This window comes from Orbicella franksi, chromosome 13, assembly GCF_964199315.1.
Source record: "Orbicella franksi chromosome 13, jaOrbFran1.1, whole genome shotgun sequence".
Taxonomy (NCBI): Eukaryota; Metazoa; Cnidaria; class Anthozoa; order Scleractinia; family Merulinidae; genus Orbicella; species Orbicella franksi.
Window position 1 is genome coordinate 7753109 of NC_138157.1, and position 246792 is coordinate 7999900.

The 246792-nt window shown below is 38.9% G+C and overlaps 25 protein-coding genes, 2 long non-coding RNA genes, 6 other non-coding genes and 3 pseudogenes across 37 annotated transcripts; 22 read left to right on the forward strand and 14 right to left on the reverse strand.

Annotated features, from left to right (window-relative positions):
* The first annotated feature begins 2194 nt into the window (after positions 1-2194).
* Positions 2195-3130, forward strand: LOC145466316 (histamine H2 receptor-like). The gene has a single exon (XM_081450019.1). The coding sequence runs from the start codon at positions 2195-2197 to the stop codon at positions 3128-3130; it is 936 nt and encodes a 311-aa protein (XP_081306145.1).
* A 5422-nt stretch (positions 3131-8552) lies between these two features.
* On the forward strand, positions 8553-9488 carry LOC145466317 (melanocyte-stimulating hormone receptor-like). The gene has a single exon (XM_081450020.1). It carries the CDS (start codon positions 8553-8555, stop codon positions 9486-9488), a length of 936 nt encoding a protein of 311 aa, XP_081306146.1.
* Positions 9489-10110: 622 nt separating this feature from the next.
* Positions 10111-27537, reverse strand: LOC145465277 (BBSome complex member BBS4-like). The gene is made up of 16 exons (XM_081449054.1): positions 27165-27537; positions 25967-26046; positions 25804-25867; positions 25007-25118; positions 24167-24239; positions 23867-23885; positions 23735-23769; positions 22889-23016; positions 22400-22454; positions 22212-22280; positions 21481-21633; positions 20517-20608; positions 20113-20192; positions 19183-19252; positions 18736-18877; positions 10111-12836 (listed from the first exon to the last, which is right to left on the reverse strand). Exons 1-16 carry the CDS (start codon positions 27346-27348, stop codon positions 12654-12656), a joined length of 1539 nt encoding a protein of 512 aa, XP_081305180.1. The 5' UTR covers positions 27349-27537; the 3' UTR covers positions 10111-12653.
* Positions 14533-16745, forward strand: LOC145465278 (uncharacterized). Its single transcript, XM_081449055.1, has 3 exons — positions 14533-15084; positions 15531-15692; positions 15942-16745. The coding sequence occupies exons 1-3, from the start codon at positions 15008-15010 to the stop codon at positions 16450-16452; spliced, it is 750 nt and encodes a 249-aa protein (XP_081305181.1). The 5' UTR covers positions 14533-15007; the 3' UTR covers positions 16453-16745.
* A 3282-nt stretch (positions 27538-30819) lies between the features above and the next one.
* LOC145465400 (multidrug and toxin extrusion protein 1-like) lies at positions 30820-38071 on the forward strand. The gene is made up of 15 exons (XM_081449182.1): positions 30820-31372; positions 31563-31605; positions 32041-32085; positions 32893-32990; positions 33181-33287; positions 33768-33881; positions 33970-34037; positions 34414-34522; positions 35296-35371; positions 35484-35553; positions 36213-36348; positions 36554-36591; positions 37194-37250; positions 37381-37473; positions 37553-38071. Exons 1-15 carry the CDS (start codon positions 30945-30947, stop codon positions 38015-38017), a joined length of 1947 nt encoding a protein of 648 aa, XP_081305308.1. The 5' UTR covers positions 30820-30944; the 3' UTR covers positions 38018-38071.
* Positions 38072-41015: 2944 nt separating this feature from the next.
* LOC145466041 (collagen triple helix repeat-containing protein 1-like) lies at positions 41016-43953 on the forward strand. The gene is made up of 3 exons (XM_081449821.1): positions 41016-41173; positions 41935-42177; positions 43423-43953. Exons 1-3 carry the CDS (start codon positions 41075-41077, stop codon positions 43759-43761), a joined length of 681 nt encoding a protein of 226 aa, XP_081305947.1. The 5' UTR covers positions 41016-41074; the 3' UTR covers positions 43762-43953.
* Positions 43954-54277: 10324 nt separating this feature from the next.
* On the forward strand, positions 54278-55279 carry LOC145466318 (collagen triple helix repeat-containing protein 1-like). Its single transcript, XM_081450021.1, has 2 exons — positions 54278-54313; positions 54944-55279. The coding sequence occupies exons 1-2, from the start codon at positions 54278-54280 to the stop codon at positions 55277-55279; spliced, it is 372 nt and encodes a 123-aa protein (XP_081306147.1).
* A 1270-nt stretch (positions 55280-56549) lies between these two features.
* On the reverse strand, positions 56550-69188 carry LOC145465457 (uncharacterized). 2 transcript variants are annotated; one of them, XM_081449236.1, is made up of 11 exons: positions 68403-69188; positions 67730-67909; positions 66147-66240; positions 65602-65958; positions 63831-63973; positions 60703-62187; positions 59889-59954; positions 59161-59295; positions 58517-58597; positions 57881-57956; positions 56550-57143 (listed from the first exon to the last, which is right to left on the reverse strand). In XM_081449236.1, the coding sequence occupies exons 2-11, from the start codon at positions 67883-67885 to the stop codon at positions 57025-57027; spliced, it is 2712 nt and encodes a 903-aa protein (XP_081305362.1). In that variant the 5' UTR covers positions 67886-67909; positions 68403-69188; the 3' UTR covers positions 56550-57024. The 2 variants fall into 2 exon arrangements, with proteins under 2 accessions (XP_081305362.1, XP_081305363.1); XM_081449237.1 differs by lacking the exon at positions 68403-69188 and adding an exon at positions 68151-68383.
* A 1369-nt stretch (positions 69189-70557) lies between these two features.
* Positions 70558-73439, forward strand: LOC145465654 (uncharacterized). Its single transcript, XM_081449426.1, has 2 exons — positions 70558-71732; positions 71990-73439. The coding sequence occupies exons 1-2, from the start codon at positions 71041-71043 to the stop codon at positions 72426-72428; spliced, it is 1131 nt and encodes a 376-aa protein (XP_081305552.1). The 5' UTR covers positions 70558-71040; the 3' UTR covers positions 72429-73439.
* Positions 72464-73388, forward strand: LOC145465653 (uncharacterized). Its single transcript, XR_014041666.1, has 2 exons — positions 72464-72547; positions 73242-73388. It is a non-coding gene; the product is annotated as an uncharacterized LOC145465653 (long non-coding RNA).
* Positions 73440-75216: 1777 nt separating the features above from the next.
* LOC145466025 (uncharacterized) lies at positions 75217-80758 on the reverse strand (annotated as a pseudogene). Its single transcript, XR_014041794.1, has 9 exons — positions 79779-80758; positions 78860-79005; positions 78424-78491; positions 78069-78197; positions 77805-77879; positions 77027-77525; positions 76417-76512; positions 75875-76154; positions 75217-75592 (listed from the first exon to the last, which is right to left on the reverse strand). The product of XR_014041794.1 is annotated as an uncharacterized LOC145466025 (transcript).
* A 370-nt stretch (positions 80759-81128) lies between these two features.
* On the forward strand, positions 81129-158111 carry LOC145465804 (coactosin-like protein). Its single transcript, XM_081449563.1, has 5 exons — positions 81129-81570; positions 83184-83266; positions 84105-84262; positions 85510-86323; positions 157789-158111. The coding sequence occupies exons 1-4, from the start codon at positions 81497-81499 to the stop codon at positions 85615-85617; spliced, it is 423 nt and encodes a 140-aa protein (XP_081305689.1). The 5' UTR covers positions 81129-81496; the 3' UTR covers positions 85618-86323; positions 157789-158111.
* On the reverse strand, positions 86317-90759 carry LOC145465798 (uncharacterized). Its single transcript, XM_081449557.1, has 3 exons — positions 88004-90759; positions 87271-87593; positions 86317-86841 (listed from the first exon to the last, which is right to left on the reverse strand). Exons 1-3 carry the CDS (start codon positions 89231-89233, stop codon positions 86667-86669), a joined length of 1728 nt encoding a protein of 575 aa, XP_081305683.1. The 5' UTR covers positions 89234-90759; the 3' UTR covers positions 86317-86666.
* Positions 91253-102625, reverse strand: LOC145465796 (uncharacterized). The gene is made up of 17 exons (XM_081449554.1): positions 102391-102625; positions 100984-101186; positions 100695-100768; positions 99924-100038; positions 99477-99508; positions 99105-99195; positions 98637-98701; positions 97994-98083; positions 97245-97332; positions 96331-96854; positions 95695-95751; positions 94896-94956; positions 94620-94778; positions 94065-94150; positions 93920-93989; positions 93247-93394; positions 91253-93119 (listed from the first exon to the last, which is right to left on the reverse strand). Exons 1-17 carry the CDS (start codon positions 102392-102394, stop codon positions 92935-92937), a joined length of 2052 nt encoding a protein of 683 aa, XP_081305680.1. The 5' UTR covers positions 102395-102625; the 3' UTR covers positions 91253-92934.
* Positions 102735-105327, forward strand: LOC145465805 (prefoldin subunit 4-like). Its single transcript, XM_081449564.1, has 4 exons — positions 102735-102805; positions 102919-103029; positions 103615-103684; positions 105047-105327. The coding sequence occupies exons 1-4, from the start codon at positions 102785-102787 to the stop codon at positions 105247-105249; spliced, it is 405 nt and encodes a 134-aa protein (XP_081305690.1). The 5' UTR covers positions 102735-102784; the 3' UTR covers positions 105250-105327.
* On the forward strand, positions 105429-115356 carry LOC145465799 (ribosome assembly protein METTL17, mitochondrial-like). The gene is made up of 17 exons (XM_081449558.1): positions 105429-106256; positions 107216-107399; positions 107581-107709; positions 107897-108185; positions 108781-108862; positions 109574-109647; positions 109881-109975; positions 110101-110174; positions 110374-110481; positions 111800-111868; positions 112546-112585; positions 112721-112785; positions 113124-113216; positions 113656-113740; positions 114145-114222; positions 114510-114549; positions 115052-115356. Exons 1-17 carry the CDS (start codon positions 106167-106169, stop codon positions 115170-115172), a joined length of 1716 nt encoding a protein of 571 aa, XP_081305684.1. The 5' UTR covers positions 105429-106166; the 3' UTR covers positions 115173-115356.
* Positions 117494-124358, reverse strand: LOC145465795 (targeting protein for Xklp2 homolog). Its single transcript, XM_081449553.1, has 9 exons — positions 124190-124358; positions 123782-124109; positions 123532-123705; positions 122242-122554; positions 121581-121915; positions 120596-120761; positions 119776-119955; positions 119015-119158; positions 117494-118340 (listed from the first exon to the last, which is right to left on the reverse strand). Exons 1-9 carry the CDS (start codon positions 124290-124292, stop codon positions 117936-117938), a joined length of 2148 nt encoding a protein of 715 aa, XP_081305679.1. The 5' UTR covers positions 124293-124358; the 3' UTR covers positions 117494-117935.
* LOC145465797 (uncharacterized) lies at positions 124436-139119 on the forward strand. 2 transcript variants are annotated; one of them, XM_081449555.1, is made up of 13 exons: positions 124436-124650; positions 125308-125501; positions 125865-125908; positions 126013-126113; positions 126192-126296; positions 126970-127085; positions 128187-128276; positions 129247-129334; positions 130481-130591; positions 130809-131528; positions 134899-135006; positions 135807-135970; positions 136783-139119. In XM_081449555.1, exons 2-13 carry the CDS (start codon positions 125317-125319, stop codon positions 136907-136909), a joined length of 1959 nt encoding a protein of 652 aa, XP_081305681.1. In that variant the 5' UTR covers positions 124436-124650; positions 125308-125316; the 3' UTR covers positions 136910-139119. The 2 variants fall into 2 exon arrangements, with proteins under 2 accessions (XP_081305681.1, XP_081305682.1); XM_081449556.1 differs by having other exon boundaries at positions 136807-139119.
* Positions 139224-143175, reverse strand: LOC145465800 (uncharacterized). Its single transcript, XM_081449559.1, has one exon. The coding sequence runs from the start codon at positions 140915-140917 to the stop codon at positions 139478-139480; it is 1440 nt and encodes a 479-aa protein (XP_081305685.1). The 5' UTR covers positions 140918-143175; the 3' UTR covers positions 139224-139477.
* On the reverse strand, positions 148703-160459 carry LOC145465802 (transmembrane prolyl 4-hydroxylase-like). 2 transcript variants are annotated; one of them, XM_081449561.1, is made up of 12 exons: positions 158927-160459; positions 156464-156545; positions 155203-155340; positions 154856-154947; positions 154020-154081; positions 153604-153641; positions 152877-153042; positions 151899-151956; positions 151040-151161; positions 150090-150180; positions 149337-149625; positions 148703-149062 (listed from the first exon to the last, which is right to left on the reverse strand). In XM_081449561.1, exons 1-11 carry the CDS (start codon positions 159125-159127, stop codon positions 149350-149352), a joined length of 1326 nt encoding a protein of 441 aa, XP_081305687.1. In that variant the 5' UTR covers positions 159128-160459; the 3' UTR covers positions 148703-149062; positions 149337-149349. The 2 variants fall into 2 exon arrangements, with proteins under 2 accessions (XP_081305687.1, XP_081305686.1); XM_081449560.1 differs by lacking the exon at positions 148703-149062 and having other exon boundaries at positions 149326-149625.
* A 1703-nt stretch (positions 160460-162162) lies between these two features.
* LOC145466608 (trace amine-associated receptor 13c-like) lies at positions 162163-163059 on the forward strand. Its single transcript, XM_081450317.1, has one exon. It carries the CDS (start codon positions 162163-162165, stop codon positions 163057-163059), a length of 897 nt encoding a protein of 298 aa, XP_081306443.1.
* Positions 163060-164926: 1867 nt separating this feature from the next.
* LOC145465803 (melanocyte-stimulating hormone receptor-like) lies at positions 164927-168939 on the reverse strand. Its single transcript, XM_081449562.1, has one exon. It carries the CDS (start codon positions 168929-168931, stop codon positions 168038-168040), a length of 894 nt encoding a protein of 297 aa, XP_081305688.1. The 5' UTR covers positions 168932-168939; the 3' UTR covers positions 164927-168037.
* A 6251-nt stretch (positions 168940-175190) lies between these two features.
* On the reverse strand, positions 175191-176445 carry LOC145466411 (melanocyte-stimulating hormone receptor-like; annotated as a pseudogene).
* Positions 176446-177709: 1264 nt separating this feature from the next.
* On the forward strand, positions 177710-177781 carry Trnae-cuc (transfer RNA glutamic acid (anticodon CUC)). The gene has a single exon. It is a non-coding gene; the product is annotated as a tRNA-Glu (tRNA).
* A 1745-nt stretch (positions 177782-179526) lies between these two features.
* LOC145466729 (melanocortin receptor 5-like) lies at positions 179527-180462 on the reverse strand. The gene has a single exon (XM_081450438.1). The coding sequence runs from the start codon at positions 180460-180462 to the stop codon at positions 179527-179529; it is 936 nt and encodes a 311-aa protein (XP_081306564.1).
* Positions 180463-180999: 537 nt separating this feature from the next.
* LOC145466319 (melanocyte-stimulating hormone receptor-like) lies at positions 181000-201210 on the forward strand (annotated as a pseudogene).
* Positions 190116-190187, forward strand: Trnae-cuc (transfer RNA glutamic acid (anticodon CUC)). Its single transcript has one exon. It is a non-coding gene; the product is annotated as a tRNA-Glu (tRNA).
* LOC145465639 (melanocyte-stimulating hormone receptor-like) lies at positions 191745-192677 on the reverse strand. The gene has a single exon (XM_081449416.1). The coding sequence runs from the start codon at positions 192675-192677 to the stop codon at positions 191745-191747; it is 933 nt and encodes a 310-aa protein (XP_081305542.1).
* On the forward strand, positions 193678-193749 carry Trnae-cuc (transfer RNA glutamic acid (anticodon CUC)). Its single transcript has one exon. It is a non-coding gene; the product is annotated as a tRNA-Glu (tRNA).
* On the forward strand, positions 199265-199336 carry Trnae-cuc (transfer RNA glutamic acid (anticodon CUC)). Its single transcript has one exon. It is a non-coding gene; the product is annotated as a tRNA-Glu (tRNA).
* A 2232-nt stretch (positions 201211-203442) lies between the features above and the next one.
* LOC145466321 (transmembrane prolyl 4-hydroxylase-like) lies at positions 203443-211269 on the forward strand. The gene is made up of 11 exons (XM_081450022.1): positions 203443-203661; positions 204469-204550; positions 204664-204795; positions 205604-205695; positions 206494-206555; positions 206984-207021; positions 209035-209200; positions 209618-209675; positions 210005-210123; positions 210643-210733; positions 211003-211269. The coding sequence occupies exons 1-11, from the start codon at positions 203443-203445 to the stop codon at positions 211258-211260; spliced, it is 1317 nt and encodes a 438-aa protein (XP_081306148.1). The 3' UTR covers positions 211261-211269.
* Trnae-cuc (transfer RNA glutamic acid (anticodon CUC)) lies at positions 206788-206859 on the reverse strand. Its single transcript has one exon. It is a non-coding gene; the product is annotated as a tRNA-Glu (tRNA).
* Positions 211270-211272: 3 nt separating the features above from the next.
* On the forward strand, positions 211273-217462 carry LOC145464928 (melanocyte-stimulating hormone receptor-like). The gene has a single exon (XM_081448741.1). The coding sequence runs from the start codon at positions 213236-213238 to the stop codon at positions 214211-214213; it is 978 nt and encodes a 325-aa protein (XP_081304867.1). The 5' UTR covers positions 211273-213235; the 3' UTR covers positions 214214-217462.
* Positions 214258-214335, forward strand: Trnas-uga (transfer RNA serine (anticodon UGA)). The gene has a single exon. It is a non-coding gene; the product is annotated as a tRNA-Ser (tRNA).
* Positions 217463-217563: 101 nt separating the features above from the next.
* LOC145464929 (uncharacterized) lies at positions 217564-223936 on the reverse strand. Its single transcript, XR_014041470.1, has 2 exons — positions 222761-223936; positions 217564-219904 (listed from the first exon to the last, which is right to left on the reverse strand). It is a non-coding gene; the product is annotated as an uncharacterized LOC145464929 (long non-coding RNA).
* Positions 223937-238431: 14495 nt separating this feature from the next.
* Positions 238432-239720, forward strand: LOC145466286 (melanocyte-stimulating hormone receptor-like). The gene has a single exon (XM_081449995.1). It carries the CDS (start codon positions 238641-238643, stop codon positions 239589-239591), a length of 951 nt encoding a protein of 316 aa, XP_081306121.1. The 5' UTR covers positions 238432-238640; the 3' UTR covers positions 239592-239720.
* Positions 239721-246792: the final 7072 nt, after the last annotated feature.

Consider the following 246792-nt stretch of genomic DNA (forward strand, 5'->3'; position numbering starts at 1 on the left):
ATTTCTTTTTTTCAAATAAGTATCATTTTCAAAATTCAAAACGTTTAATACATAGAGCTTTTTGTGCAGTTAAGCTATAAAGATGTTACCTCCAAAACACCATAGCGCGCAGTCACTTAAATGGCTTTTCTGACGAATTGGGTACCCTGTGGCTTAAATAAAACATATGCGAACTTTCCAACGGCCAATAAAGAGTGAACAGGTTAGGTTTCTTCGTGGATCCTTATCTTATGCAATTACCTACCTGAAGAGGATTAAGTATATGAAATTTAGTACTTGTTTCACCAATTTGAACAAGTTTACGCTTATCTTCCGGACTACAGAAGAGAGCCTGGGAACGAGGTTGGGAGGAAGGCGGTCTACATTTACAAGTCAGCCGCAGAACTAAGCTCAACAATGTAAAGCCACGGATTTCTTTTCATCACTCAGATGAGAAACACTCAATCTTATATGCTTATCTGGGGATTGAAAGTATAGCCTTGGTCTAAATGAAACTCGTACCTGAACACATGACATACAATCCACAAGAGGCAATCATATTGATTAAATGTGGCTTTTTTGCCATAAATTTATCGACTGAAAGTGCGTGCAAGATTTTGAGAATGTGATTACAAGGTCAGCTGTCAGTCAGTCAGTCAGTCCGTCAGTCCGTCAGTCCGTCAGTCCGTCGGTCCGTCAGTGCGTCAGTCCGTCAGTCCGTCAGTCCGTCAGTCCGTCAGTCCATAAGTCCGTCAGTCCGTCAGTCCGTCAGTCTGTCAGTAAGTCCATCAGTCTGCTTGGCAGCACAATGCTGATGATAAGGATGCGCTCCTTTGCGATGATCTGGATCAGCATCAACAATCCAAGGTAACTTCGATAATGGCGCATCAAAGAAATCGATGAATCCTTACCTACAGTGGATTCACCTGTTCCTTTGATGCACATTGATCTAAGTGAGAGATAAAGTAGCATTTTAGGGATTTTTGTTTTCAATATTTTAGATTAACAGACATTTAAACAATATACAGCGACGAAGGCCGATTTTCGGAATAAATGTGTGATCATATCTCCGCAAATCGATGGCCCAAGCTTTTTCTTAAATTAGTTTCTGACATGAGCAACTCATGACAAAGTTGATCTAAGTGAGAGAGAAAGTACCATTTTAGGGATTTTCTTTCCAGTATTTTAGATTAACAGACATTTAAACAATATACAGTGACGAAGACCGATTTTTAGCGTAAACGTGTGATCATATCTCCGCAAATCGATGGCCCAAGCTTTTTCTTACATTGGTTTCCGACATGAGCAACTCATGACAAAGTCAACGCGAGAACGCCCGAGGCCAAGCGCGATTTTCCCAAGTGCTGACAAATTAATCTCCTTTTATTTCATCTTTTATATAGCAGCACATTTAAGATACAAGAATGAGCGGAAACATTAACTGCCGAATAGTTTTTGTGCTCAATTTTCTCAATTTTACATGCTTCCCGAAACATGTAAACGACATCAGTTTCAAATAAGGGAATAGCATTTTAGGACATTCGGGACGATGACACTGTTTTCTTAAAGCTTGAAAATTTACGAAATACAATGCAAAAAGTCTTCTTTGATCAAGCCTTGACGTAGGAAACTTAATATCGCTTTTGTGTGATATGTTGTTTGACTTGTTTTATTTACGCTAAACTGTGTTCCTCGTTACTTTTACAGTTCACGGCTTCCGATAAATCTTCACCTGCCGTGTGAAGTGGCAATTGATTCACACATGCTAGAAAACCGACCAATAAGCTTGTTTGATCAGTTTAGTTCATTATTCAATATTTAAGTTGACCGTTATTCAATAGACCGTTTTCGACATATTAAAATTTAGCTTGGCAGTGAGGATTAGAGGACACAAACAAAGGAAACTGAATGACCATGTTTATTCATTTCTTTTGTTTGTGTCCTCTTGGCCTCACTATCAAGCTGAATTTTAATATGTCTAAAGTGGCGTATTTTAACTGAGCTATTCCCAAATGTTGACTTTACTGGTGTGTTATCGACCAATCAGACCAACTCGACTTATCATCTTATGTCCAAACCATTTCAAATCAAGATCTTGTGAAGTGGTTGGAGCGGAAACCGTGTTAATATATTCAACAACAAAAAGCCTACATGGCAATAGTTTCGTCCAGATTTATCCAAAGAAGGCCCGAAGTGTTTATCCAAGTTAATCATCATGAACAAGACTGATTTAACCCGTCAATGTGACATCATAAACGAATTCTACACGACACCGCATTTGAGGCGGTTCTTTTTTCCTCTGGCAGTCCTTAATTGCGTTGTTGATGGTTTCTTGCCCGTAACATCTGTTGGAGGAAACGTTTTACGTCTCGTGGCCGTTATCAAATTCCCCGAGCTCCGTGAGATACCACGCAACCTTCTCCTTGCATCGCAAGCAGTTTCCGACCTGCTTATCGGGCTTATGGTACAACCGTTTTTAACCGCCAGACACATCGGCTTGTTACTTGGAGATTGTTTACTATCAACAAACAACTCTCTCAAATTCTTCGCAAACTGCTCGGTGTATGGTTTGCTAGTTTCCTCCTGTTTGAATATCTGCTTGATAACTATGGACAGGTACATTTGCATCGCGTATTCTCTGCGATATCAAGACATCGTTACTAAAGAAAGAGTCGTTCTAGCCATTAGCGCTTCCTGGGTGCTTTCGCTGGCTTTTGCTACAGTCCAAGCTCACCCTTTTCTTCCTGGAGTCACCATCCTGAAAACCTCCGCTAATGCGATCTCCGCCATTCCTCCCGTGCTGTTAGTATTTATAACAATTCTGTGCTATTTCAAGATGACGAAGATCGCAAGGCGACATCAAAGGCAAATACGAGCACAGATGAATGTCAGCAACCATCCGACTCAACAAGATTTCCAAATCACCAAAACAGCCCTGCTGATGGTTGGAGTTATTTTCCTGTGTTATATGCCAGGGGTCATTGTCGTGTTTGGTTTGTACGCCAACAAAGATCTCGCGTTTCTGGAAGCTGTGAAACCGTTTTTGGCAACCGTTGTGTTCCTCAACCCAAGCATAAATCCTTTGGTGTACTACGCGCGAAGCAGAAAAATTCGTCGCTACGTCTGGAAAGTTGTAAAATGCATGAATTAATTGTCCTGTACCCTCGTGGTTTACTCCAACGGGTTTTATCGTCTTCAATCTCTCACACTTTTCAGTCAAGGTTCGAAAAAGTTTATCCACAGAAAGGAAATGTAAAGTTTTGGGCCAAAACACAAATACATACTGGCAATAGTAGAGAAGAAACTGATAAAGGTTTGCTTTTTATTTCATTTATGACTGAAAAAATGATTCCACGAGGATTAGTGAGAAAAGGCAAATTAATTTGCAGGCCGAAAAGGCTGTCCGTGAATTCACTTTTTGTACGTTATTTTCAGCTATTACATAAATCTTCTTATAACCTGACAATTTACGAAATACATATTCAAACCCCTTCTTCTGAATGAAGCCTTGACGTAAGCAGTTTAATTCGTCGTGTTTTCTTTTAAGGACGTTCGCGCTAATTGTTTCTGCGCATCCCTTCCGTGGCACGCAAATTCACAAAACAATGATAGGGCAGATGGCCATTGCCATAGCTTTGCCTGGATTTAACGATCTTGGACGTTCGTTGACCCCTACCTTTCTTTCCAGTAACAGATTTTATTTACATTTATCTCCACATTGTCCAAAAATGAACAAAAATCAATGTGGGAAGTTAAAAGAATTTGAAGATTTCTGTCCACGGGATATCGAATCCTGCCATCTTGCAGCTGCAAGGCTCGTGAAAGGATGGTCGCTAAATGCGAACTTGTTCTTTAAGGAACCTCACCAGTTGACTAAATTCACTTAATAGGTCCACTTAAACTACTTAAACAATATTTGGCAGAGAACAGTTCACTTCAAAGATCTAATTGCAATATTTTTGAGCTACAGACACTGTGGCCTTGTTCGCTAAACGAAGCCCGATTTTTTCCGATTTAGGGTGTTCTTCCGGGCATGCTTTCTCCAAAACGAAGTCGGTGACCCCCCATTTTTTTTTTTTTTTACATTTCTGGCATAACTAACTCATCATCTTACAGTGGTAAAAGTCTCAGAAAAAAAATCAATGCTGGAAAATTTTCGCGCGAACGTCCTTAAAGAAACTAGCTCTTTCCCTTAAACCGCACTGTAATCCACCTTGTTGCTTGCACTGACATGCGATAGAATGAAACACATACCATGATATTTGCTGCCAGTTTTAATTTTTCGGTCGCCGTTACTATAATGAACTTGTACTTTGTCCTATCATTGTTTGGACTAATAGTTCGTCCGGGCTGTACAATTGTCGTGGAATTCGACTTGTCTTTCACCAAATGATAACATTATTCTGAGTGATTTATCGGCAAATTATACTAGCTCGCCAATCGTCCAAAAGCAATTTAAATTCGAATGCCGATCGAATTGAGTAAAGCGGAAATTGTGTAAATATTTCAACAAGAAAAATCCTACATTCATTTTAATTCGTCCAGATTTCGTGAAAAGACTGGTTGAATTTATGCAAGCTTACCGTTATGTCATTATACTTTGTTCAATCGACATCACAAATTCTACACTTTGTTAGATTTGAGGCGCTCTCTCAATTTTTTCGCCGTGATTTAATTTCCCAACCTTCTAGAATGGCCAATAACTTTCTTGCATCTCAAGCAGGTTCAGTTCAGACTTGATGAAATTAGTGGAATTCTATTAGCGTACTAACTGAATGCAAATGCTGCAATCTGATTGGCTGAGCTACAGTATATATCGTACACTATCAGCCATTATTAGATACTGGATCACTGGATAATGCAATTCAAGAGTTTTCATGGGCTTAGCCATCAATCATGGTATATGAGCCATTGTACCACGCTCTACAAATATCGTAAGCGTACCCCTGATTTCTTGGGTTGTTTTTGTGGGATCGTGCAATATATTGCGTAATCCCATATAGTCTGCGATAATCTTGAGGGTTTGAGGACTTGATCTTACATGATCTCACGTGACAGATCTTTGTGAGCACGAGTAGTCTCAGAGGTAAACTGGTTATTTCATGTTAGCTTTCTATATTTTGGGGATGTTTTTAATAAAACAATCATGCCACTCGCGCTTGTTGGATACAAGATAGTTCTACCATCTCATATCCAACCCGCGCTCCTGGAATAATCATTAATTATGGGCAGTAGCTGCAGGCTGTATACGAAACAGCGATGTTTTCTCGTTTCTCGGAAGTTTCGACGAAACATTTAGAAACAAAGGGATAATTTCAATTCAGAGAAGAGTCATAGAAGGATACTCGCGGTTTCTGGACTTTCAAAACTCGAAATTGCTGAAAAAATTGATGAGCGTGCGAGTGAGATGGAAAATAACAGAGTCCTCACAATTTCTTTAAAGCGTGAAGTTCAATACAAAGTAGAGAAATAATTAGAAATGGTTAACTAAAGGAAAAATTTTGTTAGAATTCTACAAAACAATTACATTATTCGATCTTGATTTCTGAGGAGCTCATAATTAAATTTCTTGAGCACTTTCTTGAAGAAAGAGCATGTGGAGTAAGACTTAGCCTGCATGCTCTCTTGCTAGTAATAACATTTGATGATCTGTGCCTTTTGTGTGGGTAAAAATATTGGAAATAGCTAAACTTCCCCCACTGAATTTTTTTAAATTCTTTGTTTGCAATCTGGAAAACAAGTTATCTTTTGAAAAGCAAATAAAGATCGTAGACCATTTCAGAGAGTAAACTTAGTGAGCGCAGCCGGCATCAGCCTTTTACCAACCCTTCACCTGGTTCCATTTCTTCCTCAGCGTGCACTCAATCCATGTCGTGGTGTGACGTACATTGATATCCACTCTCCACTCTCTACCCTCCACTCTCCAACCTCTACTCTCCATCCTCCACTCTCCACTCTCCCCTCTCCACCTGCGGAAATTCGTTTTATGAAGACATTTACAAGTTTGCTCTTCGAACGCGAGGCTCGGGTGCTGATTAACATACGCGAACATATCCAGTTTTTAACTTTCTCCGTAAGATCCGTTATTCTAAGAGTCAGGAGCATAGCCCATAGACAACAACTTTCTAGCGGTCTTTGACATGAAGTGTCAGCCCTATTTCTATCGAATTCGATGACTTATAACTTCAAATCAAAAACAGTCGTTAAAGTTTGAAAGAACTGAAAAAAGTTGTGGAAACGCGCCATGTGTTTCTGCAACATTTCTCAATCTGGCAAATTTTCACTCGAGTTTCCATATAAACTGGATAGAAATACGGAAAATGACTTCTATTTCTTAAATTTACATAAACAAAAAGTATCGTACATTAATTTTAGGAATCCGTTTTTCTCGGAAATCGTGTCCTCAGTTACAACGAATCTATTCCTTAGAAGAGCAGCTATTTCTTATTATTTATACAAAAGATTCATCGTCTTGGGAAGAGGCGCTGTGGCTTGCCACAGAATCTGGCGCTGAAGGGCTTTGAGAATCCGGCTGTGAAGCCCGCGATGGCTGCTGGCAAGCGTTACCTCCTTCCCACACTAGGCTTTCTCCGACTTGTAACGACGGACCGAGCTTGTTGGCTACATCGACAAGCTGTTAACCAAAAACCAAAACGAACAGAGAGATGAACGTCAATGAAAATAAAACAACAGAGAGGTGAAGGTCAAATGACAACAACAAAAACAAAGTTACGCCAGTCTTACGACCTCTAAATATTTGTTAAGTTTAAAATTACTGTTCATTTTATTACTTGGCGTGCGCTCGATGCATGACGTGGCGTGTGACTTTGCGTGCGCGGTAAGAATGCGCACAAACAATTCGTGCGAACGTCCTTAAATTACTCGAAACTTAAAAGCCAATGTAATACCCCTTTTGAAGGTAAAAATAAAATCGGGTAACCACAACAAAAAACCAGCTTTTAACACCGTTTATGGTCTTCTTGCAATTCCGACACTCTCATTACTTTTGTACTAGTGTTCCGGCGCCTCCCAGTACAGGGAAGAAGGCAACCTCATTCCCAGCCTGTCTCTCCTCCGCCTCCACTTGTCGTTTGACAAGTGGAGGCAGAAGGGAGCCTGGGAACGAGTTTCGGAAGAAGGCGGTCTACATTTACAGGTCAGCCGCAGAGCTAAGTTCAACAATGCAAAGCCACGGATTTCTTGTCATCACTTAGATGAGAAATACTCAATCTTACATGCTTACCTGGGAATTGAAAGTATAGCCTTGGTCCAAATGAAACTCGTACCTGAACACATGACATACAATCTACAATAGGCAATAATACTGATTAAATGTGGCTTTTTTTGCAACAAATTTATCGACTGAAAGTGCGTGCGAGATTTTGAGAATGTGATTACATGGTCAGCTATCAGTCAGTCAGTCAGTCCGTCCGTCCGTGAGTCCGTCAGTCCATAAGTCCGTCAGTCCGTCAGTCCGTCAGTACGTCAGTACGTCAGTCCGTCAGTCAGTCCATCAGTCTGCTTGAAAGAAGAATGCTGATAATAAGGATGCGCTCCTTTGCAATGATCTGGATCAGCATCAACGATCCAAGGTAACTTCGATAAAAGCGCATCAAAGAAATCGATGAATCCTTACCTACAGTGGATTTACCTGTTCCTTTGATACATATTGATCTGAGTGAGAGAGAAAGTACCATTTTAGGGATTTTCTTTCCAGTATTTTAGATTAACAGACATTTAAACAATATACAGTGACGAAGGCCGATTTTTAGCGTAAACGTGTGATCATATCTCCGCAAATCGATGGCCCAAGCTTTTTCTTACATTGGTTTCCGACATGAGCAACTCATGACAAAGTCAACGCGAGAGCGCCCGTGGCCAAGCGCGATTTTCCCAAGTGTTGACAAATTAATCTCCATTTATTTCATTTTTTATATAGCAGCACAGTTAAGATACAAGAATGAGCGAAAACATTAACTGCCGAATAGTTTTTGTGCTAAATTTTTCTGCTGTTCATAATAAATGACATTGCTAGTAACTCTTTATGTAACGAAAATGCTTCCCGTAACATGTAAACGACATCAGTTTCAATTAAGGGAATAGCATTTTTGGACATTCGGGACGATGACATTGAAATACAATACAAAAATCCTTTTATGTGATGTGTTGTTTGACTCGTTTTATTTACGCTAAACTGTGTTCCTCGTTACTTTTACAGTCCACGGCTTCCGATAAGTCTTCACCTGCCGTGTGAAGTAGCACCTGATTCACACATGCTAGAAAACCAACCAATAAGCCTGTTTGATCATTTTTGTTCATCAGTCAGTATTTGAGTTGACCGTTATTCAATTTTGACTGAGCTTTTCCCAAATGTTGACTTTACTGCTGACTTATCGACCAATCAGACCAACTTGGCTTATCATCTTATGTCCAAACCACTTCAAATCAAGATCTTGTGAAGTGGTTGGAGCGGAAACCGTGTTAATATATTCAACAACAAAAAGCCTGCATGGCAATAATTTCGTCCAGATTTATCCAAAGAAGGCCCGAAGTGTTTCTCCAAATTATTCATTATGAACAAAACTGATTTAACCCCTCAATGTGACATCATAAACGAATTCTACACGACACCGCATTTGAGGCGGTTCTTTTTTCCTCTGGCAGTCCTTAATTGCATTGTTGATGGTTTCTTGCCCGTAACATCTGTTGGAGGAAGCGTTTTACTTCTCGTGGCCGTTATCAAATTCCCCGAGCTCCGTGAGATACCACGCAACCTTCTCCTTGTATCGCAAGCACTTTCCGACCTGCTTATCGGGCTTATGGTACAACCGTTTTTAACCGCCAGACATATCGGCTTGTTACTTGGAGATTGTTTACTATCAACAAACAACTCTGCCAAATTCTTCGCAAACTACTCGGTGTATGGTTTGCTATTTTCCTCCTGTTCGAACATCTGCTTGATAACCATGGACAGGTACGTTTGTATCGCGTATTCTCTGCGATATCAAGACATCGTTACTAAAGAAAGAGTCGTTCTAGCCACTAGCGCTTCATGGGTGTTTTCGCTGGCTTTTGCTACAGTCCAAGCTCTCCCTTTTCTTCCTGGAGTCACCATCCTGAAAACCTCCGCTAATGCGCTCTCCGCCATTTCTCCCGTGCTGTTAGTAATCATAACAGTTCTTTGCTATTTCAAGATGACGAAGATCGCAAGGCGACATCAAAGGCAAATACGAGCACAGATGAATGTCAGCAACCATCCGACTCAACAAGATTTCCAAAGCACCAAAACAGCCCTGCTGATGGTTGGAGTTATTTTCCTGTGTTATGTCCCAGCGATCATTGTCGTGCTTTGTTTGTACGCCAGCAAGGATCTTGCGTTTCTGGAAGCTGTGAAACCGTTTTTGGCAACCTTTTTGTTTCTCAACTCAAGCATAAATCCTTTGGTGTACTACGCACGAAGCAGAAAAATCCGCCGCTGCGTCTGGAAAGTAGTAAAATGTATAAAGTGATGGTCCTGTACCCTCGTGTTTTACTTCGACGGGGTTTTATCTCCCTTAATCTCTCACACTTGTCAGTCAAGGTTCGAAGTTTATTCACAGAGAGGAAATGTAAAGTTTTGGGCCAAAACATAAATACATAGTGGCAACAGTAGAGAAGAAACTGATAAAGGTTTGCTTTTTATTTCATTTATGACTGAAAAAATGATTCCATTAGGATTGCTGAGAAAAGAGAATTTAATTTGCAGGCCGAAAAGGGCATCCATGATTTGCGTTTTGCACGTTATTTTCAGCTATTACATAATCTTTTTATAGCCTGACAATTTACGAAATACATATTCAAACCCTTGACGTAAGCAGTTTAATTCGTCGTGTTTTCTTTTGAAGAAATTAGCTCTTCCCCCCCAGCCGTACTATAACTCGCCTTGTTGCTTCTATTAGCATGCGATAAAATGAAAACATATCTTGATATATTTGCTGCCAGTTTTATTTTTTCGGTTGCCGTTACTATAATTCTTCCATGGCTATACAATTGTCGCGCAGTTTGACTTGTCTTCCACCAGATGATAATATCATTCTGAGTGATGTATCGGCAAATCAGACTAGCTCGCCAATCGTCCAAAAGCAGTTCAAATTCGAAGGCCGATCGAAAGGGGTAAAGTGGAAATTGTGTAAACAAAAAGAAAAATCCTACATTCAGTTCATTTTAATTCGTCCAGATTTCGTGAAACGACTGGTTGAATTTATGTAAGCTTACCGTTATGTCATTACAGCGGAGCTCCGGCGGCCTGAAGAGCCGCGAAGCGGAACCCCATACTCATATAGGAAAAAAAAGGAAACCCATGAACGGATTTTCTCATGGTTATCATGGTTAGCAGTATTGCTCGTGGGCGCGTAGGCACGACGGCGACGACGGAGTCACACAACATGGTGGCCATTCTCCAGCTAAGCTAAAAGGTTGACAGAAATATACAGCCTTGATTTATGGTCTCCTTCTTTGATATTGGATATCCATATTGTCAAATCAAGGTATCCGCTGATCAGTATCACGTGACCATATCTCGGGCTCAAGTTTAGAGTTCATTGAGGTCTTGTGTTTTTTAAAGTTGACCGCTGACCAAGTGTTGGCTTTTCTATTGGGTCGCAGGCTCATGCAAAATTAACTTGTTGTAGACGGGGCCGGGTTGTTCGGAACCCGGTTAACGCTAACCCAGTATTTAAGTTAACAGAAGTGTAAATAGTTCTTGTATACAAATGTTTTTTACTGCTTTTGTTTTGTGTATTTTGAGATTATTCAAACTCAAAACAGAAGGCCAAACAATATACAGTAAACCTCACTGCAAAATTACAAAATTCAAATCAAAATTCTCACTTAACCTGGGTTATCTTAATCGGGCTTTGAATAACCTCGCCCAGGAGCTCCGCTTTTAGGCTTGGCTAAATCTATATATTACTTTGTTCACTAGACTTCACAAATTCTACACTTTGCCGAATTTGACAAGCCTTCTAGAATTCTCAATAACCTTCTTGCATCTCAAGGAGGTTCAGTTCCGACTTGCTGAAATTAGTAGAATTCTACTAGCGTACTAATGCAAATGTTGCAATCTGATTGGCTGAGCTACATATCGTAAACTATCAGCTATTATTAAAAACTGGATCATTGGATAATACAATTCAAGAGTTTTCATTGGCTTAGCCATCATGGTATATGAGCAATTATACCATGCTGTACAAATATCGTAAGCGTACGCGTGATTTTTGGGGGGCGTTTTTGTGGGATTATGCAATATATTGCGTAATCCAATATACAGCGACAATCTGAGCTGTTCAGGTCATAATCTCACGTGACAGATCTTTGTGAGCATGAGTAGTCTGAGAGGTAGACTGTTTATTTTATGTTAGCTTTCTATATTTTGGGGGTGTTTTTAATAAACATTTTTTCCTCTCGCGCTTGTTGGATATAAGATAGCTATACCATGTCATAGTCATTCAACGCGCGCTCGTGGATTAATCGTTAATTATGGGCAGTGACTGCAGGTCGTATACGAAATAGCGATGTTTTCTCGTTTCTCGGAAGTTTCGGGGTAACATTTAGAAACAAAGGAATAATTTCATTTCCGTGAAGAGTCAGAGCGGAAGGATATTCGCGGTTTCTGGACTTTCAAAACTCGAAATTGCTGAAGAAACTGATGAGCGAGCGCTGCCGAAATGGGAAATAACTCAGTCCTCACAATTTCTGTAAAGCGTGAAGTTTAATACAAAGTAGAGAAATGAATATACTGTAATGGAAATGGTTAATTGGAGGAAATTTCAGTTAGAATTCTACTAAAACAATTAGATTATTCGCTTTCGATTTCCGAGGGTGATAGCTGATTCGGCCTTCAGCCGCATCAGCTATCATTTCAGAAATCTGGAGCTCATAACTTAATTTCTTGAGCACCTTTTTGAAGAACGCGCATGCAGAATACGACTTAGCCTTCATGCTCTCTTGCTAGTAATAACATTCGATAATAAAATGGACCATGGACAAGAGTAAACTTAGTTAGGGTAATCGGCACCAGCCCTTTACCAACCCTTCAACTGGTTACATTTCTTCCTCAGCATGCGCTCGATCCATGACGAGGTGTGACGTACATCGATATCTACTCTCCACTCTCTACCCTCAACTCTCCACTCTCCACCCTCCAATCTCCAATCTCTACCTGCGGAAATTCGTTTCATGAAGATATTTACAAGTTTGCTCTTCGAACGCGAGGCTCGGATGCTGATTGACATACGTGAACATTTCCAGTTTTTAACTTTCTCCGTAAGATCCGTTACTCCAAGAGTCAGGAGCATAACCCATAGACAACAACTTTCTAGCGGTCGTTAATATGAAGTGTCAGCCCTATATCTTTCGAATTCAATGACTTATAACTTCAACTCAAAAACACTCGCGAAAGTTTTAGAGATCTGGAAAAAGCTGTGGAAATGTGCCATGTGTTTCTGTAACATTTCTCAATCTGGCAATTTTCACTCGTGTTTCCATATAAACTGGATAGAAATACGGAAAATGACTTCTATTTCTTAAATTTACACAAACAAAAAGTGTCGTACATTAGGAATCAGTTTTTCTCGGAAATCGCATCCTTAGCTACAATGAATCTATTCCTTACAAGAGCAGCTATTTTTTATTATTTATACAAAAGATCCATCGTCTTGGAAAGAGGCGCTGCTGCTTGCCACAGAAGCTGGTGCTGAAGGGCTTTGAGAATCCGGCTGTGAAGCCCGCGATGGCTGTTGGCCAGCGTTACCTCCTTCCCACACTAGACTTTCTCCGACTTGTAACGACGGACCGAGCTTGTTGGCTACATCGACAAGCTGTCAACCAAAAACCAAAACGAACAGAGAGATGAACGTCAATGAAAACAAAACAACAAAGAGGTGAAGGTCAAATGACAACAACAAAAACAAAGTTACGCCAATTATACGACCTCTAAATATTTGTTACGTTTAAAATGTTAACGAATTCACTACTGGATATACAATCCCCCCATAAAGAACCGTGAAAAAGTGATGTAAAATAATATATTAACCATAAAGCGGTTCATTTTCCATTGTTTGCTTTCCTTCACACAGCGTTTCGTAATTGTAAAGTGAATTAAAGTAATTGCCTTTTCGTGCATAGTGGCTCATGAGGCTGGCGTTTATAGCACGTAGCAACTAAGAGTACTCATTTGCTGGTCCCCTTGGATGAGATGCCAATTCATCTTAAGTTACCCTCCCCTCTCTATTTGATCAAAATGACCACAAAGGTTTCTTCAAAAACTATCCTACTTCTGTTGTTTCAAGCTCTGGAGGTAAGCAACCTTCATGATACCATCAAAGGGTAATGATACTTGATTAATTGATGCACCACCTCAATCATTTAGCTGCTCTATGTTCGTTTTTTTTTTGTGTACATTTGATCTTCCTTGAAAAGATGATTAAAAAAATCATACATCACATTTGATTCAGCCCAATGAAAATGCTGTAAATATTGAGGTAATATTGAAAGGGTAGCTGGAATTAACTTCCCTATGTAGGGCTCTAAATATTGAGGTTCTTCTGTCTCCAAAGGAATGTGATTTAATCTCATAATGTTAAATTTCAACTTTCCCGGCATTCAGAAATTACCCAGATGGAACAAAGTTTATCAGCAGAAAGGCCTGAATGTGGATTGGGATATACCAGTAACTGATAATGAATCCTGTGACTGTGGTGGAATATGCAAACTGAGAGATTCTACTTTCGAATCTTGATCTTTTAAATATTAGATGTTTGGCCATATTTGCTCATCAAAGACCTTGCCTCCTGATTTCTGAGTCACAAATATCATTACACAAATTATAACTGAGAATTTCAAAGTTATGATGTCATTAGAAGATGCAAATATAACGATGTAATGCCTTGTTTATTTGTGCTGCATTATGGACTAAAAAGAACAATTATTCAACTATGTCTTAAATGGTTTGAAATTTTGTTGTTCTCAGTTGTGTTGCGCTAGAAAATATCTACAACATACCCTCCATGGATGGTATATGGTTTGGACCCCCAGCTCCTCTGGATATTTCAGTTAGGCTTGTTTAATTCGCCTTTAAAAAACTTGGTGTTTGACACTCTCTGGCCCCTGTGGAGTTTCAATTACCTTACAAGGGGCCGGGGAAGGAGTAGGGATAATTATTTCTGGAACTAGACATTTTTGAACAATTCTCTTAAATTACAATATTTAGAGAGGAAGTCACATCAGCCTTAGTTGGGTTTCATGCTGCTCCTCTAACCTGGTCGAATTGGCCTTAATTTAGTGAGTGCTTAATTTAGCATTGCAATGCTGATATTATTTATTTTACTATATCATTTGAATTCCTGCTAAAAGTAGTAACCTTCAGCTAAATATATAATTCATAACTCAATATCAGTATTCTTGAATCAACATTAGTCCTTCTATCAATATAACATGCTTGAATTATGATCCAATGAGTACAAATTATTAAACAAACTTAAGAACATTTGCAAATCAAAACTAAGGAAAAAAATGCTGTTGAACTTGAAATGACTGTTGTACCCTTGAACATTGCGCCACGTTGCTAAATATATTTGGTTGCAGATAGCATGAAATGAGCTATCAAAGCCAACATCAAGAAATTACTACATGTACACTCTAAGTGTTTTCCAGAATGTGAATATCACGTGTATTTCATTCCTCAGAGAAAACCAAAATAAATGCTTAGTTTAGACACCAGAGATGATCCTGATCTGATTCATACCCCCCAAATTTATTAAGCTGATCACTAGCCAGCTCCTTTACAAACACGCACACACTTAACATTTGTTGTCTTAGTTCGTTTCAGCACAAGTACCAGTGATAACACTTCTGATAAACAATCTCAAGATCACTAGCTGAACAAATTGATTTCTGGTGATAAGCTAACACAAAGCATATATAAGGAAACCGGCACTCGTCAGTTCTCAGCGTATCTCAACTACATGTATATGGTAGACAGAGGATCAAAATGGCCTTGAAGATTTCCTTGGTATCTGTGCTGCTTTTGATTGCTCTGGGGGCTATTAGTCTTGGTTATTCAGAAAAAGGTATTTGAAATTTACTTTCTGATATTCTAGCAAAGCCATGGATTACAAGACTGGTGTTAACTGATGAACCATTTTAAGCTCACTAAGAAACGTCATTTGCAATTTAAAGGTTGGTTTCTCATTTCTCTTATGCTTTGTAACCAAGATAATATTATATCTTCGTAAAACAAATTTTCACAATAACACAGTAAACTGAGATGTGCATCTTCTAATGGAACAAAATCGAAAATGCAAAAACCTTAATTATTGCCAAATTGTTTCAAGTTTAAGATTTGTTTCTGAATTTTTGTCCACTCACAATTCTGGACCATTTCCAAAGTAAGGGCTTACATCTATTTCAGCTTTTAGACTAATGTTTTAAGGGTAGCTGGCATAAGCTCCTCCCATGTACCAGTATTTCGCTAAAAAAGAATATGCTCTAAATTCAAAGTGTCACTTTTCTTCGGGTGTTAAGGAGCTTAACACATGGCACGAAGGTTTTCTGCCGGAAGATACAGATGAATATCATGATATGGCCGATGATGAAATACAGGATATGGATGACACAACCGATGCAGAACAAGGAATTTACCGCGCACAAGAAAGTGAAAAACGAGCGGTAAAGAGGTAACATCAATGACGTTAGTAGCTACATCATAACAGTAGTTGCATCAAGGCTGACATGCCAGAAAAACCCCAATCTGTTGCTGTCTAAATTTTTGTTTGGAAAATTTAATGATTTTCAACATATCATGCTTTTGAATATCTAACAATATGACGATATATTTTGGGGTTTAAATGAAATAATTTATCGACCAGTCTCTTTTATGCGTCTGTAGAATAAACTATGAACTAACGCCCCTCTATTTGACACAGATGTGGACCAGATGTCACCTACTGGTTGTGGGGTCAAATGAACCGGAACAGAAACCACACTGAAATCCAGCGTTGCCGTGGATGGTACAAATTGTTTGCCTGGCCCAGATGTCTCCTCAAATTTGCTGGCCTTGTTGGTAACTGCAAGCCATGGGATTATAAGTGTACCCAGAGCTTCCGTCGAGGACCATGCCCATCTCGATCATACACACGCACTGTCACCTTATGCAACCGATGTGTAAATTGTGATGTACCTGGAAATATCCATTATGGTTGGGTTGGCCGTGCTGCGACCATCCACTGCTGGCTACTGTTGTATGGTGCCGACAGAGTTCAGAAGGGAGGGATTGATGATCCGAGGGATCAGAACGCAATCAGAGTTGGAATGGATATGTGGGACGACAGGAGAAAGAGGTCTCGATCTCGGAAGTGCAATGAAGTTGCTCGCAAGATTAACTCGCTGAACCGACAAGGCACTTCTGGTTGTAGCCGTTGTTCTACAAGATACTAAGGCATGTCTAACCTCAGTATCTCTCAAGGGCTATTATATCGACAGAACAAAATATGCCAGTTTTACTCTTTTTCAATTATTTTTCTGGTATAACTTAAGGGTTCCCAAAATAGTGGTTAGAACAAGAAGTTTAGTTGTCACTTTAAGGCAGGAAAAAATTACTTGCAAGTTGCCTTTGCAGATTCTGCTACTCTAAAAGGAATGGAATAACGTGTAAAGTTCAGCTATTATGTCTCATTAAAATAGAAACACAATCCGAAGCATTCAGTATATACTGTGATTGATTCTCTATTGGTTTCTTCCACTGAATTCATTCTTAACCTGGTAAATTCACTTTAAATTAAACACATAATGCATGATGAGCTCAACATTGCCTTTTCCCCTTTTGTTGTCACATGCATTCAAGGACTTGTCAGTAAAATGTAAGAATTTGTGGCAATAGTAGGTGACATGGTCATCGTAAGGCTGCCGCACACTAGCCGATTTTCTGTCGTAGAACTGCAGATTTTTTGTCGGGGTCAAATTGGGTTAAAATTTGTCGGGCCATCAGCTGGCCGCACACTAGCCGATTTTTTGTCGCGACTAACCGCGTCGAGGCTTGGGGCTGAGTCATCCAAAATCAAGATGACGCCTATTCCACTGGCGTGACTCTCATGACATTTCCTAATTGGCTGAGGTGCGCACGAGCCCCGACAAATTGTCTTGGTCTACCGCACACTAGCCGACAAGGCCCGACAAGACGTTTAGAGATATCGCTCGACAAGCCCCGATCTTGTCACAGACTTGTCTGAATTCACCGCACACTAGCCGACAAGTGAAGATTTTTTGTCGGCCGACAAAAAAATCGGCTAGTGTGTGACGGCCTTAAGTCTATTTCCTTAATGTCACGCAATTCATATTTTACAGTTTCCAAATTATTCAAATCAACCTGTTTAGTAATTACAGTGGAACCTCGCCTTACAGTCAACTCGTTAATATGGTCACCTCTTTATTACGGCCACTTTTTCTTGTCTCGACGAAACGCCCATACATTTCCTTATAGGAACACCGTTAATGTGGTCACCCCGTTAATACGGCCAACGGCCATATTCTGATATCCTAACCTGCATTATCCCTTATAATATTACCCCAAGTATACAGCCAATCGACCCAGTTATGTTCATCTTTGCATAAAATACGACAAAACGTAAAATAGGACAAAAACGTAGAATAGGACAAAAACGTAAAAGAGGGCAACTAAAGTAAAATAGGACCAAAAAATGTAAAATAGGACAAAAAACGTAAAACTGGGCAAAAAAAACAAAAAAACAAAAAAAGGACAAAAAAACGTAAAATAAGGCAATAAACGTAAAATAGGACAAAAACGTAAAATAGGACAAAAAACGTAAAACTGGGCAAAAAAAACAAAAAAACAAAAAAAGGACAAAAAAACGTAAAATAAGGCAATAAACGTAAAATAGGACAAAAACGTAAAATAGGACAAAAAAACATAAAATGGGACAAAAAAACAAAAAACCTAAAATGGGGCAAAAGCGTAAAAGAGGATAAGAAAAATGCAAAATAGGACAAATTAAAAACGTGAAATAGGACAAAAACGTAAAAGAGGACAAAAACAAATCTAAAATAGAACAAAAAATGTAAAATGTAAAATAGGACAAATTAAAAACGTGAAATAGGACAAAAACGTAAAAGAGGACAAAAACAAATCTAAAATAGAACAAAAAATGTAAAATGCAAAATAGGACAAATTAAAAACGTGAAATAGGACAAAAACGTAAAAGAGGACAAAAACAAATCTAAAATAGAACAAAAAATGTAAAATGTAAAATAGGACAAATTAAAAACGTGAAATAGGACAAAAACGTAAAAGAGGACAAAAACAAATCTAAAATAGAACAAAAAATGTAAAATGCAAAATAGGACAAATTAGAAACGTGAAATAGGACAAAAACGTAAAAGAGGACAAAAACAAATCTAAAATAGAACAAAAAATGTAAAATGTAAAATAGGACAAAAAATTAAAATAGGACTAACAACGTAAAAAAGGACAAAAAAAGAACGTAAAATAGGACAAAAACGTAAAAGAGGACAAAAAAGTAAAACAGGACAAAATATGTAAAATAGGACAAAAAACGTTAAATTGGACAAACAGATGAACTCAGAGTGGTTCGGACTCGATCACCGGCCGAGGACATTGTGTTTTGTTCTTGATCAAGACTAGTTTTCTTCGCCCTAAAGGGTGAATGGATAGTAGTGAATCTCTGAAGAGAGGGCCTTGCATACCTCTTGATCAATCTCGTTTCCTTTTTCTGATCGGAATGCTTCCATCTTTCTCTCGTAAATGTTAAACTGTTTAGCTGCTTCTTTTCTCTCGCCTGAGTTGTACAGGAAGACACTGAAGTTCAAGTTGATCGATGGATCAGTGCTGCAATAGTGAGAAAGAAAACAATAAGAGACGTTTTACGAAGCTTATCTGAGACATGTCGGAAATTAGTAACTAAAAAGTAACCATGTGAATGCGAGTGCAACTTGAAAGAATTTTCAAAAATTGCAAGTCATCTTCGTCATCATCCTTTTCACACCTCAGAGGGGTGTGTGTGGCCGCAAAAAAAAAAAAAGACATTGCGAGTGGTGTAAATCAAATCGTTCGAACTTTCATACGATTATGAGTAAATTTGCACTGCAGTGCAAACGTTTTAAGCGCCTGCTTTTTTTAGTAATCTGTCTTACTTGTCCAAGTTGGCGGCTTGGTCGTAAGCATGTCTTGCATTCTCCTGGTCCTCCAAGTGTGTCAAAGCAACTGAAACAAAACGGAACAAACACGAATGTTACTATTATAACTCTGGCTTTCATGACTCTTTCTACAACAGAAAGGTCTCTTTAACCATTTCATTCGTGTGGCCCTGTGCGTTTTCCTCCTGTGAGCTTTCCTTCTAATTTTAGGAGACTTAAATACAAAAATTGTTCGCATCACAATGTTGTCGCTCGAGATGAACATCTTAGTAAAGTCATTTTGTTGGTGCAGGCATTTACCCGATGAACTCCGGTTTAATAATCTTGGCCCTACGGACATTTTACCCCAAAGGCGGACTTTTATGAGGCGCTATAAGCGGTCCCTCTATGTCAAGGCCCTGATGAGACCCCAGCCCTTACATGATAAGGGTCCTTATAAGACTCTCGGGGCCCATCAGTGGTAAGGGCAAGGGCCCTGATAAGACTCCAGCCCTTCCATTACATAAGCCCTTATGAGACTCTGACCCTTCCATGATAAGGGCCCTTATGAGACTCTGACCCTCCCATGATAAGGGCCCTTGCAAGACTCTCGGGGCCTGTCAGTGGTAAGGCCAAGGGCCCTCATAAGATTCCAGCCCTTCCATTACATACGCCCTTATGAGACTCTGACCCTTCCACGATAAGGGCCCTTATAAGACTCTCAGGGCCCGTCAGTGGTAAGAGCAAGGGCCCTTATAAGAATCTAATCCGTCAGTGGTAAGGACCCTTATAAGACACTGGCCCTTCCATGATTTGGCAAAGGCGTTTCATCCCTGACAAGGGTCTCAAAATGTGCATCCCTCCTCATTTGCTTGTTATTATCAACCGCGAGTGTGTTCGTGAAGGAAGCTTAACAACGCGCCTGATCAGATATCTACAGACACTCACTTGCAAGCAACATGAAGAGGTGACCGTGCTTGGGTTTGAGAGTGATTGCGGCACTAAGAAAATGAAACGCAGAGGCGTATCTAATAAACGTCAAGGGAATTAGGAAGTACTTAGTTTGAAATAACTCTGAGGAGCTTTCTCACGATATCCTGAGTAATTTTTTTCCAATGTAACAAATAATACTCAAAGGGAAAAAAGTCTCACAGTAAAACTTCTCTATGGATTGAAATTATAAACACCAAAAAGTAATAACAGTTAGCAAAATAAAGACTGAGAAAGATTGAGACAAGATTATATGTGACACACTTGAATAGTGGACGATTGTATTTTTCAAGATGAGCCGTCCGTGGCATGGCTTCTTCAAGTACCGCATGAGACGTAGTTTTAAGAACTTGTAAGGATACTGTTGCATTGTGAGGTGAATGATTCCCAAGTTGTAAAGGATTTTCCATTCAAATGGCGCCATGTACGTGGCTCTCTTGAGACAGCTGATGGCCTGCAGAAAAATGATAATTGTAAAAATCTGTAAACAAATTGAAATATGTAAATCGAAATTATGCTTCAGCAGAAAAAAAAACAAACAAAAAAAAAAAACACAAGTCTTGTAAGAACGCATATGAAACTTAGTAAACACACATAAATTTAAATGTTTTGGAAACCTGGTGAACGACAAAAATGAACGGCCATATATTTTACAGTCGAACCTCCTCTCTGCAAAGGCCACTTTTTTCCTGTCCCGGCGGAAGGCCACTCGTATTTCAACCTCTCTACTGCGGCCATCTCTGTCAACGGCCACTAAAGCCCGACTCAATTACCCAAATAACCTCTTGAAGACGGCCAGTTAATCAACGACTGACGAACAGTGCATAGAAAAGCCCATTTTATATTAAAAATGGTCACCGAACTTGATCCATACCGCGCGTCGTTGGTCTTTGTTTTTTGTTTGGTTTCTTTTTTACTGACAAATGTTGATTGTGTCACGTATTTACATGCTGAAATAAGAATTGTTTTAAAGATAAAAATCTTTCACCCCGAAAAAAAAATTAAGTGTCATATTACACCCCTACCTCCCCATAACGGCCACTTCTCTACAACGGCTTGTTCCCTCTATCCCCAAGTTGGACGTTTGGCGGAAGTTCGACTGTATTTATTTCTCTGTCTTGTATTGCCAGACATTTCTACACATCTCTTGGAATTCACACTTATGCAATAAAACGACCAATAAAACTCTGTCACGAACTGCCTTCGACTGAAGAAGTTAAAAATACCATAATTCATATGTTGCGTTCTATCAAGCAGTTTACACCACTCAAAGCAAAAGCATGCTTCGTCACTAATGAACCAATCAAAATTTGTTTATCGACTCACTGCCACATATTTCTTTTTGCCAAAGAAGCACATGCCAATGTTATTCCACAAGTGAGGTGATTCAGGCGTGGCCGCGGCAGCTATTCTGTACTTGGTCAGTGCAACATCGTAATCACCATGTGATTGAATCATAGATCCAGCTCCCAAGATGGCCTAAAAATGGACCAAAAACTGCACTAGTTATACCTGTTATAATGTACAAAATTACCCTCAAATCAAAGAAGTTGCTACTTCGGTAGAAAATTTACAGTGAAACCAAGTGAAGCGTACCCCTCAAGATTACAGTAATGAATTGATTATTTGAATATTGAACAAGAGAGTCGTTTCAGGAATACAGTAACGAATTGATTATTTCAGAAATAGAAAACATGTACCGTGTTTCTATCGAGTTATAGAAACACGAGTGGAAGTTTGGGAGAACGAGAAATGCTGTGGGAACACGAGCCGCAGGCGAGTGTTTCCACAGCTTTTTCGAGTTCTCCCAAACTTTCAGGAGTGTTTTTATAGCTCGATAGAAACACGGAGAACATGTTTTCTATTTCTTTTCGAAAACACCACGACGAAGTGGTGGACGAAGTGTAAATTCTCTTTGCTCGCGCCATCATTACGTCAACAGCTCGTGCTAGTTCTGTGTTTCTATCAAGTTATAGAAACATGATTTTCAGCCAATCAGCGCGCATATTTTCTTAGGACCGTTTTCTAAAGTAAGATGCAAAGTGGAAACCACCTACCTTAACATTGCTAGGATCATATGTCAGTGCATTTCCAAGATGCTCAAAAGCCTTTGAGGTCTGACCCAGCTGCAACAGAAGAAGCTATTAGAGTTGAACATTTGACACAGTCTAGAGGGAGGAGGGAGAGAAGGTGAAAAGACTTTTCTGTACAGGGTGAAATAAGCAAAATAACAACAAGCACTAACCTGCAGGTAAAGAAGTCCAAGAGTTGTCATCAGGTCTGGATTTTCAGGTGAGAACCTGGATATTTATAGAATACAGAGGTGAATATTTAAAACAAAAACACTGTGAAGCTGAAATTATACATAATTGTATTCTGAGAAACTAATTATGTAGAAGAGGTGTGTCAGCTTTACATTTTTGAAAATTGCTTGTTAGTCCACCCCATCTACATTATTTCTTCACTCAGTTTTACAGATATTCACACATTGTCTGACAGAAATGGGCCGCCATCTTGTTTTGCAAGTTGCAAACTTGCATGACAACCAAGGAACTGTGAAAGTATATAATAATGATCCTGAAATGCAGCTGTACAGTTTAGTATTTCCAATACAAATATCAGTCACCTAAACCAATCAGATTGCAGATTTTGCCTGTATAATATTGTTGAACACTTTTGGTCGGAATGCCTTTTGCAGCATATTAACAAACTTAACAAAATGCACACCACTCACTCTATTGCTTTCTTGAAAATGTCAATGGCAGATTCTGTATCACCCTCCAAGAGTAAGACTTTACCCAGCTGAGTAAAGGAGGCATCATGACGGTGGTATTGTAAAGCATGCTTGAAACAGTCTTTAGCCTAACAAAGACAAACATGCATACAGTTGGAGTTAAACATTTACAGCTTAAAATCACAAAGTTAATGCATTTAAATGTACTGTATATGACTGTAACAAAAAATTAAAGCTTTCAATTAATATACAATATATACTAATTTGCCACAATAAACAAGTTGTATACATGACTGAGTTGAGGTAAGGATATTCTCAATACATCAGCATGCCCACAAACATGTATTTTGAGGAATGGACAAAAAAAGAGAAAACAGGAGATCAAAAAAGTAATTAGTAATTATTAATAGGGAAAGCAAACAAGCAGTTCTCCCAGTCTACTCTTTCTCTGTTTTCTTCTCCTTGCTGTGGTCATTTATGCGTCACAATTCAGTACGGGTTTTGTTTTGCCAAGAGAGGGAGGGGGATTGTGGAGGTCACTTTCTAAGCAACCCATCACCCAAAGGGAAGTCCACGGGTCTTTTTATTGGTAAGTCTCCAAATTATTTTTTGGAGTCATGCTCTGGCAAATAACTTTAAAATTTTCAGTCTTTGTTACTTGGATGTGTAATCCATGTAATTACTGTAGTTCATGTGTTTGAGCGGAGACCTTTATGAGATAATTTAGTATGACTTTAATAGTATGAGATTAGTATGAGATTAGTAGACCTTTATCAGATTATAAACTAATGTTTATAAATCACGAAGTTCTACCCTTAAAACATCATTTATAATTGAACTTTTTACCTTTTCGAAGTCTTTCATATACACGTAGCAAACACCTGAAAGATGTCAAGAAAGGGATATCATAAATTAAAAAGACCTGAATTTTGCATGCAAAGATTCTCGTCAGGGTTAAAATCTGATAAAAACACTTACCTTGATTGTGATAAATTTCCTGCATCGAAAAAACAACAGAGAAATTCTACAGGTAAATATTAAATTTAATTGTCTCGCTTTATTTTAATACTAAACCACACAATAAACAGTCAAACCTTTGCACCCTGACAGCCGACTCCCTATACATGTAGCACCTGCATATTTTTTAATTTGTACAGTGTATGATGTTATAAAGACTGTGATATCTGTTCAGTGATGAGATATTAGAAGTAAGAAACATAATGGCTAGTTCAGCACATTGGTCATTAAATTTATACAGATAAATATTGGTTAACATACCCAGTCTTTGGTGCTGAGCTTTGCAGCTTCATTGTATACTTCAAGAGCTGCTTTGTGACGAGCAAGAAGAAATCTAGAAAGATTATAAAGTATGCCTATGACTCTCTTGAAACTGAAACAGATCTTACAGTGCAACTACTTGAACTGGGCACCTAGAAGAAAACTAACCAACCAAAACATAAACTGAGAACAATGGACTAGTATCTTTTTTTGTAAAGACAAGTAAGGGTCTGTTTGACATGAATATGTGATATATTTGTCAACTCCTCTGTGTTATACACCCTCTACCGATTCATTTCTTGATGGCCAGTTAACTTATTATAAATTTAACTCAAAAAATGTAACTTGAAAACTTGTTTTGCAATGATTTAACTGAAACTGTTGAAATGCATACAAAATTTAGGGTCAAAACTAACCAATCAACAAATAGTAAAAGTTTCCTGAGAGGTTTACAACACTTCACACTTTTTTGGGTTTCCACTTTTGCTCGAGAACAATTGTTTGAAATCTTCAATATTAATCAATCTTCAATGGTAATGTTCTGGTTGGCTAAATCTTTTCCATGTGACCTGATTCAAGTAGTCACACTGTAAAGAAATTGTGCACAATATTGTAATATCTTGATTAAACATCTCAAATAAATGTCAGGTTCAAATAAATGTCCTCGTATTTATCAAAGGCCCTGGCAATTGACATAATTTGTAAGCACCAGTACTTTTGCGCTACTGGCTCCCCTGATACATAGGACTACTGGAAACAGATTTATCAATACTTCACTACAAACAATTCGTGAGTGGGGGGTATTGGAACACTCAGCATGACATCAAGTTGTACACTTACAGCGATCTTGCCACTTGTTTTAAGTTATCAGCACTTTGTGAATTAATCTGCACAGTCCTCTGGAAAAGATCCAGAGACTCTTGGATTTGTCCCTCTTGACGAAGAATTAATGCTACAAAAGAGGTCATCAAACAGTAAGCGACCGGTAAGCTCAGCACAAAGATCCTGGGCTATTGCTCCACTTTCTACTACTGAGAATTATGATTTTCAAAATGTCAGTACAGGCAAAAGTAAACATGTGCAATGTTGAAGTCAAAAAGTGACCTGTAGCTGAAAAACCCACTTAGGGAGCTTCAATAAAATTTGTATGTATGTATATGTACATGTAGGTATGTATTGAATAAATGTGTAATTTTTTTATCTCATTTTTTAAACAGACGACTTTTCATTGGTCAAAATATTTCCGGGCAAAATATGAGGACTTTTACAGTTTGATGATTATCACAGGCTGGCATCCCTTTATGAATGAATTCAAATTTCTGGCTACTATTAAAATTACTTAAAGATGGGTAGCAGACTAATCCAACTCCAAAAATGAGGAAGACAGTGGTTTGCAAATTCATGCTCTTTAGACTGACCTAAATTAATGTCCAGTTCCAGAAAATATGAATTACCCGCCTTATGGAACATCACTGGAAATATTTCCAGGGGGGAGGAGGTCACAAAGTAAGTGGAATTTCTGGAGAGGTAGTTGGTGTTCAAAAAACTCAGAAAACCTTCCACCAAGGGGAGGAGTCGGACATTTCCTGGAACAACAGTTACACATACTCGGGACTACGATGTATAAAATGTGTTACCTTTGCAATACAATGCATATTCACACATTCCTTGTGTTTCATCAAGTTGTTCCTTTATAAGGGACTTTAAAGATAGAAAAGAAATATTGTTACAATTGATATTCAAACAAGTATACACTCTAAGAGATCACATGATGTTGTTACAGTTGTAAACTTTCCTCACCTTGCATTGATCATATTCCTTTCTGATGAAGTGCAAATGAATAAGCCAGTTTCTTCTTTCATACACCGGCAGCTCAGGAGCTAAGAAAAAGATAGTTTGCAGCTATCACTGAAACACTGCACTTTACACATAAGGCCATCCCATTTTTTTTCTCTGTTTAGCGTCGTCCGACTGACCCAGATTTTCGCGTTTTCAAAAACAAACAAACAAACAAAAAAAATACACAGATGGCAATGAAGGCAATGACACATCATTTCAAACAATTGTCACTTTAATCTGAAACATAAGCAATTTTTTGCCTTTTTAGTTTTTTTTGGATTTTAACAACGATATCGACTTTTTCCTTCCTCCATTGCCGCGATGTTGACTTTGTAACCACACCTTGTTGTTTCCAGGCTCCACGGATATTATGCTGAGGTACCAGGCCTCCTAGCTCTAGCCTCCTTTTCCAATTTTATTTTTGTTTTTTTTCCGTTTCCGACTGACCGACCCAAAATCAGACAATGCATTCGACAATAAATGAAAAAAAAGGGGGGAGGGCCTAATGAGAATCAACTACATATAGCAGTAATTTTTATTGTAAACTTATTGAAAAATACAGTATTTGTATAGCACTTCTGAAAACAAAAGTGTACAAGATTTTCAGAAATATTAATCAATCATACACTAGAGATAACACGAAGAAGACATTAATAAGAACCAGCCAGGAAGGAAGGTATGGAGAGGAGAGGAGAGGGCAAGGAAGAGGAGGGGTCCTACCTCACTTGTCAGAGTTGTAAAATGTGTCTCTACTTTTTCGGTTTCGTTTCATGAATCTTGAGAAAGTGTCACAATTTTATCCTTAATTAATTTCAGTTGTTTGCCCTGATTACCCATGATTGTCACTATCAAATTCGACAGACAGTAGTGATCTAACCTTACACCTGTGACACATGTAGCTTGTTTATGCTTAACATGAATTAAAAGAAATTCAATTACAAGGAAGTATTACACCAAGATGTCAGACAAAATGATCTACAGACTACCCCTGACATAAGACTTTATTTCATTACAAGATCATGCTTTCACAAACCACATGATGCGTTTGAAGTTCATATCCTACATTTTAAAAATAACAAAACATCGTGTGGTTTGCGAAAGCATTATCATAAAGTGTACTGGTAAGAAGCCTTGGTAATATTCCAAGATCAAAGTTTACCTTTTCCTCGACGTTTTGGCGGCTGAGCTTTTGGTTGTGGTGCTGGTGTTGTAGCAGGAACGCTTTCTGGAGACATAGACACACTTGGAGTTTTAGCAACAGAACTTTCAGGGCTTCCTGTCCCGGGTTCTGAAGCAGTCTCCGACATGGACAGCTGGCTTCCAGTTTGAGGAGTTTCCGCCATATTTGGTTCAAATATTCCTAGTAGGATTCCGTTTTAACCAAAATATACAACTCCTTGTTGCGAAATTTCAACTAAAAACTGTTCTTACACAACTTAAGGTTTCAAGCAAAGATGATATTTTGATCGCAGTGCGGGAGAAAATCGAAGAAACTCAAGCGATGTTTAGGAAATTTGCCCGCCATGACAACGCAGCTGCTTGATGGACACTTAGTGACTATTACACATAGTCTCATTTTAAATTGGGAATGCTGCTGGTTAGTGGTGATCATGGGCGGCGAAAAAAGAGATAAGGAAAAATGGGAACACGGCGAGGACTTGGCGTGTAACAATCGTAGAGATTTGCAAGAATTTGTTCAAAGTTTGAACTCTAAAGTAAACAATCATCCAACGAAACCGCTCATTTTTTCTCTAGTCGCTGAAGAAGTCGGCTCGATTACCAGCCGTTGTTCGAGAAAGGAGGCACCGGACTCGAGTGCGCGGCGGAAACCTGGAGCTTGTTTTTCAAATCAAAATTTCGGGCAAATATAATTTGCAGTTTATTTTTTTCTTTTATCTTAGTCCTGTCTTCATTTCTTCCAGCCCTGCTGTAAGGATCAGTTTTCATTTTATTTATTGATTGGACTCAGGTGCATAGCCAGGATTTTTCAAAGGGGGGGGGGGGGGGGGTCACACTGTTTCAAAGAGAGGGTACTCACCAGATTGATGTCGTTTTTGCTACCTGATGGAGGTTGTTTGCTTGAAAAAGGTTTACAAAAGGGGGGGGGGGGTCACGGGCACCTCAGGGTCCCCCTAGCTACGCCCCTGATTGGACTTCTTTAAGATTGCGTCAGACTCAGTCTTTTTAGAAGGTTTCTCAAAAGACCAAAAGTGTTTCGTGTTTTATCATTATTATGATGATGATGATGATGATGATGATGTTGATGATGATGATTATATTCTTTCTGGCAGTTCGACCAATCAGGACACGAATACGTACCGATAAGACCAACAATGTCTCATGGATTTAGCTCGGGAGTGAAGGGAACACTCTAAAATTTTGACATTGGTGGAACGAGAAAAATGTCCCCAACGCTCGAAACCCGAGGGAGCGGACCGTGAAGGGACATTGGGAAAGTCACGGCTGTAAGTAAATCAGACTATTGATGAAATAGAAAACAAAACTTAAGTGTATGTTAATTGACTTTTTTTTTCTCTTCAGGTTTTAACCATTTCCAAAAGATTTTAGTAACAATCCAACCAACAAAAAGTTTGCAAATCGCTAAAATTTTAATTACGCTCAATTGCCTTTCGCACCTCGGATAAATATGGCGGTTGAAGCTGACAATTTTAACAAGCAGTCAATATTTCACGATCTAACAGCCGGTTATGCTTTTATTACATTTATGCTGCCCATCCGAACTGTCTCAATAAATCGTTGAATCGCATGGAAACTTCCTTGTCGAGCAGTAAGGACAGACTCAGTTCTGCTTTGAAAAACACCGGGTTCTAGCTAAACAAAGAAATATACGTACTTGGTTAAATATTTTCAAGACATCCTTCGCGATATAGTGCGTAATGCAAATGAAGTGAACTTTCAATTATAAATCATGTAAGCTCATTTATTCATTGACATGTCTTTTATTGCATTGACAGCCAATGCCTGAATTGTGTTAGGGAACAATACGTAAATTATGCACAACAAAGGAAAGTACACTTTGCATACACTTTTACTGGCTGTGGGTGTCTTCAGTTGACATAAAGAAACGCTGGCTTACATGAACATATTGACAAACGACCCTGAAACGAAAGCGTCGCTAGAAAAGCTCAAGCGAAACTCGGTTTCTGAAGGGTAAGTGGCTTTGACGACAAAAGTCAGTATAGACATAGTATCTTGTCGTTTTACTTGTTGTGGTAGACTGATGTACACTTTCAATATCCATTCTATTTTATTGTCAAAACAAAAGTATTTAATTTCCTTCCTGGACCAGTCCAGCCGCAGACCAATATGATATAAAATGATTCGAGTGAATATACAAAACAACGCGTATCTAATCATTTTCTTAAGGAAACAAGCCCTTCACTGGCCCTTCTTAGTTGTGGAAATTTTGCTAGCGTAAAGAATTGACTCACGGGATGCTTTCCATGTTTATCAGCTGAACCAGCCTCACCAAGTGCAACTGCTCTGAATGAAACCTAGCGAGAAAAATGGTTCTTACATTTCTTTTTTGTATTTCGTTTTCCTAATCCCTTATTTAAGTGAAGTCCGCTACTGAAGAGAAATTGGGCAACGAACCGGTTTGTCAATAATAGAACGGCAAACTTCGGACCCTCTGGTCCTATCAGTAAAATTCGGGATCTTCCGATCCTTTAATTTGCGGTCCATATATATGTTTTCAAAAATCAGTCATACTCCTGATTTCGTAGCCTCCTGATCATCTATGTCAGGCTATCCAAAATGAAATTCCAGGAAGTTATATTAGGAAAGAAAATCATATTGACGGTTTAGCTCCAACGACGGCTGTTGTTGTTGATTTTTATTTGCAGTTTAATCTAAGTTCACACTTGGTTAGCGGAGTTCAAAAGCCAACTGGCTTGCCACTGTAGGCTTTCGGTAATTAGGCATGGCTTCGATAAAATTCTCCCACCAGAGCAACTGATTGAAACAATTTAATTTTTACACGACTAATTCTTTATGATTCGGCTTAGTAAACCTAGGCATCAAGATAAAACATGAAAAGAGAAAACACCCTTAGGTGAAAGAGTCAGCTTGGACTGATTCAGCTGACAAATGATAAGGCACTGAAACGAAAAATATACTTGTTAAAGGATTAAGAAACAATACATTCATTACTTCCTCTGAACAGAAGATAATTGTATAACTTGCATTACAGATGCAAGTTATTTACATTTGTCCCTAAAGCCAATATTAACTGCTTTCCGTACAGACTTTAAGAGAAATACCACTAGCTGAATTGAAATCGTGAATTTTTCGACTGTTATATGTTGATTTTTTTCCCTTCCCAACCATCGATATACCTCTTTAATTTTTCTTTTTTTTTCCATTATAACTGTAAGGAATTCGTATAATGGATAAAATTGCAGGACAGTTTCTGACATCGCAAACAAAAGTGATATATATCTGTCGATGGTGGTTCTTTTATCTGGAATATCTTACATTCATGTATACGTATATTGTAGATGTTGGTTTTTGGAGTAATGAGAAACGAATTTTGTTGACAGGAAAGATAGACTTTTAGTATTGAAGAGAATGAATAACAGAAAAATTTAAATCAAAGCCGCTTTATTTCAATATTTTAGTTATCCACATTTTTGTATCATTGTCATTCTTCAGTTTACTAATATTTTAATTTTTGAAGGGCAAAGATCCATCTAAACTTTCTCACTCTCTTTATGAAAAGTTTGGACTCTATCTTTATGCAAGAATCAGTTTTTCAGTGCCGCTATGAAAAATAAATAATTTGTAAAAACCGTAGGATTTCCCTCATTATGAAAGCACTCAAAAATTACATATATTTTTAAAATGCGAAAAACCCAAAACAAGAATTAAAGTTAAACTGTATTCAACATCTTCACACAGGTAATGCCTCCATAAAGATATGTCTCTAGATGGCAATGCTCCGATCATCAGAAATCCATTCCACAGGATATTGTCTACACAAACTAGACAAGAAATTAAACAGCTGTTGAACTTATCATGGCCGACTATCCTCTCGTATTTCCTACATAATGCTTTATTCACCATTAGCTTTCTTTTCGCCGGAAGATTAGGCGAGACAGAGCTCGCAGCCACAGTTTTGTCAATGTCCTTCATTGCTTTCACTGGAACATTTCTTGGCTCGGCGTTAATTACAGCTATAGAGGTTCTATGTACGCATGCTTACCGGAGCAGGAGCTATCGCCTTGTGGGGCTGACGCTTCAGAGAGGGGCATGGGTTCTAGGCATTGCCGTGCTGTTGGTATGGGCCATTTGGACAAATGCGGAACCGCTGTTGTTGGTTGTGAAACAGAAAAAGGAACTAGCGAGGTAACGTAAATGCTAGACAGTCGAATTTGCTTCCGCGTTGCACAAACTCAATGCGCACGCTTTGCAGGCCTACGAACCAAAGCAGTGTTATGATTGCTAAACCAGTTACGATACCTACAAAATCGAAAGAGCCTGTTTTATTGCTACATTCGTTCAACTAAGAAGATTTTATTACATTATACTCTTCCAGACTTTCTCAGCTGTTCGTCTTCATTTGGTTTCCAGCTCTTCTTGTAAGTATTGTTAATGTTATAAACAACCTTGCTCGAAGTTGTTCAGTCCGACAAAATTACCCGGCATGCTTTGAATGTGTAACCTAATGACTAGCCAACACCTTATTACACGCGCGATTCGAGTGCTCGCCAGGTCACTGACTTCACTATCCATCATTTCCTGAGCAAGATCCTGACTAGGCTTTAAAAAACCTGGATGTAACTAGCAGGAGGCGCATGAGGCTGAAACTCTCGCCCTCCAACCAGCCCTGTCTTGTGCCTCGTCCCTTGGCCTGGCTTTGGCCCAACTGGTCCACCTTTCCTGTAGGCGTTCTTTTTCTACTGTCCTTCTCCATGCGATCTTTGATTGTTCTACTTTTCTTTTTCGTTAAGGCTGCCACTCCCTCGCTACTTTGCAGTCATTATTCCTGCAATGTTTGTTTTGTTTCATTGCAGGCGGATTATGCATTTGTTTTAATTCAAAGATATCTTCAGATACAGGTTTGTAACAATCGGGGACGATAAAATACGCACGAAATTAGAACAGTTAATTACGTCAACCTATTCTCAGTTAAGACAAAGTTTACCTAGTAGAGAAAAGTGAGCAATGTCTGGTCACCAAAGGACTCATATAAAATAACTTGGTCAAACCACGACTATATGTGGGTGGAAACACCAGGGGAATAGGAGAACTGATTTCAATACCTGTCACATGTGTTTTATCCGTAAAAAAAAAAAATAATAAAAAATAAAAAATAAAAAAGAGGTAGAAACCTGAAAAATCTAGTTACCCTAGTTTATACTCCGTGCAACAGGTTCATGGGAAGTCACAGTCACTGCTCTCTCTTTCCCTTTTCATTTTTGGAGATGGAGGATTTATTAGCTTCCGTTGTTCGTGAAGGCCCTGAAGTATACGCATTTCTTGTTGTAGAATTTGTATTAATTACAGAGTGAATAGCGGCAAACAACATATAAGTAAAGCCAGCCGTACAAGCAAATTGTTTTACGAAAATTCTAAAGAAGAACGAAGAACAAGATACGTGTGCAAAGCAAGGTTACCTTGCGGCAAAAAAGGGAGTTTTAAAATTCGCGTCTTATATGCTGCTCGAGATTCGTTTGTCTCACATATTGTGCTCTTGTCGTTTTCTACTCTACCGCGAAAATCTCTGCATTCGATTGTCACAGTATTCACCTGCAAAGGCAGTCAATGATTGATCATGATTGGTAAGGAGGTGGGAATATGTATGGTGCAGTTAAAGTTCCATACCGGATTTCTTTATTTGCGTTTGTTTTTTCTTTCTGTTGCAGGGTGTTTTCAAGCCTGTTATCTATGTCGGTGTGACAGCAAACGTTATGCATGTGGGAATCAATACTCTGCTGATTGAAGGAGTCGATCTTGGATTCCAGTTTGTATATATTTAAAATAGAATCTAAATTAAAAAAAAAAAAAGCAAATCACCCGACCAATACATTATCAACAATCTGAGGCCATACGAGACAATCTAATCGTTTTAGAAGAATTGCAGATAAATTTCTGTCAAATAATCATTATTAGTTGTTCTTCACTGAGAAATAAAACTTTTTTTTCCTTTACAGGGGCTTGGCTTTAGCATCTTGCCTGACATTTTGTTTATTTCTTGGAATTTCTGCATTTCTTTATCTGTTCTGCTTTAAGCTTTACCAGAGGACCTGTCCTGCTGAAGGTGAGAGAGCAAAACATGATTCTTCATGATCACGATGTTCTAGAAGTCTTCATTTGAAAGTTAAACGGAGTTTAACGTAAAAGAAAAGAATACGTCTGAACGAAAATTTTTCCGAAGTTAGTCCCTACCAGCACAGAAAACACCAAACTTAATAGCTAAGACACTCATGTTTGGTGTCATTTTCACTCGGCATGCGCATTTGTAAGGTCAAGAGTTCTAAATCACTGTCAAACTTTGCCAGGTAACGACATTTACCCACAGCGAAGAACGCGATTGGTTTAAAATATTTGCTGAATGAATAGAGCACACAAGAATCACATAAAATAAAATTTATATTTAGTTTATCGGTCAGAACAAATGCAATTGTCTGACGAGGCAGTTTTGGACAAAATGTCGTTCCTTTTGCTGCTTTAAAGTAGTTTAAGTTGTAGTAAAAAGTCCTTTACATTCAAAAGAGTGTTTTTACTATTGCATAACAAGGCTGGACAATAGAAAGTTTACAGCACTGGGGACAGTTCATCATGTTAGCCGTGCCTGGAATGCTGATGCTGTGTACTGAATGGTGGAGCTTTGAATTAGGAACCTTTCTAATGGGTGAGTAATATGCCTGCCTTCAATTAACGGGTCTTTTTTTAACCGACTTGAGAGTTAGCGAATTATGCTCCTGACTATCTTTCTGTAGGGACTTTTGGGAAACAACAGTTGGCCGCTCATGGTATTTTGATGCAGTTTTCAAGCTTTGTGTATATGGTGAGTCTACTCATACATCACCTAATATTTCATTTCCAGCCCCGTCAACGGAATCTTTGTTAAATTAAACCTTTTCACACACTTCTAAAGTAGAAACTCAAATAACGGTCACACTATTAAGCATGTGCTCCCTCCCTAACCGCTGGACGCTGTAGACCTTTTTTTATCAAGATTTCGAACAAGACTGATCTGCTTGCGTTTGCATGGGCTCTGCCAATACCCCTTGATTCACGTGTGAAGCAAGCATATATGATTCCAACTGACTTAGTAAGCTTCTAATTACCTCTGTACACTCTTCGCTGGGTTGTAATATCAAGTATGAATGTATTCAAAACCATGTATTTTTGTTGAAACAGTAAAATGTTCTTGTGTGTAGATTCCTTTAGGTTTGTCCGTCGCTGCCTGTGTCCGAGTGAAGAACTCTTTGGGCAAGGGTGACTGCATCAGAGCTAAAAATGTCATGAAGATTTCCATAGTAGCTGCATGTAAGTGAGTCAGTTTGTCAACAATATTTTCACCTTATTCTGTGAAGTTAGGTGGTTACAGTACCAAACAAAATTAATTTTCTTATCTCGCACGGGAAACAAGTGATTTTTCAGCCACTGCTGATGCAATCAGTTTGTCACATTCAGTGCATTACAGACCCGGGTTGACTCCTATGTGAAACGATCAGGGATGCTTGTAGAAAAATTTGAATTAAACCAGAACGCGCTCCTGATAAAATATTTGAGAGATCGGTCTGGGCGTGGCAACCCTAAAAGATACCTTGACGACTAAAATTAGTGGCACTTCGTCTTGAACACCCTAAGGGAGACCCAAAATACGTGATTTACACCCCTAAGTGATATATGATAAAGCGCATCCCCGACCTTTTCACGTGGGAGCCCACCTCCTGGGATTATATAATTATATATTGACTACAGGAGCATGCTCCTGTAGACTGTCAGTACTAACTATAGACCCTATTCATAAATGGCTGCCAATTTGAAATTCTTTTGTATGCATTTAACCAACTAACCTCGTTCAACTAACCTCGTAAACAGTCTTTTGAATTATCAACTCAAAAACGAGGTTAGGTGGGTTAATTTAATACTTCCAAAAGAATTTTTAATTGGCAGCCATTTATGAATAGGGTCTATAGATTGCTACAATTTTGAATTACAGTAGACTTTGTAGAAATGCCCTAGTAACTAAACTAAAGACGAGATTTTACCGAACTAGTTAACCTATTTTATATTCCACCTTCTTTCATTCTCAGGTTGTCTTACAGGCGTATTTTCAGTGCTATTTATAACGCTAAGAGAACATCTTGGTAAAGCGTTCACAGCTAACAGGTTGGTATTTGCGAACCAATTTTTATTGCTTTAAATGTGGGCAAGCAAATAAACCATTAGAAAAAAGTTAGCACTGAAAAAACCATATTTTCTACTTATAATTTCGTTTCAGGGATATTGTGAGCTTAGTCAATAAAGTAACTCCAGCTATGACGGTATTTTCTTTTTTCCTGAGCATTCAGGTAAGTGACGAAAGACTCTGTAAATTAATAACAACGGTATTTCGTAGCTAAGAAAGATGAAGGTCTGGAAATTGGTAGAATATGTCGGTAGCGCGGTACGTCTGTCTCACTGACTGCCGACTGGTAGCTAGGTAAGTAGGTGGGTAGGCAAGTGTGTAGTGCGTAAGTAAGTACAGGCCGGGCAGGCAGGCAAGTAGATTAGTAGGTTGGTAGGTAGGTGAGTTGGTACTTATAGCAATTTATCAGCTTGAAGTTAACCTCCATTTCGAGTTTGTAAAGCTGACGTTTCGAGTATTAGCTAGCTTTAGGTCTCCGTCAGAGTTGCGGGTAGTGGAGTGGTTATATTCTGTAGATCAGGATTCTATTGAGGTCTTACGAGTTATTTTCAACTCTAACACTCAAAGCGTCAGCTTCATAAACTCGCTATCGTGGTTAATATACCTTTAGCAACTTCAGTTTAATAAAGAACTAACTGTGTTTCGCTTGCTCCCCGACGCAGCCCAACAGTTTTTTTTTGAAATTAATGACCTTTTTTATTCTTATGTAGGTAAGTAATTCATCATCAGTCTGTCGATGGACTGGCGTTTGATCTCTCATCTTGTTCATCTTTGAACAAAGTTATTCACTATTCTCTTCGGTTTTAATTTTTTGGTTGCTAGGTAACGTGCTGTGGCATAATTCGTGGCTGCGGTCGTCCTAAGCTTGGACTTTTCATCAATTTTATTTTCTACTATTGTGCAACCCTGCCTTTAGCATCGGCTCTTGCCTTTTACGTCTTCAGCGTCGGCGTTGAAGGTAAGAATTTTCACAAACTGGTCTAAAACACACACACTCGAGACACTGTTCAGCTACTGATGGGAATTTTTTGATCTCTGGGTTGATTCTTGCTTGCTTAATCTTAAGTAAATAAAAATGATGCAAAGGGCACAAACGAAAATGCTGTTGGTATACGTTGTTAATCTTTAGTGACGGATTGTTTACAAGTTATTTTATCCCGTAGGTTTCTGGTGGGGTATTACCGCAGGAGTTGCTCTACAGGTAATATATCAAACACGAAAGACCGTCTTTGACCACATTTCCAAACACCGAGAAGAGACGGTTGAAAATACGACGCGCAGCGGAGTATTTTTGACGAACTTCGACGTGTTTGGAAATGTGGTCAAACACTGTCTTGAGTGTTTGATATATCTTCTCAATCGAAACTAAAACTAAGGAGAAAACGGAGAAATAAAATCGTCAAAATCTATGCTAATTAAGATCAGATATGCAAACACCGTCACGGTCATGATTTCCTTTGTTCAAACTTGATGAATTATTAATGAGTTTGAGAAGTAAATATTCTCATGGTAGTACTGTGCAGCTCTGTCGTGGATTCGAATCTTCCCTGTGAGGCAAAGATTACCTTCTCTTTCTGTTCGGTGGTAGAAGGAAGGTCTTTCTCACCGAGCAGAAAGAGAAGGAAAGCTCTGTCTCGCAGGGTAGTTAGAATGCCCGGTGCAACCTCGAATATTTTGTCGGGCTTAACTTTTGATTGCTCAAATTGCGACTGTTTGCATGATAACCTCAATTTATTGGGGCAGGGAGAGGGGAAAGTTTGGCTGTCATTTACACTGAAACGTGAGACGAATTTACCTCTCTAGGCTCTCACATTCATAGCGGTTTTCTGGTTGATGGACTGGAACAAATATGCAAAAAAGGTAAGTCAAATCAATAAAATTAAATTAAGAACTGTTAGACGTTAAAAAAAAAACATTCTTCTTTATCAAGCTTCAATATTTTCTGCAATCCAAAAGTTCAGTAGATTTATTTGATAATTTCCTTTCTCAGGCCCGGCATGGGTTAGCCCGCCAACGACCAACGTCACTTCTCAGCTGGAGTACTGGGTACGAACGAGGAGACGATGAGAGTAAGCTACTTCCAGTTCTTGTGGAGGGGGAGGGTGGGGAAATATATAAAAATTGAACCATAGCTGAAAGGCAAATCCGTCGTACTCTTCTAGTTATACTTTTCTTATTCACACTTTGCTGCAGATCTTGTAGTTACCTGGCTGTCTAGAACCTCGTCGCTATTTTCAGTGAATACGAATTCGTTGCGAGAGTTCACCAATCCACCCGACCCTGTCATGTCCTGGATCTACCACTCATCCTCTCTACTGAGCCTCAATACCACTCCACTTAGGGACATGAACAGGGACCACCAGCATGTCCTTCTTGAGGATGGACCTTCCGGAAGCGATCGTTTCAACCACGCCAGGAAGCAACTTGGTATCTATGAAAACAAAATGACGTCACAAGAGAAGCGCTCTTTAATTCTACGTCGCGTCGTGTGGTTGACTCTTGCAGTGATGGTGTTAGTTTCAGCGATAGTTGTGCGAGTTAGTTTTCCCTTGCCTGAGGAAGGAGAATCAATCATGTTTTCAGCTGGGAACATGACCGAGCTGTTGACAAATTCAACGTACACTTGAACCGAGAAAGAAATACACTATTATATTGCAATTAAGCAGTAAAAAAGGACTTGCCAAAAGTACAGCGCTGCTGTTACATAAGCATTGCATTCGTCTAAGCACGGCAACTTTTCTATGCAAAATCGTTATTTTGACCTAGCCAGCCAACCCTGAATCTCAACTGAGATTTTTGCGAAGATCTACAAATAACTAACTGAGACAACTTCAAAAAAGACGTTTATTTGAAGTGAACTGAATAAGATGTACTCGAAAAGAGCCCGAGCCTTTCCAAGTAGCTATAGAATGCTCGTAACTGATTTTCTACGAAGCTTCACTCCCTTCCAAGTGCGACTTTTATAGGCTACTAGTTTTGAAAAAACTCCAATTGTTGTCCAGCCTGGCTTGATCAAGTTCTGCGAGCCCAATTACCGTGGTCACTTCCCCCCTAATTAGAAGCTCGAGTAAACATGTTGGGAACTAGCCAGCTGATTGTAGACAGTCGTCTGGCTGTTTTCCTCTTCCTTCGTGCTTTTTGCTGATGTCGCAATCACTTCTCGAACAACAATCCCGATGTGATGAGATTTTAAACGAGATTACGAATTCTGCGAAATCAAGGAATATTTTACCCCTGGGTGATTCAAATACCCGTTAGATAATATAAGATAACTAAAAGGTAGCGAAAAAAAAAATCCTTTGAGGAGAGTTGCCAGTTGAGTTAGATTAGAGATTTTTATATTGCGTTTGGGCAGATGCACGTACGAAGGAGCAATATTTGTACTTAATTACGCTAATTTCAATTAATACTTGCACTAAGCGACTGATTACAAATAACGAACTGAACATAATCCTATGCTGAAAATCAGAAGAGTCTCATTTATTGGCGTGTTAAAAGATGCCGAGTAAATTAATTTTATTTTGGTTGGAACGTGACCGCGCTTCGCCGATCTGGCTATATGTGCTTGCGTAAGAGTATTGGAAACAGTAACCAGATCAACACGATGAGATCAACTATAGTTTTCTTTTCCGTGGATTATACTAAGAATATCAAGTATTGGTATAAATCCACTAGTGTTTTATCACGAAAAGTGAGTAGCTTAGCAGTGTGCGGTTGTTAACAAAATGACAGCCGCTTCTTTGCTTTTTCGAAGTTTCGCTGAAGAGGATTTAGATAAAGTTTTTAACGTCTATCGCACCACGGATCAGGGTACTACTCGAATTGAAGACACACCAGGAAAATAAAGTCCACGGGATCTACCAGTTGTTTTGAACTAGTTTAATCAGCACAAGCTAGCTAGTCAACTGAAAGCAAAGGCATCATGTAGGTTGACTATAGCAATTCTAAAAAACGGATTTAACCAAAAAATCGAAACAGCAAAAAACTTTCTCCAACATATTGCCGATATATTCACAATTCTGTAAGGCGTAATCCCGTTTAAGACGCGCTATTTTCCTGCTTTTGTACAAAAAGCACGAACACACTGTTTTCGATAAAAGGATTATTTTCTACTGATCTCTTGATATCCTACTCGCACCAATCCACGAACGAGAGCCATAATCCGATTGGCTACTAAAGCAAAAATGGCGGGAATCTCGCGTGTTCGGTTTTATCACTAAGAAAAACAAACATACATGTCTAAAAATAAACAAAACTCTCAACGAAGTGCAAAACACTCGTCAACTATCACGCGATAGAAATCTCGAGTTCGCGCGTAATCAAATTGTTAAGTATGACGAATTTCGCTGTTCCGGAACCCTAATAACAGGTTACGATAAGATATCAGCTATTTTCACCCGATTACACCTTAACGAAAGAAGGTGACTTTTCCCAAGAAGGGATAAACATTCAAAGCTCTCAAGATTCACATGGATACAGGGTGTTCCCTCAGTAAGGGGCAAAAGAGTAATTTGTGCTCTTGATGAATCGGCTGTTTTACCATGTTCCTTGGGATGGTGCTAACATAAAAAAAATAGAAAAGATTGTCGTTTTTTTCCTGAAAAGTAGTCACCAGATTCAATGGATGGTCATCTTCCATTTGCAAGCTTCGTGCACCATCATTTCAAGCAGGCTCAAGAGTTTTCGGCAATCACTTCATGACCAAAGCACTGGTATACACTAAGTATACTTTAAACGATTACTTTTGGCGCTTGTATGGATGGGGTGGGGGGAGGGATATTTTAGACCCTCAAGGGGCCCAACCAAACTGGCTAAAATTCTGTTTATTAGAAATTCCCATAACCTGGTCGAGACTGCGTTTGTGAATATACAGAGTCTGAGGAATCACAATTTAAGCCGTCAGAAAGACCTTCTTGGTACGTAAAACAGCCACAAGCATAATTAAGCTATATTAAGCGAGTAAGTGGCTAGAGTCACGAACGATTCAGCATTCTTGGCATGGCCTCACATCGAAACGGAAAATTTGAGTCTACAATTAGTTTATCTTTGAAGGTCAAAAAGATTATTCTCTATGCCAAGGCTGGCTGCTTGAGATAAACTAAACGTGATAACATCGAAACGGAAAATTCTGGTATATACTAAGTATACTTTAAACGATTACTTTTGGCGCTTGTATGGATGGGGTGGGGGAGGGATATTTTAAACCTTCAAGGGGCTCAACCAAACTGGTTAAAATTCTGTGTATTTGAAATTCCCATAACCTGGTTGAGACTGCGTTTGTGAATATATAGCGTCTGAGGAATCACAATTTAAGCCGTCAGAAAGACCTTCTTGGTACGTAAAACAGCCACAAGCATATTGAGCTATATTAAGCGAGTAAGTGGCTAGAGTCATGAACGATTCAGCAAAGGCATGGTCTCACATCGAAACGGAAAATTTGAATCCACAATTAGTTTATCTTTGAAGGTCAAAACGATTATTCTCTATGCCAAGGCTGGCCGCCTGAGATAAGCTAAACGTGATTAGATGTCGTTATCGTAAAATCAATGTCCATGTTTTGCTGGGCTGAACTTTCCTATATAAGGCAAGTTCGTTTCGAAGTGGACAAATCTCGCTGCCTTTGTGCCTGTCGGTCGGAACATTGCATCCCTTTGGAAGACAGAAGTTGACCGCGTTCAAGAGTCATGTCCATGATGATGTACTTGGTTCTTTGCCTGAATTTGCTGCTGATTCTTCAGCTGCAGTTGATCTCCAGCGCTGAAGCAAAGGGTCCATCCGGTCCGGTATGTATCATACTGTCAACCAGAGAAAGAGCTTGTCTGAGTTAGCATGTGCATTATGGAGGGTTTGAGGATGGGACGGTGCTGGAATCTTAGTCGTCGATTTCTCAGCTCTCCGTTCACAATTCAGCCCATGTCTCAGCTGTATGAGTAAATTTTGCAGATTTCAGTTCTCAGCTATCATTTAAAACAATGTGTTATATTATTTCTGCTCACATCAGTAGCTCCTGCTGAAATTTAGAATTTTCACCAATTCTAAGCTTATTGATCAATGCGTAGCTATATTAAATTTTCTTTCAGCCAAAACCAACCACAGGCGATCACAAATTGCAATGGCGCCTTGTCCGCATTCACTCCTCGGTCGGGTTGCATGATTCTACTATGATTGACATCATTAGCGGTGCGGCCCGGCCGAAGCACGTAACACTGCAGTGATTGTGTACCGATCTAAAATTTGTATTTGTACATCTGTAGACCTGACTGCCTGCTCTTCGTAACTCTCTAGTTATTTCAGGCCCCTAAATCTGGTAACATATAACTTTGTAAAAAATACCAGTTCTGTTAAGCGAAAGGGAAATATGGCTTGTTATTGTTGTTGTTGCGATGTAACAGATCGCAACATCGATCAACATCAGCTGCAAAAATCATGTTTCTCCAGATTGGGCATGCACCTTGCTGCAATATATTGCAAGATGTGGCAGAAATAGAAAAACCTAAATGCTTTCGACATAATCAGTGCAACTATTTTTTTTTTTTCATTTTAGAAGCCTTGTGACACTTGCGGATGTGTTCCCGGCACCCCAGGGATCCCAGGTAGCCACGGAACACCGGGAAATCCAGGAATTCCCGGAAATCATGGCTTACCCGGACCAATCGGCAAAACTGGTTTAACGGGAAAGAAGGGGGAACCGGGAATTCCGGGACCGCCTGGCTCGCCTGGGCTATCAAACTGGAAACAGTGTGCCTGGAAGAACGTAAACAGCGACCAGGACAACGGAAAAATATCTGTAAGTGCTGTTAACATGTTTTCATTTTACACTAAAAATTAGACATGTGCCGCCAAGCACTCGCCAATGTGAGATTATTTGCTATTGGGTTTCACACAGAATTGTTATTCATACAACCTTCTCGTTCCTGTTACAACCCTCTAAACAATTTGCTTGTTTTCTTTTCTTGTCAAATTGCTTTTTAAGTTGCTCTTTGATTAGCAGGCTGTACGATGAAAGCGCTAAATTAAAGAATTCAGCGGGTTTTCGAAAAACTATGCATTGAATGATTTAGAAGGTCTGTTTGTGGATGCGGATCTGATGTCAGACTTCTCAGCTATCAGTAAATTAATTTTGCAGATCTAAGATCTCAGCTTTCAGTTAAAAAACCCCGCATCATTTCTCAACCGAAAGTTAAGTTATTTCATCTCGACTTAGGGTTAAGCATTAGGGAGTTTAAGCAAACCAGAACGACGACGGCAACGAGAACGCCACCAAACAAAAGTTTTAATGAGCAAAACAATAGCTGTGCACGTGCGTTATAAATCTTCGTACATTTCTTCGCCGTCCTCTGCAAAATAACAACGTGAAATGACCAATTCTGCGTCGTCTACTGAACGTGGACGACGACGGCTAATTTTTCGTATTTCCATTTGGAATTGAACGCTGTCATTGCATATTTAGCTTGAGCACGTTTTTAGAGCCATTGGCGCACCAAACAGATCTAGACAATCGCTAATTTCGCTAGTAAAATATAAATTTATTTTTTACTTGGCGTCGTCCTCCGCGTCGTCGTCGTCGTTGCTTAAGCTCCCTATTATCTCCTTTTCAAAATCGCGAAATTCAGCTTCCGACAAAATTTTTTATAAGGTTAAGGAAAATCAATATTTAGTACAAATAATCTAGTAGCGTTCTATCACGAATGCCGTTCTCTGATTGGCTACGCTACTCACTATCTACTCTGTGATAGATAGTGAGTAGGTTTGTACTAAAACAATTAGATTATTCGCTCTCAATTTCTATGCATAATAGTTGAATCGCGCTGCGCCCTCGCCAACTATCATGCGATAGAAATCTCGAGCTCATAATCTAATCGTTTAGTAGGTACGTGTTTGTCTTTATTCAAATTCAGATAGTGAGCAGCCTAGTGCGGTTATTAAGAAAATGCCGGCCGCTTCTTTGCGTTTTTGAATTAAGTGTCTGTGAAGAGGATTTTTTTTAAGTTTTGTAATTGTTAAATGTGTTTTTGTTTTTAATTTCTTCCAGGAGTGCACATTTATTAAAAAGAACAGCATTTCCCACCTCCGGGTTGTCTATCAGGGAAACATGCGGGTTATTACTAGCAGAACTTGCAACCGGTGGTTCTTTACGTTCAACGGTGCAGAGTGCTCCATGCCAATTGACACTGCGGTTTACTCTGGCGGAGCGTGGAACATCATTCGTACGGCCACCATTGAGGGCTACTGCTCAGGAATCTCTAAGGGCGCTGTGAATGTAGCACTCAACGTGGGGCCCTGCGGTGATGGTTACAAACTGGGAGATGCATACACAGGCTGGAACTCTGTGAGTAGGATCATCGTCGAAGAAGTGGAACCATCCCAGTAAACTCAACATGAGAATCTCTTCGCGAATTTTTGAAAGCCGTTTGTGCTTTTGTGTGTACTTGTAGATTAGTAATGATGCAATAAACACAGTTGAGAAGAGATACAAAAAGTGAAAAGGCAGTGTGCTCTGAGTGCATTCTTTTCCGTTGCAGAAGTCGAACGGATCTCTGTATTCTGGGTGGGGAGAAAGGGGGGGGGGGTGATGTTCTAACAGCCAATCACTTTAAGGTACCTCTTACCTAAAATACTGCAAGGTCGACGCGATACGCTCAAGTGTCCTTCAAAAGAAAGCTAGTCGACTTTTTTATTGGTCTCACAAGCAGTGAAAATCAACCCGGATTCCGTCAGTAAATATGACGCGTGGGTGTCCCGCAAACATGTGTGTAGACAGGAGCCATAATCGGGGACGGAGACCGTAAGCGCGTGCCATTTCTAGTATTGGGGCTGTCCCTATGGTATGGGACAATTTTTCTATTTATAAAACAAATTGCGCAATCCCGTGCGGCACACGCGCGTACGGCTGCGAGGATTTTTGCGGACGGGGTGTTTCTACCTCACGGGCGTAGATTGAGGGTGACTTCCTCTCGGGTTCCTAAACGAAGATACACTATGTCAACTAAATGTGACTTAAAATTTTAAGTCTTGTAACTATTTTATGACGAAAAAGGACTACAAAATTTTGCACACACTGGTAGTCGAACCCGGGCCACTGTACCCTTACTTACCACTGTACCACCGTGCTACTAGCTGCCGAAATGCACAAACTTTAAACTACATGTAATGAACAGTAATATAAATTAATATAGAGCTACCCTAACATACAAATGAAAGCTAACCGCAAGCAAAATGGAGTGATGCTAACCGCAAGCAAAATGGAGTGACGCTAACCGCAAGAAAAATGGAGTGACGCTAACCGCAAGCAAAATGGGGTGACACTAACCGCAAGCAAACCTAACCGTGCTAACCGCAAGCAAGCAAGGTAAACATGTACGGCGGTTTATTAACACCTCTACATTGTATAAGCAACATCCAGGCGTCCAAACCCCATACTCCGCCCGGGCGTTATATTTTTCCTTGCGGACGTAGCGCGGGGAAATGGCGTCCGAAATTCCCAAAATGTTTGATGCTTTTGGCCCACAACTCAAAACTTTCATGCCTGTTGGAATTTTGCTTCAGTGTTTTCGTCGTAAGCTGCTCCAATTTGAGTGAAGTAAGACAGTGTCAAATTTAGTTATGTGCCGCTTTATATCACTGACCAAGTTGTGTTCCGCAGCTTCTTTCACAAGGGCTCCACATTACTCCACTCTAAGTTTCTCATATTTTGAAGATTAACAGCTTTTCCAAAACACAGCGAAACACTAGTTGGATATATTTGGATATAGCCGCGTTTCAGGACTTCAAAGTTTCCCCCCTCTTGCCGCACGCTTGCGAGGATTTCACCAGAGTCTATCTCGACCGAACAGTAAAAAAAAAAAACATAATTGCAAGTTTGAGTTTCGCCTGAATTGTAAGCAACGCTTGATGTTTCATCAAGGCACAATAAGCGACAATAAAGTTTATGTCTGTAGATGCTGCTCAGTTTTGTTTGTGTAAAAATCCAATAAATTGACTGTTGTCGATGAATAAGAGCGCCCGCCGATGCGTGTTTTGTACAGTCAGTAAAACATCACAAATTGGACTTCCCCACTTTCGAGTGAAAACGTACATCGAACTCATGTATCTCTAGTTTTTAAATATGTTTAAGGTTGACAAATGTTTGAGACCATATTAAAAGCTTAGCTGAAAGTATGTGAATATATCAGAAATAATCAGCTTTCTTTAATCAACTCGAATAGTCACGGCACTCGAATAAAGATTTCGATTTTGTTGGTTGAGTTATCAAAACTCCTTGTCTATTTTATTTTCGCAGTGTAAAATTTCACTATGTTAAAGAAACACTCATGATGTTAGTAGCCTTTTGGCGTTGGTGAAAATTGTTGCAGCATCTCGGCACAAAAGACAGCGAAAGAAATCTTTGTCGAGATTTGTTGACAATTGAAAACACCGACCCGGACTTGAAAGTGCACGCGCTGCGCTATGTAAATGAGCTACTTATACGCGTCAGACTCTCCTTTCAAAAACTTTTGCAAACTCGCCAAACAAACAGAAACAATAAGAAACTATCAAAACAGGGTTTGGTTATGATTAAGGTGGTATGGTACCCTCAAATGGACCAAAAAGTTTGTTTAAATATGGTGAATAAAGATCAATTGTGTGCTATTGCACTCAAGAAGAGAAATTAAATTTCTAGAGTTTTACTCAAAATGGTTGCTATGGAAACCAGCCACAGCCTTTTGAAGTAGTGTTTTATAGTATTGACGCCAACACTTCCTGCTCTTTTACAAAACAAGATTTGACTGTCAAATAAGCATATCATGTAAGTTTCTGATTTGTTTTGTGCAATGAACCAAAGTTTTGACAGTTAACTCTTATTTTCAGTGCTTTTTACAGCTTTATTTGGAAATAACCTTATTTTTTACCACACCCAGTGGACAAATCATCTCATGTCACGTGACAGACCTTAAATTGTTACTATTTTTTGGTTTATGACATCACGACACTATTGGTCTTTGATCAGCCCAAGTTTCGGGAATTCTACTTAAAAACCTTGCGAAGTAGAAATGTTGGCGCGAAGTCAGTACAAAAGTAAACTTATGAGAAAAATGCACTTTAAGTTTCTTACACGAAGTATTAAGCGTTTAACGAGCCACAAATAGCGGAAGGGGGGGTGCAGATTGGATCTCGGGGGAGGGGGTGCAATGGTTGTTCTATTTTGTAAAAAGTTACCGCAGTTGTGGGAAATATTCCTTTTCATAAGGGAAATGAATGAGCCTGTGATGGTAATTTGAGGCAAAGCTTTTCACAAATAATTATACCAATGGAGTTGTGCATGTCTTAAAAGTTTTTTTCTAAATAGTTTTGTTGATATAAGTTAAAAATAATCTATATTTTTGGTCACGTTCTTATAGTAAACAGTCGTTGCTATGGCCGTTGCCACGTGAAAAAACTTACACCACTGTGTACTTTCCTGAAATTTCACACTCATCTGGAAGGAAATTCGGCAAGATCGTTTCTAAATGTTTTTGACAAGTCCTCAAGGGTCTTAAGTCTTGTATTTCCAAGAAATTGAATTTTTCATGAACATCGCCATGTTTTAGGGTATCATACCCCTTTAAGCATTGTTTGGGAAACTCGCAAATTAACTCGATGCCAGAGTAAAGAGTTTTCTTACATAACTTTTCTCTATAGAAAAAGCGCAAAAGCTTACGCGTACAACTAGCGCGAGCATTCATGTTTTCGACCCTGAAAAACCCACCTTTTCCATTAGCTCAGAGCATAGAACTACATATAAGAGCCCTGGTTGTTATTCCCTGCCTTATTCCCTGCCATCGCTGTGAAAAATCTGCAAGAGAATCTCGCAACTCTCACCATTTGATCACGCAACGTGACAGCATCCACGCGAGAGCCCCCGACATGTGCGTGGATCTGCTCGGATATACGACGTCAGGATGGCGCAATTTGTTCTAAAAATAGAAAAGTTGTCCCACATCATAGGTGCGCGCGGATCCCAAGACTTACGAGTGACTTCCTGTAAATACTACGGATAGGTGTGCAAAATGCAAAAATCGAATTCCCTCAAACTTTTTCACAAGAAAGCCTTCTGGAAACTATTTAGGAAAATACAACTTTTAGTTCGTTTGGATTTATATTTTTCAAGTAAAGCGATTTTTTAATTTTCACCCTCGGAGAAGCCCTCGAACCACTGAAAAATGTGCTTCGTATTTGCGCCTCGTGTAAGAAAACTAAAACAATTATCAAATCTATTTTGATATTACACAATTCAATGACCCTTCCTTTACAAAGTACAGTTATTGGAATTGGAAAATATTTAAACCTGAATTTTTAAAAAATTTTCAAATTTACCCTCCTAAACAGCATTATCAGAAAGCTCGATTTTGGCAAATTTCAACAGCAAAACTCCCTACCTGGTACATGGATTCCGCTGTAATTATGGTATTCTATAGAAAGAGTAAGGCTTCCTCTATCGTTCTGTGGAATAAAATTTTGGGGCAACTTAAACTACGAATTTAGACGACCGAAAATATTTACGGTACTCGCTTGAAGTTTATGACCTTTGAACTTACAGTTGTCTTCATGAATACAAGAGATAACCTAAACAATAGTTGGAATTTTAGCCTGAATGCGACTCTTTCCCCCATTTAAATGATTTATAGTTATTCTTTATCTTCTGTGGGCAATTTTATCGAAAGTAATATTTTTTTACGCGGAAAAGGAGTTCTAACTTGTTTATGAGTACGTGCGTATTTGTTTACTGAAGCGGAAATTTGTGGATATTAAATTTATTCCATCTAAGTTCTATTTCGTGTGCTGCAAGGCGTTTCGTGTTCTCATTAAAACAAAATGGTATTGCCAAGTAGAAGGTTTTCTTCTCTGATTTTAAAACAATATATAGTTTTTGACTTACCGTCCACATGCATGGCTTGATTTACTCAGCAGCGTTACACCGGGTGTGATAGCGGTGAGATGGCGTGACGATAATTGACAAATCGCGTTTTGCAAATCGAATTCATCAAAATATATTTATTATATCTTTTGACATGATAATGCTTCGAGACTACTTAATAAAGACTCTTGTGAAATAAGTCTACAAAATTTTGAAACTCTCATTACAGTGAAATGAAGAACCTGGATCTACTATTTTTGTGCCGCGGTCGTGTGATCCTCTAGTGTGGCATCACATGACAATAACAACTAAAAAATGGCCACCTGCAGTTATTCTCAAATCGTCTGTGGCATGTGCGTCACGTGCGGTCCTAGGGTTTCGAATCCCGCACATATTCAATTTGTTAAAATTGGATAATGTGGCAAAGATATTCGAGGTGTGTTCAGAAACGGCGGTCAAGGAAGCTATTCACATAAGACTTCACCCTAATAACATCAACAGGGATAGTGGAATTGAAATTCCTGAAGCATGGATGCCCACGATCAAAAAACACAACAACAGGATAGGAGAACAGTACAACAGCGGACCACTGAGGGAACAGCTACTCGTCGGAACAATGGACCAATAGGATCGAGGATCGAAATGCACCAATCACAGCCGACCTTTGTGATATAAATCATACCGTGCAATCAGTCGACCTTAGTGCCTGAAGACGTCGCGATCTACATCTCAAGTGACTACATCGTGAGACAAACGATAATACACTTTATTATGAGAGCCTACAGGCAACAAAATTTGCGTCTGAGGGTGGAGTCTTCTCGACTGAACAAGATTTATCCCACGATCCCCTTTCTGGTTCTTCCCATGTTGTATCCATTGCTCTGGACAGGAACAGTTCTTTTTGTTGCTACGCCACCTTATCCCCCATAGGTCCTGATGACGAGGGCATACTGTTGTGTTCAAAATACCTTCATCCACGTCAAAACAACCTTGGAAACAAAATGTGTGATATGCGTTTACTGGAAGTTTAGTTTAAAGGTAAGGGTTTCGAAAAACCATGCGACAGCAACGTAAGCCCGGGGATGTAAGCCCTTGGATAACATTGAGAAAGGCATCACAGAAAATGTGACGCAGTATTATAGGACTCCGCTTTCTTGCGCAATTTAAATGATACGTGAGAATGTTTCGGCGACAGAAGAAAGCAGAGGAGCCATCCGCGTTTTTGTTCAGTGAATGGGATTCAATGCTGGTAGGTGCCTTTATACCTTATTTAACAAGCAAGGGGACAACAATACCATAAGTCATCAGATTCGCGGATTTTCATAATAGCAAGCGGGGTCTACAAATTATTATTATTTTTTCAGTCATCTCTGTAATTCCCTTGTATGTTACTACCTTAAAGTTTCTCTTGACTTTTCTCTTGTAGTCCCTCTTCTCCACGTGGTTAGTAATTGGGATCATTTTCGTAGGAGAAACTTGTAAATGGCCGGGCCGCAATATAACTCAAGAGACTATAGTCTCAAGAGACTATTACGCTTTTGCACGGTCAGCTACATTGAAAAGTGCCATTAGATTTTGATTTCGCGTATCATGAAATCACGCCTTATTGGGCCTCATGATGATTGTCTGTTACCGTAGCACTCAGCATTTTCTCGATAATCTTCCGCAATATTTTCGATCTAAACAGAAAATTGAATTACGAATACACTGACCTAGCCAACAGTAGCCTTGCTTCGTCCAGAGAAGAATCGCTCACATCAGTAGCCTTCAAACCACCTCGAATTTCTTTGTCACATTTTCGAATTAAAACACATTGAACATGTGCGGGATTCGTAACTCTAGGACCGCACGTGCCCCCAACGATTTGAGAATAACTGCAGGTGGCCATTTCTTAGTTGTTATTGTCATGTGACACCACACTCGAGGATCACACGACCGTGGCATAGAAATAGTAGATCCAGGTTTTTTATTTCACAGCAATGAGAGTTTCAAAATTTGCAGACTTATTTCACTAGAGTCTTTATCAAGTAGTCTCAAAGAAAGATATTACATATACATATTTTTTGATGAATTCGATTCGCGAAAAGCGATTTGTCAATTATCGTCACGCCATCTCACCGCTATCACACCCGGTGTAACGCTGCTGAGTAAATCAAGCCATGCATGTGGACGGTAAGTCAAAAACTATATATTGTTTTAAAATCAGAGAAGAAAACCTTCTACTTGGCAATACCATTTTGTTTTAATGAGAACACGAAACGCCTTGCAGCACACGAAATAGAACTTAGATGGAATAAATTTAATATCCACAAATTTCCGCTTCAGTAAACAAATACGCACGTACTCATAAACAAGTTAGAACTCCTTATCCGCGTAAAAAAAATATTACTTTCGATAAAATTGCCCACAGAAGATAAAGAATAACTATAAATCATTTAAATGGGAGAAAGGGTCGCATTCAGGCTAAAATTCCAACTGTTGTTTAGCTTATCTCTTGTATTCAGGAAGACAACTGTAAGTTCAAGTCGTCTAAATTCGTAGTTTGAGTTGCCCCGAAATTTTATTTCACAGAACGATAGAGGAAGCCTTACTCTTTCTATAGAATACCATAATTACAGCGGAATCCATGTACCAGGTAGGGAGTTTTGCTGTTGAAATTTGCCAAAATCGAGCTTTCTGATAATGCTGTTTAGGAGGGTAAATTTGAAAATTTTTTAAAAATTCAGGTTTAAATATTTTCCAATTCCAATAACTGTACTTTGTAAAGGAAGGGTCATTGAATTGTGTAATATCGAAATAGATTTGATAATTGTTTTAGTTTTCTTACGCGAGTCGCAAATACGAAGCACATTTTTCAGTGGTTCGAGGGCTTCTCCGAGGGTGAAAATTAAAAAATCGCTTTACTTGAAAAATATAAATCCAAACGAACTAAAAGTTGTATTTTCCTAAATAGTTTCCAGAAGGCTTTCTTGTGAAAAAGTTTGAGGGAATTCGATTTTTGCATTTTGCACGCCTATCCGTAGTATTTACAGGAAGTCACTCTTACGGTCTCCGTCCCCGATTATGGCTCCTCGCCGTGTAGACTAAAAAATTGTACAAAATTGCAGTTTTATTCAAATAATAATTTTTCCTCAGAGTTGTTCGGGTGATGTGGTGATCTAGGGCTGACAAAGCAAAAACTTAAGTTGTGGGCACTTAATCAGTTCTTGGTCATAAGATATTAAAAACTGCAAGGTAAAATAGCCGCTTAAAAACTTACTTTTACAACTAATAGTTATTCCCATACAGTAAATTTGAAGGGGTATAATGGAAGGCTTAGAATGTCAGTGATCTTTGCACTGTCGAGAATATGATTACGTAATAAGGGTGTGACGCTGTTAATATTTACTTAGAACTGACAAGAGACAAAAGTACAAAGAAGAGATCTTTTTGTACACGTGGGATCGCGTCGAGCGAGCGAGTAATGAAAAATGTATATCGAGAGCGATTAGCGTTGAGCTTGATGTAAGCTTGTATTGAGAAATTAATCAGAGCATTAAAGTAATTCACAACAGCACTGAAAGCTACTGAAAGATCGAGTCGAACTAAACTCAGCGAATTTTGTTCAGTGATGAGTTGACTCAGATGAGTTGTCCGACTGAATTTGGATCTACTCAAATTGCAATTTAGAACGTCTTTAGTTCGTCTCACGTTAAGTTCGACGTTTGTTAAACAGCTGAACAACTGGCAAATATTTTTTTCCCTTACGTCGCTTTTCTGTAACCACTGGAAATATGCTCTCACAGAGAAAAAATCTGACGGGGGATTCCTAACAGGGATATTGCCTTGTATCTTAGAAATTCTTGCTCGAGTATTAAAATGAAAACGTCCTCTGAGCATCAAAAAGCTGGCCCTAGTGTGGCACTGATGACGTTCTTTGGAAAAACGTCTTTCTAAAAACACGATCGGGGGTGCTCTCATTTCATCTGTGAATTAATTACAAGCATATTACATTTTACAGTCTGCTTTTCTTCCCTGACGCCGGTCTTTCATAAACAAAAACTCCCACTATAGCTTTTACAATATTAGACTTAAAGGCGGATGTGTTTGAATGACAAGTTTGATCGATTGATGCACGAAAGAATTCCTTGTGCAGTAATTCTCTCATATACAATATTACCACCTAGCCGGAAGCTCAACTGACTACCACCTAGAAGGTAAGTTGTACATTTTATCATTTTTTCACCAAGATAGCTTTATGAAATGGCACACAAAACTTAGCTTTTTGGTAGGAAGCTTTGGTATTGCCGACTGACTGCTTATTCGTTTAGATTTAAAGTGAAGTAAACGGCGTAAATTTTAGTCTATTTGAACTGCAAGGCGGCCATCGTTTTTCAGTTTGAGAAACAAACAGCGACTAAAGTGTAAAACAAAAATTGTACGGGCTTAATTTTGAAATGATTGAAAATTCACTACATCAAATACAGGACTATGGACAGACTGTTTCACCTCTGCGTTTTCGCAAAGCTTCAATTTCACTGGAAGATCATGTCGACAGTTATTCATTGGTTCTTTGTTTGAATTTCCTGGTGATTCTACCGCCGCAGTTGATCCACAGCGCTACAATAAAGGAACTGCAAGACCTGGTAGGCATCAGTAGATTTAGGAACCATGCATGCACGAGGAACGCAGACAGAAAAATTTCTATTAAGTCTTATCTGACGTTGTCACAGGTCTAAAATCTAAACCATGCTGTTTCTAGAAATTTTTAGTCTAGCTACATACCTTCTACGGAGAGAAATAAAAGGCAAGAATTAACCCTTTGACCAAGCTCGGTTGGGTTGCCAACAAGGCGTAACTGGGGGGCACTCCCTTATACGGTCTATATGTGCGGCCCCAAAGGATGTGTTTTGAGCCATTTTGGTCATAAACAGGGTATCTATTTTAACTTCATTTTGGTCTCGAATAGGGTATGGGTTTTGCACTCTAGTCTTGAATTCGGTATGCTTTTTAGAAGAAGCTAATTTTTCATCGTTATCGATAAGACTATCAACAAAAGCCCTTCTGAATGCCTTTAGCATCGGCTTGAATAGGGAACTAATTATGAGACAGGTCTGAACCAGGGTACTGATTTAATTAAGGGCCAGAGTATCAAATTTTTGGTCAGGTCATAAATACGGTAGGGAAAATCACAGGTTTTGGTCTTGAATAGGGTAAGGGTTTCGGGAAGCGGGACGCACACCCCAACCCAATTTTTCTGAGAGTACCCTCTGAGGGCGAAATTATAATTCTCCTGCAATTTATGTTGCTCGTTAACTTTCCCCGCTAGAGGGTATGTTTCGAAGATTCTCAGTAACTCGTGCGATAACTGACTGCTTTCATGCTTGTGACGCACCGTCACAACCTTGTTGCACTGTTGCACCAAGAAGTGCGATGTACGCAATTTGTTTTGTTCTCCAAGGTGGCCTAGCCGATTTACGATCAGTAGTGCGGTGGATTTTAAAAGTAGAGGTCCCTAGTTTATATCTATCGTCTTCAGGTCTCTAACTGAGCTAAATGGATTTGATAGTTCCAACATGATTCAACTCAATGACCTCGCTTTGCATATAAATAGCCAAGTGTGCAGCCTCCAATTAGATGGGATGCTTTACACTTATGTTACAAGTGAATTCTCTCATCATATTCAGACTCTATACAGCAGTGCTTAAATCCACCGACCATTAGTTCGTTTTTATTTTAAGTCTTTACTTCCTTCTGGCTGCCCAATAGCCTCTAGAGTAATTTTTTTCCGATCAAGGACGAAAAGACAACGATCGGAAAGTACAGAGACGAGAGGGCGTTAAACTGGAAACAGTGTTCTTGGACAAGGCTAAACAGCGACGTGGACAACGGAAAAATATGTGTAAGAACGATTTATTACAGGACTCTAGGTAGAGTGTTTCTGAAACGAAATTTTTTCGGATGTAGGTTTAGTTTTTTGGGGGCATCATGAAAAATTGTTTATTTTACTGAACGGCTCAAATATGAGATCACTATGGAACCTGAATTTTGGCCGTCTCCTATTCCCGAGGTAAGGGGATGATTGGAATTCAGGCTAGATTGAGATGAGAAGAAATAAGAAATTCCCAGCTCCCCGATCGGGGTATGTTCGTCTTTGAATGCCTTGGTCATTATAGGAGCCATTAAAACTTAAAAGATTCACGCGATAGAACAGAACGCAAATACAATACAGAGGCTTGGACGGGCGGATGACATTTTAGCCACCATTGAGGAATGAAAAATTGTCGCAAAAAAAAAAAAAATAAATAGATAAATGAATAAAAAAATAAATAACTAAAAAAACGAATCAATTTCACTCTGGATGCAAAAGGCTTCATTTGTCAAAGTCGGCTTTTGGCCGATTCTACAACATGCGAGGTTCGATTTTCCAGCCCTTTTGTGGTGCGGTCGTCTCCCTTCCGCCCATGATCAAGCTCATCAATAGGGCTGGAAATCAATGAGCTGTAGCAACACGTGAGTGCATGAGAAGAATCGGCCTCTGGTACCCAGGTTTTCATTTTCTAGATTTTGCCTGCCACCGATCCAAAGGACTCGTGGGAAAATAGGAGGAAAAATGATGGACGGGCAAAAAAATATGTAACAACAACAGCTTAGAATCAATACTGTTTTTGATTTTTTTTTTTTTTTTTTCTTACTTCAGGAATGCTCTTTTGATAAGGATTGGAAAGAGACACATCTCCATGTCATCTTTAACAGAAACATGCAAGTGTTATCAGAATCTGCGTGCAACCGATGGTTCTTCACATTGAACGGCGCCGAGTTCTCCACTCCAGTCGGCACGACGGTTTACTCTGAGAGCACAATGAACGTCAAAACTACTTTTGAGGGCTACTGTGCTAACGCCTTCAAGGGGAACGTAAACGTGGGGCTCAATATGGGTCCCTGTGATGGCTACACGGGAGGCGACGCGCACACGGGCTGGGGCTCCGTTAGCAGGATCACTGTGGAAGAAGTGGGACCACCAAAGGAGAGTTAATAATAATAAAAAAAATCAAGCTTTCCAAGTTCATCAGTATATCAAAATGTCTGCCTTTGAACATAGTACATTGAGGGCATAAAAATACAGCACAGTTGCGTTAATGGGTAAACAATGCAATTCACAAGAGACTATTATAATACCAGGGTTTGATTTTGTTTTTTTCCTGTTAAGTTTTAGCAGAGCTGGGATGCCGGTACAAATATAACTTGGTTGTTTTGCAGAGAATAATTATTCTTCGACTGTAACAAGACGTTCATCATTTTTGTATATATCCTATTAGTGGGTAATCTGTTAGGTAATAGCTTCAGGGCTCCTGTTGATGGCAGAAATGCTTTGTAAGCTCCCTGGAGGGACTACCCTGAAATTTTTACCTTTAGATTTTTACTTTTGAATGAAGGTGTCTATCTGTCATTAACAAGTTCTTACAACTCTGACTTTGACAACGGCAACTTCCTATTCTTTACTTCTTAGAATTGTCGGGATGTTCTCAACGATTTATCAGCGTTTATCTTTAATTCAAGCATTCAAGGTGCAGCCTAGATATTAAACAGCACCTAATTTACATTTCGCGGCATGGATTGTTTGAAAGTTTATTAAAACTAGCCCAGGATTAAACGTTGATTGAGATTTTAATTTCTCTTGTTTAAAAGTATAGTTCATTGCTAACGGGGTTCATACCCTTTTTCAGAAACAAATTTCCAGGACTTTTCCAGGGCTCAGATTGGTTTTTCCAGGACTCTAAAACTCACATTAACCCTTACACTCCCAAGATTTCAATTTAATTCTCCTTACTGTCTGCCATACATTTCATATTTTTTTCTTGAGTTTAACAGATTTCCAGCACTTTCTAGGACCAGTAGCTCTTTCCCAGGATTTTCCAGTCCTGGAAAATGCCACAGTAAACTTTCAGGACTTTCCAGGTTTTCCAGGACCTGTACGAACCCTGCTGGTGGTGTTTGAGATAATTCGATGTGAAAACCGCATGGGAAGCATACGCAGAGAAACCCATTAAAAGGTTATTAAATTGTAAATCAAAATTCATCTACATCGCGATTTGCTACTATCGCGCTTTGAACAACCCGGCCGTCAATCTCGTTTTTTCATTTCCCACTGAACAAGAAGCACAAAACCCTAAACTTTCAATTTAGCTTAGTCTATCCGCCAAATAGCAACATAAACTGGAAAAGATTCGTAACTTTTCGGCAGTTAATACACGAATAGGGAAGAAAGGTCAGGAGAAATGACAAGGGCTGGGGGGGAAGGGGGAAGTATGCTGGGAAAACCCATGAAATGACTGAGAACCATTCCACACCCTGACCAACAAAACCCATTTCTACAAAATCGAGCAAAAGAAAATAGTCGTTCGTAAAACCTTTTACGTGTTATATTTGTATTTGTAACTGAGATTTCAATGGTTTCGTGGACATTTTCATGTATAAATCTTCAAAAGGTTCGATAGCTCAAAGGTTATTCATCAAAAATACCCCCAATCTAAACAGAGGTTTACACGTAAGTCCAAAATTAAATGAAGATATTCACGGTTTCACGCATAAGAACGTGTGATGGATGAAAAGCGAGACAAGTTGATGTACAAAGTAGTTCACAGAAATGAAAGATGCGTTACTTAAGCTACACTTCTCATTAGATGTTCATGCCTGACGGACGAACCATTTTCGAAATCGTCTACCTCCTGCAAATCATAGCTTCGGTTTGTACCGAAGGACTCCGATTTAGTTTCGTGTTCAGTCGGTAGCGCAAAGTACTTCCTCATAATAATCGAGAAACTTCAGAGGTAACAAGTCGAAGTCCTGATTGAAGTCTTTCCAAGTTCTTGCCGGTAATCTGTTTGCCCCAGTTAAACCTAAGCACAAGAAAAAAATAAATATAAATGGATTAAGCCTTTGTAGAATAAAGTTCGCCCACCAGTTCGCCTGTTCCAGGTTCTACAACTACTAATAATGTTGGGTTCTATGACTACTAATACATACAGATGGCCTGAATGTATAAACCTTTTTAGTATAAATATACAAGTGTTCTTTTACAATAACAAATAACTTTCTTACTAGCTAAACTAAGTTACTCAATCTGTTCTGATATAGACAGTGAGTAGCTTAGCAGTGTGCGGTAAACAAAATGGCGGCCGCTTCTTGGCGTTTTCGAAGTGTCTGTGAAGAGGATTTGGATTAAGTTTTGAACGACTAGTAGATTTATAGTAAAACAATTAGATTATTTATTAGATTCTCGATTTCTATACGTGACAGTTGACTTGGGCTGCCCCCTCGTCAACTCACGAGATAGAAATCTCGAGCTCATAATCTAATTGTTAAAATAAAATTGATTGATTGATTGATTGATTGACCAGTGTGATATGCAAACTGTAGCGCAACGAAGCGTGACACAAGTTGATCACGCTGGGGCCAAGTTTTGGCGGGAAACAACTGAAAGCTGTGACGGACATCACATAAAGCGGGAAACAACCGGGAGCTGCGGCGAACGTCACATTATGGTGGGAAACATGCAGAAACTGTGACCAATGAGGGATAGACAAAGTCATGATACACTATTATGGCGATAAGATAAAATAATTTAGCTACTCACTTTCATTTTGAGGCCAGAAATTTTCTAAAGCGAAGACCACTTCAATCTCTCGGTTGTGCCTTTTTAACATCTGAGTCTGATGAGAAAAGACACAACACATTAACACGACGCAAAACTTTGACACAAAATCATCACTGAAAAGATCTGGAAAGTTCGTACATTCATTCTCCACACAATCGAGGCCTTCGGGTGGAGTGAAGAAAAATGAGACGAGTTTCAGCGGAAAGAAAAAAAAAAGGGAATAGAGAAACGATAAATTATGAATCAACGCTTTTTAAAAAGTGACATTAACATTACACTGAAGGTTACTGACATACAGCGTTCAAACTGGCATGCGATGGGTCTTAACGTCCCTCTTGTTCAAGACTGACGCCATTCCACGAAGGTTCTTGCCTTGTCGGTAATTGAATGCAAGAAGGGTGTCACTGAGCACTATCGCTGGCGGACAGTCGCAATCTTCGAGGTTCTTACCAAAAACAGGAATTGGAGGACTTCTGTAATCACCAAATGCTACACAATAACATACTGCCAAGTCTAAGTTGTTAAATAAGTGAGCCACAGTAAGGTTTTCTTCATTACAATTGTGTACATGTACCAACAAAATATTCTTACCATGTACCAACAAAATTTACTTACCTTGAGTCTGTTGAACCTGCTAAGTATCCTTTCCACTTCAAGTTTAATGGATAAAGGCCGACCTTTCACTGTTGTGAGTTGCTAAACAAAATAACACGAGCAACATAAACAAACCTTACCATATCACACTTAACTAATCTTCAGTTATTACAGCATAGTAAATTCAATTTTCTGAAGACAATACGACTTTAAATTGACGCAAACGTAGGAGAAGAATCGTCTATCTCCTAGTCCAAGTCAAGAGGTTTTCTTGCTTCTCTTTTCTCATTAAACTCGCCACGGAGGCGTTTTATTTTTTGCTTTAAAAAAGTCGACAAAAGAAGGCCTCCGCAACCAAGTACTTTTTACCCATACATGTACCAGGTTACATTGGGCATATTCGCCATTTCTGCATCCCCCGTAATACACCTTGTTTGCCCCCCAAAATTTTGCATAAGCATTGTCTTCAGTTTCTCTTGGGACGACTGTAATACCCAGGAGAAATGGGAAACAAAGGTTATGCAGAATTTTGGGGGGCAAACAAGGTGCATTACGGGGGGGTGTGGAAATAGCGAATGAAAATGTCCGTAACACGTTATGTACAACGTTGGCTTTGTGCGATTTAAGAAATGAAAGACAGAGGGAAAAGATAGTTTTTGACAAACCTTGATCCCAGGAGATCCTATCTGTGACGCAATTACTGTGCATGCGCTGTAAGGTACTTGATAACCAGCTGAGTTACGAGCGCAGTTTCCGAACAGGCGAACAAGCTCTTGTTCTAGAGTCATGCGCAATTTAACCTACAAGAAACGAATAGAAAAGCAACAGACTTGTTAAAGAGAGTACTAAAGGTCTAATGTTTTGCAACTAAGCTGTACATCATAAAATGCAGCAAAAGTTCGATACATTTGTAGTTAGCAGCTCTCCAGAGAATTCTAGTTATGTACTATATTCAAACAGCATGTCGCGAATCGAAAAATCCTACTATGGAGTAGTTCTCAACCTAGTGTCGTAAAACCAAAACCAAAAGTATCACTCCAGTCAATCCCAAATCACACAGACAATCCAGGGAGCCAATCAAAAGTCAAAGCAAATACATGTCGACGACGCAAAGCGCGGGAATGTGTGGGAGCGAGTCATGATTGGTTTTGTTTTTAATTAATTAGCGGCTTGAGGTTTTAAGCCAATCGCTCAGCGTGGTAACGCAAAACCAACAGAAATCAAAGCGAATGCGAATTGTTTTCGACATTCCGGTGAAAAACGCTTTGAACACTACATAAGGAAAATTCTTTGACTACCCGTAACCTTGACAACCCAAAAGGTGAAAGTTGTTTTTTGTACAGGAATTCTGGGGTATCAAATGCATTTTTACCAAATGAAGAATGCTGAATACCTTTTCCGTTTCATGTTGAACGATCAGCCTGTCCAGTTGGTTTTCACAACCAGGATCATTGATGATCTAAAAGATACAGTACCCCAAGATAAGAGAAGGAAAAATTAAGTTGGTGTGCTATTTTTGTGATAGGTGAAGTCTGCATACGAACCAAGAGGCCTATGAGGTTGGCACTTATCTCCAGGTTTCTGTTGCATGAAACGACTAGGAGTATTTCTACTACTCCTTGCTAGTCCATTGCGGGGTTACCCCCAGCATTAAATTCACCAGTACCCATTTATGCACCTGGGTGGAGTGAAGCACTGTGAGTCTTACCCAAGAGCACAACAGTGACACAATGACCCTGGCCAGGGCTTGATAGTGGACCGCTTAATCTGGAATGGAGGACATTAACCATGAGGTCAGGACGCCTCTCACTAGCCTTGTAATACATTAGATAAATTACTTCACATCACCCAGCAAAAGTGACATCTTTCAGACTACTTGATTCTGAAAGTGCAATAATGGAGCAAATAAAAATGCCATGAGCCCAGAGGAAATGTCAAAGAAAAGGACTTGGGGCAGGCAAAACAATTTTTTTTGAGGTCTTGTTTTTGCTTTGATTACTGCAAGTCCATTCCCTTTTTCTCATTTCCTCACTCCAAATCTCTCTCTGTCTCTCTCTGTCTCTGTCTCTGACCCCCCTTCCCCCATACTCTTCCTTTGCTCATGCTCTTTGGTGTGTGAAGAGAGATCTTTGTATATACTGAGACATTGCCTTCAAAGATGATGCACACAGCATGTTGCAAGGTTTCTTACACCAATATTGACTCACCTCATCTGATAAAGACTTTGATGTGCTCTTTCCGTTGTTGCTATTTATGAGGAAATCTTCATAACCTGGAACACAAAGTGGTATGGCTGACAAGCTGTGTCTGTACTTAGGCAGATCCGACCTCCAAGATGTGTTTGAAATGTGATTTGTACATTCTTCTTTTTTCATGCTCTGATGGCCCTCGTATTTGCTAGTGTCAGAGGATCTCGATGTCTTCTTCCTTCTGACAGACTTGCCACTCCTCTCGGACACACCACTGTCTCTCTTTCTTTCACTTCTTAGTTTAATTTTTGTGAAATTCGTATTTGGTTGTTGGTCAACACTGTTTGCTCCATCGGTAGTTACTTCTTCAGCAGAGACTTTGGTCACATCTTCTTTACACTCCATTCGTTTGAGGAGAGAAGAACCAACAGATAACGGATCTTCTTGACAACTGTCAAAATTTGAGGAAGTCTCTGTTGATTCAGGTCCTTGCGGTGAGTTCACACTGACAAATTCATTAGGCACTGTTTTACCATTCAGATTTTGGTCATTTTTTAAATCATCAGTGGTACAATAATTGTCCAGGTCAGTTTCATGGCCATTACACAACACTGAATGCATGTCGACCTTTTGACTAGTTTCTAAGTACGACGAGATCTCAATCATCGCCTTGTCAAGACACTCATTCAATTTTTCTGGTCTGACTGCATCTTCCTCACTATCTGATGTCACAGCCAGGCAAGGTGTTTTAGCTGGCGAGTTTTTCACATGCATTTGATCAAGATCTCTGGCAACAGGTCCTCCTAAGTTGTTTGGACAGGTCGATGCTGAAGTAGCCTCCTTGGTAAAGTCTTTAACCAGATCTTCAGAGGCAGCAGATTCAATTTCTCTGCCTCCAACTTTTACATTACCATTGAGTTGCACCTCTTCAGACTTACCTTGACAACAAGATGAATTCTGATAATGCCAGACATCATAATCACACTTTATCTGCCCATTGCCATTCTTTTCTACAACTTCATTACACAACGACCTTGAATTGATAACTTCCCTTTCTTTGCTAACTTCTGTTTCATTCACGAAAGGATAAAAATTTCCAGGAAACCCATACTCTGCCGGAAATCTTTGTACATAGAAATCTTGTTTCTCATTGTGACTGCCTTTTGCATTGATCTCCAAACTTTCCTGTGGAATGAAGTGTTCTTTGGTATCTTGAGCACCTTGAAGTGAAAAACCAGGATCATATACATTGTTGAATGAACTTGTTTGAATGAAAGAACCATTTAAACCATTAATTTTGTCTGATGGCAAATTGTAGTTGAGTTCGGCATACTGAGGATGAGGGAGTGATCCTTTGGAATCAATTGTGTAGCAGTTGCTTGTTTTTTCCTCTTGATTTAACAGGTTAAGGACTGCTTCTGATCTTGCTAAGTCAGTTGCCCAGTAGTTTTGAGATGTTTGAAGCTTAGAATCTGCTCCATTCTCTAAAAGAAACTTTACAACCTGTTGAAGGAAAATGGAAGCTTCCATGAACAAATTAAAATAGTTTAAACTTTCACAATCATCTGGTCTAATGTAAGTGTATTTTATATTGTTGTGGTTTAAATTATGCTTTTGCTTTAAAATAGATTTCTATCACTGGTCTGAACTTATTAGCCTATACACTTAAAAATGAAATTCTGCCAGTTGACTACTTGTAACTCCAGAGTTACCTCTAGTTTTGATAGTTAAGGGTCATTGGGACCCCCAGTTCCAATGAGTTGGGGCTCTTTTTGCTTTTCGGGGGTCCTTTGCCTATTATTTAAATTTACTTAACTTTTTCCCTGGATCCCAAGGATGCCCTTTGCCAAAAAACTTTGTGTCCTTTTCATTTTTTGTGCGTCTCACATGAACACCTGTACATTAATGGGAACTCCGACTTAAAATTGTCGGTGATGCCATTTAGAACTGTGAACATAACCTTATTACAGTTTGGGGATGAAATTCAGCAAAAAGGGAGGACTGCAGCCCAGGCCCATATCCCTAGATTCACACAATTACTCTTGTTAGACAACAGTTGATAACATTAACAAATAGATTCCACGTTGCCGCACATCTGTTCAGCAATACATGTAGATCACAGCTGATGTCAAAATGGTAGGAAAAAAAAAGTGCCACATGAGGTAATGGCCGAGTGTGTCACTGATGTTCTTACCACATTTTGACGTCTTCTGTGATCAGTTACTCAACAGATGCATGGCAACCTGGAATTTACTTGTTTTACATGTATGTAATATTAAAGAAACAAAAAAGGAATGTTAAGGATGTCATCTACATTTTTTTGTGCACATCTGTCCTCCAATCAAAATGTGAGAATAATTTGACATATTGTATGAATACTAGTTATACAATGCTTTTGAGTGGTGTACCATGGAATAACCCATGAGTCACTTGTATTTTCTTGGTATAAAAACAAGCCTTTAGGCATGTTTATACAGAGAAAATACAGTTAAGGTCTTTCCCCAGTATTGCATTGCGCATCCCTACTGTGCATAATTTCACGTGTGATTAGCTCGCGTGCATTAAAAAATGGTGGCTTTTTCTTTTCGGCTGGACCTTGCCATAGAGGTAAATTGTCATTTTCTCGCAAATGAGTATGGTGACCTATCATTTTTTTCTGTTGTTTTGAACTGAGTAATAAATTTCTCTGTGTAAAATAAATATGATCTAATCCTCAGTGTAGAACAAAAAGCAATCGTTGGAAACGTGAATTTAGCAAGCAATCATGACTACAATCATGGTGCTATTATAAGGATTTATTGGGTATAAACAAGGTGCTGTTGCCACTAAACAAACATGGGAACCCTCATTTTTATTTCAAAATTTAAGTTCCTATAATATCAACAATTAGTAGGCAACGTTTCACAAAAATCTCAGGGCAGGTTTTATTTCAGTGGAATGACTTTAATGAGAGCATTGCATAGCTATTATATACTATGCCGCAGAAAATACAGCCGCCAACAAAATCAATGTGACATATGCCCCGTGCATGATGAAAAGGTTGGATGTAATACCATCAAATGTACAACAGCCTTCCTGTATTCTGATTGGCTGTAATTTCTACAGCTTGGTATAAATATTTATACACAGCGTATCACCCTACAAACCTTGACATGATCATTGATAACAGCATCATGCAGTGGAGTCATAGCTTCATAGCCTGGACTATTAACATCTGCACCGGACCACACTAGCTCCTGAACAATGGCGAGATTGCCATAGTTACAGGCTTCATGAAGGGGTGTCCAACCTAAAAAATTGTATTGTCACTCAATAAGCAATATTATCATATATAATACTGTGAATATTGAGTACATGCATCTATGCCAACTCTCCAGGATTATTCGGAAGTCTCCTGGATACAGGCTGAACCTCTCGGTCTTCTGTATGGGTCACCAAATCTCCTGAATACAAAGGAAAGCACTTACCAGTTTGTGGGAAATTTTATGGAAGATTTACCACAATTTTGTAGTTGAATCAGAGAAGCTCTGCATTTGACTTTTTTGAAGGGTTGAGAGGGTAAAATTGGCAATCTCCCAGACTGCCAATTTGGGCTGTACTCAAGATCTTAGGCACAGTTTTTCCCAATATGGACTGACCTAGGCTGGCAAATAACATGTTTAATTTTTTTCGCTACGGTATTGCTTTGAAAGCAACTTTTATGTTGAATTTTAATTAAAGCCATTCACTTCTAATCAAGCAAACACATGTGTCTGTGTTACATTTTACATGGTTTTACAGTGTAACAAAAAGCTTAAAAAGTTGCCAAAGTTGGAAATTTTGGAGTGGTTGTGGATGGGAAAATCTGGACTGCTTGAGCGTGCTTGATTAGTGAATCAGATTCCAGGATTTAAAATTCTGGATCACTAACAAACTTGGGAAAAAAAATAATTAACTCTTATTAACCGAGCAGGAGATCTGTATGGGAGAATCTTGACCGAGGTCCTGAGAACAGACCAAACGCAGTGAGGTCTGTACACACGACTGAGGTCAGATTCCCCAATACAGACTGACTAAGCTTGGTTAATAAGATGTCTATTATATGGCAAACAAGAGAAATTTAATTTGTTTAATGTAACTGGTTTGTACTAGCTGACATTTTGCTTGGGAACGGTGATGAGCTGAACTTAAATCCGCAAAAGTTTGCTCGTCCTCTTTACTTAATTTTTCTCATGAGGCTTTTGGCACTTCCATGATGTGAATATTTTCTGGAGCTAACATTTTTAGACAAAAATAGTCAATATTTTGGCATTTTAGTTTCCAACTTTTTCACTGCAAAATAGAACCGGTCTAAAGGCCGGTCTAAATGTAGATGCGAAAATCTAGACTGTTTGGATAACTATTTCAGCCAATCAAATTCGTGAATTCGGTAGTTCCCAGTCCTTGTAAGACACAGCTATATAATAATCTACCCTAATGTTTGGGTGTTAATAATTTTTCCAAGCACGCAGATAACATCAATGGTAAAGTGCCTTGCCAGTGGCCCACCATAACAACTCTGAATAGTAATGGCCACACCCTTGATCAGGATTTCTGAAACTCATTAATAATTCATCAAGTTAAAACAAAGAAAATCACAACCGTGAAGGAGGTTTGGATACCCGGTCTTAATTAGCATAGATTTTGATGATTTTCGTTCTCTGTTTACTCCTTAGTTTTAGTTTTGATTGAGAAGGTATGTCAAAGACTTGACAAAGTGTTTCATCGGCTATCGAAAGACCTCAAATTTCATCAAAAATACTCTGCTGCATGTCGTATTTTCAACCCTCTTCTAGGTGTTTGGATATCTTGATGAAACACTGTCTTTTATGTTTGATATATTACTTATCATGTCGTGCACAGAGAAGACAACAATGGCAGATATCAAAAGCAGCTCACCAGCATTATCCTTAGCATTCACTGAGGCTCCAGCTTTTATCAAGGCAACAAGGTCCTCCAAATCCCCTCTAATGGCAGCAACATGCAGTGCTGTTTCTCCACGTTCATTCCTCTTTCGTAGACGAGCCTCGATGTGATAGTCCATGCTTGTGTCTTTCTTAGCTGCTCTGCCGGCAATTGTTGGGAAGTCATCGTTGCTACTGGATCCAGAATCTTGCTTTGCCTCCTTGGCTGTAACTTCAAGGAGATACTGAAGCTGCTGACGTTCAGTAAGGGGAAAATGAGGTCTGCTGCCATCTGCGGGCTTTGAGATCGACGTGGTAGCATGTGAGATCTTTGGACCAGCATGCCTTTTAGCTTCAAAGAAAAAAGTGATATCATAAACTTCATAAACATAGAAACAAATAAAACAAAATTAAACTCACCAGATACCAATATCATAATTATAGATTGTATGATAACAAAATACATAAATACTGTCAAGTAATTACATAACCTTCATAGAGTTGTATATTCATAAATTACATGTATACAATGTATTCTACCTTTATTGACATGAAGATTTTGTCCACTTTGCAAGAAGAGCTTCCGTTTTGATACAAGTTTTCCTGATTTCTTTTTATAGGTACATGAGGGGTCCTAATTGAAAGAAAAATGTAAAATAATTACAAATACTCACAAGTAACAAGTGTGTAAAAGCATACAAAAGTGCATGGTTCATTATTCATCATATCGACTGCAGACACAAGCAGAATTTTTAACATACATGTACTGTTCAGCAATTTTTTAGCAATCCAGTGATCAATCTGAGGAGATATACTTGAATCACACAACTTGTTTTAGCAGGTTGGTTGATGAAAAAACTCGCCCATTGCCCCTCAGGGTTCATGGTCAAAAGTCAAGTCGATGCACAACAAGTTTTCCACAAAGATTGGCTTCTGACCACCTACTCTTGCGACTGGTGTCCCAGGAACAGAAGCTTAGTGGCCTGGTAATAGTTTGCTATTACTGTATATTTTCACAGGGGAATAAAATTTTAAAGGGGGGGGGGGGGTCATTACTGTGGCAGACATTGCCTATGGGTGTACCAATGTTTGTAAAACGATGTTCCTATCTTTAGATGGGTTCCTAGTCCATTGAAAAGTTTATTATCTCTGTCTCCCCACGGTACCCTCCTACTGCTGCCCATCCTAAGAACAAGGTGAACTAACAATGGATTAATTAAGAACATGCACACAACATAGGAGAGCAGGTGAGGAGACTGATGGCTGTCGGTGTTCACCGTAATAAAAGATCGAGTGACGTGAGGTTCATAACGATATAGACAATAAATAAATAAATAAATAAATAAATAAGTCAATAAACAGCTACATAAATAAATAAATAAAAATATAAAATAAATGGATAAATAATTAAGTCTGGGGCAATGCAGTCATGCACAGACACGCTTGTTGAAAGAAAGATTGATCTCACAGTGATGCAAATTGCTGCGAAACTTCTTCCGGTCCTAAACTGACAAAAAAAAGTTGTCCCTGCAAATGGCACAACAATGCACTCTGAGTCACCCATTTTACTTATTAGCACTTCCATCTGTGTTATTCACTTTTATTCCCGTTGGCCAAGTGCTGTCTGTGATTATTTAAAGTGAGGTAGAGCCGAGCTAAACCTAACAAGACAGACACGCGTGTACCAAATACATGTAAGCTTAATTCTTCGAGGGAATTTAGCATCGTGATTGCATTTTAATAACCCCAATAATCGCCTAAGCTAAAGCTATTATTTTAAATAAAGTGCGATATATACAATAAACAACAGAAGCCATGCAAAGAAACAGCTGTCGCATAAATTTGTAAAAGAATATTCAGTGTTTTGAGCTTCACTCCACTTCCGTAGCAACGCGCGCCGCGGACAAAGCGATTGCCATTCGAAAACGAAATTTTGCCAGAAAATTACAGTCAACGTTTCGACTAAAAATAAAAAACGACCATTTTACTGGCACCAACGACATTACCCTACTGATCTGGTATAACTGATCTATTAGCGACGGCAAATGAGTTCAAGTACATGTATTGAAAACCAGCTTAACACATTCAAGTTAAAATTAAACTAAAACACACATAAACTTTACTTTGTTCGGTGTATTTGGTTCTCGGTCTGAGTCGAGTGAGTCCAGGGGGGTAATATGTAAGGGCACTGTTTCTGCCAATGCTGTGCTGCAGGGAGTCTTTGGAGCTGGGTTTGATCCGCACAGAGTTCTAGCCAAATGACTTCTTTGAGCGGCCATGTTAAAAGAACAGCGGCAAATCAACTGCAAGAGACGGGGTTATATAAAACTTTAAACCAGCTGTTTATGAAATATAACGCGTAAAAGGTGCAAATTTGTCACTGCTCGAAAGTTAATATAAGCTTAAGCTTGTAAAGGAAACGCAGTAACCTTCTCATGCGCAAAACATGCTCTCGCAAAACAAGCTTATGCCTGTTAAATAGTTATACGAATAAGACTAAAATTGTGCAATTATGCGCTGTTCTTTTGAATTCGTCTTGCTTACTTTCGCTTTCGATCGGACGAAAGCAATACATCGGGGTGAAACTTTCCAGCCTCATTGATCACTGACGATGTCTCGACAGGGCTAAATATTCACTCGCTGTTCATGCCCGAAAATTATGCATGACTGTAAACAAGTTCATTGAAACTGATCGTGCAATTGACCAGAATAGCAGTGTGGACACGAATATGCGAATCGACTAGGGTTTGAAATGTGAAATCATTCTCTAAGATGGGGTTGAAATATTACTTATACCTGCTGAATCGTGCATCAACTCGTTCTCCCTTGAATTTCTCTGCCTAAGGTGGCTTGTCGCGAAAAGTTGATGATTGATCAAAGAACGCGTCCTTGCGAAGTTTCCTTCTTTGTTCGCTTTCAAGATTATGATTCCCGCCAAAAGATTACATCCGGGATCTGTTCTTTTTGGTACTGCTGACTGGGGATACTAGCGGCTCAAAACCTAAAGTGCGGGGGCGGACCGTGGGCCGTTAAAATAACGTCTGTAAAATAAGCCACTGTTTAAAATATATTTTATATACGTATAAAATCTTAACTACGAGATGAGTATATGCCCTTGCTAAGAAAATCTCTGTCAACTAGGGTAATGGGCAGGCTGGGGTGTGCAACTTCCATACTAAGCCCGGCAGGGGTAATTTGCACCGCCGAATGCACTGTTTTCTTGCGGTTAGTTCACTGATATTTTCTTGCGGTTAGCTTTTATTTGTTGGACAGGGCCGTATGCAATATAATGCTGTCCTTATCAAACAAAAGCTAACCGCAAGCAAACATGAGTGAAACTCCTACACCGCAAGCAGATAGTGCATTTGGCGTTCGGCGTTCGGCGTTCTGCAATAATCCTGCAAAAATACTGTGTCACGGCATTTTTACAGACCGGTCTATTTTTGGGCCTTTTTTTCCCGCGAAATAGGTCAGTTTCGGTCTACTTGAGCGCGCATCGGTGAGGAAAAAAAGGCGGTTTTTCTTTTTAAACTTCCGGTGAAATGATGACGTCGGGTTAAAAATTTAGTCATGAGCCCATCACCTGATTTAGCCCGTTCTTGTGACTGGTCACTGAGGTTTTTGCAGGGGTCTGAATTCGCGGTAAATTCAAACTAAAAATAGATCGGTCTGTGAAACCGCCGTGACAGGAATATGGGGTAGTTGCACGTTCCTAGTGATGGGCTTCTGACCCTGATCAAGGGAAAAACAAAAGCCGGATGGCGTGAACGGGTCAACTTTATTTTGTTTCTGTAACATCGGAAGTTAAGCGTCAGGGACCAAGCATATAATTTGTTTTTCGTTTAGCTGGACATTCACGTACTGCATGGAAGTTTAGTTGAAATAATTTAGACAATTTAATCCAAGGATCACACCGAGAACGCAACGCCAACAGGGGCAAAAAAGATACCCCAATATTCAAAAACTAAACACTATCCCACGGCACGTACCTATAAGATATGTGGGTTGGTCAAGATCGCTGGATCCGGGCGATGGATATTGGCCAAGTTCTTTTGTTGCGTGTTTTAAATATGGTCCGAGACGGAGTCGAAGTCCAAAAACACGCAAAAAAGAACGAGGCCAAGATACTGCCAGCTACGTTGACCGAGTAAGATTGATCAATAAAGGATTTATTATAATTATGGAAAAAGAACACTATTTTCTTGCGGGACACAGCGGATACTCCCGGAGCGGGCATGATAGTGCGCCATCTTGCCCGCTCGGGTAGCCAATCACAGCGCAGGATTCGGTTTATCTTCCCCGGCCCCGCTCACGGAACTAGCCATGCAAATTATATTAAATGGGAATACTCCCCACCTCTGGTTCTCAGGGCATTGACAGAGTTCTAACCGCAAGCTCCTAGTGAAAGGCTCCTGACAGACTGTCATTTTTTCGGGTTTCAATTTGCATTTGCCTCATTATTAAGGTGGTCTTATAACTTCAAAATATTTTTTTAAAAAAATGATAAAACGTCGCGGGGCAGTTTTGGTAACACGTTAAAAGCGTCAAAGGACTTCGCAGACTGACTTCAACAATGAGCTTTTATAGGTCACATGCCACAATATATAATGAGTAACTAGCTATTAAGTGTAAAAAAGTGGTGTATGTGTTTATTATAAACATGAACGCGATAACGTACAAATGAATGGTTTGAGAAGCATGGATTTAAGTTCATCCTGTCCATAAGCAAGTTGTCCAGGGGACAAACCTCAGAAGCGGGCGGAAAGATGATAGGAGGCAACGTGGCCGGTTGGTTTAGGGCACTGATGTTGTAATCCGAAGGTCCCGGGTTCAAGGTCTCCACCCTGCCACTAGCGGGCTTTGTCTCCCGGTAGTCCTGAGTTCAAATCTTCGGCCACGCTTTGTAAATAGCCAACTGGTCTGCCTCCTATGGCGCGTTTTCAAGGTCAAAATTAAAAACTAACTTTTCCACCTTTTCTTACTTGCTAAATAAAATGCCACTCATTTCCTGTCTTTGAAATTAGACAGTGCACATCTCTTTTGACCTCCGAAACAATACATTTCGCGTTTTCTGAATACTAAAATCATAACATCCGGCATATTTTGACCTTTGAACAAAGTTATCCGCGTTTCCTGACTTCTCTCGAATTTTATGTCCAGCACGTTCTGACTTTCAATCTAAAAAGTTACCAAATGTCGTATTACTGAGTTTAAACATCTCAACTAAACATCCCATACTGACACCTAACAAGCAATTCAGTTCATAATGAAACCCCGCTGCTGAGCCGACATTCTGATTTGCAAAATTTGCAAAATTTGCAAATGCGCGTGTTCTGACTTCTCGATTCTACCAGGCGTCTCCTCCGCGCAGGCCTGGATCCTATAATGCCAAACTAGTGCCAGGATCTGTTGGAGTTTTCCCGGGGATTTATAAATGGCGTTGACGGCACAAGAGCAATCCTTGAGCAGTCTTCGCCATACATTATTCGACCTTGCAAGAAGACTTCAACAGGACACAGTAAGTGAAGATGTTGGTGATTATGCTCTGTTCCGATTGGAACAAATTTCTCGCCATTTGGTTCGACTTGCTGACAACATGCAGGTGTTTGATACAGTTCGAACCTCACACGCCACTGTGACGCGAATGTTGTCGGAGGTGGAGCGGAATTGGCATCATTCCTCCCCAGCAGTAGCAAACCAGCCTAGAACGGTAGGGCGTCCTAGGTTCGAGATTCCACGGGAGCAGCTGCAATATCTTGTCGATTATGAAATCACCATACCCGACATGTCCAGAGCCCTCGGTGTGAGTGAGAGTACCATAAAAAGACGTATGCGGGAGTACGATATCTCCATTACCGACAGGAGGACAGCCATTAGTGATGATGACCTTGATAACATTGTAAGAGCCATTCATAGGGATTTTCCAAATGCGGGATATCAGAGGGTTCAATCGCAGATAGTGTTGCGCAATATAAATGTGTCCCAGCTGAGAGTCCGAGAATGCATGCAACGAACGGATCCGGAGGGAGTTGCAATGAGATGGCTATCCCTTACACCAAGAGCTGTCTACTGTGTTAGTGGGCCACTTGCACTATGGCACAGAGACGGGAATCATAAATTGATCAGGTGAACCTTATTCGTAATTGATTATGCAAAGAATTTATTGCACCTGTTTTTTAATACAGCTGGTGGTTGCTGGTGAGTCTCCTTTGCAGCCGGTTTTTTTGGGGGAGGGGGGGGGGGGAGATGTCACGCAACGCTTTTTCCAAAGAAGCGTTACGTGACAACCCAAAAAACGGCTACGAAGGGGACTAGTTGTTGGTAGTGAGGATAGAATCCATGAAAAGACAGCAAAGAATAGACCATTTATTTTTCAATTTCAGATGGAGGATTGTAGTGCATGGTGGAGTTGATGGATACACAAGACTTCCTGTATATCTTAGGGCTGGAACAAAGAATACCGCAGCTACTGTTCTTGGCCTTTTCCAACAAGCAGTGGCAGAATATGGACTCCCCTCAAGGGTTAGGTCTGACCGGGGAGGTGAGAATGTTGAAGTGTCTATGTACATGCTTCAACATCCACAGCGGGGTCCTGGGAGAGGCAGTATGATTACAGGCAGAAGTGTGCATAATCAAAGAATCGAACAGTTGTGGCGAGATGTATCTGAGGGAGTGCTATATATATATATTATCACCTCTTTTATCATCTTGAAGAGTATCGCATTTTTGACCCAGCTAACCAGCTCCACCTATATGGTCTGCATTACACCTATGTACCACGTGTTAACCAGCACCTTGACACTTGGAGAGAAGGGTACATAAGGCACAGAATAAGAACAGCTGGGAACAGATCACCCATGCAGCTTTACATTTTGGGGCTTCTTCACATGAGAGGCTCTGATTCCGTCGTGGCAAGGGAGATGTATGAGCCAAGGACAGACGTAAGTAAATACATAACCCAGTATCTACAGACTTATATGTATCACTTGAATCTCAGATATTAGGAGAATTATAGAAACTTGAAGAAGGCATTGTCCAGTTTTGGGTCCTCCCCACTATTCCTACGCTTTGCGTTTATGCAAATACATCACTTGTGAAATTCATACCAATCTACGTTCAGGCTCTGAGTGGCATATTGTCCATATCCTCACTAGCAAAGGTGATGATGTCATTTTCTGCTCTTTCACTGTTTGGGCAAACAGTCAGTTTGACTGTATAATAAGAAAGAAATACCTGGTGGCTTGAAGGCTTGTTGAAGATATTATGAATTTTATTTTTATTCTCATATTGAGGCAATTTTTACTTAAAATTGGAATTTATATCTGATGTCACATGTGATATCCTCTGTAGATCTTCTCTGAGGCATTGCCTTGATTGTGCAGGAAGTTTTGCCTGGTGGAAATATTGAGTTTGGTCAATGTTAAAGCTGTATAACTTCAAGAAGTTTGTGCCCCTGACCAGTTCAGTAAAATTCCAGTTTTGTTTGTAATTTAGCTCAACATGCAACTATTCAAAAAAGTTGTAATGAGGTGTGAGAACAGGCTTCAGAATGGTATTAAGGGCATATATTTACATATTAGTATGTCATACATACCCTATTGATTTTACATTTTACTTATAATATTGTCTTCTTAGCAAGAAATTAATGGATATGGCATTGACTGGGATGGGCCACTTCCTGAAGAGGAGTCTGACTGTAGTGTTGTAACAGTACCAGAAACACCTTGCCCATTAGAGCAAGACCACTACCAGGAGATGTGCGCTTTGATAGATCCACTATGACATAGTAATAGTTATGGAATTGATATCTTAACCAAGGTTATTTCATTCCTTACAACACATGCACTGTGAGCATTATGAGCATTAAAAAATAGGTTACTGATATCCGTATTTTGTTTTGCATGAATGATGTAAAAAAAGTGACAAGCTGTACATTCAAATGCTTTTGATTGTGAGATAAATGTTGTATATTTTGCTTTATGTCTCACGAAAAAGTTCAGCAAGTGATTCTATAATGTCCCTACCACAGAGGGAATTTGTAACCCCCGTCTCATGGAGTTTCTGTCTACAAACTCTATACTGTCTTATTCTGTACTGATCTCACCTGTAGAAGTGGCTAGATGTATTATAGGAATAAAATAAATTAAACAAATTTCTTAAAATAATGTCCATTCTTTTATTTCCAATTTGCTAAAACTGTATTTGCATGTAAAATATATGGCTCTTTCTATACAGCACAACAATAATTATTACATATAAAGAGTGTAATCTAAAATCATAAAATAATCTGATGCATTCTTTAGAAGATTAGAACATGGAAACTATTATAAGCTGATCTCGAATTTCATCCTGTTTTTGTGAACATTGGAAATGTGTCATTTCACCCTAACTGCAACCTCAATAGAAAAAAAAAATGGATAGATAAACACACCCATTTTTATCATTTATGTACATGTAATCTGACATCATTATTCATCCAATGACTCTGCTCGTGCAGCTTCGTCTGCTTATAATGGCCCCTTTGGATACCAGCCATGATGCTGAATGGGCCAACCTGGCTAAATAAAGTATTTATACACCCTAAAAAATTGTTCCACTGAGATGTGACATACACTATCAGTCAGAAGACAGCACTTTATACCATACAAAAGACAGGAAAGCCATTTATATTCAACAGTATTACACCTAACTGCTGCACATGTGTTGGATTGTGTGTGTTGGCCACTATATTATGGTATAGCATAAAATAGTCATGCAACACTCTCTCGTGGTATACAGTGGAACATCCTACTTGTCACCAGCCTTTCCTGGTATACATTTCATAACAGGTTGGCTTGAGTAACAAATAACTGCAACAATTGAAACTTAAATCCACTTAAATATAAAGTTTTGGTTGGGACAACAAATTTAATGTTGGAAACCAAATACATGTAAAAGTGCCATATGGTCCCTTGTTTTTCATTCTTATATTCTTGAGGGTAAAGTAAAGTGCAGTTTAAGGTGGCCCAAAACTGTTTCCAGCACTTTCCAAGAAGTAAACTTTGTTGGGTCATTATATCGATCAACTCTAAATTGGTTGATGTCACAATCATGGTTTCAAGGAACTGCCCAATCATTGACGAACAAGTTGGTGTCAATTTCATGGCACAATAGGTTACCATAACAACAGTTTGACCTGCTTACAACATCCTTAATTCTAGCTTTAAGTGCTTATAACTTTATTATCCAATTGTGGTAAGCATTCATGATAATATAGCTCTGAACCCTCTCCACAGAATTTTTTGTAAACTTTGTAAAAAGTTGCATCTTATCATACTTATCACAATTTGAAAATAAAAAAGGCGTTCACTGGGCTCATTTTGCAATTATAGGTGCTTAAAGCTAGAAATAAGGGTGTTTTTAACAGGTTGTATTGTTGTTATGATAACCTGTTATAAAAAATGATGACTGCAACTTGTTTACCAATGATTGGGAATTTGTATGATACCATAGACCATAATTATTCATAAATGACCAGCAATTAAAACTTCTTTTGTCAGTATTAAAATTAGCCCAACTAACCTTGCATTTGAGTTGATCATTCAAAAGAATTTTTACTCTCAAACAAGGTTAGTTGGGCTAATTTAAATGCATACAAAAGAATGTTAAATTGGCAGCCATTTATGAGTAAGGTCTATTACTGTAGCATCACTTGTTAAACAGTGGTAGTATTCACCCTTCAAAGTGCTGCTGTTAGGAAAGTGCTGCATACTGTTGCCAGTCTCTTTAAATAGAATTGAAGGCCTGTCCTGATGGATCAGAAACAGCTTTCATTGCTGCTTTGAATCCCTCATATGATTCAAAATGCTGAGGGACATGGAGCTGCAATAAACAGGTGGAGGCAAAGATACATCCTTCATCGTCATCAGTAAACAACACCTCAATCCTACATGGTCCTTGAGGAAGCAAGCAGGAGCCGGTGATAAATCGCAGGAAGTGCTGCAGATCTAGACACACAATTATACTAATTATTAAATAATGAATGAAGGCAGAAATATCACCCTTAATGTATTCACCGGAACAAAAAGACTCCATTCAGTATGTATCAAACAAAATCAATATCAGTAACAAGCTAATTACTGGTAATATCAATCTTAAAGATTATTACAACCCAGAAGTAAAAATTTTCTATTTTAACTATGTACATGTACAGAACATGTAGTATACATCTTCTTAAAATGTTACTCTCTGCTGTGTTCTAAAATCGGAATTGCAGAAATGAAACATACCCTGTTTGGAGCACTCATTTATGTATCGGAGTAGATGGTCTCTGGTGGCACATGACTCATTAATTGAAAAGCTGAGAGAACTGATGACTTTCTCGGCTGTCACGTCACATACATTTGGATTGCTTAAGAAGAGATTTTCAAACAGCCTTGGCCTTTTAGTGATCTCATCCAGAACATTCAGTATCTGAAGTCCTTTTCTCAATTGGTCTAAGACTACCTTCTTCTTGCTGAGTACAGTGTGTAGCATTAGGCTTTCCACCAACAACTGCTTGTTCTTCACCTTCTGAAAAACAACAAATAAATCACAGCTCATTGCCAATGTGTCACCATGGTCCTTTTCATTCACGTGCCTCTGATACTCTACAAATTGTTATACACTATCACACATGTTTTTACTGTATTTTCTATGCAGGCAAGTCAGTCTTGGAAAATGACAGAGTCAATATGCTTATTAAAATTACTCATTTGATGTTCACACACACAATTCAGTACAAAAAAAAAATTAATGATATTGGCATGCTAACTTGAAGAATAGCACTCACTGTTGGGCATTCAGAACAGCCAGCATCACAGAGAAGAGAAATGAATGATGCATCGTTACCCAATTCTTGCATGCCTGCCTCATCAGAATCCATCAGCTAAGTAATTCAGTAATGAAGCATATAATACATAAATGTAAACTTTGGTGTCTTTAAAATATTTAACAAACACAGATAGATAAACTTATTTTACAATGCTTCTTTTCTTATATAAACTGTTTCTCCAGTCTAAGGAATGGTGGGAGGAGCTTCCTGGAGCTTTGTTCTAAAAATTTTCTTGGGGGTTACCCTCAAACCAAACTGCAACTTTAGACACAGTTTTCAAGAAGAAATCTGGCACTTAAGAAAGCTGTCAAAGATCATGTGCGCTCCAAGTTTAAATTAATACTTAAGTCAAAAGACGTTTATAAACAGATTTTCTGAAACTAAACCCTGTTCAATTGAGAATTTGCTTTGCATCATTTGCTTTCATCAACAGTTATTCTGGTGAATGGCACACTAAGCTGCTTGGCCAGCCTTTCACTGCAATTGCACAGGAGGTTTGCATTTTTCTTTGCTTCCGCACAAGCTTGCAGTCGTTTTATCAAAATTGATAATAGAGATTCACAACTACCTTTTTGATCAGATGTGCCACTTCGATGTCTCTGACATCACTTAGATTACAATAGCCAACAGCCTTGGTTATGTCACCAGTCACTATGTACCAGTAAGCTGCTGGGAAGAGGAAAGGGAAGCCTGAATGCCACACTGGACGATTGAGTGGGCAATCATTTTGCCCACTACAGTCAGTATACCAGAGTATACAATGGTAGCAGAGTACTTGGGCATGAGCCGTCCATCTGGCCCTTCAAAAAGGACAAGGTTGAGACCACCATCCGCCTTTGCAATTTCATCGAAGAGACGAGTATAAAATTCTCTCTTTGGACCACCCACATCAACAGCTGGTTGATTCTGGAACTGAACTGTTACTGGACTAACAGGATCAAACTTAGCGCTTTTGTAGATGGGCAGCACATCAAGAATAACTGTATTTTCATCTACAGTTACTCTGATGACTGGCCCAGTAAGCTGCTTGGCTAGCCTCGCAATTTTGTCAGATAAATCATCCATATCTGTTGGCAATACAGTAACCTTAAATAAGTAAAAAGAAATACTATTGTCAAAATACAGTCATCTTAATAATTAAAACTATTTAAAAGATCTTTAAAAAGACTTTTGAAGGCTTACAATGTAATTTAGAATTCACATTATCCTTCTTACAGAAAACAAACTTAACACACAAGAAAACTAAAGATGATGTAGACTGTAGCAGTGTTTTTTTTTTAAATTATTTGTCCATTTACTTGCAATATGTGTAAAGTGTGTTTTTTTAAAATTATTTGTCCATTTACCTGTAATATTGTCTGATGGTGTAAAGTCATCTGCCCAAACCATCAAGTGTTCAACTTGCTCATCCACAATATTTCCTATTTCAAAGCAATAGTAGATGTGCTTGTGAAAACATGCATTTAGGCTCACATTTGAAACCGAAACATAAACATACAGTTGAGCAAGCTATGCTGTTTTGTGGTAGAGGAGGGCAAACAAAGAGATGATATGAATTGCAATTGGAAAGGAAAATTTTGTTCTTAAACATAGTTAAAGGAGAAAGTGACCTGTTTCGTTTCCTTGGAGCAGAAATTCTGCCGCCTGATTTGTGTCTCCTGCACAGGACTCCAAAGCCTGTTCCAGGTCTTTGGTATCAGTATCTGGAAGCAACTGCTTCAGGTTATCTAAAGGATCTTCTGAGAAATTGAAAGTAAGGCACAGTGTTAACTGGAAACATGGATTTGTTTTGATTTCTAGCTTTGTTTAAATAAAGTTAGCTTCTGTAAGTTCCTGTTCAAAATTTTTTGTAAAATTCTAATACTGTCTGCCTAGTAAAATACAAAACCCTCAGAGTGATTGCACATGTTATTCAGTGAGGACTATGTAAATCATTTGCCAAAGATCAAGAATCACGTGACATACCTTGGTTACTGTTGACGTCTGTTGGCACTGTCAATGATGGTCTGCAGTACTGCTCAATCCCTTCATTTCTACTTCAACAAAACAAGAAAAAAGGTTTCCTCATTAAGGTAGAATCCAGGAGTCCCTGGATATTGGAACTACACTTTACAAGTAACTATGTAGGAACCCAGAAATTCAAACCCTTAGAGACACATATCACAGCATTGCTCTAGACAAGGTAAACAAACTCAGGTTATGGAAGGGTTGTTTCAGATACTAAAGGTTAACACCGAACTAAAACAGGCCTACATACATACATATACATATACATACATACATATACATACACTTTATTTACGCTCCAAATTTTTAGAACATAGGTTATAGAAAGAAATTATAATAAAATGACCTTGGCCTGTTTTAAAGATTTTTCTAAACATGAATAAACAAAATGTACCTTTTCTCTTTTCCAGCAGTACCACTCCCCCCACCATTACAAACAAGGTGATGGTCACTAATGGCTGACATTGCAAAATTGCCACTGCAATTAATGCATGCTACCATTGGGCCACTGTTTGTTTCGAGACGTGCTGATTCTTCTCCCTAAAAAAAATGTATAATGTACAATAATTAGGGACATATCCATTAGGGCCTGAGCCTGCAAATTTCCAGGCTAGGTGCCACACATTGTTACCATTATTTTTGTTGTACAGGCCTACAAGACTTATACAAAGGGTATAATATTTGACTTCTGAGGGGGGCTGGCTGATTTGGTGTAGGCGTGCATTTTCTTTTTAACCCTTTCAGGCAATAGGTTTTTTTTTGTACTCAGGATGGGTGTATACATGAGGTTACATGCTTTTTTCAAGCTCACCAAACATCTATGAAATTCACTGACAGTGCTTATGTGTATGATTTTTGTTGGTACTTGTGTACTTGCAGGATCTCTTTTCTTCAGAATAGTTCAACCCCCACCCCTCAAAGGTGAAATGGTCCACTCCTGGGCACAATTTCAATTTTTTTACGATAACTGCAGAAATTCTTGCCCGCTCATTGGCTAATTTTCATTGTCAGTAAGCAGACAGACACATTAATTTATAATTTATGTCATGCGGCTACGAGCAAGAGAGGACAATTTGACAATTTGTTATCGTAAAAAACAGAATAGAGATCAGTTTTTCATGCATCTGTCCTGTTACTGACAATGACTTTCGTCATAACATTCTCCAAGTAGTCTGCGGATCCACTCAGCTACTGCCACGTGGACCCACAGCTACTTCGACAATCTAGCTACCTTGACAATGTTATGACGAAATTCATGATCAATAACAGGACAGATGCATGAAAAACTGACGTCAATTTGTTAAGTTTCTTACCTCGCTTCTCTCGGATTTTGATGAAATTGAGACAGACTCCCCAGCTAGGACGATGTCCTTTTGAAGAGGGCGCAGAAAACCTTTCGCCTGGCCAAGGACACTCTTAAGGTAGTCAACGGAAAAGCCACTTGCTGGCATCGGTATTTTTAACAACTCTTTTCCGCGACCCTCGGAATTCCGGAGAAGCTGGTAGCCGCTTGCCAGGGATGGAAATGTACTGATGATGGCTTCATGTACTTGAGCCCCGTTGCCATCGCGAGGGAATTCTATGCGCTTCTCCCCCAGGTTGTTTAGCGCTAACACAGCCCGTTGGCTTGGTGTAGGTGGATGTGTTTGGTTGCTGTAAGCCAAGCAAACAAACGATCTGCTCCACGTGAGGCCTCGGTGGTGGAGATGGTACGGGGCGCCAGAGTTAGATCGACCTCTAGCTCTACCTCTGGCACTGGTACCACGGCCTCTGACATTGCCTGCAACTGGAGGCCTGTATCCGAATGACCGGGCGTGCTCTGAAGCAGCGGACGAAGCGATCGGTGGTGTATTGTTTGTGGCCGAAATATTTGAAATGGCATTGCCACTTGCAGCAGCAACAACATTGCTTGTCGCAGGCAAACTTGAGGCTGCAGAGTTCGCCGATGACAGGGAAGCTACTCTGCCCAAATGTTCGGCCGTCTGAATCAGCCGATCCGCCGCTTCTCTCAAGATATTTTGCGGGGAATCCGTCATATTAAAGTTAGACCTCGCGGTGATCCTAGTGTTGTCAGACGAAAGTAGGCGCGAAACCTGGAGTCACATGGTTCCTGGTCACATATTATATATTATAGTGTAGGATCCAGGCCTGCGTGGAGAGGACGCCTGGTAGAATTGAGAAGTCAGAACACGCGCATTTGCAAATTTTGCAAATCAGAATGTCGGCTCAGCAGCGGGGTTTCATTATGAACTGAATTGCTTGTTAGGTGTCAGTATCGGATGTTTAGTTGAGATGTTTAAACTCAATAGTACGACATTTGGTAACTTTTTAGATTGAAAATCAGAACTTGCTGGACATGAAATTCGAGAGAAGTCAGGAAATGCGGATAATTTTGTTCAAAGGTCAAAATATGCCGGATGTTATGATTTTCGTATTCAGAAAACGCGAAATGTATTGTTTCGGAGGTCAAAAGAGATGTGCACTGTCTAATTTCAAAGACAGGAAATGAGTGACATTTTATTTAGCAAGTAAGAAAAGGTGGAAAAGTTAGTTTTTAATTTTGACCTTGAAAACGCGCCATAGCCTCCTGCCAGTTGAGATTTCCAACTATGTTACGTTTATTTGAAATATTTGTTTCCTTTGTTTCATTGGCATGCGTGTAAACTAGCTAAGCTCAGTGCTTGTATAGCTAAGTGCATGACCACTATTAAATAAGATTTAAATTTACATTTACATTCACATTTTCCCCTGGGAACGAGGTTGACCCCGCTTGTGGCTCGTCTTCGGTGCGTGTTCTGCCAAGGAAGATGCATGCTACGCCCCTGGAAGTTTACTCCTTCATCTTGGTTATCATGCCGGATGAGAGGTTATTTCGTCACATTTCTCTCGTTTCAATTATATTGTTATTAAGTGACGTCACGTACATACTGTAGTAATAATTACCGAACTCATTATCGATTGTTCTATCATCCGCGCGCACGTGAAGCCTTGGGTCGTGTTAAATTTGTGTTATTTTCTCGGAGAAACTATCATGGCGAGCATTGATAAAGACGCTATTTTAAAAGCTTACCTCGATGTCCGGGACGATAAATCAGAAACCAATTGGTAAGTATTGAAAACTTTTGTCCGCTTACACAACGACGCCGGTAGAAAAGCAAATATCAGATTGCTAGATTGTGGCAATAGAGTAACACTTCGATTATAGGCAGGCCGCGAGGGGTGGAGAATGATTACACAAATATTTGCCGCTTATACTAAATTATTCGAGCACGAATGCCTGAAAAGTATAAGTCATTTTTCAAGTGGTGTTTAAGAAGTGAATTTTCGAGAGGGATATTTGTGAACTTTGCTCGGGCAGCTCATGTTTTACGCCGAAGTGTGTCGCTCTTAAGAAATTTATAATCTCGGTGACGGAATATCGCGGAAATAGTTAGCTATATTTATAGTCGTTGAGTGAGTTCTTTAAATGTCTGTGAAGATTTAAAATAGGCAATCGTTTCAGTGATACTTTTGCGTAGCAAATTGGAAAATTTGCTTTTTAGAAATATTTAACTGGAAAGTGCATTATTAATGTTTCAGTTATTTATTTAGTGGCAGGAGTATTTGCTTTCACAATATATTGTAGCTTAGCAGGGTTGTTGGTCTGGTTATTTTAGGCGCGCCGAATTCCCGGCTTGCCAAGAATGTCGTGTAAAAGCGAGAGAGATTGGGATAGTTTATACTTGGCAGGTTCGAGAAAGGCAGGCAGAAAAGACAGGAAATTACGCGCGTGCAATATTGTGCTTTAAAAACATGCCGGAAAATAGGTGTAGAAAATGTTTAATATATATTTAACGCGTGGTAACATTACCCCCTAAAAAGCACAATAAAAGCTAACACATACTTATTTCCGCCCCCAAAATATTTGTCTTCGCTCACTGACTTTGGAATTGGGTTTCATTCAGCCTGCCTTGCGAGGTTCATCATATGAAATGTGGTTCCTCCTTGGTCTGGACGTTTCATATGAAAAAAACAACAACAACAACAACAAGTTAAGGCACCGAATTGGAAAATTACGGTTACGCTCTTAGGGCTTGTCACGCTTTCCTTCCCCACGAAGGAAATGAGGAAAGAACCCCGAGACACTCCCATATTAAAAGATCGAGGCTCGTCGGAAAATTTGAATTAAGCCCGTGATCGAAGGAGACCAATCCGGGCGTTACTCGAACTTTATTTGACTCCTAAAGGATACCACATATATTACGGAATAGGCTCGATTACCAGCCGCTGTTCAGGACAGGAGCCCACGCTGTTTCTTTTATTATTATTATTATTATTATTATTATTATTATTATTATTATTTCTTCGAGTGCACCGTAAAAGACACTCTGACAGCTAAAAATAGTGGCGTTTCGTCAGCAACACCTTAAGAGAGACTAGAATCGTTGATTTATTCACCTAAGCCAGACAATGAGCATCCCGGACCTTTTCATATAACAGTCCCCCACCGGGGGAAGGAACGCGTGACGAGCCCTAAGAGCGTCTACGTGGAAGGGTACTTGAGACTGAGCCTACGGAAATATCCGCCCGCGTCGTAAAATTTGCCACAGGAGAGGACTGGAAATAATGAGTCAATGGCAAAGAGAAAGGAATGCAGAGGGCGGGAGATCCATATTAAAAATAATAATAATGATATACCTTTTACGGTAGGTAATTTAACGCTATTCTGTTCTTGACAGGGCTGTTCTCAAATACGATGACAAGACCATTGTTCTCGTCGCAACAGGGAAGGACTATGAAGAATTTCGATCTCATTTTGCTGGTTGGTGTATTTACTCTGTTCTGTTTTCTAACTATAGTATGAGCTATGAAGACGCGAAAACAGAAGTAAGAAAACTTCAGTGACCAGAGTAGCAGCATTAGAATTAGACTATATAATTGTGTAGTTTCCGAAATGGTCACTGAGTTCTTTCTTTTTGGAACCCTTTAATTTATCGAGTTAAAAAACACAGCTCATTTAGAGGAGTACGCTGAGTTGGAAGATCGAAATTACAGTGGAACCCGCCTTACGGTCACGTCGTTCATACGGTCACCTCGTTACTCACGCCCCCCTTTTTTTAGTCCGGCGAAACGCCCATAAATTTTCTTATAAGTAAACCCTGTTAATGCTGTCACCTCTTGAATACGACCAACGGCCACATTCTGAAATCCTAACCTGTATAATCCTTTATAAATTTACCCCGTTTATACGGCCACCCAAATCAGTTTTCATCTTTCCATTGTTAATATTTTATGTAGTAAGTAAAGTTTCAATTTTTAAAAAAAATATATCTCCATTTCGGATGCCTATAAAATAGCAATTGTGTAGAGGTGAAATTCTGATGTATCTGCTAAGATGCCCCTCAATTTAGAGCAGTCATGAAATTTGACCTACCCCGTTAATGACCGTATTAACGGAGTTCCACTGTATTTAGCCTTCGCCTACGGGCTCCGCCACACCCCTTCAAGCTTTCCCCTTTCTCGTTCGATTCGGCGACTCATAAGGAAAAATACGGACCAGCGTTGAAATCGAAAACATTTATTTGACAAGTGTAAAGTAGCTGTTCTTCAATTCAAGCACGAAAAAAAAAAATTAAAAAAATTCACTTTTGTCTCAACAGAGAGTGATCGCGCATACGGGTTTGTCCGCATCGAAACTGGAGACGAACTTAGCAAAAGAGCCAAGTTCGCTTTCATAACATGGATCGGTGAAAGTGTCTCGGGAATACTCAAGGGCAAAGTCAGCACAGACAAGTCTATTGTGAAACAAGTAATCCAGGTGAGAGTTTAGTAAATATTACATGCATGTAGCTGACTCAAACCTGCTAACTTTCCCTGCTGTGCGGAACATTCTCCAAAGTGGACTGAAGCTCATAAGGGCAGTGACAAAAATAAATAAATAAATAAATAAATAAATAAATAAATAAACAAATATCTCGCTTTCTGTGTACAATACTTCCTCGCTTGAGAGACAGAATAGGGCATATTCGTTTATATTCTCAGTACTGGGCTGGCACTAGCTTGCTGCTGAGGCCGTACGGTGAGTCTTTTCAAATGCAAACGATCTTACCCCGCATGAGCCTCTATTTCAAGCTAGTTCCAGTCCAATACCGAAAATACAAATATGGCCTATTGCCGAGCGATGACGTAACTTTACTTGGAATCACACAGTTTTCTTATTGGTCATCGCTTGCCCGTGAAAATTGCAAACTGAGCAAGAATTGAACCAGTCAGAAAGAGAAACTCTGTACAAATTTTTATACAGCTGTGTCATATTTCAATTCACGAGCGAAAGAGAAAAAATGAAACGTATGAAGAAAAAAGAAAAAGAAAACCTATTTGTTTAAAGGGAGAGTTTTACGGTTTGGCGCATATGAAAACTATGGCGCGTGCGCAAAAAGTGCTTTTCTCGCTTTCTTGCTTTGTTAAGCACAAGTGGTTCAGGATGAACAGACCACAATTTGCGCAAGCAAAATGACTGATGCCCAAAGGAAGGTGTCAACGGATTTACAAGAAATATCGAATGTTGTATTGAACATCGAATTTATTTTTTGGGCCAAAGGATTTATTCTGGAAACGCAAGCGACTTATCTACTAGTACTTGCATCTGATTTCAAACTAAGTGGGAGTCGGAACATACAAAAGACATTTAAAACGAGAGATGTCACCTCTATTACCACTTGTTAATTTCCGACTGAACCTAAAATTTTCAAAGGAAACTTTCGTGCAAGTCATGACTTCGCTTTCGATTGTTTCATAAAACGATGGAATGACATGCCTAACGTTATAGCTTGCGATATTTATAGCTCGGGATATTTTCGGGCGAAGAGCCGGTTTTCTCCCGCTCTTGATGTAAACTTTCGGGATCTCAAAATGTCGTGTTGCCCGAAGATATCGCATCATCCTGACTAACTTTCCCTGGGTCTCTGAGGATGAGCTTGCACATGCGCCGAGCCATGAAACTACTATGAAAAGCGTGAAAAGCTACGCATTAGATTCACTCCGTCTTTCCTACTTTGGTTGCAGAATTTTGCCGCAGAAATCTCGACCAGTGACAAGGAGGAGCTCGAACTGAATCATGTAAAAGAGCTTGTGGTGAAGGCTGGAGGAGCTAACTATGGCTCTGCCAAATAACTTGTACACTACACTCAAATAATTAAACGCAAGTTTCATCGCGTGCGATGTTCCTTTTTTTGTACAAATTGTTCTTCAGTTTATTACACGGTTAACCGTCACATGTGTCGTTATTTACACACAAGGAAAGCAATGTTTCATCATATCGTTATGGTGAAAGCAGTAGAACTATTAAGCAACAGAACTATACAAAGATAAATCCAGCCAGTCCAACCATGATTGTCCGTGTTCATCCGTAAGGTTCAATGAAGAGGAAGAATAAAGTCTAACACAACAATGAAATAATTCTTCCCTGTTTTGTCGATTAATAAGGCCAGATAAGCTTATTATATATTATAAATAATTATTGGATGAGCTGGTTTATCGTGATATCTAGAATGGTAACTAAGGGCTTGGTAAAGTGTTATCTGCCGGAGCTGATTGTCTAGACTGATTACTTTGTGTTTTGTTTGAAAAACGCTCTAAGGCCTTTCATGTGTCACATAGCGTATGCACGGGTCTCTCTGTCTGTCTGCCTGTCTGTTTGTGTGTCCGTGTGTGTGTGTGTGTCTGTCTGTCAGTCAATCAGTCAGTCAGTCAGACAGATAGAGAGTTAGTAAGAAAGTTAAGTTAGAGTGTCAGCCAGTTAGTCAGTCAGTCTTTCATGTGAGTCAGTCATTCATTCATTCAGACAGTCAGTTAGTCAGTCAGTCAGTCAGTCAGTAAGGTTTGCCACGGTCAGGTTATGGAATTTTATCCTCAGGTTAGCGCAATTTATTTTATTATATTTTTTGTATATACAAGGTTTTTAAATTTTGTAAGCCATCCTTATTTTATCCTTCCTAAAAAAGTCAGGGCCTTTTTTCAAATTCTGGTGGGCCGACTGGCAACCCTGTACAGACTAGTGTAGTCAATCAGTAAGTCAGTTGATCAGACAGACAAACAGACAGACAGACGTTTTCCTGTCAAATGATCCTCACATTCTCGTAGCATCGGAATCTTGAATCACCAGCCTTTGTGTAAGCATTTCTACATCGGTTTTCTTCGGAAATATCTGGCAGTGTCGGGATTTAATTTGAAGGCAACAACGGTGCTGTCAACTCGTGATTTGCATGGAACCCGGATGCACCACCGAATCTGGTCTGCATGATTAGGAAATGCAAAAATACGTGAATTAGGAATCCCAGGTACATTGGCGGGCCGGCCTCGTGAAGTAGCTTCAAACTTGGTTCTTTGACTTCGCATCTACAAATTAAATCAGTAAGTGAGGGCAATTTAAGGTGGAGCGCTGGTAAGTATCCTAAGCAAACAGTCTTCTGTCTTAGCGCGTGCAACTTTCTTCTTTGCTCAAGCAAAGTTTGAGATATCTAGTACGAGAAAACGATGATATAGATGATATAGCTCTTCAAAGTTCCATTTAGTATCTCGCCTCGTTAGAATCAGCACAGTTATTAACAAACATCTTTCTTGTAGAGTGCAATAGAGCAGAGGCTAGTTCTCGGTAATATTACCCTCACAGTGTCGGGTAATATTGGGCTCTGGTCTTTTTTTGTTTTCACTTTGTCTCTACTCGTTACTAAATGAGAGACGTGATATGAGTGACGAAATCGGGGGAGTGGGTGATGGGGCGCTACGCAGGGACTAATATTATACAAACCATGTTTCATAGCCTACCTTATTTTCCTTTCGAGTGGACCGATATACTGGTCGACCAAACAGGCAGAAAAATGAGCCAGAATTCCAAGCATCAAAACTGGTACAAGAAAGTGATTGATCTTCACTTCTGGGTTTTTTAAAGGCAAGGCACGTGAGTTCACTTGTAAGAACATAACCATCAGGAAGACTGTTGTGAGCCCGCGCATGGTCAGTTCAGGGCCTGCCCACTCTGGACCCACCCAGTGGTAGTCGGGATAGTTATTCTGAGTGACGGCCCAGAATTCTGCGAGAGCTGCGCTGATCATTAACCATGCAAAACCAACAGCACCCAAGCAGCAAACCTGGAATTAAAAAAAAAAATAGTCAAAATAAAGACGAAATGTTAAATCAGAAAATGAAATGACTACGTTCTTGTTGGACTTCTTGTAAGAACGTGGCCATTTCATTTTCTGATTTATTATTCACGGTGTACGGTGTTACTCCGCATGCAATAGACCATATCATGGGTTCCTGACCATATTCGCATTCTCGGTATTGGACTGGAACGAGCTTGCAATGGAGGCTCATGCGGGGAAATATTATTGAAAAGAGATTAATGTCATTTGCATTTGGAAAGACTCGCCACATTAGCCTCCGTTGCAAGCTAGTTCCAATACCGAGAATGCAAAAATGGTCTATTGGCAAAATATTATTGCTCTTCATTACAGGATTGATATCAGGAGAGACAAGAGTTCCTTTATAGTGCACTTACCATAACTTTCACGCTCATTGACTCCTTGTCCCTCTTGTCAAAACCAAGGCTATTCTTGAACAGAAGTACTGTTCCACATGCAATTATACAAATCGAGTTAAGGAAATTAGCAGTGGAGCGTATGTACACAGGAAAATGCAGTTTGGGTACATACTGAACAGCGCTGAAGAACGGCGCGAGAAAACAGGAAAAACCAATCAGGAATCCGGCATTACGGCGCTGTCGATCTGAAGAGGTCATCCTCATACTGATTGCACTGTTCCTTTCGTTCTTTTCAAACTCAGCGGCTTCTGTGTTACCATCTGTCTCGGATTGAATTTGAATCAAATGCTCGAGAAACAGCAGCGAGCATAAGAGACGGAAGTCAATCATGAGCCCTGTATACACTGCTTTTAACACGTCAAACCAGCCACCGTACACCGCTCTGGCCTCGTTCAAATGGAAGTCACTTTCCACGTTCACCTGCGTGTCCACCCATTGGATAAAGTTGAAAAACGCCAATATCTTGAAATAAAACTGAGCGTTTCCCCTGTAAGCTTCGCACGGTCTTGTGTTTCTCAACCAGAAGTACACGCCAGCTTGGATGAATTTCTGAACGATGAAAATCACATCATCAGTCAATAACAGCGGTCGTAAGGGCTTCAGCGTGTGTGGTGTTTCGTTCTTGGACGCTTGGGCGCCCAACATTATCATCAACTCAATTGTGTTCAAGGGAATGGTGATCATCGTAACGACCAATCCCATGGATGGCTCGTGTTCGCCAAGGGTTGGTGGCCTGGTTGGCTTCGTAAAGAAACGAATGGCGCCTAACAGAACGAAGGCGATCCCAACAACAAAGGCAGAGATGATGCGAAGATACAACATTATTGTCTCATTCCCTGACGTGTTGAATACATTTACAGTCAGCATTATCGCTCCGATAAGGAACAGTATGAAAGTTGAGTGCGACGAGGTCAGTTTGACGAAAGATTTGAAGCAAACGCTAAGGGCGCTTAACACGAGAGCAACCAAGTAAAACAGGGCGGAAAATGACGCAGTGATGACCTGTGAAGCGAAAACCGTGACGTTCAAATCGTGACTGGTGTAATTCCCAACTTTGTAAACAAAGCTGCTTTCCAGTTGCCAAGAGTTGTTACATGTAATCATGTCGACTGATTGCTCTGACTGTAAAATGGAATCTGGACTTTCAACTGCCTTCATCCGTATTTTAACGGTCGTTACTGAAGTCATGTGTTAACCCTGCTAAGGATGAGTTGTTTAAGAGTTAAGCTGCCTAAACTGAATCGAGTTCTTTGCCGGAAAAGTTCGTTGCTTTAAGGGCTGTCGTCATTTAAATAATGAAAAAACTGCCATGTAACGCAGGCACGTCATACATCAAGCATTAAGATCGTCTTAAAGTAACCAAGGCTTCTAAAACCCATGGATAGTAGAATGGATAGAAGAAGGGTCTCTTCTACTCTCCATGTAAAAACGCACGGTCTTCAATGCGCCTCATTGACCCTGGGAGACCCCCCAGTTTTTTTTGGCAAAAGTTGACCTTTACCTTACTGCATGACAAGTTGTTTTAAAAAAATATGTACGTGAGAACATTTTGGGCCGGCGAACTTCCTTTATTGTTAAGCGGTTCGCAGCTGACACATCACGGATGCATAGGAAGAGGAAATTTAGCCGTTGGGGAGAAGGAAGTTAAGTATATGTTCAGCACCATTCATTTTTTTGGATTTGATCATTTTTTTGTGTGTTTGGTGAGATCTTCTTTAGGGAAGTATATTTTTGCAGTTGGTTATTTCTCAGAGTACGTGCATCAGATGGAACAAGAGAACTGTCGCGGCTTAGTTTATATATAGTCAGAGCTCTCAGTAATATTCAGACTTCAAAATAACCCCTTATTTTAGGCGAGGATAACTGAAACAAAGTGGATGGAAAATCATGGAGTGACTAAACATAACAGCGAAACAACCCATTCAAACGACGGGTTTACAAAAGCTGTTTCAGCATTTTAGACAGTCTGAAATAAATTCTTCCGAAAGATTACTCTGGGCAGAATCTTTCTCTTACGAATCGTGAATAAAAGCGCAAAAATGCCAAAGAGAAAGTCACGAATAAATTTCATTGCAGAGGCATGGAACGGAACTACATGGTGCTGCCTTCAAATTGACACCTGCTGCGTATTAAAACGATCTATTTCACTATGCATTACTGAAAGCTCTCGGAAATGGAAAATGGCGCACGTGTTTCATAACCCGTAGCTCACGAGCAGCCTCTCTGTTGTGTTCATCCCTCGAGCGTGACGCGAAAGAGAGCGTGAGAGAACAACATGGCCGCGTGCGGGACGCCAGGGTGGGAAAGAAAGTAAGAAGAAAACTTTCTTCTCGCGCGTTCGATTCTGTCTTGTCAGGTGGAACAGACAGAGAAACAGGAGCGGCTGCTCGTCGTCTGGTTACAATAAACACGCGACACTGTTTGGGAGATTTCGAACAGGTGTACGAGAGTTTTGACGGACCCCCACCCCCGTAGTTTGCGACATTCAATTGTGTGACCAAATATGGTAGTGAGCACGTGTAGTGACTTTCTCAGAAACTGGAGAGACGAAGCAGCGAGTTGAACTGTGAGCATACTGTGAGTTTAGAGAGAGTTTTAGCTGCGAAATAAACCTGAAAACTAGTGAGTACTGTGTAACGTCGATAAACGGCTCACAGGTATTTTAACAATAAATTGAATAATCCTTAAATCAACAAAATCCTCAACAATTTACTCCAAGCCGAGAAAAACACCACTGAACGCAACTGAAGTCAAAATAATGACGAACTTTAAAGTTGCGGCAACAGTTGTCAAATTGCGAGCTCACAACACTTGCACAATTTAAAGGCAAAACATTCACTTACCTAATAAACATGGATAGTGCAAATCACACTTGTACAATTTAAATTTAAATGTTTGTATATAATTTATACTTTTTAGATTTTGTAATTGTAAATTCTATGCCTGTAATTCTTTACTGACTTTTTTTGATGCTTTTTATACTGGTCACCGATTAATACCAGTCAATCTATATCTTGATCGACTGACCGGTCTTTACCAGGATAAATAAAGTTATTATTATTATTATTATTATTATTATTATTATTATTATTATTAAATGCAATCTGAAACAGAACGTGAATTTTACGTCATAAACAAGTCAACAAGAGTATAGAACACACAACAATCGAAAAGACAAACGCCAAGACACATTACAAATGTGTAATTATTTAATCAGTTTTTAATATACCGCAAAAGCCTTTTTTGAAAACTTGGTAAAATATATAATCTTTTACGTTAAAAAAGACCGTAAAAATTAATATGCGCTAACGGTAGATAACTATTGGTTTACCCTTATGAAAACTGTACAAATACGTTATTTAGATGAAAGTTTTTTCCCGCTTGTTTTGTACAAAACTATTTACATTCAAAGTAAGATAAACCATACAAAAGTAAGGAAAAAAAATGAAAAAACGTACACTTGGATCAGAGTCACGTATTGAAGAGATAGTAGTAGTTGATGAATGAACTGAGTGAGTGCCGGGGATCCTCCAACGGGGTTTGGGACGGTAAAATCCCGTTTATCCGGACACCAACGGTCCACAAAAATCTGGGTGTATTAACGGGGTGGCCGTATTATGAGGTGGCTGTTTTTTTGATAAGAAAATGACCGACTAAGCTTTTGTTCAGACCTAAAGTGTCCGTAATAACGAGGTGGCCGAAAGGCGAGGTTCTATTGTATAAGTGATCGTATGAATGCAACTGTAATTAAGGATTTACACTACGAGTAATATTTGAAAATTGTTTCAAAATTGCACGACCTTTAGGTGAGTGCCAAACAAAATTTTGAAAAGTATCACGAGTAGTGTAAATCCTTAAGTAACTGCTAGAGCTTTCATCGAGTGTTCATTTATCATATACGTCTGAGAAAATCAGGAATTCGCGCGACAAGACCCCTGGCCAATAAAAAATGTCATGCATTAATAGAAAAGACGAATTTAAACTAAAAAAAAATACTTTTGCTGTGGTTGAAAAATAAGTATTGATATATTTCCCAGTGTTTTCAAGTTGCTATCATATTCAGTTTGCTGAAAGTGAATAAATGCACCAGTACAAATATCTAAAAAAATATGTATATATAAAATGTAGCATACAAAGAGCGACAAAAAATTTTGAGACTGATCCGGGCATAAACCAGTAGCCGCACTTGTTACTTCACGTCTAAATGCGTTTTACGTTGAGAACAGCGGCTTATACACGTTATAATACTACCATTTAGTCTCTACCTAGCTAGTGGCGACAGAGTTCTCCAAAACCCTAATTCAGTTATGAAATAGTTGGAGAATAAAGCCGCCTCTTAACTCTCTCGGCCGCTTGGGTGGTACCGTCCCTGAGCTTTTCCCTCCCCGCTCTATCTGGGGGTTGACCCCTGACAGGAGAAGAGAGAGAGAGTCTCTCTTATCTCGCCTACAATCATGGACAAAAGTCTTGGGACAAATTTGTACTTTTGGCGCTTTTGCGCACACGCCAGACGCGAATACAAATTCACCTGCCTAACCTCGCCCCCCACCCCTCAAACAATGTTGAAAATTACTACCTGCAATTTCTTCTGACTTTCAACATTGTATGGGGTGGGGAGGGGGAACAGTAACGCATTTTTAAAAGGAAAACAGCACTTTTTTCAAACTTCAGTAGGAAAACACATACAATTCGTTAAGTGTCCCAAGGACTTTTATCCGCGATTGTAGGTTCTACCTCTATATATTGGGCGGGGAAGGAATAGTTCAGAGACTAGACTACCGCTTGGGCCCGGAGAGATGGATGGCGGGTGTATTCGCAGCCTAACTATAAGCTAATGACCTTATGTACAAGATAAATAAATATAAAAATAAACGCAAGTATTCAAACATCTAAAACACCTCCCAACTTTTCGGCTCTTTGGCTTTCTTCTTGGGCTTGAAAGTGAGGTCATGCTGTTTGACTCGTTCTCGAGCCCTCTCTAGTTCAGAAATGGTCAGCGGATGGTCCAGAATTGTTCGAATTAGCTTCGCAAAGAACGGTATGTACGACATGAAACCAATAAAATCGATAAATCCTGAAAAAGATAGACAAGGAAAACAAAAAAAATGTAATCGTGATGTTTAGAACACTGAATTTTTTGAAAAATGCAATTCTGGCATTTAGTTACCACGTACTTAGCAGGTGCTGTTGCGTGTACTTACCAAACTCATCACGTGCTCCTTCAAGCACTTCCTTGGCTGTCTGAAGGTCCGCCCCTATTTCCGTTTCCATGGCAGCAGATACCATGACTAACAGCTCTCCAGCATCGAGTCTGTTGTCGTCATCTTCATCGATTGTTTTGAACATTTCCTACAGAGAAGCGTAATAAACGATACAAAACGTAAGTATTCGTGGTTTAGCTTTGCAACGCCTTCTCCGCGGTTTCCGGGTCATCTACTGTAAGGCTGAAAGAGACTCAAGCGATGGGTCAGGTAAAGGCAAAGTCTGCACACGAGCCAATAAGCCACTTTTGTGTCCTCTCGGCCTCGCTCTGAAGCTGAATTTTAATATATCGAAAGTGGTCTATTGGCCCATCAGTCCGGAGCTTATCCCGGTTTCTGTAGCGCCGGTACCCATTTATACACCTGGTTGGAGAGAGGCGCTGCGAGAGTAAAGTGTCTTGCTCCGGAACACAACACGATATCCCCGGCCAGGACTCGAACCTGGACCGCTCGATCCGGAGACTAACTATGAGGCCACTGCGCCTCCCAAAAGCGGTGGATCAATTCAAGTAGCAGATAACTGAGTCAAAAAATTACAGTCCGCCTTATGACTTACATCACCCCTATGGGGAATATGGATGGACAAATCACTTCATAGCAACATGTATTTTACCTTGAATATAACAATGTGCTGAGCCAAATTTTCCAGATCCAAAGACAAAGAGGCATCTTCTGATTCAGTTCTGAAAAAAAAAAAGTCATTTTTTGCCATTGTTGAATTTTTCAGCAGCAAATCAGCGAAACGGTGAATGTCTTACTTGATTCCAGCAATTCGATCATTCAGGGCGCAGATAGCCGTAAATTCTCTCTTGTCGATGGTCTCGTCCTTGTTTAAATCAAACACCTTAAAAGAGTGAAACAAACGTAACATCGTTTCATGTTAGTAGTGCGAATTAACACTGGGCGTTTGGCAAAATGTTTGTAATTGTTGTTTTGTGCCTGGTCAATAAAAAGAAACACAAATAACGCAACGCGGCAATACAAAGAGCGGGAAAATCTACTAAGACGAGTTATATTTGGCTCTCGCTTTGCAATTTCATTTTCATTAGCAGGGCAGGCTGCACGTGGTTACTATGTAGCCAATCGCAGCATGTCAACGTAGCGTCATGAACCAATCAGAACTTGCAGATACACGATGCAACCCGCGCCAAGCGCGGGAAAAATTTACGATTGGTTTGGTGTTTGGATAGAACTGAATGGCCGATAACAAACGTGTTACTTATTTGTTCTTCTTGGTTCAACCAAACGCGACAAATGTAAAACCAAAGAGATGTTGTCTGGGTTTGTGTCTGATGGCAGTAATGATTTATTACCTGCACAAAGTGTTTGATATCGTGTCGAGAAACAGCAGGTTGCATCCTTAGCTTGAGTTCTTGGAGAGTGACGCTGCCATTTTTGTCCTTGTCTACTTCATCAAATAACAATCCAAACACGTGTTTTTGTTGATCATTTATAATACCGTACCGCGCATCCTAAGAGAAACAAATACATGCGATTATTCCTATAAATCTTCACTGTTTAGGATAGATAACTCAGGAGAACCAGTATTCTTCGCCATAAACGTAGGAATCACAAAGAATTTCACTCACGGGTGTCAAGAATTCCTCGTCTTCCGAAGCCTTGGTTTCCGTTATCTCTGTCAAAAATGTTCTGCGAGCAGGAAAAATACAGCAGTATTACAACAAAGCAATAAATCGACAAACTTCACCTCTTGACGGTGAGTAGTTTCCTCAGCACAGAGCGGATAACAACTGAGCCAGGTAGTTCTTTTTTCAAAAACAGAACTTACATTTAATTGCTCTATCCACTTGATCAAAGCGACAAATACCCCACGGGGGGGGGGGGGGGGTACTCCCAGAAAAGTTGGGTGGGGGTGAGCGGCCGACCTCCCAAAACCCTTACCCTATTTATGACCAAAATCTGCGATTTGTGCTACCTTATCTATGACCTGACCAAAAATTCGATGCCCTATTTATGACCAAAACGGCTGAAAAACCCTACCCTTTGGTGCCACACATACCTATATAGCCCATATAAGGGAGTACCCCATCCTCCGGGCAAATACCCTGTAAAACTGTTTGACGAGATTACGTGACAACATTCAAGGTGCGAGTTTTCAACTGATTGGATAATGCAAAGTCGAGTGGGAAACTATTCGCTGGGTATTCCTCTAAAGATTTTCCAGTAGGCAGCAGAATATGTCCTTCCATTGTACCAATGACGGACAACACCCATCAAAAAGAACAAATCAGTTCGCATTAATTTTAGTGCATATACTTTCAGTACTTTCCTCGCTCAAAGGGCAGCGTTGAACAAGGAGGCTATTGACATTGCAATATGGACCAAGAAATTTATTCCGGCTTACAGTGAACAACACTGTTAACTTACGACGAAAACTTCCGCGTTCCCTTCTTCGTACTTCCAGTGTTCGTAGACATAAAAATCCTGGCAGGAAAGAAATTTTTGTTTAGTACAAGTTCACGTCATAAGGAATTACTTTTCCCTTGAAATGTTTGTTGTGGTTTTCTTCATCGGTTGGTACGCTACAAGTGTATTACTTATGGAGAGCAGTGGCGGATCCAGACCTTGAGCTAAGCGGGGAGGGGGCGCCTTTGTTTTGCTTGGCCTGGCGGCTTTTCCTCTTTCTGTGATTTCTTCTTTTTTTACCCAAAAAAAGAGGGGGGGGGGGGGGCGGTGGCGGGCCCCCAAGACCCCCTACCCTAGACCACCACGGGAGAGTATCTAAGATCGACACGAAACTGTTTTGGGTTTGCACTTAAAATTTCTTGTATACAATGAATGTTCTTGTTCGGTCTTTAGTTCTAAATGTTGTTGTTGTTTTTCACAAAAGGGAATGCTCTCAGCCATAGAGCTTGACAGAGGATTTGAGATAAATTTGTAGAAATTATCAATTTTAGTTGTATTGTACACGGATCCTAGCCAATAAAGATTTCAAAGCACGCTAGACTATAAAACATGTTTGGTAAAAAAAATGAAAACATTTGTTCTTGGCCACACATTAACCTGTTTGGCGGAGGTTTTCCGGGCTTGTATCGTGGATCTTCCTCTTCTCTTTTTATCCCAAGCCATTCATCTAAATATTTATTTCTCTTTTCCTCTTTAGGTTCACTAACATCACTCTCATCTTCTTTCTTCTCCTCGTTCTTTTCCACTTCCTTCCCTTTCTTTGCCATTTTCTTCCTCTCTGTACCCGGTTTTTGATTGTCAGGGCTCTTTCCCCCGTCCTTAAATCGTATTTTTCCCTTTTTGACTCCCTTTGCAGAAGAGCTCGTCTTTGCCTTTACAGCATGTGTCTTTTTACTCTCTCCATCGTTGGCACTCTTCGTTAATCTTCCTTTAACGGAATCACTTTCTTGTTGTGATTTCCTTTCCTCGAGTGCAAGAGCTTTCCGTGCTTCGAAGTCTTGTCGTCTAGTTCCTTTGTTTGATACGCTGTCAAACTCGTCCACCGAACTCGCATCTGATTCCTCCTCTGCCCATTTGCCATCGTGATCCGGACTCTCAAAATCGGTAGCAGATGAAAATGCCTTGTAACAGTAAAAAAGCAGCAAGGTTACAATCACAATCACGTTTAAACTGCATGTTTATAGCTTCACCCTCAATATCCCGCCAAAGCACAAAACTGAGACAAAATCGCGATCGTGAATTTCACTTTCTACAATACTGAAGCCACCTGAAGCTATACATGTACTGCTAAATATTTCATTTGACTGGTCACGCACTTGAGTTTCGCCCACAGATTTAAAATTTGAAGAATACCTCGTAAAAGAAACCAAAAAAAAAAGAAAAACAGAAGTCCTGTTCAAATGCTTTCATTTAAATGGCCTCACACTTGGGTTCCATCATCTGACTAACATCCTAAGCTATCCACACTGAACAGCACAGTAAACAGTACGGTTAATTGCTAATAAGCTTACAGCAGAGCTGGCTTCTCTGGTTCCACTGCCAGGCACAGGCGAGGTCAACTGACCACCCGGGCTATCTCGGGGATTACTGCTTGGAAAGCTGCAAGAGAAAATAAAATAAATACCGACAGACTTAACATTACTCATCAAGGTAGCCTGCGAACAGGCTCCCGGCAAGCACATTAAAATTAAAGTCTACGGCCTCCCCTGCCCCGCGCCGCCCCCAACGCTTTGCTCTCCGAACTCTTCAGTTTCGCGCTCGTCGCGCTCTTCGTCACCGGGAGGCTGTTCGCAGGCTGTCATCAAGGAAACCCAAATGCGTGCATGGATACTGTAACTCCTCTTGATAGGATGTGAGTAATTCCATAGCCTGTGACCAGAGTCTCCATTGGGGTGAAGGGTGAAAAATATCGGCAAGCGCAAAAAATATTTGGGCGCGCGAACTGAGCCAAGCACGGCCTGGGAAGAACTTTTTCTTCCCCAAACCGCTCGCCCTTCACCACACTCGGGTCGCTCTACTTGCCGTTTTTTTTTTTTTTCTTGCTCTTTACTCCATTTGGAAACCTACATCAAGTTACCAATAAATGTTTTGCTTGGTGGAGGTCTCCTCACTCTGTTTAAATTGTTGTACTTGTTTCTACTTCTTTTTGATTGTGGAAAATTAATGATAATGATGATGATGATTTTCATGTCCCTCCTCCCAAAAGTATTTGCTGCTACTCATCCATACTCTCAAAAACCTGCAATCAGCCTTTACTTACTTTGCATTTTTTGCCTCATTGTAGTTAACTAACTGTTTCTGCTCTGCTAGAAGCCTCAACGTCAACAGATCTGTGTTATCCACATCATACCTGCAGAGGATTTGATTAGTTACTATAAGTTTTAGTATTACTAAGAACTGAATACTACATGTACAATAAAATGAAAGTATGATAAAGACATATTACATGTATATCTGCTGCTTCTCAAGAACACTTTGTAATCAATATTCAACAAGGGAACCAGAAACCAACCCTAACTGTTACCAGTTGGTACTAGAAGAGTAAACTGCAAAAAAGGTTCTCTTTTTTTCTGAATCTAAATTTAAGTCAGCAGAAAAAGGTCAGCCTGATCCCAGATATTTAGAGTTTAAAAAGTCACCACGTACATAATAGCTTTAACTTGTATGAGTTGATGTTATTGAGAATTATACAATAAAAATAAAACTGCATAGAACAAGAAAGAATGAAGAAAAAGAAGCAGGTTCAGTGGGTAGATTTTTAAGTAAGTGTTCTTGTTGAGAACTAGCATTCTGGGAAGCTCAAGGTAAGCCATACATGTACAGTGATCTAGTAGGAAGTCATAAATGTTTACCATCCAAGGAAAATTACAAACTCAGCCTTAACAAAATAACTTTAAGCTGACCTTCCCTGTAATGGAATTTTGTTTCCAGCCATATAATACTGTTTGTCAATTCTGTGATGAAGAATCTGCAAATTACAAAGGTTAAACTGTATTCAGTATTATTGACATCAAAATCCAAATTATCCAAAAAAGATACCAACAGTCACATATTTCTTGCTGCTTTAGTATGTACATATATGTAGCATTGATGAAGCACAATCGACAGCATGAACATGACAGTGTTTGAATACAGTGTATCTGATTTAATAAGCATACTCTGAATTTTTTCAATTAATTTAATAATTATCATTTCTTTGTTTTCTTTGTTTTTCTTTTTGGTTTCAATTGAAGAGATAAATTAACTACTCAAGACAGTACTTGACGATATTTCCAAACTTCTCAAAAACTCCACTATGCAACATATTTTCAATTCGCTTCTCAGTGTTTGGAAACGTGGTCAAACACAGTCTTTTATGTTTGATATATTACCTCTGAGGTTCTTTTCAGTTTGCGGCAATGCTCCCTTGCTTGTTCCTCTGCCTTTAATCTGTCTCTCTGTCTGCTGTATAATATTCTAGGACTGTTAACAAATTACGAGTGAAAATTTAAATATACATGTACAATATTATATTTAGAGAATATTCTGCAAGAAAGTGCATGCTAAAAGCTGTACATGTATGTATTTCAAGAGCTCTATAGGATCGCAATGCATGCAAAAAACTGCAACCACATAGCCATCTGAATGCATTGTGTCCATAGTTTGTTGGAGTCAGTAAGAAATTCAGTGACTATAATTCTGGATCTAATGAAGATGAGCCACACACACATGACACATAAGAACAAAATAATTATGAAACATACTTTTCATTTGTCCAAAATCTTGATGGTACACCCTATGTGAAAATTAAACCAAGCAAGAATCAGATTAAAATATATATTGTAACTCCAACAGTACATATGTTTCAGTATCTCTGAAAATTATGCTTTTATTTCATCTAAATATATTCATTATACATGTATTCCACTGGCCCCATAGCACTTAGTTAATAAATGATTCCAAATTTTATCTATAAAACTTAATAATGCTGGACACAAGAAATGATGCCGAAACTGTTGCAACACCAGCAGTTCCTGAGAGATACTTACATGTAAAAGGGGGAGGGAAGCAAACTATAGAGGGGTCCATCCTTGCTTGAGGGAAAGGGTGGACTAGGAGTGAAGGGGGGTTATTTTGTGCACCATAAGGGAGGGGAGGGGGAGGTGGGTCCCTTCCTAGGTTAGTCACTGTTCAGCTTTTCTTTATATTACCATGTGATTGCTGTAGGAGATTGGAACTGATCTTGTAGTCCCGATGGGAGAGGGCGAGTATTTTCTGCTCAGTGGCATGGATGGAAGAGAAGTTGTCTTGAACTTCACAGTAGGCCTGTAAGGATAAAATCCAACTCATTATTAACAAATGGATTTAAAATGTTTGTTACGTACATTTAATGATAGGTTTTCAAAATGCAGTTCAGTTATGCATGATTGATACCTCAAATTAAAATGATGTGTTATACTTAATAATTAATTTGATCCCCACATTGAAACTGGCTCATAACATACAATGTTAAATTAATTATACCCCAGCCATACTTGGCTAAGAGGGCAGAAAATTTTTTAGTTACTTCACTGTAAACCGCTGCTCAACGTGCTGGCAGGTCAAACATGTACTCGACATCACACTCAAACATGTAATGCTTTGTCTGGTTTATTTATATGGGTTATTGACCAAGTGTTCGGTCAAGATGGCTGGATATTGGGCAAGTTCTTTTTTTGCATGTTTATGGCCCGAGACAGAGTTGAGGTCCATAAACTTGCAAAAAAAAGAACAAGGCCAATGTCCAGCCATTTTGAGCGAACAAGCTTGGTCAATAAAGGATTTATTATATGGCTTTTGGGGAAATTTTTCTTGCGGGACACGGCAGGTAGTCACGAGTGAGCAAGAGAGTTCCATCTTGCCCACTTGGGTAGCCAATCACAGTGCAGGATTTGATTCATCTTACCCACTAACACAGCTAGCCATATAATAAACAGACTTACTGAAAACTATATCTTGCATATTCACTCCTTGTTGAAGATTTCTCAGATTCAACAGAATTATTGCCACTCAAAGGCTGCAAAAAAATAATAATAATAAATAATAAATAAATAAAATTGAAAATAAATATAAAAAGAAGATTAACCGTTTAACCATGTTTATTTGGTGTGAGACCTCAACACCTGTTAGAACCTTATGGGCTACCCTGCTTCAAATAAGGAACCCTCTGGTGTAGGTACATGCATCAGTAAGTCTACAAAGTAAAATAATAAAACCCATGTGTAAAACTACCTGGAGGGAGAGGTCATGAACTTCCAAGTGTCCAGGTGCAGACACCACGCTATGTACAGGACTTGCCATCTTGAGCCTGTTGACTGGTGATTGGCTCTTGTAGTTTGTGTGTCGATAGTGTGTCTGCTTCTGCCATTCTTCATTTTGTACTTTAACTGAGGGTGAGATGATCCTTCTGTAAAGCTGAGCTACACCATAATTATCTGTGAAGGGAAGAAAAAAAGTCAAATTTAATGGTTTGTTACTGTAAGGTGACCATACAATGGGGGATGGGGATAAGAGTCACCTATGTAAATCAATGCTCTCTCATTTGGGGGGGGGGGGGGGAGGGGGGGAGAGGGTTGCCAAAGTGTTTGGGCAATTATATAGTGATGGGCCCTGGAAATTCAGAAATAAGGTGCTGTAATAGCAGCTGACATCACAATCTAGAAAGGACTTGTGTGTTGTCAGCCCTCCCCCTAAACCTGATATTTCCTCACAATTTGAGAATCTAGAATTAGGCTAGGGGAGGTCAGATAAGAAACAACCATCTTTGCATGCAAGACTCGGAGGTCATCAGTGGTAAGGAGATATTCATGCTATTATGGAGACCTATTTCCAAGCAGTTGATTAGCTGGGGAGCAGTGAGAAAAAAGGTGAAAGATAAAATAGATGAGCAGTGCAGTGTAAGAAAACAAGAGAATACCAATGAGCATTTTTTTTTTACCATGATATATGTATCTCTTTTGCAAGGAAGATAGGGCCCTGCGACATGACTGCTGATTTTCAATCACTATCTCAAGCTTCTCCTCTAATTTTTCTCTCACTCTTTTTTGCACTGCTCCCAGTCTAACTTAGGAGTGAATGCCTGGGACAGGCAACAGTTTAGATCACACTATAGATAAATTAGTCAATGCTGTGGAGTTTAAAGGCAACTGCAATCAGTAATATCTCAATTGAATGAAAAAAGAGAAAGGAACTTGGTAGCCCAGTCTCCATAGCAACTGTGTTCTTTCTGTTAATTATTTAATTTAATTGCTTTCAGTTCACAGTTGTTGTTTAGCTCTGAACTGCCTAGGTGGTTGAAACAGGGGCTACTTTCTGGGGTTTAAAATTTGACAAGAAATTGATTTAGACAATAAAAAAAAAATCATTCCATCATTAAACTGATGGAATGTTTAATCAACAAGTCAACTATACAACTAGATGAACTGTCTGATATTAAACTGAAAGAACATTAATTATGAATCGATAGACAGAACAACACGAGACAGAAAAGTTTTGAATATACATGTAAAAGAATTCTATAAATATAACAATATCTTTTGTATCAAGACAACAAATTTTTAATTTGGACAAGATTAACTTTGTAAGCTAATAAATGCGGTACGAAAGTTTACCAACAGAATCAAAACAGAGTGAACTTACCCATTACTTGTTTGGCTTTTTTCCATTACTACAAGAACAACCTCAAGTTCATTTGTCAAACATTCCGAGGCAAATCAGCGAAGAATGACCCAGCATGATTCTTTCCAGCGAACAGTTACAAGACTAGTGGCGCTCGCATTCTGACGTTGAAATCGAAGGCCACAATAACACAGTGGGGAAGGAATAAACATTGATTTCTTGAAGCAGCTGAAAATGATCGTAAGATTGCGTCCTTACAAACGATATAAATAAATTATGTTCAACGCAACTAATTACGGATTGTCTTGGAGATCACAGCTCATTAGCATGATAAAATATTTCTGTAACGCGCGCGTCCAAGCAACGCAAAGTTCTCATCTTTCATTTGACGCGGTTACTCAGCGCGCAAACCAAGATGGCGAACGCTAAGCGAAAGGTGGAGTAGAAAAAAGATTCGTATTGTTTTCCACTTCTGCCGTTTGGTACCCGTATTTTCTTTCATTGAAGCGAACAGGAAGTTATATCTTTTTTGTTTGTGGCTGTTTGCAGATCGGAGGCGAAGATACGAATATTACGTTCGAAGATCAACAACAAATCAACACGTTTGCACGGAAAAGTGCGAAACTTCAAGAACTGAAAGATGAAATTGAGGAGAAAAAGGTTTGAAAGGAAGTAAATTCCAGTATAATTTCATGCATGCTGCTGGCGATAACCAGAAACGGTTGCTCTTCAATGCTGTTTTAATTGCATAATGTAAATCAACACTTGTCACGTTCAATTCAATGCTTTATTTAATGTAATGCGCGCATGAAAACGATAGAAAGAGTAGCAAGAGCTTTCTGGTTGAACACCGCCCTATGATGAAGTAAATGGTAGCATAAAGAAATTAATTCAGCTAAGCTAGACCTACATACGTTGCATCCGGCAACATACATAGACTACATTTGCTCTTGCTATATAGCAACAAAATCAAATCAATTCATATCCGCCTTCTCGGCCCCCCATCCCCGCTACTCCCCCCACTACCTCCGGTTGAGGAGATTTTCTGAAGGACGTGTGAAAGTCATTTGTGAGAGGTTTCCTCTATTGGTATCATTTGATCTTTTGATTATTCCTGAGACGTTTTGACAAAAGTTAGCTGTCTTTAAAGACATATATTTACCATCTTTTTCTCTACCAAGGACGAGGGGGTGGGGGGCATGATGATGTCAGCAACTCAAGACATGTTTTGAAATATTTTTACAGAAAGAGTTACAGAATCTTGAAGATGCTGGTGATGAGATAATGCTATTAGATGATGACACAGCACCAATTCCATATCCTTTTTCATTGATGCCTGTCAGACTTTTATTAAATAGTCTCCTAGACTGAGAACAGTGTCTCTTTTCCTCGAAAATCCATGGGGAAGAACACGAAACAAGTAAGCATCTAAGCATGACTGTGAGCGTGACGTGCGAGTGGAGATACCGTGATCTGCTAGTAGTGTGTGTGTTGGAAGACAAGCGAAAAGAGAGTGCAATGGTTTCATACAACATTTGGGATGCCCGGCACTCTGGTGATGGAGTAATTCTATTTGTCGGTCTACAAAATTATGACGCACATCTGTCAGTAACCTTTATAAGTGACATGCAGCCCAGGCCATACTCTGTTGTAATATCTGTCTCTGACGGTACGACTCCTATGATTCAAGACATTTGCCGCTCTATTTTGAATTTGAATCTTGCGACTTTTTTATTGGTTTTATGCTTCACACTTGTTTTTGCCAGACTGTGGCAAAGGTAGAGTAGAGCTATTTGAACGAGCAGTATAAAAATTTTTGAGATGTCATAGGTCTGGTTGCAGCTGCAATATGTCGAACCATTCATCACATCTCACTGCATATAGCTTTGATTGATTTGGGTGAAAAATTAGACACCGGAGTGCCATATTTAAAAAAAGGGCGGAGATGTCATTAATTTGACCTGTCAAAGTAGCATCCAAAGTGTTGTACCATTGCAGTCTCTCCTTTCGCTTGTCTTCTGACACCTGCACTGTTAGTGGCTCGTGGCATCATGGCTCACCACTTGCACGTCGTGCTCACAGTCATGCTCATACGCTTACTTGTTTTGCGTGCTTTCCCGTGGATTTTCTGGAAAAGAGAGACTGCTCGCAGTCTAACAGTCTCCTTGAGCAAGCCATTGGGCTTTATACCTTGAGTTATTTTTTGCTGAAATAATTGATACATATTGGTACATCTATCAGTACACAGTGAAAAACATCTCATGGGGTAGTAGTACAAGGAGAGATCTAGCCCCCCCCCCCCCCTCAAACCCCTCCTCTTGATATCCTTATTGGTATAACTGCAAACTCAAACCTCTTGACACAAATAGACCTCAAGACTTCTTTAATTTACTGATGTGTGAGAAAGTATGAAAAACTGTTTGAAGCAACTATTTCAGCAATTAAAAACTGAGACCACAATGTTCATTGACTATTATTTTGAGCTTTTGTTTTTGTTCTCACTTTTGGAGAAATTCAGAGCTGAAAACTGAACAAGAGTACTTTTCCTTCTGTGTTCATTTGTTAGATGGGACAGAATCTCTTGATAAATGTGCTCTATTATACAAGTTATATACCCTTGCATGTGAAAGATATTTTAAATTATTTCTTTGTGGTTTAGATTTCTTAACATTTTTTACTTACAGAATAGGGGAAATTTTTATTCATTTATCCTCTGAGGAAACTCAAGAATACCTGGAGAAGGCAAAATCTAAACTACAAGAAGAAATGAAGTCCTTAGAATCCCAGTCAGGAGAAATAAAAGGAGTTCTGGGTGATCTGAAAGTGAAACTTTATGCCAAGTTTGGCAACAACATTAATCTGGAGGCAGAAGAAGAGTGAACTTGTTGTTAGTCTTGATAGTTTTCATTTCTTTTATCAGTAATGTATTTAAAATGCAATAAACTATAAATTGTACAAGATTTTAGAGGCTATCTATTTTATACAAGGCTCACAAGGCTCACACTTGAGCAGACCCTTCCCTCAGTCAATTGGCTTGAAGGAGTACAGGCCTGCCATTTCTAAGTTTTCTTTTGTATCTCTGTCCACCCAAGTCTCAGTCATTCATATGAAAATACATGTGATTAACCTGTCTAACTTGTGCATTCATTTTCATGCAAATTAAACTCATTTCCATTTGAAGAGTTTTGTGCAAGGAGTCATTTTGAAACTTTTCCTCTTGCCTTCCTAAACTTACAGAGAAGATTGATCACTCAATGTCAAGATGACGAATTTTCAATATATTTTGACAGTATAGTAAATGGTTACAGTATCTCTCTGACCCTGGCCTTCTGGTTTCAAATAAATTACAACTGAACCTCATGACCTTGGGGTGGTCGCCTGTGAAAAGGCTCCAGCCTGGGGGGTCTGCATGACAATGGCTGGAAGGACCGAGAAGAAACTGGCCGAGAGTGAGGTGGTCGAGGGGGGAATGGGGTGGGGGTTGTATCCTCTTCCCGCTTTCTCTTCACCCCATCCTCGATTAGAGAGCCTGTTCACAGGCTATCTGGGTGGGGAAAGGGGGTCCCTTGTGGCTTGATATATTCTAACTCATCACTGGCCTATCATTACCTTATGCCGACTGTGAGAAATTGTCAAAAGAAAAAAGAAAAATTGTCTACTTGGTAATTATTTATTTGATATTTTGCCCTGTTCGTTGTCAGTACTGGAAGTAGATTACGTTTTCTGTTACATGAAGTAGATTGTGTTTTCGTCCCAGTTTTCCCTCGGCCACCACAAGAGGGACACGGGAACAGAACATGAGTGGAAGAAATCTTTGTATTCGTGCGGTGGAACGGTGCAAATCTTGCTGGTTTCTTTTTAATCAGCGTCTCGTCACTCCAGGAAAGGTAGGATTTAACAACGTGTACGCTTTTCAGTGCATTTTCTTGTATTCTAGAGATGCTATGTCAGCTGTTATTGACCCATCATCGGCAGTGCGTCGTACATGCGTGCAATCTTTGTATGGTCAAACATGCATTTTGAGGCGTAATTTATTAGCGAGGATAAATATTGAGTCTGGAGGGATTAATCTTTTAACTGAGTACGTGTGCTGAGCTGAATATATAAACTTGTATGAATTGCATCGGTCAAAAAAATTGTATTCTACGTGACAAAGTGCCCTCCCGCTCTCCACCCTCCCACCCCCTCCCCCCCCCTCTGAAAAAGAAAAAAAAGAAAAGCGCAACCTTTTCCTGCTACTTTGATGAATAGTCACAACCAAGTTCTACATAAAAATCTAACCGGAAATAAAATAGCGTTACTAGTCTAGTGCTTGCCATGGGATACAGGTAGTTGAGGGGAGGGTATTCCCTCAAGTTATTTGTTGCCTTACACGCATGAAGCCACATCACATGAAACCATATCAGCTTTGGAGCAGTGCATAAGCTTGCCCAACTGCAATTGACGATGGCCACTGCCACAAGTACATTGAAATTTATATTTTTTATATAGTATCTCTTGTCACAATCACAGGGCAACTTATTTTTTTTTCTCTTGGGCAACACTCTCTGAATATTGAAATCATTTTGTACAATGTTTTCCTACAATTTTGTCTCAACATACTGTTATTATTTCATAATTAGCCAAACATGACATAATCATTCACATACACATTGATGTGACATGTAACCAGAACTCAACATGTATCCAGAAATATCCATGAGATTCATTCACAGAAGGTTTTTTGTTTTGACCCTTCCCCCACCCCAGTCCCTTTTATCAGTGTCCTTGGGTGTAGATATTTTCCTGAACGACACATACATGGATTTCTTTATAGAACTAGAAAAAAGTGTGCCCTCTTTTGTAGGTTCTGAGTTCCAATTTTAGTACCAGCCATCAAGAACCTTCCGACAACATTCACACAACAGAGAAGTATGGCTATGGGCAAAGTGGATTAGATCAACGTGACAAGGAAGCTGCCGGATTATTTTATCTCAGTACAGTGTATTTACCTGAACAGCTAGAGAAAAATCTTCAAAAATATCTCAAAAGTAAGGGGACTTGTTTATCATCAAATCATTTTTAATTAGTACATTCTGTTTATCAGTCGTTCAGTATGCTGATCTACAGCTGCTGTGGCCAAAGATTTCAAATTAAACAGGACTGTCAAAAGTAGCTAATGTTTATGTTGAAAAAATTGATTATTTGAAATCCTTGTTTATTTTTTTTTAGAATTCCTAAAGAAGGTAGTTGAAAGTGATGGAAGAAAACTTGCAAGGCACATTCGAAATAGAGGACGTCCAACAGAGCAAACATGGCAGAAATACAGAGAATCTAAAAGACAGAGAGATATACTGGCAGGTTTGTACTGTTTGTTTTGCAGCCCACATACCATAGTGTAAACCTCTTCCCCAGCATTCTGACTTCACCCCTCCCCTCTCAAATACTTTCCCTAACAAGTTCACGTTATTGATGTTGACCATTACAAACCTTGTGTTTTTTGCAAATTGCTATAATTGAACATTTGATGCTACACTGTCATTAACAGCAAGCCAAGTTAATCCTGATGACGTTTTAAAGTTGGAAAACCAGCGAGCAGAAAGTGTACTTGATGACAGTGGTGATGTAAGTGAGGACGAGGAATATGAAGATGATGAGCAAGCTGAATTGACAGAAACAGACAATGAGCAAGAAAATGGTGACAGTGGGGGTGCTGAAGAGGAAGAAAATGATACAGATATAAAAACGAAGGAGAGTGATGAAAACAGCACTCCTACTGGTAATAAAAAAGCAAAGGTGACACAAAAGCCAAAGGGCACTGAATATAAACTAATAAGGTAAGATCAGCTACTGACAGTAGTGTCAGTAATATTTCAAATATGTATCACCACCCAGGGAGCTAAAAGAAGGGTGCATAATGGAGACAGGGCATTTATTATATTTAAAAGCCCAAAGTACAAGGTGCATTTACACATCATATCACAAACCTACTAGCCTCAGCCTTTTGTATTTAGTTAGATATTGCAAGTCAGAGTTTGTATTACTCCTGGTTAGAGGAAAGTACATGTTCCACAAGAGTTATTATAAGTTCCTTGTCCAAGAACACAACAGTAACTTAGCAGCTCATGTGTAGCCATAGCCACCCTTCAGGAAAAAAGGTTTTCCTCGTGGGGTAAGTACACAGATCTACATTTAGGCTAAATGTTTACAAGTCAGACAGGTGCCTCAATCCAGAGTTCAGCATGCTAACTATTAGGCTACTGTGGCTTCCAGTTTATACCCACCCCTGTCACTATGTTATTCCATTTTTGTGTACTTATTACATGTATTTTATCATGTTGATTAGTTCAAAATTGTCTTAGGTAAATTTCCATGTTAATGAATAAGTAATGTTTCAGCTCTCAAGTCCTGTTGTGTTTATACTTGTCATAGATATGGTGAAAGAGAAGCTGCCGCTTATGCAGCAAGTCGCATACAAGCTAGTTATGCTGCGACACTCAGAGTGTTTCATGAAGTAAGTAAACTTGACACTTACTGATACAAATTGGTAAACTAGGCTCAAAAGACAATATTAGAAAGGCTTTTGGTTCAAATGGCTCTCATGTCTCCTCATTGTTATTTAAAGTGTCCATCGAAAAGTAATTGCCTGACAAACAATTAGCAAGGACAATTTCTTATTTTAAAGCAAATTGTTCCAGTTAGTACTATATGAAATGGAGACAAGAATGGAGATTTTTTTGTGTTGAGCAATGTGAACCATTTTGTTCGCCTTCTTTTGAAAGTGTAATTACCAAATTATTAATTAGTCATAATTATATTGTTTCAAAGTTGGTATACTTAATAGCATGCATGGTGAATATAATCATTCAACTAAAACATCCAAAATCTACTGTTGTTAATGGCAACAATAGTTATCATTAGGCAGTCAATAGAATAAGATTTTTGTTAATTATTGTAACATTAATTCTGAGAGCTTTAAAATGGTCAGTACACAAGTGAGTGGTACATGTATAATATGAAAATGCCTGCATTTCAAGAGAAAAAGTCTACATCGCTTGTTTAAGTTACCAATTAATAGAGATTGTCAGAGCTATTCAGTTCAACAACTGCTCAGAACTGAAAACTAATAATTTAAATGAAATTAAATAATGTACTTAACATTTAGTTACATTTAAATCTTTGTGAATGATTATGTGCTTGGTTTTTATATAATTTTATTTCATAGATAAGTCGTCGCGAACCAGACTTCAAACCAGAAAATCTTTTAGATTTTGGTTCTGGCTCTGGATCAGCAACATGGTATGATTTACTACATGACCTATACATGACCACTGTTTATCACTTCATTATTGTATGTCATGCAACATGTATCCTTTAATCGGCTCTCCTCGTGTCCCTCTGTGTTTTGTCAGACATGTATGGTCTTTTTTGATGCTGACTGATTCCTGTTTAGCAGTTACTTGTACTGTACACTGTATGTATACTGTATAACTTATGTGACTACTATAATGTGTATCCAAATCAACCTGCAGGGCAGCCCACGAGAAATGGGGAGATTCCATCAGGGAATATCAGTGTGTAGATGTGTCTCAAGACATGAATAATCTATCTGAATATCTCCTTAGAGGTACATTTCCTTTGTTTTCATATGCTTGGGATCTATAACTCTATAGGTGACTGTATGTTAGATGTAACTGTTGACATATTCACATATCCTGGTATGGTAGATTTGATTGTTATTTTATTATTCAGGTGGTGAGGGATTGAAGCATGCTCTCCATATTCCAAGAGTTTATTTCAAGAGATTTTTACCAGTTTCCAATATGGTAAGCACAGTTCTGGATAATTTTAAACCAGTCAAATGCAATGTCAGGGAGGGGTGGGTCCGTGACAAATTGACCTGCTCAACTTTATTTTCAACTTCAACTCAACCTCAACAAGCTCAACTTTACCAACTGCTTTGAACTTTTTTTTTTTAGATTTCAATTGAAAGATATTTTATTTTTGCTTATTTATTGTCAACAGATCACTTACAATGTTGTAGTGGCTTCCTATGCCCTCAGTGAAATACCAAAAGCATCCCTCAGACAAATGGCAGTACGAAGCTTATGGGGAAAAACAAGTGACTTCTTGGTGAGCCTAAACATTTACTTTTTTCTTCAAACTTAACGTTTGTACTTGTAATTTGTGAAGTGAAAAGAACGATAGTTTACAAAGAAATGCACCACGCCATTGCCAAACTCTAAGTCTCTAAATATAGTATTGTTGAAGCCTCATTTACCTCTTTCTGTCAGTTTGTTAACCAGGCTGGTAGTAGACTGTTCACATTTAGAAATAAAAACAAGTTGTTGCTGTGTAGCATTTTGAATTGAATTGCATTTGAACAAGTTAACAAAAAAGTGCTTATATGTGGTATTTTTACTGTTTGCAGCCTCTCTATTTTTCAACGCACATGAAAGAAAAAGCGAGCTTAGCGAGCGCCAAGCACGCAGGGGTGGGGTGGGATGGAATGCACACAGGGGTGGGGCGGGGCGAGTGAAGCGAGGCCCATCTGTGCGTTCAACGATCAAATAAACTACGAGAAAATAGAGAACTGTGAACAGCCAGTGAACAGAACTGTGAACAAAACTGTGGACAGAACTGTGAACAGAACTGTGAACAGAACTGTGAACAAAACTGTGAACAGAACTGTGAACAGAACTGTGAACAAAACTGTGAACAGAACTGTGAACAAAACTGTGAACAGAACTGTGAACAAAACTGTGAACGGAACTGTGATCAGAACTGTGAACAGAACTGTGAACAAAACTGTGAACAGAACTGTGAACAAAACTGTGAACAGAACTGTGAACAAAACTGTGAACAGAACTGTGAACAAAACTGTGAACAGAACTGTGAACAAAACTGTGAACAGAACTGTGAACAGAACTGTGAACAGAACTGTGAACAGAACTGTGAACAAAACTGTGAACAGAACTGTGAACAGAACTGTGAACAAAACTGTGAACAGAACTGTGAACAAAACTGTGAACAGAACTGTGAACAGAACTGTGAACAGAACTGTGAACAGAACTGTGAACAAAACTGTGAACAGAACTGTGAACAAAACTGTGAACAGAACTGTGAACAAAACTGTGAACAGAACTGTGAACAAAACTGTGAACAGAACTGTGAACAGAACTGTGAACAAAACTGTGAACAGAACTGTGAACAAAACTGTGAACAGAACTGTGAACAAAACTGTGAACGGAACTGTGATCAGAACTGTGAACAGGCGATGAGTGAATCTTTGCCCTCGTGCATTCTATCTCACAATTTGTACATTGATGAGCATCTTAATGGCAGATTTCCACTTTTATAAATCATTACTTGTCAGCTGAATATCGTGATGACCTTTGTGCTACATACAAGTTAATTTTGCGCGCTTTCTTCCCACCTTTGTTGATTACAGGTTATTATTGAGCATGGAAATTCTGAAGGGTTTGAAATTACATCTGAAGCCAGAACCTTGGTGCTGAAGGTAGAAAGAAAAAAGCTTCTTGCACACTCTGTCACTGCAGTTTTCCGGTTATAAGAGTATCATTTTTGGGGAAATATTTATTTTTCCGCGGAAAACACAGTAGTAAAATTAGTATGTGAATTAGAGCGGTTTTCAATTGAGTGCCGCAAAACCGAAAGCAAAGTAATTTCATCTCTAACCAAACGTAAAGGACACAAACGATCCAATGAACCAATCAGAACCTGAACTAAATACATGTAGCTGACTTGAAGCGTGGAAAAACACGTGCGAACGAGTCACAATAGAATGATTAATTTTGGTTGCACCTCCTGATTGGATGAAAAAGTGGCGCGAGTTTTTTTAAGCCAATAGTGTAGCGTACTTATGCACAACCAATTACTATTTGACACTCAAATGAATACCACTCTATACCTGAATTATAAGGGTTGTTTTAATTTGACAAACTGTAACAAAAATTGAAATTTTTCCTTTTCCTGAAAAATGAAAGAAAACCACTCAAAGGCAGTCTCTACAGCTTTCGAGAATCATAGTTTTGTTTTGGTTTTGCCTCTTGTTTACCAAATGACACACTTCTTGTTTACCAAATGACAGCCTTCATCACTACAACCTCCTTGTTTGTATTTAAATATGACATTACATTGTTTGACATTAAATATTTGAATGTCTTCGTAATACAGAGAGAGAACGGTGATTCAGTGGAGACGGAGACTTCAGCAGGTGAGCTTGGTTGAATGGTAAAGGAACAGAAAAGCACAAGATAGATAAAACGTAAACTGTAAGATGTATTAAAGGTAAATATGATAATAGTGTTTTTCAACGTACATAATCAACTGGATATGTTTTTTTTTCCAGGTGAAGAGTTCCAATACATTGACCCAGCTGATGAGGAAATGGATAATGGCTTTGTGTTTTCTCCAGTAAGTGTGACTGGTCACGTTTCCAGTGGAATCTCTTTCTTGAAGCAGAAAATTATCTTGACTTTGAATAAAGTATTTGACAAAAAGCGACATTTAACTGCTCAATTACGTTCATTTGAATGTTCACACGCTTTGGGTTCACCTACTTTTCCACTTACTTTTACTTGTATATGGCATAAAACTGACTCTGAGCGTAATAATCAATGGCATGTAAGTCCTTCCTGAAATGTCCAATAGAGTTTTTTGTCAGGACGTCACAGCACTAGTTCTTGGTCTTGGGTGACCCGAATAAGAACTAAAGCGAACCAACATTGTATGATTCGTCTCCTGTGTTTTAGTGTCCGCACGATGTGAAATGTGCAAGATCAGATGCCAAGACTAGAGATCACCCTTGTAACTTTGAACAAAGAGCACAGTTGGCATTTTGTCAGGTAAGTGAAACTGTTATCGAGGAAAATGACATCTACATGGAATACAAATTTCCAACCCTATTTCACTGTGGGAAAACGCTGGTAACTACATGATGGCAAAACATGTTTCAACAGAATCTTCTGTCATCTTCAGTTTAAATAATAATAATAAAAAAAACTCAGTTCTATAAAAAATAACAGTATTTTTGAAAAGCTCTCTGTTAACCTTAACAACATTGATACACATGGAATCGATGACCTAGCGACAACGCAATTCTTCGCCTTGAGTTTAGCAAATCACGAGTATCACCAGTAACAGCAGCAACAACGCGCCAAAGTTATCGAGTGCGAGAAAAAAAAAAGGAAATACTACTAACTGGCTTGTGTAAATTTTCTGACCGTCTGATAGTGAGAAAAGCTCGGCGAAAACTTCTCTTTGTATTTGATATTTTTATAACAGAAAAACAGCAGATTAAAGAAGAGGGGATTTCATACCGAGAGGTTTTCTTATATCGTGCTCAGAAAAGGCGCCAGAGGTGCAGAAGGTGAGTTTGATCAAGAGGAGAAAAGGGGAAGGAGGGTTGGGGGGGGGGGGGGGGGTGAGGGGCTAGGGAAGTGTGAAGGGACAATGGAAATGTGTAGGAGGAGAGGGAAGTGAAAAGGATGAATGGGCGATCATGGGATGAAAAAGTGGAGGAGAGAATAGTGGAGCGGGGAGAGAAATATGAAGGAAGATTCAAGTGTGGTGAGGAAAGGGAAGTGTGGGTGGACAAGGGAACTTTTCTAGGGGGAAAGATGTGAAAGGGGAAGTAAAATATCCAGAGTTCAGCAAGAAGCAGAAAGCGTGTTGTTTCACTTCTCAGTGTTGACTGCTCAACAAACAATACACGAGGAGCGATATTGCCTGTCATGACATTTTGATCATCTAGATTTCTTTATTATTTCCCAGAGAAGCCATGGCCTCGGGTTCTGGAACCGATGAAGAAAAGAAGACGACACGTGATTTGTAAACTTTGCTGTAGCTCGGGTAAGTTAGAAACAACCGGCCACTTCCGGTAGTTGTGTGACCCTGCACTTTTAAAGGTGCAACAGGATGTGTTACCATAGCAGCAACAGCTGAAGTTGCTCGTGCTATTTTTGATTGGGCTGTAAAAATCGAAAAATTGTTCCGTTCTCAACGCGATTTTTGGGAACGCTGCAATTTCTACCTTGCCATCTGCAATCCCCTTCATATTTCTGTTAATGGTTACACTTCGCTCCGCCTTATTTTCTTAAGAGAGAGGAAGAACTACTTTATAATATCTCCTTTTTCAGGTGACTTAAAACAGAAAATTTTCACTAGGAAGAAAGATAGGTATGCGGTTTTGTTTGTCATAATTTACCACAAATATCTGTCTTTTACTCTCACGCACCAAGTCTCTAGTTTAATAACAACCGTTCCCTAATATCCGTGCTCCCTAATGAAGCTGAGCAACTTGGCAGTGTGGCTTCGTGCGTTTGATACCGAGGGCTTGTCAAAAGCCGAGTGAGTAAGAGAAAATGTCAAGAGTCGAACAAAAATTTAGGATATTTTGTTTATTAGTTCGTGTATTATGTGATCTTCTGGGTTAGGGTAGTTCTGAAAAGTATCAGTATTAGTATGGGTTCTCCCAAGCTGCATGGTTTGACACTTAAATAAAGTTTTATCATCAAGTTTTTTAATTTTTGTTTTTAAAGAGTTGCTATTGGTGACTGACCTTTCGTCGACCTTCGTCAACCTGAGCGGAAGTGATCTTCAGAGTGATAGTTCGTCTGTTGTTGTTAAATACCAGTAAATACCTGTTTCTTGTTTAAAACATACCTTGTCTTTCTTTCAGTGACATTTACAAGTGTGCTCGACACTTAACAAAGTGGGGTGATTTACTGCCAGACCCAGAGCACAGAGAAAGGCCAGTTAAAAGCAGAGTGACTCGCCCGGCAAAATCTGCTAGTCCTTAGCTGTGCAATGAAGGATGTTAAAGAAGTCTGTCAAGGAAGGCTAAATACAGTTGTGAACGAGGTGTGGAAATCGGGGGAAATTTATTAAGTTCGAGGAAGGAACATGTAAATGTTTAAATGAAAGTGCGAAAAGTTTATTCAAATCTGTGTTTCTTTGTCAGTTAGTCCAAAGTAAATCACCAATAAAATGACGAATGTGCGATCGAGTTTGTCTCGTTCCCAGGCTTCGCAATTTCTGAAGGTCCTTACTTCAACAGGAGCATGGAGGGTTACATCTAAGCGCCCTGACAAGTCATGTTGTTAGCCTTTTTATCGACCTTCATGTCATATGTCGGAATTTAACCCAACAGGTTCTCCCTGGGTGTGCAACAGTAACAGTTTCATGCTATTAGGACTAGAGATTTCAACAAATGTTGAACTGCGCAAAAAGCTCAATATTCGAGTCCGAAATTGCCCGAATAAGAACCGGAGAACACCGCGCAAACCGAAATATTCCGATGTATTCAAAGACCCTCACTCGAAATAAACCTGGAATATTCTATTTACAATGCAACTTGAATACGTTACGTCGACTTTACACTCTTGAATGGTTAGTCAATAAATTTATCAGTGAAAGAGGGAGAGGGTAACATTTTTGCGTGCGCGCGCCGACCTGTCCGGCAAACAGGTTTGCTACTGTACAAGTAACAATCTCGTTCCCAGAGTCTTCGTTCCCCTTAGTTGACCAGCGGTCGGAAAACGAGAGCCCTGGGAGCAATCATTTCAGGCATGCGCCATAGATGCAGACTGCGCAGTGAAACCGGATGGGCAGAATCACCAGGATTCGGTTATTTCAAAATGGTTGCTCCCAGAGCTCTCGTTATCCGACCGACTCAGGGAACGAGATTGTACAAGTAACTGTATTATTCCAGAAAAACATGGTTTCTAGGAAGAGCAAATTACTACGATTAATCAATAGCCATGTGCTCTACTTTCCCGCCGAGAAGGAAAATCATTTTCATTAGAAACTTATACTACGGTTATCAGTTAAGAAAGGCACGACGGAGCTTTGGTGACAGTTTTGGACCTACAATTTCGGTGTTGCCACGGGTAACTTCCCTCGTTTCGAATGTTACCAATATCGTCGCCTGGGTTGCAATTTCCCACGTTTTGCTGCCAATGACGTCAAATGCCGACAAGGGAGCCAGTTGCGCATCACGCAAGGCATGGTTTAAGTGCCACGCGCGCGCTGGGTTGACATCACGCAATCAACTACGCTACCAAGTACACGACTAAATTGAAAGCAAAATTTTCCTACTGTGACCAAATCAAGTTTAATGAACCTGTACTTAAACCAGGAACACCAGGACAGCAGCATATCGCTAACCACTAACTGTTAACGTCTTCCAGCTGAAAAAACTATCTGTTATCTGTCGAAAATTATACTGAAATCCAACTGTAAACATGTACCTGCAGATGGCGTAGTGCGCGCGCAAAACAAGTGCGAGATACGCAAATGTTTTACTGGGGAGGTGACAGGAAAAAATGTAACAGGCACCGTAAAAAGTTTAAAAAAGGATCAATAACTTTAAAAAACGCGTGGTTACCCCTATATTTTATGTTATGAAATGGAAGTGGCAAGCCTATTCAGCAGGTGAATAGTTTCTGGTTGTGAGCAAAAGATATTTAGACTGTATTTTAGCTGAAACAGAGGAAGGCTGTCAGAGACGCTAAAAGTGCTGTTGCAACGATTTTGTTATTAAAAACATACCAAAAATGGTTTTTGTTACCATTTACCATGTAGTTTTCAGATCTTTATAAACGTGTTTGCTTGTCTGTATGTAAAGGCGAATTCTAAAGAAAGCTGTGAATAAATATCCTCTCCTATTTTCAGAAAAATGCTGATGTCAGCATTTTTATTGAGATTAAAGGCTAATTATCTCGAAAAAAATGCGTGGCTACCCTCTTTTTTCTTTGTGGATTGCGATAGCCATTGCAAAGATCTACTTTTTCCGCAAGGTCTTAACCTGGCGCAAAAACCTTTGTATTTAGTAGGCACCGTCCTTAAACCTGGTCACCAAACGTTCGTCACACCTTGGTTACTCAAAAATTGAAGTTCATTTAAGAACCGTTGTAGCGGGTTTATGAAGGTAGAAAGGCAAAGGAGAGAGAGCCTGGGAACGAAGTTAGCGATGCTGTCGTTTTGCACACCGTCATTTCCCAGCTCTGAAAAACCGTCAAATCATGTCAAGACCCTTCTCTGCGAAAGTATTAAATTTTCTAATTTGAACTGATACCAGTGTGGACTTCCCTTGTTTGTCTTAACTCATTAACTCAGGAACCCAACTAAATTTTACTTTAATTCAAGCCCAATAAATTGCAAGACACCAGAGGTTGAGCAAACTGCAGAATTTACTCTCCAAAACTCAAACTTACAAGTACAGGTAAATTGAATAACAAGGTATGTATGAAGGATTAAGAATTAAAATATCCGTCTGCCTAGTATCAAAAGTTAACGGAACAAATGAATTTTTTACCTCCCTAACTAAGTAACATTACACATAGCAATAAAAACTAACACGTTTTTAGTTTCTTTTTACAAAAAGAAGCAATATTTTACAAGGTACTTTAGCAAAAACCGTTGAAGAAATAGCAGTGTACTCAGGGGATGGTAACTTTTCAAATGGCACCACGGTTTTTAGTACCACTTCCTTCTCAAAGCACGATTGCAAGTACAATAAAGAAAAACTTGACGTTCACCCTAATTAAATAGATAAACAGTATTCACACTCGTAATTTTCTTCTTTTTTTCGACTGCCATTCTGGTGAACGTGGATCTGTAAGTTCTTTTTCGCTCTGTTTAATTTCCAACGTGCGATATTTGCGTATGGGATTTGGTTTGTGTACAAGTTGTTTCCTAAGGTTCTTAATATAAATCTTTTCCTCTTCTTCTCGCTCTTTTTCCAACTGCCTTCTTGCCTCCTCTTCTTCAAGCTCTCTCTCAGTCTTGTGCATCTCGTACACTTCTCTCTCTTTGGCGCGCTTGTCGCAATTCATGGAGAATTCTTCGATTTTCGTGCTGGGTTTTGCTATGGACTTGTCAGGGACGAATGGCGCGTTATACAAGACATTGGTGGGTCTGGCTTTGAATGCCCTTTTCATTCTTTCCTGCTGAATCTCCTGCTGAAGCTAAAACAGAAAAAAACTTATCCTTAGTTCAACATTACAATGTTGGTAAATTTTTTAAATAAAAACTCGAGTCTTCTATCAACGTTGCAGGCCCCCTTACACACTATGCCGGAGAAATTTGAAAACGCAATTTTATTTATTTCAACGGTTAAGCCTACAGGCCACACTAATCCGTCACGAAAACGGAGCTTTTCGAAAACGCTCTTCAATACGGAGGAATTTGAAAACGCCGGCTTTACGTTTTAGTGTGGAAGGAAAACATTTTGAAAACGGAACTTTTCAAAAACGTGACATTACGATAATCACGGGATTTCTCTGACCGAGTTTTCCTCAAACACAAATCCAAAATGACCGGAGATTGTTGCGTTTTTAATTTTTCGAAAATCTCGATGTAACTGCCCGAAGAGTTTCAGATTCGTTTCGTTCAACAAGAAAATCTTACGGAAACTCGTGAAGTCAGAAAAGCTAGAAAACATAAACTTAGGTGGTCAACGAGACGAAAAGTTATCGTCCTTATAGGTCCGCAATGCATACATGCATGTATTTGAGTTGTCGCGGCATAATGTGAAGGGGTCACATAGTATTTGACTGAAACTTTTCTACTAATTAAGCAATTAAGATGCAAGCTGATCGAGTACCCTTTGTGTAACAGTCTTGTACTGTCTCAAGCATACCTGCTGTCCCCATTTTTCTGCCTTCACAGCTCCACGGTTGTCTGTTGACAAATTAAAAGGTGCTGGCTCTGTGAGGCGTTTTGACGATGAAGGAAGAGCAGGTGGAGTGAAACTGGGCAGCGGCTGAGCATGGAACTCGTGTGCCTGTCATAGGGAAAAATGCAATCGTAACTCGGACAAATATCAAATATTTGAGTTGGATATCATAAGGAGTAGAAGTGTTAGAACTGCTCCCCCCTTAAATGAAGTCCCTTACAGGAATATCCCCCCTACCATAAGCAGTACATGTAGCTATTTATTTATTTATTTATTTGTTTATCCCGAGTCCAATGTGGTACACAATTCCATCATGCCTCCACCACTGACTTTTACAGTGTTCAGCAAACAGTTTTTAAGTGAACAGAAGTGAGCACAATGTAGTGAACTGAATGATCAGCAGGTCTGAGAGATTGTTTGTTCACATGTCTCTCATTTGTCCTCCCGACAAATGTGAGCCAATGAGACTGATCAAAAGAAAAGTAGCCAATTTGTGCTCCTTCTGAAGAAAATTGTCATTCCAAATCGGCAACAATGGAAAGGTTAAAGTATCACACAGATCTTTCAGTTGGAACAGGATTCATCTTACCAGCTGGCCTACATTGTACAAAACTTATCTAATCAGGCAATAAGCTTTTATCAACTTCCCTTTATCTTCAGTGTAATCATCAGTGCAGTCAAGAGATCAGTTTTGAAGCTGTCAATTCTACGCGAAACTGGCTTACCTTCTTTTCTTCCTCTAAGACAGTTTTAATTTTCTCTTCTTTCTTTTGTTTCAGTTCCTTGTCACGGTGTTCAAATGAGAATGGCTGTGAATGGGTGCTGTTGTGTGGCAGTTCAGGTTTAAACACATTGCTAAAGTCAGGAAGAGGTTGAGCCTTGATTTGTCGAGGATGATTTTCCCCCTGTAGATATTATTAATAAATGTAGATATGAAAAAAATACTAAAATCTAAGAAGATGTAAGATTGCAGAAGTAACACTGTATTTTCATTTTTCATCCACAAGGGAGACCTTTATCTAAGAGGAATGAAGATCAAAGAGGGTGCCCTGTACTTTCATTTTTCTTTAACGGAAAAATGTTTCACCCACAATGGAGACCTTTACTGTTGAAATTCTGTAATGTAATGTAACAGCTAATTATTTGTGTTACAAAATTATCTAGAAAAAAACTTAACATGGCAGATGGATCATGTGTACAAAAGGCATCTGCAGTCAAGAGTCACTCGATGCATATTCATGAGTTGGTTGACACTCTGCCAACTATCGACCAACCGTCAATCAAAATGTTGATCAAGTATCAAGTGTCGAGCAGGATGTCAGTGGAGGGTATTGATCGACACTTGACTGTGGATGCCTTTAGTACACATGATCCTGACAGGTAATTACAAGAAAACCACAAGGGATCAGTTTGGTTAGTGCTGAAACCAGTTCTTAAAGATCATTGGGTCTGGCAAAAGCACAATCTGACTAATCAATTTCAGTTATGGGCTACAGAACCTGCTTAGTTGTGTAATAAAAACTTAAAGTGGTATTTACTACAAACCTCATTGAGTGCTGGTTCTTTGGTCTTATGCACCTCAGCTCGTTGTTCAGTATTAAAATTAAAGGGTTCTACTTCAGTGAGTGGCTTCTTAGGTTCCATATACACTCCCAATGTTCCATTGCACTCAAATATTTTGCGATTCAGTTCAGTTGCCTTGAACTTGTAACTGTTCAGAGAAAAAAGGCAATTAGACGGAGGATTGATAATAATGGAATAAAAAACTTCACTGTCAACTTCAGTGCTAAATTAATGGGAGACAGCATGTCTATTACAACATACTGTAAAATTCCACTTTAAAGCCCTGGGCTTATATAACTTCATAAGAGTTTTAGGTGGGTTTATAAATGGGGTAGGGGGCTTATATCTGGGGGGGAGGGGGGGAGGGAGGTCCGAATAAGTGGAATATAAAAAAATGCTTCAGAACAATGAGATAAAACATACCTGAGAAATGTAGTAAAGCTAACAAACCATGACAATTAGAGCTATTACCTATAACTTTTGATCAAAAATTTTGATGTTGGTAAAGGAATGCAAAAGGAACATACTTATACATTAGATATCTTTGTTAGCAAATAGAAGGACTTATATCCAGGGGGGATTTTAGTAGCCTGATTACAGGCACTTGGTCATTGCATAGTGTTGCTTTCACTCCCTGCCTTCTTTACTGTTCCCACCAATCGTGAACCTAGAACCTGAAAACTACAACACAACTTCTTCATAACAAACTTCAGCTGTCTTGATTGTGAAAATAAATATTACAGTTAGACCCCTACAACAATGTGCATGTAATTAAAATTCCCCGTTCAAATTCCCCATTTTTTTTTGTCATTCGAACTTAAAACTATGTTCCCTCGACCCTGGAATTGCCCTTCAGTCATTTACGATTGGCTTTCTCAAACTCACAATTTAGAACTATTTTTTATTTTGCTTGAGAGTTTGAAACAGCGAGGTTCAACTGCAGTTTTTGCATTGAGTGTCAAGCTACCTCTTCATCTCTGCTTCTTGTTGCTTCTCCTGTTCTTCTTTACTCATGCAATCAGAAGGAAGAGGTCTTGTTCTCTGTTTTGCCTTCAAGTTTGGTGTCTTTGGAGCTGTTAGCTTCTGAGAAGTCTGCTCCATACTGGCAGGAGGGCCTGGGTTCTGTTCCTGCACAGGTTTGATGCGGAAGCGCTCAGGAGTCTTCTTCTGCCACTGGTAGACTTTCTGAGCCATGGATTGGTATTGCCCACAGAGGTTGTCATCGTTGTCAGGTTCTTTTCGTTTTTTGGATTCTGTCATCTTAAATGGCACTGGTACAGTGGGTTTTCTATTCTTGAAAGTCTGATGGAATCAAATATGTCATGGCTTTTATTATAAGGCAGTTTTAAGCATTTACCTCATAAGAAAAATGTAGGTTGTTCTCTTACACAGAATCAAAATCATAACAAAGAGATTATTGTTAGCATTGCTGGCAACCAAGTTCTAATTTATAGTGATTTCTTACAGGAGATGACAACTCCTACAGTGCACAAATTGTTCGACTTGCAAAATCAATAACACATCATTGGTATACACTAGGAATGGAAGCATCTGGTTGCAAGTTTCAAGCTTGATGTGTTCTCTGTAAGGAAAGAAAATATTTACTGCTACATTCATTTATCACTTACTGGTGAAGGAGGATGTTGCCTTAGTGTACCAACAAAGCTCTTTCCATTTTCTGCGGCACTTGCATGAGTGTTATGTGCACTGGGGCCAAGCCTGTCATCTGTTGCAAAATGGAATTCTTGTGGGCGAGTTAGGTTGTCAACAGCTGACCTACAAGGCATGTATGTTTGCCCAGCTAGGGCTTTTTTCATGGAAATTTTGTTCTGTTGTAGTTTCTCCATGGTTTCTTTTTGTTTCTGTGCAATAACCTGAAGCTCATTCTCCTCTTTGGTTTTCTGTACTTGGCTTGCGGCTATCTTAGATTGAGGAGCTCTCCTGGAAATTGAAGGCAAGGAAAAATATGTGGTCAGATCATTTCACTGTATAGTCAGATAAATCCACTTACATAAACAGTTGGCTAATAAAATATTTGAGTTTGTTGATATATTGTTTCACTAGTGCAGTTCAAGTGTAAGTTCTTAGTGCTGCTCACATAATCAATCAGAATGATGATAGGTTTACAGGATTGATAGAGTATACATTATGTACACTGCATGTTGATTTGACTGTAAACATGACCTAACACTGTTCACACTATCAATCAAGGCGACAAACTGCTTAGGTGATAGATCAAGTCTATGACGTTTATATACCTGATCAAAATCGGAGGTGGTGGGGTATTTCATTGGTCTTTATATTAAACAATTAGATGATGAGCTTGAGATTTCCATCACATGATAGTTGTCTTGGGCTGTGCTCTCATCAACTGTCATGCATAGAAATCAAGGGCGAATAATCTAATTGTTTTAGTATAAATGTACTAGTCGTTCAAAACGTATCTAAATCCACTTCACAGACACTATGGAAACCCCAAGAAGCGGCAGCATTTTGTCAACAAGGGTACTGCTACGCTTCTCACTATCTATCACAGAATAGATAGCGAGTAGCGTTAAGCCAATTAGAGAACGGCATTCACAATAGAACACTAGTAGATTTATACTAAAAAAACATAGAACATTACATTGACACTTGGAGATAAGAACTTTCTTTTCTTGTGTCAAAAATGTTTCACTCATGACACATTTTTCAATTCTTGAAGAGGAATTTTGTATCTCCACGTGGCCATGTACTCTGTAATACCCTCTAAAAAACCATCCTTTGAATAACTGTTACATGATGGTATACAAGCAAAAACCAAAAGTACTACTCAAAACGGCTGAAAATGCACTGCATTTTTAGACTTAACATTTATCTTTTGCCAAATATTCTCAGGCATACTGAGTAGTACCACTACAACAATGAGATAACTTTACCTCATAAATGTTGGCGTGTTAGGAACAGTGAGTGTCAACGGCGCTTTTATTTTAGGGGCCTTCCTAGCAACAGGATGACCATCAGATGAATTGGACACGGTAGATGCAGTTGAGCAGGTAGACAAAGTTCGCAGCCGAGCTGATCTTCGTTCAGGTTCCTTCTTCTCACGTTTCCTAGCAAAAGCAGGCAAGCTAGTTAATGAAGTAATTCTTTGATTTGTTATTTAGCGCAAAAACCTAAACAGCTAACCTCTTAATTCGGGGTTGTGAAGTTGAAGGGGCCGTGTTTTCCTTGGTTTCTTTGTTAACACTGGTCGTTGTTTTTGCCACCCAGTCTGACCAAGAAGTAACGATGTTTTTCGGAACTTGCTTTTGAGGAGAATCCTTTGCTGATTCTACATTTGCTTGCGGATGTTCGGGTTCTTGTTCAGTCTGTGGAGACGATTTCTGATTGTCCTCTTTCGGGATTTCGTGGAGTTCGGACGCCATGTTGTTGACTGTGTCAGTGGGTTCGTTTGATTCCTGATCACTTGGTTCTTCTTCAATGAAAACGCCGCCTTCGTCAGCTCCTTTCTCATCTTTAAACAGAGAAGATTTGTTAAGTCTTACGTTAAAAAGAACTCCACCGCGAAGAAATCACATCGAAGCAACAACTTACCAAACCACTTGTCTGCTTCAGGGTCTAGTTGCTCGGCGCCCTTCAAGAAATCCACAAACATAGGCGCATCGTACTCATAACTTGGATCAACAAATGCATCCATTCTCGTAAACTAAAACTTCTAAATGTCCTGGAAACAGTCTTAGTTACTCTCAGTAACGAAACAAAAAGGAAACATATAACTCTAGAAAATAGCACGGATTCGGACAAGAACGCTCGCTTGTTTGATCGTTAGATTTGAAACTGACCGCACTAATGTGACGCTCACCTAACGAGCATTCCCATTGGTCAGTTACTGTTGCCCGGACATAAAAGGTAATCATAACCATATTAGGGAGTCATAAACATTCAATATGGCGGGGATTTCGGAAACAAATAGTAATTTCTAGCTAATTTGAGACAAAACATCGAAAATAAGGGAATTTTTTCAAACAAAGGTATAAAATGTCAAAGAAAAAGAGGTAAGTTTATTTTGGGAATCAATGACTCGAGTCGCAAAAAGACGAAACCGTCGTCAAGAAAGACATCTAGCGAAAAGGTCATTTTCTTCTTTTGCTTTAGAGCTCTAAATCTAGTTAACTGAGATGTTATGTTTAAGTGCCTCACTCTGGGATACTTGAGGCTGATCAAACGATTCACTAAAAAGATAGAAAAGAACGTCAAAAAAGGCAAAAAAAAATTACGAAAGCCCATCAAAATGGTCAAACTCCCCCCCCCCCCCCCCCCATGTCTGAACCTCCACTCCCAATAAAAAGGAAAACCTCTGCTAAAGGCCAAGTTTCTTGTCCTTGGCAGGATCGAAACTTCTTTGTCATTAATTCTTTCATAATCTTGCTGTGATTGCCTGAGTGGTGTAAAATTCTTGAGTGGTCTCAGTTGAAGTCGTTGCAATGTCAGAATGTGAGACCAAATTTTAATTATTTGAGACCTTCAATATTGAAGTTCCTGAAATTTGATGTGGCAACTTAATGTTCATCACTCTTTTGAGTACTGACTTGTCTTCTGGAGTTTGTACAAATATGGTCTCCCAGGCAGTGTTATTCGGTTTTTTCTGTTTTCAATTCTAATCATGGATATATTATTTTGCCCTGATATTAAAATCATGATTCAATTCTCAGGTGACAGTTATGAATGATCCCTTGAAATTCCTGCCTATCGATGTCACAAAAATACGAGCACAAGATGTCATTGTGGTGGCAGCAGTTTGCATTGCCGTATTTGTGTTCAGAGCTCCTAATGTTTGGGAGTTTCAGCCTTCCTGGCAGCTAGACACTGTTTCTGATATCAAATACCAAACAGGGAAAAACAGGTTGTAAGTAGTACTGCCGTGCAAGTGCAGTTTTTAAAGTGCAGTCAAATTATAATTTTTAGAGACATCACACTTCACATTACAACAATGCAGACAATATAAACAGGAACATATTAAGTAATTGTTTTTCTTGCACATCTATTTGCCCTCTTTGCATGAAGTCCTTGAACACAGGTTATCTTTTTCACATTTATCTCACAAAATACATAGTTCCAGAATCCATTATTTAAAATAATATTGTAAGTTAGTTTAACTGAGTTTCATTTGTATAACATCAACTTCTGTTGCACACAAAAGAACTTTAAGTGCCACTGAAAATTAAATTTACTTATTTGAGAAAAATGTACCGGTATGTATTATTTACAGGCCTCTGCCCATTGTTACAGATCTAGATAGTGATGGAATTAATGGTAAGCTATTACCCATTGAGTTATATTTGTTTTGTTCAACAGTAGCTCTGTTTTCTGTCTACCAATCAGCTGTGGGATTAACTTTTTTATTGTCATTTTAATAGAGTTGGTCATTGCGACTGAGGACTCAAGACTTAAAGTATTGATGCTACCTCCGCAGGAAGACCATGAGTTGCCATCCACTCTACCTCATCTTCACTTAAAGGTACTAAAAAATGCCTAGTTGGGTAAATTACGTGTTATGAATTTTCGTAGCTGCTAATCTGTAACATGATCTTTCCAGACTGAAGTGATGCTTGAAAGTAATTCATCCAAACCAGCTTTGCCTGTAGCTCTTGGAGCTGGATGTGAACGTAGAAGTACTTCATCGCTTGATGTTTGTCATCAGGTGATGTGTACTCTTTTATTTTTTAGTGTGTGTTTGTTTGTTTGTTTCTTTCTTTCATTAGACACACATTTAGATGTTGTTTTGCTCTCACTATGTCATAATGTCTCCAATAAAACTCAATTTTTTTGGCAATAGGACACTTTTTGGCCATTTCTTTTTTTTTTTTTTTTTTTTTTTTGCGGTATCAATATTGCTTACTGGGTGTTATGCTGCTCAAGCCAAGGCCATGTAATATCCAAGGTGTCTGTCAAGATAAAACACCTTGTGGCAGGACAGACTATGCACTATTCTTTGATGCATCAATTCATCAACCAAAGACATGTTTGTCAATTCCACAACATTTTATGCATTGGAAACAGTACAGCATAGCATTATTATATATTACAGTTGAAAATATAAATTATGTGATGAACAATAGAAACAACATCTATAACTGTTCAAAGACAAAAGCATTCTTGAGTTTAGATTTGATGATTTTATTACACATCTAGTGTGATTTTTTTTTTTTTTTTTACAAAATTTTCAGTTTGGACAATATTTCCAACAATATTAAACATTTCATTTCAAAAATGATGGTTGATTCAAAGCTCAAGATAGCAGTTAGCTCACTCTGCTAACATCCCTTGGAATCCAAGATAGCGACTGACTTTTAGTGATTTCTTTATTTTTGTAGATTTTAGTGGTTGTAACAGATGATGGGGTAGTGCATTGTTTCACAGATCAACTGGAGCTTATGTGGAAGGCTAACTTATTCACAGACCATAAACTTTCAGATTTAGGATATTTCAAGTAAGTTGCTATTGATAGTCCATGCTGTTTTTGTTTTGATCTTCAACCAGGACTGCCATTTAACTGTGGAAGATAGCTGACCATATAGCAAAAGATAACCTCCTTGTGGTGTCATCTTTTAGTCACAAATTTCTGATCTTCCTCACTGCAGTTCTACCCTGTGAGCAGTTGGTTTCTCCTGTGCCAAATGAGAAACCAACTGCTCACAGGGTACTGCAGTTCATTTGCCTATCATCATAGTTTAAAATGATCCTGACCCGCAGGGTGCAAAGAAAACCACTTTTCGGGCTGGTCCTTTGGTCAATCTCAAACAATGAAGTAGTGACCCAGAAATCATTCTCACTAGCCCTAGAACATTGCATCTGTCACAGAGTTTCTGTAATTTAAAATTTTGGCAAAAATGATCCAAAGAATTTGTTTCCTAAGAAATTTCATTGTGCAGTTCCAGAAAATATCCATACTTTCCCCCGCCCCCTTAGAAAATTTGCAGGGGTTGGAGGGGGTCTAAGAAAAAATCCATCACGTGGGGGAGGTACGGAAATTACACAATTGCTATTGGGCGAGTGATGGACAAAATCCAATAGTCCAACTGGAAGATCCACTAGGTCCTGGCTATCAGACAGGACTTTCTTTCCACAATGGACTCTGCTCTCAGCTCTCCTGTTGATGTTGGAAAGCATGATGGAATGATACTTACCCCTTCTTTTGTTCAGATACATCAAGCCAACCAAAATTAATTAATCAAATTTTGTTGTTCTTGTCGAGAACCTCATCTGTTTTAAATGTTCACACAGAATATAGTGCTATTAATTCAGATCCTTCTCGTATAGCAGTCGAGAGTATAAGGGTGCAATAATTTACAAATTGACAAGGGGGAGGTGGGAGAAAAGAATGTTCTCCTTTGCTCCCTCCTCTTTTTTTAAGTTGGCTCTGCCTTATACTTCAAGTTTTCACATGCCTCATGGTAGAAAGTTTTTGTGGTTCTAGCGTGTTGTTTTAATCAGCCTTGTTGAATTCTTTAGTAAGCTGTCTTTGATTCATTAAGTGTTTGTTTTCACTGGTTTAGTGTTTACTGATTGATCTTAATTAAAACAATTGCAGGGAGATCGCTGTGCTTGTTGTACCAGACTCTGGTCTGGTTTTGATTGGAGGCAAAATGGCTAATGAACAGCAACAGCAAGACCATTTAGAGTAATGATGTCTAATTTTAGAACTTATTACTAGTTACTGACTTACGATGACTTAGTTAATAGATTAGAACTAAGGGAAAAGGGTTCTTACGTTCTGTTTTTTCTATCTGAATGGTTTCCAACCCATGGATAAGATATAATGTGGTATGCGTGTAAGAGTTTTTGCTAAACGTGATCGACCGCAGGAGACCTGGAGGAGAACAGTGAAAAGGGAGCTTAGGTGGACCTGGGGGGGCCTTTCTCGAAAGTCCCGGTGCCTTTACGGACCCAAAGCCATATTTATAGATCTAAATCTAAGGAATAGTAGAACGGGTTTTAGCTCAAAGACCAGTCTATTCTGTTTTGCTTCCTGATATTTTTATTTTTTGAATTTCAAACTGAAACTATTTATACCAAGATCTTGAATGTTAACACGGCACACAAAAAACAGCTTTTCCGAGCCGGTACCTTAGTACGGGGGCTTTCGAGAAAGGGGCCCGTGGGCAAAGGCAGCATCGACTGCAGAGGAGAGGGTAGCCTGGAGGCAGAGAGTCTTTGGTCCAATTATCCACCCGGCGAACAGACAAATGATGATGGGGAGGAATCTTTGCTAAGGTCTAATTGATTAAAAATTACGTGAAATTTTTTAATCGATAGAGAAAGAGGGTGGTTTTTGGCCATTCAGGAGTCAAACTTAAACCACTTGCGACTCGGCCGATTCACGTTTTCCCGCACTTGCGTCGGTTGGTTGTTTTTGCTTGAGGTTCCTGCAGTCCTTTTAGCTGGGACAAGTTAATACTAATTAGAAATCAAAGGTAAAAGGATTCAAGTAACATATTGCTGAGATCTTGTGTGAGCAATGTTTTGTTTACTAATGTGCTGTGTTGCAGTTCGTTGCCTAATTCGAATTGTTTAGGGAAAATATGTTTCTCAAACTTGTTCAGTCCACCACAACAAATGAATAACGATCACAATCTTTCTCTCATCTGTAGGCATAACCATCAACACAACTTGTCCACTGGCCTTACTGCAGAGGAGGTGGCTAAACTACCACCACGACGCCATCGTAATGTTAAAACGGTTGGTAATAATTTGTACGCAGTCCCTGTTTAACTTCCTTGATCATCTGGCTAGAAGAAGAAAATGCGCTTTACGCTTCTTGCTTGCTTCTTGATCCCTACATACATTTCGTAGTTAGCCAATCAGAAGCCGTGCCTACTGTCCTGATATCCTGAGATATCAAGTCACTGATCTCATATGGGATATTATGGTCACTTTCAAGTGAAGTAACCTTGACTAGACCAAACTCGCCTGATATGCCGCCGAAGCGTACCAAAAAGGTGCCATCATTTATTAGAAATATCAGGCATGATTTAAAAGCCGATGTTAAAAGAATGCACATTAGCCCACCGCCTTGTTGGCTCAGTTTGTAGTTTTACTGTGTAGGAGGTCGAGAGTTCGAGCCCCAAACCGGACCAACACTCAGGGTCTTAAAATAAGTGAGGAGAGTGTTCTACCTTTGTAAATTACGTCTGCAAATGGTTAATTGGATAAGAACTATAAATCATAGGTCCCGTCTCGCACATATTCAGTGCACGTGATTATCAGAAGACGTTAGAGAACCCACACGCTCATCGCAAATGGTAGGGTGTGTAGTTCCCGGATGTTGTGGTCTGACCAGTCACCTTGTCTCAGGGGTTGGTGCTTCACATAGGGTAAACCTCATTGCACCTTTCGCCCGTGGACAGAATTGTCCAGGAAAATTGCTATCATGATGTCTATGTCTAAATGCAATACATGACGATTCTTCTTGTGCAAGAGCCGTTCTTGCGTAACTGTTGGCCTTTACCACGGTGCTAGAGCTGAACAACGAGCTTGCAAACGGGGACAGGTTAATCTATAATCATGGACAAAAGTCTTTGGACAAATTTGCACTTTTCGCGCTTTTGCGCACACGCCAGACTCTAATACAACTTCACCTGCCTAACCTCGCCCCCCACCCCTCATACAATGTTGAAAACTACTACCTGCATTTTGTTCTGATTTTCAACATTGTATGGGGTGGGGAGGGGGAACAGTAACGCGTTTTTAAAGGAAAGCAGGGCTTTTTTCAAACTTCAGTAGTAAAACACATATAATTCGGTAAATTGAATAAGTGTCCCAAGGACTTTTGTCCACGATTGTAGTTTAACTGTCTGTCGCTTTTTTTTTTTTGGTCAACGGCAGGTGACAGAAGAGAAGGAACACTTTTCAACGTACGCCTTTGACAGCAAAACAGGGGCGGCCCGCTGGAAACACGAACCAGGGGACTATGAAACAGACAGAATATCCAGAGAGGTACTGATATCATCAACTTTATTAACTGGGCTTAATTTGCTATCGCGATTGTCGGGAAAACAAGTACAAAGTTGACGTTAATTGAAAGCGTCAATGGTTAAGAGAGGAATTGGCAGGGATCAGTTTCTTTTCCAAGAGCTCGACCCAGACCTCTCGTCTCAATAATCTACTCCACCCCGCCTCCCTCTCACATTCTTTTCTGATTTTTTCCCTGCAGGATCTTGTGTCAGCTTACCATTTCAAGCTGGCTCTTCATTCCAGTCAGTACCACGTGGCTGAAGTTCACTGGAGTCAATACTCCGACTCACTAATCGCGTCTTTACCCTACAGATGGCAACATCCCGCCGACACTGAGCTACAAACAGCTCACTTTGTTAAAAAGCACTCCGCACCCCCATCTAAAACACCAAGAAAAGATTTTAAAACAAGCGATGGACCACACTTGAAAAGAGAAAAGCCAAACGCTGTGGTTATAAAACGTGAAAAGTCCATTGAGGTGTTAAGCCTCGACTCTGGGCAACCCCTCTGTTCCTACCCAGTCTCCAAGGATGTCATAAGTGTAGGTGACGTAAACGGCGACAACGTCATAGATCACGTGACAACCTATTTTACGTCAGAGGGTGTTGTCCAATCAGAAATCAATCCGTGTTCTGCTGTTGTGACGTCAGGAGCAAAGACTTTGTTCAGTGGGTCTATTTGCCGCGCTACTTCGACATTGGGAAATTTTTTTGATTCGATCGATGAGGCAGATTTCCGAGATGAACCCATGCCAGTGTCTCCGTTGCTTGTGCCGAGTCCGCCGGACAGAACAGGGATTTTCAGCCATCTGTCAGGGAAGACGTTTAAGCGACAGAGCATCCGAAGTTTTGATAGTGTCTTTGTAGTTGCGTCCGGACTACTGACGAGTTTTGGACCGTACGGAGAATTTAATTGGCAGGTATGATCTTGAATTTGCGAATCTACATGTCTGGATTTATGAAAACCGTGTTAAAGAAATTTCTCCCTGCTTTAAGTGTTTTTTTTTTTCCTGTAAAGAAGACGATCGAAAAGTCAAAAGGAATTTTCCTCTGCTCTCTTTTCTTCCTTTTTGTACTCTTTCCCTTTTTGGGGTCGCTTAGAGTAATTTTTGGGCCTTTAGGGGTCGTAAAATCCAAGTGTATAGCACACTAAGGGAAAAAAAAAAACCCGCACTTTTCTTTAACCATGTTTTCATAAATCCAGTCGTATATAACTGGACATGGCGAGTCAAATGTAACTTATGGTTTTTAGTAGACAAACCCAAACCCTAGCGGAATCTCTCTGTAAGCATTGTTTCTTTGATACAGATGACTGGTTGGTGGAGCTCTTTTCCGAAGGGCAACGCTCCTGTACCTTGCAGTAACGTCAGCGCCTTAAGATGACTAGGGCCTGACTTTTTCTATCTTTCCAAAGATAACCAGTACACCGTAAGTCAAACATGAACGTGTTAAAGCGACCTTTTTGGGGAACTAGCAGATCACACCAACACTCTCTTATTTAGTTGCTCACTTTTAATTTCCAATGATCTCTTTTCAACTTCTGCTCTTGACAAACTTTATTCAACTCTGGTCATTGCAACTCCGATGCGTAGGTTTGGCCCGCGCTCTTATATCTGGATCACACCCGTGCTGTCAATCAGCTGTCTAATCCATCAAATTCGGAAATCAACGCTGATGTCAGTACATGCGCAGTGTTTTACTAGCATAAATGCGGCTGTGCCGTATGTCACCCTAGGTATGTGCCCTCGCAGAATTTACTTAGTGAAAAATCTTTTCATTCCTGAATTTCCACTATCAAGCGTAGGGTGTATGATCCAAATAAAACAGCACGTACAATATAAAAATTATCAAGAATAAGTTTACAGAATAAAATCAAGGAAAGGTGCCAAGGTCTCTAATGAAAGTTTTTGTTGAAAATTCTGTACGACTTAAGTGTTACAAGAAATAGGTTTGCAAACTCCCAGCTTCGTGGGCGGGATTTCCAGTTAGAACTATCCATCTCATTAAGTGAACGTGCTCTTGGTACAAACACATTCTAACGAGGTGCCGCTGCTATTGCAAAGAATCTCTTCTTTATTTGGGTCGAAGTGTGAACTAGGAATAAAGTAATTAAACATCGCTATCAAACTCCCTGAAAAGATCAGTAAAAAGAGCAAGGTTTGACTGAAAAATTGGACAGGAGACTAAAAATAAGTGGAGTCCAAAACGACTTATTCCAAAAAGAGCGCTTCCAAATCTAGATTTCAGTTTTTATTTCATTTTCTCGATCGACACCCGCGAGTAAACAAACGAGTTGCTGGACAACGCAGCTGAACCGAAGACATGTAGTGCAGTAACGGTGCTCGCAGAAATGAATGTACCAAGGTATTTTACCAAGAATCGGCTAACAAATTATTTAAGTAGATACTGCATTCAAAATAGTTAAGTTACACGGTACCATTTCCAGTGCAACAACAGCTAAGTAATTTACACATTTTTCGCTGAAGAACGTGTTCCTATTTCTATAAACATTACCATTACCTTTTGACCCATTATTACTCACGAATATATATGGTTGGGAATTTCTATCTTGCTTGCATTGTTATTGTTTTACAAACGTTTTAGCTAAAAAAGAGACTTGAAAACCTTGGCCAAGCTTTTTAGTCCTCCTCAATCGTCTCTAATCTTCATTCGTTTCCACACTCCAAACGCTTCAAAGAGAGCTTCCGGAGAAAATTAAATGCAAGCTTCTAAAAATTGGTAATGCTTGTGTTTGTTTGGTTCTTTATTTTTTCCTACATTTTTTTTTTTGTCATCACAATTGATTTTAAACTCAAGTCGAACACTTGATATCTTATATTTCAGCATATGCATCGAACGCAGGATCTCTGGGTTAAATGCAAATGCTAAAATTTAACTAGATGTAATTAAAACCAGAAAAAACGAGAAGAAAAATACAGAAACTTCAACTGGAAGCAAACTACAGGCATTTCAACTGGAAGCAATTGGAGCATATGAACACACAGAAAAAAAAGAAAGAAAGAAAAGAAAGCTACATGACATGTAGACGTGTGTTTTTCTATTTCTCTTTTCCTGTTTTCTTTTTTATATATATGTAAATTGCAGAGAAAAAGAAAGAACGAAAAGAAAGCTACATGACATGAGCACGTGTGTGTTTTTCTATTTCTCTTTTCCTGTTTTCTTTTTTATATATATGTAAATTGCAGAGAAAAAGAAAGAACGAAAAGAAAGCTACATGACATGAGCACGTGTGTGTTTTTCTATTTCTCTTTTCCTGTTTTCTTTTTTATATATATGTAAATTGCAGAGAAAAAGAAAGAACGAAAAGAAAGCTACATGACATGAGCACGTGTGTGTGTTTCTATTTCTCTTTTCCTGTTTTCTTTTTTATATATATGTAAATTGCAGAGAAAAAGAAAGAACGAAAAGAAAGCTACATGACATGAGCACGTGTGTGTTTTTCTATTTCTCTTTTCCTGTTTTCTTTTTTATATATATGTAAATTGCAGAGAAAAAGAAAGAATGAAAAGAAAGCTACATGACATGAGCACGTGTGTGTGTTTCTATTTCTCTTTTCCTGTTTTATTTTTTTATATCTAAATCGACAGAAAAAAAAAAGAAAAAAAAAGAAAGAAAGCTACATGACATGTACACGTGTGTGTGTTTCTGTTTCTTTTGTGTGTGTGTGTGTGTGTGTGTGTGTGTGTGTGTGTGTGTGTGTGTGTGTGTGTGTGTGTGTGTGTGGTAGTGTATTGCTGCTTTTTGTGATTTTTTTTATTCTGGTTTTAATTAAATGGTTGTAAATACAGTGTAATCCCGCCTTATCACCTCTTTATTTCGACCACTTTATTTTGGTCCAACAAAATCTCAGTTAGTCATTTTATTATATAAAGAACTTCATTAACACGGCCACCCCGTTAAAACGGCCAGATTTTTGTGGCCCGGTGGTGACCGGATTAACGGGGTTACACTGTAGTGTATTACATCACAGGGTTAAGTAATGTAATATGATGTAAATAAAGTGAAAAAAGAAAAGAGAGCGTGCTCTTGTATTGTAGGTAACGTAATTATTTTTATGAGTCGTGTCATGGTAAGTGGTGTAAGTATCCAGTATTGAATTGTAAGTAGCTCTTCCCCTTTGTTGTAAAAAATATATCTATTTTGTACAGATAAAAGTCAGTATCAGATTTACGTACTATACAAATTATCGATTATTGTTTTAAAAAAAGAATAACATCTTAAATATCAACATCTCAAAGGCAGTGTTTAGTTTTTTTTTTTCCCTCATAGGTAGACACAGGTGCTTCGTGGGCAAACTACAAACCGTCCGAAAGAAAACCAGGAGCAGTTTTTGTGCCAAACATTCAAGCTGTTTCCACATCAGTAGGGGGAATAAAAGTAAGATCCTCAATATGCTGGTGATTTCAAACAAATATTCTATCAGCTGTCTCTATTCTCTTCTCTTCTCTTCTCTTCTCTTCTCTTCTCTTCTCTTCTCTTCTCTTCTCTTCTCTTCTCTTCTCTTCTCTTCTCTTCTCTTCTCTTCTCTTCTCTTCTCTTCTCTTTTCTCTTCTCTTCTCTTCTCTTTTCTCTTCTCTTCTCTTTTCTCTTCTCTTCTCTTTTCTCTTCTCTTCTCTTCTCTTCTCTTCTCTTCTCTTCTCTTCTCTTCTCTTCTCTTCTCTTCTCTTCTCTTCTCTTCTCTTCTCTTCTCTTCTCTTCTCTTCTCTTCTCTTCTCTTCTCTTCTCTTCTATTCTATGCTATGCTATGCTATGCTATGCTATCTGCCTTTTTCAGCTGTCGCTATTTTTTTTTCTGAAAACAGCAAGAAAAAAGTCGCTGCTGTGTTTGCAATTCCTTCCTTTTTCCTCATCAAATTTATGCCAGGAGGGTGAATTTGGAAGGCGCGGAATTACCTATAAGTCCTCTAATTCCTAGCACTAAAATAATATAATATTTCTTATAGGGTATGATTTTAGCCCAAAACCTTCATAAATATTTTCTGCGGCGACATCGTGTCTCTTTAGCAGAGACTCTTTTTCGGCGATTTTTTCTTCCCCTTGTTGCTTCCCCTTTATTTGCTCTCTCGATTTTACAGAAAGACTTCCTGGATTAAATGCATCTTTAAAAGAGGACTAGAGGGCTAGGACTTCTCATATACGCGGTTCATTAAATTAGATTTCTCTCTTTTATTAACCAGGATGCTGTATTGGTTACTGGCTTGAAAGACATCTCACTTGTTTCGTTAAAGGATGGTTCATTACTGTCTTCGCACTCGATACCGTGTGAACCGCTCTCTCCCATCGTACACGGAGACTTCACAAATGACGGTTTAATGGACTTTGTTGTGCATTGTAAAACAAGGTGAGCTGGACTTCTATTGACTGAGTGTTAAAAGTATTTTTTTAGTCGGTGGTGTAATTCTATCTGCGTTGAAAGTTAAAATCAATTAGATTTTGCTCACCTTGCGTTTTACCGCGTGCTTTCTATTGGGTACTTTTTTCCCGCGTTTTTCTTGATTGGTGGTTTCTTTCTCGCGCTTATCGGGGCGCTGGTCACGTGTTTCCTGTGACTGGTCATTTTCCCGCGTTTGACAATGGCTGCTCTATTTCCCGCCCTCACAAGACCCTTACTCTTCGTTTGGTAGAAACTACGGTATTTAATGAGACCGGTGTCCGCTTGAAATGGGTTCCGCTTTAATAGTACAGGTTTCGCTGTATCACATGATTGTGTTATCTCGTTCGCTCGGGAAGCTGCCATCGGATTTCACTCGCTATCATATTCAAGGTATCGGTTCCATGATTTAGGACCTGTCCACACTACGCACGAGGAATTTGAAAACGGCATTTTCACTCTGAAACCGCATCAAATGTTCTCCGTCCGCACTACGCCGGAGAAATTAAAAACGCAACAATCACCGGCCGTTTTGGATTTGTGTTTGAGCAAAAACTCGGGCAGGAAAATCACGTGATTATGGTGATGTCATCGTTTCCGATAAGCTCCGTTTTCAAAATGTCTTCCGTCCACACGAAAATTGAAAGCCGGCGTTTTCACATTCCTCCAGTTTGAAGCCCCGTTTTGACGGGGGTAGACTGGACGCGTAGTGTGGACACTGCCTCACTTTGTACACTTTGTTATGGCAATGTTTTGTCATCTAAAAATAACATTTTCTTTAGCTATCTCGGCTTCTCATTGGACAGTAGACCTGGATACTGGTGGACAGTGGTGTGGATCGCGTGTGGTCTGAGTGCAATTGTGGTAGCAGTTCTGATACTTCGTTGCATCGAAGAAGTGATTGCGTGACTACTGAAAAGTTTAACGCCACATTAAGTTGTGTGACTAAGCCGTGTCACTGTCTCAGATTCGCACGCTGCTCTGGTTTGTCCTCGGGAGTCGACTTTCTGGTCCTATACCGTATTCAACAGTATCGCCTATTGATGGTGATGTATTAATGATGACAGTAGATTGGAATTTGGAAGACCCTCTTGAGAATGCAGTGTACACACGACTGATTGCTGTTGATGCTCCAGAGCTAAGTGCAGTTCATTTTGTGAAGACAGATGGCTTGCAGCATATGTTTGTAAGGGGACACCTAAGCTTGTGTGCATTGTATTTCTTTCTAAGCCAGTTTGCTTACACAGGGTGCGCCGAGCTGTGTGAAAATGGAATGGAACGCCAAGAAGGTCTTTATGGCCCTCCCATAAAAGAATTCCGGCTCAGGTTTAAGGCTCCACTTACAGAGAAAGAAGTAACATTTTTCCCGAGACTAAAAGCGTTGGTACCTGCTAAATCAGAGACAAGAAAGCGACTTATGTCACCATATGCTGTGTCCCAAGCTAGTCCAGACCAGCCATTTCTCTTATCAATAAATGCCTTAATGGTTGTCACTGCAGAAAAGTTGGTCTTCGAGTAAAGCTGGTATCACCGGTGTCGTCATACTGCTCTTGAAATCGGAGCCGTTTTTGAAAGGACTGCATGAGCAATTTTAAGACTTTCGAGTGAGTAGAGAGAAGACATTGTCCCAAATTTTATTGAGAAAATAACTTCTGGAAAATTTCTTAACCATGCCATGTAAAATGTATAGAAGAAAACAACAATAAAAAAAATCCATCAATAATAATTGTTTTTAAGAACGAAGAGTGGTCTTACGAGCCGATAGATGAACGCGCCAAAAAACAAATAACGAAAGAACAAACGAAACTTCGTAATGTTGTTGTTTTATTCTAAAATCTATTCCTTTTAAACCAACAGGGATCGACAAGGTTCTTTGTTGCAGTGCGCTTCTAGTTCGCTTGTCTCTAAGCTGTACTGTAGCCTAATTTCGTTGCTGCACTAGTTACTGGAAGAATCTTCAGCAACGATATAGAACAGAGTTTGGCTTGTAAACACAGTTTTTGTTCTTTTTCGCTAGTGCTAGCGATTGTAACGAATCGTACAAGAATAGAGGCGAACGTGCCGTACATTTTTCCGCTTTGTAACATTTTCGTCGTATATTTCCATAATTAGCGAATTTCCGCCGAGCAGGAATTTTCATGTCTTGTCATCGAGCTTCGCGGCTATCAAAGGTCAACGCTTTGCTATAAAAAGTTTCATTTCATAAAAACCGGCGTAATTGCCGCAAGAAACAATTGTTTTGCTGGCAAGAAGACTCAAAAAGTGAGAGGGTAATTAAAATTGAATGACAATGCAAACCACACTTTGCGACGGTAAACCAGATGAAACTCTCCATGGCAGTAATAATTGAACATTTGAGTGCACAAAATAAATCTTTCTGATGACATCGTCTCAAATAGCTCTGACGGCTCTGTTCAAACATGTCAGAGCTTTGAAAATACTTTTGAAGAATAATGGCTTTGCTCGTTAAAATCTTGTTAAGATGAAACCCATATCGATGGGCAATGAAGGTTTTCCCTCCAGGGTTTGAGTTGTGGCCAAGGTTTTCAATTCGTTTTTAATGGGAGATGACAGCCTTAAGCAGTACAACAAAGTACAATTTCAGGCGGCTTTTTTTGTACAAGCTTTAAGTTTTTTCAATCATTTATTTCACCGGTATTATCGAGGAAGATGTATCTCTGCGGCTGCTGTTTGCCTATTCTATCAGTTTACCGCAAGTTGGCTAATGTACAAGAACAAAAGAATCGGCAACAGCTCCCAACAAAGCCCTGAAAAGAAGCCGTAAATGTACCGACATTAAACTGCTTGTGACTGTTTGTATAGGCTCTCTTTGCAAAAAAAATAATCTTTCCGATCGGAATATTTGTCCGCTGGAAGATTAATCATGCAATAAAGCCATTTGTTGCGTGCTAAGTCCGAGAACAAAACAGCGGAAAGTGGAGGTTGCGTAAAGATAAATGGATCTGAATTTTCGATGTTATCTGTTAAAATTAATGTCTACAATGTACGCTTTCTGAGCGTCCAGTTTCATCTATAGGTAAACTCGAGTCAACGTTTTGCATGCCGCGAAAACGCTTTGCCGGCAACTTGACAAAAAGCAAATTTAGCGTGCGAAATTAAAAACTTTTCGTTTCGCATTTTAATTGTCGCTGCCTCACCTTTTCCCTCCCCCACAAAAGTAAACATTTTGGGAAATAGCGTTTACAGAGTCATAATGCGCCAGTTTCATGAAAATAAAATTATAATTGCAATTGTAATGCTACAAGTCTACAGATTGCCATACGCCGGGTCTTTGACAATGGGCTTTGAAAATTTTAATCTTAGCGTTGTAAATTATCGAGTTCAGCAAGTTACATAATTCAAAATACTGATAAAAAAATACATTGCGGTATTTTTAGAAACATCACTGCTCCTCCTGATGAATAATTGATACTAAAATTCCAAAAAAACTTCCTTACTACACGTGCATGCATACAATTATTTCAAAGTCATTGCATTTTCAATGAACCGTTTCATATCAACATCTGGGGCTAAATCTATCGGCAACATCCCGTTGTCCATTTCGGTAAACAAATCTGCGCCATATTCGATCAATATCGACGCGGTCACTGCATTCCCCTCGCGTACAGCCTCGTGTAGCGGACTACTTCCGTTCAAAGACTGTCTGTTGACTTCTGCGCCATGTTCGAGCAGTAACTTCACACCTTCGGTATCGCCTTTCGCCGCAGCTTCGTGAAGAAGCGAAACGCCATACCTATTCAATTCGTTTACGTCCTCAACTTCTTTGATTGCGTTCGCGACCGTGGCTCTCGGAGCTCTAGGCATGTAAGCACGCTCGCTTGCAAACAACGCCGGGGACGAATATCGTCGCGATTGAAATTGTTCATCCGTTTCATGCTCGCGGTTTGGACGATTTCCGGACACCGTGTAGTCCACAGAAGACGCACGTAACCGATCTGGAAATAAATTGTCCGCTCTTGAATTATTGTTTTTCTTGGCTGTTGTTATTGTTCCCTCCCTCTCAAAACTGAACATATTAGCGCTAGAGTTCGTGGATGCCGAACTGTAGGCCGAGTCAGATGAAGATTCGTCAGAGGAGTTGGAACACAGTGATGATGTCGATTGCCTTTTCAAGGCATCTTCTCGGCGCTTTCCGCATTTGGGACACACTGTTTCCCCACAACCAACTTCCCATCCGAGCCGGCTTTTCGCGTGTATATTTCGAGAGGGTAATGCTACACCATTGAGACGTGGAATGTCCATTGAGCTCTCCAGATCTTCATCTCTTGTTTCGACAGTTGCGGTTGGGGTTGTGGGGTAGTTTACTGCGTCTACGGAACTGCGCCTGTTTTGCGTTTCAGACCACGAAATATTTGAAGATAAAACTTCGCTCGCTGCTCTCTGTCGCTCTTGGGCCAAGCTTATCACCTCATTTTCTCGTAGCTTTTCCACAATAAGTTCTCTTACTTCAGGCCTTCGGTTAAAGTATTCTTCCACGTCTTTAGCCATTCCTCGTCGCCGCATGGCTTTAGCGAGTATTATCACCGATTGCAGGTCTCCCGCCAGATCTAAAGGAAGTTCGCCTTGATCGTTCTGTAAGGCTACTGCGGCCCCCATGGTAATAAGGTAGCGCATGATGGAGTGATTGCGAGCTATGGTTGCGGCATGCATCACGCTCCAACCTTCTTTATCCTGAATATTTAGATCGGCGCCAGATGTTACTAGCAGTTGCACAAGCTTGAGAGGTCCGGTGAAACAGGACCTTTGTAGAGCTGTAATACCATCTTCGTCAATGTCATCGACGTAGAAATGTTCTTCGTTCTGTTCGAGCAAAAGCTGTGCTCGAAAGATGTCCCTGCTCGTCACGGCTTCGTGGAACAATTCAACGGGCTTTCGCTTGACTGCAAATTTCAACATCGTCGACAGATCACCGTGCTACGAAAGAAAACGCGGAGTCGAAGCTATTCTTCACCAGGTGTAAAACACACGTCTGTGTCGCGTCAGAGCTTGTTGGGTATGAGAACGCATCAGGTCATGTTACAAAAGAAATTAGCGCCTTTGGCGAACCAACAATGCAACGGGAAACGAGCAGACAAGATTGGCAAAGAAAACAGTTATATCAACCTGTCCACTTGTATTGTTCCAATTGATTGCTCTCAATGACAGTCCATTGACAGAAGCATTATCGAGCTTTATTGCCCTGTCTCATGTTGAGATATAATGAAATAACCTTTTGAGTGGTCGTGGTTTGAAGGTCATTCCAATTGCTTTGTTTTATGAGTGTAGCTTCAATTTGTTTTTCATTACCTTTTGAAATAAGTTTTAAGAGTGTCTCGGCTTTGTGGCGTTCTCGTCATCACTAAGAGAAAATTGGCGAGATTTCATTTGTTTCGCATTGTTTACCAACCCATCACACTAGTTCTTTGTTCTTGGGAAGCCTCTCATCAAGCCTTTTAATTAATGCTTCTAATCTCGAGAACCGATTATGACATGTAGCGCGTCTGAGTAAACGCTAAATAGAAAGCTTTTATATCTTGGTGTCACTTGCTCGCTTTTGAGAAAAGAAGAAAAAATCCCTGCCTTGACAACTCGCTTTAGTCTGAGTGCCCAAATGAGCAAATACAGCAAGAACTTTATAGAAATTTCAAGGCTGATTTTCCAGTTGGTTGCCTCTTAAAGTGATCTTGGTGTTTATGTAGGATTTGTTTAATTTAAGCATACATTTTTTAGGATGACTTGAACAAAAACGAAGTCGTTCCAATGTTTATGTACGTGACACCGACCTACAATGGATTAAAAGCGATTCAAGCTGCTTTTACAATATGTGTTGTACGTGAGTGCAAATATACACTGAAGTATTTGCAATATCAGTCAATTATTTTTGTAGGACACCGTATATTTTGTGGTTTAACCACAACGTTGTGGTTTATCACTTGCCTCCGGCCTAGAAACGGAAGCGGTAATGTAGAATAAAAGTTGTTCTCAGCGAACCCTTTTTTGGCCCTGATGGCAACGTAAATATAGCACCTTGTTTGATCTCTATGTATGCCTCGATGCCATATATAGCATACTGTTGGGAAGGGTTTTCCGATGGCAGTTACATCCTTTTTTATAAGAATAAATGCAATGAGAATATCGAGGCTGAAATTTGCGAAACTTTAAGACTTTTAAATAAACCCGAGGCTGAGGTTTTTGAAAAGAATATAATTTTGTGTGTTGAAAATTACTTGAGTGCCATCAAAGTCATTAAAACGGAAAGGTCACGCGCTATGATGTTATATTTTCAGTCAAAAACCGCTAGAAAAATAAGAATATTCAGCCCGGACCGGAAAGAAAACAACAATATTTTTAAAAAAGAGAGTGTAGTAGCCATATCCTCATATTCTCGCTCCTGACGTTATGTGTTGGGGAAAATTAGAAACAGATCCTGGGGGCGACTGAATGAACTTAAATAAACTAATTCTTCCAAGCGGGGGCAGCTCTAGTGTATACCAATACTAGTGTATACCAATTTATGTGTTTATGGGAATCAAGAAACCAATCACTGTTACTATGTCCACCTAAAAACCAGCGTGAACTGAAATATCTCGAGTTTTGCCATGAGCTCAGCGCGCACCCCTGCTGTAACAAACAAAGCGCTTTAGAAAACCGACGTGTGTCTGTTTTGCTCTGCTGACCACCAATGTGCACTGACCCGTGGAAGTTGGTAACATATCACGTTCACATGTTTTATAAACAGATAAAACATCTTGTAGCATCCATATCGCGCCTTTATCGACAAATGTAAACAAAGGTTGCATTCATGGCTGTGGAAAACCCTTTCACTGCTCCCCGGAAATGTTTTCAACAACACACAGGAAATACGACGAGTGGTTTATTTAAAGTGTCTTTCACAGTCATTATGCATTCGCTCACGAGAGGGCACTGCATTCCATTCCAGTAAATTATCAAAATTGCCTTGAACTGTCTGCTGCCGAGATGTCTGACTTTTGTTGAGGCACGTGATTGCTATGAAGTTGTGTAACAGTTCTAGTTGGTTTCAAGTTACAATACAATAGATTTTATTAATTCTCCCAAATGGGTTTTTCAGAATTAATTTACCTCGAGTAATTTGGAAATGGGATGAATTTAAGGAAGAAAATAGGGAAGAAAATAGTATATCAGTTCCATGGAATGTTTTCATTCAAACTTAAGCACTTGGTACATTTGTATTTGTTTAAAAACAACCCTAGATAAGTTTTGTTGAGTTCGAAATAGTACTCTTGTTAAAGATTAAAATTATGCATATACGCACGAGAGGAGATTGTGATCTATTCGAGAAAACTATATGCATCAAAATTGCTTTCAACTGTCAGCCTATGTCTGACTTTTGCAGTTGAGCTACTTTTAAGTATAGAGGCACGTGAGTGCCATGAAGTTACATAAGGCTTTCTTGTTCGTTCAGTGAAAGAGATACAACTGGTCTCAAGATAGGAAAGCTAGAAGATAGCTCAGTCCCATGGAATGTTCTTGCTGTAAACTTAAAGACTTAGACATGTACATTTTTTAAAAACAATCCTAGAGAATTTTTGTTGAGTTTGGAATAGTACTCGACAGATTGAATTTATGCCGTCATACTCGCCCGAGAGGAGATTGAATCACGCATTTTATTTGAGAAAGTTATGTATATATCAAAATTGCCTTTAGCTGTCTGCCCATATCTGACTTTTGCAGGTGAGCGACTTGAAAGTATTGAGACTTAAGAGGCACGCGAGGGCCATAAAATTACGTAAGGCTTCCTTGTTCGTTCAAGGAGGGAGATACAACTGGTTTCAAGATAGGAGAGAAAATAGTTCAGTTCCATGGAAGTTCTTGTTGTAAACTTAAATCACTTGGTACATTTACATTTCTTCACGGTATCCTGGAGAATTTTTGCTGAGTTCGGAATAGTACTCGAAAGATTAAAAATTAGGCATACACGCACGAGAGGAGATTTCATTTTAATCGAGAAAGCTATTTAAATCAAATTTGCTTTGAACCGGTCAGCCCATGTCAGACTTGCAGGCGAGCGACTTTTACGTATGGAGGCACGAGTGCCATGAAGTTACATAAGGCTCTCTAGTTCGTTCAGTCAAAGAGATACAACTGGTTTCAAGATAGTAAAGGAAATAGGAGATCGGTTCCATGCAATGTTCTTGTTGTAAACTTAAAGTCTTAGTACATTTACATTTCTTTAAAACAATCCTAGAGAAGTTTTGTTGAGTTTGGAATAGTGCTTGACAGGTTGAATTTATGCCAGCATACTCGCCCGAGGGGAGATTGAATTATGCATTTTATTTGAGAAAGTTATATATATCAAACTGAATTGCCTTAAGCTGTCTGCCCATGTCTGATTTCTGCAGGTGAATGACTTGTAAGTGTAGAGACCTATAGAGGCACGTGAGGACCATAAAATTACATAAGGCTTTCTTGTTCGTTCAGTGAAGGAGATACAACTGGATTCAAGATAGGCAAGAAAATAGTTCAGTTCCATGGAAGTTGTTAACTTAAATCACTTAGTACATTTACATTTCTTTAAAAAAGACCGGTATCCTGGATAATTTTTGTTGAGTTCGGAATAGTACTCGAAAGCGGATTAAAAATTATGCATACACGCACGAGAGGAGATTTCATTTTAATCGAGAAAGCGATATAAATCAAATTTGCTTTGAACTGTCAGCCCATGTCAGACTTGCTGGCGAGCGACTTTTAACCCTTTGAATACCAAACTTTCGCCAAAAAATACCGTTTTTAACCGTTTAGTCAGGTTTTTTAGCTGCCATGATGCTAAATAAGCCTAAGTTTCTCTAAAAAAGCTTTTTTTACTAAAAGGAGAGATTTTTCGAGGATTAGGTACAAAATTGAGCAAAACTTCAATTCCGGGCATGCGCATAAGCCAAAATTTGGAGCACGACCATTAATTACGCATATTTGCGTAGTTGGTATTCAAAGGGTTAAGTATAGAGGCACGTGAGTGCCATGACGTTACGTAAGGCTCTCTAGTTCGTTCAAGGATCATGAAAGACTGAGATACCACTGGTTTCAAGATAGGAAAGAAGATTGGTCAGTCCCATGGAATGTTCATGTATTAAACTTAAACACTTGGTACATTTCCTTTTTGTAAAACAATCCTGAAGAAGTTTTGTTAAGTTCTGAATTGTACTCGACAGATTGAATTTATCCCTACACGCACGAGAGGAGATTGCATTCCCACCCACTCGAGAGAACTAACAAAATTGCCTTGAACTGTCTGCCCATGTCTGACTTTCGCAGGCGAGCGACTTTTTAAGGCGGGAGGCACGTGAGTGCCATGACGTTATGTAACCGTTCTGGTTCGTTCTTCAAAGTTTTAGATAACAAAGTAGATAGCAGAGATCAGTTTCATAGAACATAGCTGCTTGACATTTCTTCAAAATTGACTCGAAATAGTTCTGTTCTCTTCGGTGAATAGCCAAGGAGATTAAAACACTGCGCCTGGCAAATACAAACAGTAATTAAAACAATATAAACTTAACCTACGCACGCCGGTCTTGTGTCTATAAACAAACTGTGCTTGTAACAATATTTTTGGAGTCCTGTTTATTCCGTGAAATGGAGAAGTTTATCTAGTTAAAAACAAGACATTTACGGAATCAAATCCCGATGATAAGTGGGATAAATAACTGGCTCTAAAGCTATTATAAACTGTTCCGTGCGCATTAAGGCTTACCAGAGAAGAAAAGCAGAAGGTTTTAAATAGTCTCGAAGCCTCCAGAGGGTCTCAAGTCTGACTACACAAACCAATCCTCTTACTCTGAGGTCACGCTGTGTTTGTCATTCACCCCAGAGAGTTTAGTCACGTGATCTTCACACGCAAATTCAAGCAAAACACTTAAGTCTTCCTTTTTTCTTTTTAATTCATTGGGTTTTTGAGCAAATAAAAGTTAGAGGATGCCTCAGAAAATAAAACTTGAAAAATTTATCGTGATTGGGGGCGTATTTCTTTATTAAAAATACGATGACAGCCTATTTCATGTACTATAGCAAATAGTTTTCATCAATGTTTAATATTTAATTTTAGAGAAGTTCGTTTGTCAGTATTTCGTGATGTTAGCTTAATGTCTGTGACCCCAGAAATCTATTATTAAAACCGTCCTGTATCCGTTGTCAACTACATCCAAGCATCTAATCGGCCCCTGAATCGGCCTCTTTTCCGTTTGGGTCATTTTTGCCCATATTTGGAAAGACGTGGCGCTTTACCGGCTTTGGTTTTTTTGAAAAAAAAAAACTTATATTAGATCTTTGCAATTGCCTTAGATGGAAGAGAATCTGGAGGAGCTATGAAATTGAATCTGACAAGCACTCTTCTAAACATTGCATTTTAGTGGGAGACTTTTTAAAAAGAGTAAAGTGCAATTCGTCAGTGATGAGGGCGTCTAATACCCTTGGGACTGAAGGCCACCGAAATGATACTTTGTACAGAAAAGATATGGAGATATTTTGTCAATGAAATCATAATTGAAGAACTGAAACTGGCAAACATACGATCCTTGAACACATCAACACTCCGAATTTGTCCGCAATTACTGAACACGAGAACGCAAGTTTGACATACGGTTCAAGTCACCTTTGAAGTCTTTAAATGATATCCTGGTTGTCAGAGGTTTTTCTTGTGGGGTTTCCGGTCTCGTCGAAGTCTTAACTGTTGTCAGTTCAGTCGATATGTCACATTGTTCAGTATATTTCCATTTCGTTCTGGTATTTTGTTTTTCTAGGTAGTGCCACGTACCAATGTGGGAATACCGAAATACGGACAATTCTACTCGAGGGAACTAATGGGATAAAATATTTCACCCTCGACTATTCGAGTTAAGACTACCTAAATAAATTTCCAGGACCATTTCTGATTAGAATCTGTAAATGACGTTAATAAGATTTTAGTCGGCTAGTCTAGTCAGTCCTAAAAGCCTCTTTGGGGGTTTTAAAGGAAATTACATTCAAATATGTTTCATAAACGCAATGTCGCGATAATCCCCAAGATTTTGGAGTGTCCGGACGTCTTTAAACGTCGCGGTGGGCGGGCGAGAAGATTCCTGGCGTGTCACCCTGGATAAGGAGAAAATTGTAACCTCTCGTAATAGTATTGCGCATGCTCACTTAGTGCCATCCTGCCTAGAGATACAGATAGCAATGATGAAACAAAAAGTTGGTGTATTCTGTCATATTCGTGATTTTTAGTAATATAAACTAAGCTTGCTAAAGAGCACTGCACCGGTATCGCAGAGGTCATGGGTTCGAATCCCGTTCAGGCCTGAGTTTTTTTCAGGCTTTAATTTCACAACTGCTTAAGTTGTGTGCATAACTGCGCTGATCAATCATATCTTCATATCTTTCTCCGCAGTTCAAATATATGATATTTCATATATTCACTTGTATTAAAAGCTCGCTGTTGAGAGTGCGCGGAGAAGAAAAAAAGTTGCAAAAAGGAAAAAAATCTTTATATGTGCGGGGAGCCAAAAAAAAAAAAAAAAAAAAATACAGCAAAAAAGGAAAAAATTATTTGTATGATAGTCGATCGACATGGCAAACATAGCTGTGATAGCGGCGGAAAAAGGGAGAAGTCCTTTTCAGGCTACAGTATACTCGCTACAGTACATCAAACAGAGTCTGTTTGACGAGATTAGCTGTAGCTAGACTTAGCTTGATAAATAAAGTTGAAATTTAAAATAAGACGAAACGTTTGCCTGAAATAATTAATTTCCTGCGCCATGTGATTTTAGCTAGCAATTGGACTTTTACCTTTCCGCGATTATGTAATCTATTTCCGTGGCACTTAAGTCAAAAGGGATAAAAATATTTTTGAAGATTTTTAAGAAGGGCAAGGAAACAGTTCCAAACATTGCTGTTGAAGAAACAATGACGTGTTTTACACTTCGGCTCGTATACCGGTACTTGAATATACGCGCTAGGCTTCTAAAATATCATTTCGGAAAGGAGATCTTTTTACAATCCTTAAACGTAGTTTGGTCCACGAAAACTTTTCAGTGTGAAAGCTGGTTTCCACGTAATCGCTGGGATCGCTAAAGAAAAAGTTGAGCGATCCTAACAATGGAAAGAACTCCGTGGGGAATTAATTAAAATCAGATTCTCGCCCATTCGACACTAGGGGCAGGCGTCACTGTAGTTTGACCGCGAGGAGAGTTAATTGTCCGCCTGATCGGGCTTACATGATTATTATCTAATCTCAGATGGGAACTCAACTTCTTTTGGTATAGTTTGTGTCAAATCTTGTTGGCGCGCAGCGCATAGCAAACAACGTTAAGTAGACTACGAGGCGCTTCAGAGTTAATATTAAAGTCGCTAAGGAAAGCTGTCTACACAGTGGAGAGGGTTTTTGCTGATAGTAAAAAATTGCTTGCATTCAATCGACTTTCTGGTCACGCGAAGTTTATGATGACATACCAAGTAAAGAATTGGGATTAGTTAACTCTAAATTTTTCGTTGTTAAGCCTACTCTTGATCGGTTTATCGGGTGCAAACCTTCTTGGTCCCGCCATGAAACGCCAAGTTAAAGCAAGGCCGAGTCCAGTAATAGAGGAAATAATGAGTAATAAGTAGGACAGCTTGAAGGCAATTGCTTTCTTGAGAGGCTCACAACTTTATGGTTAATTTGGGTCTTTAGACGATGTCAATTTGGACAATTTGTGGGCTTTCACGAGTGATGTGGCAGCCCTTGTGAGGGTCCCATCTTTCAGCTATCCTGTTGTTATGCCTCACGGCTTGTATAACTGGACTCGAGTGGTGAACAAAGGCAATATCTTTACGCCAAAATTGTATCAATTTGGCGTACTGGAACTAACTGAATAAAAACATTTCAGTATACTCATTTTTATTCCAAAAGATACTAACAATCTCCACTGCATGTTTTTCTGGTATTTTCATCCCTACGCCGAACTTAATTCTGGTTTTAGCGGGCAAGAAATTACAGAAAATGTTTTAGGCCGGGTACGAGGACGCGGAAAGCGTTGTCCAATATTACGAGAACTTCCCGAGGGGGGCGGGAAACTCCCATATAAAAAGGCCAGGGGTGTTCGTAGCACCTTTTAGGGGTTAAAAAAGCGGTTTGGGAATCTCTTAGGGTGTTCAGCCTTTAAAAAAATCCACAGCGGGAGCTTTTGTGATACCTTTTAAGGTATTGAGCCGAAAAAATAATAAGGACATGTGAGATATTTCAAGCTACGCCCACAAAACAGGATCTTGGTCCCTCTCGGGGGTTCTTTACAAAATTTGCGACAAGTACCACCGTCCTTTTATATGGGTGTCCCCCCCCCCCCGGGACGAGAACTCAGTCATTAAAATCCGGAATCATAAATGCTCTTGATGTGTCTTGAGTACTTAGTAGGCGCCGTCAGCCAGTTGTTAGCGATCCATTTCTCTCCCTTGATGACGTCACATCCACCATGAAGCGAGTAGCGATCTACAGATCCTAGAAGACCGCTGTCCGGGTCAATAAAGTTGTTGTACCACATGATAGCAGTGCCTTTCTTGGGAGGCAGAACAAGATTTGCCAAGTGACAGTTGACGCTCAAGTTAAATTCGTCCGTGGTAGCGTTGGGGCTTTCCAATTCCTGCGAGGAAACAATTAAAAAATAATAATATTAAACTCAAGTTCAGTCTTACGCTTCTTAGCTTGATTTATTGCTTGTGTAGCTACCGTGGTTCAACCAGTGGCCTGAGTTCTTTTCGCACATAATACAGAGCTCATGATAGAGTTCGAAAAGGTTTCCTTGGGGTTAAAGCTTTTATAACAATAACGAAAGGTATTTTTGGTAGTCATATTTTCCGTTGCTTGATCAAAGAAAGAGGGCGCAGTATTTCAGCGCTGCGGAGACCCCGTGTACTTGATTTCTTTTACTATTTCACTACGTACCGTAAACGATCAAGTAACAGGAAACTACAGCCGAGACTATAGCCATAATAAATACGGCTTGTCACGTTACTGCGCTTTGGGTTGAGCCGGATTGTGGCGCATTTATTTCTATCGCCTGCTTAGGGATGACCCACTTGTTAACTAATTAATAACTCCACTCACGTCTGGTGTGATTGTAGAATTATCTGCTATCAGGAAGGCCGTCTCTCCTCCTTCTTCCACGTTGTTAAGGTAGTACAGTATTGTTATGAATCTGTGAATACAACCAAGAGATTACGATCCTGTTAAAATCTAATGCTCCGATCGTACGTCCAGAGTCCTCATGGACCTTATCATCCCGGGGAGGGCGGGGGGACTCCTAAACTGGATGATCTATCATCTTTTTTTTTTTGGAGACTCTTGTGTGAATAGGTCGGGGATGGTCGTCGTCTCGCATACTGTAAATCACTATTTTTGTCTCAGAAAGGGTGCTCAGGACGAAATGTCACTATTTGGAACCGGGCTAAACTGTGCTCGAAGAAATAATTAAAAAAAAAAACGCATTTCCGTTTAATTTCCGTTTTGAAGTGGTATCTTTTAGGGTTCAAATAAAGCGTGAGCCACGCCCGGATTGGTTTCCCTTGGGAGTTCAGTACGATTTTTCAGGAGAACATCCCCGACCTTTCCACACGGAGGTCCACCCCCGGGAGAATCACCCAGGTTAGTAAATGCCAATGGCTTCAGGTAAAGACCAGTCCGCATAGCTGTATTTTACACATACCGTATGTAAACAGCCGGGAGTTAAAAGCCCTAGGCTTATACAACTCCGTAAGGGGTTTTGGATTGGCATTAATTGGGAGGATATATCTCCCTTTTTTAGGGGGGGGGGGTTGGGGTGCTCTTGTAAGCGGAATAAGAAAACTGTTTCGAAATTTGCTGCTTCGTAACTGATTTTTAATGAAGGTTGCTAAAAACCATCATAATAAATCTAATTCGTTTTATTTTAAACTAGAGCTTTTAATCGGAAGTAATATTTTTGTTTACAGGTAGATGGCCTATGACCGGGTGGGCTATAAGCGGGAAAGCTTATAAGCAGCAGTTTATGGTATGCAGCATGGATTATTTCTCAGTACCTGCATACTCGACACTCGGGCTTTTTAAAGTGATTCTGGTGACAGCAAGGGATAACCGGGTTTTCAAATGGGTTGGAATCCAGGTGGCCGTGATAATGCCCATACGGGTCATACTGGACAACCTGCAAAACACAGCACACGAAATTTTTTTTTTGTTATCTAAGTTTTGTTTAGAAACAAACACATAGCGACAGGGTTTTTTCATAGAACTTTGCAACACAACCTAGCAGGATTAATTCTCCTGGCCGGCCACAAGTTACGTGAAGTCTTAATCAAAAGTCACATCCTCTGAAACGTTAAAAATACATGATGTTGCGGTATACATAGAATTAAACGATTTTCAATGTTTCACTTGATAATTACGAGGACCGCTGTGGAATCGTATGGGTCTTTGGCCAGGTTCTAATAATAGGCTATTTAACCAAGTGAGAGATCCACATGCAAGGGGCTATTTGGAAGCAAAAGTGGCAGTGTTATGGTTAACAGACCATTTTCGATATATTAAAATTCTAACTTGGCTCGGAGGCAGGGGAAATAAAACAAAAGGAATCACATCGAGGTTAAGTGATGAATAATTAATTTCTTTTGTTTTATTCCCCCAAGCCTCGGAGCCATGTCAGAATTTTAATATATCGAAAATGGCCTAATATGCAATTTGTGTTGCAGTACCTGCAATACAGAGGGAATAGAACAAATGGTAAACCGGGCTGTATTTTCTTGATGTGGTACAAAATTCTCAGAACTAACATTTTAAGATATGGATAGCATTCAGTAAGGAGAATTTCTATTTCGAAGGTCTGTAATGTCGGCGGTTCGTGTAAGGGATAGAAAACTGTCTACAGGGACTGTACTTCCTCACCTGCATCCACTCGCTTCCCTGTATGAGCTTTCTCGGTAACTGTGTTAATTTAGTAATTCTGCAACAAAAACGATAAGATAAGATTCAATCAGTCTGCAGTCCGTGGAGGCATTACTTTGTGGCTCACTTTAATAGACCTAATTTTCGCAACAGCACCATGATGGTTTGTTTTTACCGGTCTACCAGCAGGGAGCAAACATATTAGAAAGAGGACCCATTCTAATAGTGACGAATTTGTGCCAAAATGATTTTTGAGAGCCACATGATGGAATATTGCTTTCATTTTATTTATGGTTGCATTGGAAAAGTTAATCGATATATCTTTACCTGTCAACTTTGCAAGTCATTTGTTTTCTAGTAACACATCGTAATTGCCTAAAATGTGAGGTGTCTTATACAAGTGTACTAAAAGTATAGCATGGCTACCAAAAATGTGTCTGAAATAATAATTTGCCGATTTTAAGTTATTTTCTCCTTCAGAAATGAAGGTTTAAAGTTTTATCAACTCAGCTTCTGGATACCAGTAGGGCAGATTCACCATAAATGAAAAAACAACAACAACACACACGCACACACACACACAAAAAAATTATCACCTTCCGCCCGTGTTAGTTTTTTCTCTCATTGCCTTTTCTCGTTGTTTTTCGTCAAACTTGCCTAGTTTCGTTTCGGTCGATTTAGTATCTTCAAGTTGTACGGCAACTTTCCAACTTCTAGGCTGTCCTTTTCAAGATTTTAAAGATCTCCGAATAGAAAAGTCTTCTGAACAAATGAGAGTCATTTAGCTATGTAGAAATATTGTAAGTAATCAGTTATACGGTTTAATTAGTAAGTTGTGTTAGTAAGTAAGTAAGTAAGTAAGTAATAATAATAATAATAATAATAATAATAGTAATAATAATAATTAAGTAAAAAAATGAGTGCCATTTTAATACGCATCTCTCTCCATGTTACCATGGTTTTTCTGGGATTTCTCACCTTTCGAGCAAACGCCTCAAAATCGGGTCAGCGTTTTTGTCCTGTCGTAACCAAGCCTGCTGGCTGTACCGGGGCCTGTGTCGAGGACTTTTTTCTTTCAGGAAATCCATATACCACAGGATTTTCTTAATGTTAACCTTGTAGAAAGCCTCGCGGCTTAGTTTACCTTTGTGATAGATAAATAGTTAGATAGATGTTAGCAAGACAGGGAAAATTTAGGAAATACGTTATTAAGGCCGTAATTAAGGGTGCGTTTCTCTGGAACGGGATGATCCGGACCAGGATCAGTGATCCAAAATCACTGGGAGCATGTGCATCAAAGGAACCAATGAATCTTTGCCCCGAGTGAACGCATCGATTCCTTTGATGCAACGTGATCCGGGTGATTTTGAAGCATTGACCATTCCAAACAAAACCACCCGAAGAACTTATTGCAAAGGAGTTACCTCATAAATCTAAAAATAATGTAATAAAAGATTTAGTCTACGTTATTTATATGACGTTTGTCTTTTGTACAATCTAGAAAACTTGTTCTGTGTTGACTTCTTTCAAATACAACTGCTAGGATCACGTCGTTACTTTACAATAAAGACAGCACAGATCCAGCACTAGTGTGGGTAGAACCCGCAAGAATTCCCTACAGAATGATCTAACTCAGCCGGGACTAGACTGTAATTTTGTCTTTTATTTTCTTGTATACTGGGTAATCTCCTCTTTGTTCACGTACCATCTTGCAGACTTTCAGATAATTCCAGACGCTTAAACCTAATAAAAAGGAAAAATAAAAATGAAAGATGGTTAATATTCAGCGAAAAAAGAAGAAAATTAAATTGATGGTTATGATTTATGGATCTTAACTTCACCCTCCCTTTCAGAATGATAATCAACTTTGACGTTGTTAGCCTTCTTTAGGCTCTCAAATTGTAGAGGAATCGAGAAACAAACACGCGAGAATAAGTACTTCCCTCCGCAACTCCCGTTAAAGTTGACGTTGACGGGGATGGAAAACCTCACGCCCCGCCGAGCGCAGTCCAGTTGCGGAGAGCTTTCTTTCAGTTTTTCGTGCACGCCTTTTGTTTGTTTGAATGCTCTATGGCTTCTATGATCAATTTCTAGGGGAATTGCTAAGTTTAGCCTACTTACATCCCAGGCACTTCATCCTCTCTCATGAATAAAAGTTTCCGTTTTTGGGCGAAATGTCTCACCTGAAAATAAAACAATTAAGGTAATTCCTCTGAAATAAAAGTGACAATAGAGTTTCGTTCAAACTTTGTCCACTGAATATTTGTCATATTATAACTTCAATTTTGAAATAAAAAAGGGGGTGCCCATGCTCATTAAGGAGCAGTGAGGCATTGAAAATGCCCCATTTCGGCATTATTTGATTCTTATTATAAGAACGCATTCCCAGTAATTGTAAAATCTTTGTGAACCCAGACTCATAAGAATACGCATTAAACTAAAGTCAATGCATTGTGTCGAACACAAATAAACATTTTAAGTTTGATTCACGCAGAAAGCTAAATCCTTGATTAAAAATTTTAACCAAATTTCTTGACGTGGTTACCGACTGCAAAATAGAAAAGACCACAGTGTGTCTGCTATTTTTCTTATTTATTCAATTTTCAGCAATAGAAATTAGATCAGTCTTTTCTCACGCAAAGCTTATGATTAGTTGATTACAATGACTGGAAAAAAAATTGGGGTGCCCGTGCTCGTCTGTGAGCTAGAGCCATTTTTCAACAGACAGAGCTCAATATCAAGGCAAATCCGTCATGTTTTCAACATGCGCGTGCACGAGCGCACGCTAATGACGCCATAAATTATGCGCAGTAAGGATGCGCAATGCAAATGTGAGGAATGACCTTAATCACACATCTGAAGTCTCAATTAAAGTCAGGAGCCACAATTATGGCTCCTGTTAAAGTCTAATTTAGCCAGAATGCTGGGTGAATGAATCTTGTGTTTTGGTGATGTACCTCATTTGCGTCGATAAATCCATCATTATTGACATCCCAAACGGAAAATCCTTTAGCGAATCGTTCATCATGATCAAGCGTCCAGTTTCCATCTGACAAGTTCAATACGAATTAGTTAGTGCCTTAATTTATTAGTAAACACGTTCTAATATAACATGAAAAATATGAAGGTCTGATTGATGAATGTAGGTTTAATACCCGGATGCACTTTTTTAGGTATCCTCGTCCAGTAAGAACGTATGATATGAGAAAAAATAAGCCAAGATTAGCTCACTTGTACATCGCTTAAAATATGTTGCTTCTCATGAAAACATGAAAAAGGCCATTCATCAGCCCAAGGTTTTTACCGGCTTCTTTCATGTCCTCGTCCAAGTCTCCCTCATACGCGGCCAGATCAAAGCCAGCAATACTCATAGCAAGACCGCTTTCCTTTGCCAGTGAGATGATGTGCTCACACTCCTCATCCGACAGGAAATCTGGAATTTCTGTTTGGGGAAAGAAGTCAAGACGATTTGAGGACAAAGGTAAATCACGAATTAGTTTTGGGCTTAATGAGACACTTCTTGTTCCTCTGGCTCACTTGTTCGTGTCCCCGTAACATGAAGATATGAAGGTGAAGTGTTTTTTACTAATATTAGGGGCGCGTTCCATTCGACCAAAATTTCCGAAAATTCTGGTTTAAAGTCCAATGGAACAGAAAATTTCCGGAAACTCGTTTCGAAAATTTCGGTCAACCTCTTGAGGTTGTCCTTTTTTCCGGAAATTTGGAAATTCCGGAAATTTTCTGTTCCATTTGACATTTCTACCCGGTATGAATCAGTCCCAGTTCCTCTAGTCAGGCCTGAAAGCTACAAGATGGCGGCGAGTCGATACTACACTGGATGCAAAACGATCTGCCACAGTTCGAGCCTTTTGTTGATCGCCTGTCCTCCACAAAAACCTTAGGATCTGCTTTCCTGGAAAATTGTGGACTGGTCGTTCGAATTTCCTGTGGGCATTTGCTCGGTTTGCATAATCTTCCGCAAGAAAAGTTCGCAAGTTTATTATCTCACGAAAATAATTCTTGAGTCGGTCAGGTAAATATCTCGGAAGAGTTTACTTAAAATAGTCGTGAATGCGTGTTAAATTTCATCGCATCAAGCAGCTTACTGCACTTACGACAGCCACTTCATCATTATTCTTCAGCATTTTGTCGTGTAAATATTGGCGGGAAATACTCCCAAGCAGGAATAGAGCGAGATCAGTCCGGTCCCTGGGCCTGGTATCGACCTGGTGGAAAATATCGTTCCCTTCGGCATAGGAAAGTTTCGGTAATTCAAACCGGATTTTTTGGTCGATTGGAACGCGCCCCAGAATATTGGAACAGTATTTTTTTTTTTTATGAAACGAACAAAACAGGCAGACGGACAGGCAGACAGACAGACAGACAGACAGACAGACAAACAGACATAGTTTCAGCCGAGTATCTTTCCTTATTGAAAAAACGTCTATGTAACGTAATAGAAGAGTTTATGATTTACTCTCCAATACAATAGCAATTCGCCACAAACAACGTTTGATTACTTCAAATGTACGTGAAGGTTTTTTTAGTAAAAATATTTATCTTACCAAATAGTAGAGGCTTCATGGCTCTAGTTATCATCTGATATTTTTTTCCTTTCTCCAGTTCCACCCATCTAACGTGACCTTTCTACAAATGAGTCAGGGCAAGTCAATCGGTTAAGGCAGTTACGATGTAAAAAAAAAAAAAAAAAAAAAAGAGAAAGAAAACACTTCGTCAGTCAGTTGACATTCAGTCACCCAGTAAGTCAGTGAGTGAGTCAGTGAGTCAGTGAGTCAGTAAGTCAGTCAATCAGTCAGTCAGTCTCTCTGTCTGTCTGTTTTTCTGTCCGTCTGTCAGTCCGTCAGTCAGTCAGTCAGTCGGTCAGTCAGTCTGTCTGTCAGCCAGCCAGCCAGCGGTCAGTCAGCCAGTAAGTGAGTGAGTGAGTCAGTTAGTTAGTCAGTTAGTCAGTCAACCAGTCAATCAGTCAGTCGGTCAGTCAGCCTGTCCGTCCGTCAGCAGTCAGTCAGTCAGACAGACACTGAGTCGGGCATTAGAGTCGTACTAGAGCGTTAAATATTTCCAATTTTGGAAGAGGAAAAAAATTGGCAAAAATTTCGCAAGTTCCAAATTTTGGCATTGGTCGCATCAGACCAATATGTTTGAACCAAAACGCTACTGATTGAAATATACGTCACAAGACCTGTATGATAGATTTCATTCGAAAGTTTATCTCTTCGCATATTTTTGTCCACGTGGCATGTTCTTGACTCTCCGCTCTCCAGCAACTCGCGATTTTCGGCCCATAATTAGACGAGCAGTTTTTGCTCGGCTTGCGTTTGTTGCTTGCGCCACTTGCGATTGAGGAAGATTGTCTCGCTGAAGCCATCTCTTCAAACTGCTGCCAGTAACCAGATCCAAGGTATGAGTCATAAGAATTTGAATAAAAACGCTGCTCACATTCCTCGTTTCCATTGAAAAAACTGCAAAAAGCGTCAGCTGGACCGAGTAAAAAATGATTTTGTCCCGCAATTGCACGCGCCAAACTGGACTAGGCGCCCAAAGTTATTTTCTCTCCGTAATATTATCGAGACATGTTTTAAAAACTAAGACAGTTTAATGGTTAAAAAGACAAAATTGTTTGCCAAAATTCGGGAGCCTCCGAGGCAGCACTTTGGCTTCTTTGAAGATTGGCGAAATTTTGGCAATCTGCAAAAATTTGGCAAGGGTTTGAAACTGGGGGTCGCACTTATTTTACGCTAATTGTTGACAGATTTATTACTTATACAAACAAAATTGGCTCTAGTGCGATTCCGTCAGTGAGTGAGCCAGTAAAATCAGCCAGCTAGCAAATAAGCCAGCCAACCAACCGGTGAGTCAGTCATTCGGTCAGTCAGTCAGTCAGTCAGTCAGTCAGTCAGTCAGTCAGTCAGTCAATCAATCAGCCAGGATCAGCAAGAGACTATCATCATAGTCTCTTAGCAACAGATAGTCCAAAATTTGCAGTGAGACCTAACTATTCCGTGTAAGTCTCTTCAACCTAACTTTGATCAACATCTATATTGTTGTCACAATAGCAATACACGGTCAAGCAGAAAGATAACAATAATAAAGAGAATAAACGAAAAAATTAGCTAAAGAGTTCTGTACCGGCTCTGTCATTGGCAAATAACCTCGAACAATTATGTCTGCAGTTAAGGAGAATCTATATTTCAAGCTTAGTTTGCACAGGGAGCTAATTGAATTTGTACCGGTACCTGGCTGACAGAAACGAAAAAGAATGAAGTTACCCCAAAATTTACATTAAGTGACGTCCATTCTTTCAAGGTCGTAATATTGGAGGTTGCCGAGCGTGTATTCGCAAGTACTCCAAATTTAGGTTAGGTTACCGTATACGGAAAAATATATAAACGCATATAACATTTATCACTTAAACATTAAACATCCCACGTGCAGTGGAATTAGGAAAGCGTGGTCTGACGCTTTTCAAGAGTACAATAACATGTGTGTTATTGATATCTGAAAGTGGTCATTTGCTACATCATATCTTAGAGTAAAGAAACACAATGTACGCTTTCTGTGGACTAAATTCAATGTCGAATAAAAGTGATGCGATATGCTCTACCTCTCTCTTCACCGTTTGGTCTTGCTTCAAACATAATTCGACTAAAATCAATCTGGTAGTTATCGTCATGCGCGGAGAATAAATAGGTTCAAACGCCCTTTAATGAGGTTTTGAGTTTCTTGTATATAAAATAACCCTGATGTAGTCTTCAAAAACAATATTTACCGGGCAATCCCGCGAAGGCAAAACGAATCGTTTACTCGTTGATACAAAGTACAGAGCAATTCGAAGAATGGGACCTGCAAGGATATTTATCCAAATTGTTTTTAAACCTAGCCATAAACATAAGTTATACCACCGGGATATGCCGTGTTGATGTTTTTTTAAAAACATTGAACTCAGCTGTTCCCCTTGCCGTGTAACAAGTCGAGGACTTATTTGACAAACACAATTAGTTATAACTTACCTCAACTCCATCTAGCCGCAGCAGTTGTATTTCATGTCCTTGTTCCTCGTGACACGCTTCCATAGGATCCGTGCAATAGTTTAGAAGTTCATCTTCGTTAAAGCATGGCTTGGTAAATTTTGTCGCTTTCTTTTCCGAATCTTTCGAAATTCCACAAGAAAGAAAGCAACAGAACACCGCTAGTAACAGTCGAACCCTCATACTTTCCGGCTTTCAAAAGGTTCATTTGCTTTGTATTCTTTAATGCAATTGATAATAGCTACATGACTGTGGTTTATGGAGTTGAATTATTTATTTTCTCGATTTGGCACAAGCAGAAAGCGTTTTGTTTTAGTCCTGTAGAACATGTGGTTTTATTGTTGCTGAAGACCGCGGGCCAATCACATCGCTTGCTCATGCGGCGGGTGTGATTAGGATGCATTCTTTTTCGTGCAAACTTGCACGAATTTCAGAGCCCAGGTGCTAGTACGTCGAAAATTGGTAAGAAGGGTACAATACGCCTTTTCCTTTCACTATTAACATAGCTTTAAGTGGAGTCCAGAGAGGACCCAGCGATCTAGCGAACGTTTTAGTTTTAGTTAGAAATGGCTCGGTTTTCCGGGAGGCGAGATGGCCTCATGGTTAGTGCGTTCAATTCCGGAGCGAGCGGTCCGAGTGTGAGCCTTAGCTGGGGACCTTGTGTTGTGTTCTTGGGCAAGACACTTTGCTCTCACGGTACCTCTCTGCACCCAGGTGTATAAATGAGTACCGGCGAATTGTATGTCTGCGATGGACTAGCATCCCATCCAGGGAAAGTAGAAATATTCCTAGTCGCTTCATGCTACTGAAACCGGGATAAAGTCCAGCCTGATGAGCCACTTGGCTCGTATGCAGACTTTACGTAACCCCTCCGAGGCCAAACCGGGTCCGAATCAAGTCCTAGCTCAAGTCAAATACCCACCGAGTCATCAATGATTGGACAGCGGCATATATCAACTCATCGGAGTTTAAATTATCGTCGGGGTGGTGTTGGGATGGGGAAGGGAGTGACTGAGGGAGCAGGAGACCAGAGACTAAACATAAAGGCCTCTGAGTAATAACAATGACGATGCCGAGGATAATCTCTACTATTTCGGCAGAGCAGCACCACTTCGGTTAGATTATATAGCACTCTGCTTAGCCCCGAATTAGCCTCAATGGCCTAAAAGCTTTGTGAAATAAAGCTTATAAAGCATCTAAATAAGCTTGCCTAATTTTAATTAATTATTTCCTTGTTGTTTGAATTATGGAAAACATATCAATAGTTTTGTTTAAATCAAGCTAAATCATGGCATCTTTCCTATCTAAGCCATTTAAAGACATAGAAAGGTAGTCTGTGCGAGAAGAAAAATGCTGTTTACTATTTTCAAATATCTCTTTTCATTCCAGAGATATTCAAGTTTTTAAAATACGCAAATTAGCTAAGTGATGACGTCATAAACTCAACCGAATTCTGATCAAATATGATGAACAAAGATATCTCAGCCAATTTGAAATGTTCGATTCTTGGCAGTCCGATTCTACTAGAGGGTGCTCCACAATATGATCCTCACATTTTTGTTACTGTGGCAAAATACTGGGTTCCAGACCTCCCGGATATCAAAGGCTTTTCTGGCCACCTTTGGCGCTCTATATTGATATTTGCCAATGGTGTCTGATCTGCGTGATCCAACAAGCATATAAATATGTTAAGTCGAGTTCATGGCCATGTTTTATGTTTTTCGAGCTGAAAATCACTAAACTAATGAAATCAGGTTGTAGGGTATTGGAAAAGACTTGGTTGGTTTTCATGGGAACTGAAATTTTTATAGCCGTAGGTGTGTTATATGTAGAACTAAAAGCTTGTCAATTTTCAATGGTTTCTGCTGCAAATTGACCGAGATAGTTCTATTTAGAGTATATACTTGATGCGATATTTGGTTGAGTGTATGACGTCATCATTCTTCTCATTTGCATTTTTTACACATTTTTGAAACTGAAATATCTCTGGAACCAATGCAGATATTTGCAAACGGTAGACGGCGTTTTTACCTGTCGTGGAATTCTACGTGATAAAACTAAAACTATAAGGGGTAAAAATTAGATCACAGCACCACTTAAAAATTTAAAATTTTGGTCACTATGAATATATTTTTGATAGTTCTGTTTGATGCTGGTTTCTATTGTGATATCGTCACTTACATTCATGATACCTTGCTGGAATTTATCATTATCATTATCATTATAACAAAAACTGGTACTGAAAGTCTAGCTTTCTATAATTTTTTTTTTTATCTAATATGGTTTGAAATCTGGATGCTTAAAACTATGGTGACTTGTGCGAACCCAAAATTAGAGAAAATAATAATTACAGTATCGGCTTAAATTCTGTGAAGTTTTTAAAATATACGAAACGACGGTTACTAAGTTTAGGTTTATAGCACTGAAGTGCAATAACATCTCCTTAGCTCGCTTAAGTCAACTAAAGTCGCCTTAAGTTGCCTAAGTCGCAATGTTTGCTTTGTCGCTTAAGTAGCGTTAAAACGTCCAAGGCGCCGCCCGAAAGTTACGGCAACTGAAGGTCTCAGAGCAACCCTTCTATAATATCGCAAATAAACTCAATTTCCATCAAACTGAACCAATATTTCGTTGAGCAAAATCCGAAGAAGTAATATGATCTTCCGCCTTCAATGTAAGTGAATATATCGCGAGAATAAAATTTCAAAAGTAGAGTTTCGAAACTGACACTAAATAAATTTCGCGTAGTTGCCACAAGACGACTTCATAAGCTTACCTTAATTGTTGCTGCTGAAATCTAGCAAAATCAGAAAAAGAAACCCTGTTTTTAGAGACTGAAGTAGCCGTGCTTTTAGAAACTGAAATAGCTTATAGTGAATATGATATATACTGATATTACCTCAGTTTTAGTAGGGTGCTCAATGTGATTATAATTACAAATTTTGTTAAGAAACCTGAACAATACCCTCAAATTAGCGGGCATATGAAATTGGAATTCACTTTCACTTCAGTTTGACACATTTTAATTTTAGCCTATTGAAGGAAGCAGTCGCAATTAAGTTTTGTGATCAACATACAAAACAGGATAATCTTCAAGTCCTTGAAAAGCTTTCCTTGACACATTTACGTACCTGCAAATTGTACTTAGAGATTGACAATCACTTATGACATTGGCTTGAACCTCTTTGGGATGTTAACAGTGGACACATAGTTACCGCAAGATGAATAACAACTCCCAGCTGCGGACATGTTCCTTTTTGGACATAAACTTGGACAAAACAGAAGCAACACAAACAGCTAATATTCTAACTTGTATTCTCAATGCAGTGTTTTGCATGATAACCTGTTTGGGAAATTCTGTTATTCTACAAGCAATTTGGAAAACGCAAGAACTTCATTCGCCTTCGTTCATCCTTCTGTTTTACCTGGCTGTTTCGGATCTCCTCGTTGGACTGATTTGTCAGCCATTTTACGTGGCGTATAAGCTAGCCGAACTTGGAAATGACTTTAGTCTGTATTGTGTTTTGAGGATGATTCAGACAATATCTGGCTGGACTACATCAGGCGTATCTTTGCTAATTTTAAGCGTGGTGTCGGTTGATCGACTTCTCGCTTTAACACTTCATTTACGCTACACGACCATTGTCACTGTTCCTCGCGTACATCGAACCGCTGTTTTTCTCTGGATCTTTTCTATAACGGGAGTTATGTCAAGGTTTTTCTTCAAAAACTGGGTCATTTTTCCGACGGTAATGTTACTTTTCACTTTGCTTGTTACAGCCCTGAGCACTCTGAAGATATTTCACATTGTGCGTAGACATCAGCGTCAGATAACTCAACAACAACAAAATGTTCAAAACAACACGATAAACGTGCTCAAATGTAGGCGGTCTGCTGTGACTATTCTTTATATTTATGGTTTGATCCTGTTATTCTATCTTCCTTTGTGTGCGACAATGCTTGTGGATTCATTCTTTGGATACACTTTGGCAGTAAAAATCGCTTATGACTATGCAGCAACTGCTATTTTTATCAACTCCTTCTTAAATCCAGTTGTGTATTGCTTAAGAATTGGAGAAATTAGACGAGCTGTTAAGACCACATTGGGAAAAAGTTGAACTTGAAAGCGTAATACACATTTTTTTTATAAGAATGTATTTTATAAGAATATCGAGGCTGAAATTTGCCAAATTTTAATAGTATTGTAAGGATAAACCCGAGACTAAGATTTTGAAAGGATATAATTCTGTGTGTTGAAAATTTGTACACGCAATATAATTATATGTTTTTAAATTAACTAAACGTATAAAATTCTTCCATTCTCTAAACGGCAAAACTAGCCAAAAAGCAACAAAAGAGCACTAGCCGTATGTCGGATACCAAGAAGTTATTTGCGTTATACCAGGCTTTAATGCCTACTGCTCCAAAATTACTTTAATCTATACAGACACCAAATACGTACAGTCGAAAACCGACATGCATATGCCATAACCTAAGAATGTTCACAAGAATATTTTCGGCCTAAAATAGGCTGAAAAATAAGAATATTCAGCCTCGGCCCGAAAAACAATATTCTTGAGTGTATACAGTGGAGGCGGAGGAGGATTTTAATTTGCAGTAGGTGTTTTGTGTTATATCTATGAAACACTTCAAGCACTTCTGAGACCTTTCAAGGCAGGTTTTCATTAGTGCATAAGCATACATACATATTTAAAGATATTAACTCTATTTATTCTCGAATTTAACGTAGCTACACATACCTTATATCTTCGAGGAAAATTAAAAGTATCAAGGAAAAAAAACTATACATAAAATTAAAATTATCTACATGAACAAATAAACTATGACAGTAGATTAGTAGCGCTTTTTGTAAGGAAAATATCCTCACAAACAGGTGTTACTTAATTAGCAGCAACTTAATAAGTCTTTGTATATTGCTTATCCTTACACGCTAATGAAAAGTAACCTTGACGAAATGACGGGATGACGTGTGCAAAACTGACGTAGGATAACAATGAACTCATAATGATTGACACTATTAAGCAAGCCTTGATGAGAGACGGACCATTATTTTTTTGAGGGAGGGGGAGGGGTGGGTGGTTAATTTTGAAAACAAAACATTCTTGCACAGCAAAAACTGCTGAAAAAAAAAAAAAAAAAAAGAGAAAATTAAAATAGCACAATTGGGGAAGCTGTGGGAAAAAAAAATCGACGAAGTGCTTTCAACTAAACAGGTCCTGTGTTTGTCTTTAAAATATATATATATTGCAGAAGCTATTGCCTACCCAAAAAATCATGTACGCCCCAGAAAATTGCCCAATCCTCCCCCCCTCCCCCTACTCAAAATATAATGGCAGTGCTGGATTCTTCCACATGAAAAAGTTGAGGGTGCTCATCCTCTCGCTTAGGGTTGTACACCGCGGATTTTGGTCTCACGCAAGCCTGGTTTTCACTGGCAAGGCAGGCACTAGCGCAAGCACAAACGCAAGCAATAAGGATTACCCAAGTGAAAACGAAATTCGACGCAAACACAAGCACAAGCAAAATCATCCCAACCTTCCAAACGTTTTAGGCGCGAGGTAATCTGGATCCAGTGTTTTCATTGGCCAAACACAACCACGTGTGGTAAATATCCTTGTGCTTGTGTTATGCCTGAGCGGTATTTCGTTTTCACTTGTTGCAGCGCAAACGCAAGCATAAGCGCAAGCTCAAGAAAAAGAAAAAAGATGCTCCTTGTGCTTTCGCTTGCGTCATAGCCGTTTTCATGGTGAAATAAGAGTTATTGTGTTTTTGCTTGTGCTTGCGTCGCTACTAAAACCAGGCTTTAGGGTGTTCAAGGTGTTTGTATTCGACTGATTTTCAGGGATCTTTGAAAGACCTCGGAATTCTTCTGAATAATCCCGGGATTAATTCTTTGTTATCAGTTAATCTCTTCCAGACTCTTTCTCTCTGTAAGGAAGGGAACAAAATTCACTGTTTTCCGTGAGGACAGTCATCAAGTGTTTTATTACACGTCTCAAATAAAAATTAACACTCTGGTTGTCTTTATAATTACTCAAGCTCCGCAGTTAATCCTTCTACGACTGACAAACCATTTGAATTTCTTTATTAAACTTTTTTATTACTATGCTACACTCGGTGCTTTCAAATTTGCATTGGGATCAGTATTTTTCCTTGAGATAAATTAAATGTTTGCCTGACGTACAAAACATTTTGCATGTCAGTTGTTAACTCTCTAATACACACCAAACAATAAATAAAAACTTCGCGTTTGTCCACCGGGTCGAATCGCTTGGCGTTCGTGTGTTGTTTTCCCGCAGTCTATTAAAGACGCGCTAATCAAGGGTTAAGCTGTTAATCTGTTGCTGCCTTTACGAGTAGGTTATGTTTGTTGCCCCAGGCAGCTGTGCAGTTTTACAGAGCATCGCTCGCCCAAGTAAAAAATTTCGGGTCCCGTGCACACTACGCCAGAGAAGTTTGAAAACGGTGTTTTCACTCTGAAAACGCGTCAACTGTTTTCCGTCCAGGCTGAGCCGGACTGGAGAAATTTGAAAACGCAACAGTCGGTCATTTTGAATTTGTGTTTGAGAAAACTGAGGCAGGGAAATCACGTGATTATCGTGACGTCATCGTTTTTGAAAAGGTCGGTTTTCAAAATGTTTTCCTTCCACACTAAAACGCAAAGCTATCGTTTTCAAATACCTCCGTTTTGAAGAGCGTTTACGAGCTCCGTTTTCGAGACGGATTAGTGTGGACGGTAGGCGAAATCGGAGAAATAAAACGGCGTTTTCATATTTCTTCGGCGTATAGTAGCCTGGACGGGGCCTCTGAGGGAGAGCATAATTACGGGCATAATTTATCAGCGGCGAATAAAAGAAAAAGTATCACCGTCTTAACCCATCAAAGAGTGAACACTGCTCACTATTATCCTCCACCTTCCTTAAAAATTAGGGAGCTTAAGATTACCACGACGGCAGCGGCAACGGTAACGTCGCTAAACGAAAAGTTGAATGAGCAGAACAATGGCTGTGCACGTGCGTTATAATTCTTGGTACATTTCTTTGCCGTCCTCTGCAAAACAGCAACGTGAAATGATCTTCTTCTGCGTTGTCTAGAGAACGTGAACCACGACGGTTAGTTTTTTAAATTTTTATTTGAATTCGAATTAATCGATGTGTCCTAGATTCAGTTTTCGTGATAGCTTTGACAGCGATAAACAAATTACAGTAAATGACTCTAGAGTACCACAAGATTCGTAAGAAAAATATAACCTCGTTTTTAATCGATGTTGTCCTCGACGTCGCCGTCGTGGTTTCCTAAACTCCCTGTTATGCATCAGACCAGTGTAAGAGCCCACGCAAAAACAACCCAGTGTATCTATAGCGAGGTCTGTTAGAGAAGTGGTAGTAGGGATTTACCTCCCAGATTTCGCTTTCCATATTTGTATGGCCAGCTTAATGGAACACAAATCAAACAGGGAAAATAAAATGTGCTCGGGAGTTATGAAAATGCGATCTGCATAAAAAGTTTAAGTGTGGTACGGTGCAGCGTTCTTGAACGTTACTGTAACTTATGTTTGGCTATTGATGCAGCAGCTATCCGTAAAAAAATTACGATGAAACCCTTGAATTGACGACTCCAACCAAAGAAAAAGCGAAGCCTCGGCGCCGATGGCTCATAACTGCTGGATCCGGCTTGGAGTATTTCTGCTCAGTAAATGGTTTGAACCCAGGAGTATCAGTAGTTCGTATAGTGTGATCGTCCGGGCGAGTGTAGTTCTGAAAAGAACTGTTGTTGGTGACTGACGTTTCGACAACCTGAGCGGAAGTCATCTTCAGAGTCAAGTGAATAGTATTTGTCAGTCGATGATGTTATAAGTCTGGTCCGTTGAACGTGATTGGTCAGTATAGCCATGATGGTATTGGCTGAAAGACTCGTGTAAAGTTTGTCATCAGTCATTGGTGGGTTTCGATCCGTCTATTGTTAGTCAAGTAGGTCGGTTTTTGGTCCGTGTATTGTTAAGTCGGTCTGTTAGAAGTCCGTTTGTCGGTTTCGTTTCTGTCGCGGATAAGTCGTTTGTAAGGCGCCGGTAGTTGTTGACATCTGTTAAGAGGCGTTTGTTCTAGGTTAGTGTACCAGCTTTCAAAACCGGTCTCTGTTTAGATGACTCAGGGATCCATTATCCAGCAGCTGTCCGGCTTGACTTTGTACGAGGTTGAACTGTCTTTTGCCTATAGAAAGGTTATTTTCTTTTGTGAGCAATTTTCTAGTGCTTTGACCAATATAGTAAATGGGTTTGACGCAGGACGTTCACGTACATCAGACAGATGATCAGGACTCACTAGAACTAACCAATCATTGTTGAGGAACTTGACACGAATCTTAGACACAAAAACTTAAATCCCAGTGAATCGTCAACGGACCAAAATTAACAGAAACAACTTTTTGCGTGACTCTGAAGGTGACATCTCCTCGGGTTTTTGAAACGTTAGTTACCACCAGCAACAGCGACAACGGTCAACCTTCCCAGCGGACAAACGGCAGGACGATCACACTCTTCGTCGACCTTGTTGGTGTGTCCTAATCCACCGTAGGAAAAAGGATGGCGGCTGTACATTTTACCACAATGCCTCGCGAACCTAACACAGCCCAAAAGGCACAAAGAAAGCCTTATAACTAAAATATTTGTCCCTGTACTAAGGACATCGAGCTAGTGGCCTGGGTTTGAAGATATTATAATGTTTCTTTACGTTTTTATGAACGTTGTTTAGGTTTTCGTGCGCTAAGAACTATGGGTGGATGTACCAGTCGCTATCTTTTTTTCTACCGCCATCTTTTTTTCTTTTTTCTGTTTTGTCCAATTTTTTGCAGTTCAGCGTTTGTGGCTTGACTCGTGTCTCGTTCTTTACCATTGATCTCTTTTCACCAATTGCACTCTTATATGGTCCTGGAAGGCCTCGCCATTGCCGCATCTGTTTAAGACTGTTGCCATTTATCACTGATCTTTTAAATCTTGTGCCTGGTGAGGGACCGCTCTGGTTGTGAATGTTTGTATGTAATCAATCTCGGTAGGTTTGGTTCTCAGTTTAATGAAACTCAGTTTTTTCTAAGTGTATTCTTCACAGCTCGTCGCATTTCTCCAAATCTCCAGCAGAAGACAAATGGATTCAAGAAGGAGTTAATGAAAACAACAGTTGCTGCAAAGTCATAGGCAATTTTTACTGTTAATGTGTATCCAGAAAATTTTTCTACGAAAATCATCGCATGAAATGGAAGATAAAACATCACAAACAAACCATAAACGTAAATTACAGTCACAGCAGATTTTCTACATTTGAGCACGTTTATCGTGTTACTTTGAACACTCTGCTCTTGTTGGCTTATCTGGCGCTGATGTTTACGGACGATTTGAAATATCTTCAAGGTGCTCAGGGCTGTAACAAGAAATGTTAAAAGTAATGTTACCGCTGGAATGGCAATCCAGTTTCTCACATAGAACCTCGACGTAATACCCGTTATAGAAAGTATCCAAACACACGCACTGATTTGAAACACGCGGGAAACGGTGACGATCGCGTTGTATCGTAAATGCAGGGTCAAAGCAAGAAGTTGATGAACTGAGACTAAGCTTAGAGTTACCAAAGACACACCAGTCGTTATCCAGCCGGGAATGTTATATATCATCCTCAAGGAACAGTACATGCTTAGATTATTCGCAAGTTCAGCCATCTTGTACGCCACGAAAAATGGTTGACAAACCAGTCCAACGAGGAGATCTGCAGCGGCGAGGCAGGACAAAAGGATGAAAGATGGCGAATGAAGTTCCTGCGTTTTCCAGATCACATACAGAATAACAGAATTTCCCGTACATGTTATCAGAGAAAACGCTGAATTGAGAACACATATTACAATATTAGCTGTTTGCGTTTCGTTTCCTGTTTGGTCCAAATTTACCTTTAAATAGAAACAGGTTAGCTGTGTTTTGTTCATCGCGTGATTGCCACCTAAATTTCAGTAGCTGGTTAATCAGCTAACGAAAATGACAGCAGCAGATAACTAGTCCGTGGTTTGATGCTAATTGAACTTCTGAGAGATCTGTTCTACTTGTTGGTATTTGTTAACATTGGTGACTGTTCCTTCAATATTCAAAGAAAAATGTGACAAGAACGATGCATATAGTATCAACCTTTTTATCATACAACGCAAGCAGCTGTCTCTTGGTTCATTGCTGGTGCTCTATTTTTCTTAGTTTCAGGCGTGACTTTTAATTTGGGACTTTTCGCCTGTTTATTTTTAAGCGAGAAAATAGCTTGAGTCGTCTTAATTTTGGTTGCGAAAATACTAAAGTCTAGGTCATCTGTAAGGCATTTTTTTTTTTAGTTAAAACTGAAGAAAACGCAGCCTTGAGTTAAAACAATAGTTTCTGTTTTCATGATTGCTTTTCGGAAGAAGAGCTTTTGTTGCACATAACATACGGGATACATCAATTGTGATGTTAAAAAGCATGACTGTTGTTTGAACGAAACTAGAATGAAAACGCAGTTGTATATTTACCTTTCAAAACAGTCTAAAATCTACCTGAGAAATAGTATTCAGATTTGGTCGGCATACAAATCTATGTGTTGTGGAATCACAGCGCAAGGGCCCTGCAAGGATAGCGACCACTGCGAGGTAAACAATTGGTAATTCTATTTACATAATGCAAGCAATAAGGAACTGCAGCCAAAAGAAAGAGTGCGGCTGTCTTTCAACTTACAGTTGAACTTAAGGCGTTTGAAAACCGCACTTGGAATAAATAAATTCAATCTTTAGAAAGGAAGCCACGCCCTCGTCAACTATCACGCGATAGAAATTTCGAGCCCCTCTATCCCGGTCGAATTGAAATTTGGGGATATCGGTTTTTATGAAGGGAGAAAACCGGAGAACCAGGATAACAACCCTCGGAGCAAGGCGAGAGCGAAAAACAAACTCAATTCCCATATGGCACCGGGCCGGAATCAAACACAGGCCGCATTGATGGCAGGCGAACGTTCACACCACTGCGCCATCCCTTCGCCCCTATCCCTGTTCCCGAAGATAAGAGTGCCGAATCTTCGTTACTATATCATTTGGGAACTGGAGCATAACAAGCATACTCCTTTAAAGACATAGAAACTTCAGTCAGTAACCACTGTTAATGTCAATCATTTTCTGTTTAAAAAACTCTATTGTTAACGCACGTAACTCGCACAGATTTAAGAAAGTGACTTCTCGTTGCTGGCCACTTCCTCTATCGTTGTTGTATCTGTTGTTGTTGAACCTTATGGCTGTTGTGAAAGTGCGTTAAATCAGGGACTAAGGCGGCTCCTTTGAACATTACGACTTTGTGAGCGATACTTCTTGTTTTTCCTCTTTAAAAATGGAGATATACTGAAATCGTCCACACCGAAAAACCATCAGTTTGTTGCAAAAATGACAAAAGATGTCCATACTAATGTATATTTGTGATATTTAATCTACTACATAGTATTAGATCCAAGCTACAAACAGTACAACAAATGACATAAGAATTCTAGCTGGAAACAGATATTTCACAATTATTCACCGAAATGGAGGTAAATAGTACTATGCTATAGTTACCTCCTTTAAGCTAACCAATCAGAATGCGTAAAAAGTAATATACTAATGCTCATCACTTATAGTTTCTGAGTATTGATAACTGTTTTCTTTATAGAGGCAAAAATGCTGTTTCCCCCCTTCCCCCCCTCGGGTCTTTGTTGAAACACTGTTTCGACTATGCAATTTACACAGATGGATGGAAATGGATAATAAAATAAAATGATAAATAAATAACTTTATTTAAGTCTCAAATGTATTTAGCACTATTGTGCTAATAGGCCACTGTCGATATATAAAATTCAGCTTGATGGTGAGGCCTAGATGACACAAACAAAAGAAATTAATAAACATGGTCATTCGATTCCCTCTGTTTATGGGGCAGGTCAGTAGCTGTCCAAACACCGTTTGTTATTGGCTCACGAAACAAATACATAAATGATCAATGCCCCTATCTCTTGAAACAATAAAAGCTACAGGTTACCAGAACCAATGAAAATACAGGTCTGGAAGAGATGCTGGACTACTCTGTTTGAGTCCTCTAAGCCCCACTGCCAAGCTGAATTTTAGTATATCGAAAACGGTCTATCGGGAACACTGTAAATAAATAAACAAACATTTCACTGATTCAAACATAAACTATTCAGGACTATTAGCAATCCCAACTGTTGGAAGGCTGACCAGTTGGCTATTTGCACAGCGCGGTCGAGGAGTTGAACTCGGGACTACCGAGAACAAATCTACTTAGCAGCAAAGTGAAGGATTTGAATCAGAGACCTAAAGATTTAAAAAGTTTTTTCGTGTCTATTATGTCACAGTTTTTGGGGGGGCTGCAGTCCCCCCCCCCCCCAAATTTTGGGCACCTCAGAATTTTTTGGGCAACAAGAGAAATTTTGGCAAATGGAACGCATTGTAAAAACCCTGCTCACGTTGTCTTCAGAAAAAGATCCAAAAACCTACTCAGAGCCTTATTGACTCCAATTTGTGACTTTGTTTTCGGATTGTGTGTGCTGAAAGTAATCCTGAGCAACACTAATAGTGTGTGCTGATATCTTCAGGGGAGGACGGTCGACGTCATCTCCGCTCGTAGAAATGCCGACATAACCATTCAGACCCTGCGCCAGTGTCGGACTGAAGAAAGTTTCAACACCATATGGCAGATAGTATCAGCAATGGGTCTGAAAATGAAGAAGTGGCTGACCAATTCTCAGTTTGAATTACGAGAAGCCAGGGCACCCATACCAACCCCATCGCACCGCCTTCAAGCCCTTGCGGGTGAACATGTTACAAACGCAGCTGAAAATCGTAGCTGACACCCGAATCGCATGACTGTTTCATAAATGCTGGAGACAATGCACCAGAATGATCTATTTGATATGTTTCCAGAATTTTCTAATCTGGTACATATCATTGCAGTGATACATGCTACATCATGTTCTGCAGAACGATCATTCAGTGCGTTGTACAGTTTAAAAACTTACCTCGGCAGCACCATGGGCCAAAAACGTGTCAGTAACATCGCGCTTATTAACATTGAAAGGGCATATGCCAACTCTGTAGTCAACAATGACATGGATCGTATCACTGATATCTTCGGCCGTCGAAATGGCAGAGACAACTATTTCTTTTAACGTGTTTTATGAGCTCATATGATAGAATCATATGTAAGAATTTTAAGGAAAACGACCAATTTTTTAAGTTTAAAAGACATGTTTCGACAGAACTTCTGTCATCTTCAGTTGAATGAATGATTACAAAGCAAGTTGAATAATAAGTAGGCAAAAATGCTAATTAAGACAAATAGTAACAACAGAACGTGAAAAGGTGTAAATTAAAAGGATAATTTTAGATTTACATGGTGTAATTGCTGATTGAGGCAAGGTAGTTCTTTTTGAATATGGATAGCCTCCTTTATCTTGAGCTGAAAGCTGGTAGTGGCGTGATCTAAAATATGAAAGCAGTCTATTGAACACAATGAGCGACAACGTTCAGAATTCTGAAGATGTTTGAAGATGTGAGAGGCCTTATCAACGGCTAAGTGCTCACGTACGCGTGTGGAAAAATGTCGGGAGGTTTCGCCGACATAACAGGCATTACAGCCCGCACATGTAAACTTATAAACTACACGTGAACGAAGCCCGCCGGGGATAGGGTCTTTCACACCAAAAAGGTTACCTATCTTAAAGGAAGAAAAAACTAATTTGATGTCTAAATCATTACAATAGCGCTTGATTAAGTGTCGAATCTTCTTCTGAGTGATGACAGAAAAATGGCCTATGTACGGCAGCTTAGAGTAAAACGTGGGCGAGGTGGTAAGGGGGTAGCCCCGGGGACAATGATTGCTATGGGCCCCAGTGATGTAACGGTTAACCACTTTTTCAATTAAATGGGCAGGGAAAAGGTTCTTTTTGAGAATTTCAGTAAGCTTGGTTATATCCTCGTGTAACCCCAACCAAGTTTTGTTGATCTTGTAGGCCCTGTCAACAAGAGTCCTAATGAGACCTACTTTGTATGAGTACGAGGTGAAGCTAAAATAATTAGTTAATAACCCAGTAAAGGTTTTCTTACGGTAAACCCTAGTTAGGAAGGAATTAGTGTCACTATTATCAATAAGAACATCTAGAAAGGGTAATTTGCGATTAAGTTCTTTTTCCATAGTAAACCTTATGTTGGGGTGCCTAGAGTTAATGTAGTCAAAAAATATAACAGCATCGTGCTCCCAGTGAAATAAACAAAAAGTGTCGTCAACATACCTACGATAAAATAAAATTTTAGAGCATTGAAAATTTTCCAACCATAGTTTTTCATGATGTCCCATAAAAAGATTGGCTAATACGGGAGCAAGGGGAGACCCCATGGCCACACCGCCAATTTGGTCATAGAAAGAACCATTAAATAAGAAATGGGTCTGGGCGGTGGCTACAGTGAAAAGGCTTCTATGCAATCTTTTGGCGCCGCACATCCCAACTGAACACTGTGCTACAGGCACTTTTACTTTTGTACAGGACATTCAATCTTTATCTATGTTTGGTAAATTATGGTTTCCTTCGATGTGGAAAGTCTCTTTACTAACATACCTCTTGAGGAATGTATTGACCTGGCGGTCAATTACATTTCCGAGGGCAATCCTGACCTTAAGTTAAGTAAACCGGAACTTAGAAGCCTTTTCACTGTAGCCACCGCCCAGACCCATTTCTTATTTAATGGTTCTTTCTATGACCAAATTGACGGTGTGGCCATGGGGTCTCCCCTTGCTCCCGTATTAGCCAATCTTTTTATGGGACATCATGAAAAACTATGGTTGGAAAATTTTCAATGCTCTAAAATTTTATTTTATCGTAGGTATGTTGACGACACTTTTTGTTTATTTCACTGGGAGCACGATGCTGTTATATTTTTTGACTACATTAACTCTAGGCACCCCAACATAAGGTTTACTATGGAAAAAGAACTTAATCGCAAATTACCCTTTCTAGATGTTCTTATTGATAATAGTGACACTAATTCCTTCCTAACTAGGGTTTACCGTAAGAAAACCTTTACTGGGTTATTAACTAATTATTTTAGCTTCACCTCGTACTCATACAAAGTAGGTCTCATTAGGACTCTTGTTGACAGGGCCTACAAGATCAACAAAACTTGGTTGGGGTTACACGAGGATATAACCAAGCTTACTGAAATTCTCAAAAAGAACCTTTTCCCTGCCCATTTAATTGAAAAAGTGGTTAACCGTTACATCACTGGGGCCCATAGCAATCATTGTCCCCGGGGCTACCCCCTTACCACCTCGCCCACGTTTTACTCTAAGCTGCCGTACATAGGCCATTTTTCTGTCATCACTCAGAAGAAGATTCGACACTTAATCAAGCGCTATTGTAATGATTTAGACATCAAATTAGTTTTTTCTTCCTTTAAGATAGGTAACCTTTTTGGTGTGAAAGACCCTATCCCCGGCGGGCTTCGTTCACGTGTAGTTTATAAGTTTACATGTGCGGGCTGTAATGCCTGTTATGTCGGCGAAACCTCCCGACATTTTTCCACACGCGTACGTGAGCACTTAGCCGTTGATAAGGCCTCTCACATCTTCAAACATCTTCAGAATTCTGAACGTTGTCGCTCATTGTGTTCAATAGACTGCTTTCATATTTTAGATCACGCCACTACCAGCTTTCAGCTCAAGATAAAGGAGGCTATCCATATTCAAAAAGAACTACCTTGCCTCAATCAGCAATTACACCATGTAAATCTAAAATTATCCTTTTAATTTACACCTTTTCACGTTCTGTTGTTACTATTTGTCTTAATTAGCATTTTTGCCTACTTATTATTCAACTTGCTTTGTAATCATTCATTCAACTGAAGATGACAGAAGTTCTGTCGAAACATGTCTTTTAAACTTAAAAAATTGGTCGTTTTCCTTAAAATCTTTACATGTCTGCTGCTATCTAGACCATATGTAAGAATATTTTCACTTCACATGTAGGTCTATGTTAGTGCACCGTTAGTGACCCTCGTTTCTTTTCGACTCAGTTTCGTAAATATTTAGGCAACTTGAGCGAATTGTTTTGGGCAAATGGCTCACCGCCCCCCGCCCCCCCCCCCCCCGGCAAAAAGTTGCCCGTACGCCTATGAACGTAGACAAATGAAGAAAAAAGGAAAACCGAATAGTAAATAACTTTGAGAAAACCTCGAATGATGTACACCAAGCTTTCATGCCATCTACACATAAGGAGTCTACTATGAAGACTTATGGCAACGAGGCACTATTTGAAAAAAATTGTTCAGCTTTCGTAATTTTGCTGACTATACTATCAAAACACTTAGAAAATGAAAACTGCCCACTGATGTAGCAAACACGGGCAGATATGCCGTGTATGGTGTTTTCCTCTTGGCTTTTCCACAGTGTAAGGCTTTTAACAGCTCGAATTTAACTATACTACTTACGCAGAGCAACACATTTGAAGTCCGAGAACTATTGCCTTGAAATTGCTGTACTTTCCAGAGGGGTAACCTCATTCTGGTTTATCCTGAATACGTTCTTAACAGCTTGTCTTATCTCTCTGATTCTCCAACAATACAAAACTGGGTTCAAGAAAGAGTTGATAAAAACCGCAGTCGCTACGTAATTAAAGGCAATCTTCGTTGTTTTGGTGACTCCAGCAAATGTTTGTATAAGCATAATTACAAAAACTGGAAGATAGGATATCACGAACAAACCGTAAACATAAAGGACAGTCACAGCAGATTTTCTACATTTGAGCACGTTTATCGTGTTACTTTGAACACTCTCCTGTTGCTGTGTTATCTGACGCTGATGCCTCCGAACGATTTGAAATATCTTTAAGGTACTCAAGGTCGTAACAGAAAATGTTAAAAGTATTATTACCAGCGGAAACACAAGCCAGTTTTTTTATCCAAAATCTCAGCATTACGACAATTATAGAAAACACCCACAGGCAAACAACAGTTTGAAAGACGCGAGGAACAGTGACAATCGTGTTATATCGTAGATGTAGGATTACAGCGAGAAGCCGATCGATTGACACTGCGCTTAAAGTTAACAAGGAAGCGCCAGAGGTTGCCCAACTGGATATGGCCTGAATTATTGCCAAGGTACAGTACACATTTGAGTCATTTCCAAGTTCAGCTATCTTGAGCCCTACGAAAGATGGCTGACAAATCAGTCCAACGAGGAGATCTGAAGCAGCCAAGCAAAACAGAAGGAAGAACGATGGCGAATGAAGTTCTTGCGTCTTCCGAATCACATGTAGAATAACAGCATTTCCAATACATGCTGCGATTGAAAACACTGAATTGAGGAAACATGTTATAATTTTGTCTGTTAACGTTACACTCGTTTGGTCCAACTGAATGTCCAAAAAGTCGCACGTTAGATTGGCTGTGTTCATGGTTAGTCTTTTAGCAGCTGCCCACTGAAACTTGTCTTGATTAAGCTACCAGAAACGTAAGGACAATGTCACGAATGTATCAACTGTGAGGGTTTAATAATGCAATTTCAGTCTGCGTCCTCTTAGTTTGATTGAAGTCAAGTTTTTGAAAGCGGAAAAGGGTCCTTTATGTTTGTTTGTTCAACACAATAGTTGTGGCCTTGTCTTTCAAAATCCAAATTAAAACTTGTGGAAGAAGATTATAATTATAAACTCTATATAGTTCTCCTACCTTCACTGATGGTAGTTCAGGATCATACAGATTGCGAATTGTCAACATCACGACTGGAGCCTTCTCATCTAAAAGCAGTCTTTTTCAACACTTTTATTGAAATTCAGGGATTATTTAATATTTTTTTCCCATTGCAGATCACAAGCTTAATAACGTTGGTTAAACCGAAGATCAGATTATTTTGTTGCTGTTTTTTTTTTTTTTTTGACTGGAAGAAATAACAAAAAATCTCTAATTAACATTTTCCCGATTTTAAGAACAATAGGCGGTATTTTTTAATAAGTGAGAATAGGATATTTCAAATGAAACAAGTTCCTCTGTTATTCTAGATACATGAGGCTTTTTCAATATGCACGTTAATAAATATTCATTAGAATTGTGAAATTACTTTTCCAGTTATTTACAAGACTAAGTTTTCTTAGGGGGGCAATAACTTAAATCAACCAGTTAGATTGTTCTATTGCCGGTTAAATATTTTCCAAGTATTGGACCGGGGACACGTCTCGATCAAACGATAATCACGAGGATCAAACTAAAAAAAAAAGCGTATCCAAATCAATTAAACTATGCATATCATGATCACATTAACTCCACTGGTTATTCTTCCGAGAATTGTGAAAAAAAAAACAAAGAGAAAAAAACAAGAAAATTGAAACAAAACTTTATGCTTCTGTTTCTGGATACACTTCGAAATTCACTGTGCGGTTGCCATTTGATTAATTTCACCCTGTGTTTTTCCAACACTTTGCATGTTTATAGAATAATTTTTCATCAATTTCATCGCAGTTTCATCATTTTCATCACAGTTGCGCGCTCTTCATTGTAAAGAATTGACAGTATACTCAAAATGATTTAAAGCTACAGCTTGTCTTGTGATTCTACCAAAAATTTATAAATTGAATTACTACATGTGGATTGTCACTTTGAATGCAGATGTTATTTTAACTGATAATATTATGAGGTGGATTATTATCATTGCGAGTCGTGAAGTCGTCCCACATGGTTTAGTGGTTAGGATTCGGCGCTCTCACCGCCGCGGCCCGGGTTCGATTCCCGGCGTGGGAACTGTAATTTTTTTGAAATTTCATTTTTTCTCTGAAGGGGGATTGGCTATTCACCAAGGTTATCTGGAAATCGAAATTCCAGATTTCATCACGGTAGATGTGTGATTGTGCTTTTTGTCCCCCCACCCCTGGATCAGATTCTCGCTCAACTACATGAAGTTATCTGAAGTACGTTGGAATTCAATTCGACATTCGGACATTAGCAACTGGTTTGTATGCGAACTTTAGAATTAAGCCCCACTTGTTTGGTAAATAGTATAGACGTAACAAGTAAATAGTTACCTGATCATGTCAGTGAGATCCATATGCACAAAATAGAAATTTTTAACAGCTGGGGAAACACCTGCTCTTCCATTGTAAATTGAATACGTATCCTGCACTGCTCTTCCAATGTTTCGTTTTGATAGGCCTAATCGCAGTTTTGGACGCCATCTTGTTGGGTAGGCAAAGCAGTCAGAAATTAAAGTGTTTGTATGGGAATAGGGTCGCAAATAACTTTTTCAAATAAACTTTGCCATGCTAGATAGCAGATTGTGTTCACCAAAATTGAAGGACGTAACTGGGCTAGAACACACTCAGTTAATTTTTAATTTCCCATGCATTCGTCTAAAATTTTGTTTCCCGCGAACCGCGTCTACCAAGCTAAATTTCTAGATAAACTAATTAGAAAAAATAACTGAGCGTCTTCTAGCCAAGCTACATCAATCAAACTTTGTTGATACAATCTTCTACCTAATATTTTAACGTTGCTATTCACAAATTGTGTAAAATTCAATTTTGGATAAAGTTTTTTGCTATCGGATTCCCATGCAAACACTTTAAATTCTGACCGCTTTGCCTACCCATCAAGATGGCGTCGAAAACCGTGATTGTTCGCGCTTACTTTCAGTTTTAACTAAGATCTCTTAAACTCTACTCCATTGTTTAGCTTGATGCATTAGTGAGCAGGTGCACACACAAGCGGCGATTTAATCCCACCAGTTCTTCACGAAACTTCTTCTATTATGAAGATTTATAGCTACGAGGTACTATTTAAGAATCGTTTAACAGTTATTCGCTGGAGGCGTAGTGAAAATTTATGAATATTACCGGAACGAAGTCGAGGTAAATTCTCACCTATGGCTGTGGCGAATAATTTGTTTGACTATATTTTTCGGAGGTGGGCATCCAAGACGGACTAGAAATAAGCGAACTAAAACAGCGGACTAAAACACACAGAAACAACTGTTCGTTTGCACACACGTATGCAGCCATAGTTCAGTAAGTTAAAATTAAGGATAACTGTACATCGATTTTGAATCAATTAACTACTCAAGTTAGGCAGTAAAAAACAAGAAAAACACTACGAAAGAAAAAACATCATTCGGTATTTTTGTTTTATCGTTGTTGTCTTCATTCACAGCTGTACTCATCGCCCAAAAATGAATAGTTCCGACGAAACCACTGCGTTTATCATTCTTAAATACCTTAAATATGACCTCTTGAAAAACATTTTTGGTCCAAGAGCGACAGAAGTCATTTTGTTGAAAACTCCCCATGCATTCAAATATCCTGGACTTGAAGTAATATCTTTCGAATAAATGAAAATTTCATTCAGCAAGTGTCGGCCATGTCTACTTGCCAAGATGACAGAGGTGGTAAACTTAGTAACCAATCTAAGAAATGGAAATTTTACTACATCGAAATAATTGGACTGCTTTCATAATTTTGCTGGCTGTACGTATACTATTAGAAAGCCAGGAACTCTTATTGTCTCGACATTGTTCTGCTTTCCAGAGAGGTAACCACATTTTGGTTCATCCTGAATACGTTCTTAACGGCTCGTCTCATCTCTCTGATTCTCCAACAGTACACAACTGGGTTCAAGAAAGAGTTGATAAAAACCACAGTTGAAACGTAATCATAGGCAATCTTCATTGCTTTTGTGTATCCAGTAAATGTTTCGACAAGCATAGTAATAAAAAATGGAAGATAGAATATCACGAACAAACCGTAAACATAAAGGACAGTCACAGCAGATTTTCTGCATTTGAACACGTTTATCGTGTTACTTTGAACACTCTCCTGTTGCTGTGTTATCTGGCGCTGATGCCTCCGAACGATTTGAACTATCTGTAAGGTACTCAAGGTCGTAACAAAAAATGTCAAAAGTATTATTACCAGAGGAAACACAAGCCAGTTTTTAATCCAAAATCTCAGCATTACGACAGTTATAGCAAACACCCACAGACAAAAAGCAGTTTGAAAGACGCGAGGAACAGTGACAATCGTATTATATCGTAGATGCAGGGTTAGAGCCAGAAGACGATCGATAGAGACTGCGCTTAAAGTTAACAAAGAAGCGCCAGAGGTTGTCCAACTGGATATGACATGAGCCATTCCCATGGTACAATACACACTAAAGTCATTCCCAAGTTGAGCTATCTTGAGCCCTACGAAAGATGGCTGACAAATCAGTCCAACGAGGAGATCTGAAGCAGCCAAGACAAACAGAAGGAAGAACGATGGCGAATGAAGTTCTTGCGTCTTCCGGATCACATGAAGAGTAACAGCATTTGCAATACATGTTACGATTGAAAACACTGAATTGACAAAACATACTATGATATTAGTTGTTAACGTTTCTCTCGTTTGGTCCAAATGTATGTCCAAAAAGAAACAGGTTTGATCGGATGTGTTCATGGTTAGTCTTTTACCAGCTGTCCTCTGAAACTTGTTTCGCTTAAGCTACCACAAACGATAGAGAAAACGTCGACGTCTTGTACGTATTACATGTGAGGGTGTAATATGCAACTTAGTTCACTTTGTGTCCCCCTTGCTTTGATTGAAGTCAGGTCTTTGAAAAAAAAGGGTCCTTTATGTTTGTTTGTTCAACACAATAGTTGTGGCTCTTTCTTTCAAAAAGTCCAAATTAAAAGTTATAGGTAAGATTAGTAGTTCTCCTACCGTCAATGGTACATCAGGATGATACAGATTGCGAATTGTCAACATCACGACTGGAGCCATCTAATCTAAAAGCATTATTTTTCAACGCTCGCTGTTATTGGAATTCAGGATTTATTGCATGTTCTTTTCCATAACAGATTACAGGCCTAACAACGTTAATTGAAACGAAAATTAGAATTTTTTTTGACTGAAAGTAACAACAACAAAAACATCTCTAATTAATATTTTCCTGATTTTAAGATTAGTAGACGATATTTTTTAATAAGTGCGAAAATGATATTTGAAATGAAAGTTATTCTGTTACACTTAAGAGGTTATTCACGTAAAGAAATATTCCATCACTCAAGTATGCAATTTAAGGCCTGGGTCAGGAATGTAAAGTAGAATTATGGTTAGGCAGCTATATCTCATGTTGTATTTGTTTTACCAAGCTGAAATATTCCCTGATTATAAAACTCGGCGCCCTGCGTTGCCTTAACATATAATTTTGATCACGTGACATTCACGTGAATATTTTGTTAAAATTTGGTAAATCGGCGAATTTGTATTGTATTGATCAATAAACGAGCGTTTTCGATGCAAATTTAGATTATCTACCTTGCTACGTTCGGAATCATCTTCACTGATATTGGTTTTAGAAGATACAGATGATTAAAAGTCAAAGTTTGTTGAAAAAAAATGACCTTTGACCCTACAGCTTAGTGACCAATAAGTTTTTCCTCTTGATATGACATACTGTACGTACATCATGTATCTCAGTAATGGAGACATCAGTGAAAAGTCTGAAATTGGGAAGATCTCTTATATGTACACTTTTTTATTTGGACTATGAAAGACCTTGAAAAAACCTTTTCTCCCTTCCTTAGTTCTTTTTAAACCAAACCTTGTTCATTACATTACACACAAAGCACATTCAGAAATCTACCGTGATGGAATCTGGAATTCCGCTTTCCCGAGAGCCTTGGTAAATGGCCAATCCCCTCCAAAGAAAAAATGAGATAAGAAACTGTTACCCGGGCCGCGGCGGTAACGTTCATCGTGAAAAACCTCTTAAGCATACCGGAACCACTTGTTTCATATTCTTCACTATTACAAAGACATCGCCTTTTGTTCGATCTTAAAATCAGGAAAAAGTTAATTGGAGATTTTTCGTTGTTATTTACAATCAAAAAAGCAACCAAAATCATCTAATCATGTAACGTTATTAGACCTGTAACATGTCATGGAAAATATATGAAATAAACCCCGAATTCCAATAAAAGACGGCTTTTAGCTGGGTAGGCTCGTCTTGATAATGAAAATTCGCAATCCAAGGTAGGAGAACTATGTATAGCTGACAATCCTCTTCCAAAAATTTTAATTTGGATTTTGAAAGAAAGAGCCACAACTATTGTGTTGACGAAAAAAACACAAAGGACCCTGCGTACCATACACCCTCACATATAATACATTCAAGACATCGTCTTTAAAGTTTGTGGCATCTTAACCAAAACAAGTTTCAGAGGACCGCTGGTAATTAAGGACCCTTTGTGCTGGCGTTTCTTACGCGAACAATAGTTACTGTCGCTAGCGCACGAGGTTCACATCTGGACCGCTCTTCTCTAGCGCTTGGGAAGTAAATTCTCACCTCTCAGCAAAAAACAAACAAACAAACAAAAAAAAAGCCAGCCTGCTGGACCAGCTCGTTTGGATTTCACGCTTCGGACATACCGTCCGATTTCAAGCACTCGTGAAACTCCTTCGATACGACTTTGTACATCAGGCAATAGTCTTTTCTCAGGTGTGGTGGAAGAGTGTGTCCAATAACAGTAGAACTAAAAAAAAAACGTAGAAAAATTCACGTTTAGTTCAAATCCAAAAAAAAAAAAAGAAAAAAAAAAGCTTCTTGGAAAATAACCTTTTTTGACGTTGATTTTCAAACGAGGAAATACATATGGTATGGGCACTTAACCTCATCCAATGTTTTGTTTTAGTATTGTACGTGGACAGCAGTCAAGCATGGAGACAAAAATGACCACAAAATTTAATCCAGACTTGACTGTTAATAGCCTCAAGTTAATTGCTTGACCAAAGCATAAAAACGCATTCGTTTTCGTTTAGAAGTTCTTATTGCCTCCCACAAAGATTTTTTTTTGAGTCTTTTGCAACCAATCATTTTAAAATTTTCTTAATATTGATTTAACTGAAAAAGGAGGAAAAGAAGATTTCGGTGGAGAATGTGAACGTTTAATTTCTCTGTGTGTGTTCATTTCCATAATATAGAATTTAACAGTTGGAAAAAAAAAAATAAAAGAAGCACCTGCTTGTATTGAAAATTAAAAACGTATCGTTTATCTGCTCTCCCAAGTTTTGATTTGATTTTTCACGCTTACATGCATTTTCAACTGATGAACTCGTAAACTCTATCCCGTTGCTTAGCTTTATTCATTAGTGAGAAGGCGAACACATAAGCGACAGATTTAACACCACTAGTTCTTTCTCGCCCCCGACAAATAAAATACGAATCAAAAGCTCAGTAAACTTCCGACTGCGATCGCAGTCTTTGAAAAGATGCAATCGCATTCATATATTTGACTTGATTACGAAAGGGACTAGAAATCTTTCGAACGCTAAGTGGTCTACTTTTGATGTTGTCTTGAATACCTAAAACTGGCAGAATCAGGCATCTTTGTGGTTGTTGAATCAGATTTTTTCAGTACGCCATGACAAAACTCGTTTAACCTGCTCCATCGTAAACGTAAACTTGGAACAAGCGGAAGAGACCGAAATCACAAATATTTTAACGTGTTGTATAACTCAGTGTTTTGTATAACAACAATAATGGGAAATTCTGTTATTCTTCATGTCATTCGGAAAACACCACAATTTCAGGGTCACAATTTCTTTGCCTGGCTGCTTTGAATCGCTTCGTTGGATTAATTTGTCGGTCAGTTTTTGTGGCGTTCAAGATAGCTGAACTTGGGAATAACTTTGGCGCACACTGTACCTTGAGGATGATCCAGAGACTATCTAGCTAAATAACTTCCGGCGATTCTTTCTGAATTTTAACCGTTTTCATGTTTACGCCCCGGTGGCCATTTCAAACATTCAATATATCTTTTCAAACAGACATATTGAAATCCTCCGCATCGCACAATCATTTAGTTGTTTCTAGCTTCCAGCAGTGACAACATTTGTCCATACTACTTTTTATTGTAATATTTACTTTACATAGTGATACATCTAAACTAGTAACAGTACACAAATGACATATCAAGACTAGGTTTACACTAGAGGAGATTTTTTCCGGATTCGTAAGTGTTTCCGGATTCGTAAGTGTTTCCGGATTAATCAATTTTAGAGTATTTGGATTAGTAGGCGTTAACACTGAAAGGATATTCGGATTCCTAACCGTTAACACACGTCGACAACTCCGGGACCATTCATGATTGAATGTTTAGCAGACTGCTTGTTGTCTCGACAAGGGGAAACAGACTGCCGCCAAAAAGAGGGTAGGGTTAGCGTGAGAGAGTGTCAAGTTTTCTTTCAACTCGCTGACCACGCTATTGTTGTTCATCATGTCGTACCACCAAGCATTTGCTCTGGTCGTATCCGAGGAAGCGTGGAGGACGTCAGCGTTGCTTGCGTTGATAAATTTAAATCTAAGGAATATGGTATCACCCATTTTAAAAGTGATTACCTGAACCTGTAACAGAATAAGGCAACCAGCGACCGCCATCAATGGCCATCAATGAGACTACGACTGTGACTCCATTACTAGATCCGACATTTTGATTCTACCGCAAACTCAGAAAACCTTGTCGAAGAGCTATAGAAACAGATATTACACTCTTATTCACCGAAGTGGAGGTCAAAAGTACTATGCTAATGACCTCCGAGCTAACCAATCAGAACTCGTGAAAAGCAATATTCATTTAGGCGGTATATACTAATCCTTTTTACTAACAGTTTAAAATTTGGGTCTTTGTTGAAACAGAAATTCCCTTAATTTTCATATAGCTAATTAACATTTTGACTACGAACCCGGGTTTTCTATGATCGAATAATCAACAAGGCTAGTTGACTATCGCTCATAAAGAACGAGGGTGGGTAGTCAAATTATTTTAGTAGACACTCTAAAGTATTACAGCACAAAATTAAATCTACATTTGGTCCATCAGCAAATAGAAAACCATGAGAAAACCAACGAGATTCGAAGGTTTTCAATGGAACACAGCAATGCTGCAAATGCTGCAACCTGATTGGCTGAGCGATCGCACACTACCAGCCATTAGTGTGCAGTGGCTGTCCGTCCTTTGCAAAATGGCCACGTTTGCTTGTTTTTTTTTTTTTTCCATACAGAAGCTTTGGAGGAACGTTTTGATGCAACTAGATAATTCAATTCCAGAGAAGACTAGAAGAAAGACATTTACTGCTTCTTGACATTGAGAAACTTGAAATGATTGAAAAAATGATGCACGGGCCCCTCACCTCTCCTCTTATAGTCCACAACTAAATTTTCTGCGATTCTTATTGGTTTAACTTTAGGTTTGGATAATGTTCATCCGCGGAGAGACACTATCAGCCCTTAGTGCCCGTCCGAGGAAAATACCCGGATGGATAGTACTCGTCCGTGAATTGTTTCCGTGAAAACAAGCGGTCTTATAGAAAATAAACGATTGAAATTGTATTAAGTGGGTTTTTGTTTGTTTTTCTTTTTCAAATTTTACATTTGGCTTTCACCGCTTTCATCTAAAAAAGTTTAAAATAATTCAATATGATTTTTGAGCTGGCGTGCAGAAGAAAATTTAGTGGTGAACAATAAAGGCAATAGAGTGTTTATGTCTCGAAACTATCGGTCTGATAGGAAATTTGATGTTCTTGGAAATTTGATGTGCTTAAAACTAGCATATTTGCTCTGGATGCCCCGCGTCTCGGGTACATATTTGGTTTAAGACCATCAAATTTCCGCGGGGCAGCTATCAGCCGATAGTTCCTTGAAAGAAGCACTCTATTGTTTAAATGGAAATCTCGAGCTCATAATCTACTTGTTAATTATAAATAGAAGTCTCAATCTTATTCTGGGAACTGCAGATAATTAATTCCGACTATTTTATCATATATCGAGCGCGGTTGCTTAGCCACAGGTTTTTCCGTGTCTATCATAAGAAGTTTCTATATATGCAATACCATCAATATCATCAAAGCCTTACGAATACTATGAGGACTGAAATGAAATTGTACTGCCCTCGTTATTTTGCAGACTAAAATTAACAGAATGCCAGGAACTCCTAGAAATTGAGAACTGCCCATCTATGTAACAAATATCGGAGAAGACGTATGTTGTTTTCCTCTCAGCTTTTCCACAGTTATTTGCGACAGCTGAACATCCCTTACGCAAAGCACAAAAATTACAGTCAGAGAACTATTACCTTGACATTGCTCTGCTTTCCAGAGAGGTGACCACATTCTAGTTCACCCTGAATACGTTCTTAACAGCAAGGTACTCAAGGTCGTAACAAAAAGTGTTAAAAGTGTTATTACCAAAGGAAACACAAGTCAGTTTGTGATCCAAAATCTCAGCATTACGACAGCTATAGCAAACACACACAGACAAACAACAGTTTGAAAGACGCGAGGAACAGTGACAATCGTTTTACATCATAGATACAGGGTTGCAGCCAGAGGCCGATCGATAGAGACTGCGCTTAAAGTTAACAAAGACAGGTCAGAGGTTGTCCAACTAGATATGACATGAGCCATTCCCAAGATGTAATACACACTAAAGTCATTCCCAAGATCAGCTATCTTGAAGCCTTCGAAAGATGGCTGACAAATCAGTCCAACGAGGAGATCTGAAGCAGCCAAGCAAAAGAGAAGGACGAACGATGGCGAATAAAGTTCGTGCGTTTTCCGGATCACATGAAGAATAACAGAATTTCCAATACATGTTACGATTGAAAATACTGAATTAAGAAAACATACTATGATATTGATTGTTAAGGTTTCCCTTGTTTGGTCCAAGTGTATGTCCAAAAAGACACAAGTCTGGTTAGATGTGTTCATGGTTAGTCTTTTACCAGCTGTCCTCTGAAACTTGTTTCGGTTAAGATACCAGAAACGTTACGTTAAAGACAATGTCTTGAATGCATTGCATGTGAGGGTGAAATATGCAGCCCAATTCAAGTTGTGTGCTCCCTTACTTTGATTGAAGTGAAGTCTTTGAAAGTAAACGGTGTCCTTTGTGTTTGTTTGTTCACCACAATAGTTGTGGCTCTTTCTTTCAAAATCCGAATTAAAATTTGTAGAAGAAGATAGATAGTTCTCCTACCTTCAGTGGTACATCAGGATCATACAGATTGCGAATTGCCATCATCACCACTGGAGCCTTCCCAGCTAAAAGAAATCTTTTAACGCTGTTATGGGATTCAGGATTTATTTCATATATTTTCCATAACATGTTACAGGCCTATTAACGTTGGATGATTAGATTATTTTGATTACTTTATTAATCAAACCTATAACAAAATTCTCGAACGTGATTGCCTATCAGCAGCCCGATTTGAGCATTAATTGGACAGTGTACGCATTATGCTTGTAATTGGACAGTACGCGTCATTTTGCGCGCGATTTTGCGGTGCACTTTGTTGAGTAAACTGCTGGGTTTTTCAGCATTCATAACGACGTTTTAAAATCGTTCAGCGCTCAATCTATGGTTTGTTAGTTTCTCGAATTTTGTCATAGTTTTGATTAATTGGTAACAGGACATCGTGTCGTCCAATTCAGTCTGTAATCATACTCGTGATTAACAAATCGGACTCCCGCTTCGCGGTCGTCCGATTTTGTTAATCACTCGATTACAGACCGAATTGGACTCCACTCAGTCCTATTACCATTATTAATCATAACAATTCAAATTTCCTCAAATGTGATTGGTGCATAATCTGCTGTATTTTGCTCTAATTAATCTGCAAAGTTGTAATCGGACAGTGTAATCGGACACCTGTAATTGGACAGTTACATGAGCCAATCATTTTGAGTCCTCTCCACTAAATCCACCAATCACAACATTGATTACAATCACTATAGTAACCTCTGACTGAGACTGACTTTGTAAAATTGTGGAGGTTCAGTCTCTGGTGACTGTTTTGAAAGAGACTTCACAGCCATTTTGCGAGTTGTTCTCCATATTCTATAATTATGATATTTAAAATGACGATAAAAAGCTCTTTATCAAATGAAACTTTTACTTTTGTGGGAAATTGTAATTGTTATGATTAATTGGTAACAGGACATCGTGTCGTCCAATTCAGTCTGTAATCATACTCGTGATTAACAAATCAGACTCCCGCTTCGCGGTCGTCCGATTTTGTTAATCACTCGTATGATTACAGACCTAAAGTCCTATTACCATTATTGATTGAAAATAGCAACAAAAAATATCCAATTAACTTTTTACTAATTTTAAGATCGCACAATAGACGATTTATTTTTAATAGTGATATATATATGAAACAAGGGGTTCCGCGTGTTAAAGAAATTTTTCTCGATGCACTTGAAGAGATATTCAATAATTTTGTGGGATTACTATTCTAACAATTTACACGACTAACTCAGCTTAACGGGTCAATAACTTAAATATACCGGTCAGATTGCTCTATCTTTGCCGGTTTAATATTTTCTGGCTCAAAGCAGTCTTTTTCAACACCGTTATTGGAATTGAGGGTTTATTTCATAATACTTTCTATAACAGATTACAGGCCTAATAGCATGGATTGAAGAGAAAATTCAAATATCTTTGTTGCTTTTTGATTGAAAATAACAACAGGAAATCTTCAATTAACTTTTTACTGATCACAACTCGAACAACAGATATATGTTATTTGCCGGCTGGGAGGTCCGTATGGTGAAAAAACGTGACCGAGGTCTTGAAAAGCCCGAGGTCACAGTTTTTCACTATACGGACCGACCCTAAGCCGGCAAATAACATGTTTATTTTTTTCTCCTCCAGTAAATTGGTTTTACAGATTACAAATGGGTTTGGTTACACAACCCTTGTCACTGAATCGGCTTCCGCGCCGTCTACTAACGATTTGCAAAAAATCTCGGCTACGAGCAAGTAACTCAGATAGTAGACAAAGAAAGATGCATTAAAGAACAGATTTTTTTCGAACTACTTTATGTTAGTTGCATTTATTTCACCAGATAAGTTCTCCAAAATTGTTTTTGCGATGTGAAATTTCGTTCGAGGTTTGAAGTTTTACAGTAAATTGAATAGCCGAAAGCGAGGAAATTCGTCAAGTGTATTCCACAGAAATTCTCCGAAATACAGCAACGATCAGAGAGGTAAACTCGACTGAAATTGACTCAAATTTTATGGCGAAAGAAACACAGGATTACGCGCCATTACAGCGCCAAGCTACAAACAACCAAGCTAAGCAAACTCTCACAACTTCAAAACACTCAATTGAATTTACTTACAGTGACTTTCCTTGCCATTTTAAAGTGAACAGAGATAAACTTGCGTTGACTAATCGTCGATGGACGTGTAAAAAAGGCGAAAGATTGACAACTACCGCCAACTTTTAGGAGAGAAATTTAGGCTGCGAAGAAAAAATCTGGCCCGTGGGCCGTATCGTAAAAAGCTGGACCGGTCACGTGCGTATGATTAGCCAATCAAATTCGAGGATTTAGGAATCCGCCCCGCTCAGATGCTTCAGAAAAAATAAAGGATATTATTTTAGTGGTGAAAAAAATGTGAAGTGGCTCTGGCGCACTTAATAGGACTTTTACGATGCACTTTAAGAAATATTCATTGTTTTTGTGGAATTACTTTTCCACTAATTTACACGACTATATGTTAGCTTAGGGGAACAAGAAGAAAAATCTACTAATCAGATTGCTGTGGGTGCCCTTAACTTTCAACTCATGGAAGAATCATAATGTAACGAGAAACCAAAACAGTTTTAAATTTTGGTAGGTTATTAAGTTACCAGGAGGTATTATTTTGCATATTATACGCAATGTGGTTTTTTAAAGGGAATTGTTTTATGTTTTGTTTTGCTCCACTGGTAATTGTTCTGGATTTGAAATACGTGGAGACTTTCTTGAGACAGCTTGATATTCATGCGACGATTGTCTTTTGAATAATTATTTTCTTTTCAGCTGTTATCTCTCTTTTTTTAAAATTAAAACTGTCAAACATTTCCCAATGCTTATAGGAAAAGTTTCATCATCAGTGATGCACACTTTCCTGTCAAGAACGCATGAAATTTATACAGGGAATGATTTAAAGCTAAGCTACAACTTCATTTCCTGGATCATTTCGCAAGGCTGATAAATTGACTTATTACGTGTGGAAGCGCTTAGTAATAAAATAGCATATATAATTTTCAGCACGAACCGTGAAGCCCCACGTGGTCTAGTGGTTAGGATTCGGCACTCTCACCGCCGCAGCCCGGGTTCGATTCCCGGCGTGGGAATTGTTTTTTAAATTTTAACTTCATTTTATCCTTGGAGAGGATTGGCTATTCACCAAGGTTATTTGGAAATCGAGATTTCCTCACATAACGTTAGATGAAGGAATGTGCCTTTCTTGTATCAGATACTGGCTCAGCTATATGACTTCATCTGAAGTATATTGTACCTAATAAATGTAGAATTCAAAAGCTCATAACACAAACTCACGTTTAGTTGGAATCAAAAAGGAAAAAAAAACATATCAGAGCGCCTCATTTTTGACGTAGACTTTCAAACAAGAAAATAACTTTTTTTATGGTGTGGGCACTTTAACCTCATTCAATGTTTAGGTATTGTCGTTGAACAGCAGACAAGCATGCAGACAAAAAAGGTCGCATATATTAATCCAGATCTGAGCGTGAATATCCTCGTGTTAATTGCTGAAAGAAAGCTTAAAAATGCATTCCTTTTCGTTCAGAAGTTTTTATTGTCTCCCAAAGAGATTTATTTTGAGAAACTGGAAAATAAATTTAAGTCTACTCACATTTAGGGGTAACAAGTAGGGATTCATTGGAGGAGCGTAAATAATCTAGCTGGAACATATATGGTTGTAATAGTTCCCTTAAATAATGAGGAGCTATTCCATTAATGGACAGTTACAGGCTAAAAGCAAAGTTTTATAGTCTATTCTCTCAGCCACTGATAGCCAGCAACCCTTGAAGCATAGGCGTGATATGATCCCGCTTCCCAGTTCCATTGAGGAGCCGAAAAGCTGCATTCTGGACATACTGCAGTCTCTGAACCTGGTTTTTCGGGAGGCCCAACAAAAGTAGCGATTGACTATAAAAGGTAAGAAACTATGAGATTATGTAATTTGTCTCTGTGTTAATTTGCATAAAATAGAAATTTTTAACGACCGCACCTGCTTCCATTGAAAATTAAAAACGTATCCTGAATCTTCTCTTTCAAGTTTTAATTTGATTTCTCACTCTCACATTCAGTTTCAATCAATGAACTCGTAAACTCGTAACCTCTTTCTATTTCTATGATCCTAAAGGATTGCAGCACAAAATCTTCAATTTGGTGTATTATTAAACATAAAATTAAGAATGAGTTTCATTTTCCAGATGGTTGTCCATCAGCAAATAGAAAACCACGACAAAGCCAATCAGATTCGCTGGTTTTCAACAGAACACAACCGAGTGGCTCCTAATGGAAGTCTTGGAAGTCTTAATCTTATTCTGGGATCTGGGGATAATTCTGGTTATGTTGTCACCTATCGAGTGTGGTTGCTTAGCTACAAGGTTTTCCGTGTCTATCGTAAAATAGATCCGACTACGCAATAAAGACAAATGAAAACAAAATTATATACATTGTAAATGGATAGTAAAAAACTCTGAGAAAACCTCGGATTCTGCACACCGACCTCATGCCATCGAAACCTTAGGAGTACTATAAAGACTAATACGATGTACTATTGGGATAGCATTATACTGCTTCTGTAAATCTACTGACATAACTATCAGAAAGTCGGAAACTCTAAAACATTGAGAACTGCCAGTAACAAATCAGTCAGGAAATTATTGTCTTGACATTGTGATACTTTCCAGAGAGGCAACCTCATTCTGGTTCATCCTTAGTACGTTCTTCACAGCTCGTCTTATCTCTCTGATTCTCCAGCAGTACACAACTGGGTTCAAGAAAGAGTTGATAAAAACCACAGTTACAATGTGATTAAAGGCAATCTTGGTTGTTCTGGTAACTCCAGTATATAGCTCAATGAGCATAATAACAAAAACTGGAAGATAGGATATCACGAACAAACCGTAAACATAAAGCACAGTCACAGCAGATTTTCTACATTTGAGCACGTTTATCGTGTTGCTTTGAACACTCTGCTGCTGTGTTATCTGGCGCTGATGCCTGCGAACGATTTGAAAGATCTTTACGGTACTCAAGGTCGTAACAAAAAATGTTAAAAGTATTATTACCAGCGGAAACACAAGCCAGTTTGTTATCCAAAATCTCAGCATTACGACAATTATTAAAAACAACCACAGGCAAACAACAGTTTGAAAGACGCGAGGAACAGTGACAATCGTGTTATATCGCAGATGTAAGGTCAAAGCGAGAAGACGATCGATAGAGACTGCGCTTAAAGTTAACAACGACGCACCAGATGTTGTCCAACCTGATATGCCATGAATTATTGCCAAGGTACAATGCACACTAAAGCCATTCCCAAATTGAGCTATCTTGAGCCCTACGAAAGATGGCTGGCAAATCAGTCCAACGAGGAGATCTGAAGCAGCCAAGCAAAACAGAAGGACGAACGATGGCGAACGAAGTTCTTGCGTCTTCCGGAACACATGTAGAATAACAGCATTTCCAGCACATGTTACGATTGAAAACACTGAGTTGAGAAAACATACTATGATATTGGTTGTTAACATATCTCTTGTTTGGTCCAAGTGTATGTCCAGAAAGACGCAGGTTTGATCGGTTGTGTTCATCTTTAATCTTTTACCAGCTTACCTCCGGAAAATGGTTCGGTTAAGCTACTAGAACTGTTAAATACAATGTCTTGAAAGTGTTACATATGAGGGTTTCATAACGCAATTTCAGTTTGTGCCCTGTTAGTTGTATTGAAGGCAATTAAGTCTTTGAAAGAAATGAGTCCTTTTGTTTCTTTGTTTAACACAATAGCTAGGCTTTTTCTCTCAAGATCCAATTTAAAATTTGTGAAAGAAGATTGTAAACTATATATAGTTCTCGTAATTTCAATGGTGCGTCAGGATGATTTAGATTGCGAATTGTCAACATCACGACTGGAGCCTTCCCAGCTAAAGGCAGTCTTTTTCAACGCTGTTATTGGAATTCAGGTTTTTTTTTCGTATTATTTTCATAACAGATTACAACCTAAAGTTGGTTGAAAAGGAAATTCGATTCTTCTGGTTGCTTTTTTGATTGAAAGTAAGAACAAAAAATGAAATTAAACTAAAGAATCTGATCACGATCGCATCATATAACTGGCACACTTAACTTTCAAATCATCGAAGAGTCATAATGTAACGAGAAACCAAAACAAGACCTTGAGTTCTACTTACAAAGACTGTCTGATATTTTGGTAGGTTATAAAGTTACCAGGGGGTATTTTTGCATGTTATTCAAGACGATTTTTTTTCAATAAGGGCACTGTTTTATGTTTTGTTGCTCCACTTTTAATTATTCTGGATTTGAAATACATGGAGACTTTCTTGAGACAGCTTGATATTCACGGTGCTTACGGTTGTCTTTTAAATTATTATTTTCTTTCCAGCTGTTATCTCTTTTTGATTAAAACTTTTGGATATTTCCCATGCTTATAGGATAATTTTCATCACCAGTAATTCACACTTCGCTGTCAAGAACATTTTTACATACGCGGAATGATTTAAAGCTACAGCTTAATTTCCGGGATCCCTCCACTAGGCTGAGAAATTGACTTTTTACGTGTGGAAGCCGAACATGAAGTCCCACGTGGTCTAGTGGTTAGGATTCGGCGCTCTCACTGCCGCGGCCCAGGTTCGATTCCCGGCGTGGAAATTTTATCATATTTTTTTTAAAAATCTCCTTTTATCCGTTGAAGGGATTAGCCATTCACCAAGGTTTTGTGGAAATCCGGACTCCCTCACATCACGGCAGGTGAGGGAACTTGGATCAGATACTGGCTCAACTACAAAACTTCATTTGAAGTATGTTGTACCAACTGATAAATGTAGAAATCAAGAGATCACAAAAAAATTCGCATTTGGTTGAAATCCAAAAAAATTGTGGCAGAGCTTCTTTTTTGACGTAGAGTTTTAAACGAGAAAATAAAATATTTTATTGCATGGGTACTTTAACCTCATTCAATGTTTTGGTATTGTGCTGGAACAACAGACAAGCATATGGCCTGAGCGTTATAGCCTCGTGTTCATTGCTCCTCAAAAGCTTTAATTCCATTCGCTTTTGTTTAGAAGTTTTTATTGCCTCCCATAGTACTATGAAAACTCTGAAATACCTACGAAGTACTGTTGGAATAAAATTGTTCTGCTGTCGTAATTTTGCTGACCATATGTAACTATCAGCAAGTCGGGAACTCCTAGAATTTGACAGCTGCCAGCTAATGTAACAGACATCGCCAGAGATGTATGGCGTTGTCCTTTTAGCTTTTCCAGAGTTACTTGTAGCAGCTCGACTTTCCTAAAGGAAAGCACAAAAATTGCAGCCTGAGAACTATTGTCTAGATATTGTTCCACTTTCCAGAGGAGTAACCTCATTCTGGTTTATCCTGAATACGTTCTTAACAGCTCGTCGTATCTCTATGATTCTCCAGCAATACACAGCTGGGTTCACATAAAAACCGCAGTTGCAACGTAATCGTATGCGATCTTCTCTTTCTTGGTTAATCCAGTAAATGTTCGATAAGCATAATTACAAAAACTGGAAGATAGCATATCACGAACAAACCGTAATGTCTACATTTGAACACGTGTTGCTTTGAACACTTTGCTGTTGCTGTGTTATCTGGCGCTAATGCCTCCTAACGATCTGAGATATCTTTAAGGTTCTCAAGGTGGTAACAAGAAATATTAAAAGTGTTATCACCAGGGGAAACACAAGCCAGTTTGTGATCCAAAATCTCAGCATTATGACAGTTATAGCAAACAACCACAGACAAACAACAGTTTGAAAGACGCGAGGAACAGTGACAATCGTTTTATATCGCAGATGCAGGGTTACAGCGAGAAGACGATCGATAGAGACTGCGCGTAAAGTTAAAAAAGACATGACAGAGGTTGTCCAGCTGGATATGGCCTGAATTATTGCCAAGGTTCAATACACACTAAAGTCATTTCCAAGTTCAATTATTTGTGGCCTACGTAACATGGCTGGCAAATCAGTCCAACGAGGAGATCTGAAGCAGCCAAGCAAAACAGAAGGACGAACGATGGCGAATGAAGTTCTTGCGTTTTCCAGATCACATGTAGAATAACAGCATTTCCAGCACATGTTACGATTGAAAACACTGAATTGAGCAAACATACGTACTATGATATTGGCTGTTAAAGTTTCAATCGTTTGGTCAAAGTATATGTACAAAAAGACACATGTTAGATTGGTTATGTTCATCGTTAGTCTTTTACCAGCTGTCCTCCAAAACTTGTTTCGGTTAAGATACCAGAAACGTTAAAGACAATGTCTTGAATGCACTGCATGTGAGGGTGTGGTAACATGCAACTTAATTCAATTTGTGCTCCCTTAGTTACTACTTATCCAAATGAAATTAACCTAAAAGATATTGTCATCGCATTTTATACCTGGCACCCTTAACTTTCAATTCATGGAGAAGCCATAATGTAACGAGAAACCAAAACAAGATTTTACATGTAAGATCTATGCACAAAGACTGTCTCAAATCTGAAATTTTGGTAGATCCCTTGATAGGTTATCAAGTTACCTAGGGTTTGTTGGTAAACTTTACGTAATGAGGTCTTAGAAAAGGAATTGTTTTATATTTTGTTGCTCCACTGGTGATTATTCTGGTTTTGAAAGACATGGAGACTTTCTTGAGACAGCTTGATATTCACGGTGCGGTTGCCTTTTGAATAATTATTTTCTTTTCAGCTGTTATCATTTTTTTGATTAAGGCTCTCAATGTTCATCATGCTTATAAGATAATTTTTATAATCAGTGATTTAAATGATTTAAAGCTACATCTTAATTTCAGGGATCCCTTCATTTGGTTGAGAAATTGACTTATTGACTTTGTACTTTCAAGGCAATTTCCGTCAAAGGAGATTTAGGGGATCTAGAGCTGGAAGGAAGGTTCAGGAGAAAAGAATGCGCCGCTCATATAATATTCAAACTTTGGTTTCAAATCCAATTTCCCGATCTAAATCTGCATATTCCAGAAAGAATTCTAATTGCTCAAACCACAGCAACTTAACAATAATACCGCGTCAACCGTTTGATAGAGGAAATACATCGGCGACTGGCCCTGTAAATTTCTGCCTTTTTAACACGCGTTCAGTAAACAACAAGACTCTTATCATCAAAGACTTTGTTGCTGAACATTGCATTGATCTACTTGCTGTAACGGAAACATGGTTGCAACCAGAAACTGATAATGAATTTATCATTCGCGATTTATGTCCTACAGGCTATTCATTTCATCATGTTCCAAGATCTGGCCCTGTTCGTGGTGGTGGAGTGGGCTTGTTGTTTCGATCATGCTTTAATATCAAGCTTCAACCACACAGGAAATTTATTTCGTTCGAACACATCGACTTATTATTGAACTCGGTTGATAAAAGTATAAGAATTGTCATTGTTTATCGTCAACCGCCTTCGAATACTAATGGTTTTACACCTGCTATGTTCCTGGATGAATTCTTCACGTTCTTGGAACAATACGTTACTATTCCTGGCAGCTTATTAATAGTCGGTGATTTCAACTTTCACGTTGATACTTGCGATTCTCAACACGTAGCCGCATTCCTTCAGTTGTTGGATGTTTTCAATCTTAATCAGCACACAATTGGATCTACACATAAAGACGGTCACACTTTGGATCTTGTTATCACTAGATCAGATGATGACATTGTTTCTAATTTGTCAATTGATTCTCCTTTTGTTATATCTGATCACGCTGCCGTTCATTTTCATCTGATGCTTAAAAAACCAGTGTTGGAAAAGAAGCTTATCACATTTAGAAAACTTCGTTCAATTGACTTTGATAGTTTTGGTTCTGATGTCACGAATTCTAGTCTTTCGAGTCTCTTTTCCACACCGCTTCCGTGCCTTGATGACTTAATCAGTGAGTATAATGGCGTTCTTAGTTCCATACTTGATATCCATGCTCCTGTAAAAACCAAAACAATAACTCTGCGTCCGGCTGCACCTTGGTATTCTGAAGAAATAAACAATTTGAAGAAAGATTGCAGGAGACTGGAGCGGCGTTGGCGAAGGACCAAACTTCCAGTCGACCGCCAGTTGTTTATTGATCAATGCCGTGTAGTCAACTTTTTAATTTGTTCTTCCAAGAGAACTTACTACACTAAGCTGATCAGTGATAATCAGACGGACTATAAAATTCTTTTCAAAACAATTGACAGTCTATTACATAGAAAGTGTGATATACCATATCCGCCCTGCAACTCGCCTTCGGATCTCGCAAATAAGTTCGTCGAGTTCTTTTCTGATAAGATCACCAAAATACGGGTCGACTTAGACAATGCAGCTCTCATCATCCATCAAGTTCCTGAAGTTAACCGGGTCTGTCCTTATACGTTTGATGAGTTCAGTTTGGTAGATGTTGACGAAGTCCGCAAATGTGTTGTGAAATTATCTTCCAAGTCATGTGATCTTGATCCTCTTCCTGGCGATGTCACAAGAAATGCTTTGAGCACACTGCTTCCATTTATCACCAAGATTATAAATACTTCGTTGCAATCTGGCCAAATACCCTCTCAATTAAAAGTTGCTAAGCTACGTCCTCTTCTTAAGAAGCCTTCTCTGGATCACACGCAGTTTTCAAATTATCGCCCTGTTTCGAATCTTACTTTTCTCAGCAAAGCAATTGAGAAGTTGGTTGCTAACCAACTGATCTCCCATGTTAACAACAACAACCTGAATGAGCCATTACAGTCTGCCTACAAACAGTATCATAGCACAGAAACGGCTCTCATTCGCGTGCATAATGACATCCTCACAGCAATTGATAAACGTAGAACGGTAATTTTACTACTTTTGGACCTCTCTGCTGCTTTCGATACTGTTGACCATGATATTCTCCTCTTCCGTCTACAACAGCGCTTTGGAGTTACCGGCAAGCCGTTACTATGGTTTAAATCTTATCTGTCCAATCGCATGCAGTATGTCTCTGTTGATGGTGCAGCTTCCTCAGATCATGCTCTTCAATGTGGTGTTCCACAAGGATCAGTGTTGGGACCCATTTTGTACGTTCTTTACACTTCACCCCTTTCAGACATTGTAAAGAAATTCAACTTGAGTTATCATTTTTATGCTGACGATTCACAACTTTATCTGTCCTTTCAGCCAACTATACCCAGTGATAAGGATTTAGCTGTGTCCAACATCGAGCGCTGTGTACGTGAGATTGATCACTGGATGTTGATTAATCGTCTTAAACTTAACAAGGATAAGACTGAACTTCTAGTGATCTCCGCAAAACATCTACCGAGACCAACCCTTCAAGAAATCTCTGTCGTCGATGAAACCATCTGCTCGTCACAGAAAGCAAGAAACATCGGTGTCATTTTTGACCATCATTTTCGTTTTAATGAACATATTGCAAGTATTTGCAAATCATCTTTTTATCATCTCCGTAATATCAGCAATATAAGGAAGTACCTGTCATCGACTACCACTGAAATACTTGTTCATGCGTTTGTTTCTTCAAAATTGGATAACTGTAATTCTCTACTCTATGGCTTACCAAACTGTCTTTTAAAAAAGTTACAGCACGTCCAGAATGCCGCTGCTCGTCTCATCACCCTCTCTAGAAAACACGAACACATCACACCTATTTTGTTTAATCTCCACTGGCTTCCTGTTAACTATCGTATCATCTTTAAAATTCTACTCATCACGTACAAGGCCCTAAACGATCTGGCACCTTCATACGTTCGTGATCTTCTCACTCCTTACACTCCGTCTCGTCAGCTACGTTCATCTTCTAAAGAACTTCTTTCCATTCCGCACTTCAATTTGAAAACATATGGCGCAAGATCTTTCTCTGTAGCAGCTCCTACACTTTGGAACACTCTTCCGTCTGACATCAAGAACAGCTCCTCAGTGTCCCTTTTTAAACATAAACTAAAAACGTTCCTTTTTAAGAAAGCATTTTTATAACTTTTTAGCGACATTTTTTTTATTTTTACTTTATTTGTCTTAAGTGTTTTTAATATTTCTAACTGTAAAGCGCTTTTGAACTTTTAGGATATTGGCGCTATATAAATATTTCATTATTATTATTATTATTATTATTACTTATTACGTGTGGAAGCGCCTAGTAATAACATAAGACATATTATTTTCAGCCCGAGTCACGAAGTCCCACGTGGTCTAGTGGTAAGGATTCGGCGCTCTCACCGCCGTGGCCCGGGTTCGATTCCCGGCGTGGGAATTGTATCATTTTTAAAAAAATCTAATTCTATCCGTGGGGGGGGGGGGGGGGGAAATTGGCCATTCACCAAGGCTTTGTGGAAATCCGGACTCTCTCATTTCACGGTAGATGAAGGAAAGTGCGTTTTTTTTTTTGTTTTTTTATGAGATACTGGCACAACTACATGACTTCATTTGAAGTATGTTGTACCAAATAAATTAAGAAATCAAAAGATCATCAAAAATTCAGAAGTCCAAAGGAAAAAAATGTTGAAATCCAAAAAAAAAAAGAAGAAAAAGAAAAAAAAAAAAAAAAAAAAAAAGAAAGAAAAGAAAAGAAAAGAAAAATATAGGAGAGCTTTCTTTTTTACGTAGAATTTCAAATGAGAAAATAAAATATTTATTGTATGCTTGGGCCTTTTAACCTCATTCAATGTTTTGGTATTGCACTTGAACAGCAGACAAGCATGTAGACAAAAAGAACATAAAATATTTATTTAGACCTAAGCGTTAATATCCTCGTGTTAATTGCTGATCGAAAGCTTAAAAACACATTCGCTGTCGCTTAGAAGTTTTCTTTTTGCCTCCCACAGAGATTTGTTTTGAGAAATTTGCAGATATTCTAACTTGTATTCTTAACTCAGTGTTTTGTCTAACAACAATAGTGGGAAATTCTGTTGTTCTTCATGTGATCCGGAAATTTCATTCACCACAATTTCATTCATAGTTCGCCATCATTCGCCTTTTTGTTTTGCTTGGCTGCCTCGGATCTTTTCGTTGGACTAATTTGTCACCCATTTTTCGTGGCGTTCAAGATAGCTGAACTCGGGAATAACTTTGGTGCATACTGTATCTTGAGGATGATACAGAGCTTATCAAGCTGGACAACATCTGGCGTATCTTTGTTGATTTTAAGCAGGGTTTCTAATTCTGTCGATCGACTTCTCGCTTTAACCCTTTATTTACAATACAACACGATTGTTACTGTTCCTCGCGTGTTTCAGACCGCTGTATACCTGTGGATCTTCGCCATAACTGTGGTTATATCGAGATTTTGGATAAGCAAGTGGATTATCATTCCGGGTGTGATATTGCTTCTATCATTTCTTGTTACAACCCTAAGCACCTTGAAGATATTTTAAATCGTACGCAGGCATCAGCGTCAGATAAGCCAACAACAACAGCAGTGTGTTCAATGCAATGACAAGGTTAATTTTCTTACATGTAAGAAATCTGCTGTGACTGTACTTTATGTATATGCTTTGTTTTTGATATTCTATTTTCCATTCTGTGTGACGATGTTTGTGGATTCATTTATTGGATATACAAGAACGGTGAAAATCGCCTATGACTGTGCTGTTACAGTTGTTTTTCTTAACTCTTCTTTACATCCACTTGTATACTGCTGGAGAATTCAAGCAATACGACGAACTGTGAAGATCGAACTACGAAAAAACTGAACTTCGTTCTTCTGAATAAAAAACTTTTATTGTAGCTCGGTGGCGTAACCGAGTAAAATCATTTTAAGAAGTATTAAAGTACAAAAGTAACCACACTCCTTCAGCCCCTCTGTTAAGAATAAAACAAAAAAAAAAACAACCAAAAATATCAAAGGATCGTAAAATGTCATGGTAGCGAATCCAATTAAATCCTGGGAAAAAACAGAATCGATTCGGCAGTGGTATAATTTAGGTGTCAATGTGTTAATTGCGCGTTATGGTGGTTATGTTGTCCCAGGCTTGTCCAATTTGCATGTCTATCTCGAACCTGTCTCGCACATCCACAAAAGTTAAAGCGCTTGTGTTTCATATAGACATTTTTTTTTTATTAGAAAATTGATTCAAAATCTGATTTACTTGGAAGTGGTTTAAAGTTTAATCTTGAGAAAGTGAAAATGAAATTGAAATTTGAATTGAATTGAATTGAATATTTTGTTTTAAAAATACTACATGAAACTTTCGTTTATGATGAGTCGTCATCTCTCGGGCGCTTTCATCGAATTTCGAATTCGCAAGCTTTCATTGGGTTTTTAACCTTCGCAAATTATCATTAGAATTGACACGGAGAGTCATGTGAATGGCCTCAACTCTCGCGTACGCTGAGCTCGTTTGACCACTAATCATCGATAATCACGTACTGGGAGCTGTTAACGAATTCTCTAGTTTGGCCCTATCCGTTATCTAAGGTCGTTCTCGCTTTTTAGCTGTGCACAAGTGCCATAAGTGATGTAAAGAGAGAGAGCCAGCTTCTACTGTTGCTTCGGCTGGTCTCAGTTTGATATATATTCAAACTATGATGATTAAAGTAGAGTTTATAAATTAGGTTTTTTTGTTTATTTACAAATGGGTATGTTTTAGAAATACTGTAGATAATCATGCTTAAAGAAATATGATATTTACATTTTTACTATACATGCAGCTTTTGTCTCGCCCGTTTAATTCTACAATTTCTCATTAGCCAATCAAGTAGTTTAGGTGCTATAAATGTATGGTACATATAACATGTCTCGTGCTTTCAAACACTGCTATGAATTAGAACCATTTTACGAAATTCTCCACCGAATCAGCGAGTGCAGACGAAAGGAAGCACTATATAACAGATATTCGAGAAATGCTGGTGACGGAACAGGCTGCTAGAAATTCATGAAAGCTTTTCATCAGCTAAAAATCTGACAAAAATTGGATTTGTCTCTGACTCATTCAGATCAGCATGACTGCATGTTGTGTTGAACGTCTCAAGAAATACACAGGAGTTCGTTTCACTTCGGTCTAGCAGCATAGTTCTCCGTTTACCTGATTCGATTTTATCTGTAGCCGGTGTACCCTGCCTTCTTGCCAGTTTGTCAATATTCAATAAATACCTCGATGTGTGTCTCTTGCGCATGCTGCAAACAGTCATTTTGTATTCGATGCGGTCAGAGTGTAAAAAATGCAACAGTTTCCAAGACAAAAGGACTTCAACAAGTCAACCTTGACTTTTCTTTGTTTTGTGCTTCCACTCCAGTGCCTGGCTTGCTCATCCAACATGGCGGATTTCGCGCCATGTGACTGTCTGATACAAAGAGCCCACCATAACGACTGAATCAGTTCTGTTTTTCTGCCCATTATGAAGGCCGACACAGCATCGATGCTTTTAAGAATTGGTGCTTTGCCGCATTCTTACCTGAAGTCTTTCGCTTCCATATATTATTTCTCTTGGCAACTTTGTTAATTTGATTACTCTAAAAATATGAAATTCAGAGAGATAAAGTTAAACCAAACTATATGGTCTGTTGGACGGTATTTTCTTCAATTTTACTGAAGTATAGCATCATTTGCCCCTAAAAGAAAGTACAAATCTCATCGCCTCACTGTGAAAATTTAACTAGGCTCAGATTTACGGATGAGACTGTGCATACGTTTCTGAGAGTTGCTTGTAAAACGCTGAGAATCGAGGGCTAAACTGTCGCCATCTTTCGTTCGTATTCGATCCGGACGTATTGGCAAAATACTGTAAGATGAAGAAGGTTCACTTAGTAGTAGTAGTAGTAGTAGTAGTAGTAGTAGTAGTAGTAGTAGTAGTAGTAGTAGTAGTAGTAGTAGTAGTAGTAGTAGTATACTTTACTACTACTACTACTACTACTACTACTACTACTACTACTACTACTACTACTACTACTACTACTACTACTACTACTACTACTACTACTACTACGACAACCTATTCACAACCATTGTAGTATTTAAGAACCTTTTTGATACGACCACCCCTGTAATCGAGATGGTTGTAGGATTAAAGAGGTTCTGCTTTACTCGAGCATATGGTGAAGACACAGAAGACACATTCGTTTTTATTTAGAGTAAAGAAGGGAAATAGGATCTCTCATTCATGTCGATACCCTAGCACGGTTGACAAAATCACACAACAAAGCTGACTTTATCTCTTTTTTTTAACCTACGACTCTGACGCTTTCTCCCGCCGTTTTCTCGGTCTGAACAAAATAGCCACATGTAACGGACAGAACGGCAACCAACACAAGAGAATAAAAACCCGCAACCATGAAATTATGCATAATCACATGTAGTCAAACAGGTGCATCAAACATCTTAGAGCGATAAACCTTACTTATTAAGCTTGTTTTCAAACGGTATGCATTTATCTTGGATTCTTGGTGTAGGTTCTTTCTTCTTTCAACTTTGTACTTCAGAAAGTGCCCTCAAAAGACAGCGAAAACCGTTTGTAAGACCATGTTTTCCCGAAGATGAACCCAGTAATGATCTTAGTTGCTCACATCTGGAGGAGGATTCAGACGACTGTGACAAGGAAACGAGTGCCAATTTCAGACTTGTTCGCTTGGAAGCTTCAAAGGTAAGCTTGTGTTACTAAAGATCGTACACGAATTGAAATAGTTTTGTACTAATGCTATATGATAGCAAGGTAAGGGTGTCTCTGCTAAGAATTATAGCTGAGCATGACAATAAGTTTACAAAATACCAGTTTGGGTTAAGGGGAAATAGTTCCTTTATTGTTGAACAGGTAATCAAATATTGGCTTGAATAGGGTCAGCCGGTCACAAGACGAATTAAACACCCATAGGGAAATATTATCTCTTTTTCAATAACAACTAATAGTTATTTTAAATTAGTTTAGTTATGCCCAAACGAGATTTTGTTTTGAATTCCTTCAGATTTTCAAAGATGAAAATTAATTTCTCCTTGCATTGTGATATGAATTCATTGTCGAAGAGACAATTCAAGCGACGAAGGAAATCATAAACAGGTGATTGTGTCCCATACTACCATTGTACTAGCTTCGTGGTAGGTGAGGGGAAGTTGCTATAGTTCACCCGACATTTTGCCGTCTTTCCTCCATGTAGATCGTCTTTTAGTCCAAGGACTGACTGTATTTGTGCGATAATTTTCACTGGGCGATAGCTGTAAACTCTCTCTGAGAGAGAAGCCTTCAAAAGAGGCTCTCAGCGACGTGTCCGCTTTAGGGCAGTGGACGTCTAAATCAGCGAAATTCAACCGGGACGAGAAAGACAGCCAGCCATGTCCTTCTCAGAGAAGTGTCCGCCTTACAGTGATATCTCTTTTACGGAGGTTAACGGTATCACATGTATATTCAATGGTTAGTGAGTCTAAAGTATTTATGGGTTAACCGTTGTATATTTAGATAGGTCACTCAAGATGGATGTATCTGGAAGAAGGGAGAAGTTACAAGGTGATCACAAGAGCCCTGAAACCGTTACTGTTCGGTGAGTCAACATAAGAGGATTTTAACCGCAAAACTTTGAGAGGAGAGGCCCGCAATTTGGACAGCAGGAAATTTAGACTTTTACTATCTCAACGCTGTTCTAATTTGATTTAGAAATCCCTGATTTCCTGTCGGACCAGGAGTGTCAGCAGATCATTTCACTGGCGAAAGAGAGTGGCCTGAGAACGAGTGTAGCAGGAAATCAGTCGTACGAGGGAGACTTGGAGGAGTTTATGAAGGAGGCTGGTAAATAATTTAAATTGGTTGGAGTTTCTGTAAACAAACCGCCACTGCCTTTTCCTAAAAATTGAATAACGAAAAGAGTTTTAAAGAAGCGCTATTTTCATCTTGTAGGTTCCAAAAAGTTGGAAATGTCCTTACTGCGCTGCTGTACGAGCAGCAGTCAAAACTGAGCTGTTCTACCGAAACGACAGGATAATAGCCTTTTTCTTCGCAGCTAACGAAAATAAAGACAAAGCTAAAGTTGCTTTGGCCATTTTTAATGGTAGACTTAAGAATTCCGAGAATTGAGTTGCCTGATTTCAATGCCTTTCCGGTGAACTTACATTGACGTCAGGACAGTAAAGCTTTTCCCGCCTGCTGAATCCTGATTGGTCAATCCAAATTTTGGACGCGCCAGCCGTATGCAAGGATGAGACCGAGATGCCATTTCCGAGTTTTTGTTTCCATTCTGTTTCAAAACAAGTCCTGGGGCAAAATTCTTAGCCTGAAAATGGCTTTAATCGCAAGTTCATTTTTATGCAAATAAAATTCGTCTTTCTTTGAACAGTTCTGTGACAGGACTTGTTTTATAGAAAGACAAAAACAAGCAAAACAAACTGACAACATCAACAACAACCCGCTGAATGAATATGTTGACCGGTTCTGACTATTCGATGCGATTGTGCACTCCAAGGATATATTTTAAGGGGATTCACAGTACGCGTGACAAACGGCTCCTCTTCCCCGTTTTCGTTTAGTGAAATTAGTTATATATTCCGTTCAAACTCATTGTAATTCTGTTCTCAATTTAGTGTTTTCAATTTCATTTAAGACAGAAATGCAACCCTTGAGCACAAATACTATTTTGCACGAGATTTCAGCAGCTGGGACTCAAACAAAGATGGCTTCATTGATCTTCAAGAGGTGGAAGTATTATTTTTTTTTTTTGGTATGAATGTACTAGCGTTCCATCACGAATGACGTTCTCTGATTGGTTACGCTACTCACTATCTATTCTGTTGTAGACAGTGGGTAGCCTAGTAGTGTGCGGTTGTTAACAAAATGGCGCTCGCTTCTTTACATTTTCTGTCAAGAGGAGTTAGATGAAGTTTGAACGTGATAGCTGTGTGATAGTTGCTTGATGGCATCCTTGTCAGTAAAATCAGGGGATTGAAATCGAGAGCGAATAATATAATTGCAAGATACTAACTATCGTTAACCAACCGACCAAACAATGATTGTGGAGCAAAGATTGCGCACTGGCGAGAGCCCTCACCTCCTACCAATTTGGCCCGGGTTCGATTCCCGCCCGGAATCGATTCCGGCTCGGTGTCATTTGTGGGTTGCGTTTGTTATTGGTTCTCGCCTTGCTCCGAGGGTTTTTCTCCGGATTCTCCGGTTATCCTCCCAATTACATCTTCCAATTACATCTCCAAATTCCAATTCGACCGGTATAGAGGACCTGTATGAAATCCAGCTAAGGCCGATGTGGCTTCCTCTCTAAATATTGGAATTTATTTATTCCATTTTATTTAATTTAGTGATCAATAATTAGGACCTCTACATTTACGTAAGCATACTTTAAAATGTGTGACGAAAAGGTTGTAACAGACCAAATGAGTTTTTCATGTCATTACACCACGATTTGCCACGAGTTCAAATATATCTGATTAGAGGGAACGATTCCCTGAAAGATACAGCTGATGTGCATATTTTTTACAGATCAAAATGTTTGCCAAGAGCCACAAAGCACTGCATCTGAAAAATGATGAAATACATGAAATGTAAGTATGGGCGGAATCGCCGGACTGAAAAAGGGCGACAGTGGAAGCTAAAGAAGGGGGCACTTTTGACTAAAAAATTAAAAAAAAAAAAAAATAAAAAAAAAAAAATAATAATAATAATAATAATAACAAAAAAATATAGAATACATGGGCCCCTCTCATCTTGGATCCGACTTCCACTTAAGGAAAACGACCAAGTAGAATTGATTTGACATAAATTAAAGATAAATAATTCCCACGCCGGGAATCGAACCCGAGCCGCGGCGGTGAGAGCGCCGAACCCTAACCACTAGACCACGTGGGAGTGGACCACCATTACAAAACCCGATAAACTGAGTGATTAACTTGAACTGTATACACGAAGTTTATATTACATGATATTTGAATTCATTGTCAGAGATGTAAAGTAGGCTATTTTATTCTCAAAGGTTGCAACGCTTAGGAATAGCCAACAATCTAGAGCAAGGTAAAAGAATTAAAGAAAAACACACCGAACGTACTGATGTCAGAAGGACTGGATGTATGTTAAGGAATTTCAGTTATCAGTAGCATTTTCGTCGATTTCTTGGTTATCACTGTCTATCTGAGTAAATTTTGTAGACCGCAGATCTCAACAATTAGCTTATTAATGAAATAAAACGCCTCTAGGAAAATCCCATGGACAAAAGTCAAATTAACTTACGGCCGGCATTTTTCAGATTTTTGCCAAGTGAGCGACGTGGGCCTTTGAAGGCAAGATAAACAAGGAATTGTGTTCTTTGCATCAGACCTTTTCGTCGATACAGCGGCCATTTTGAACCATTGTTTCAAATACCTATTATGGGATGCGTAGGGGGCAAATTAATATGTATTTGCCCCCTGAGCATCCCATAATGGCTATTTGAAACAATGGTTCAAAATGGCCGCCGTATCGGCGAAAAGGTCTATTAGACAATAAGAATACTTAGGTAGTTGCTCGATCGAAAATTATTTCCGTTGAAGTATTATTGATAATTGAGTTAAGATATCCATTTAGACAAGAACTAAAGAATGCTTTTATAGCATATAAATGAGGAAACCATTATACGTTCTGAGCGACTAATATTAATATCATTTGTTTAACAAATAAAGAAGCCTCGACTGTGCTCTGTTCTGTTGTAAAGCACGCAGGAAGCGGTAGAACACGAAAGAAGTGTAGGGGAAAACACGAGACGAAGTCGAGTGTTTTTCCCTACTTCTTGAGTGCTCTACCGCTTCCTAAGTGCTTTACAACAGAACAGAGCACAGTCGAGGCTTCTTTATTTGTTTTATGATAAAGAATCCGATAATTTCTGCACGCATTCGGCTGAATTTTCAAACCAAACTTTATTTTCCAAACGAGCGAAAGTGGCGTCAGCCGTGCACTGTTCTCTGATAAAGCACGCTAAAATAAGCCAATCACAATCCTTGTTAGAATTGTTCAAATAATTTGATTGGCTAACGAAGCGACAGCTGTCAATCACAAACTAGACTTCATCTAAGCTTTCAGTTTCGAGTCGTTTGAGCGACTTTCGAGAGAAGAACGATGCCTTCAAAGTTCGCCTTTAAGTTAATTTTTAAATACGGATCTAAAGGCAGGTAAAGGTTTATAGTCAAGAGAATCCGGCCGTATTGTGGCCCATGAAAACGTGCACTTTTCCAGAGGAAATTACGAAACACGGAGCTCAAAGCTTGCGGATGAAAATGCAAAATGCCGAGTTGAATTTGAGAGGAGCTTCAGTTATTTACGGCTTGTAGCCGCATGCAGCAAGATTGTCCGAACTAGCATAAAAGTTAGAAAGACTAAACGGCTCCCACTGCTTCTACTCCGAGCACAGAAGAGAATATCAGAGCAAGCTTTGCACTGACCACTCGTTGGTTCACGTCGCTGAGATGCCCGGAGAACGAGCGTTACTACACTGCATGTAAGTGTTGTTTGAGCAATTGAGCATTTTTACAAAAATAAAGCTTCTCATCATAAACAGAGACAGTTCAATTGTTGTTTTCTGTCGTTGTTTTACTTCTTAAGTATAATTTCTGCCTTCGTAACAAATATAATGTCTTTTATCGAGGCACTGTTTAGGTTGAGAATTTGTTTATTTCGCTACGTGTTTTGTTGGCGGGAATCTAGCAAAACTTGTTATTTTAGTACAGTTTTAAAACTGCTGTTGCTAACAATGGTCTAGGTGAGCCATATTTACTACAGACAAATAGCTCGTTTCTATTGCGTTTGTCTGAGTCACAGGGGATGTTTAATTTGGGTCAAATTTGTCAAAATTCCGAAGCAAAAATTTGAAAGCCAACTTACCGTCCATCAACCCGTGCTCTGTTCTCTGATAAAGCACGCTGTTTCAGCCAATCAGAGCGCGCGTTATATGGAAACTTTATTATAATACGTTTTATTCACTTAACAAGCTCGGAAATTTAACGTTTATCACCAGTTAAAATAATGATAACCAACGTGACATTAGTTGATTTCCAGATAAGATAACAAGAAGGAATTTCATTGAGTGGAACATCAAGAAAGTTGTTTTGTACATGGAGTTTCTGAAGACAGAGAGTCCTCGTCACAGATCTAGATACAGCCAGCAGGCCTGGCTACGCCGGGACCAAATTGCTCACCCAGTTTTGAAGCACCTCTATGAAAGGTAGATTACGTATGGGTTATTGACCAAGTGTGAGGTCAAGATGGCTGGATATTGGCCAAGTTCTTTTTTGCGTGTTTATGGACCGAGACGGAGTGGAGGTCCATAAACTCGCAAAAAAAGAACGAGGCCAATATCCAGCTTGGTCAATAAAGGATTTATTATATGGCTTTTGGAGGAAATTTTTCTTGCGGGACACTGCGGGTAGTCCCGAGCGGGCAAGATAACTCCATCTTGCCCCCTCAGGTAGCCAATCACAGCGCAGGATTTGATTCATCTTGCCCGCTCACGGAGCTAGCCATGTAATAAAGTTAAATAGCACCAACGGGAATCTTCTTAGAAAGTCTGTTTAAGGACAATGCTTTGTACTAAATTAATTTTTGGGCATATTGAGGTGAATAATTGTCATTTCTCTCGCAGAATAGACAAGTTAACAAAGCTCCCAAGAAAACTCATTCAAAGCAGCGAAGCATTACAGGTTAAACCACTTATCTTTGATGGAAATCTTTTGTCGAAATTAAAAAGTAGACATTTTATTCCTAATAGTCATATTACAGTCGAACCTCGTTTGTTCCTGCAACATTGCAAGCTCCGAAAAGGTGGCGGTTTCCTTCGAACAGAAAAGATCTCATAAACTTGTGGGCTACTCTCCACATGAAGTGTTCCACAGAGGTGTTCTGTTTAAGCTGGTTTCCGAAAGCGTGGTTTGGCTGTATTCTTAATTATATCGGAGCTTAATTTTGCATCTTGCTTTAAGACATTTTTCGTGAAGATTGCATCTGTAACACGTCTTTAACGTATTTACAGGTTGTTTACTATGAGAAGTTTGGTCATTATCATGCTCATTTCGACTCCAGCATAGAACATTCCACTATTCCTTGCTGTCATCAAAATCATGCACGTTCTTCGTTATGCAGGCTTTGCAGGTGGGAAAAGATTTGAATCTTTAATCGATCTTTATTTTTCCTCGGGGAGACTTTCATATGAAAATGACGGTATGGTCCTCGTTGCTATAGTGGTTATATAATTTGCAGCTTTGGGCCATGGTGTATTGATCTAAAACGCCGTTCCCTTTAGAGTTATCTCGGTACTTTTTGGGGCAAGGGCAAGAAACAAATTGTTTGACTGGACCTACCCTTGGAAGTTACATCTAGTACCTCTTAGGAGTACAAAAAAATCAGTCCACGTCGTAAAAGAATTTCTCGTTCCTTTTACTAGTTCTTTTCAAAGTTTCCCTTCATGTGATCAGTCTCGTCAATTTGATAAGGGAGTTCTCCTTGGCGAATTATGACGAATAGCTTGGGATAAGTTTTCTTTAAAATGAAATGAAAGAGAAGTTTAAAAGTCAATGTATCGTGCACATTTCTAAAAAAATATCGTTTAATTACAGTCTCAGCTTAGAAGTATTTACATTTCACTTAACATTGTTTGTTTGCGGCCAACAGGTTTATTACGGTACTTTACTATCTCAATGATGTTGAGGAAGGAGGTGAAACAGCATTTCCCTTTGCAGATAATTCAACCATCTCTCGTGAGGTGTGTATGTCTTTGCATTGTTAGAAAAATCTTTCGCTGGATAGCATTTTTATGATTAGTGGAAGGACGTGTCTTAATTGACCCACTGTTTGCCGATTCGCATTTCAATCGAACACGTTAACCCCCTGTTCAAAATTATTCACTATTGATTGCGAGCAATGATACTCGAGTTTTTCGTAGCCTTAATTTGATGTTACTATATGTTTACAAAAAAAACTTACAGCCACAACAATGAGTGATGACTAGCTCTCTCTTCCTGTTTGTGATAGGAGCTGGAACATTTAAAAGAAGATAAGTTTAATCTTAGCACAAATTGTCACGCAGCAAACCTTGTTTTTCCTGCAAAGAAAGGCACCGCCATCATGTGGTACAACAATTTCATCGATCACGACAGCGGTCTTCTTGGCAACTTAGACCTACATTCACTTCACGGTGGATGTGACGTCACCAAAGGAGAAAAATGGATCGCTAATAGCTGGTTGACGGCTCCAACTAAGGACTCAAGACACATAAAGAGTATTTATTAGGACGCTGGATAGAATGAACATCTACGGTTTACTAGGGACCTTTCGCAATGACGACGGCGCGATGGCGGCACCGACGCCGACGCCAGGGACGACGCCTAGTAAAAAATAGATCTATGTTTTATTTTAGCATAGTTCATAGAGGGGCTGGTTATGAAGCCCGGCAAACATCAAAGGAGCAAACAAAGATGCCAAGATTTATGTTGGAAGGTCCACGACCGTGCACAATCTTTTGTTTTTAGCTCATACACTATGCATGAATTACGTAACCAAAACGTTTCTATTGGTTAGTTCCTGAGTACTGAGTAAGGAGCTATTGTGTTTTGTGCACGGTCAAGGCCAAAAAAGCGAACAAAAACATACCACAAAGAACTGTTTGATAACCATTCCCCTCTATTAAGTATGATTTAAGCTTTAAATTTCGTAACTAGCTGAATCTGCTCAGTACTCCAATCGGTCTGAAAACTTGCTCAAACTAAATATGTGCTGCCAACGATCAATTCTAAAAAGAAAAACGAAAAATTTGCCTTCGAAAAATACGAAAAAGTTACGTTCTCAACTGTGCGCAGAACTTGGTCATTTCAAGCTGTTGTTTTGCAGAGGACAGCTACGAAATGTGCAAAGATTTAAAACCGACTCGTGCTTAGCCATTGTTTTGCTCATTAAACCTTTTGTTTGATGACGTTTTCGTTGCCGCTGCCGTCGTGGTTTGCTTAAGCTCCCTATTGTCTCAATTGTGCCGCACCATTTTTCTTATTACAACCGTTTTTCATAGGCCAATTTCGATAAATTAAAATTATAGCCGCTTCAAGGCTTGGAAGAATAAAAGAAAAAAAAATATTTATCTCTCGACCTCGATGTCAAGTTAGAATTTTAATATCTCAAAAATGGCCTTTGCTGCCCGTAGTCTTGTGCCCCTTTTGTTTGCACGCTTCAACTGTAAAAAACCCTACTTGTCTGACTCAAGTGTCCAACAATTAAGGGAAACCTGACATATCTCCCTGAATATTTACTAAAACTAGGAAAACGACAAATTATAAATGGAAATTTTAATAAGAAACGAACTTGTTCGGGTGTAATAAAAGGTTTAGAAAACGACCCTGTTAGTATAACGTAACACGGTATTTCTTCACGAGTGCATTAGGTGCACTGCAAGCGCACGTAGACGTAAACAGTAGGGAGTTTAAGAAAACTACAACGGCAACGGGAACATCGCTAAATAAAAGGTTAAATGAGCAGTACAATGGCTATATATGCACGTGCATTTTAATTCTTGCTACATTTCTTGCCGTCCTCTAGCTCTGTAAAACAACAACGTGAAACGACCAAATTCTGTTTTGTATGGAGAACATGAACCGCGTCAGATAATTAATAAAACTAATGCTGTGTTTTATATCCAGTTTATGACTTATATTAAGAGTGCCGCGAGATTCGTTGGCAAAATAAAAAATCATTTTGTTAATCGTCGTTGCTCTCGGCTTCGCTGTCGTGGTTACTTGAACTCCTTAATTAGCGCGAACGTACATGTGTTCCTCGCGTGTTTTAATTTGGGAACAGTCAGATTGTCGACAGTTGTAGTGTCATTTGAACTTAGCATGTTTGTTACTGATCACAACAACCACCTGTGTAATTGGTACATGCCAACATGCATCACGCATTTTCTTTTCCAATAAATTGAGCTAAATTAAACCAAGAAAAAAGACAACGCGTTCGAAATATTTTTACACTGACCAGCTTATAGTGCATAAGGCAAAGGGAGACCATTACTGTTCACCGTTCGGGCATCTTCATGGCTGTAAAGATAGATGATTAAAAACAGATAAGAATAATGACAGCGGATGACATGTTAGCCGGCAAGTTACGTCTCCGAGTTACATGTACACCAATATACACATGACAGGTTTGGTCAGGTTTAAATAACAGATGACTTACATCAACAGCTGCGCTTTAAGTTAGCAAGCAGGTTTAACAGCCATAGATGGTTAACTTTGTTATGACCATCTCCACCTTAAACATGAACAACACATCCCTTCTTCACTGTTCTTTTTTGTCTGTAAACGTGGAACAAACGAAGGATACCTTTATCGCAAGTATTCTAACAAGCATTCTCAACGCAGTGTTTTCTCTGATGACAACTACTGGGAATTTTATCATCCTATATGTCATCTGGAAAAAACAAGAGCTTCATTCGCCATCTTTTATCCTCCTGTTCAGCCTCGCAGCCTCGGATCTTGTTGTGGGGGTGATTTGTCAGCCATTTTTCGTGGCCTATCACATTGCGGAATTCGTGGGCGACTTTAACGCTTACTGTGTCTTGAGAATTATTCAGAGCTTGTTTAGCTATGCAGCAACGAGTGTTTCTTTGGCGACTTTAAGCGGAATCTCCATTGATCGACTTCTCGCTTTAACTCTTCATTTAAGATACAACACTGTTGTCACTTTTCGAAGAACTGTACTAGCTAACTTTGCCGTCTGGATAGGATCAGCTGCTCTCGTTTTGGTGAATTTTTGGAAGATCACTGTCTGGATTTTTCTTGCAGTGGCAGGGCTACTGTTAACATTTCTTGTCACAGCCTTGAGCACCTTAAAGATATTCCGGATCGTTCGCAGACATCAGCGCCAGATTTCTCAGCAGCAGCAGAGTGTCCAACACAACACTGTAAACGTTCTGAGGCTGAGGAAGTCTTCCGTAACTGTCCTCTATGTCTACGGTTTGATATTAATTTTCTATCTTCCACTTTTGGTGACAATTTTCATGTACAATTTTACCGGGTACACAACCAGAGTGAAAATTGCCTTTGACTGCGTTACAACTGTTGTTTTTATCGGCTCTTTCCTGAATCCATTTGTGTACTGCTGGAGAATGAGAGAGATAAGACGAGCTGTTAAGAACTTATTCAGGATGAACCAGAATGAGGTTACCTCTCTAGAAAGCAGAACAATGTCAAGGCAATAATTCTCTGACTGCAGGTTTTTACGAAGTTTTTGCTTTACTTGAACGGTGAGGCAGCATGGCCTGGTGGTCAGGGCGCCGGACTTGAAATCCGGAGGTCGCGGGTTCAAGTCCCGCTCTAACCCCTAAGCTGGAGTTGTTTCTCGGTAGATCCTAGATCAATTCCTCGGTCATGCTTGTATTATAACCAACTGGTTTGCCTCCCACCAGTTGGGATTTAGAAGTCTATTATGTTTATTTGAAAAATTTCTTTCTTTGAATGGAAGTGGCATGCCTGAGAACTAGCTAGGTGTAGCTAAGTGCATTGTCCACTATAAATAACAACATTTGAACATTTGAAAGTAACTGAAGTTGTAAAGATTATTTACGACACTGCGCGAGTTGGTAAAAAAAAACAAAAAACAACAACAACAACAACAACAACTAACTACGCGTGTAACATCGAGGTGGTTATCACGTTATCAACGAGTGGGTGTGCAAATCTTATCTTATTTACTTCTCATCTAAGTTAACTCAGTATTCTCCATTTTTTTAAAATGGTAAACCTATATTATGATTTTGACGTTCCGAGAAAGCCTTTGTAAATAAACAGGGGCATGCAACGGATCGGTTACTTGAAATATTTGCTCCCAGCCGATTTCTAGGTGGCTGAGGTAGCGTTCACACTACGGAGAAATTTGAAAGCGCAGGTTTATTTCTATGGCAAGCTTATCGTTCACACTAATCCGTCACGAAAACGAAACTTTCGAGACCCGAGGAATTTGAAAACGCGAGCTTTCCGTTTTGGAAAACGATGGCGTTACGATCATGTGATTTTCCTCAAACACAAAGTCAAAATGACCGGTGATTGTTGCGTTTTTAAATTACCCTGGTGTAGTGCGGACGGAAAACATTTGATGCGTTTTCAGAGAGAAACCTTTATTTTCAAATTCTTTCGGCGTCGTGCGGACGGAACCTGCTCTATGTCATTAACCACGCCCTAAGCTGGTATCTGAGTATTTCCGGTGGGTTGTAGTAGCTGGAAGGTCAAAATTTGATGAAAGGGCATGTAAACCCAAAAAATGCTATTTTGGGGACCACATGGTCGTTTAGTGCATACATGACATCTGCCAAATCTGTAGATCTTTTGTTCACTTTGGCCCGTTTTTACGTTGAAAAATCGCTTCAAAGTTCTAAACATCTGCCATCTTGAATTGCGCAATCTAGCAAATGACGTCACGGGTGGACCTTTAGTTACGGGAAGTCAAAGGTCTTTCTTGAACACGTTGTGAAATAAGCACATGTTTACATAGTTTCTTTTGGAAAAACACCACATCTTCATTATGGTAAAACGCTGTGTCGTTCAGTTTTGCAGTAATTCGAACAAAACAGGCCATACTATGCATAAGTTTCCAAAAGACGCTAATTTGAGGCGGCAGTGGCTAAAATTTGTTCAAGGCGCAAATCGAGTCTAGCGAAAAGGGCCGATTTCGTAGAGCCGACGGAGCATTCGGTTATTTGCAACATTCATTTTTCTCCGGATGTTACGAAAAAAGTTTCATGGTAGAAATGGGGCTGAGAAAGCAAAGTCCTTTACTTTCTGGTGCTGTACCGACGATACAGTCTCCAGCAGCAACAAATTCTTGCGACAAACGAAAGCGGCCTATCCAAAATGAAGGCAGCAAACAACCGGAAATGGCTGACAGTGCCGATAAAAGGCCTAGAAGAAGTAGAGCTCTTCAAAAGCTTGAGGTTAATAGGGGAAACCACTCTATCTGCTATTCTTCACAACACAGATAATCTCTGCTTCCTTTGAGAAACCCTGCAAAGAAACAGCAGTAGAACAATATGTGTCACGCTTACACATCATTGAGTAACTAGAAAGGTAATTACGGCAAACCACGTTTGTGCCTTTGTATATGTTAAGCCCATTGCTGCCTGTGCTGTAACGTATTTTCAATAATTAGGATGTAAATTAGCAATCACCTTCTTATCCCTCACTGGGTTGGTGGCTTCAACCCAGTATACGTGGTGCCAAAATCGGCTGGAAGGGTGCTTCGGATCTTGTTTACAGCACAAGATGGCAGCGCAACTCGGACATTTTTACCAAGATAACCCCAGCACCAACCACTTGACCAACGAACAAGCGGATTCCCGAACAAGCTGCCGATAGGCAATGTATCGAAATCTACACGAAAAATACAGAGAAATAACTATCTACACTAGTGTTGTACTAAATTAAAACCAGTTACGGCAGAGGTAAATCTGACAATTGAACCGCGATAGTTAAAATAAAAGTAAACTTACTCATTTCCTGTGTGATTATCTGTGCCGTGCTGCTGCCTGAATGCGTAATAAGCAGTTTCAAGCACCCAAACATCAAGACAGGTCGACTGAAATCCTGGATGCTAGGTAATACATTTCATTTGTATTTCTGGCCTCTGATTTTCTACTTTTTGCCAGACTTGTCCGATTTCAGTGCAGCAAACACTTTCGTGAGCAGTCGGCATTGGCTGACATACTTGACACTCGGACCTTTTAATGCACCCAAGAAAGGTCGGGAAAAAAGACAACAACAAAATTTGGTGAGCTTCACTGGAAAAGTTGAAAATTTACAGAGTATGTAAATAACATGTAATTAACATGTAAATAATCAAAAAGAGACTGTAAAGATTAATTTACATGATTTTTCCCCTTTTACATGTTTTGGAGGTTTCATGTAAAAAACATGTAAATATTTCACGTGAAACATGTAAATGATGAAGAAAACACTGTAAATGTTTCAAAGCAAAGGGCTAAGATCATGTAAATAACATGTAAACTGTGCCTGCAAATACTGTAAATAGCCTGTAAATTTCTTGTGATTCAACCTGGAAACCCGTAAATAACATGTAAATTTAATACAGGGAGGCTGCCATAATACTGTAAATAACATGTAAATAAAAAGGGGAGGCTGTAAACAACATGTAAATAAAAAAAGGGAGGCTGTAAATAACATGGAAAATGAAAACAGGAGCCTGTAAATAACATGTAAATCGAAAAAGGGAGCCTGTAAATAACGTGTAAATCGAAAAAGGGAGTCTGTAAATAACATGGAAATCAAAAAAGGAGCCCATAAAGAACATGTAAATCGAGACAGGGAGCCTGTAAATAACATGTAACTCGTAAAAGGGAGCCTGTAAATAACATGTAAATGGAAAAAGGGAGCCTGTAAATAACATGTAAATCGAAAAAGGGAGCCTGTAAATAACATGTAAATCGAAACAGGGAGCCTGTAAATAACATGTAAATGGAAAAAGAGAGCCTGTAAATAACATGGAAATCGAAAAAGGGAGCCTGTAAATAACATGGAAATCGAAAAAGGAAGCCTGTAAATAACTTGCAAATCGAAAAAGGGAGCCTGTAAATAGCATGTAAATGGAAAAAGAGAGCCTGTAAATAACATGGAAATCGAAAAAAGGAACCTGCAAATAACATGGAAATTGAAAAGGGGAGCCTGTAAATAACCTGTAAATTGAAAAAGAGAATCTGCAAATAACATGTAAATCGAAAAAGGGAGCCTGTAAATAACCTGTAAATTGAAAAAGGGAGCCTGCAAATAACCTGTAAATTGAAAAAGGGAGCCTGTAAATAACATGTAAATCAAAAAAGGGAGCCTGGAAATAACCTGGAAATGTAAAAAGGGAGCCTGTAAATAACATGTAAATCGAAAAAGGGAGGCAGAAACCCTGTACGATAAATAACTTGTAAATAATAACTTGAAGAAAAATACATGGAATGTACTGTTTTATTGTAATCAAATCCGTTGACCTTAATTATAATAGTAGAAAACATGCAAATTTATACAGAATCAGAAATTTATTGCAATCAGAACAAACTCAGTAAAATTCAAATAGTTTTTATATGCCATGAATAAGGTTTACAATGTACACATTGCAACAAATAAAACATGTTTTCTTTTCTTTCTATCCATTACAAGACGACTTAAATGTAATTTTGTGCATGGCCAAAATATTTTAAAATACCATGACTGAGCTCCTTTAACCGAATTCAAGCACTGTTCAAGAAGACTACTAAAATTCAAGACCTTTTCAAGATTGTGCAAAATCATGTCATATTCAACTCTATTTAATTCATAAATAGTAAAATGATTAAGAACTATACTGTTGTCAGCTACAACGAGTGAAAATTTTGCAATTTAGGCGTATTACTAAATTAAAATTGTTTGCAAATGGATACCTGTCTTAAATATATACTAAATTCACAAAGTCAAATGTAACATAATGATAATACCTTTGTCATAAAATGAATGAATAAACTGTTTTTTCTTACTAAGTAATTAATGTAGGATTAAATTAGCCTTAATAATTATTATGAAAAATGTGGGAGGCACGATGGCCTCGTAGTTACATGTAGTGAGCTCAACTCCTGATCGAGCGGTCTGGGTTCAAGCCCTAGGCAGGTACATTCTGTTGTGTTGCTGGGCAACACACATTACTCTCAGTGCCTCTCCACCCAGGTGTATAAGTGGGTACCAGCGAATTTAATGGTGGGGTAACCCTGCAATGGACTGGCATCTCATCCAGGGGAAGTAGAAATAGTCCTAGTCGCTTCCTGCTACAGAAAGCGGGATAAGCTCCAGTCTGTTGGGCCACGTGGCTCATATGCAGACTTTACCTTTACCTTATTATGAAAATTACTGCAATGTAAGTGTGAAATATTGATCAACTTTTTTCATAGAGTGAATTGTTCTTTTGAAATAACAGAAAATAGGGAGAAAAAACATTTACCACAAGATAGAGATAGACATTTTAAATTCATCATAAAAACATTCATGCCAAAGGAATACTACATTGCATAACATAAAACAAGGCTTCTGACATCTTTTAGGCTATGTTTACAAAGTCACAGTTTCCTTCTTTTTCCAAAACTGGACAGAATCCAAACAGGACAAACATTTTGGACCCCTGACAAAACATTCACTGTAAACAATATTCAAAATTTTACTTTTTCTTTTTGTGATAAAAAAAAACTGTACTGTAAAAAAAAAAAATTCATAGGGACCTGTTGAAATTGAAAGGCCTATCTAGTACCATAGTTCCGATAACACATCATAAGTTAATAAATTATTGTTCTGGTACTACATGTATGTAAACATAGCCGTTGCTTTTTATGATGAAATCTTATAGCTACTGTATTGAACAATAAGTATCAACCTAGCAATCTAAGATATTCAAATTTAATGCTAATTCACTAACACAGGTACAGTGTAGGTGATACTTCAAAGCATTGAAAATAATGTTTAAAGTGGTTGAATTTATGCCAGAAAGTGTTGAAGGTCACCATGTTAGACTGTAATGCACCAGGGGCCCATTTCTCGAAGGTCCCAAAAAGTTTTCGCACCCAGAAAGCCATACCAAAATCTGAAATCTTATGCTTACAGAGCTGTTTTATTCGCTTATTCTCAATATGAACAGAGGTTTCCTTCACACAAGAAGTTTCAGGAATATACAGCTCTTAGTTTTTTAGACACAGCTCAATTAAAGATGGCTTTATGGGCCCAAAAAGTTTCCAGGGCCTTCAAGAAATGGACCTCAGACCCCTTATAGAGTCATACTGTAGGTACTGTAGACTTCTCAGTGGCTGATTTTTTCCTGATCAAGCATCAATGCCAAGGAGTATGCATGTATTGACCACTCTCAATTTTACTTCATCCTACAAGTAACATAAAACATTTCGTTAAATAAGATAAGTTATGTCTGAGTATGAATCAGCAAATTCTGTGTATGATATCAATCAGCGAATTTTACACTGGAGTTATTATTTTGTTTCTTATCATTCCAATTTATACTGTGACATTTGAAATCGGACTGTAGCCGGTCATGTTAACCGGCCAAAGTAATTTTAGCTCGGTCATGTCTCATTTCTGACTGGTCAAGATATTTACGAAAAAATCAAGTACACGTAATGTGAGCTAAATTAAACCCACAAATATAGTTTGTTTGTTCCAGTCACTGCTAGACCGTTTAAAGATTGGCTTAATATTTTTCTGAACAGATTTAACCCCAGTCGCTCGAATGGCATTCCTATTGATCTTGAACGCATGACAAACAGCAACCGAATGGTCTTTAGCCGTTCAAACAGATACATGTATGCATTGGTGTATGTTTTCATTAGAGGTCATGATAAAAAAGAGATAAAAACTCTCAGATTTACAGTTGGGGATTTGATTGTTTATTCAAGAATGAACGACGTGACCGTCTCAACATGACATGACTGGTCAACATGACCAGCGAGTGAAGTTTTTGGCCAGTCAAGTCACCATTCTGGCCAGACATTGCCCGTTGACCGGCCATTATTTTGAGCCCTGAATATTCATCAATCAAACAGATCATACATCTACATCTGTAGCTACTGTGTGACAAAAAATTTGCATCTCTGATTGGAAAGCACTGAATGTCAGAGGATGTAGAAGAACTAAACTCAAAATCCATGGCAGTAACTATTCAATGTTCACTATCTCCTACATTGTAATAATCATGGACAATAAATCAAACTCCTATCAAACAATGTTTAAATAATAAGTCAAGTTATTTGCAGGCACAATTTGATTGTTTCTTACGTGCACTTATGCTCTATTGGTGGACAAAGGTACAGATGATGTCATAAAAGTTTGTTTTTGTTTCTTTGTTATGTATTACGAAGCAGACAGATTCTATGTTGTTGTGCATCTGTTCAGTAATAGATCACAGAAGACATCAAAATGTGGTAAAAACATCAGTGACACACCTGAAAAATTCACAGATTCTGTGACACACTCTAGTAATGGCTTATGTGACTATTTTTTGTTTTTATCACATTTTGATGTTATCTGTGATCTACTCAAGGCAGGAAAAAACCCAGGTCTGATTTCCTCAGCCAAGTAAATTTTGCTCTTGGGCAAGCGAAAATAGAAGTTCAGTGGCCCAGTGGGCAAGTGAAATTACAATGTAGTGTCAGTAGTCTTGTGAGTCTGACTAAAAATGCCAGCTTGATAAATGATAATTTCCAGTCATTCCATTTCAAAACTTGACACCTAAAGATTAGTTAATTATTAGGTTGAAAGCAAGAATTAGTTTGGAATCCAAGTGTACTTCATTCACATTTGTCCTCTGATTTCCTTACTGGCCACCACACTGGCAACTAATATTTAAGTGGGGCAAGTGAAAACTGAAATTGACTGGCCCACTGGGCAAGTGACTTACAATTTTTTTTCCTGCCCTGCTACAGATGCATGAACAGATGCATGACACATGAAACCTACATGTATTTGGTATGAGCCCAATTTCGTACAAGTACAATGTACAGCTGTGACAGGGCTCTAAAGTGCTCTCTGGTCATCCCAGGGTAAGGTAATCGATTGAAATTGATCCATAAATTGATATAAATCAATAAATTGAAATTAATGTAAGTGTTATCAGTGCTATCAATCAATTGAAAGAAATTCGTACTCACATGCTAGAAAAGTTTCAAGTTATCAGTTTGATTTTACCAAATTTATCTGTCATTAGAGAATCAATTGAAAGTTGGTCTCTTTTTGTTAGTTCACCTAAACTGTAGAAAAATTGTCCCTCAACAGTGTTTGATTGTAACTTTTTTCATGTAGATTTCAAAGGCACTACCAAAAACCCCCAAAACATAGTCCCTGATACATGTATGCCAGCAAAATATTCTGAGATACAATGTTATGTTTTTATGCAGTTGTATTCATGATTTCATATTTCACTTTAAATCTTTTGTTCATTTCTTTCTTATTAAATGTTGCTTAAAAGATAAGCTAGTATCAGCAAAATTGATAATGCTTATTGAAAATTTGATCACAATCGATGACTCATGACGAATCCTTTTATTGATTTCTGATATCATTGACTAATTTCTATTGATTGTTATGAAATAATCGATTGACTATACTGTGTCATCCAAGACAAGTTGATTTTCCTGCCTGGGCAAGTTACTCTTCCTTTTTTCAAGTCCTGTGTAGTTTTCACGACAGTTTGAGGTACATGTATACCTCTTCATAAAGTATCATAGTGTTTTTTTTGTGAAAGAAAATACCACAACATTTAACTTACTACAGTATCAGCACCAGTGGGTGCAATGTCCATGTACAGTTGCGTATAACAGCATATTGTAACTTGCATGTAGGTACAACTGTAGACACTTGAGTAACTTCAGAATACTTACTCTAGCATAAGAGAAATTTCTCTGCTGAAGATGGCACATTACATTTTAGCTTACTAGCATTAACATCAGAGGGCAACATAACCTTACAAGAGCATGCATCAGAAAGAATCATGAGGTGCATATAAGCCAATAACAAATGTCGCATGCTCATGCTCAGTTATCGAGAACAGATAATAACAGATAATAAAGCTCTTTATGTACGGCAGGTAAACATCACCAAAGTCGATTCCACAAGCAATGTAACTTCTCCTTGATAATGACACATTCACAACCAAAGGCAAAACGAAATGTATTTGTATTTTGACGTTACTTTACTCTGCTCGTTCAATTTATGCAAAACTTGCTTACCTGTTGTTTTTGTTGCCTGTAATCGCTATCTTCAACTTCTGGGTAACGGTAAACTTTGCCTTGAAACCGTGCACGGTGACGAAGCGAAGGTAGAGTGGATTTTGGCCCGCTAAAACAGAGCTCGAGTTCGATGCAAGTTCCAACGAACTGCCAAACATGGCGGGAGAACCGAGAGAACCTGGTACCTAACATGAAGACCGCTGATTCCTGCTTGTTGGAGATCGGGCAATCACAAGGCTGGTATGCTCTTTTTAAGGGACTGGGATAACAGTGATGGCAATGAAAGTACAAAACGGTAGAAATCACCAAAACAAAACAAAACAAAACGAAACAAAACAAAACAAAACAAAACAAAACAAAAAACAAAGACACAGTGAACATGCAAGGGCAGACTTAGTTGTATTAATCTTACTTGTAGAATGTGCATGTTTCGGAATATTTAACGCTCCAAATCGATGATATTTCGTTCATTCTCAGCGGTTCAGGGGCACAACTGTGACCTCGAACTTTCGCGATATGAGAAGTTTAATGTTTGTTGTTTTCGGATTGTTAAAAATGTCATTTTGGGTACCGAAAAAAAGTCAGCTATCATTTTCGGAAAGGCGATAAGACCTAACGTTTTCGGGAAATGGACAAAAAAGCCCTAATAAGTTCGAGAATGCTCAAGCTCCTCTAGAATAACCGAACAGATAAATTTTTTTTGCGCAACCTAAAATTAACCTACAGAGCTTTGAAAGTACACCAGATAGCCTAAAACAGCGTTGAAAAGCATTCGAGAGGAAACGGTCGTTGGGTGTTCCTTATGGTTCCCTGCCTAACCTAACTCCGCGTCAGTTCAAACTCGGTCACCAGGGCTCTTTCCGTCTTGAACTCACACAACACGTGACGCTTTCATGGTCCTTCATGAATAAATACGTACCTGTCCGAGAATTAATTTTTCTCTTTTCTAGAGACGTAAGCTTGGGACGCCTGCATGTGCAGTAACAATTCTAGTTTTATTTTGTCGTTGTGGATGCGCGGAAAGTTCACAAGAAGACTGCTTCGTTAGTGCGGTGTCGCACCCGTGCAACTTCTAGGTTTTCCATTTACATGGTTTTTACGTGTTTCTTACAGGCTCCCTTTCTTTCATTTACATTGTTTTTACATGTTTCTTACAGGCCCCCTTTTTTCATTTACATGCTTTTTACATGTTTCTTACAGACCCCCTTTTTTCATTTACATGCTTTTTACATGTTTCTTACAGGCCCCCTTTTTCATTTACATGGTTTTTACATGTTTCTTACAGCCCCCCCCCCCCCTTTTTCATTTACATGGTTTTTACATGTTTCTTACAGGCCAACGCCTTCCAAACTAAAATGTGGCATTCCAATTTGGAAAAATTCCGAAGGGTACTGGTATTTGATGCCGAAAAAGTTTGTGTTTCCGAAAGGTTTTGGCTTATTGGAAGGAGAAAAAGAAGTGTTCAGTTGAGTCCGCCAGGGACAATACATCCAATTTCACCAAAATGTACAATTTAATGTAAAAAAGATCGTGCACCCATCGCGCTTTCCTTTTTTGAGAGATTCAGATTTTCTGATCTCCCGGCCCACAACTTATCAGAATAAAACGGTCATCCATCTATGATTCTAAAAGGATTCAGAATTTCTGATCCCCCAAGACTTTAATAGTTTCAAAAAACTGATCCCCAGTCCGCAACCCGTCAGAGCAAAACAGTCATCTATTTATAATTCTAAATGCATTCAGAATTTCTGATCCCCACCACCTCACGGGACAAAAAACGGCTATCTGTTAAATGGTTCTAAAAGTATTGCGAATTTCTGATCCCCCTCCCCCACCAAATCTGCTAACATGATAGAAAGAGCTGTCGATTTATAATTCTACAACATTTCAGCATTTCTGATCCCACATGACTTAAAGGGATTAAAAAATTCTGATCCCCCAGTGCATAACTTATCAGAACAAAACGGTCATCTACCCATAATTCTTAAAAGGATTCAGAATTTCTGATCCCCCTTGTCAGGTGACAGGACAGAAATGGGCGTCTATTTATAATTCACAAGAAATTAACTAGATGTCTGATAGCTAAAAAGTAACGATTGGATAGTAACTTTAAACACATAACAGACAAAAGGATCACAGAGTAAAGGGCATCAGAAAAGTACACAAATGAAATATTCACAGCTAGGTCATTATTAATAACGATTTGAAACCACGCCAAAGGATCGAGACAAAAATTGCAGTTTCATTTCGGACAGTGAAAGGTTTTACTTTCAATTCAAAAAGATATGAATTTAGGCTCCAGAATTACGAGCTGTTGTTTAAAGTCCACATCAAAGATAACAAGAATTTTAATCAGGACTCAGCTGCCGTCTGCGCCACCTCCGCTTTCTGCTTTAATGTGTTCGTTTCGGATTGAGGGCCGCTATTCTTGCCTTTTTTTTCCCCTCTGCTCTGCAATGAAGCAATTGAAGCTAAATATTCTTATAAATAGCGCTAGAATTAACATTGTTTTTCATTAATCAATTGATCGGGAGTGTATTCTTTTGTAAAGAATAGTGAGCAGTATGTACGCAATGCAGTAGTGAAGTGTATCGAGCGTGATCTGTAGCTTCAAATCAATTCAGTGTAAACTTTAAGTTACCTCTTCAAAAAGCACACTAACAAGCTATTATGCAAGCATTTCATACATAGGAAATGCGTGTGAATAATTTCTTCGTTACGGGTGCTAATAAAATCAGGAGAACAAACGTTTTTCTTGTGTTTCAGTGATCGCGAAATAAATATAACAGCGAAATTTCTTCAGCCACAACATTGATTTCGATTCAAAGATTGAGCAGCTAACTGTAATGTTGAGCAACAATTATGATATACTTACTTTTCTGCGACTTGCCTTTCTTTCACCGAAGCAACCAAGATACTCATTTGAACTTGGACAAATCATTCCATGCTTCTTGCTGCTATTGACAATGTTGGATTCGAAATTGCGCGCAAACAGGAGGGAGAGGTCAACTTTCCTTGCGTAGCCATGCGATTGCGCGCCCGATGATCTTGGCCATTATGACGTCACTCGTGAGCCGGCCCGTGAAGTTTCAATGGCCGCTAAAAAATGATACCAGAAAAGCTTTTCATCTGATGATTGCTCGAAGGATTTGAAAGAAAGCGATCAACAGACCACAGGAATAAGACAACCTGTTAATATTGTGCCCAAAAATACTTTGGTTTTCAAAAACTAGATGTCAGGAGGCACAAAAACACGCAAAATTTCGAGATCGCTCAATTGAAAACGCGACTGAAAAGTGAAGCTTTGCGCCCGTTTCTTGGGCGATATCTGGAGAACCCAACAATGAACAACGCGAACACAAAAATATGATCTTCATATGGTTTAAAACGTTTGAGTGGTGATGAGAACGAATCATTTAACATATGCATAAAAATGATCAGTGGGTTTAAACCCATTGTTTTGTAGACGATAGCGTGGAGGACCTGCTGATCAATACTCTATTCGAAACCCTCGAAATGTGAGAAAGTATATGATGGAAAATGCTCCCTTACAAAGACATTTGAACTATCAAGTCATATGCTGGGTTGGAAAGTAAATAATGTACCAAGGAATTATTTTCTTGTGCTAAATTATCCGCAAAACTGTCAACGACAACATTTAATTTTCTTCTGCGAGGCCAACCAACTGACGCAAGCCGAGCAGACGTGTGGATATTTTAGATGGTAAAATGATATAAAATCACTGTACGGAAGACCTAGATGAAACGGATGATATTCAGAAGAACATGAACGAGGCCTCTTGGCAGAAAGATGCTTTACTTCATGTCAGTCTTCGTCAAATATGAGATCGGAGCAGGACCTGTTTCCTCGGGCGTCCGCACGCAGTGCAAAGCTATTTTATTTTCCTGTCTCGCTGCTTTGTTCTAACTTTTTTATATATATCTCACTGTGTTCACTCAAACTTGTATAGACTGTAAAAGAAAACTGTGTAGGATGTTATAAGGAAAGAACTAAAAAATACAGAATCTGGTTCCAAGCAGTAAGGAAAGAAAATATGAACTGGGACATTTCCTACGCTTAGCCACTGGCAATATAAGAGTTAACCCATCCAGGAGAAACTAAGCCAAACTGACTTAGTGCCAAAACAAAGAGTTCAGTAAGGAAGGTTATGACAAAGCTGGAAAGATCAATATCGGGTGATCTCTTATTATAACTAAACCCCTTGTTTTCTAATAGTATCTGTCTCGAGAAACTGTAATAGCTTTACTGCCTCTAAGTTTGAAATGCTAATCAGTTATTTTCTTTATACTTCATGCTTTTAGTTTTCATCATAAATCTTATGAAAATAAAGATAGCTTAAACAATGATTTTACATTAAGTTTAAACTGACCTAGAAAGAAATATTCTACAGAAGAGTATCACAGAGGTTGTACTTGTAAATATGAACCACGAGCCTGATTTCTCCCCAGCTCCATCCATCCCAGGTTCCCTGTTACCTTTTACATTGATGAGTTTATTATTGGCTTCAAGAGAATGATAAGCGTACATTTTCAGCAAATAACAAAAACGCACACAAGATTGGGTTTTAAATGTTTAATTGACAGTACAACATTGACAATAAATAGATAGCTTTCTATGGTGGTTGCATGTATTGCCAGAAATGGGGCCTGCTTGAATGGTCTTGCAAAGGTAGTGGAGGATGGTAACCTAAGGTTTAAAAAGATCAAATAAGACTTCTCTTAATATTCACCAGTTGAAAATTGGAGTAAATGTTTATGACCTCCCTTCTCTCTTTGGTTTTTACATCACCCCAAACTCTTTTCAACAGAAAATGTAAACTAAAAGATAAATTTCCTAATGTGACCTAGCACCAGGAACTCAATATGTATTTACGATTAAAAAAAATTAATTCTCACAATTAAACAATCCAACCCCATCCACCTTTTAAGACCCTTCCAAACAGATACAATGCAGTAATGTACATGTAGCAATTATCATAATTTATAAAACACAAAATAGCTCATTTCCGGTATCAATGTATTGAATTGAGGTCTTCAAATTTTCACATAAAGAAATTTTTTTTCAGCACCCTCACCTGCACAAACAAACTACAACAAACACTCTGCATAAAGCATTTTTGGATCCTTACATAAAGAACAGTTACAATATTGTTTTGGAATGAAAATAAATCAAACTTCAAATTCCTAAATTGTTGATCAACTGTGCCAATTTTGTAAACATAATAAGATCTAGCAATAGGAACTCAAGGAGACCAGAGTTTGAAACTCAAGTTTTGTTACATAAGCATACATGATTCCAGCCGACTGTGAGGCCCCTTATTTGGTCTTAGGTAACCAACAAAGCCCTCGCCCCAGTGACCCTGCACAGACTAACTTTCACCATTTTGTTGAGAAAGTAAAACACAAGTCACCCTTAGCAACATAACTAGGGTAACCCTGGTAGGCCTGATAACTTTTTTTCGTCAAAATACTATGACTGGCCCACCAGGGGCAACTCATAGTATGAAGAAATCAAAATTAACTGGAGAGACAACTTTGTTTCATATAAACACTTGATAAAGTTGCCTCAGAAGGGTCTGATAGGGTTGTCCCTAGTACCCAAGACCATATAAATGGGGCCTTATACTCTCTCCTCTGCAGAAGCTCCCTAGGGGAAAATTTAATATACTCCAAACTACCAGCCTATGGTCAAAGCAGCATGAAAGAGGCCTCTGCAGAGGAGAGACGACCTTGTATGGCAATATGGTTAAAGAAAAGTCTTACAAGACTAGACTGTAAACCATGGGTAAAATGTAGACTGCAGGATTGTTAAGAATATCATATTCCCATTTTCAGTTATAGAGAGATCGAGCTAACCATACACAGGCTAACCTGAGCTGTATATTTCAGGCTAACCGGAGCACTTAGCTCTCTATAAAGGAAATGGGAATGCAATAAATTTCTACAAAAGTCTACAGTCTACATTTTATCCTCTGTCTGCATTTTAACCACCGTTGTGCAGTAGGCAGGCTTTAAGTCTTATTCAAATAATTAAGCTCAAGTTCTTGCTTGTGAAAGTTCTCATTTCCATCATTGTGGATAGTATTTCTGTTTGCTAGGACTGTTGCAGAATATGTGTCGAGCACGAGATCGCAGATATTTCATACTCAAATGGACTGATCATTTTTACTGCCGATTCTTCAAAGTCATCTTCAATTACCATGTTTTCCTATACATATACGCTATTCTGTGACCAAGTTACATGTTTCTTCAGGTTACCGATCACGTAAAAAAGGCAATTTTACAGGGCGAATAGTGAAAATTTTGCCCAACATATTTCCACCGGAGAGCCATAGCTGTAACACTTTAAATACACTTTATGCAAGATTTTGCGGTCAAAATTAAAATCTTCTTACCTCTCAAGAAAGAAAAATGATAATTACCCCTTGAGATCCAACAACAACACCATTTGAAGCTGGAATGATTGGAGAAATCCGCCTCAAAAAGTTGTATCAGCGAGAGGAGACGACGCCATTTTCGAAAATTTTGTGCATTTGCGCGCTTCGTTCGCAGTGACGTCATAATGGCCATGATCATAGGGTCAGGCAAATCTGACGTGTTCACCTCTCCCTCCTGCGCGCAAATAACCGACTCCTTTGGAAAGGGAATCTGCTGGTCAAAAGTATTCATTTATCAGATTGACCGAAGGATTATGGGATCGGGCGGAAACACCAAAATGGCGGGTAAAGATCGTGGTCAATGTTGTTAGGATTCGATAACAAAGCTCTCTGTTATTATATAGCCTTGCTCTACGTTGGAAAGCAGTCACAAATTGTTTACAGATGTCCGTTGTTATTCCAGTTGAGTCAAATCCCAGTAAAGGTGGAAAAGTATGAAGTTTCGTCGGCAAAACAGTGTGGCAATCAAACTATTTGCCAGCAGCTGGCGGTTTCTCTTACACTCGTCAGGTTTACAGAAAGGTTATGGTTCCTGCAGCTTTCCAAGGTAAACTGATTTTCTTGCATAATTTGTGACGGTTCTTAAAATACTGGAAACGTTCTGGCCAGATGCTTTAACACACTGTTAAGTCTTGCTGATTTCGTGAATACAAATGTTCATTTCCTAAAGGAGTTATGAAAGCAACTGTATTCAACGCAACAATATACGAACAATTTCGTGTTGGGAAAATCATTCATTGTAAAAGTACAATAAGTACAATAAATGTGAGCTCTCTCATGTAGTTTACATATACTTCTTATATATCTAGTGTATATCTTGTCTAGGATCAACTGGGCATACATATGTAGTTTACAACACCTAAAACACAAGATATCAAAAAGCAACATCCTTCACCTTTTTGATTTTCAGGTTGATGGTGGTGCTCTTGAGGTTATGTTAGATGTGCATATTACATTATCAAGACCATTTGTTTGCCACTTATTACTTGAGTTGCAAAAGACTGATGTTATTTTCATTAGGGTGGTTGAAGTTCTCTTTAATTGGGCAGTGTTCCAAAGGTCCTTTATAATTTGGCATTTCTTTATGCAAATAGAGGTTATTTAGAACAGCAGATATAATTCACAGCTAGGTTACGGAAAATTACTTTTAACCACTTCCAGACCTTTGTACATAAGTCTTGCCATAATTTGAAAAACCCATGATTCATGGATAAAATTAATTGAAAAAAATACTCTCATGAGGAAATTACTGTAATTGAAATTTGAAATTCATGTCAAGAATATTTTGTGCTTTTCCGGTCATGAAATCTGTTTACATTTCATGAAAATTTACTGAAGAATGTAAACATTTACTAGACTCCAATTTAAGTAGCTGAGAAGTGTTTCAAACAGGATTTTAGAAAGATATATGTTAAATTTAAGTAGGTTTTGTGATAAATCGCAACATAATGGAAACTCATTTCCAGCCAGATTTTGTCCTCCTTTTGCATCTGGATGTGCCTGGTTTTTGGTATTAAATTTTAATGTACAACTGTAGCAGGTTTAAATAAAACTATTAGTTATTTATACATTTTCCTATGTAAATACAGAGATTTCACTTAGGTTTAGGATTTGAAGAGCAGTTATCAAAGATCCATATAAAATGAATAATGAAGAGTTTTCAATAGTTAGCTATAGTTTCACCACCTGTGACTAAGAAAGCTTTTGGTTAGGTAAATATTAAAGTGCTGCATGTACATGAGTGATGGATAATTTTTTAGATTGGCTGCTATCTTTTTACTATCTCTGGGTTTTGGGTAGGTTATCACAGTGCGATATGAGTGATGGGTAGTTTTCAGATAGGCTATCTTTTTACTAGATAGGATAGTGTTTTATTGTTCAATGTAAGGACTCGTCTTCAGAAAGCCTAGGTTTTGGCTTACTACATTAGTGGTGGTTTTTGGATAGACAAGTTAGTGGATAGATAGGCCATCTAAGTATCTGTTGACTATCTACACAGGAAGCTAGTTTTTAGCTAGTCAATCTATTTCCTAACTATCTGATAGATAGATATTAGTTAGCTTTAAGCCATGTCAAAGATAGCTATCCTCTATCTACAAAACCTCTTGGATAGAAAAAAGAATAGAGATTTGCATCCCTCAACCGGGAATGAGATAGTTGCAAGCAGCATGAAGTTAGTAATAAACTAGTAATAAGATATGATTGTTTTTGGGAGGGCTTCTTTAACTGAGGACAGCAAACTATTGCCAGCTACCAGGAAACATCTCCAAGAAGAGTATGCCAAATTAAAAAAGAAAGAATAGAATTGCTTGTAGCATTAGCTACAATACTTGCATCCATATCTGTCAGGTCTTTATAAAAACAATTTTACCCACACTCTTCTCCTTTGAGCATGGTTAAACTGGTTGCGTAACTGAAGTGTGAGTGAACTGGTAGCCCACTCAAAAAGTTAGATTGAAGATATAAAAACGTGTTGGGCAAAGCTAAAGTCCATGGCCTCTGCTATATGACAACAGGTTTTTGGAGGACACTGTATACATGTATGTAGAGTACATTGACCCACTTAAATGTATCAACTGCAAATTTAAATGTTCATGTATATTGCAGTCTTTAATTGTCATCCCTGTAATGTACTGTAGTGTTCCTGAACACTCTTTTTGTTTTATAGCAGTGAGGTGCCTTGTTTCCATGTTAAACAGAAATTGTTAGAAATTTTTCTTTCGCATAAGGTGGGCAAATTCTGACAGAGAAAGTGGAGTCTGCATTTATGCCTACAGTTGTGCAGTTTGAGTAATCTTACTGTTTTGATCAATTCTGAACTTTCCTATCCTCTTAGGTACTGTTTGATATTGTTTTTTTAAACTTACAGCTACTGTAATTTTGAAGTGCATAGATCATTGTAATGCAATGTGTGATGTTTACAGTTACTTATATTAATAGACTGCTGTGAAGAAAATTGTTCTTCATCACTCTCTCAGTATAATCTGAGTGTATGGAATCTGTTAAGAATTATGCTATATTTGTATAAAATTTGTAATTGAATATTGTTATGAAGAAAAAATATTTTGATTAGACATTGTTCAGGCAGGCAGCAAGATCTAAACCCTGTCTTCAGTGTTATGATTTAATGTGGCTACATTGGATGTAACACTGGCTTTGCAGGGAATCAGAAATTCTGAATCTTCTCCTGTGTTGTTTGGGGGATCAGAAATTCTGAACCCTTTCTAGAGTTCTTTGGGGGATCAGAAATTCTGAACCCTTTCTAGAGTTCTTTGGGGGATCAGAAATTCTGAACCCTTTCTAGTGTTCTTTGGGGGATCAGAAATTCTGAACCCTTTCTAGAGTTCTTTGGGGGATCAGAAATTCTGAACCTTTTCTAATGTTCTTTGGGAGATCAGAAATTCTGAACCCTTTCTAGTGTTCTTTGGGGGATCAGAAATTCTGAACCCTTTCTAGAGTTCTTTGGGGGATCAGAAATTCTGAACCTTTTCTAATGTTCTTTGGGAGATCAGAAATTCTGAACCCTTTCTAGTGTTCTTTGGGGGATCGGAAATTTTGAATCCTCTCTTGTGTTGTTTGGGGGATCAGAAATTTTGAATCGTTTTCTATGGAGGTACCTCTCGAGACAAGAAATTCAAAAAAATCATTTGGTTTCTTATGCGTGACTTAAACATTACATTTCAGTTCAAATAAAGAATAGGAAATTGCTCGGAAGAATTTTTTCATTCCTTGCAAACAGGGAAACTTTTCCTCTGAGTTTTAACACCAGTTTAAGATTCTTAGTATATTGCAAATATCGTCTTTGGAATTAAATGGCAATCATAGATTTCCGTCTAAGCTCTACGTTTCACTTTAGGCCAATTTTGCACTCATTTCCAACGAAACTTCTAAGCCTGCAACGTAAAAATAACTTTTCTCCGAGACAGGTTTCTATTTTACACCGAAAAAGTAGCCATTTTTGAAGTGGTTCTCAGTATTTACTCTGAATTTTATCAAATTGGAACACCACATTTTAGTTTGGAAGGCGTTGGCCCCCTTTTTTCATTTACATGGTTTTTACATGTTTCTTACAGGCCCCCTTTTTTCATTTACATGGTTTTTACAGGGTTACAAACATAACATTTCCAGACTTTTTACAGATTCGCTTGAATTATTTACACGTTCCTCACATGGTTTAGCAAAGCAATTTACATGTTTTTTACAAAGCCAGATACTGTAAAAGTGCGTAAAATATTTTACAAGTTTTTACATGTTCTTCAAATGATCATTGTGGACAAAGACAATGTAAATCACTATTTACAGAACATTTACATGCTGTACTAAAAGCTGTAAATTTCCTGTAATTTTATTTTACAAAACCCTAACATGTAAATTGTAATTTACAAAGAATGTAAATCAAGATTTACATACTGTAAATTACAATTGACATGTCCATGTAAATTTTCAACTTTTCCAGTGCTTCTATTTGCGTGCTAATCTGACTATGCGCCGGCTTCAATTGATGTTCATCTGCTAAAAATGTAATTTAATTGCAAAATGATTAAACACCAGTGTTGAAGACCTAAATGTAATAACTGACTTTAAATGTAATAAACTCCTAAATGTAATAACATTTGGCCTTAAATGTAATAAACTCCAAAGTGTGACAACATTTGGACTTAAATGAGACAACGTTACACAAACGTCATCATTGACGTAACCACCTCGTTGTTTAGTAAAATAATCACGTGACACTACACACAATCCCTGTAAGCGGGAATCCTTATTCCAGCCTTTAAATTCCTTCTCATACAAACAAATTTCGATAGGTTGGTAATAGCGTGACGTTTTTGTTTCTAAATCTACTTGTTAACCAATATAGTTCCGCAGAAAATATTTTCAAGACGCCAGCGATTTATCAGTCCGTTCTTGAATCACAACCTGATCAGTCCAAACAACAATTCCAGACAAAACTATCACAGTGGTACCGGATGCCGTGATGACAACGTCACCAGGACGCGACGCAAGGTGCATTTGAAATAGCTGTTGTCGTTTCATGGTTTAAATGCCTTTTATATCTCGATTTGGCTCTCTTGTGAGACCACACACAGCGAGTCTGGATAGTTCGATCCTTCAATCTGTCTCCTTTTTTTATATACGTAACTGTGTCTGGAAAAAAAGGTCTCAGAGTCCGATATTTTGGTCGTTTACAATTTTCCCAGTAGGATGATGTGAATCTGCTTTTTCTTTAAAAGTATCAATTGTATTATGCCCCATGGGGTAATATTTCGCAAATGACGAAGCATTTCCAAACTGTAGGTTTGAAAAACTGTTTAACAAAGAATTCCTGCTTTAATGATTGCGTTTGATTAACATAATTGGACACTGCATCCAAACTCGACAAACATTTTGCCTGTCTTGAAATGCAAAATGACTGAGCGCTATCCAAGGACCAAAAGTGCGAGTTAATTAGTTTCCGATATCAGGAGATAAGATGTTATCCCTGTTATCCTTATCACCACTTATCAGTAATCCTTGTTTTACTAAAATGAACAAGTCGGATAATACAGCAAATTGAGTATGATCAAACACTTACATACTCAACAAAAAAAAAGTAACAGAAAAGTAACAAATACTGACTTTTTGACAAAGCTGAAGAGGAAAAGAGACAAAAGAGTAACCATTCACTGCAAAGAAATGGACAGAACTGTTAATGTTTAAATGTTGATGTTGTTTCAATACATAATTTGTTTAAAAAATTACCTCCGTTGATGCATGTTAGCTGTTATAAATTTTATATCCTTGATAGCCTTGAGTTCAAAATTAATAAACTAAAATTAATAAAGTCATATATAATTACAATAAGAACTTTGTCCAGTTGAGACCCAGGATATCTCATCATTCGAAAATGAAACCATAAAATATCACTCCAATGCTTGATAGATTTAGCCAAGCCTAAAAGCAGTGCTTCCCGTTTTATTTTTAATTTAAATCTGAACTTAGAGACCATAGACAGATTAAAAATAGGACTTGAGCCCGCGATCCAGTGGAGAACAATTACCTAATCAGCGGTCAAAATAAAAGAATACGTAAGCCCGTGAAATAGTCATGTGATACTGGTCAGCGAATACCTTTTTGACAACTGTCAATTGGCCATAACATGGATGCCCAATATCAAATAGGATATAAGCTGACGATAATCTTAACGTTGACATATTTCTGGAGTATGGCCGCCAAGTTCCGCTCTGTAGCCCTTAGATTCGGGCCGCTGCAGAGCTCCGCTATAACTGAGTGCAATGACGTCATCAGTCAGGTGACAAACCCGAAAACACATGTTACTCGTTGCGATAAAAGAACCCTTTTAATGAGATGACAGATGGTGCAACCGATCACGTGGTTTATGCAATAACAGTGAGTTGATTAATGACGCCTTTGATGCCGTCAATGATGACGTGAGTATAAACCATCTCATTTAAGTCCAAATGTTGTCACACTTAGGTGTTATTACATTTAAGGCCAAATGTTATTACATTTAGGAGTTTATTACATTTAAGGCCAAATGTTATTACATTTAGGAGTTTATTACATTTAAGGTCAGTTATTACATTTAGGTCTTCAACCAGTCTGTGTTTTCAAGACTGTCTGAGTTGTTGTCATCTGGTTCTGGGCTGGCTTCTTGTTGATCGTTTTGTCGGACCCTTCGTGGCTCAGATTGATACGGACGAGGCCCAGATTGTTCCACAGCTACAACTGAATTTTCTACATCACTATCATACAAATTCACCAAATTTGAATCGCTGTCATCCGATAAAAGATCCTCCGAGCTACTCCCACTTTCCCGATCCGCCATAGAATTCTTATATGGAATCCCTATTGCGCAATGTTTGTGTTCCACCGCTTACGTCACGACAGATGGCTATTGTTTCACCGGAAGTGGATTTTTTCTCGTAAAAGCTGTTTTTCTCCTTAACGAAACCCAAACGAGCAAGATAAATGCCAAATTCGTTTTGTACGTTGCTGTTTGCGTCGAATAAGAAAAACTTGTATTTTTGGGTTTACATGCCCTTTAAATGTCTGAATTTTCACACCTCAAGTATAACACCTGAGGAATGACGACCAAGGCAAAGTCTAGTTGCTTGAAAAAACCAACAAAACAAAACAAACAAACGACAACAACAAAAAAACAGTAGTAATAGAAATAAAAATAAAAAATCAAATAGACCAATTTCGATATATTAAAATAAACCCCACAAACTCTGTAGTTATTCCCCAGAGCCTCGCACTGAGGATTATTGTTTTAGACTGAATTTTAATATACATGTATCGAAATTGGTCTATTCCCAACCCACGTTGTTGTTTTGTAAAGAACAGCAAAGAAATGTACCATAGTCTATAACGCTCGTGAACAGTCATTGTAATGCCCATTAAACCCTTTTCGCCGCCTTACTTAAACCTGATTCAGTCTTTATATAGCGGAAATCCCAAATTGAAGGTCCTAGAAACTAAATTAAAAACAGGAGTTCCCTTTCAAGTAACATGATCAGTTTTTGTCTGAACTTAATTGAATAAGGAGAGGTGTCAAGGAAATACTTGTCATATTTTATTGTCTTTCATGAGCACATAAACCATGTTTTATAAAAACTTGTCATGAACAATCTCTCTAATGTAACTGGCATGAACTCTTCGTTTTGCATTAGTACTTCAATATATTAAAATCAAGTTCTAGACTGAGAATTTTTTTTAAAATAAATTAAATCTGCGACCTTTGCGGCCACTCCGAAATTTTCATGCAATCTGCGAGACATATGTCGCCTACAAACTGCAGACGAAGGAAAAATAAAGGCAAATGGTAACACCATTACCTTCACTTTTGGTTTTTCCGTTGTCTTTTCTGCATACAATTAAGTTTATTTCTAATTTTTTTTTTAGTTGCCAGTAACTTTTTACCTTTGTTTCTGATTTTGTCTTTTATGATGTATGGCGAGTTTTATCATAGGATTCTTTCACCTTTTTGTGTGTGCTAACAGTACTCAAAATAATAAAACACTCCTACAATGTAAACTCTAGTTCAGTGTGTTGCTGCCGTAAGACGGGTGAACCAGAAACGATACCGCTTGCTTCAAGGCAACTTGGTATGAATCGATGTAAAATTTTTAGAAGAACGTCCGGTGCAAAGCGGTGAGGTCTATTAATTAATGCTGATTTTTTTTTTATATATAGTTTCAGGGATATTTTTGATCCAAAAGCATAACAAAACTTATACTTATGGTTGGCCTACAAAGGTGTACGATTCTCTACAATATAGGACGGGGAAGAAGCGATGAATGATATGCCTGGTGTCAGCCACGAAGGAAAACAGAAAGATTTCATTCGGAGCCTTATTCAAATACATTTTTGTCAGTAACTTTTTTCTTCCTTTCAAAATGTGTTTGTTTAAACATTTTGCTAAGTAGCACATCCCGCTGTAAAAAGCGTGCTAAATTTGCATAACCAGCCTAAAATGTGACGAACAGGCTATGACATTTAATAATTTTCCCCCTCGAAAATAGATATTTGATCAATTTATTTTGGAGCCTTCTACTTGTCTTTTTGCTCCTGCTCGGGTCTGCACACGAAGAGAAACATACATTCTTTTTTTACAAGAATATATTTCATAAGAATGTCGAGGTCGAAATTTGCGAAATTTTAGCAACATTTGAAGAATGAACCCAAGACTGGCAATTTTGAGAACATAACTTTGTGCGTTGAAAAAGAAACTAGCCAAAAAAACAACAAACAGTGCAAGCCGTATGGTCGATGCCAATACCATTTCTTCAAGACGTTATTTGTGCCGTATCAGGCTTTATTGCCAACAGTCTGCATGGCCCTACACTTCAACTAAGACTATTCACAAGAATATTTTCAGCCGAAAATTGGCAGAAAAAAATAATATTCAACCCGGGCCGGAAAAAAAAAAAAAACGATATTTTTATTTTAAAAATAGTGTATGCATGGTTACCGTCTCCGCCGTTATTATTTCACTGGGAAATCAATAAATCAAAAAAACTTTTTTACAGTCTTCTAGTCGGCGATCGGACTCACTAATTGGGGACATTGTAAATGTTCTGCTTTACGAAAAAAAGAGCTAAGGAAATCTCTCACGCGTTGCTTGGAATCCTAACTGTAAACTGCATGGCTAAAGAGGTAAAAATAATGTAAATATAAAGCTGTTTACGCTGATGGTTCGAGTGTGCTCACTGTAAAGATAGCGGATGACAGGTCGACAGTAATTTCTTTTCAAAAAGTTAGCAAACAACTAAGGGAGCTCCAACTCGGTTACCAATCCGGAGACACCATATGTGGCAGTTTCAAAGTGAGCGACTTAATTCCATCAGCTGCACCATCTGAAATTTACACTGGGAGCGGTTTAAGCTCTCGGTGCGGTCAGCCAAATAAATCTTCAACATGAATTTCACCAGTACAAGTCAACTGAACTGCGCGTTTCTCGATGTGAACTTGGAACAAACGGAGGGTACATTTATCGCCAGCATTCTCACTTGCATTCTTAATGTAGTGTTTTCTTTGTTTACATCCACCGGTAATCTAATTATTGTACATGTCATCTGGAAAACAACGGAACTTCATTCGCCATCTTTCGTCCTCCTGTTTTGTCTCGCAACTTCTGATCTCGTTGTTGGACTGATTTGTCAGCCATTTTTCGTGGCCTTTCATATTGCGGAACTCATGGACAACTTTAACGTTTACTGTGTCCTGAGAATTATTCAGAGCATATCTAGCTATACCACGACTGGCGTGTCTTTGGCGATTTTAAGCGGAATCTCCATTGATCGACTTCTCGCTTTAACCCTTCATTTAAGATACAACATGGTTGTTACAGTTCGCAGAATAACACTAACTGCTTGTAGTGTTTGGATAGTATCAACTACAGTCGTCATATCGAGGTTTTGGATAAGCAACTGGATTTTTGTTCCGGCGTTAGTTTTATTGTTAACATTTCTTGTTACAGCCCTCAGCACCGGGAAGGTATTCCAGATCGTTCGCAGACATCAGCGGGAGATTTCCCAGCAACAGCAAAGCATTCAAAGAAGCACAGTAAACGACCTCAAGTGTAAAAAGTCTTCCATAACTGTGTTGTATATTTATGGTTTGTTTTTAATTTTCTATCTTCCACTTCTGTTGACAATCCTCGTGAAGACCTTTTCTGGGTACACAACAAAAGTGAAAATCGCCTATGACTACGTGACAACTGCTGTTTTCATTAACTCCTTTTTAAATCCACTTGTGTACTGCTGGAGAATTGGAGAGATACGACGAGCTGTGAAGAATGCTCTTAGAAAAAATCTTAACGAGGTCATCATCGGCGAAACCACATTCAGATCAGAGACAAGGTTATGATTCCAGTTATGGGAGCAAATTTATCACCTTTGTCTTTGGCTTGTGTTCAGAGTAGTTTATATTTACACGTATATTTTCAATTCTTGCTCATGTGATCGGCTTTCGGGTCGAAGCTTATATGTCCTTTTCTTTCCTGTGTATCCAGTATTGATCCTCTAATTTCACCGGCTAAGCATCTCGATAAAAAGGGCTAACGTTTTAAAATTTTTATTTTTATAACATTTTATTGTACACTTATTACAGTGCACTTTGTTGCATCGCAAGGAGAGGGAACTTATAATCAGAATTTTTATCACCCTTTTTTCTCCACAAGTTCCGCCATGACCACAGGATGTGTTTAACATCACTTTACTTGCTTTGATTGTGACGCGTCTTGCCGTCAACACGAAAAGGATGACAACGTTTGCCTAAGTAAGTCTCGAGAAAAATGTAAACATAGTTTCCTCTCTAATTTGATAGAGAATGCCGCCAAACCAATATTATGGTTTTAAAGTTGATGGGTATCAAGTAACATCTGAGAGCTAAGAGCTTTTACATTACTCTGTTTTCCATGAATCTCACATTGACAAATTTGTTCTTTCAAATAAGAATTATAATTTCAATTTGCATTGTTAAAATTAGACAAGCATCTTTCATTAATTTCCTGCAGATAGTTGCACACGCTCGGCTCAGGTAGAAATTAGTTGACATATACAGTACTTGTAAGGGAAGTTTGTGGCCTCATGTGAAGTGCGCTGGGCTATGCCAGATTAGAGCCCTGGCCTCGGTCATTGAATTGTGTTCCTGGACAAGACAGCTTTCTACCATAGTACCTCGTAGCTTCCCACTCCGGAGGTATAAATTTAATGCTGCACTGCCAGTAATCCCGCATTGGCCTAGAACACATCTGGGCTAGGGCTGAGGAGAGGGGTAGGGGTGGAAAACACAAATACTCCTAGTCGGCTCATACTACGGAAACGGGAATAGGCGCCGGCCTGGGCTCGAACGCAGTCTTAACTTTTATCTTGCGTAGTACTTGAGTCTAAGATTTCTTTATCTGCGCTAATTTCCTGAGATCAAGGCAGTGCGTTAAATTATACGGCTTTACAGTAAGTTACTCTTAGAGTATTACACTGATTGAACATGCACACTGACAAGTAGTGTAATGATAAAGCTGGTTAATTTGGAGACTGATTTTGAAAGAGGTTGATGTTCAGCTATACGTTCTCTGACCAAACAAGTCCAAAAATGTCAATCCTGGCTTAACTTTAAATTTGGCGGGTAAAAATTGCGATTGTAAAGTTTCAGCTTTCGGGCCAATGGAGTCTCCAATCCTTTCCAGGAAACCCCACCCCCCTCCCCCCCCCCCCCGCAAAAAAAGTCCGGCATAAACTAAATCAACGTCAATATATAAAAGAAGGTTTTCTTTTCATAAGCTAAAGATCTAATAAAACAAGGCTACACAAGAAGAAAATATTTAATAAAACAAAATAAAATACAGTTTTAGCAAATTTGCAAAATCAGTTCCTGAGTTTTGTCAGTGATAAGTTGTTAGTTGACGTTGTGCTATTTAGTTTTCTAACTCTCCCTTAGCTGTGTAATGCATTTTAGTTTACTCACATTCGCTTATTTCTAGCCACTTATGTTATTCGCTGCCAAAGACGGGTTCTTTCGTTATTCCTGATATTATTAATGTTTTGTTGATCTTCGCTAATAAAAATCAAAATAACAAATGTCAGTTGACGTTGGTTTATTTAGATTTTCGTTAACTCACTCTGGGTGATGGTCTTAATATGCCTTTCTTGAACCTCGGTATTATTAAGATTGCCGCACTTGTTTAGCCGTCTTTTTATTGTCATCGGTAATTACGTTTTGGCAAATTTTGACAAAATTTTTTAAAGAAGACGAACACCATTTTGTCATGTTTAATTAAATTCACCCTCACGCAACCAAATAAGATTATCGACACTCAGATAGGCTAATACCGGATAAAATTGTCGGTTTGATATTTCCAACCAAAAGACACGTGGGCTCTGGGAACGAGATTGCCGTGTTTTAAACCAAGGTACGCATGCGCCGTGAAACCGGAACTCCTAAAATCTTGGAGTCTGGAAATTGATTATTCCAGAGCTCCGTATCTTAGCGCTGACCAAAAGACACGTGGGCTCTGGGAACGAGATTGAAGAGGTTGATGTTCAGCTATGTTCCCGACCAAACGAGTAAAAAGAAATTTCAATTTAACTGGCTTATTAACTTATTTGGCGGGTAAAATTTGCGATTGCCACAAGGTAGAACTGTCGGGCCTATGAAGCCTCCAACCCTTTCCAGGAAACACCCCCCCCCCCCGAAAAAAGTCCGGCTTTAACTAAGTCAACCTCAGTATAAAGGAGTTTTATTTTTAACTTAAAGTGCACCTAAACCCCAATTTTTTTTTCGCTAAAACGAATCTACATATTATTTGAAATACTTCTGCGAGGAAATTTTTGGATTCGGTTAAATCCTTGATTTTCTGTGCCCCGACGAAATCTCGAAAATAGCCCTAAAACACCGCCATTTTGTTTCACGACCGAGTTTGAGGAGAATGGGTCCAGCGGCTGTTGTGACGTCTACCCAGGAAGGCCGAATATCTCATGTCCTCTCATTTCCTTCAGGATGGTGTAATACACATTCGAAAGGTGCGCAGAAATGCCCTCCAGAAGTGCTATCGGCTGTTGCAGCAATATCCCAGATCTAAGAAAAGATATACTGTACAATTTACTGGCGATGATCGTTCAATGATGCAATAAAGACATAACGATGGTTGATTTTGTCGAACCAAAACAAGCGAACTGAGTCTGTGAGAGCCATTGAAGAACTCTCACTGACGTAAATACTCTTTTTCTTTGGCCATCTTAGCTTGATAAGAAATAACACGCAAACTGCGGTGATAAACATGACAATAAAACGCATGTTAAAAAACAAAGTTCATTTACTTGACGTTTCGTATGTTTCAACCTACATCTTGAGAAGTGACCGTTAGGAATAGAATTAACAACTAAAATTTAGTTGTTACTTCTTGTTACACTTACAGAGTTTTTCGAAGGTTTGGAAATCAGCAGTGCGACAAACATTCTATACATTAGTGTCGAAAATATGACCGCGTAACATTATCTGCGGACCGCTTAGGGAACACATCCTTTTCGCTTATCCGACGAATTTTACTGCAAAGTTTGAAAAAAATTTACACTGGTTATTTGGAGTTACGACTTGAAACGTGTGGCAATGTGAAATCGGTAATTGTATGAAATGTTTACTTCCGCCTTGCTTCCCGTAGCTTCAAAAATACAGGTCCAAACAATTCTACGATTTCCAATCGATCGAAGCCAGTGTTTTGGAGGTCATCAAGTCTCGAAAACTGCAACACTTACGTCGCTCTTATAAGCATGAAGCATTCCAGAAAGTAAAACACAAACTGGATTTAATAGAACAACCACACCTTGACAAAATACATTCTCGCTAAGGACAAATGTAAACGGGCTATAAACACGCGTGGAAGTCTCGTGTTTAGGTGACGAAATTACTATCCAAAGCAATCCTTGAGTTTTCTTTCCTGCTTTTCGTTTGCCTGTTCCTCCACTTCGTATCTAGCTTTCCATTCCTAATTTACAAGCCGCTCGTCCGCAAAGAAGTCTTCCCCGTCGTCGCTTGAAATACTGCAAATTGTTCTCAAAGCTCTAAGCAGTGAGTTCACAGTTGTCGAACGGGCTCGATCGAAGTTTATTTCGGTGTCATCCGAATCGAAACCTAACTCTGACTCCAGTGACGAAAAAGAAATGATTATGAAACAAAACTTGAACGTTTTAGTTCCAAAATATATTGGAACGATTAGTTTTGTTTTCCATTTTCTAGAGCAAATGCAGAGAGCTGACTGAGGCGCCATTGTGTTTGGTTCCTGGGTAGACGTCGTCAGCAACCGCCGCCCCAGACTCGCTAAAACGCGGTCGTGTAACACTTCAAGCGCGACTTTGAAAGGGCATAGAAAATCGAGGATTCAACCAAATTCAAAAATGTTTTCGCCCAAATGCTTCAAATAACAAGTGGATTCGTTTTAGCGAAAAAAAAAATTGGGGGCTAGGTGCACTTTAAGATCTAACAAACAAGGCTACACGAGGAGGGGAGGTAAATACAACGCAGTATGAGTAGAAGTAAATTTGAATAATAATTTGTACATTTTTCAAAAGGAAAACTCTCACAAATTGTTTTGTCGAATTTCTTCGTCGAAAAATTTTATAATTTCGAACGAAGGAAAATATTTATTAAAACAAAATGAAATACAATTTTAGCAAATTTGCGAAAGCAGTTCCTGGCTTTTGTCAATGCTAAGTTGTTAGTTAACTGCTATTTAGTTTTCTAACTCTCCCTTGGCTGTGTGTAATGCGTTTTATGTTACGCACATTCGCTTATTTCTAGCCACTTATGTTATTTGCTGCCCAAAGAAAGGTTCTTCCGTCATTCCTGATATTATCAGTTTATTGATCTTCGCTAAAATCAAAATGAGAAATGTCAGTTGACGTTGGTTTATTTAGATTTTCGTTAACTTACTCTGGGTGATGGTCTTAATATGCCTTTCTTGAACCTCGGTATTAATAAGATTGCCGCACTTGTTTAGCCGTCTTTTTATTGTCATCGGTAATTACGTTTTGGCAAATTTTGACAACATTTTTCATAGGAGACAACCACCATTGTTCATGTTTAATTAAATTCACCCTCACGCAACCAAATAAAATCATGCAAACTGAGATAAGCTAATACCGGATAAAATTGTCGATTTGATTTTTTCGAAGATCTCAGATAAAAAAAAAGATAGAGTTTAAGGAAGAAGTGGAGGAAACACGTTTCTGTAGTCAGTAACAATGTTGGCAAACCGAAAGAAAAACACCCAACCTAATCGTGATCGATGGAAACCTATTTGTAATCAATGGAAAGTCTTAATAGAGCACCGGTCATTGGTTTTGAAGAAGCCTGCGCGGTGGAAGGTATTTATATTGACGATTTTAAAATCTTCTCTTTATTTGAAGTAATAGAAGATGTTTTAAAAGCGAAAAATTGTTTCATGATCACCCTCTCCAATTTATCAGTTTTGTCTCTATCACAGCAGATTTATTAACATGGAGATTGACCCAGTTTGATTTCTATCGAAAAAACTAAACTTGCAAGTTTGGATCTTTTGTGCTTCTTTTAACTTACAAGTAAAGGACCTTTTTATAGAAAGGTTTACTTTGAAAAAGTCACAAATGTACACGGTGTGAACTTGCGTATAATTCAACTTCCGTGAAAATAACAAATACGTGACAGTATAAACCAACCTTTGTCCAAAAACAGTAGTAGTAGTAGTAGTAGTAGTAGTAGTAGTAGTAGTAGTAGTAGTAGTAGTAGTAGTAGTAGTAGTAGTAGTAGAAGAAGTAGTAGTAGTAGTAGTAGTACAAGTAGTAGTAGTAGTAGTAGTAGTAGTAGTAGTAGTAGTAGTAGTAGTAGTAGTAGTAGTAGTAGTAGTGGTAGTTGTAGTAGTGGTAGTAGTAGTAGTCGTAGTAGTAGTAGTAGTAGTAGTAGTACTGTAGTAGCAGTAGTAGTAGTAGTAGTTCTGTAGTAGTGTACCTAGTAGAAGTAGTAGTAGTAGTAGTAGTTGTAGTAGTAGTAGTAGTAGTTGTAGTAGTGGTAGTAGTAGTAGTCGTAGTAGTAGTAGTAGTGGTAGTACTGTAGTAGTAGTAGTAGTACTGTAGTAGTAGTAGTACTGTAGTAGCAGTAGTAGTAGTAGTAGTTCTGTAGTAGTGTACCTAGTAGTAGTAGTGGTAGTAGTAGTAGTTGTAGTAGTAGTAGTAGTAGTAGTAGTAGTAGTAGTAGTAGTAGTAGTAGTAGTAGTAGTAGTAGTTGTAGTAGTGGTAGTAGTAGTAATCGTAGTAGCAGTAGTAGTAGTAGTACTGTAGTAGCAGTAGTAGTAGTAGTACTGTAGTAGTAGTAGTAGTACTGTAGCAGTAGTAGTAGTAGTGGTAGTAGTAGTAGTTCTGTAGTAGTGTACCTAGTAGAAGTAGTAGTAGTAGTAGTAGTAGTAGTAGTAGTAGTACTGTAGTAGTAGTAGTACTGTAGTAGCAGTAGTAGTAGTAGTACTGTAGTAGTAGTAGTACTGTAGCAGTAGTAGTAGTAGTTCTGTAGTAGTGTACCTAGTAGAAGTAGTAGTTGTAGTAGTAGTAATTGTGGTAGTAGTAGTAGTAGTACTGTAGTAGCAGTAGTAGTAGTAGTAGTACTGTAGTAGTAGTAGTAGTAGTACTGTAGCAGTAGTAGTAGTAGTGGTAGTTTCTCGATTTATGAGTCGTAGTAGTAGTAGTAGTACTGTAGTAGCAGTAGTAGTAGTAGTAGTTCTGTAGTAGTGTACCTAGTAGTAGTAGTGGTAGTAGTAGTAGTTGTAGTAGTAGTAGTAGTAGTAGTAGTAGTAGTAGTAGTAGTAGTAGTAGTAGTAGTTGTAGTAGTGGTAGTAGTAGTAATCGTAGTAGCAGTAGTAGTAGTAGTACTGTAGTAGCAGTAGTAGTAGTAGTACTGTAGTAGTAGTAGTAGTAGTAGTGGTAGTAGTAGTAGTTCTGTAGTAGTGTACCTAGTAGAAGTAGTAGTAGTTGTAGTAGTAGTAGTAGTAGCAGTACTGTAGTAGTAGTCGTAGTAGTAGTAGTAGTAGTACTGTAGTAGCAGTAGTAGTAGTAGTACTGTAGTAGCAGTAGAAGTAGTAGTAGTTCTGTAGTAGTGTACCTAGTAGTAGTAGTAGTAGTAGTAGTAGTACTGTAGTAGTAGTAGTAGTAGTAGTACTGTAGTAGCAGTAGTAGTAGTAGTAGTTCTGTAGTAGTGTACCTAGTAGTAGTAGTGGTAGTAGTAGTTGTTGTAGTAGTAGTAATCGTAGTAGTAGTAGTAGTATTGTAGTAGTAGTCGTACTGTAGTAGTGTACCTAGTAGAAGTAGTAGTAGTAGTACTGTAGTAGTAGTAGTAGTAGTAGTAGTAGTAGTAGTAGTACTGTAGTAGCAGTAGTAGTAGTAGTAGTTCTGTAGTAGTGTACCTAGTAGTAGTAGTGGTAGTAGTAGTTGTTGTAGTAGTAGTAATCGTAGTAGTAGTAGTAGTAGTAGTAGTAGTAGTAGTAGTAGTTCTGTAGTAGTGTACCTAGTAGAAGTAGTAGTAGTAGTACTGTAGTAGTAGTAGTAGTAGT

Coding starts and splice junctions, on each gene's coding strand:
- LOC145466316 (XM_081450019.1), top strand. CDS start 2,195: ATGAACAAGACTGATTTAACCCGTCAATGTGACATCATAAACGAATTC.
- LOC145466317 (XM_081450020.1), top strand. CDS start 8,553: ATGAACAAAACTGATTTAACCCCTCAATGTGACATCATAAACGAATTC.
- LOC145465278 (XM_081449055.1), top strand. CDS start 15,008: ATGGCCTTGAAGATTTCCTTGGTATCTGTGCTGCTTTTGATTGCTCTG. Junction 15,085..15,530: donor AGTCTTGGTTATTCAGAAAA/AGGTATTTGAAA, acceptor TCACTTTTCTTC/GGGTGTTAAGGAGCTTAACA. Junction 15,693..15,941: donor GAAAAACGAGCGGTAAAGAG/GTAACATCAATG, acceptor TATTTGACACAG/ATGTGGACCAGATGTCACCT.
- LOC145465277 (XM_081449054.1), bottom strand. CDS start 27,348: ATGGCGGAAACTCCTCAAACTGGAAGCCAGCTGTCCATGTCGGAGACT. Junction 22,281..22,399: donor TTGGACTTCTTTACCTGCAG/GTTAGTGCTTGT, acceptor CTTCTGTTGCAG/CTGGGTCAGACCTCAAAGGC. Junction 20,193..20,516: donor ATTCACCTCACAATGCAACA/GTATCCTTACAA, acceptor GACGTTTATTAG/ATACGCCTCTGCGTTTCATT.
- LOC145465400 (XM_081449182.1), top strand. CDS start 30,945: ATGTCTCTAGATGGCAATGCTCCGATCATCAGAAATCCATTCCACAGG. Junction 34,523..35,295: donor GATTTCCATAGTAGCTGCAT/GTAAGTGAGTCA, acceptor TTTCATTCTCAG/GTTGTCTTACAGGCGTATTT. Junction 36,592..37,193: donor CCGCAGGAGTTGCTCTACAG/GTAATATATCAA, acceptor TTACCTCTCTAG/GCTCTCACATTCATAGCGGT.
- LOC145466041 (XM_081449821.1), top strand. CDS start 41,075: ATGTCCATGATGATGTACTTGGTTCTTTGCCTGAATTTGCTGCTGATT. Junction 41,174..41,934: donor CAAAGGGTCCATCCGGTCCG/GTATGTATCATA, acceptor TTTTCATTTTAG/AAGCCTTGTGACACTTGCGG. Junction 42,178..43,422: donor AGGACAACGGAAAAATATCT/GTAAGTGCTGTT, acceptor AATTTCTTCCAG/GAGTGCACATTTATTAAAAA.
- LOC145466318 (XM_081450021.1), top strand. CDS start 54,278: ATGGAACCTGAATTTTGGCCGTCTCCTATTCCCGAG. Junction 54,314..54,943: donor GGCCGTCTCCTATTCCCGAG/GTAAGGGGATGA, acceptor TTCTTACTTCAG/GAATGCTCTTTTGATAAGGA.
- LOC145465457 (XM_081449236.1), bottom strand. CDS start 67,885: ATGGCCGCTCAAAGAAGTCATTTGGCTAGAACTCTGTGCGGATCAAAC. Junction 65,959..66,146: donor AAATCTTCATGTCAATAAAG/GTAGAATACATT, acceptor TTTTCTTTGAAG/CTAAAAGGCATGCTGGTCCA. Junction 59,955..60,702: donor CAAAGTCTTTATCAGATGAG/GTGAGTCAATAT, acceptor TGTATCTTTTAG/ATCATCAATGATCCTGGTTG.
- LOC145465654 (XM_081449426.1), top strand. CDS start 71,041: ATGGCGTTGACGGCACAAGAGCAATCCTTGAGCAGTCTTCGCCATACA. Junction 71,733..71,989: donor GGGAATCATAAATTGATCAG/GTGAACCTTATT, acceptor TTTCAATTTCAG/ATGGAGGATTGTAGTGCATG.
- LOC145465804 (XM_081449563.1), top strand. CDS start 81,497: ATGGCGAGCATTGATAAAGACGCTATTTTAAAAGCTTACCTCGATGTC. Junction 83,267..84,104: donor ATTTCGATCTCATTTTGCTG/GTTGGTGTATTT, acceptor TTGTCTCAACAG/AGAGTGATCGCGCATACGGG. Junction 84,263..85,509: donor TTGTGAAACAAGTAATCCAG/GTGAGAGTTTAG, acceptor CTTTGGTTGCAG/AATTTTGCCGCAGAAATCTC.
- LOC145465798 (XM_081449557.1), bottom strand. CDS start 89,233: ATGACTTCAGTAACGACCGTTAAAATACGGATGAAGGCAGTTGAAAGT. Junction 87,594..88,003: donor CAATGAGCGTGAAAGTTATG/GTAAGTGCACTA, acceptor TTTTAATTCCAG/GTTTGCTGCTTGGGTGCTGT. Junction 86,842..87,270: donor CCACTCGAAAGGAAAATAAG/GTAGGCTATGAA, acceptor TTTAATTTGTAG/ATGCGAAGTCAAAGAACCAA.
- LOC145465796 (XM_081449554.1), bottom strand. Junction 100,039..100,694: donor TATGCAAGATATAGTTTTCA/GTAAGTCTGTTT, acceptor TTATCCTTACAG/GCCTACTGTGAAGTTCAAGA. Junction 99,196..99,476: donor AGATTTTGGACAAATGAAAA/GTATGTTTCATA, acceptor ATTTGTTAACAG/TCCTAGAATATTATACAGCA.
- LOC145465805 (XM_081449564.1), top strand. CDS start 102,785: ATGGCGAACGCTAAGCGAAAG. Junction 102,806..102,918: donor TGGCGAACGCTAAGCGAAAG/GTGGAGTAGAAA, acceptor GGCTGTTTGCAG/ATCGGAGGCGAAGATACGAA. Junction 103,685..105,046: donor TGATGACACAGCACCAATTC/CATATCCTTTTT, acceptor TAACATTTTTTA/CTTACAGAATAGGGGAAATT.
- LOC145465799 (XM_081449558.1), top strand. CDS start 106,167: ATGAGTGGAAGAAATCTTTGTATTCGTGCGGTGGAACGGTGCAAATCT. Junction 113,741..114,144: donor AGGCGCCAGAGGTGCAGAAG/GTGAGTTTGATC, acceptor ATTATTTCCCAG/AGAAGCCATGGCCTCGGGTT. Junction 114,550..115,051: donor TTCACTAGGAAGAAAGATAG/GTATGCGGTTTT, acceptor TCTTTCTTTCAG/TGACATTTACAAGTGTGCTC.
- LOC145465795 (XM_081449553.1), bottom strand. CDS start 124,292: ATGGATGCATTTGTTGATCCAAGTTATGAGTACGATGCGCCTATGTTT. Junction 123,706..123,781: donor TCACAACCCCGAATTAAGAG/GTTAGCTGTTTA, acceptor TGCTTTTGCTAG/GAAACGTGAGAAGAAGGAAC. Junction 122,555..123,531: donor AACACGCCAACATTTATGAG/GTAAAGTTATCT, acceptor TTCAATTTCCAG/GAGAGCTCCTCAATCTAAGA.
- LOC145465797 (XM_081449555.1), top strand. CDS start 125,317: ATGAATGATCCCTTGAAATTCCTGCCTATCGATGTCACAAAAATACGA. Junction 125,909..126,012: donor AGATAGTGATGGAATTAATG/GTAAGCTATTAC, acceptor TCATTTTAATAG/AGTTGGTCATTGCGACTGAG. Junction 130,592..130,808: donor CAGACAGAATATCCAGAGAG/GTACTGATATCA, acceptor TTTTCCCTGCAG/GATCTTGTGTCAGCTTACCA.
- LOC145465800 (XM_081449559.1), bottom strand. CDS start 140,917: ATGTTGAAATTTGCAGTCAAGCGAAAGCCCGTTGAATTGTTCCACGAA.
- LOC145465802 (XM_081449561.1), bottom strand. CDS start 159,127: ATGAGGGTTCGACTGTTACTAGCGGTGTTCTGTTGCTTTCTTTCTTGT. Junction 153,642..154,019: donor GAGGATGAAGTGCCTGGGAT/GTAAGTAGGCTA, acceptor CCTTTTTATTAG/GTTTAAGCGTCTGGAATTAT. Junction 151,957..152,876: donor TTGAGGCGTTTGCTCGAAAG/GTGAGAAATCCC, acceptor TTTTTGTTGCAG/AATTACTAAATTAACACAGT.
- LOC145466608 (XM_081450317.1), top strand. CDS start 162,163: ATGAATAACAACTCCCAGCTGCGGACATGTTCCTTTTTGGACATAAAC.
- LOC145465803 (XM_081449562.1), bottom strand. CDS start 168,931: ATGAACAAAACACAGCTAACCTGTTTCTATTTAAAGGTAAATTTGGAC.
- LOC145466729 (XM_081450438.1), bottom strand. CDS start 180,462: ATGAACACATCCGATCAAACCTGTTTCTTTTTGGACATACATTTGGAC.
- LOC145465639 (XM_081449416.1), bottom strand. CDS start 192,677: ATGAACACAACCGATCAAACCTGCGTCTTTCTGGACATACACTTGGAC.
- LOC145466321 (XM_081450022.1), top strand. CDS start 203,443: ATGCATTTATCTTGGATTCTTGGTGTAGGTTCTTTCTTCTTTCAACTT. Junction 209,676..210,004: donor AAAGCAGCGAAGCATTACAG/GTTAAACCACTT, acceptor ACGTATTTACAG/GTTGTTTACTATGAGAAGTT. Junction 210,734..211,002: donor ATTCAACCATCTCTCGTGAG/GTGTGTATGTCT, acceptor TGTTTGTGATAG/GAGCTGGAACATTTAAAAGA.
- LOC145464928 (XM_081448741.1), top strand. CDS start 213,236: ATGGTTAACTTTGTTATGACCATCTCCACCTTAAACATGAACAACACA.
- LOC145466286 (XM_081449995.1), top strand. CDS start 238,641: ATGAATTTCACCAGTACAAGTCAACTGAACTGCGCGTTTCTCGATGTG.